Below are 288,358 nucleotides of genomic sequence, written 5' to 3'. Positions count from 1 at the left end.
TCCTCTGCAAATGGTGGTTTTGTGATTCAGAAAATGGTGTACTGAGTATCAAGACAAAACTATCAAAATTTTATTACTTAAATGGTTTAAAAAATGTTAGGGATCAAAGGCAAGAATGAATATTGTCTTCATCTGAATTTTACACCAATAAAGGAGATAAAATATTTCATAAGCATTTATAATTTCCATGATTAGATGACCTTCATTTCTCACATCTGCGAAATGACTAGATCTTACTTTATTTCCTAAGTATTATTATTATTATTATTATTATTGCTTTTTGGGTCACAACTAGCGATGCTCAGGGGTTACTCCTGGCTCTGCACTCAGGAATCACTCCTGGAGGTGCTTGGGGGGCCATATGGGATATTGGGGATGGAACCCGGGTCGGCTGCGTGCAAGGCAAACCCCTACCCTCTGTACTGTTGCTCTGGCCTCTCTTCTAAGTATTTTCAACTGCAACTTTTTTTCTCTATATATACAGGTTACTTCCTAGACATGTTTTCTATTTATACTTCATTTCTTTTTTTAAGTTTCTCTCCTCTACCTTCCTTTGGTTGATGATGTTGCTTCTGTGGTTGTGATGACTGGTGTTGAACACATGACTGACGCTTGTGTTCACACAGTTTTAGCTGTGGTGCTTGTTGAGGTTACATATCAAGTCATGATTCTTACCAGGGTCCTAGGGGTAGTGCTTGCGGGGTTATGCTCTTCACTGAGACACACAAGCTATCATGGTGGTGCTTGTCCCATATTTCCATAATTCCTAATTTCTCCCCTGTCGGGCTGCAGTTATCACTACAATCCCAGATCTCTGGCCCCATATTCAGTTCTGTGGAAACAAGAGTGAGCTACTGTTTTCATGTCTTCAATCTACTCCTGTGAAATTACTAAAAAGTTTACTTACATTTTTCACAATGTAATTCTGTGGGAAAAAAATGCAAGTCCTCCAACAGTTTGCTCTGACAGGAAGAAACAAACAAAAAGGATGAATTTCCACCAACTTAAGTATTTAGGAAATATTACCTTACTTGTTTTATGTCTGTCATTTTATGAACTCAATTTCTATAAACCCCCCAGTAGGAAGGCTAGAATGAGATGTAGTTAGTGACTTAATCTCAGTCAATTTGGACTCCTATTTCCTTCCTTAATATCTCAGAGTTGATGTTAATCCTGGTTGTCAGAGGCAAGGAGGGCAGGGATGTTTGGTCATTAATTTCTTTACCTAATAGCTATGTCTCTAGCTTTGTTTTTTAAATTTTGGTTGGGGGGTGGTCACACTTGACATTACTCCTGCCTCTATGCTCTGGGATCACTCCTGGCTGTGTTCAGAGGACCACATAAAAGGCATGGAATCAAACCTGGGTCATCTGCATGCTTCTGTACTATCTCTCCAGCCCACTCAAATATTCTTGTAATACCAAGAAGGACAAATAACATGGTACAATTAAAGGCCACAGCTGGTTAGTAATGCTCTGACACTGGCAATCTTTAACATCTGAGATTCTGAAACCAAAGACTTTATCAGAAATAAGTGATAATTTCATTATCTAAAACATCATAGGTCAAGGAAGCACATACAAAATCCCTGGGTTTGATCCTCAGCACCCTGAGCATGAAGCCAGGAGTGACCCTTGAGCACTGCTGGGTGTGGCCTCAAAACAAAACAAGTAAAACAATAAAAAGCATCAAAAGTATTTCATATGCCTTCTGAGAAGCTCACACCAATTATAAGTCAAAATATTAGACAAAGCTATTATATCTAAAGAGTTCTAAATAAATTGACAGATTACATAAAGGTCAATGTATTAGCGATAGATGATTTTTATTTATAGATAATGATCACTAAATCTCATATTTAAACACAAAGAAAAAATAGTGACTTTGAAGAGCACAAAAATAAAACCCACTCAGACTTACACATGTTTTAGCGTAGTCGCGTGCATGCAACAATGGAAAAAAGCAGAAAACCGTATCTGAGGTTTTAAGTATGATTGGGGACAGCAAGGTCACTGGTGATTTAATGAAGTTTCCTTTTCGCGTCCTTCTCTTCCTCCTTTCCCCCTACTCTCTCCTAGTTCTTCCTCCTTCTCCTTTCTTCTATTTTTCCTCTTCCTTCTCCTCCTTCTTCCCTTTCGGGTGCTGTTAGGGGCTACTCACACACAGCCTGATGATGGGATTTCCTCTGAAACCTGTGCTTGGGGGAGAATGTGGTACTAGGGACTATGCATGAGCTTTCTATATGCAAAGCATATGATCCAGTTCATTGACCTCTCTCTAACCTTCATTTCTTCACCTTCCAAAATTTCCTCTAATACAAGTGCATTATTTAGGATAAAAAATGAACAGCATTTCTATATCCTGTTTGTTTGTTCGTTTCTTTGTTTGGGGGCCATATGTAGTGGTGTTCAGGGTGCTTTCTCCTGGCTCTACCCATGCTCAGGAATCATTCCTGACAGTGTACTGGGGATTATATGGGGTGCTGGGGCTCGAACCTAGATCAGCTGAATAGCTGTGTGTATATGGATATATTCACAATAGAGTATGATATCAGAAAACAAATGCTAGTTTAAATCTATGGAGGGTGCATGGAGATTGCTAAGGGATAAAAAGGCCAAAAGATATATGTACTGGTCAGAGTCAGCTTCTTTCTTCTTAAAAACAAATCCTTGAGGCCTGGAACAATAGTACAGGGAGGAAGGGACTTGCTTTGCGTGCCGTCAACCCAGATCAATTCCTGGCACCTATGATCGCCAAGCCCCACCAGGAGTGACCACTGAATGTAGAGCCAGGAGTAAGCCCTGAATACCACCAGGTATGACCCCAAAGCCAAAAGCAAAAGCAAAACAAAACAAATCTGTGGGCCCAGGAGATGACTCAAAAGACTGAGCACATACTTTGCATGCAGGAGGTTCAGGTTCCATCTACTGCCCCACATGGTCACTGAGCATCACCAGGGACAGTCCCACAGAGTTAGGAGTGGACCTCACCAGGTGTTTCCCAAACCCCTATTACTTATCCCCCCTCAAAAAAAAACCCAACTACAGCAAAATGGTTCTGCTTGAGGACACCCATGCTGTGTGATTATTTCTCTTTTCTTACCTCCTCTGATCTAATTCCCTATCCTTCACTTCCCACATTTTGAAAGAAAAGGCTATCCCTCTCATACTCCCCTAGGGGTATGTGTGACGGGGAGAACTTCTGAAGCACTGATAATTCAATGTGGTGAATTATTTAGATAATTATGTGCTAATAATTCAGATTATTGATGTGGAGGATGATAATGATAGTTCTTGTGAAACACAAGAGGTTTTCAGTTCTTTACTTTCAACAAAGTCAAGGGAAGAGTTACTTCAGTGGTCAGTTGATGACTATTAAAAATACTTTTTTCATGATATATTACCATGTAATTTTACTTATATAAGTCAGAAGGGGTTCAAACAATTGCATCCATTGCTTTAATAAGATTCCTGTTATTCCCACTTGCTAATTTTTGTGAACTAAGATTTTCTAGACCTTACATTAAAATAGAGAATAAATGACTTATTTCTAGCAATATTAACCCACAGATAAATAAATGATTGGGAAAAGACTCACTTATCTCAGTAAGAAATATTATAACAACATTTTAATTCTCTCTAAGGAACTTTTTTTTTTTGGGTCACACCCAATGATACACAGGGGTTACTCCTAGCTCATGCATTCAGGAATTACTACTCCTGGAGGTACTTGGGGGACCATATGGGATGCTGGGAATTGAACCCAGGTCAGCTGCATGCAAAGCAAATGCCCTACCTGCTATGCTATCGCTCCAACCAGTCTAAGGAACATTTTTGTGTGTTTTTTTTTCCCTTTTTGCTTTTTGGGTCACACCCAGCAATGCTCAGGGGTTACTCCTGGCTCTGCACTCAGGAATTACTCCTGGCAGTGCTTGGGGGACCATCTGGGATGCCGAGGATTGAAGGCAAGGCAACCGCCCTACTCACTATACTATCACTCCTGCCCTCTAAGAAACATTTTAAATGATGTGTCATTTATGTAATTTGATTAGTTTGAGGTAATTTTTACATCAGTTTGACATATTTGTTATTTTTTTCTTCTGTAATTGTTACCATTGACTATAATGGTAATAGTAGCTATAATGGTAACTAACTATAAAGGATTAAGTAACAACATTTATGTTACAAAGAACCATTTGTAGCATATTTTTGGCCACACCCAACTTTGTTCTGGGTTTTCTGCTGATATTGTGCTCAGGGGACCTTATCTGGTGCCAGGGATCAAACCTGTTTTAGCTGCTTGCATGGTAAATGCCTTAACTCCTGTACTATCTATCAATGCTCACTATGTTGTCAACTATGGACTTAATGGTTCTAGATCTTACATTAGGTCTTAGTTCATTCTGAATTCATTTTTAGATATGGGGCCTTTGGCGGGGGGCTTAGTGAGTAGCGCATATTCATTTTTCGGGTTTCTCTCCCCCCCCCCCCCAGTTTTCTCAGCATCATTTACTGAAGAAGATGAAACTTGTGATGCTTGTACAGATTAGTCACGATGCTCATTGACTGTCACACACTTGGTTGTGATGCAAAGACTGAACACTTCATTGTGGTACCAGCAGGCATCCCAAGTGGTGAATGGTATGATGGTAGGGATGGAACAATGTCACTTCTGCAAGGTAGGCATGCGACCACTGAGTTATTGCTAACCCTCCGAAATAGATTCTTTAATTGTTTGTAAAATGGAACGTTTTTTGTGTCCATTGCCAGCGAGATTTACTCTTTTGTGAATCATCTCTTAATATTTATTGCCCCACATCCCACATACTTTGGTGTGCTTTTTTTAAGCTTTAGAATTTTTTTTTTTTTTTTTGCTTTTTGAGTCACACCCAGCAATGTTCAGGGGTTATTCCTGACTCTGCACTCAGGAATTATTCCTGGTAGTTCTTGGGGGACCATATGGGATGCCAGGGATCGAACCCAGGTCCGCCACGTGCAAGGCAAACACCCTACCTGCTGTGCTATCACTCCGGCCCCTAAGCTTTAGAATTTTTTTGGTGTTTTTTCATATTACTGAGTCACCATGACTTTCAAATTACGAAGTCATTTGTGATTGAGTTTCAGTCATACAATATTTCTATACTAATCCCTTCACCAGTGTCCATATCCCTCCACCAATGTCCCAAGTTTCCCTCCTGTCCTCTAGCCTGCCTCTAAAGTTTAGACCTACTTTCAGCTTTTCATCTCATCCAGAGCGACCATTTCCCTCCACCAATGTTGTATTGTTTCCTTCCCTGACCTATTCCCCCACACCCCCAGTGGCCAGCTTCCTACTACAGACCAGTTCTCTTGCTCATTGTTTCTATTGCCTTTGGGCATTTATTGTTTTCCCTGCTATGTTTCTTTATATCCTCCATAAGAGAGATCATTCTGTCTGTCCTTCTCCCTCTGACTAACTTTACTCAGCATGATATTCTCCAGGTCTATCCACGAAGCAGCAAATTGCATGACTGTATGTTTTCTTAGGGCTGAGTAGCATAACATTTATTTTTATTACTTAGAAAAAAATAGTAGTGCATACAAAAAGTGTAATGAAATTCCATTCTTCAGTTGCGAAGTAATTTTTACTGTACTTTGGGGCAGACGTATTTGCACCACACCTGGTGACGCCCAGGGGTTACACTGGCTCTGTGCTAAGGAATCACTCCTGGCTGTGCTCAGGGGATCATATGGATTGAACCAGGTAGGTATGGAAGGCAAATTCCCTATTTGCTATGCTATTGCTCCAGCCCATTTACTACATGCTTTAAATTCTAGATTTACATAGCAGAATGGTGGCCAAGTTTTCATCAATAATGAGAAATCAGGTCAAAGAAATTGTTCAAAAGGATGAGTTGTACGTTTCGCATGTAGATAGACCAGGTTCCGGTCCTGTCTTGCTACCTGATTCCTGTCCTGACTGATTCCTATTCCTGCCTGGTACTTCAAGCACCATCAGGAGTGACCCCTGAGCACAGAGTTAGGAGTAGCCTCTTGAGCACCACTGGTGATGACCCCAAAACCAAATAAATAAATAAACAAAATTTGAAACCTAGAATGATATCAGAAGTTTTAAGATATAACCCTAGAAACAAGAGTTGATGGTACAGAGGGGAAGAGGCTTGCTTTGCACAGAGCTGACCTAGGTTTAATCCTCAGCACTCAACATGGTCCCTTGAGTTTGCCAGGAGTGATCCCTGAGCCCAGAGCCAGAAATAAGCCTCAAGCACAGAACCAGGAATAAGCCTTGAGGATTGCAGGTGTGGCATTCACACACACACACACACACACACACACACACACACACACACACTTAACTTTTATTCTTCCAGGTCTTGATGAGGTTTCCAGTGCTCTTCTTTCTGCCCTGACTATTCCCCTGCTGGAGGTGTCAAGAGGAGGCAAGTTCCAAAGGGATACAATGAAAAGAGTGAAGTAGCCTCCATGGCATCTGAGGCTGAGAAATTGTATAACTAATGCTTTGACTAGAACTGCTGCTCTTTGGTTTTTCTAATGTTAGAAAAATGTATCTCCCTCCTGCCCCCCCACCCCCACCCCGTAATAGCACTGTCCTCCTGTTGTTCATTGATTTGCATGAGCGGGCCCAGTAACACTGTGAGACTTGTTACTGTGTTTGGTATATCCAATACGTCACGGGTAGCTTGCCAGGCTCTGCAGTGCAGGCAAGATACTTGGTAGCTTGCTAGGCTCTCTGAGAGGGGTGAAGGAGTCAAACTTGGGTCTCCTCAGAATCGAATTCGGGTTGTCTGGGACAGCTGCGTGCAAGGCAAATGCCCTACCCGCTGTGCTATTGCTCCAGCCCCAAAATAAAGAACTATTATTACCAAGTTGGCACCTTTCTGTAGGAACTGCTTCTCATCTTTGATCTTGGCCTGGATAATTCCCGCACATCATTTCCCCCACTGTTCTTTCTAGGGAGAATAAGAAAGATTGGTATAGTATAAAGAGCACAGAACCAAAAAAAAAAAAATTAAAAAAAAAAAAGAGCAAGGAACCTGAAAGAGTTTTGTTCCCAGTTCTGTGCTAGTCGGTTGAATGTCTTAACCTCTGGGTCCGATACTTCATCTGTAAATTAAGAACAGTAATATTAATGGCTCTATTGTGAGGCTTAAGTGAAATAATAGTAGTGGAAGTATTTTGTAAACAATAAACCACCCTACAGATCTAGGGGCTGGAGGGATAGCACAGCGGGTAGGGCATTCGCCTTACAAGCGGCCAACATGGCCGACCCGAGTTCGATTCCTCCGCCCCTCTCGGAGAGCCCGGCAAGCTACCGAGAGTATTCGATATGCCAGACACAGTAACAACAAAGTCTCCAATGGAGACGTTACTGGGCCCGCTCGAGCAAATCGACGATCAACGGGAGGGCCTTTACCTTTACCTTTACAGATCTAGGGTAATATTCATGATGTTGATAATTCTTTTCTTTCCTTCAATGTTAAACTCGATTTAGTTGACTTTATATTTTAAATAAAAGAGAATCAGTTATCCTTTTAATCTTAAGCAAATAAATGAAAGCTTTGGTCACAGATCCACAGAATAAAAAATTACATGTCCTGGTGTGACCCGGGTTGTTATGTGTATGTTCTAGATCTCACTTTCATTTTTATTTTAATTATAGCATTGAAAGAGTGCAAGGTTTAAAATTACACCTTTCAGAACTCGTCATTATTTAGTGACTCTACATTTCAAAACTATTGCTCATGTCTATAATAAATTGCCAGGTACTCTCGTTGTTACCTTGTCTCAATATAAATTTATTGACATGATAGTGATACTACCTTTTAGTTTCTCTTTAGAAAACATTTCCTTGAAGCTATAATAATTTAGAATATTTCACTACAGTCAAAACTCAAATTTAGTTTACATATTTAAATTGCTTATACCTTTTGTTTTGTGATTAAAGTTGAGCACAAAAATTCATAAAATATTCTAAGTCACAGAGTGAGAGTTCTGACTCCTTTCCCTTCTACCTCCTTGATTTCTCCCAAACTCCTTTAATAGATTAGAAGAAAAACAAAAAAAGGTAATTCTGAAAGTAGATAACACTGTAAAGGTACCTGGCCCCTCACCATTATTAATTGTACAAGAGCTGCTTATCTGATTTTCCTATTTCCATTTGTTCTTAAAATAGCAGCCAGAGATTTTGTTAAAACTCAACTTGTTAAAGTCATTTACATGTCAGAAACCCCCCACCCCCACGACCTTTATTCCCCAGTCCCCTTTCCTGCTCCTTCACTCCAGCTGCACTAGCCTCCGAAACCACGTATGGGTCCACTTCAACCTTGCCGTGGAATGTGCTTCCCTTAGAAGTGGCTTCCTCGCCTCCTTCAGATTTAGTCATCTTCTCAGTGAGGTCTGATCTATTACCTCTTGGAAGAAGTGTAGATCTCCCCAACCCTATAACTCTTCTTTCTGTAGCACTTACTAGCATCTAATATGTAATAATTACTATTGTTTTTATCAACTATACCCCCGTACAGAATTATTGGGTCAGTGAAAACAGAGGGTGGGTCTATTAAGAGCAGTATCCTCAACAGCCAGAAGAGTACCTGACTCGTAGCAAGTGCTCAAATATTTGTTGAGTAAATAAATGAACAAAGATAGTCATGGTTTTAAGCGACTTTCTGTACTTTAAACATTATTAAATATTTATCAAAATGTTTTTTTATAAAGCTACAACATCTTTGGAAATATTCTGATGATGAAACCAAGACTAGTACTCTAATATAGAGGGCATTGAGTCCTCTTCTGCTCCTTCTAAATATTTTGTTCTTTCTATAACTCAACAATTAAGATCTCCTTAGTCCATCTTTCTTATTTAGTGTAAGTGGAGTTCTGGAAGCCACCCCAGAACCCCAGAAGAATTGGAAAGCAATGAAAATCTTTTCATTGCTTTTTATTTTTCTTAACGTCCATAATCTTTTGGTTATCTTAGTTTTGCTACCCATTTTCTGAATTCTCTGTTTCTTCTGGCTCCATAATTTAGGTAATTTAATGCCAAAGGATCTTGCTCAAATTTCTTATCTTGTATGTTCTTATCTACTTTTGGTTTTTATTATGTCCTTTACTTAGACTGCTTTCAAATTTGTAAGTTCAGTCTTGTTATTTCTCATAGGCTCCTAGTTCTACATTTCCTAGACTGGATATATCCCTCTAATCATCTTTGGCACTCACGAGTCTTTTGTCTAAAACAGGATTTATCTCGTTCCTTGAAAATTGGTACCTGGAGGGGCCAGGGAGATAGTACAGACAGAAAGATACTTACTTTGCACACAGCTGAGTTCAATCTTTGGTACCACATACAGTTTCCTGAACATGATCAGGAGCAACCGCTGAGCACAGAGAGAGGAGTAAGCCCTTAGCACTGCCAAGTGTGGTACAACAACCATGAGTTGCCAGGAATTGAATCTGGGTTGACCACATGCATGGTAAGACCTTAATTTGTGCACTGTCTCTGCAGCCCTACAACAATAATAAAGGGAAAAGATGGGAGGCGAAAATGGACTAAGAAGAGGAAAGGTGTTATCTGTGTCATAGAAGATTTGAAAAGTTAAGGAGAGAGAAGATGAAAGAAACTAAATCAGCTATATTAAGCAATTCACAATCATTAAGACTTTGATACACTCCTTCCTTCCTTCCTTCCTTTCTTTCTTTCTTTCTTTCTTTCTTTCTTTCTTTCTTTCTTTCTTTCTTCCCTTCCCTTCCCTTCCCTCCCTTTCTCTCCCCTTCCCTTCTCTTCCCTCCCTTTCCCTCCCCTCCCCTCCTCTTTCTTTCCCTCCCCCTTCCTTTTCTTTTTTCTCCTTCCTTCCTTCCTTCCTTCCTTCCTTCCTTCCTTCCTTCCTTCCTTCCTTCCTTCCCAGTACTAAGGACCACACCAAGGGCTTCATACATGCAAAACACACACTCTACCACTGAACTATATCCTTGATCCTCATTTCTTTGTTTTTCTGCTGTAAGTATGTTTTTTGGTCATATCTATATTTTTGAAAGTGTAATATTTGTATCTTTATTTGTTGCTTAGTGTTATCAATTTGCTTTCTAAGGGTGCTGATGCTCCTGCCTTAAAGAAGTAGAATCTGCCCTCTCTCTGTGTTGAAAAGCTAATGCTCCTTTACTCAACTGCCTATACATCTGGGAAGTAGGGCCTTGGTGCAGCCAAACAGATGCATCCGCTCTCGTCTTTGATTCAGGGACTGGTGACTCAACGCAGCAGGGATGACGCAGAAGCTGTTCTGGCCCCCTGGCATGGCAGTGATGGCAGCTGTATCCGGTTTCCAGGGGCAGCAAAGACAGCTGTTCTGTGGCACTGTGCAGTGTCCAGCACCCAGGGACTTGGCAACGCCAACCATGGGGTCAGTGCTTGGCAGCTGCTGTGGTGACTTCAGAGGCCCAGCCCTGCAAAGTGCTTTTGGGGGTGGTTTCTGGCCCATGGCTCTCCTTCCAAGCTTTATTTTTTAAAATAAAATGGACTTAAATTTACCTACCAGTACTAACAGTTACTCACTCTCAAATATTCTTATGATAGACTGGTCCAGTTTTAAATTGCTTTATGCTCAGTCATTTAATTTTCACAACAACCTTATGGAATATCTATCAATATTCTCCTCATTTTACAAGTGATGAAGCCTAGTTTCAGAGAGGTTAGGTTCCTTGGATTAGTGTCACACAAATAATAAGTGGTGGCTTTGAAACTCAGATCTTGTCACTCCAACTTTTTTCATAAGAGTAACTATAAGTAACCGAGACACATACTATTTTGTAACCAAATTTTTCTTGTTTTTATTTTTGGGTCACACCCAGTGATGCTCAGGGCTAATTCTGGTTCTCCACTCAGGAATTACTCGCAGCAGTACTCAGGGGATCATTTGGGATGCCGGAGATCAAACCCAGGTTGATCATATTCAAGGCAAATGCTCTATCTGCTGGACTATTACTCCAGTCCTGTACTAAATTTTTGAGAGAGAAAAATTTCACAAGTATTTTCATTTTGCCAAATATTTAGCTAAGGTTGTACAGTGCTTAAGGTTGTATAGTGTTCAGTTACAAGGATGGTTTGTGATTTATTGAGTCAATGCTGTTGTCAGATATTAAGAATAGCCTGGTGGTTAAATATTTTTGCTTATGATATCCATGACTGTTTCCTTGGGATAAAATTCTGGAAATGGTTTACTCAGTCAAAGGGTATTTGAAATACTTTCCAGAAAGATCATTCCTCTGCATGCCCACCCATGGAAGGGAGCTTCCTGATTCCCTGAATCCTTCTTAATAAAGTAAAGTAAAGGCCCTCCCGTTGATCATCGATTTGCTCGAGCGGGCCCAGTAACGTCTCCATTGGAGACTTTGTTGTTACTGTGTCTGGCATATCGAATACTCTCGGTAGCTTGCCGGGCTCTCCGAGAGGGGTGGAGGAATCGAACTCGGGTTGGCCATGTTGGCTGCGTGCAAGGCAGACGCCCTACCCGCTGTGCTATCGCTCCTACATCCTTCTTAATATCGAACACTATTATTAAAATGCTTTTATTTGTGGTACTGAAAATTATATATATATAATTTTTTATTACTGTTCATTAATTTTTAATTGATTGAGGTAGGGTTAAAACAGATTGTTCTCACTTTGTTGCCCCGGTTAGAGAGCAGTAGCTATTTCCAGGAACGATCCCACTACTGATGAACACAGGAGTTTTAACTTACTTTGTTTCTCACCTGGGCCAGTTTATCTCTCCTTAGGCAACCTGTTGGTCCCATGCTCAGGGGGTTTCACCATAGTGATGCCGAACTTGTGGGCATCCAATCAGCATAGCTCATTACAACTCAGAATTCCCAGTCTCAGCCTCTGGAGGAGCTGAGACCTGTACAGGCACCAGACCCCCGCGCCCAGCTAGTTTTCTTTTCTTGTTTTTTTTCTGGAAGGGCCTCCCTAGAGATTCTCAAAGTCTCAGGGTTATGCCCAACAGAGCTTGGGAGACCATATGGTGCCAAGGATCCAACTTGGGGCCCTGCGTAGGCCAGGCCTACATCCCCTGACTCTTGAGAGTCATTTTTTAAGCAAATTCTTTCTCCTCTTCCAAGGTGGAGGGCATACCTATTGGAGCTCAGGGGCTGTTTATGGCTCTGTGCTTAGGTGTGACCTCTGACCCTCAGTGCTCAGGGTACCATACCTAGTGCTGGGGATTGAACAGGGGTCAGCTGCATGCAAGGTAAGCACTTTAACCCCTGTGCTCTCTGGTCTTAAAACAAATTCCTTACAGGTTGGAATACAGTTCAGCAGCCATGCTTTGCATGTGCTCCACCTGAGCTCAAATTCATCACCACATGGTCTCATGAGTATCAATAGGTATAGCCCTAGTGGTCTCTGAACAATGCCTGGAAACTCTATCCCCCCTCAAAAATACTCCCAAAATTCTTTAGATATTAAAAATATTATTGATCATTTATCAAAAATTGTTTCAATTGATTCCTCCATCACTTATGGGATAAAGCTGAAACAAAAAGCAACTAAAGGCCCTTCCTAGTCAACTACTTTTCTAATGAATTTGCTTAAGTCCTCAACGTTTACCCTGGACAGACAAAGATCATTTTGTATTAGAGTGCACAAGTTCAAGTTGCAAGTCTCCAGACCAGACTTTTGTATTTATGGTCAGAGGAGACTGGGTGTCTGCAACCCCTCCCCACAAAAAACATATCCCAGCAGCCCTGATCTTTTCTTTTCTGCTTACACATTAGGCTTACCTGTACTTAGCGTATTAGCTTTTGTAAATGGATTATCTTATCATTTGAATGTAACCAATTGATTTAGTGACGGATCCAAAGATCTAGAAGCTCTGAGATCTTTAAATGTGGAGTGGCAGGTATTAATAATAATAATATTAACTTATATAATAATAATAATTACTGACAAGAAGATGGAGAAAATGGTAACACTATGCATTGCTGTGGGAGTGGGAAATAGTGCAACACTTTGGGCAACTCTTTGGTGGTTCTTTAGAAAAATAAACATAGTCACTATATGATTCAACAGTATGCCCAAGAGAAAAGAAATACTTACACAAAAACTTGTACATGAATGTCTATTGAAGCATTATTCACAACAGTCTGTAAGAGAACTGCTTCATTATACATTAACTGATTGATATTTAATTACGGTTTAGCCAAAAGTAGAATATTACTCAGTAATGAAAATAAACAAAATACTGATACATGCTCTAGCATGGATGAACCTTGAAAACATGTTAAATGAAAGAAATAAGTCCTCAAATATCACATATTATTTGCTACATTTATATAAAATGTCCAGAAAGGCAAATGTATATCGAGAGATGGTAGATTTGTGGTTGCCTAGTTCGATGACTGAGAAATAGCATTTAATTTTGAGGAATTGACTGTGGTGATAGGTGTATAATCTGTAGCTATACTAAAAGTCATTGAAGTGTAGACTTTCAATGTGTGAATTGTACAGTGTGAGACTCATGTGCCAATAAACTGTGAATAAGACAAAAGGCTAGGTGGACATCCTATGTGTAATTTCAATCTTGTTTTGCCTTTTGGTTCTGCTTGAAGTCCAGCCAATAGCTAATGTATCAGGACAGAAACTTAGCTCACCCTGCAATTCAGTCATGAAATGAAAATATGAGTTATTTATTTAGTCTATAATCAATCTGCCTTTCCTTCTGAAGCCCCAAGTGGTAAAGTGAGTAAAAGGAGCAACAGCTCTAGTTTCTGGTGGCTGAGAAGTCACTAAGGCTGAAGGAATGTCTGGGACTGTTTCACGTGCAGCTAATGTATTCTATTTTATTATTATTTTTTGCTTTTTTTGGGGGGGTGGTGGTCACACCCGGCGATGCACAGGGGTTACTCCTGTCTCTGCGCTCAGGAATTACTCCTGGAGGTACTCAGTGGACCATATGGGATGCTGGGAACCTGGGTCAGCTGCGTGCAAGGCAAACGCCCTATCCGCTGTGCTATTGCTCCAGCCCCAAATGCAGAGTATTCTAGGTGCTACTAAATTCAGCCAAGTGACCAAAGGGCCGAATAATGTGGCATTTTGTATGTATGTTTCTGAACCTTTGCCTCTGTTGTCTGTGTGATTCAAGACCTGCTTTGAACTCCTGGATGTGTATGCTCTGTAATTCATAATGGTTCTCTTTAACTTCTGACTACTAAGTCTGTCTTATCCCCTGGTTCCCAGGCATTCTCCCTGGGTGTGCTGTATTCCTGCAGCTGGTTACAAAGATTCATTGTTTCAGTCTCCTAGTCATGGATTTTTAACCCATTTCTATGATCATTAGCTGGTGAGGGTGATAAAATGACTGTTTTGTGGTTTCCCGAAGCAGTAGAATACATACAATTATTCCTTTCTTCTGAAACTATACTTAAAAGCACTCTAAAAGGTTTCATTAAAAATCTGCCAAGTTTCAAAATTTTATACTGATGATGCCATGAATGCTTATTTTACTTTAGAGGCCATATTTTTGCTGGTTTGGAAAGAGGACCACCAGACTACAGGTGTTTTGAGTAGAGGGGAGGTACAAAATAGTATTGTCTGAGTGATCCCAAAGAGAGATTAGCAGTGGTGCCTCTATTTGTTTTGCAGATCCTTTTGACTTGGCCAAACTAGGTCAATGATGTGATAGTTTGAAGGAATTTGCAATACGTATAATTGCTTCCAGTGATTTGTATGTGGAAGGATTTTGACTTTTACAAAAAATCAAAACCATTTCAAGATTCAGCTCAAAATTGGACCTTACTGTCAGTGAGTCAGAATGTCAGAACCAGTGGACAGTGGGAGTCATTTTTACCACAAGTAATGTATTATTATTATTAGTTTTGGCTTCTTGAGTCACACCCAGTGATGCTCAGCAGTTACTCCTGGCTCTGCACTCAGGAATTTCTTCTGGCGGTTGTCAGGGGACCATATGGGATGCTGGGGATTGAACCCAGGTTGGCTGCATGCAAGGCAAACATCCTCTCCACTGTGCTATCGCTCTGGCACCAAATAATGCATTATTTTGAAAAAAAAAGATTTAATAATATTTAATATAAATGCATACTGAGTCTACAAAAAGATCACGGTCACGGTCCTACTGTTGTTCATCGATTTGCTCGAGCGGGCCCAGTAACATCTTCATCATGAGACTTGTTGTTACTGTGTTTGGCATATCAAATACGTCATGGGTTGCTTGCCAGGCTCTGCCATGCGGGCAAGATACTCTTGGTAGCTTGCCGGGCTCTCCGAGAGGGGTGGAGGAATCGAACTCGGGTTGGTCATGTTGGCTGCTTGTAAGGCAAACGCCCTACCACTTGCTGTTGCTCCAGTCCAAAAAGAGATACTTGCTTAAAATACTTGTTGCTAAATGATAAGGATTTTGTGAATGTATTTTATTGGATTTTTTAAAAAATTCAAAAGAAAAATTTATGTCTATTATATACATATAGAAATTAAAGTTTTGTGGGATATATAAATATATGTGTATACATATAAATAAATAATGACTGAGCCTTTTATAACAAATTTAAAGTTTTGCTGAATAAATGCTGATAAAATAAGTTGAGATTACATGCTCACAAGATCTGAATGCATGCAATGATGATGGGCAAAGACAGTTGAAAAAGAAGAGGACTGGAAATGAGACAAGAAAAAACATTAAAAGATGGATCTAGCTGAATCTTGGGTTGGATTACTGACTCACCATGGAAGAATGTAACATTAGAGAACCATGTTTGCAAAGTGTAAGCATGGCAATGCATAAATTTATGTGTGATTTTTGTACTATACGTAGCTGTCGTTCCACCTGTACCTGTTTGGATGCAGATTAGCTGGACTGTTGATTCAGATGAGCCTAACATACAATTACTTAAATATCAGATTCAGGGTCTTGCTTTACTATCTGAACTGAGACTTATTCTGGTGGTTTTGCCAGTCTTGAAGATGTTGCTTTTCTCATTCCCATTGCTCATGATGACTCACCACCACACCAATAGGCTCCTTCTTCCAGCCAGAGAGAAAGAGGAAGCAAAAGGATTGATAAAGACTGACATGGTTATTAGAAAGGGAAATGAGGGAGAAAGAAATCAGACCATGTGTCCGAGAGAAGTTAGATTTGAAAAAATTAAAGGGTCCCTAAGGCAATGCTATGTCTTCCTAGGAAAAAGCAGTCAGCCTCTGCTCCTCTCCTCAGATTCACTGCCTGGTGGAACTGGGGAGTAGGTTATGGTTCACCACTGATGCACGATGAGCTGGGGAAAGGTTTGGCCACTCCCCAGAATTGAACAGGGATAAGTCAGAGAGATCATCTGAGGGCACTTCGTGAAAATCAAGGACAAATTCCTCTGGCCTTTATGTTACTTTTATTTTTTCTTCTCAGTGGATCTCATAGTATGGACCCTACACCTCAGAAGGGGGAGGGTGAGACCCCTCCCTGCCCCCAGGGACCCAGCCTTGGCAGCTGAGAACCTCCAGAACTCAACTGCCACCATGCTCACAGTCACTTTTTACACATTTGGGCCAGCCTCAACCACAAGTGAACCCCCAGAAAACCCAGGTATGCGGGACTTTGTGACTGAGAACTCTGGGTTCTATGGGACTTGGAACGAAGATCCTCTGCCCATATCCCCCCACTGTCTCTGGAAACTCAGCAATCATGCCCATAAGTCACCCCTGGCTGGCACCATATAATCTCATCATTTGCCACCATCCAGATCCCATGTCCTTCTCTCCTGGAAGGGAGCAACATGACAATCGCCATAACCATGCCACAGACTCCTGCTCCAGACTGTTTCACTCTGGATGCTCCAGAGCAGGGTGGGTGAGACCACTCCCCACCCCAAGGGGCCCAGCTCCGGCAGCCGAAAATCTCCAGAACTCAACTGCTACCATGGCTGCTCTCCAAACACTCGGACTGAACTACACCCATGAGTGGACCGTTTTCTGAACCACGTGGCTGCATTCGTGGCCATGCAACACTTCTTAGGAAACCCCCTACTCATACTCTAAGAGTACAGCACCACATTTGATTCAAAGTAGGAGGCAACCAACCTTAGAGGAAAATAATATATTTTATTTTGGTTCTGCTTTGGGGTGGGGATTGGTGTTTGGGATGGAAACACCTGAAATATGGTCGTGGGAAGGTGTAATGGTGGCGAGATTGGTGCTTTAATATTAAATGTAATCAAATATTGTGAACTACTTTATAAAATAAAAATATTGAGAAAAAAAAGAGTGTGGACTCTGGGTCAGTAGCACTGGTAGCATCTAGAAACATGTGAGGGACTCAACTTCTCAGGTCTTACTCCTGAACTGGAAACCCTGGCGGGGAGAGGCCCAGCAACTGTGTTTTAACACACCCTGTTGAAAAATCACATATTAAATGCAATGAAAGAGAAAACCAGTACACGTTTGAACAGACTGATTCTCTTTTTATTCTGATCTCTTTCTCCTCTTTTCTTCCTGCATCTCTGAGATTAAAAGTAATAAACATTTTTCATTTACTTCCCCTAAAGTAATACACAAATTCCATAAACTAGCAACTTTTTATGTCAAATCGCTTAAATAAGGCAGGCAAATAAGCAAACCTGTGAGAATGGATCCTCTGTGCTTAGTTGGGGAGAGGGCAGGGAATCTAACCTGAATAGCTCTGTGGCCCTATTTTGAAAACCAGAGGCTAAGTGTTTCTCTTGTATTTATATTCTTTCCTTAGATATGCTGAGTTTCAGGGGCCAAGAAGAGAGTACACTGATTAGGTTGCATCTGCTTCTGGTTCAATTCCTGGCACCATGTGTTCCCTAGAGTATCTCCAGACGTAATTCTGAAGCACCTAAGCACCTCTAGGTATGCCCTGGTATCCCTTGAGTACTGTGGGGCCAAGATATGCTGCATTAATGTGCCTTAGCATGGAATTGGGTGGGTTGTCCAGGAAATGACTCCCAGGAGTGACTCCCAGGAGGATCCTTTTAAAAAAATACATTAATTTACAGTCCTGGCCCCCATGAATATCAATGCTGTGGTCTAAGTCTGGCAAGGGTTCTGTTCTCCAAGCAATGAGAGAAGACACATTACTTTTCATTATTTTGTATTAATCAACTATACAGACCCACATTTTCCAAGAATCTATACCTCAATTTGATGAGAATGGTCAAGAAGGTTGCCTCTGCCCATGTTGTAGAGCAAAATACAGTACTGACAACAAAAACAGAGACAAATATTCATAAATGGAGAATGTCTAATTCTGGTTATGTTTCTGTCCCAGCATCCTCAGTAAATTTTAGAGTTTCTTCTCTCATGCTGTTCTGAATGCACCATTACACCAAAAGGCATTTCTTTTTCACTTCTTCCTCTGCATGGAAATGGTAATCTGTCTTCATTCTCAATGTGAGCTAGAATTTAGACAGCCTCAATAGGAAAGATTTCACTTTTCATTCATTTAGCAATCGTATATTTCCTTGGATGACAGTTGCATAGTAAACCAAAAAATAAAAGTGTGGGATGTTAAATGCTTGTTGTTGTTTAAAAACATAATTCTAAATATGCTGCTTTAATATGACTGCAATTTGGATGTTACCATATTTTTGTGAATGGGGCTTAAGAGAGAAATCTTGCTTCTACCTAATTTCTTACCATCGACCCATAATCATAATCTTATTCAACATGCTAACCTTTTGGAAAATCATCTTTAAAATGTAAATTCCATCATGGTCCTCGTTTTGTAAACTTCAATCTCTAATCTCTAAAGTTCTTTAGGATCTGCCCCTGCATACTTCCTTTGTTTTATCTCAGAGAGTTTCCTCCTTGTTTATAACATATTTCTTTCCTTTGGTTTTTTTTTGTGCCACACTAGTGGTGCTCAGTGCTTATTCCAGTTCTAGGTTCAAAGGTCACTACTGGTGTTCCTCAGGAGGACCGCATATGATTCTGGGTATCAAAATGGGCAAGGCATGAGCCTTAATCTGGTATCAGACCAGTCCTTCTTTTCTTTTTTTGAAGGAACTGAGTTCTTTCTTACCCCATCACTTTGGGACATAACTTTGTGGGACCTAAATGGAATGGAGCAAGCATTGCCAGGGATCAGATCTGGCCCCCGGTATAACAAGAATATGCCCCAGCTTTTTGAGCTATCCTCCAGTACCAATTTCCACTTCATAATTTCTCAATGAAATGTCTCTTCCTTAGAAAAGCCTACAATAATTTTAGTAGCCTTTCGATGAGACATTGCCTTTGTGTCAATTGACGTTGTTTGTATAATTGTTGTCTAGCATAGTGCATAGCACACAGTAAGTTCTCAATACATATTTGATGCACTGTTCTCCCATTGTTCATCAATTCGCTCGAACGGGCACCAGTAACGTCTCCATTGTGAGACTTATTGTTTTTGGTATATCGAATACACCATGGGTAGCTTGCCAGGCTCTGTCATGCGGTCTGAATACTCTCGGTATCTTGCCGGGCTTTCTGAGAGGGGCAGAGGAATCTAACCTGGGTCAGCTGCGATGATTGAACCACAAAACATTATGTAGAAAAATGAATAGGCTGGAGAAATGGACCAATTGGCTGAATGCTTACGTTTCATGGGTTTGATCTCTAGCACCACATAGTTTCCTGAGCATTGCCAGGTGCCACCAACTTGAACAAAGAGTTGGGAGTGACCTTCAGTACCATCAGGTGTGGCTCCCAAAATAGTGTAAGTAAGGGAGGCAGGGGGGCAGAGACTGCACTTTTCTCGTCCGGGATCTGGATTTTATAGTCTCTGCCCCCGCGCCTTGGTGTTCCTTCCCGGAGTCCCTTGGAGGGGAGCGGGTTGAGCTTTCCTCCCCGCCCCGACCAGGGCTACGGCAGCCGAAGACCTCCAGGACCAGCCACCACCATGCTGAGACCACTCTCCGCACACCTGAAGGTACTGGCAGAGGGACAAAGCCACGCGGGTTCCGGGGCCGAGACCTCCAAGCCTACTCGATTTGGAGTCGAGCATCTTCCACCCAGATCCTCCAAATTCCAGTAGGCGGGGGTCACACCCACCACCTGGCCCCCTGGCGCCGTGTAATCCCATCAGCGGCCAAGACTCAGAGACTATAAAATCCAGATCCCGGACGAGAACAGTGCAGTCTCTGCCCCCGCACCTGGGTGTTCCTTCCCGGAGTCCCTTGGAGGGGAGCGGGTTGAGCTTTCCTCCCCACCCCGACCAGGGCTACGGCAGCCGAAGACCTCCAGGACCAGCCACCACCATGCTGAGACCACTCTCCGCACACATGAAGGTACTGGCAGAGGGACAAAGCCACGCGGGCTCCGGGGCCGAGACCTCCAAGCCTACTCGAATTGGAGTCGAGCATCTTCCACCCAGATCCTCCAAATTCCAGTAGGCGGGGGTCACACCCACCACCTGGCCCCCTGGCGCCATGTAATCCCATCAACGGCCAAGACTCAGAGACTATAAAATCCAGCTCCCGGACCGCGCGGCCGCATTCACGGCCGCACGACATCTTATCAGGACATCTTTTTATGACATCTTATTATCTCATTCCTACTTTGGACAAACTTGCAGGCTATCGAATGTAGCCTGCCCACAGGGCAGAGTCTGGCAAACTCCCCGTGGCCTACCAAATATGCCAAATACCAGTAACAATGATGGGTCTCATTCTCCTAAAGAGCCGTGAATATAATCTCAGGGCTAGGATGAAAGAGACGTTACTGGGGCCTGCTCGAGGCAATCGACGATTAACAGGATGATGAAATGAAATGAAAATGAAGGGAGGCAGGGAAGAAAGAAGGAATGAAGAAGGAAGGGAAGGAGGGAGGAAAGAAGATGGGCACTTTGGTTTGAATTATAAAAGACACATTATCTTGAAATGGTAACAACATTACCATGTATTGAAAATAGTTGTTCACAAGAAGATTATGTCGCAACATTTCCAAACTTCTTATTTGATACTCAGATTACATTTCCCCACAAGAAAATTGGCCTAGGCCTGATGAAAATTAAAGTGACAGATTTTCTACAAGGTCACCTCCATCCGTATTTTGGTGTCCTTGACGTTAGTTTCCAAATCAGGGATCTTACTTTTCAACCTCTACATGATCTTCAAAGTCTTTGTTTCTGTGAATTTTAGATGGAATAATCACTTGATCACTTGACATCCCATTACTCATCGATTGGATTGAGCGGGCACCAATAACGTCTCCACTCGTCCCTGTCAAGTGCTAGTGTAGCCCAATGGGCTCGCTCCAGGAACACAAAGAGCCTCAAACCGATCATTCAGGGTCTTGACGAAGAAGTCTGACCATCTCATAGGTGGGCGACCACGCGATCTTTTGACGTCCTGTGGAATCCAGTCAGTAATGGCTCTAGTCCAGCAGTTGTCTCCAAATTGCATTACATGTCCAGCCCATCTGATTTTTGACACCTTGGCAAATGAGACAGCATCCCTGATTCTTGATTATTGACGGAGGTCGGAACTCTGGATTTTTTCTCTCACTTGTGTGAAACATGATACTCTAAGCATAGCTCCAACTTGAAGAACCTGCCATCAGTTCTCATCAATACACTGGCTTGGCTCTTCACACGCTAGCTGTGTGAATGCAAGGTTCCATTCCAATGGAAAACCAGCAGGACTGTACTACTCAACAAGAAGGGAGACATCCACGACATTGACAACTATTGCCCAATCTGCCTGTGTCTGTCGTCTACAAGCTGTTCACTCGAGTCATCCTGAATAGGATTGGCAGAACACTGGATGAATGACAACCGTTGCTAGCAAGCCGGATTCCAAAAAGGATTCAGCACGATCTACCATATCCACACAATAACCAAGCTCATTGAGGTTTCTTGGGAGTTCAAGATGCCACTCTGTCTAACATTCATTGATTTAAAGAAGGCCTTTTATTCTGGTGAGACTGAAGCGGTCATTGAAGCCCTAGCCACATAGGGCATTCAAACTCAATACATCAGGATCCTCCATGAGCTGTATTATGGATTCACTACCAGGATCTTACCATTATACAAGGAAGTGATCATCAATGTCAAGAGAGGGGTTCGGCAGGGTGATACCATTTCACCGAAACTCTTCAGAGCCGCCCTCGAGAACGTCATGTGACGACTAGAATGGGAAGGAATGGGAGTGAAGACAGGCAACTACACCACCTCCTCTTTGCTGATGACATCGTTTTAATAACAACAAACATTAGCCAAGCAGCACAAGTGCTGGCTGACTTTGACCGTGAGTGTGGAAATGTTGGACTACAGCTGAATCTCACAAAGACAATCTTTATGAGAAACGGTCTCGTTCCTGATGTTCCATTCACTCTCAATGGAACAAACATCTCCGAATGCAACAGTTGTGTGTACCTAGGTTGAGAAGTCAACATGACGAATGACCTGGCACCTGAATTGCACAGGAGGAAGAGAGCGGCTTGGAACACCTTTAAGAGTGTCAAGAAATAGTTAAGAGGATGAAGAACCTCCGGCTCTGGGCACATCTCTTCGATTCCACTGTTCTTCCTGCATTAACATACGCCTCAGAGACCTGGGCCCTATGAAAACAGGATGAGAATGCTATTCTGCTCTTCCAAAGAGGAGAATGAGTGTGTTTAAAAGATGACTTCTAGTCTTCTCTCTCAATGTCTTTCAATAAAGGGCTCCAGAAGGAGCTGGCCAGGTGCTTGCCAAGTTGTGCTCAGCACAAGGGCTGGCCTTAAGCAGCAGGGAAAAGGACAGCTCCCAGCAGCATTTAGAAAGGAACTGCGCACGTTGTGTGTGTGTGTGTGTGTGTGTGTGTGTGTGTGTGTGTGTGTGTGTGTGTGACCAGTGGAGGTCAGCAGGAGAGTCCGCTGTGGGATGTCAGGTTGATCCTGCAACCAGTCTCTTCTCTGGACTGTTCCCTGCTGTTTAGTTCCAGCGGCAGCTGCGCAGCCCGCCCCACCCGTGGAATGCTGGCTCTCCCAGCACTCCTCACAGGCACCAAGTGGCCACCCACAAATGCAGATGTCTTTCGTAAAGGGCGGGTGTTTGTCAGGCATCACCAGAGCAAAGGGTTCACGGCTGTTCTCTCCAGTGGGAGGTCAGTTCAGATCAAACTCAGTTTTGCGTCCAAAATGCTCTCAGACCTTGAGAAACATCCAAGACGCGGAAAGGCCCAAGTGGCTGAAAATTTCCGTTCAGAAAAGGAATTTCCGTGACCACGCCCTTGACAGGTGTTTTCCTGGCCTTTGTTAGAGAGCTCACCTCCTCCTCCTACAGCCCTCCTGGTATCAGGGCAGGTCTCATTGTTGTTGGTTGACTTCCTCCCACTGTGGTGAAGCTGCCTCAGCTGGACTTTCACCCCGTTTGCCTGTGTTCTGGAGCTATGTGAAGTCTGTCTCATCTGTTTTCAGCCTGAATAGTTCATCAGACATTTGAAAACAGGTGTCAGATCCTCTCCCTTACATTTTCTCCTTCCCAGGTAACATATTCTTAGATATTTCTGTCGCACCACCCTGCAGTCTCTTAATATAGAAAATGTACAAGCAAAAACTCTAGGCAGACTTGAGCTCTGTTCATTTTTTTTTTCATTCAGTTATTCCTTTCTACTGCTCCTATTAATAAGAATTAAGATAGTGAATCTTATAAAGCAGAGATGGCTGGTTCAGTGAACACATAATGGGAACAGATCAGACTGAGCAGGGGGAGCCAACATAGGCCTACGTAGGCAGTCAGTGCTGAACTGAGTTAGTGGACTCGTGTGTGTGTGTGTATGTGTGTGTGTGTGAGTTTGGGCCATGCTTGCTGTGCTCAGGGCATATTCTTGACTCTGTCTTCCTGATCACTCCTGGAAGTGCTCTGGGGAACTTAGAAGGTGCTGGAGATCAAACCAGGGTTGACGAAGTGCAAGGTAAGCTCCCTAACTGCTGACTATATCTCTAGTCTCCAACCTCTTGATTTTAAATTTTTTTATATGTAAAGAAGGATTACAATACCATCCTCATATTCAAAAGGATTGTTGAGGTTCCTTGAGGTAGGTATGAACATGTTCTGAAGCAGCCAAGTCCCAGGGTATTGCAGTCCTGACTCTTGAAGGCATGTGCCTTCATAGTTCCATGGATGGCAGTTCCTGCTTGAATCCTTTTGCTTTTGATCTTCCATTACTAGAGAGATCTTTCCTTTTCTTTTCCTCTGTTTATTCAAGCCTTGCAAGCTTTACTGCCCTTCTCCATTGCTAATTCCTTTGGGGAACTTCCCTGGGCACTCCAGCCCAGGTCTCCTTTCTGCAGTGTGATGTCTACATGTGGGGCCTTGATAGTCTTGGGTTTCAGTTCACACTCTGGTCCTGACTATCCATTACCCACTGGCCTTAGACAAATGAATCAATTTCTTTCAAACTCACTTTCCTTACCTGTGTTAGGAGTAATGTTAGTAAATGATTTCATAAAGTGGTTGTGAAGACTGATGTGTGTGCATGTGTTGGGGGGGGGAGAGAAAAAGAGAGAGGGAAAGGAAGAGAAAGAGAGAGGGAGAGGGAGTGAAAAAGAGGGAGGGAGGGAGAGAAAGAAATAGAGAGCTTTCTGTTTTCTCATCAGTTTGCTGGCATTATACTTCCTCTGCAGCTGGGGGGGGAGGGGTGGAGGGGTTAGTTAACCTCCCACCTTTTTCCTTTACCTACTTTTCACACCCTTCCACCAAATCATTCTACATATAGTTCTCACTATAGCATTAAGTGCCCAATTACATCCAGACCTAAACTATTAATACTAGAAATAGGTGTTTTCATTTTGACATTGGAAATGTCATCCTCTTTCTTACCCACTGTCCCCAAGGCAAAATGTCCTACTAATTCTTTCTAATGCAGACTCTGAGGATAAAGGCAACTCTTTCCTTTGCTTTTTGGCACTTGAAACCTGAGGCACCTGGTCACCCTCATTGAGTGGAGCTAACATCATGCCCACAGCCACATGCTCACAGAAACTCTGAAACACTCTCCAGTCACATGAATTATCTTCTAGCCCCCCTTCCTGCTAGTTCAGTTCATTCTTACCTTGCCTGACCAAACCACTGAATTAAGCAAGTTGTACTGCATTAAATAGCAAGTAAAACTTTGTTTCAGAATGTGAGCTCCAAGACGTTTCTGGGTTAATATTCTTTTGCAGAATGAAATATATATTTCATAAGCACATCTCACAACTTTTTTTCAGGGTTTTTTTTGTTTTATTTTATTTTATTTAGATTTTTATTAATGAAACACCATGAGGTACAGTTGTAGATTTACAAATTTTTGTGCTTGGGCTTCAGTTATACAACGATCGAATACCCATCCCTCTACCAGTGCCCATTGTCTACCACCACTGATCCCAGTATCGCTCCCACCTTCAGTTCTCCCCCCCATCCCACCTTGCCTCTGTGGCAGGGCATTCCCCCTTGTTCTCTCTCTCCTTTTGGGTGCTGTGGTTTGCAAAAGAGGCATTGAGTGGCAATCATGTTCGGTCTACTCTCAGCACGTATCTCCCATCCTGGGAGGATCCTCCCAACACCCTTTATTTGGTGCTCCCTTCTCTATCTGAGTTGCCTTTTCCCCCAGCGACATCTCACAACTTTTGATAGCAGAAAAACAGGGATAGGGTTGTAGCTCAGGCCTTGCATGTGAGAGGCCTGGGTTTGATCCCCAACCCACACTTTATCCCCCAAAAGGGTCATGGGGGAAAAAAGAATGGATTATTTTATTCAAACTGTTTTTTTAAAAAAGCACATATTTGAGGCCAGAGTGATAGTATAGTGGGGAGGATGTTTTCCTTGCACATGGCCAACCCGTGTTCCATCCCTGGTATCCCATATGGTCCCCCAAGCACCATCAGGAGTAATTTCTGAGTGCAGAGCCAGAAGTAACCTCTGAGGATTGCTGGGTCTGATCAAAAAAAGCCATATATATGCTTTATAACTGTATTTCACAGTGATTCAATAAAAAAAAACACATTCAAATAAAGTTAACTAGGTGAAATTTTGCTATTATCTTCTGAAAGATTCTTAGTAAGCCGAGACTGCAATTATTAAAGCAGCAGTAAGAAAATGTTGAGTTTCTGTCTCTGAAAAGGGATGGAAATGTGCTAAATTGATTAAGTCCATTGATTTCAGATTCATCATGTTTACAGACTGCACACAGCAGTGGTTCAATAGTGCATGTGATTTTCTTCTTTGTAGAATGGAGAATCTGTAAGCTAGTACCGGAGCCAATGTTGCACTTGGCAATTTAAAACCCAACCCCTGACCAGCACCACTCTGCATTGATTTCATTCTTCAGATGCTTCTCATGCTCGGCGAGGCCAGGGACTGTAAAAGACATATTAATGCACGCCTCGTTCCACAATCAATAAAGCTAATTTAAACTATCCTCTAACAGGTGAGGGAAAAGATTAGTCTTTGGTCTGGGATTCACAAGTGAAAATAGGCCATTCTGGGATATCCTCAAGGACACAGCACAGTTCAGCTTCGGAGGCTCAAAGAAAATCTATTTTGAGAAAGGCGCTAGGCAAATACTTCATTATGGATAGGCACGTATCCCACTAGTGGTGATTATCTTTAGCTTCAGTTCCCAAAGCATCACTTCTTGGCTTTGATATAACAGCTTTCCCCACCAACCTCAGTGCTCTCAACTGAAGTTTTCCACCTTTCTCTTTGTTTTCAAAATGCAGCTTCCAGTCACATTTACCTCAATTGCCGTTTTGAATGACACTAAAACCCGACCAATGTGCTGGTTTTATATTGCAATTATTTTGATTTAAACTATGCAAATAGTAGATAAAATCTCTCTAACGTGCCTGAAAATATATTCAGAAACTGGAAGTTCATGTATAAAACATCACTGTCATGACTCTGGTGTTCAAGGTTGATCATTTTGCTTCTTGTAGAATTGGCCAAAATAAAAATGTATGTTTCTTATTACTCTTTTGCTTTTTACCCTCTGCTATATTTAATTTTGTCATTTCTTTCGTTTTTCCACTCTCTCCCCATGCCCTGATTTCCTTTCTGCAAATCACTAACTTGATGGGTACCGAAATAAGTATTTGCATTTTTAACCACTTTATTAAATTTAGTATCTTTTATAAAAATCCAGACACACATTAGGAAATCAAGAGCTTACTCAATGCTAGTTAACACTTTGTGGTCAAATTCACCTTTTTCCTGTTGTTTTAACATTTATCTTATTAACTGCTATTATCTCTAATTAATCTTCACAATAAATATAATTGAAGTCTCATATTTTTCTTTTATAACACAACAATGAGCTTTAATAAACTTTAGACATAGAGGAAGGGTAAAATAATTGCAGTGATATGTCTGTGCCCCTACTAAATTGTTAATAACTGATAAATATATATTCTACCATAAACATTTTAATGTATAATGTATTTGCTTTATTGTCCTACTACTAATCCATTTTTCATCCACTGATCAATCCAGGTATCTTATTTACTTTTTTATGGCCATAGGTCCCTTTGAGGAAAGAAGGGACAATATTTGACATATGAGCCTGCCTGCCTTCCTTCCTTCCTTCCTCCCTCCCTCCCTCCCTCCCTCCCTCCCTTCCTTCCTTCCTTCCTTCCTTCCTTCCTTCCTTCCTTCCTTCCTTCCTTCTTTCTTTGAGCCTCACAATAGGCATGTGAAATGTGTTCATCACTTATAATCAGGAAAATGCAAATCAAAACAACAATGAGGTATTATCTCATGCTAGTGAGAATAGCATTTATTAAAAAGACTGGAAACAACCAGTGTTGGCAGGGGTTGTGTTGAAAAATGAACCCTCATTTACTGTTGATAGAAATGCCATTTGGTTCAACTCCTATGGAAAATAGTATGTAGATTTCTCAAAAATGTAATAATAGAGCATCCATATGACCCATCAATTCCATTTTTGGGACATCAACTCCCCAAATATAAAAAAAATTAATTTGAAAAGCTCTGTGTACATATGAATTTAAGTGCAGCACTAAGTGCAATTTCTGGGTATGAAAAATACCCAAATTTCCTATAAAATATGAATGGATTAATAATTTGTGTTCTATAAAAACACAAAATGGAATATTATGTAAACCATAAGGAAAGATGAAATCATCTTGTTTGCCTCCACTTGGATGGAACTAGAGGGCCTCATGTAAAGTGAAATAAGTCAGAAAGAGAAAGATAGTCTAATCAAATGATCTAACTCAGCTCTACAGATAAAAAAAAAAACAAAGGAATAGATAATATCAAAAGATCCAACGAACTTTGGTTTTTGATTACAAACTGAGATTACCAAGCAGTGAGGGGAGGAGCGAAGAGGAGGTGGACTTGAAGTAACATAAGGTTTCAGAATGAGGTGAGGAATCTTCAGTACTTTGAGGGTGGTGAAGTTGAATTATTCTGTATACCAAAGCCAGATTGTTCACACTGTATAACCATATCACCTAAATTACCATAAACAGCAAACAAACAAAAAGTTCAGGACCTCAGATAAAGAAACTGTAAGATATATACACAATGGAATACTACTCGGTATAAGAAAAGCTGAACTGCATTTTAACAATATTGCATTTTACTCCAACATGGATAAACTGGAGGGTGTCAGAAAGAAAAAGTGAGTCAGAATGAAAAAGACAAATACTGGATGACCTTGCTCGGATGAGAGTATAAGGAAACAAAGTAAGGAAAAATACAATGCTCACTGGAAATAAGCCCTGAGATACTGCCAACCCAGAACATAGTTTCCTAAGTTGAGGGGGGCAGGGATAAGGAAAGAAGGTACCTTGGGACAGTGGGACAGTGATGGAGAGATGTCAATGCATTTGTGATGGGTGTGATGCAGTAAACTTAAAACAAAATTAATATTGTAAACCATGATTCCTCAATACAAAATTGTTTAATTTTGTATGTTGTTTAACAAAAATGTGCTTTACCACTGAGCTACATCCCTGTCTCCATCCTATTTTTTTATGTAGTGAATTGCTAATATTAATTATTTCACCTCAAAAATCAGTTTGCATGTCACACATTAAAACTCTGCATTGTTTATAGTCCCATTTTTTCAAGTAACAGGTGCATATAATGCACCTCAATTTTTTTCGGTGACTCTGCAAACTCAAACAGACATTGACCACTGAAGAAATAATTTTTGGTTTTTAATTCTAAAATCTTATTTAATCCTAATTGAAGTAGCATGGTTAACATAGTGCTAATATTTAGTCTCTAGGTATACCAGAGATACTTGACCTTCAACACCAAAGAGCCTAAGAGCCCCCAGCACTGTCCTTATATCACATTTACCTAGACAACTTATATCTCCCACTGATCCATCCTCCTTCTCAGGACTTGCTGACCTCAGTTCTATAGTCAAAGAACAAGGATGTATTACCACCAGGTACCGTGTGTTACCTTGCTTTGTTTCTTTATATACTACGTAAGTAAGACCATCTAGCATGTGCCCTCCCTCTGACATATTTCACTTACTTTTTAATTAATTTTAATTTCACATAATTTTAAATTAATATTCATTTTAATATTTCAGCTCCATCCACATTGTAGCATAAGGCAAGATTTAATCTTTTCCTATAGAATGAGTATTATTCTACTGTGTAGATAAACCACAATTTTTTTATCCACTCATTTCTTGTTGGATACTTGGTTTGTTTCAGATCTTGGCTATTATAAATAGTTACTGCAATGAAAGTACGTTTGCTCACATCTTTTCAAGTCAGTGCTTTTGTGTCTGGATGCCTAGGAGTGGAATGGTTGTTTGCACCATATGGAAGTTCTATTTTTTTTAAGTTCTATTTTTAATTCTTTGAGATTTCCTTACTGTTTCCATAGGCTTAACCAAATGACATTCCTATCAACAGTGAATGAGGGTTCCCTATTTACCACAACTCCATCAACACTGGTTATTTCCAGTTTATTTTTTTGATACAGGACATTCTCACTGGCACAAGATGATATTTCATTCTCATTCTGATTTGCATTTCCCTGAGGATAAGTAATGATGAAATTTTTTTCATATGCCAAATGACCATCTGTATGCCTTTTTCTGAGTTTCTTCAATGTACAGTTCTTCTCCCTACCTTTTGATGTTTTGTTGTTGGGCTTTGTGAGGGCTTTCTTTTTTTTTTTTAATTTTTTTTATTTTCTTTTTTTTTTTAATTAGTGAAACACCACGAGGTACAATTATAGACTTACAAATTTTTGTGCTTGGGTTTCAGTTATACAATGATCAAGTACCCATCCCTCCACCAGCGCCCATCTTCCACCACCACGGGTTCCAGCATCCCTCCCACCCCCCATCACCCCCATCGCGAGGGCTTTCTATATCTTAAATATTAGTCCTTTGTTAGAGATATGGAACACAACTATTTTAGTCCATTTAGTAGGCATTGTGAATCAGTAGTCACAGTTTTTTTCCTGCTATGCAACAACATTTGAGTTTGATGTCATCACATTTATTTATTTTTGCTTTTGTTTTCTTTGCCAATCAAGTGAAATCATTGATGATATCAATTCTGATGTTGATGTCTTGGAGAATTCTGCTTAAATTTTCTCAATGTATTTTATAGATTATGGTCTAATATCAATGTGTTCTATAGATTATGGTTCAATACTAGGGTCTTTAATCCATTTTGAATTGATTTTTGTATTTTTGTATGTGACAAATGTGTTTTCCCAATACTATTTATTGAAGAGGTTTTTCTTCCTCCACTAATGCATGGACCTTCTTTGCTTATTCACTATTAGTCCTTTTTACTAAATTGCTATTATATTGTGAGTTTTTGGTTTGCAAGCCATACATGGCTGTGCTCAGGGCATTTTACTGGCTCTTTCTTCAGAGATAGAGCTCCTGGTGGTTCTTGGAGGGCCATATGTGGTACTGGTGATAGAACTGGGGTTCCCTCACCTCTTGTGTATTAGACAAGCAACGCACCTGCTGCACTATCTCTCTGGTCCCTTTAACATTAATTAACTGTTCACAGGTTTGAATGTTTACTTCTAGCCTCTCATTTATACTCTGTAGCACTATAGCACTGTCCTCGCATTGTTCATCGATTTGCTCGAGTGGGCACCAGTAACGTCTCCATTGTGAGCCGTGTTGTTACTGTTTTTGACATATCACATACGTCACGGGTAGCTTGCCAGGCTCTGTCAGTCGGGTGGAATACTCTTGGTAGCGTGCCCGGCTCTCAGAGAGGGCCGGAGGAATGGAACCCAGGTCAGCTGCGTGCAAGGCAAACGTCCTACTGGCTATGCTATCACTCCAGCCCATTTATTCTCTATTGGTATGAAAATCTGTTTCTTATTCTAGACCCAAACTATTTTTATTCTATGTCTTTATGCTCAGAATTACTTTCTCTATTTGGGGGAGATTTGTGATTCCATACAAATTTTAGCACATTTATTCTAAGTTATTGAAGAATTCCAGTGGAATTTTTTGTTAGGGATTGCACTGAGTCCATATAATGCTTTAGGCAACATATGACCTATACAGATCTGAAGCAAAGATTTGGTGAGTTCTTTTTTTTTTTTTTTCCATATCCAGTGATGCTTAGGGACTATTCCCAGTTTAGGGTCACTCCTAGTGGTGTTTAGGAGATTATGATGTAGTTTTGGAGATTAAACCCAGGCCTCCTTCATATGAAGCATATGCTTTAGCCTGATGAGTTATCTCTCCCATCTTTTGGCAAGGGTAGTTGGGTCATACCCAGCACTGCTGAGAGGCTATTCCTGCTCTGTGTTCAAAACTGACACAGAGGTTCAGGGGATCATATATGGTGCTGGGGATTCAAACTAGTCAGCCACTTGCAATAAATCAGTATTTTAAATAAATAATAAATGTTTAAAATAAATATTTGTTTGGGTCTAAATATTTTAAATAAATGTTTTAGTTAAATAGAATAAAAGTTTCACTGTTCTATAAATACTTGTTTTATATATATATATATATTTTTTTCTTCTATTGGGTTTTTGGGCCTCATCTGGCTTTGCCCTGAACTTATTCCTGGCTCAGGGATTAATTCAAGTATCTTATCTGATCTAATATTGGGCCCTAATATTTTTCATATTCATTTTTAGTCCTACATTCTATTGCTTTGAATCACTAATTTTCTATTGTGGATATTTAGGGAAAATTCATGCCAATGGTATTTTGCTGTGTGTTTTTTTTTTTTGGCATTCACAACATTCTGGGACTTACATAATTTTGCCATGTTACTAGCATAGCTGTGTTGTTAAAGTAACTTTAACAACACAGCTATGCTAGTAACAGATCATTTAAGTTATTCCATTTTAATTTGTACGAGAATAAAGATATTACTGCTTACAAACAAAGCTTAAATCCTTTAAAATTACAAATGTAAGATTAGCTTTAGCAAATAGGTTTCTTCGATTCATTTCTACTACTCACAGTTGTATGACTTTAAATATTAAATGATTTCAGACCCAAAGCACCTGCTTACTTCTGATTCATTATTGAATTGGGTCAGTGAATAAAAGAAATTTTATTCACAGTAATATTCTGAGCAGACCTATAGAATACAACACAAATAGCATTGAGGTAGTCCAAGCAACTGATTGTGGTTTTAAACTGCTGTGTGACCTAGCAAAGTCTTGTCACCCTTTATACCCAGTTGAACTAGAAAATGTTCTCTTTTTAGTTCTAACATCTTTTTGGATTTATGTTGTTTTGGATTTATATCCAAAAGTCTCACAATATACCAAATTGGAGTTTCCTGCAAATACTGTTTAGTTTCTAATTATTCAGACATCAACAAAATAGGAAATCTAATTATGAGACTGAAAATATGGACTAGATGGCTTTAAACTTGCTCACAAGTATTAAAACAGTGGGATTATATTTTGATGAAATACTTGAGATTACAACCATTTAGTAAACAAAGAACAAACTCTTCATTTTTTTTCTATCCCCTAGTTCTTTTTGACTTGTTTGGTTTTTGGGTCACACATCATGGTGCTCAGAGGTATTTCTGGCTCAGTATTCAGGAGTGAAAAGTCACATAAATGGGGAGGGGGTCATGGCACAAGACTAAGGGGTCAATTGGTTGGATAGGGAAAACACAGGAAGGAAACAAGGCCAAGAAAGGAGTCATAGTTTGTACAAAGTTGATAAATAGTATTCCTCACATGTTTTTATTTATTTGTTTTTATTTTTTAATTTTTTTAATCTTTTTTTTTTATTAGTGAAACACCATGAGGTACAGTTATAGACTTATAAATTTTTGTGCTTGGGTTTCAGTTATACAATGATCAAGTACCCATCCCTCCACCAGTGCCCATCCTCCCCCACCACGGGTCCTAGCATCCCTCCCCCCCCCCCCCCCCCCCCGTCCCATCCTGCCGCTGTGGCAGGGCATTCCCCCTTGTTCTCTCTCTCTTCTTTTGGGTACGGTGTTTTGCAAGAGAGGCATTGAGTGGCAATCATGTTTGGTCTATAGACTACTTTTAGCATGTCTCTCCCACCCTGGGAGGGTCTTCACAACACCCTTTATTTGGTGCTCTCTTCTCTATCTGAGCTTCCTTTTCACCTAGCGCATGTGGCACCTAGTCATGGAGCAAAATTCCTGGTACTAATCTCAGCCATTCCTGGGTGTTAGTCTCCCGTTTTGTTGCTTTATGTTCCCCAGATGAATGCAATCTTTCTGTTTCTATCCCGCTCTTTCTGACTCATTTCGCTTAACATGATACTTTCCATGTAGTACCACTTGTATGTAAATTTCATAACTTCATCTTTTCTAACAGCTACATAGTACTCCATTGTGTAAATGTACCAAAGTTTCTTTAACCAGTCATCTGTTCTCGGGCACTCAGGTTTTTTCCAGATTCTGGCTATTGTAAAGAGTGCTGCAATGAACAAACACTTGCAGATGTCACTTCGACTATACCTTTTTGCCTGTCTGGGATATATTTCCAGGAGTGCTATAGCTGGGTCAAATGGGAGATCAAATTCTAATTTTTTGAGAATCATCCATACTGTTTTCCAAAAGAGCTGGACCATCCTAACATGTTTTTAAAAGACCATTATAATTTTGTAAAATAATTCCTGGTCAGTGATACATTTCTTTAAAGTTATATCAAGCTAATAGTGGAATACATAAAATTTTATTGTCAGGGATTGCTTATTTATCATTTTTCTTCTTTTTGCTCTTCTCTAGCATCTGTAGTTATTTTTAGTATGTCAAAAAGCAGCACTGTCCTCATTTACTTAAAAAGAATGGTTTTATCTAGGGGTAAAGATCCTTAAAGTAATACAAAACAAAGTATATTTAAGGGTCATTGTAAAAAAAGGAAATCAATGTCTGTAACAATTAATTATAATTAATTGTTACTCCAAGCAAAGATCTTTATGAGGATGTTATAGTCTCAAATACAGTACTACATCATCTCATAAGAAGACTAGTCCAAATTCTAATGTTTCTTTATTAATAATTTTCAAGGGATAGTATTATCTGTGATTTGATGATAAATTGAAGGACATTGCATAATTATTGATCTTCTAAGTACTTTCACATTTTTTAAAAAAAAATCAGAAAATCAACTTTAGAGTTATCTTCATCTCTAAGAGAAACGTATATTGCAGTTAATACAACAGTTGTAGTAAATTATTACATTAAGGATCTTAAAGCAAAGATTTATGTGATATTCTTGGAGAGCTACAGTACTTTTGTATCATGTGTTGTTACATTGCTTGTTATATAAAAAACTAGAAATAATTCATGAATCTACCTAGAGGGGACTGATCTAAATAAACTTAATCATACAGTGGATTACTTCTTCTCCAGCTCCTCCTACTGGATATGTCACTTAAGTTGTTTTAGTTTTACCTTCCCCATTGTATAACCAGAGGCTTGTTCATTCAGAGGGAGAGAACTTTGGAGTCCTTACAATTTATTCCCCCATTTTACAAAGGAAGGAAAAAGCTTAGGGAAATTAAATAGTATGACATGAACAATAGAACTTATAATTTGGGGAATTAAGTTGAGACAGATCTGGCTGAACAACTTTTTGTTTTCATATTTTCTCCTCTATCAAGTCCTAAGATGACACTTGTGTTTACCTTCCTTTCCAATGATTTTGCCTATATGATCAAAACTGGAATGTCACTCAAACTAATCTTTCTCCCTCATGTCCACCCCTTATTCTATTCTCTTCTCATTAATTTTCCAAATACGTAGTATTCATTAGGCATCCTTGTACTCCAGACATCTCAGGGTTGCTTTGGACTTGGGTCTTAAATTCCCAAGGATTACTGTACTGAAATTCTTCATTCTCATTTCTCACTCTCACCAGTCTATATCTGCTCATCAAGATAGTTCCACTCTCCCCGAGCACACATCAATTCCTGTTGCAGTTCCTGTCTTGGTTCCTTATTATGAACCCTCTTCCCCTTCTACAATTAGTTACTCCCACATAGTTCCTAGTTCACAGTTCAGGGCTGGGCAGAGAGCTCAAGGGACTGGAGCACATGTCTGGTATGTATAGGGCCCAATCCAAACTACCTCATGGACTCCCGAGCACTGCCTGGGATAGCCCTAGTGGTCCACAATACTGTCTGGGAGGTTCCTCCACTGCTGCTCCTGAAAGAATGTAGTTCAATCTCCCTCTTTTCTATGAAACATTTTATAGCTTTGGTTTACTGCAGTGACTTATCACCCCTGAATATTCACTGCAGCATTTCGTGTAGCTATCGATGCATAAACTAGGCTCCATAATAAATTCAAGCCTAAACCTCAGTTTGGGATCTGGCTCAGTTTGGCATTGCATCATAGAATGCCATTGATGGTGTGTTAATCTTGCTGTATTATAATGGTGTGTGGGTGTTGGGCTTTTGGCAGCAGCTGTTCAGGGACCCAGGTTGATTGAGTCACTGCCATCTTACAGACAAAACTACCAGTGTTTCCCAAACATCAGCACTCAGCTGAAAGTTGGAAAGCAGAGAAGCCACCTCTCTCTCTCTCTCTCTCTCTCTCTCTCTCTCTCTCTCTCTCCTCCCCCCCCCTCAGTCCAGTGAAGACTTGATACAGTGTTCTTGTTGGTGAGAATTAGGTGGAGGGCTCCATCTTGTGCTGGGAAATGTTTTATTACAGGTGCATCTGCATCCTTGGAATGAAGTCTCCTAAGGGAAGCATAAATCTCAGGGCAGGGAGCTCATTCTGTTCAGTGTTTTTCTTCTTTATATATAATGACTTGGTGTCCTTGTAGCTCCATATGGATTTAAGCACTGTAAATAAAATTATACAAATGCACAGCCAAAGGAGAGCCTGATGTTTGGTACAGGCTTAGTGAATATTTGTTAAATAACAATCATTTATCTACATTTAGTTCCTAATTATTAAACATAAAAGGAAAGAAACCTAGAAAGTCTATCTTTGTATTTTATTTTAATTTAAAAATATTTTTGGTTTGTTTGCTTTTGGGCCACTCTTGGAAGTAGAATAAAAAGTGGTAGAAGCCCTGGACTGGTTTTGATTCAAGACTGGATGTTAGTCTAGGCTCTGCCACCTGTTGGTCATACAATGTTAGACAAGCTGGAAGGGTTCAGTAACCTGCTTGGTCCTTGGTTGGTTGCTTTACCTATGAAAGAGGTGCTGGGCCTGCTGTCCGGGGCCTTTGAACTCTAGTGCTCCAAGATTTCATTATACTTTATTCTAGGACATGTTAAAAGTTAATCTTGTAAAACATGCATACTGTTAATTTTCTTCTCAAAAAGAACAAGCATAGACACCCTGAACTAAATTAAATGTCACCTCTTAGTTATTTCAGTAGAAAATGATTCTTAGTTGTCTATAAACAAAGAAAATAAGAACACTTAAATATTTAGTAGTAATATTTAGCTGGAAGTGCCTCTCTTCTTGCCACAATACTTGAGAAAGAGCAAGTGAATAATAAATGATCTTTTCTCTTCTTTCCTAGAGGAACAAATATTTTTTTGAACACACACACTTCAAGATCTTGTTGATGAATTGTTCAATTCTGTCATGGTGGCTCCAAGATAAAAATAATCAGCTTTGATTATTTTTAAGAAATGGAATACATAGTGTTTTGTCTTTTTTTTTTTTTTTGCTTTTGGGTTACACCCAGCAATGCTCAGGACTCAGGGATTACTCCTGGCTCATGCAATCAGGAATTACTTCTGGCAATGCTTCGGGGACCATATGGGATGCAGGGGATCAAACCTGGGTCAGCCGCGTGCAAGGCAAATGCCCTACTCGCTGTGCTATCGCTCCAGCCCAGTGTTTTGTCTTCTTATTTGGCGTCCAAATGGTTTATTTGGTATTGCAGCAGCCACAACAAGTAGAGTGGATTGTGTGATAGAGATTCCTTCCCTGAGTCTTTCACTTTCTCTCCTTTGCCCTCCCCACCTGAGGTTCAAGGTGCTCTCATTCTCTTTTTTTGTGCCATTACTCTGATCTGCTCTTTCTCATACGCAACACGCTGTGTTCAACTCCTACTTTCTAGAAGTTTCTAGAACTCTTAGTAAGGGAGGGGGCCAAATGCCAGCTTAATTTTTACTCTAGGTAGGGATGTTCTTTGAAAAGAAGAAAAATGAAATTTTACAAAATATGTCAAAGAGACCTCCAAGCCTACTCGAATTGGAGTCGAGCATCTTCCACCCAGATCCTCCAAATTCCAGTAGGCGGGGGTCACACCCACCACCTGGCCCCCTGGCGCCGTGTAATCCCATCAGCGGCCAAGACTCAGAGACTATAAAATCCAGATCCCGGACGAGAGCAGTGCAGTCTCTGCCCCCGCGCCTCGGTGTTCCTTCCCGGAGTCCCTTGGAGGGGAGCAGGTTGAGCTTTCCTCCCCGCCCCGGCCAGGGCTACGGCAGCCGGAGACCTCCAGGACCAGCCACCACCATGCTGAGACCACTCTCCGCACACCTGAAGGTACTGGCAGAGGGACAAAGCCACGCGGGTTCCGGGGCCGAGACCTCCAAGCCTACTCGAATTGGAGTCGAGCATCTTCCACCCAGATCCTCCAAATTCCAGTAGGCGGGGGTCACACCCACCACCTGGCCCCCTGGCGCCGTGTAATCCCATCAGCGGCCAAGACTCAGAGACTATAAAATCCAGATCCCGGAACCGCGCGGGACTTTTCTTTATGACATCTTATTATCTCATTCCTACTTTGGACAAACTTGCAGGCTTTCGAATGTAGCCTGCCCACAGGGCAGAGTCTGGCAAACTCCCCGTGGCCTACCAAATATGCCAAATACCAGTAACAATGATGGGTCTCATTCTCCTAAAGAGCCGTGAATATAATCTCTTGGCTAGGATGAAAGAGACGTTACTGGGGCCTGCTCGAGGCAATCGACGATTAACAGGATGATGAAATGAAAAAAATGAAAATGTCAAAGGTAGTTTTTATATCTATCTTTGAAGTTTTTGTTTGTTTGGGGCCACATTGACTTTGCTCAGGAATCACTCCTGGTGGTACTCAGGGGACCATATGCAGTCCTGGGGACTGAACCCGGGCTTGTCTGCATGCAGAGTAAGCACCTTACCTGCTGTACTATCTCTCTGACCCTAGAATGATTATTTTAAAATGCTACCTCACTCAAAAGTATTTGAGGTAAGTATATTTTGATGAGATGTTTATTGTAAGTAAGTTCACTAACGGTTAAAAAAACACATCCATGACCTCTGATTTTGAGTTGGAAAATATGGGCCCCAGAATGAAGTATTTTCTGAATGTTCTCAACAAAAAAAAAATCTGTGCTGCTAGATAAAAGCATAGATTGGCACAGCCCTACAGTTATATTGGTCTATCAAGTGGGCCTGAAGTCCCTTTCTCTCTCTCTCTCTCTCTCTCTGATTCATTTAAATTGCCAACACATATAAAGTACTATGAGTATGATGACATATAAAGAACAGAGATTTAAGTTGTGAGGGGGGGAAGATCAAAAAAAATTTAAATGAAAGGAATTATTTTCACCCTGGTTCTGAGGCTCAAACCCAGGTCTCGTGCATGCAGGTTTATACTTTCTCACTGAGCCACATTCAAACATTGATCTACATTGATCTAACAATTAATTTTTTTCCTAGTATGAATTTGTGTGAGAACTAAAAATAAAAAACAAGATGGCATCATAAAAAAAATATTGCTGGTAGCAAAACACACAGAACTATGGAAATGGAAAAAGGAAAAACTAAAAATGTTGGTCCAGCTGTGTCAAATAGCATTAATTACAATTGTTTTAATGATAGCCTTATTATTGTATCTTACCATCATGTAGCACAATTTAAGTAAAACACCCATTTAAGTAAAGCGTATTTAAGTAAAACACCAGATATGTCAGATTAACTAAGTGATAACTGTTCTATCTGAGTAGAATAGTAATCCACTTTCTTTAAACACCTATTTATTTCTTTATATAATCATAGGTGTTTCTTTGTATAATTCATAGACTGTGATATATAGAACATAGTGACTTTCAAATTTTAGGATGTTGGCAGGAATTCAGAATGTGGCTCAGTAGTAGAGCACTTGCTTTGTAGGAGGCCCTGAGTTCGATATCCAGCAGAAAGAAAGAGAGAGAGAGAGAGAGAGAGAGAGAGACAGAGACAGACAGAGACAGACAGAGACAGAGACAGACAGAGACACAGAAGGGAGATGGAGAGGGAGATTAAACTGTTTGAAGGAACACTGCCTAGATAAAGTCCTTCATTTTTGGCAAGCTCCTTTTAGAACAACCCATCATCCATTTTATCATCTCTATCTCTTTGTGAGGTTTGTGTTCATTTCTGCCCCTCCCTACTAACATAGGGGAAATCTACTAGTAGAGAAGAGTCAATCCTGATCCCCTGCTGTCTTGGGGTCACTGGGTTGGGCGCCCCTGGAGGAGCACTGCTAAGTGAGGGACAGAAAAACGAAGTCAGAAGCTTCAGACAACAAAAAAACTGAGGTGAGGCAGTGTTCTTCTAGGAAGTTTTCCATCTTTGCAATTTCAAAAGAAGTCTATGAGAGGCCAGGCTTGGAGTTTTACTTAAGACTTTAAATGAATACATAAATATGTATGAAGGAGAAAGAAGAAATTGAGCCACTGGAGACATCTGGGTCATTATTCCAAGAGTCATTTCTCAATGAGATGATTCTGTAGCTGCAGATGCTGCAGGTCTCACTAGAACACAGAAGACAGGAGGGCTGTTTACCTGGATTCCACAGAATCAATATGGAAGGAGTTAGGGTGTTTCTAAAACTGGAAGAAGACTTGACCAAGACATTTGAAAGCAAACATTAGCAGTAAGACTTGGATCCTAGATAAAGTACTTCGTTTTAATTACCCTTAAAAGACAATAAGCTGGAGCACATGCTTGCTTGAGGGAGTCGAAGGTTTGAGCCCTGACACCGCTGTCCCCCTCCTCTTACCCTCTCATCCCCTCTCTGGACACCTCTAGGTGCTTGGAATAGACCCAGAGCACTGTCAGGTGTGGCCCAAAAACTAAAAGAGACATTTATCCAGTGTCCTGTGTGTTAATCTACAGTGTGCTTTCGAGGGGAAACGGGAGAGAAAAGTGAAATGTTAAGGACTGGAGCAGTAGTAAAGTGAGTAGGGTGTTTGCCTTCCATGTGGTTGATGCAGATTTGATTCCAGGCACCCCATATGGTCCCCAGAGCACCACCAAGAGTAGTTCTTGAGTGCAAAGCCAGGATTAACCCCTGAGGATTATCAGGTGTGACCCAAAAAGCCAAAAAAAAAGAGATGTTGTTTTTGTTTTATTTTGTTTTTAGGCCCCACCCAGTAATGCTCAGGAGTGACTCCTGGCTCTGCTTGGGAGTTACTCCTGATGGTTCCAGGATTGATCCCAGACTTCCTGTATGCAGAGCACATGCTCCAGCTGTGAACTTATTTTTTTTAAAAAAAACTCTTTAGTATTCCTTAATGTTTAATTCCATTTTACTGATTTACTTGGTCTGGTCTGTTACATAGAATATCTTTCACTGCTAAAAGGTTAATATTTCTGTGACTACCAGAGTTGCAAGTTGTTCTCCTAAGCTTCTCTCCACATATAAATTCTGTGACAGGAATTGGCATATCATTTTATTGCTAGCTTATTTAAGAACCAGAGAAGAATTCTAATAACAAAAAGTAGACTTTGGGGAACAGAGTCTAATTTCTTTTATTGTATAAAGAAACCAAGGCAGAGTGCCTGAATGGCTTGTTCTCAATTCAAGTTACCTGAGTTAGGGCCCTAATTCATCAACAAGTTCTGATTACATCACTCCATTGCTTTGCTGGGTTTAATACCTGAAAAAATTGGTGTGTGTGTGTGTGGGGGGGGGGGTTGTAGTTGTAAGGGGATGTTGTTTGTTTGTTTTTTGGGTCACAGTCAGTGGTGCTCAGGAGTTATTTATGGCTCTGCACTCAATAACTACTCCTGGTGATTTTGGGGGTGGGGGGATGTCATATGAAATGCTGGAGATCCAACCTGGGTTGGGTGTGTGAAAGCAAGCATCCTAAAATGTACTATTGCTCTGGCCCCAATACCTGAAACTCTTAACTCTCTGGAGATTCAGCTGAGCATTCAGCCAACCTGCTGTCACTCTCAGGCTTTTCACATAAGCAGCAAGGTTTTGATCTTATCACAGAACACCCAGTCAAGGAATTGTACTTTCTATTCCCAGGGGTGAATACAGATTAGATGAATGTTTGGAAGCTAAAGGCGCTGAAAGGAAAGGTGAGACATTCATTACAGGCTCCAGGCTGCCATTAATACCAAACATTCTAATGGTACTTTGATTCCTTGCAGGAGAGATTTCCCTCTGCCATTGGCTCAGATTTGTCCTTTCACACACACTCTCTCTCTCTCTTTAGTGGACCAGCCTCAACTAAAATTACGTAGATATAGATTGTCTTTTCAAGGGGAAATCTTTGTGATGTGGGGATGTGGCTCATGCATAGAGCACTTACCTGGCATCTGTGAGGTTGTGGGTTTGATTCTTGGCACCATTTGGTGCCCCAAGCACCTCCAGAAGTGACCCTCAAGCACTGAGCTTTGGGTAATCTCCAGCCAACATCTGAGTGTGTAGCCCCTAAAGGGAAAAATCAAATGATCATAAGAAACATCAAAAGAACCCACAGTGAAATTACTACAAATCACTTACAAATCTCAATATTCAAAAATAATTTTTAGAAAATAGCAGGGATTAGAAGAGATCTTGATAGACAGTCATTTTAATAATTAACTTTTGAATCCTCTTTTTAAAGGCTAATTTCTATTTCTCTGAAATGACCTGTATTATCAGCACGAGAGAAAGATTCACAGGTTTATGTGTTTTTGTGCTCTCTCTCTCTCTCTCTCTCTCTCTCTCTCTCTCTCTCTCTGATCTTTTCAAACAAAGATTTTCTAAGCTGCAGGGTTTTGTTTTTATAGTTTTAATACTTGAGGTCAAATCTTGCTTTCTTTCAATACTGTGGTTTATGGTAAGATAAGTTAAAAACAAACCTCGACTAAAATGTAAAAAGAAGCTACTTAACTAAGAAGATCCTTATGATTTTAATGAATCACTATGTATTCACTCGGCTTTGATCCCTGCTTACAGGGACTATTTTGTGGCAAGAACAAAGACACCAAGGAGATAGGGCCAGAGGGAGAGAAGCAGAGAAAAGGGAAATGCGACTATGGAGCCCAGGAATCAGGAAATTCCCAGACCTAATTCCCAAAGCCAAGTGGTGAGAATAACAGCTGAAGAAGAAGAAAAAAAAAATAAAACAAAACAAAAATTCAGATCTGCATACAAGTGGGCAACGCAGAAAACTCCATGCTCACAGCAAGGAGAAACCTTTTGGACCTTCTATAGCATATGCTCAAGTGTGACTTCTCATCCAAAAGGAGAGCACTACTGAATCAACAGTTAAAGGATGCCTGTCATTCCCCTCCACCCTCCCCATCCAGACACCCCAACCCACACTTGCCCCAGGCAACCAGAATCCCCTGAACTGCAGCACTAATCACATCTCACCATATTTCATTTTAATTCGATTTTTTTAAGCCACATTCAAAAGAGTACGTCAACCCATCCCCTTTGGATATGCTCATTAATTGATGGTGTTTTTTGTTGATCCAAGACATGGTCCCTGCAGAAATTGCATTTCTAGAGGTGGTGACAATAGGTCTTCTGTGGAGGCAATTGCTGGATGTTGGTTCTGCTTCAGTAAAGACAGCTTTCAGGGATGCCTGAGCACAGGGCCCAGTTGCCAAGATTTTAATGAATTACTTTAGGTAGTCTCTGGTTGCTTTCACTATGTTTAGAAATCTGAAGGAAAAATAATTTACATATAGAAAACATGGCATTTGGGCATTAAAAACCTGCACCACATATAAGTATCTGTTCTGTGTTTCCTTTTGGAATGGCTGAGCACTATTCACAAAATTCTCAATTTCGTGGAGTCTTTATGTGCAAATTTTAATTAAAATAGTTTTGTCATAGTTATTCGTTCTCTCCATTTCCCTGCAAGAAATCTGTGATGGCTCTGAAAAACGTTTCAGTTTGGATTTTTTTTCCCCCAGAGGCCAATCAGAGGAAGATTTCTGAGAAGGAAAAAAGGATAGTCATTTAAGAGGTAAAAATACAATTCTCCATTATGCTTCTAGCACAGCAGGTAGGGTGTTTGCCTTGCATGTGACCAACCTGGGCAACCCGAGTTTGATTCCTCTACCCCTCTCAGAGAGCCCAGCAAACGACCAAGAGTATCTCGCCCTCATGGCAAAGCCTGGCAAGCTACCCATGATGTATTCGATATGCCAAACACAGTAACAACCAGTCTCACGATGAAGATGTTACTGGGCCCGCTCAAGAACAACGGGAGGACAATGCTATAGTGCTTTAGTGCTTCTTTTATTTAGCAGTTTTTTTTTTCTTTTTGGGTCACACCTGGCAATGCACAGGTGTTACTCCTGGCTCTGCACTCAGGAATTACTCCTGGCAGTACTCAAGGGACCATATGGGATGCTGGGAATTGAACCCGGGTGGCGGCATATAAGACAAATGCCCTATCCGCTGTGCTATCACTCCAGCCCCAGCAGTTCTTTTTGGAGATTCCACTTCATAGAGTGTAAGATTCCAGTGTCTTTCTTTTCACAAGAGAAAAGAAAAGTGCAAAGTCATTTAAATTCCTCACATCTTCTTATAATTCTTACAATTCAGGGTTTTTGTTTGTTTGTTTGTTTGGTCACACCCAGTGGTGCTCAAGGCCTCCTCCTGGCTCTGAGTTCAAGGTTCAATTCTGGTGGACTTGGGGGGGCAATATGGAGTGCTGGGGTTCAAACCAAGTTGACCACGTGTAAGACAAGTATCCTACCTGCTGTCCTATCTCTCCAGCCTCATATTCAAATTTTGAATTAAACCACAGGTCACAATTTAAAGTTTGCATGTAGTAAGCAAAGAAATGGTCCCTTTTATGGAAAGAAAATATGAAGATTTTTTTTCTCCTTCTGAAGTCTGAAAAGCAAATTATCCTGAAAACATTTATATTTTTTGAAAATAAGGCTGAAAAATAGTTCAACAGACTGGAGCACATGCCTTACATGCAGGCCATGGTCTCCTGAGCACTACCAGGAGTAACCCTGAGCACAAGCTAGGAGTCACCCCTTAGTACCAGTGGATGTGGTCCCCTATATCCCTCTACCCAAGTTTTTGTTTGTTTGTTTTCATCTTGGGATTAGGGAAATAGCTCAGGGCTCATGGGCAAAAGCCTTGCTTGTGCAAGGACTGGAGTTTGTTCTCTGGCACTGCACATTGCTTCCAAGCACCACTAGGGGTGGCCCTGAAAATTCCTGAGCATCATTGCAGTCACCCCAATGGAACCCAGAAATACTGGGTCCATTACTAAGCTCCAATATGGAATCTAGTGGCCTGGTTGGTCAAGCAGCACTAGAAATGGCCTACAAGAATGGGAGGACATTCCCCCATTCTTCTATAAAATAGAGTTGTGAGAGCCATTCAAATAATTTCTTTGTTAGCTGTTGGAGAGTAATAGCTGATCTGATGACCCGTGATCCCCTCAAACTGTAGAATGGATTTTCTAAAGATCAGAACATTCTCCTGCATAATTACCATGCACTAATTAAAATCACTAAATCCATATTACTACTGCCTAATCCTTGGAATTATTTAGGTTCACTCAGTAGGCCCAATAATGAATTTTGTAGCTAAGTCTCCAGGTCACTAATCACATGAAGCCTTCAGCTGTCAGGTATCTTTTTATGTATATGTCTGGGAGTAGGTGTGTGTGTGTGTGTGTGTGTGTGTGTGTGTGTGTGTGTGTGTGCGCGTGTTGTGCTTGTGTGTGTGTGGGGGATCATGCGTTGTGGGGGGGGGGCTCTTGCATGGGAAGACTGTGCTTAGCTCCCCACCCCCACCCTCACCAGCTCTGTTCCCCAGCCCAGTCATCATATTCCTTTAGTCTCCGGTCTGGAACAGTTCTTCAGTCTTTCAGTCATTCGTGTGACCTAGATCTTCTCAGAGAAAACAGTAATTTGGTAAAATATCCGTTAGTCAGAAGGATGTTTCTTCATGATTGGGTTAAGGTTATCATTTTGTAGGTGATTGCAACTGTAATTTCCACTCATCCTCATTATATGTTCTACTTTTTAATATTTTTTTATGTTCTACATTTTCATCCCTTGATTTATGCGATATACACCAGACTTATTTTATGGAATGGTACTTTGAATTTATTTAAATACACTATTCTATATCAAACTTTCCATATGTATACATATTACTATGAATTTCTAAAAGTTTCGCCAGCTTTTGAAGGTAGAGCACATAAAGTCGCTTCTGGTGGCACCACCTGATTCCATTCAATTTTTGCTGAAATAAACTCTTGAAGTCTTTTCACCAGTCACAGTTTCATCTCTCAATGATCCACAGTGCTTCAACATCATTGTGTGTTTTGTTGCTCTAATTGCTCCAGATTTAGACAGCTGAGAGCCTCTGAACCCTGATTTCTGTGTCCTCCTCACTGGTGCCCCTCCTATTTGAAGCCTGGCCTTGCCTTCTGGTCTTGCAAGACGACCCAAGTTCATCTTGTTCTTTCCTTGTGTTGGGTGTTTTCATTCATACAGGGTAACTGCTGCTCCCAATATTTCAGTGGTTTGACATAGTATGAGACTAATAACAAAGGACAGTAGAAACAAGGGCCAAGAGGACTGATTCATGGTTGGAAGCTTGCCACAGCTGTGGCTGGAGGAGGAGGACAGTTAGGATAGGCAAAGGACCACTATGACAATGATATTTGGAAATGGTCACTCTGGAATACAAGTGACTGCTGAAGGTAGGTAAAAGATATACATGATAATCTTTCAATACCTGTATTGCAAACCATAATGCCCAAAAAAGAAAGGGAGGGGTCGGGAGAGAGAGAGAGAGAGAGGAAGGTAGGGAGGAAGGAGAGAGAGAGAAAGAGAAAGAGAGAGAGAAAGAATAAAAGTGTCTGGCATAAAGGTAGGCTGGGGTATGGGAGAGGTGGTGGGAGACATTGATGGTGGGAAGTGTACACTGGTAAGGAATGGGTATTGGAACATTGTATAACTGAAACCCAATCATGAACAACTTTGTAACTATGTATCTCATAGTGATTTAATTTAAAAAAAGGCAAAAAATTCAGTAGTTTGAACTAGGAAATAACTGAATCTGCCTTCCCCATATATTTCCATGTCACCTACCTACCATCACTATTTAACTAATGGAAACTGAATTTACACCTGTATCTCCAATTCCAGTCCAACACTAGAAGATTTATTTTCACTTCTCCTCCATTCCTGCTTATGAGAAACAGGACTCACGTGAATCTTAATACATTTACTTAAATGACCAATTCCCATGCAAGTGGCCAATAGATTGTCTTACCTCTCATTTCCATCTTCCCCAAACCATGGAAACAATGAGCTCCCCTGCCTCCCCCCCAACATACATGGATGTCCTAATCACTATGTGTAGACTCTAATACCTCATGCTTGCTGATATCTAGTTCTAAACCCAAGTTTTGGGAAAAACCTTGCTCTGAACTTCGCCTGTAAAGATATTTCCCTGTCTTTGTCCAATTGATAGCTTTAGAATGTCATTGGGCTGGAGTGATAGCACAGCAGGTAGGGCATTTGCCTTGCACGCAGCCAACATGGCTGACCCGAGTTCGATTCCGCCACCCTTCTCGGAGAGCCCGGCAAGCTACCGAGAGTATCTCGCCCACATGGCAGAGCCTGGCAAGCCACCCGTGATGTATTCGATATGCCAAACACAGTAACAACAAAGTCTCACGATGGAGATGGAGTCGTTACTGGGCCCGTTCGAGAAAATTGATGAACAACGGGAGGACAGTGACAGTGACAGAATGTTGTTACTTTAGGAACAAAAGGGAAAGAGGAATGGGAGAGATAACATAGGGGTTAAGGCATTGTTCCTTGCACCTTTGTATCCTTGGGCCTTCTCATAAATTGTGGATCCATGTGTGTTAGGGTTCCTGGACCTCCTGGACCACTTGGGACCCTCCCAACTAAAATAAGCATAAAAGGGGGAAATAGAAAGGGGAAGAGAATAAAGAGAAATGGAAGTAGTAAGGAGTAAAAAGGAGAAAGAAGAAGGAAAAGGAAAGAACCTATTTCTTTTGTATTTATTTTGGTTTACTAAGTTACAGTAGGGGGTTGGAGTTCTGGCTCAAAGGGGTGGACCACATGCCTGATGTTGAGTTGCATTCCCAGCAGTATGCTCTGTAAGCACTGGAAAGTATAGCCCTGGTGACCCTAGAGTGCCATGTGACACTGTTGGCCCTCAGCACTGACAGGCCAGAGGACCATACCAAGAGGCAGATTGGTGATCCATGAAGCCCAACCAACTGACAGAGTATTGGTGAGAGTTACTCCTGCCCCCACACCACACCTGCAGCACAGCTGGGTGGGACCCTTATTTGAAAAGAGTCACAGTGGGCCTGGAGAGAGAGTATGGGGGGATAAGGCACTTCCTTGCATATGACCAACCCTATTTGATTCCCAGTATCCGTATTTGTCCCCCAAATACCACCAGGAGTGGCCTCTGAGCACAAAGACCAGGAATACCTCCTGAGCATTGCTGGGTGTGACTCCCAAATAAACAATAATCATAAGCAGATTAACAACCTCAAAATGATACAGTGTCAATATGACTTTCAAGGCATTTAAAACAATGGTATTTTGAACAAATCAAATCCAAATATCTGCAAAGCAAGGTATTGAAGGAAAGGACTAAAGAGACTCAGTTTGATGCCTGCATTCAGTGGAATGATAAACATGCTAAAAGAAATATTTTTATTAATAAATTTCCATGTTGAAGCTAAGTATAAATAAATCAATTAAAAACAACGCATCACAATCACTCATATGTTGTATTTAGAATAACTGGAAGAAGGAACTCAATGTGTTTTTTTTTTTCCTTTTTGGGTCACACCCAGCGATGTACAGGGGTTACTCCTGGCTCTGCACTCAGGAGTTACTCCTGATGGTGTTCATGGGACCCTATGAGATACTGGGAATCGAACCCTGGTTGGCCGCATGCAAGGCAAAGGCCCTACCCGCTGTGCTATCACTCCAGTCCCGGGAACTCAATGTTTTAAAGGAGAGACAATATGGCTCTGATTAACCTTGGCCCCAGAGTACAGGCAGGAGACGGAAAGACAGAATGGAGGGGTGGGAAAGAGACAAAGGAGAAGCCACAGGGTCCAGGACAGGGGAGCCAGGTGCAAAGGTGATGTTAGGGAATGATAGAGCCAAATAGCCAAACCACAGAGCCAACAACATGGAAATCAAAAGACCTGAACTTGAACGACCAAACTTTGAAAGGTGCCTGCAAGAAAGAGGACAAGCTGGGGGTAGGGGAAGGAATATGGGAGAGACTCTGGGAACACTGGTGGAGGGAAGTTGACATTGGTGGTGGGACTGCAATCTTGTATGTCTGAAATTCAACAATGAATAACTTTGTAAATCATAGTGCTTTAATAAAAAAACGTGAAAGACGTAATTCTTTTTACTTATTTACTTTTGAGTGGGCCATTCTAATGGTGCAGTTCAATTTGGCCATATGACTAAGTTCTAGAACAGTTAAATATAACGACATGTGTGGAACTTTGAAGAAGTATCCTTAAAAGCAGGCAGCATCCTTTCACCTTTTTTTCTTTTTTTTAATCTCTTTTTCCATTTTGATTTCCGGAACACACACAGACACACACACGAGAGAGAGAGAGAGAGAGAGAGAGAGAGAGAGAGAGAGAGAGAGAGAGAGAGGAGAGGGAGAGAGGAGCTTGCCAGGTTCTGCCGTGGGGCAGGGATACTCTCGGTAGCTTGCTGGGCTCTCCAAGAGGGATGGAGAAATCGAACCTGGGTCGGCTGTGGGCAAGGCAAATGCCCTACCAGCTGTGCTATCGCTCCAACCCTAAGTAATATTAGCAGCTTTAAAATAATGATAGTTAAAGATTTCACTATCATCTTAGGACAGGAATATACTTCTGGAACTGGTGGAATGACAAGCTGGAAGTAGCCTGAGTCCCAGCTGACTTCAAGGACCTACCCTACAGTCACTGGATTGTCACAGGAATGTGTGAGAAAATACAAGCTGCTAGTTGGGGTATTCACTAACCTCTGCTGAACCCAGTCCTGACAATGCATGCCTGCTCGCAAGTCAATCACTGCAGGAGGAATGTTTCCACTTAGGCAAATGGATTCTGAGGAGTCACAATAATAATCACTTCATTAAATACTTTTCTATTAATGTTTATTTATTTTATATTCCATATTTATCTACCCCAAACAAATTACTTACGGGAAACAGTATTCTCAATATCTACATAGGAAGTCATGTCATTATAAATACTTCAGCATCTAAGTTGTAACACTTAAATCTGTGTTTCTCAGCCAATATTCATAAGGTTCCTTGCAGACCCCAGGATGTTTCGAGGGGTGGGGAATGTTACAGGTGACAATTGTGTAAGTGGGGGGAGTCATGGCATGAAACTAAGGGCCAACCAATAGGACAGGAAGGAAATAAGATTGGAAGGTGACCATAGTCAGAAAAAACAGCGGAAAAATATTGATTTATTTTCTGTAAAAGGCAGAAAAAACTTAGTTATTTGATTTCTCCTGGATTTCCTAGCTCATGAAAAATTTCCAGAATTTTTAAAGAAGTTGTCTGTCTCTAGGGCCAAGGAGATGGTTGGAAGGCTTAGAGTTCATGCTTCAAATGGGAGGCCTCAGCACAAGGATCACTCCTGGTGGAGCTGTGCTGCTGGGTCAGCTGTGTAGAAGGCGAGTGCCCTACCTACTGCTAGGGCACTCTGGCCTCATAATACACACTTTTCTTTTTTCTTTTCCATTTTGTCACACCCACCTCTGTGCTCAGGGATCACTCCTGATGGTGCTCAAGGAACTATATGTGGTGCCAGGGATTTGAACAAGTGTTGGTCATGTGCAAGGAAAGCACCTTATCCCCTGTATGATCTCTCTGGCCCTCGAGCATCATGTTAATGGGTTTGATTACACTTCTCTTTTCTCTTTCTTCCTTTTTTTTAAAAATTGAATTACCATAAGATACAGTTACAACCTTTCATGTTTGAGTTTCAGTCATACAATGATCAAACATCCATCCTTCCACCAGTGCACATTCTCTACCACCAATGCCCCCAATGAATCCCCTTTTCCAACCTTTCCCCTGACTCCATGGCAGACAATTTCCCCCATACTCTCTCTCTACTTTTGGGCATTATGGTTTGCAATATGGATACTGAGAGGCTATCATGTTTGGTCCTTTATCTATTTTCAGCACACATCTCTCATACCAAACGATTCTTCCAAGGTAAAGGTAAAGGCCCTCCCGTTGATCGTCGATTTGCTCGAGCGGGCCCAGTAACGTCTCCATTGGAGACTTTGTTGTTACTGTGTCTGGCATATTGAATACTCTCGGTAGCTTGCCGGGCTCTCCGAGAGGGGCGGAGGAATCGAACTCGGGTCGGCCATGTTGGCCGCTTGTAAGGCGAACGCCCTACCCGCTGTGCTATCGCTCCAGCCCAACGATTCTTCCAAACGTCATTTAATTAGTGAGCCCTTTTCTATTCTAGCTCTCTTCTCCCCCAGCTCAGGAGACAGGCTTCCAGCTATGGGGCAATCTTCCTGGCCGTCGTGTCTACTGTCTTTGGGTGTCAGTCTCATATTATGTTATTTTATATTCCACAAATGGGTACGGTCATTCTATGTCTGTCCTCCTCTTTCTTATTCATTTCACTTAGCATGATACACTACATGTCTGTCCACTTACAAGGAAATTTCATGACTTCATCTCTCCTAACAACTGCATAGTATTCCATTGTGTAGATGTACTAAAGTTTCTTTAACCAGTCATCTGTTCTCTGGCACTCAGGTTGTTTCCAGATTTTGGCTATTGTGAACGGTGCTGCAATGAACATATAGCTGCAGATGTTGTTTCTACTGTGTTTTCTTGTACCCTCGGGATATTCCCAGAAGTGGTATTGCAGGATCACATTTCTCAATTTCTAGTTTTTGAAGGAATGTCCATGTTTTCCAGAAAGGTCAGACCAGTCAGTATTCCCATCAACAGAGCATCCCTTTTCCCCCACCTCCACGCCAACACAAACTGCTTTGGTTTTTTTGAATGTGTGCTAGTCCCTGTGATATGAGATGGTATCTCATTGTTGTTTTGATTTGCATCTCCCTGATGATTAGCGATGTGGAGCATTAGTCGAGCATTATTTCATGTACTTTTGACCCTTTGTATTTCTTTTTTGTGGAAGCTTCTGTTCATTTCTTCTCCCCATTTTTTGATGGGGTTGGAGGTTTTTTCGTGTACAATTCTACTAGTGTCTTGTATATCCTGGATATTAACCCCTAATCAGTTGGGTATTGGATAAATATTCTTTTCCATTCTGTGGCCTCTTTCTGTATTTTGGTCACTATTTCTTTTGAGGTGCAGAAGCTTCTTAGTTTAGTGTAGTCCCATTTGTTTATGTTTGTTTCCATTTGCTTGGTCAGTGGTGTTTCATCCTTAAAGATGCTTTTAGCTTCAATGTCATGGAGGGTTCTGCCTCCATTTTCCTCCAGATTATACCTTTCTTTTGCCTTCTTTAATTATTTCTTACCTCTCTTGAGTCTTTTGTAATTAAATATATTTTGAAGAGGATGTTCATATCATTACTGATTAATGAGGATTATACAATCAGTCTTGTTTGGGAAAAATAGAGGTTAACTGTAAAAATTAAAAACAACAGAGCAGGGCTGCAGTGATAGCACAGCAGGTAGGGCATTTGCCTCGCACGCAGCTGACCAGAGTTTGATTCCCAGCATCCCATATGGTCCCTGAGCACCGCCAGGAGTAATCCCTGAGAGCAGAGCCCATAGTAACCCCGAGTATCGCTGGGTGTGACCCAAAAAGCCAAAATAAATAAATAAATACAAAATAAAAACAACAAAGTTGATTTTTAAAAGTATGCATGTGAGTGTCAGAGAGATGGCTCAGCAGGCTTAAATGCATGCATTGGGTTTAATCGCAGCACAGAACTGTCTCCAAAACATCACCAGAGCATCCCCAACAGGGCTAGAAGCATTATCAGGTGTGGCACACAGCACTGCCAGATGTCGCCCAAAAGATACACACACACACACACACACACACACACACACAGCCTCGTGACTGGCATTTTGTATGACAGAGGCAAAAAGTTTCATTTGTTTTGAAACTTTCATTGTAACAGCATACCATAATTTTAGACCTCCCTTTCATGCATAAGTAATATTAGCAGCTTTCAAAGGCATTTCTGTAAATCTTCAGGGAGCTGACAGCTGGGAGGAGTTTCCCTGTGTATTGGAGAGTGAGTCATGAAGTTCTCTGTGAGTTCATCTTCCATCTCAGATGAAGAAACATGTCTCTAGGGCAAAAGCAAGTTTCTTTTACACTTCTTGAGTAGTTTGCAAACCTCCAGAAGCTAAGAAGCCCTGAAGTGCTGGAGACAGTGATGCATCAGAGGCTGGCACAGACAGTGAGGGCAGGAGCCTGCCTAGTCAAACGGCTTCTCAGATGACAGGTTGTTTTCAGATCCTAACTTCAAAATCCCCCAGGAAAGCATTATATAGTCCATATTCTATTTGCCCATCCTTCAGTGGTCATTGAGCAAACCCAGGTAATGTCAGCCTCAGTAGGAGGCAGAGGGACAAGGGGCAGAGAGGCATGCCTTGATTCAAGGTCCATCTTTTCTGGGGTCAAAGTGGTTACAAGATTGGGAGGTGGAGAGATAGTGTAACGGGTAGAGCGCTTTCCTTGCATGCAGCCAACTTGGGTTAGATCCCTGGCATCCCATATGATTCCCTGAGCACCAGCAGGAGTGATTCCTGAGCGCTGAGTCAGGAGTAAGCCCTAAGTATAGCCAGATGTGACCAAAAAACTGGGAAAAAAAAGTGATAACTCATTGTTCACTACTTGGGACCACCATGAAGTGCAATTTTGAAAAGGTTTTGTGGAGCCAGGTTATAAGGATCTGGTTTGTTTTTTCATAGGTAAGAGTGTGGGAGAGAAAAGATTCTGGAAGCCAAATCCCTCTGGAGCTGAAGTTCTAGGTAAGGGGCTGTTAAGTGTGGGCACTTTACCTTGGAATGGGCAGGGATGGGGTGGTCGTGGGCAGGGTGGCAGCGGGTGGAGGTGGAGAAAGTATTTTATTCAAGAACTTCTGTTCAGGAGCATGAACACAATTGCTTTAGGGCTGAATAATAACCTGGTGTTGGATCTGACCCAAAACATTGGACTGATTTATGGGGGCGAGGGCAGCGATGGGAAGGTCCCTAGGAAGGCAGGTGTCCCTGAAAGAATGAGCTCTTCTGGGGACTTTATTGGTTTTTTGGAGGGGGGGTGTGTGTCCTACATCCAGAGACACTAGGAACGGACATGTGCCCGAGAATGAACCCGGGGCTCCTGCATGCTAGAGCACGTAATTTGCGGGAATGGGATCGCCCTGGGGTGCTCAGGATGGGGTGGGGTTGGGGGGACACTCCCAGTAGTCTTGACTAAGTCCACTATTCAGTGCCCAGGAGGATGTAGTGCTGCTTGGACCCTAAGGTTGGGGTTTGGGGGGATGGGTTTGGTGGGGGTAAGGGGGAACATGCAGTGCTGAGGATTAAACCCAAAGCTGACGCCTCAACTTCAAGGCATTAGAAGCAGCTCTGCCTTGGGGCAGGCAGACGGCTTGTTCATGTAAAGTTGATGAACTCTTTCCAGCATCTTGAAGTTACCAGGAATGGGGCACAGTGGCGAGACACTCAGCTGCATGAGAGAAGCCCTGGGTTCATGCCCTCAAGGGGAGAGAAGAGGAAAATGCAGGGGAAAGGTGGGAAGAGGAGGAGAGAGGATAAGAGAAGAGAAAGGAAGGAAGGGAGGAAGGGAGGGAGGAAGAAATGATGTCGGTGGGCCCCACAGGTGACTTATGTGAAGTGGGGAGGAGAAAGACAGTCACTTTCTCCCCGTCTGTCACCCGTGACCCAGGATTACTGGGTTCTTGTCTCGCCTTGAAGAAAGGAATTTCAAGAGTAGATGAACAGTGAAATTATGAAATTACACAGGTTTTTTTTTTTTTTTGAGATTTTAAAGGGAAGGAGGCAGAGAAAATGGGAGAGAGTGGAGAGTAACCTGCTCAAGAGCGAGCCCTGGCTTCTCCAAGGGCGGTGAGAGCCCCTACGCACATCCCTGCATTAGACATGAAAGCATGAAAGTACACATCTCAAGAGGGGAGATGCCGTAGACACATGTGCTCAGGCACCACATGGGCTCAGGCAGCATATGTGGGCTTCCTTTGTTCAAGGTGGCCTTTATAGGGTTTCTCCAACCTGCCCCCATGTGGGATTTCTACCTAGGTAAAAGTCTGTAGGTAAGAAGGTTACCAAGGGGGTTGGGAGTGGTGATGGTCTTCTTTGAAATTCCTTTCCTGGCTTTTGTTTCTGCCCAAGCTTCTGTTCCAGGGGGTTGGTCCAGCCTCCTCAGGGTCTGTTACAGACTGGCACCCTTACTCCACGAGGTCAGGGCTATTACTTCCCAGGAGCTTTACTGCCATTGCATGGGAAGGGGACTTCCCTATCTGCCTGCCTAAATCAGGAAGAGAGGGCGGGTGGAAGAAGGAGAGAATTAAAAAAGAAAAAGAAAAAGAAAAACCAGCGTTACTGCCTTGCACTGGGTCCTGCAGGCCCCAGATTCCGTCCCTTGAGTCCCCTCCACGCTGTCCCTTTCCCCCCAGCTGTGAGGCCCAGCACCCCCCGGGGTCATGGAAACAAGCCCACCTGGGTGGCAATCCACTTGGCTTCTTAATGAGCAAAGTTTCCAAATTGGGGTCGACATGCACCTCCCCAGGGGCCTGAAAACACCCCCTAGCTCTGGCAGCCGCACCTCGGGCCGCCTAGCGGGGTAGTTCGGGGCCCGCGTGTCCCCCAAGGGCGCGGGGGCGGGGGCGGCGCCCGCCGGGCCAGACGCGCGGAACCGAAAGCAGCGGCGCTGGGGGCGGTGCCGGGGCCGGACGCGGCGGCGGCGCACTCGGGGCCCGGCATGTCCGCGGCTTCCGAACGCGGGAGCCGCCCCGTGGCCGCGTCCCGGCCATGGTTCTCCTGCTGGACGCCGACTTCGACCTCCGGCGGGACGCGCTCCCGTGGCTGCGCGCGCGCTCGGCGGCTGCTGGAGGCGGCGGCGGCGGCGCAGGTGCGAGAGGTGCGCGTGGGGGGCTCGGGGGCAGCTGGGCTGGGGGGCTCGGAGGAATCAGTGCTCCTGGGGGGATTGGGGGGGAGGCACCGGGCAACTCCGTGAAGGTGGGTGCTGAAGGACTGAGCTCCCCCGGGTGGAGACTAGCCTTTGCCAAGACTTCCGCGGCCACTGGAGGAAAAGTTGGCGCGGCAGCCCACGCTCTGGCACGGTCGTGGCTGGGCTGCGCCCCCTCCTGCAGGCAGCCCCCCCTGGCTCCCCTGCCTTCTCTGAGCCTTGACCAGAACAGCCGGGCTTCGGAGCGGTTCCCGGGTGCCATAAGGGGTGGAGGGGTGGGGTGCGTGGGTGGGTGGGTGGAGGGTGTGTGTGTGTGGTGGGGGGGACGACGACGGGAAAAGGATCCGTTTCTGGCACTGCACGCACACTCAGCTGGCCCAGAGAGGCTCATCTCCTCCAGCAGGGGCTCCGGAGGTGATTACCCTAATGAGATAGAAAAGGTGAGTCGCGGTCACCAGGAAAAACCAGACGCTAATTTAGTGAACGGCGGCGCCGCCCGGTATATCACGTACTCGTGAGGCTTGTCTACACCGTGTCGGAACAGCGTCGAAAACTCGGGTGCGAGGCCCAGTGTCCCGCGCAGGTGTCACGGGCGGGGGCCTGAGCTGGCGGCTTTCCATAGAGACTCCCGGGACTTTTCTTGTTTGCTGCCCCTAACTCCCACCCCAGCAATCCCAGCTGGCAGCCACCCAGAGCGGGCTCGTGGAGAGTAAATACCCCTGGGGTTTCTTGCTCCTGGGGAGGGTTCGGACAGCTGGAGTTGGGGTTTGTGCAGTACAAACTGCTTTGATTTTGAGGGAGTGCAAGGTGACTTTTGGGCATCCGTTATCTTGGAACTTTGAAGAAAGGGACATCTGTGATTTCCCGGTTTTCTTTCCTTTTCTCCCTCCCTGCCTTCCTTCCTTCCCTCCCTCCCTCCCTCCTTCCCTCCCTCCCTCCCTCCTTCCTTCCTTCTCTTCTTCATTTTTTTTTTCTAAAACGTTTTGCTCTAAATAATGCAGCTCTCCAGACTTTAAGAACTGCATCAGAAAGAACAATGATCACCTGGATCAGACCTGGCAGAATCTAATCAGCGCCTGTGTCTCGGTTTTCTTATTTAGTTTAAACCCGGGAGGGCAGGACCTGAGGGGAAAACCATCAATGTTCCCTCCCTCCAACTCTTTTCCTTCTCATTCTGGTCAAAGCTTGATATCTCCTGCCTTCTGGTTTCACCTTCTCTGGCTTTAGCAGATTTCTGCAGGCTTGCCACTTGGAATGTTGATTGTCAGTGCCCTGGAAGAAGTCCTGTTTGTGCAGCTTGTCCCCAACTTTGCTGTTAGTGTCATTCTTGGTATTGCATCACTATCTCAAGAGTTCTCAAAGATTAACTTGTTTGTCTTGCACCTTGGGGGCTTGCAGTGGCAAAGACCAAACCCATGCATGGCAGGCATGTGCTCTAGTGGCTGTCATCTCCCCCTTCCCAAAGGTTTAACTCTTTGGGGATGAAAAAACAATGGATAGAAGGAAGGACAGAAAAAAAAAAGAGAAATGCTTATTTTTCCCCCCCTCGGGAAGTATTTGGGCAATGCTCAGAGCTTACTGGCCATATGAACCAGGGTCACTCCTGCCAGTGTTGGGGACTCTATTTGGTGCTGGGGTTGGAACTGGGTCTTACATAAGGAAAGTAAGTGCGTTAATCCCCATATTGTCTCTCCAGCCTAGGCTTAATTTAAAAACAAAACAGAATAGGCAGCTTTGAATCTGTTTTCTACCTCAAAGTTGGCCTTTCTCTGACCTCTGCCTTATATAGCTAATGGCAGAGGTCTGTAAATGAGCAGTTCGGTGAAGTGTGACATACCACAGTCTTATGCTTTAGTAACATGTGTTGTAATGGAAAAACGTAGATTCAGTTTTCCTTTCTCTTTCACTCATCTTGAAGAAATAAAAACCTGTGTGTTGATATTCCAGTAAATAAGAGCCTTACGACCTCACAAGGTCATCTTGTGAGACACCAACTTTTCTCATATTAGTAGTATTTTGCTTCTTCAGATCACCCTGGCAGGATGTTAACTCTGAAAGAAATGGTTACTTCTTATACTCAACAGTGGGTGGTGACTCAAAAGTATATGTGTTAATTCCTCTTCCTCTTGAGGCACTGGGAGGGGTGTCTGGATTCTATTTTATTTCTTGTGCAACTATTACCCTACACATTTGTGCAAATTATTTTTCAAAATCTAAGCTTTTCAAATGTAAATTATGAGCAACCGCTTCATTTTCAATGTCCCCATTCCATGCTCACTATCAGAATTTGAAGTGTTAACATTTTTCCATCAACAAACACAATGGAAGATTTCTTACTGAGGCTAGGGTATACTCACAGAGGATCACACATTCCATGAGAAAGTAGCCAGAGAGATAGGCGACTTTTACTTTCTTCATTAAAATGTAGTAGCTATAGGATAAATAGAATATTAGGCAATCAGGAGTTAACGAGAGCAGATTTGGTTATTTCTGCTATTGATTCTGGGTTAAACTGTTCTAATGAGTTACAAAAAATATAACTTGTTCTATAAATGAAATTTATACAAAATAATATTTTAGCATGCCAACTATAAATAAAATTTTCACTCTATCACTTAAGACAATGGATCACATCAAGATTTTTTGTTAAAGACTCTTGGGTCTTCCATATGTTCCTGTATTCTTTTCCCTATCCCGATATCTCAGAGATGACAGCCAATTAAAATTTTATATTTTAATCTTTTCTGAAGGTTTTTATTTCTGTTAACTAATATTTAGTTCCCTAAGCTAAACGTCTCATTTTAGGGCAGGAATTTTTTTTTAATAAATGTCACTTGATCACTTGACATCCCGTTACTCATCGATGTGCTCAAGCAGGCGCCAATAACATCTCCATTCTCCCCAAACAGTAAATACAATGGGTCTCATTAATAAATGATAGAAAAACTAAACTGTAGACAAAATAAATGATAGCATGGAATCTGTATGCCTTTTTACCCTTCTCAATATTGTGGAAAATTTACTCATATTGACTGCTTTAGCTGTAGGCCATTAATTTTCACTGCTGTATAGTATTCATTTGTGTTACAGACAGCAGTTTGGCAGACAAGGTGTATGGCTTAGATCGTCCTTTCCAGAAATGACTTGTTGTAAGTGTGGTGAATATGGTTAGCTGATAGTTTTAGCTGTCGATCCTCATATTGGATTGCTCTCTCAATATGAAGTGTGGCTCATATATCATGAGAAATTGATATGTAGAAGATCTGGCCATATGAACCAGGGTGGGACACCGCTCACAACCAGTTTCTGTTGTAGAGCTTTGCTGAAGTCACCTGAGGCTTTTGGACTTGCTTTAAGGCTTGATGCCCCAAATCAAGAGCTGGAATCAGTCGGATTCTTCTTTCCTCCTCCAGGTGATAATCCCACTTCACCCTGGAAGCAGCTGTCTCAGGCTGCTTCCTGTGCAGCTCATCTTGTTAGCATTCTCCAGTGACATTTGGAAGTTGATAATATTTACTTTTGACGTTGTTTTTTTGTGCATGTCTCCTGATGCGGTGTGAATGGCTGTCTAAGATGGGTGTCTGACAGTTGAGTCTCTGGTTCATAGGCTGGGCACATCTTCACCTTTCCTAAGAGTTATCAATTGTTTTTTAAAAGCAGTCACACTTACTAACATCCCCATTTGTGGTATTGCAGTGTTTTAGTGTTTGATATCCTCACAAGCTCTTAACATTCTAGCTTAAAAATTGTGTGTGTGTGTGTGTGTGTGTAAACATTAGGTCTAGATGTTATTTCATTGTGGTCTATGGTTGAGTATCTCTGCATATTTGGACTTCGGAGTTTCCCCTTCTATAAAATATCTATTGATTCTTTTGAGGGGCTTGAGGGTGTTCTATGTAGCACTTCCAAATGCTCCTAGTGGTTTTTAGGAGACTATACAGTGCTTGGGATCAAACTGAGGCCTTCACATGCCAAACTCCAGTGGAGTTCTTTAAACTATCTCCCTAGTCCTGTCTATCCATTCTTTTGTCCATTTTCTCATTATTTTATATCTATCCATCTATGTACATAAGTTTTTGGGCCACTTCAGCTGTGTTCAGGGCTTACTCCCTGTACTGCACTCAGGATTCACTCCTGGTGGGGCCTGTAGAGGCTTGTAGGTGGTGCTAAGGATTGAACCAGTACTGGCCACATGCAAGGCAAACATACTATCTGCTGTACTTCTCAGTAATACATATTTAAAGGGGTTTTTAAATGTATTTTTACATTAATTTTAAAATGTATTTAAAATTTTTTTTGCTCACTAATATCTCATCCATTTCAAGCTGTTCTTTGAGTATTTTTTCTGATCCTTTGTTTATAGGTTCTAAAATAATTTTCTCATAATCTTTAAAAAAAGACAAAATGTAAGCCCCTCCCCCCCGTTTTTACAGTTTGTAGTAGGGTGCTTAGGGCCCTTTCCCAGCACCATATGGTCTCCCAGGCAACTCCAGGGGTGATCCTGGCAGCCCCAACATGGCCAAGGGTAGCCCGGGCATCCCTGGCACCATTGGACCTGAGAAGCATTGCATCCCCACATCCTTGTATTGTACCACTAAGCTAGTTGACTGACAGTCACTTGGGGTCCCCAAAACTCCTGAGCATTGCTTGGAGGCTATTTCCTTTGAAAAAAACACAGGGCAATGTAATAGGAATATTTCTGTACCTCTCATAAAATTTTGTATTGGCAAAATATGTGAAACATTTATGTTTCGTAAATAAACTATGAAAACCGCTCCACCCCAGCATAATCATTGGAGAGAGAAGAAATCATTTTTAGGTTTATTTTTTGAAAACTACCCAGGCTGTACCTGGTAGTGCTAAAGAGATCATGATGTGTTGGGATCAAACCCAGGGCCTTGTGCATGCCGGGCAGGTGTGCCAGGCCTTTGAATTACCTCTCCAGTCTCAAGGCAAGAGATACTTTTATTTTGTCTCTTAGCAGCTGGAAACAAATTTTACACATTTGGCAAACCTCTTCTTGTTTAATAAAATTGTGTTTGGCAAAGAACAGTTTGAAATGGATGAGATGTTGGTGAGCAAGCTTCAATTTTATATGACTGTGAATTGGGAGCACATTTAATAGCTATTTTCCTTTTCTTGAGTAGGTTTACTTAAGTAAGTGTCCATTTATTTGTTTTTTTTTTTCCTTCATGAGTACTAAGAAGATAAGCCATAAAAATTAAACCACATTTCCTCATTTGAAATTGCTAAACTTCCTTTTCTGGACTTTCCAAAGGGATGTTCTACTAGGAGAAGAGTCAGAATGAATAAGCAAAGTGGTTATTGATTTCTTCTTTTAAAAGGGTGTGCCCAAATTATGAGCAACTAATCTGGGAAGGAAGGTCAAATGGGTTACTAATGTGCAGTGGGACTCTGCACTAGAGATTTCCAGCATTGCCAAATTTGTATAATGTCTAATCTTGGAGATGAGATCCATGTATTAACTGCAGGATTATTCAGATTGCGCTATTACTACCTAACAAACCAGCAAAACTTAAAAAAATTGTGTTACTTTTTTGTTTTGGAGTCACATTCAGTGGTGTTTGGGAACTACTCTAGTCTCAGTGCTCACTGTATCTCTCCCAGTGGTACTTAGTGGACAGTGTGTGCTGGGACCAAGCCCTGAGATATTGATTGCAAAGCAGGTACATTCCCTTTCAACTATCTCCTGCCCCCTACCAAGACTTGTTTATTTGTTAGTTTGGGGGCCACACTTGGTGGTGCTCAGAAGTCTCTCCTGGTGGTGCTTGGAATCATAACCTGAGTTAACTGCATGCAGGGAAACGTCTTATCCCGTGGACTAGCTCTCTGACTCCCAAAGGCTTTATTTTTATTCTTTCACCTTTTTGTTTTTACTGTGATAATATAAACTGGTCGCAGTTATGCTAATCAATATTGTTTATTATATAAATGTGTAAATTGTGGTTATTTAGTCCTGTTATACACTAGAATCACCAAGAAACTTGAAATACATGTAGATATACCAGAGGCTGTGCCTTTTGGCAGCCTAATAAAATAAGAATATTTCGGGTAAGGACTTGGCTTTCATGTTCTTTTAAAAGCTCCTCTGATGAGTATAACTCAACCATAGTTCAGGATCACTAGTTTAATAGAAAGGACACATATCATTTGTTGTAATTTGCACTTGTTGGAGAAATTTCTCTCTTTTTTTTTTCCTAGTGATTTAAAAATAGCTGTGTTTTTGTAAGGAAACTGGTTTCCCTTTCTATGACTTTTTGTCAAGGGCTTTCTTATCTCAGCTGAAATCTTTTTAGTGTATTTAGAGAGGGTCTCTCTCAGCATCCTTATAATCTTCAAAGGAAAAAAAATACTTCTCAAAATATTGACATATAACATTCCAGAAGTTTTGAGTCACATACAAGATGAAAAGAAACTAAAATCTCTTTAGATTTCCAGAAAATCTACCTTGAGGACTTTTCTGCATCATTCATTTTCCTATTGTAAATATGATATAGGAAACTTCGGTCACTCTCTTTATCTCATACTACATTTGATATTAGCCACTTTTTTTGATGTGTGAAATTGACTGACTAGCTTACCCTCATTGAAACTCATCTGTTTGAACAGTAATGTGGACAGTGATAGCTTATACAGTATGTATGACATAGAAACGAGAAGTGCTGTTTAGTAATAGATTAATAACTGGCTTGTTATTTTCCTAAGGTCAAACAATTATTCTTATTTTTTAATCAGTGGGAACTGTATCTGACAGCTCAGAATACAATGAAGAATGTTCCTTTGTATTAAGACAACCCTTTCCTCTCTTGTTCCACGCCCCCAGGAGAAGGAAGTGAGGTCTTAGGATGATTCAGTTAGTGGGACCTGTTCCTTCTCTCTGCTTCCCACCTCAGTTCTATTCCAAGTGTACAGGTCACCAGTTATCCTAATTTTTCCAAATTTCCCTCTTTTTAGTTAAGAATACAAAGTGAAATTTGCTTTGTATGGGAGGATTTCTGCATCATTTTGCGTGACCATTGGAATTTCTTATAACTCATTTCACCATCTAAAAACATTCTTCATATATGGGGAATAGCTCACGTCACTTAATTTTGAGGAAATTGGTGAATTATAAACTTGTCCTCAGTGAATGCTGATGATCATCATTGTTGTATCTACCAGTATGTAAATAATTTAAATAGAATTTAGAGGGATGTTGTAAAAGTTTAGAAGATGATATTTAGATAACTTACAAATTAGTTTGTGTAGATTCTTAATACACTTCCTTAATATAATGCTTTTGTATATAACAATTCCACAAAATGAAATACAACTGTGAAACTAGTGTTCAGAGTGGGAAAGAAAATGACAGTGAGGCCCCGAGAGCCCTCCTCTATGCTTCTTCCTAGATTCACTAGCATTGCACTTCATTTTGTCTTGCCTTGCACGTAGCTGACCTGGGTTTGATCCCCGGCATCCCATACGGTTCTACGAGCACTGCCAGAAGTAATTTCTAAGTGCAGAGCCAGGAGTAACCTCTGAGCATCCCAGGGTGTGGACTCCAAACAGAACAAACAAAACAAAATAGATGTGTGATTTCCCGACCAAGCACATGCATTTCTAAAAGCTTTAGACAGCAGTCTTCATGTGGGAGCGGGGTGGGGAAGGAAAGCTGCCCTCAAACTGTTCTTGGTTGGGAGCCTTGTATTGAGGCCGCTGAAGATGTGGCAGGGCTGAGTCCCAGCTCCTGACTGTATTCTTCCCAGCACATTCAGAGACCTCCTCATCAGGAATCTTAGTGGTGCTAAAACCACTTGGCAGGAAAAGGAGTGGAATCTGAGAGTTTCCCCTCCTAACTCTTCTCCCTTTGCATCCCCTTCATCCCTGGGACCACAATATTGCAGGACCCTTATATTGGGGACTCTCTTGGCAATGAAAGATCAGCACCCCACAGCAGAGCACCCTGACCTACTACCAGTCTGCCCTTCCTCGGGAGAAAAGGGAACTGAGAAGTTGGTGCTCTCCCTACTTTAGCCTCTTGATTATTATGCTATCACAGAATGTCATTAAAGGCATCACTACTTGTTGCTCTCCTTGGACACTTGGCATCTCGGCTGAGTTTCTCACAGATGAGTGTATCTAGAAGCTATAACAGTGCTCAGCTTGTATGTTCCAGATCATATCGTTTCAGAGAACTTCAAAATAAAGGAAACACTGGTAGGTAGTTAACATTTATGGATGTATAACATACACGCTGAAAAGTCTATGGTCAAGAATGGGTACCTTAGTTCTTTGGAAAGTGAACACATGTCATTAGACCAACGCATCTAGCACCTCAGAATGTGTTCCTTTCCCTCTTTCCTAAAGGTCACTGTTATTTTATAAATATTAGGGAATCATTAATATTTATGCTTTATTTTTATTTATGCCTGATATATATTCCCTGATTAGTATGAACTAATATTTATGATTATTTTCAGGTGAAGATGATTATGAGAGTTTACATGTACTAAATGTTGAAAGAAATGGAAATATTATTTATACCTATAAGGTATGTTTATATTTATTTTATTGCAGCATACTTTTAGATAAGACTTGCTCTTTTAATCTTTCATATTCTCTTTTGCACAATTCTATGCTATAACCGATTGATAGGTAATGAATAAAATTTATTGTCATTTATTAACATGATTGTGGATATTTTTTGTTAAATATGTTGATTGAAATTCAGTTTTCATATAGAAAGATTGCATTCATCTGGGGAACATAAAGTAACAAAATAGGAGACTAACACCCAAGAATAGCCGAGATAAGTACCAGGAAGTTCACTCCATGACTTGGAGGCCAGCCGCACATGCTAGGGGAAAAGGCAGCTCAGATAGAGAAGAGAGCACCAAATAAAGGGTGTTGAGAGGATCCTCCCAGGATGGGAGATGCATGCTGAAAGTAGACTATAGACCGAACATGATTTCCACTCACTGCCTCTTTTGCAAACCACAGCACCCAAAAGGAGAGAGAGAACAAAAGGGAATGCCCTGCCACAGAGGCAGGGTGGGATGGGGGGAGAGGGGAGAGGGACGGATACTGGGATCAGTGGTGGTGAAAAATGGGCACTGGTGGAGGGATGGGTACTCAAACATTGTATGACTGAAACCCAAGCACAAAAATTTGTAAGTCTACAACTGTACCTCATGGTGTTTCACTAATAAAAATTTAAAAAGAAAAAAATTAAAAAAAAAGAAATTCAGTCTTCACAATGTTTGGTATTATGAAAATTTTTTGACTAAATGAGAAATTATATTTTTAGAAAGAAAATGCCGGGGCTGGAGTGATAGCACAGCGGGTAGGGCATTTGCCTCGCACGCGGCCGACCTGGGTTCAATTCCCAGCATCCCATATGGTCCCCTGAGCACCGCCAGGAGTGATTCCTGAGTGCAAAGCTAGGAGTAACCCCTGTGCATCACCGGGTGTGACCCAAAAATCCCCCCCCCCAAAAGAAAGAAAATGACAACCAAAAGATGTTTAAACCTAATTAATATATTAAATTTTTATCTTTGAGAAAATATTACCACTGCACGTCATCTGTTTAGACTAAGATGTGCTCGGAATTTCAGGGCATTATTTAAGAATGTATTTTAAGTGCTAAGTTTTTAAGAAAAGAAAATTTAACTTTGGGGCTAGAGAGATAGTCCCAGGTATTAGTGTACATGGGCTGCATGTAACAGGCCCAGGTTCCATACCTGACCTCACATGCTCTCTAGCGCATCCTTGGTGGTGGCCCAAGAACTAACAAAAAGAAAAGTTAGCTTTTCAGATAACTTTACTGTTAATACTATTTACTATTAATAAGGGAATAGGAGTGAAAAATTTCAGTAGCCAGTTTTTCACAGTTGTATCACTATGATTTTAAAATGTTTTGCTCTTCAAAGTTGCTTTAAGTTTTGTCTGTAAGTACGTTGCATTTAAGAAATTGAATCAAAAAAGAGTATCATAGGCTTATTGAACTATTCCTGACACCCATATGTATTATGTAAAGAAAGTACAGAAAAATACACGTCTTTACCATATTCAGTTCCACTTGAGAAGCCCCCCTCCCACCCCTCCACTCCCCCAACTCAGTGAGCTGTGTACTCTTGATCCATTTGGCTCTTGGAGCCCAGGTGATGAGCTCAGGGAAGCTTGTTCCCTTTCTGACTTGCAGAGCAATAAGCACTACCCTTAGAATATGGATTGCGAATAGTGATTACATTGCTACGCATTTTTTAAAAAACTAATATGAGCCTAACCCCCTAAGCAATGCTATCTAATAAATGTTTGGTTAATTTCCTTTCAGGACAATAAGGGAAATATCTTCTTTGGATTATATGATTGCCAAACCAGACAAAATGAGGTAAAAATCACCATAAATCATAAGCTACTCTTGGGTTACTACTTGTACAGTTTTCCCTCTTTCTGCATCCTCCTTTATCTAGATACAATTTTCATTTCATTTTATATCTATATCTATACCCATATATACAGAGAAGTAGCACAGGGTTAAGGTGCTTGCCCAGACAATACATTGCATTTGTTTTTAAAACCTTGTAAGGAAACTATAATACATGTGCACAATTAAAAAAAACACACATCATATGATTGGAAGCTTTCTACAGAGTGTCTGGTAGATGAAGGGCTGTAGGGAGAAGGGACCAGTATGACGATCACTGTCACTGTCCTCCCATTGTTCATCGATTTGCTCCAGTGGGCCCAGTGACATTGTGAGACTTGTTGTTACTGTGTTTGGCATATTGGATATATCATGGGTAGCTTGCCAGACTTTGTTGTGTGGGTGAGATCTCTCGGTAGTTTGCTGGGCTCTCTGAGAGGGGTGGAGGAATGGAAGGGGGAGGAATCGAACTCGGGGAGGCCGGGTCATCCGTGTGCAAGGCAAACACCCTCCCCATTGTGCTATAATAAATGGAAATGATCATTATGAATAGGAACTGAGTGTTGAATGTAGGTAAAGGAATATAGCTTTCAGTATCTGTTTGCAAACCTTAAGTCACAAAAATATGAGAGAGAGAGAGAGAGAGAGAGAGAGAGAGAGAGAGAGAGAAGCTGGTATGTGTAGTGGAAACTGGGGACATTGGTGGTGGGAAATGTACATTAGTGAAGGGACGGGGTTGGAAAATTGTAAGACTGAAACCCATCATGAACAACTTTGTAAATGTCTATCTCACTGTGGTTCATTTTTTAAAAATCCAATAAAAAATAAATTAAAGAAAAACATCGTAAAAATTCAGGAAGGCTATGGGCAGTTACAAACTTGTTTTTCTTCTTTCATTGAGTTGGAATTAGGTGAGTGATTTGGTTAAAGCTTTGGCTTTTTTGGGGTAGTATTTTTATGTTTAAACACCTTTTTAAATACTGTGCTTATGTGTAATTTTAGAATCAAAATAATGAAACACTTAAACTTAAATGCATATATCCATGATTTTTCTTCTTAGGAGGTCAAACCCCTTAGCCACTCTGGCAGTGCTTGGGGACCACAAGTGCTACTCGTAGCAGTGCTCAGGGAGCCATGTGGTATGGGGGATTGAGTTCAGTGCTCCAAGAGTTCCTGCCTTTGAACTATCTCCCCAGCCCCAAATCAGAGCCTCTTTATTAACCCATAAGCATTGTTCGCCTTCTCTAATCATTTCCTGACCTTTTGATATTTTCCCATCAGCTTGGACTCTAGTGTATTCTCAGTGCTTTTTCAGTTTGCAGGAGCAAGTTAACTTTCTTAGTACTTTCACTTTTCCCAAGTGGGTTTTGATTTTTCTCCATTTTCTACAAGATAAAGAGATCTGACTCTTTTTCTTTCCCTTATCCTCTGGGTGCACTTTAAGATAGTAACTGATATAGCTGTGATTGTTCATAGTTAGTTCCTCAGCCTGCACATCACATCCTCTTTCTACACGACCATTTTAATTTTCTTCAGTACTCAGTACTCAAGGAAATAGCCCCGGTGCTGTATGGAGGCTTTGGACTTGGGTACATCGAGCTGAATCTGACGTGGTCTAAGATTGATAGTTCATGGACACAGGCACAAACTACTGACTGATCATCAATAGATACAGGCTACTGACTAGATCAATAGACAAGTTTATTTAGCCTGAACAGTGATTGTATAGAAGCAAAAGGAATGCAGTACGTGCAGGACGAGGGTGTGTGAAAGGTTAAAGGAAAGTGGTTCAGGGTCTCTGTGATCTTTGAGCAGAAACAAAGCTCTTTGTCTTACAGCTACCCTAGGTGTCAACATCCCACGTTGCAAGCCCTGCCACTGGTAATTGTGGATCATCATTATACTAATCTCTGGGAAATGTTAGATCCCCTGGCAAAAGTCCATCACCATTATCTGAGTCAATGTACAGAGAAAAATGCCTCAGGTCCTAGAGCTTTCTCACAGCTTATCCAGTCCAGATGGTTTGGGAGCTGAGCAAGCAGGAACTCCACCAGACCCTTGCAATATTTTGAAAAATTCAATAAGCAGAAAATAGAAATTAAAGCTTAATAGTAGATGATTTTGACAATCCTCCAAGCACAAGTCTTGTAAGAGCTGCTCCTGTGAACGCCTCATAGTCCAAGCTAATGATGTTTTGTGTGACTTGACTGAAACTTCACTTGCCGAGTAATGAAAATGTTCATTTTTGAGTGTCTGTTCTCTGTTGCTTTGTAAGAGCTTTGGATGGATCCTTTTACTTGGTCCTTCTAACAAGGAGATGGCATTGTGTTTATGAGCCAGGGACCTTTTTTTCCTGATGGGGGTGGTGGGTTGAGAGTTTGAAAAGTGGCAATCGGGAATGAATCTGGCTCTTGGTTTTGTGCTAGAGTCTGTATTCTTAGCCCTGTGTTCCATTGTCTTGTGGTTAAGTTTCAGCGTCAAACATGACCTGTAATAGCATACTCATTTCTTGAAAAACAAAAACAAAAACAAAAAAACAAACCGAAATCTGGAACTTTCTGGTATGAAAAAAGGTGAAAATTCTTTAGTAAAATGTACTACAACAAAATATAGTGAAAGCTAGGGGCTGGACCTATAGCACAGTAGGTAGGGCATTTGCCTTGCCCGCGGCTGTCCAGGGTTCAATTCTCAGCATACCATATGGTTCCCCAAGCACCTGATTCCTGAGTGCAGAGCCAGGAGTAACCCCTGAGCATCACTGGGCGTGACACCCCCCCCAAAAAAGGCATTTTTTTTTAAAATAGGGAAAGCTAAATTGGAATTTATATTGATAAAGTTTTGATTTTACTAGGAAATACCACACTAAACAATATTTTTGTTTTCATAGCATCTTTATACTTTTGAGAAAGACTTGCAGGTTATCAGCTGCTCTGTCAACAGGGAGAGAACTTTGCTTGGTAAGTTGAACTCTTATTGCTACATGTAAAAAAAAAGAGAAACTTTTATCGTTTAAGATTTTGAAAGTGTTTTTATATTTTCATATTTATCATTATTAGATAACAGTAGTTTTATGTTAATATAAGCTCTTGAGAGATTTGATTTGAAATCAAGAGTCTCTACAAAATTCTTTGTATTCTCTGGAAATCATCACTATTTACTTCAGAGACACAAAGGCGAAATTGAACAAACCACTGTAACAATCATTTGCTAATAATTCATTGAAATTTTTTTCCATTAGCTGCAAGTTTCACTCAGTCCACCAAAGAAGGGAAAAAGAATGAGCTTGAACCAGGTAACCATTATACATTTTTAGTGTCTTTGATAGGTGAAAATGTATATAGCTAGTAAATTTCAAACTTTTCTGAAATATTCTTGCCTCAGAACCAAAAGTTAATGCTCTAGTCAAATATAAAATATTATATTTTTGAAATTCATAAAAAACCTTTATTTTTAAACAAATCAATAAAAGTGGAAATTACATAAAAAATTACCAATCACTCTGACATGTTCGCAAAATAGATACAGCTGAACTGGAGTTGGGAAGTACTGCGTATCTCGGGGCATCTGAAAGTCAAGAGTCCATCCGGATCCCATCCTAGCCCTTGTCACTATCTGTAAACAGTTTCAAGTAGTATTAAGCACTAGAGTGACTACAAAATTGAAACATAATTATTTTCCTTATCACATTACTATAAAATGTTCTTTCTTATCTTGAGCAGATAAGGGCACTTCATACCATCCTTTCTGACATTTGAAAAGTCTGATTTTTAAAAAAATGTTAGTAGAAACATCTGTTTTATGCAGAGTTTATCACGTAAACAAGAAACTAGTGTTTTGTGGGTCTTATTCTTTTTTTTTTTGTAAAACAGAATGTAAACTGTTTGCTTCTGCGTACCATAGAAAAAATTTTCAGGGGCTGGAATGATAGCACAGTGGGTAGGGTGTTTGTCTTGCATGAGGCCGACCCAGGTTCGATTCCCAGCATTCCATATGGTCCCCTGAGCACCACCAGGAGTAATTCCTGAATGCAGAGCCAGGAGTAACCCCTGAGCATCACTTGAGTGTGACCTAAAGAGCAAAATAAATAAATAAATAAATACATATTTTCACTGATGCTGTTGAAAGGTTTAACACCACAGTGTTAAATTTTATATAGGTGCACAGTATAGTATGATTATGGGATGGGTGTTGGAACATTGTATGACCGAAACCCAATTATGAACAACTTTGTAACTGTGTATCTCACTGTGTGTGATTCAATTTAAAAATAAATACATTTTAAAAAGTTAAAAATCATAAAAATATATTAAGTTTTTTGTTTTTCTTTTTTGGGGCCATCTGGCTATGTTCAGGGCTTACTTTTGATTTCATCCTCAGAGGTGGTTCCTGGCAGTGCTTGGGGGATCTTATGTGGTGCCAGGGATCAAACCTGGATTGTTTGTGTGCCAGGCAAGTACTCTACCACTGTACTATCTCTTTGGCCCTAAACAGAATTATTTTTTAAAAATAATTTTTTCAAATAAGCAGGAAAGTACAGATAATGCTGTGAACCTGGATAGCACAAGGTTTAAAAAGGCAGTTAGCAGTCATAAATAAATAAACATTGAGAGTCTAGTAGGATTTACCACCCGTATGAAAAGCACAGTACTTCCCTCCCGACAGACCGTTGAGCTGTATCTTTGGCCTCAATTATATTTTTTTGTAATAGTAAGGTACTGAGGCCCAGGAAATCTTGGTGAGTTGCTGAAAAGATTTGCTGAAAGTATGTTAGCTTCATGTTGAGCTTAAACTAGAAGAATGTCTCTAACATTCTAATCGAGAATGCTTCCTGTTTACATGGTGAAAGCACATGGTATGTTACTATTTGCAATTCTTGTTTGCAATTCCTGTTTGCAAATGTTTATACTATTATTAGACTAATTATATTACGATGTTTTACTGCCCAAAGAAGGAAAACTGGTGTAGGAAAATAGTTTCTGCCCTTCAACACCTTCCCATTTTAAAGGTTAGTGAATTTAACTGATAGATGGTTTTCTTTTCTTTTTTAAAATTTTTATTAGTGAAACACCATGAGGTACAGTTGTAGACTTACAAATGGTTTTCTATTTTAGTATAAATATATGCTAAAAATGGCTCAATATAAGGTCTGCTTATTTTTTTTTAAACTGGAATTTTTTTTTCCCTGTTGGAATTTATAAGCTTTTAGGGGAAGAGACACAGTAAAATGTCAGCTTGTATTGTTTCATCTTATAATTACATATACTCACAGTACAGTATAATATAAGAGTAACAGAGAAAGTCACCTTTTTCTAATTTTCAAATTTCAGTCCTACTTGTTTGTGCCATCATGCCCACTTACAAAGCCCCTTACCTTTACTTCTGCTTTTGGAATTTCTGTCTTGAGCCACAAATTCTTATTGACAAAACAATAGAATTTTATTCATTCCATAGTTGTATATTTGTGTTTCCACATAGTTGGTCACTTGCTTTACTTTTTTGGGTAATCTTTAAAAGCTTGTTTGTATAAATAATCCAGGTTTTATAACTCAGAGGACATCCAAGAAGTGCCCCTACATTCATTGTCTTTTGTTTTTTTCTAAGTAAAGAATTGATGTCAGATTTTTGTCTTTTAAAAACAGTGCAAATCATATTGATTCAATTTCAGATTGCTATGCCATCCCTAAATTATGCCTTATTTTTAAAATAAAGTCACAGAAGAAGCATCTGATAATATCAGAAGCTTTATAAAAACAGATACAAAGTAGCTCCTTTTGGAGTTTTAATCTTGTGTGTGTTGGGGGGTAGGGTGGTGGCTGGGGGAAACTTTGACCTAAATTTAGTTATCTGGTAACCTCATTCTGGCTCAAGTCTAGGGACTTCCTTCTAATTGCTATCATTTACAACATTTGCTCAAATGTGACACTGAGGAAATAAGTGGGTCTTTATCGTGGAGCTTCACTGCCATTCCAGAAGGAAGCCAAGCCCTTGTCCTACTTACAGATGCTGCCAACCACAACAGCACATTCATTGCATCAGAGACACCTCTCTGTTTCATACACATCTAACATACACCAGTAGAGTTGAACTGACATTGACTTGAGTTGTGGTTGCGCTTGGGAGCCTGGAAGATCTGTGAAGCAAAGCTAACAATGTCTGAGGGATGGACCTTGTTCCTTGCTCCATACACATTGACTTGTCCTTCAGGTTGTTTTCTGTATTTACTTTGGATTTTAGGAAATGGCAAAGTATGCAGGCCAGAAGTTTTTTTTTAAATTAAAAAATTTCTTTTCATTATTTCATTATTTATTTTTATTTTGGAAGTTTCATCTAATCTTTTTTTTTTTCAGGCCAAAAATTTTTTAAGAAAAGAAAGGAGATGTCAAAATTTGAGAGACTTGAGCATGTAATCCAATGTTTTCTAGTTTTAAAAAATGTCAGAATAAAATTAAAGAAAATTATTTGTGAAGCGTTCCAAATTTTTGTGCTATATTTATTAATAAGGCCTATCGGTTTTCACTTTCCTTATGAAAACCTTGCACCCGGCCTACCCTGGTTCGATTCCTCTGTCCCTCTCGGAGAGCCTGGCAAGCTACTGAGAGTTCCTGCCCACACAGCAAAGCCTGGCAAGCTCCCTGTGGCATATTCGATATGCCAAAATAGTAACAAGAAGTCTCACAATGAAGCTGTTACTGGTGCCCGCTTGAGCAAATCGATAACAATGGGAGGACAGTGCTACAGCGCAGTGCTACTTGGTGGAATGCTAATACCACATGGAAACTTTCACATTTTCTAAGTTCAGATCTCTAAGGGGAAGATAATGTGTTATATTTTAGTTTTAATTACCAAAACATTCTTTCTTTTACTTTGTAGGATCAAAATGCTTAACTTTGCTGGTTGAAATCTGTCCCATTAATAATGTCAAGGTTCTTAAAGCAGTGGATAACCGTATTTGGGTACAGGTAAGTGAACATGTCATTTATTACTTACCTGATTAATTAAAAAGTGTGAACCTAGAGGTATTTATATCTAAAAAGTGCTTTCATGCACATTATCACATTTAATTACTTAGATGAGTATGGCTAGAATTATCAGCAATTTCTTTGCAAACATGGAAGTCAAAACTTAATCCAAACTTTAAAAAAATTATATTACAGTTTGATAGTTTCCTAAGTTTCTATATGATTAATTTATTGATTGTTCAAAGGTAAGTTTAAAAATTATTTACTGGATTAATGTATTTGGTAGATTAAATATAAATGATTAAAGGACTTAATCCCAGAATTTTCCAACTTCATGAATTGATGTAGAAATGTTGTGTATATGTAGTGCAAGTGGATTAGACAAAGTTAGTCATCATGATACTTGGAATTTTTTTCAAATTTTGTAAATTTTCCTGCTTTGTAAAATTTATCTGTATCCCTAAAATCAACATCCATGGTACTTGCTTAGTCATTTGTAGACGTATGCAGAACTGTGAAAAATTCGTCACCAATGGGCTTGCTCCCAGCTGAGGTCAAAGGATGTGACAGTTGCTTTCTTATTTCAGCATGTTTACTGTAAACAAGTACTGTTTCAGAGGTTTCTTTAGTTACCATGATTTTGGCAAACTTGGTGATGTCACTGAAACATCCCCCAACCGTATTGCTAAAGTGCTATCCCATGTTCCTAAGTGCAAAAAGGCTGTGATGCATTGCTCTACAGAGAAAGTACGCACCTGCATTAGATAAGCTTCTTTCAGACACACATTTATAGTGGAGTAGGCTGGCAGATCAATGTTACTAATCAACAACATCACTGTCACTGTCCTCCCGTTGTTCATCGATTTGCTCTAGTGGGCCCAGTAACGTCTCCATTGGAGACTTTGTTGTTACTGTGTTTGGCATATCGAATACGTCATGGGTAGCTTGCCAGGCTCTGCTGTGCGGGTGAGATACTCCTGGTAGCTTGCCGGGCTCTCCAAGAGGGGCAGAGGAATCCAACTAGGGTCTGCCATGTTGGCTGCGTGCAAGGCAAAAGCCCTACTGCTGTGCTGTCGCTCCAAAGATTCTTTAAACCTAAGCACACATTAAACAGAGGTATGTTGTGATATATTGGTAAGTGTGTGTTCACAGAGCAGTGAATCCATTTTTTCTAAATGTTAGGGCTTGGGAGCTGGAGCAGTAGCACAGTGGGTAGGGCATTTGTCTTGTACGGGGCTGACCCGGGTTCAATTCTCAGCATCCCATATGGTTCCCTGAGCACCGCCAGGGGTAATTCCTGAGTACAGAGCCAGGAGTAACCCCTGTGCATCGCCAGGTATGACCCCAAAAAAGAAAAAATAATTTAAATGTTAGGACTTAGGGAAGAGGCAGAGGGAAGGGTTTTACTGTGAACAGGGTTTTGGAGGCATTTTTCTCCCTGAAGGCATCATCCTGAGGAGCAGGGAGCAATGCTGGGAACTCAGACTGTTCCAGAAGGGGCATCTGATCATTAATTGGGGGGAAATTTTCACTTTGGCCTATCAGTGTGTCATGTATTTTAATTTTTTAATTGAGATAAGTACAATTTCACAAAATTCATTTTGATAAAGTATTAAGTAGTTTTAGATACGAACTAGTGTTGGCCACAATTGGCTAACCATGTTTTTTATTTTTTCCCTTTTTGAGTCACACCCGGCAATGCTCAGGGGTTACTCCTGGCTCTGCACTCAGTAATTACTCCTGACAGTGCTCAGGGGACCATATGGGATGCTGGGAATTGAACCTGGGTTGGCCACATGCAGGGCAAACGCCCTACCTCCTGTGCTATTTCTCCAGCCCTGACCATGTGCTTTTTTTTTTAATTAGTGAAACACCATGAAGTACAGACCATGTGCTTTTATAAACCTCCTTTCTTCCTGTGCTCTGATTCCCTCAGTGTTCCTCTGCACCCAGCCCCTGTCAACCTCAGTCTTCAGTAACGTCCACAAGCCTGGATAGCCCTGGCTGGAAATGCTGAGGAGGCCACAAGAACAGACCAGTAAAGACCTTTGCTATCCATTTTTATATTTTTTTAAGTCATCTTGTGAAGAATGCTATTTAGTTAAAATTTTGTTTTTTAATCCTCAAAGCAATACTTGACTACAAACTGCTTTGTGATTTGTGATTGTCCACCTGTTGTTCATCGATTTTTGCTCGAGCGGACCCAGTAATGTCTCCATTTTGAGACTTGTTGTTACTGTGGTTGGCCCAGTAACGTCTCCATTTTGAGACTTGTTACTGTGTTTGGCATATTGAATACGTCACGGGTAGCTTGCCAGGCTTTGCCAGGCGGATGAGATATTCTCAGTAGCTTGCCAGGCTCTCTGAATCGAACCAAGCTCAGCCAGGCTGGCTGTGTGCAAGGCAAATGCCCTACCGCTGTGCTATCGCTCCAGGCAAACTGCTTTAAAAAAATAATCAAAGCTAAGACACCAGACACAATTTTGTCCCAAATTTTCCTAGTCTTCAGAGTCTGCTCCCTATAAAAAAGAAATACAAAGGGTTATTTTTCCTTATTTTTTCATATTTAGAGGAGAGAAACAAAATTCACAGGTGAATCTCATTTAATAAGCGATGGTTCACATGATAAAGTCAAAGTGCTGTCTTCTCCTTACAGTTTGAACAATGAAAGAATTAAATCACCAGAAGCCTCCCCCAGACATTTTTTCTCCCTATTCCAGCTGATGGTGTCAGGCTCAGAGTTTCTGGCTGCCTGCTTGGTCCTATGGGCTCGCATCAATGACAGGACACAGGAGAGGAACAATGAGGTGGATTAGGCCTCTCCTTCCCAGTGTGCTCCAAGGCTCGTAAATCCCCATCCACATGCACACTGTGACTTGCTTTCACTTCCTGGAAAGTCCCTGATTATTATTGTGCTTTGTCTCTTGGATATGGAACTTTGTAAATTGTCTCAGGAGTACATTTACTTAACCTCTCAAGTTAAAGAAATACTGGATTCAGTTGAATATTTAATCCATGTATTGATCATTTTGGGGGTGGTGTGCAAATGAAGCACCTTCATTCCAGATACTATTGATAGTTGCTCAATGGCTCTAGAATCACATATTCCAAAGGAGGACACCATACCTAGCAATAACCTGTTCAAATGAGCTGTGTTGTACATGCAAACCATTTTCTAGAACTGAGCTCCCAGAGGTGTTCTTTTCCTCCTGTAATGTGGTTCATACAAACTAACCTGTGCTGCTTCTCTTCTGGGCGATGTAATAGCATAGTGATCAGATACAGCCTTGAATTATTTGTGAAGGCAAGGTGTAGTTGGTTACTGATAGTTTTGATTCACTTCTTTTTGTTGCAGTTCCTTTATCCACATGTGGAAGATCATCTTTCAGAGAACCATCTGCTAGTGATTTCAGAAGAGAAGTGTAAGTATTCCACTAAGTGATATGTGGAGACTTCATGAGTGGCTCATCTCCTACGATGTGTGGGACGTGACAACATCTTGTCCACTCACCAGTGCCTAGAGACTGCTTACCTTTGATGTCTATTTGGGAGCTGAGATTTCCGTGGAAGGACTTTTCCTCCAGCTTCTGCTTGTTCGCACAGGCTCCTCTCTGTTTTTCTTTTGGGAACAATGTGTTCCTGCATATATGGCTTTCCAATTTTGTCACATGGTAGAATGTTCATAGAAGAGCTGTGGAGGTTGATTTCATTGTATTCCATCCTTTTTTATGAGGGTTATCTGTCAAAGAAACATGATAAAAACAGCTTTAAAAGCTTGAGAATTCCATGAGATACATGCCAAGTTGGACAGATTCAGAGGAGGGCAAATGGATTGGAATATCCTTGAAAGATGTTTTCAGGTTGTAGGTGTGGGTATAGAAAGAATAAAAAAATCCAGATGATTTCATCTAGGAAGAAGTCATCTTTCTGTTGTTGTTTTCATTTCAGCTTTTTATTCATTTATTATTTTTTAAACTTAATTTAAATACTGGGGTTTACGAAGTTGTTCATTACTACAGTTGTTATGAACATTCAATGTAACAACACCAGTCCCTTCCCTCCATGAGTATGACCTTTCCTCCACCATTGTTCCTACTTTCCAAAATAATTTTACACATTATTTTAGCAGGCAGAAAAAAATTTATTTTATATTGCTCATTACGACTAAATGAATAATGGAATTATAAAAAAATATTGTTATTTCTTACCATGGGGTCATTGAGTTCTTATCTGAGGTAAGCTTGAGCCCAGAAAGTCCTCGTTCAGATTTTGAGATCAAACTACTGATTTACAGTTGGGGTATACTGAGAGGGTTAGATTGGTAAGTTTCTATGGTACTACCCAGTTGACATTCATATTTTTGTAACTAGAATCAGCAAAAGGAATGTATGGACAGATCTAATGTTCTTACTGAGACAAAGGGGTCACCTAGATATATATCGAGTTAAAAAATTTTGAGTTCTGGGCCGAGAGATAGCAATAGACAGCAAGTGATGCATTTGACTTGCATGTGGCCACCTGGATTTGATCCCTGGCACCACAGACCAGTCCTCAGGCATTACCAGGAATGATTACTGAGAGGTAGGTAGGTAGGTAGGTGTGGTTCCTAAAAAAATTTCAGTTTCTGTTAGTGTGAAATTGGTCCTTATAAAAATACCTTCCCCTTGGGCGGGAGAGAGAGGTGAATCAGCAGCAGTGCACGCTTTGTTTGCTGGAGCCTGTGGGCTGATCCCTAGCACCACATGGTCTCCTAAGTTCCATCAGGAGTGATCCCCATGTCACTGAGTTGAGAGGAGTCTCTGAGTACCACTAGGTGTGCTCCAAAACCAAAACAATACCTCCCCAAGATCTTATGTATGTAGTTAGCTATCTGATACTTTCACACGAAGTGTTGTCTAGTATTTGGAAATGGAAGATAAATACTGCTGAGGAGATTCTTGTTACCCTTTTTAAGACTGATGGGATAAAGGAGCCAAACACTTGACTCAGCTCAGGGGACTTTCAGGTATTATTGATTCTGAAAAGCAGTATACATACTTGGACTTAAAATAGACTATGGAGGGAAGGGGAGAAAGGTGAGTTTGTTTTGAATTTTTATTGTGAGTTTATTGTTTTAATCATATTTGCCAGTTAATCTGCTTTGCATTTATTTACTTTTGGAAATAAAACTTGGGGAGGAACCTCTTAAGCAGTTCTCAAAAGACCTGAGGACCACCCGCCAAGTGGTGGGATACTCAGCCAACTGGTTCCTGGATTGCTTGAAGCTTGGGCTGGGCAGTGCTCAAGGACCTCCAGGGGAGGATCGGACCAGGGTCCTACATATGCAAAGCACCCTTCCTGGCCCCTGAGATGAAATTGGTTTGCAATACTAAAAAATGCTGAGAGTGCAGCTTCATGTTTGTACTTGTAAAAAAAAGTTACCATGCTTACCACCAAAAATCTCAATGCTGTTGCACTAGCAAAATAACCCTCTATGCTCTGCTTTTATTAAAAAATGTTGCAATCTGTCAACCTAAGTTTGATCTGCTCCATATATGCTTCCCTGAGTACTACCAGAAGCGATCCCTGAGCATAGAGCCAGTAATAAGCCCTGAGCTTATAATGAGCCCTGCCCCACCCTTGCAAAAAAATTGCAATATGAAAATGTATTCATGTGTTTTAAATAATCTTTTGATTGTTTTTTCCATTTAAAGATATTGAACAATTTCATATTCAAGTCCAAGAAGATGGAAATAGAGTGGTAAATATTTGAAATATCTTTGTATCAGAGTTTTATTTCTATAGAGAGACACTTTTATCTGTCTTGGCTGTTAAAAATTGAGTAGCACTGTACTGTAGCACTGTCTTCCCATTGTTCATTGATTTGCTCGAGTTTCCCTAGTTTTTACATTATCAATTGATTATATATAGATTGATGTAAATACATATGAAGAACGGGCTCACAGAGGGTTTTATATAGCTTGATTTCCTTTCCTTTTGCTTGTCTTCTATTTTTTCTTTTCTTTTCCCCTCTGACTTTTATTCACCACCTTGTATGAGTGAGTTCTGAATTTTTATTAAAACTGTATTACTACCATCTCCATTACTGATACTCCAAGGGTTTGTTTATTATTCACTTATTCCTCATTCAGCATTCAGCTTTATAGAATCCTGTATAGTCAACCAAAAAAGCTCCAATTTATTCTCTTTAGAGGGACATAATAGTCCCTGCTATGGTTATACACAATTCTTAATTTTTCCTTAAAACCATATATTACTTATATATGTATATATATATAAAACCATTTCTCTATGGATATACATTGACTTGATTGCTTGTTCTTTTTTGTTTTGTTTGAATTAAAATTGTCTCAAGGGATTTTTACATTTGTAGCTTTTCATATTTGGGATACATATTTCTTTGGACTAAGTCCTCAGAAATTGGATATTTGTGTTGATGAATGTATGTTAATTTTTATTTCATCAGATTTTACCAGTTTATTTTCTAAAAAAAGTGTAACATTTCACAGTTTTAGAAACAAAGTGTGAGTACCTTTTCTTCTATCAACGCCCATAATAGGAATATTTGCCTTTTAGAAATATTTTTAACTTGGTAGACATAGCTTGATAATATAATTTTTGTCCGTGCTTCTCTTAATATTGGTGAATTTGAGCATCTACAATGCTCACTAGCTATTTGAATTTTTCTCTTTAAGTTTTATCTTGCCTGTTTTTATACTGTACTGATTTTCCCTTGACAATTTATAAATTTGATACATTATAGACCAAGTGGCCAGATTAATAATATAATGAGTAGGCTGTTTGCCTTGCAGTCACACTTGGCTGACCTGCATTCAATCCCCAATACCCCATATGGTCCCCCAAGCCTGCCAGGAGTGATCCCTGAGAACAGAGCCAGGACTAAGCTCTGAATCTGAGCACCACCAAGTGTAGCCTAAATATTGTTTATATAAATATATATATATATATATATATATATATAATGGACCTTAAAATCTTATCTTTCAGTATCTAAATAGTCTGCATAAAATAATCTTTTAAGATTTAAATTTTATGGTTAACACTGTCCTCCCGTTGTTCAACAGTTTGCTCCAGTGGGCCCAGTAATGTCTCCATTTTGAGACTTGTTTTTACTGTGTTTGGCATATTGAATATGTCACTGGTAGTTTGACAGGCTTTGTTGTGTGGGCGAGATACTCTCGGTAGCTTGCTGGGCTCTCTGAGAGGGGTGGAGGAATCGAACCCAGCTCGGCCGGGTTGGCTGCGTGCAAGGCAAACGCCCTATCGCTGTGCTATCGTTCCAGCCCATAATTTTATGGTTATGTGAATAAAATGAAATAATAATGTTATTTATTAACTGTGTATTCTACTAAAATCCAGAGACTTAGAAAAAAGTGAACCAATAATGTGTGGCTACAGCCCTGGGCCATCAATAACTAAATGGATGGAGGACAAGGATGTGGTGAGATGTCAGAAAAGGGTGAGGTCAGAAGAGAAATAAACTGAGTCCCAAAGTCAGAGATAAGAAGTTAGAGAAGAGAAAGTCAGGGTCAGCACTGGGCATGGATATAGACAACAACTGCCTGACTTGGGGCTCCTGGAAGAGAAAGGATGTGGACAGGGTGCCTTGTCAGAGCACAGGAGGACATTGATTGCCCAAGGTTACTGCCTGGCCTTTCCTCCATCTATGGACCAGCATCAGAGGCACTCTCTCTCTTCTTGCAAGCTTAGATGACAGCTTCTTACCGTGTAGGATTCCACATTTTCTTCACAAAAATCCTTGCTGGTGATATCATATTGTTTTCCACCAGGAACACAGCAAGAATGCTTATGGATTTGAGGTCACTAGAGTTATGTTTTTTTTTTTCTGAAAGCGTACCCAACTTCCCCCCAACCTAACAAATTGCATAAAAGTGGTGCAAGGTAGACTGCCCAAGAATTATGTAAATACTCTTTTTTAAAAAAATTTTTTTTATTAGTGAAACACCATGAGGTACAGTTGTAGACTTACAGATTTTTGTGCTTGGGTTTCAGTTGTACAGTGATCGAGTACCCATCCCTCCACCAGTGCCCATTCTCCACTCCTACTAATCCCAGTATCCCTCCCATCCCCCATTCCCCCAATCCCACCCTACCTCTGTGGCAGGGCATTCTCTTTTGTTTTCTTCTTTGGGGTGCTGTGGTTTGCAAAAGAGGAATTGAGTGGCAATCATGTTGGGTCTATAGCAAATACTCTTGAATCATTCTCGTTAGCATCACTTGCCTTCAACCTAAATGCAATGCACACAAACATGGTGCTTCTCCCAGCCCTACTCTCCTTGGAAGCCTCAGTTTGCTGTATTGTTGGCAATATCTCAAGGTTTATTCCCATGAGGGATTTTGTAGTCAATTGCTTTGTTTCTTTATACTCAACCCAGATGAGCAATATCATCTGGTATTTATCTTTTCTTTCTCACTTACTTTACTTAGTAGGAACCCCTGCAGTTCCATTCAGGTTGCAGAAAATGGCAAGATTTCATCTTTGCTCATAGCTTAGTAGTATCCCATTGTGTGTGCATATATATATATATATATATATATATATATAGTAATTTCTGTACTATTCATCTGTTGTTGGGCACTTGGACCTTGCGAGTTGTGAGTTGTGCTGCATTGAATAGGTGTGTATATTCTGGACCTTGTGAGTTGTGAGTTGTGAGTTGTGTTGCATTGAATAGGTGTGTATATCTCTTGCAGATTAATGTTTTAGCTAATCTCGGGATAGATATCCAGGAAGGGAATCATTGGGTTATACAGAAATTCCGTTCTTAATTTCCTGAGGCATCTCCACACCATTTCCACAAAGGCTGATCCAGGCAGCAATCTCACTATAGTGAATGAGAGCCCTTTTATCACTGCATCCCCACCAATACTGGTTGTTTCCATTCTTACTGGTATAGGCTGCTTTCACTATGAGATGATATTGGTGCTCAATTTGCATTTCCCTTATAATCATTGATAGTGAACACTTTTTTATATGTCTGTTGGCCATCTTTATGTCTTTGAGGAAGTATCTGTTCAGCTCCTTTTTCGATTTTTTGATGGGTTTGTGTTTTTATTGTTGTAATTGAGATTTTAAGGGGGCTTTATAAATCTTAGATGTGTGCATATTTTCTCCTTTTCTGTAGGATCCTTTTTGGAATCATTGATTTTCTCCATGCAGAAGCATATAAGTTTGATACAGTCCCATTTGTTTATTTCTGGTTTTTTTTCTTTTGCTGGTGGAGTTGCCTCATTGTACATTGATCTGAGGTCAGCATTATGTTTTCTCATATAATGGGTATCATATTTAATGGATACAAGTCTGATATATAGAAAGATCTTTAATAAATTTTGAATTAACTTTGTGTGATTAGAGTCTAGTTTCTTTCTTTCTTCCTTTGTTTTTTTCTTTATTTCTTCCTTTCATTTTTTTTCATGAGGCTAATCACTTTCTTTAGCACCTCTTGTGAAGAGTCATTCTTTACTCCACTTCAGGCACTCAGCCCCCTTGTTGTACAGTTGCCCACGTATCTGAGATCTTAATTTGAGCTCTCAATCCTGTTCCATTGATCTGTGAGTCTGCATTTGTTCCAGCTATGATTTGTAGGATTTGTAGTATAAAGTCAGGAAAAGCAGTGTGTCTGATCTTTGGAAAGTGAATTCTTAATACCTGTTATACTCTTGTGTAGCCTTGGCAGTGTACACTTGTATTCCTTGTCCTACTTTTAAACCATCATGCCTTTGATTACAGACTAGAATTATTTATGTATTACTTAAGACATTGAGAAGCCAGAGTGTCCAATGCCATTGAATGTCTCCTGATGGAGACATTCATTAAAATGTAGCTGTCATAGAAGCCTGCTGGGGCCCCATAGCTATATAGAGATCGGGAGATTGACTTTTTTTGGGGGCAGGTAAGGGAAGATTTTGTACAGGAGGCCATACCTGAAGTGAAGTAGCTAAGTGGTGCTGAGAGAAGGCCAAATCATTATATTCATTAGAGAAGACATAAAGGCAGAAGCATGCCCAAAGCCATGTAAATAGATTATGGCAGATCCGGGATCATTGTCCAGTAAGCTACACACCTACACATGAGCTTTCCGTCAGCGTCAGTGTCTGCTCTTTCTTTGGTAGCAAATACCTCATGACTGAAGACAAAAGGAGATGCAGGAAAGGGGAAGCTCCAAATCTTCCGTTAATGCAGCCACACATTTGTAGTCGGGGTGGTTTTGCCTTCAAACAGCCCTTGTGTGTCGAACTAGGAACATGAATGAAATGATTTATTGTAATGTGTTTGGGAAGAGCAAGTAATAAAATTATGTGTTAGGTTTTTTTGGGGAAAGACTGTCAATGTGAATGTATTAGAGGTAGAGGCTTCTAATAATAAATTATGAAAATGTATGTATTATGGGATATATAAAAGTAATATTCATATATTCTACTTTAAAATGGTTATTTTTTATCTGAAATTGTCTTGCTTGCCTCTGCAGGTTATTAAAAATTCTGCCCATCTCCCAAGAGAGAGAGTAGCTGAGGATTTTGTTTGGGCTCAGTGGGATACGTTGGAGCAGAGATTATTTTACATTGATCTGAAGGTGAAAACTTGTCTTTTATCTGATATAGTTCCTTTAAGCTATTGCAAATGAACAAATGTCGGAAGGATGAACTGCTGAGGGTTAGAAACAGAAGGTATCCTGGGATCTTCCCTAGTTTCACTTTTCTTTGGCCTAAATATAATGGATCTGGACAAGCAAGAAAACTGTCCTTTTTATAGGAATGATTATTTTTCTTTTAAAAAATTATAGTTTAAGTGACATGGTTACAGGAGTGTTAATGCTTTTGGTGTACAAAGTTACTATACTTTCACCACCCAAGCCCTTATACCATTGTCCTGATGTCCAAAAAATAAGTCCACTTCTTCCTCTCCTACCTCCCTTTGACCTTCCTTCTCACCACTTGGTAACCTTGATTCTGTAGCCAGAGATCAAGGGTTTGTTATCACTGGATACAATCCATTTCCTCACTTTGCTTTTTTATATTCCATATGAATGAGAGCAACTGGAGGTTTTTTTTTTTTTTTTTGCTTTTTGGGTCACACCCAGCGATGCACAGGAGTTACTCCTGGCTCTGCACTCAGGAACTACTCCTGGCAGTGCTCGGGGAACCATATGGGATGCTGGGAATCAAATCTGGGTTGACTGTGTGCAAGGCAAATGCCCTACCGCTGTGCTATCTCACTTCAGTCCCCGATCAACTGAAATTTGATAGGGACAATTTACTTTTTACATCATCATTGTAACCTACCAGTGGCTGATCTTCATTGATGGCCAATCAGTGAAGATTTATTAAAATCAATAACAAAGTTTTTATAGCTCCTTCTTGGCTGCTGCTCTCTCACTCATTCTCAGTCTCTATCTCTCTCCTAAATGCGTTTATTTATTTTTGTTTGTAATGTCATCTACTGGTTTCTCTTTTAGAAATCAAGAAGTGTCTTGAAATGCATTCAGTTTTATGCTAATGAGAACTTTAATTTAATGGTAAGTGCAGAGAATGATGAAGCTATGACATTTTATCACATTGGCTCTTTTTAAAAGATGCTTTTGTTGAAGATAAAAATAGAATTCCTAATGTTGTGTTAGTCACTTGTAGAGGCATAAAATAATTCCTGCCCTGTCAAGGTTTCAACTCTATAATAAATGTTATAAATGAAAAGCAGGCAGGAAATGTCTAATTGAATACATCATATTAAAGAAACAAGTAGGATGATGAGGGAGTTGGCTCAGCATGCCTCATAGGAGTGAGCCCCTGAGTTTGATCATTGGCACCAAATGTATCTACAAGCATGGCCAGGAGTAGTTCTGGCGCCTCCCAAACACCTCGGGGCGGGGGGCTCTCCACAAAATGAAACGTGCAATGGAATACTATACAGACACCAGGAAAAATGAAGTCATGAAATTTGCTTGTAAATGGACGGACATGGAAAGTATCATGCTGAATGAAATGAGTCAGGACAGGAACAGACATAGAATAATTGCACTCATTTGTGGGATATAAAAAAGAAAAAAAACACAACATGAGACTTATTACAAGGAGATTAGAAGCAAGGGCCTGGAGGACTGGTCCACTTTTGGACTCTTGCCACAATAGAAGAGGAGAGTTAGGATAGAGAAGAGCCCACTATGACAATGAGAGTTGGAAATGACCACTATGAACAAGAATTGTGTCCTGAGAATAGTAAAGGGATATACATGATAATCTGTCAGTGCTTGCATTGTAAACCAGAGGGAGGGAGGGGGAGGGGAAGGGAGAGACAGGGGTAGAGGGAGAGGGAGAGGGAGGAAAAATGGCAGCTATAGAGGCAGGCAGGGAATGGAAGATGGTATTGGTAGGGAAACTGGGGACATTAGTGGTGGGAAATGTGCACTGGTGAAGGGATGGGTATTTGAACATCCTATGACTGAAACCCAAATCATGAACAATTTTGTAACTGTATCTCACGGTGATTCAATTAAAGTAAATTAATAAATAAAATATAGATAATTAACGAAAAGAAACGTGTGGTAATAGATGTGATCTTTAGGAAATATATATTTAAGTGGTTAATAACTCATGGAACTGAGAAGGATTTGTGAGTCTAGAGAATTTGAAAATCAGGTATATAGCCAATAGAGGTATAATTTAATTAATAATTTGGTCTCCTTGTAATTTGGTCTTGTAGTGAAATAAGGCAAATAATTTTATCTGTGATAGATAGTGTGTACCTATTCTCTTGACTAGGACTAATATTACTAATATAAAATGGTATTATACCATTGCAGAAATTTTATTTACTCTTCTGATCTTTTCTCCCACATTCTGTTTTATTTGTTTTAGAAAGGACTTTTTGTGCTTGTTTTGGGGATAAGCACTGAAGGAAATGTGGTTAAGTGAGCTCTTCTTTACTTAACAAGCACAGTACTGTCAGGCTGCATCAGCGTCTCAGAACTGTCATCAATTAATGTTCTTTGTGGGTTTCTTTTCTCCTGATTAACAGTTTGAAGCACCCTTGGACATATCATTAAGTGACTCAGGATTTAAGTAAGTTATTGATAGATTGTCATTAAATTTTATAGACATTTTCAGGCAGAATGATTATATTTATTCTGTGGTATCAGATAAAAGGATAATTTGATATTCTGTGTGTATATCTTCTTTTCTATTTCTATTCTTCCTAAGAAGTAGAAACAGCATTCATGTGCCCAATCAATTGTATTGATTTCCTTAGCCATTTATTTCTGTATGGCACCTTCATTTATTTGGACTCATGAAGTAATCTATTTCCTATTATTAAATGAATCAATGAGCTACTTTTTGAATTTAAAGAAAAAACCATTTTGTGTTGCCATTTAAAAAGTATGTCACAGGTCAGTTCACAGGTAACTTAGCTGATGCTATTTCTTACCTTTTTTCTATTTTCCTTTTACATGGAAGGCAAGATTTCCCCCCTCCACCCAGTTACTTGTAATAAAAGCATGACTTTTGAAAAATGAAGATATGCGGATGTCAGTCAAAGAAGAAAGTTGTTTCGAATTTGAGTAGTGATAATCCCAAAACGTTATATGTTTCACTAGCTGCAGTTCATCATATAATCAATTTAATTGTGCTTATTTTTAAACAGTATATGTATTACTCTAAACCAGAAAAGGGCTGGAGCAATAGCACAGCGGGTAGGGCGTCTGCCTTGCACGCAGCCAACATGGCCGACCCTAGTTCGATTCCTCCGCCCCTCTTGGAGAGCCCGGCAAGCTACTGAGAGTATTCGATATGCCAGACACAGTAACACCAAAGTCTCCAAATGGAGACGTTACTGGGCCTGCTCGAGCAAACCAGAAAAAAATAAGTTCAATGTAATATATATTTTTCTGTTGGTAGGGGCATGGCATTTATGTGCCATGGAAGATGTATTTTTTGCAGTTATAATTTCCATTTTTGTCAATAGTTTTTGCCTAAAATTCTAGGAATCTTTCTCTATTTCTCTGGGTATATTGTAATGATCACTATTGTCCTTTATGAGAGAACTTATTTTTATTGTATTAATTTATTATTCTTTGCTTTAGACTAGTCAACTTTGGGTGTAATAATCTTCAAGACCAAGAAAAGTTATCTGAACACTGGAGCCTTTATGTTTTTACCAACCATACAGGTATAATCAGGGTAGTATTGATCAACATAATTTTACTTGAGTTTTATGTGACATTTATCATTGTTTATTTATGTGGATCCTGGAAAATAAGTATAATAGAACCACATTCTTACATAAGTGATCATAAGAATTTTTATTTACCAAATGATCATTTCTGTAATAATTTCATACATCTGCTATCTGATTAAAAGAAGCTATAGTCAATAGGGCTATTGTCTTACTATTATTTGTGTTATTGTAATAGAAGGAGTGGAATTGTATTTGATATTTTTACATTATCTCACCTCTTCATTTTTTCATAAATGGCATGCAGTGATGACAATGTTGTGAGGTTTTTTTTTTTTGCATTTGGTGCTTTCTAAATAAGGTTTTTTTTTGTTTTTTTTTGAGAGGCTATACCTGGTGATACTCAGGGTTCCCTCTGGTTCTGCACTCAGGAATTACTTATGGTGATGCTAAGGGAACTATATGGGGTACAAGGGCTCATACCTAGGTCAATGATGTGCAAGGCAAACAATATATCTGCTAAACTATCTCTCCAACCCTTGAATCAGACTGTTTTGACACCTGTCCAAAGACTGGTGCTGGTCCACTGGTCTGCTCTCTTGGTTATAACTGCTCTCTTGGTTATTTCCCTGCACCAATGTCCCTAGTTTCCCTCTCACCCCTTCAAGCCACACACCTCCCAGCTGGTCTGTAGACTGTTGTGCAGGACAGGTGTTGGCTGGAAGTAAAGGGTTGAAAGCTACTGTTCTAAACCTATGTACATGGAAACTTTTTTTTTTTAAGAAAAAAGTTTAGTTTTTGGACCACACCTGGCCATGTTCAAGGGTTATTTCTGATTCTGCACTCACGAATTACTCCTGGTGGTGCTCAGGGGACCATATGGGATGTCACAGATCAAGTCTAGGTGGTCGTGTGCAAGGCCAGTGCCCTACCCATTTTACTATCTCTCTGCCCCTACTATTTATTTTTGGGCCACACCCAGCAGTGCTCAGGGCTTACTACTGGCTCTGCACTCAGAAATTACTCCTGCCAGTGTTTGGGGGAACATATGAGATGTGGGGATTGAACTTACAAGGCAAGTTTTCTACCCACTGTACTACCTCTCCAGCTCCTGTACTTGGCTGTTTTAACAACCATGCTGTTATCCTTTGACTAAGTAGTCAAAAGCAATAATCAAACATTTCCATAAAGTTATTAGTGTATGGTTTTCATCCTTTTTTTTTGTTTGCTTTTTGGGTCACACCCAGCGATGAACAGGGGTTATACTTCTGGTTCATGCACTCAGGAATTACTCCTGGCGGTGCTCAGGGGGACCATATGGGGTGCTGGGAATCGAACCCGGGTTGGCCACGGGCAAGGCAAATGCCCTACCTGCTGTGCTATTGCTCTAGCCCCACAGTTTTTATTCTTAATACACATTTGTTGCGTATAATTAAAATAGAGAGGGGAACAAAGAATACCTGAAAATAAGAGGCATATTATATTGAACAAGTCTGGTGAAAACACTTCACTGACTTTAATACTCATCTAAATAATGAATTGTTCAATCTTTTTTTTGTGTGTGTATATGGGCTGGAAATAAAACCCAGGTCCTGAAATATGCAAGGCGAATGCTGAGCCACATATTTAGGTCCTCTAATTAGTAAATCTTCATAGCCATTTTTTTTAGGGTTGGGGGGAGGGCTTTGACCACTTGTAGTGGTATTTGAGCAGTTCTGGACTTGGTTGTTGGGCGACCCTTGCTGTGCCAGAGATTGAACCTAGCTTCCTGTCTGCAAAGCATCTGCTTGACCTTGAGCCTTCCCTCTTGCCCAACATAATGGCTTTTAACCACTAAATTATTCAGCATGTATATCTTTTTTTTTACTGAATCACTGTGAGAGTATTACAAAAGTGTTCATGATTGCATTTCAACCATACAGTGTTCCAATACCCATCCCTCGACCAGTGTAATTTCCCTGCACCAATGTCCCCAGTTTCCCTCCCACCCCTTCAAGCCACATACCTCCCAGCCTGCTTATATGGCAGGCACCTCCCTTCTCTTTCTCTTTCTCTCATTTTAGTCATTATGGTTTGCGATACAGATGCTGAAAGGTTATCATCTATATCCCTTTACTTGCTTTCAACATGCAGTTCTTGTCCAGGGTGATTATTGCCAACTAATACTGTTCAGGATGTATATCTTAAGGCAAAGGACATGTGTACAGGAATTTAATTCTATAATCACTGAGAGAAATTAAAGAGTTAACTCTTTAATAAATTTTCATGGTTATTTTTTAAAGTACTCAATATATAAGTGTATGTGCATATAAACAAATATTACATCACTTTTAAAGTCAGGGTCCATCTAGATTTGTATATTAACTTGTTTGATTCTTGTAATCTCTTAAAAATGAGCAGCTTCCACCTCCTATCCTCTGTGCCTTATTTTCCATATTACAACATTAACGCTGTAAAGAGTTCAGCAGGTATAGGATCGTTCTCCCTTGCAGAATGTAGACTATCACTATCTGGATTTGTCTAATTGTATTTTGGGGACTTGGGGACCACAACTGGCAGTACTAGGGCACTATTCCTCTCTCAGTACCAGGGAACAATGCACTGCTGGGGATCAAACCAGAGGCTCCAGCATGCAAGGTGTGTTCCAGCCCTTGGAGTCATCTCTTCAACCCTTTGTTGTCTTGTGAGAGTGATTCACTTCCTTTATCCTTTTAATTTTATATAAATAGGAAGTCATGTCTAAAGGCAGAGAGGTTAAACATTTTTGTTAAGACTGTTCCATAGTTGTAAACTTCATTGTACACCAAGGCAGGTGGCAGGTAATATCAGGATGTCCTACTATTTGTGATGCTAAATTGGGGTATCTGCTGAGGGTAGCCAGTAGCTCTCCACCTTGTAAACATGCATTTGAACATTGCATTAGTAATTTCTTAAAGCTTTGGCATCGTGTACTGTCCTAAAACTTTTCACATGGAAGTTTTTGATTTAAGGAATCCTTACTGAAATGTTGTGAGCTGGTAGTGACACAGTTAGATGAGAGTTTTTAAAACCCCATATGTCTGCTGTTGAGGAAGTGATTGGAGGAGAAGGTAAAAGAAGAAGTGGGGAGGAGAGCAGGTTGGATAAAGTGTAATTGTGCTTTTAAGGTGAGTTGATTTGGAGTAGATGGGCAGCCTAGTGAAGAAAAGTAGATGGGTTTGGCATTTGTCCTGGAGGGGGAGCTGGGGAGACTAGAAATGAAGTGGCAAGAACTGGGTTCCAATTTGACCTTAGGAATGGTTCACAGCTTAAGCAAGAAGGTCAACGGAGGTGTTCATTTACTGAGAAATAATTGTTCTGGGGCCTAGAAAAGCAGAAAATAAATTTTGTTTTGGAGATGAGTTTTTTAAGGATTGGAATTTAGAAGAGAAGGTAGAACTGGAAATGATAAATGCAGATGACGTTAGACTGTAATTGACATTTGAAAACATTGTAAGAGAAGTAACCTTTTGGTTCTCAACAAGTATGGTGTTAGTTCATGTATTTTCTTGTATTTTATGAATTACTTCCCCCCCCCCATTTATTTTTAGCTCAATGATTCAAATAAACAAAACTCTAGTGATGTATGGATGGAGAAAGGAGCAAATTTTCCAATCCCTCTAGAGCTCCCTTTGTAACAGCTTAATTTCCTGCTGATCTGAAGATCACAAAGTATGATTCAAGGGAACCATAGCAATAGACTCAGTGCCCTCTACAAACGCAACTTATTTTAGCTCTTGTACCAATGATTATGCTGTAATGTATTCATTTGTCACACATTAGTCCTCAGAAACTTCTTTGTCCTTTTCACAAAGCTCCTTACGTCCTAAGAAGCATCTTGGTCCTGCATCTTTCTGGTCCAGGAAACAATATCAACTGCCTACCAAGGAACTAGAGAAAAAGATATGGATGGCAGCTTGTGAGAGTGCATAGGGGGTGGTTGACTGCGTCCACTGTCAGATGCTTACGTATTATGCTTATACGTTCACATGGATTTTTCTAATTACTTCAACTAGAAGGTAAATCAGATACTTGCTAATGCAGTGGGAAAAAGAAAATATGTTGTTCACTTCTCTGTTGGCCTGTCTGTCCTGAACCTGTCCTCTGAGCAGTGGTGCGTGGCCTGCATGTGGCTGTAATTCTTGGGCTCCACCTACTGGAAGGCAGTGAAGGGTGAAAAGTCTGGATTCTTCCTATTCAGATAATTAGAGTTGTTTTCACAAGTTGCAACTGCACTGCACTGTAGCACTGTCCTCCTGTTGTTCATCATTTGCCCCAGTGGGCCCAGTAATGTCTCCGTTGTGAGACTTGTTGTTACTGTGTTTGGCATATTGGATACGTCAAGGGTAGCTTGCCAGGCTTTGCCGTGGGGGCGAGATACTCTCGGTAACTTGCCGGGCTCTCCGGGAGGGGTGGAGGAATCGAACCCGGCTCTGCTCCGCTGGCTGCACGGAAGGCAAATGCTTTACCACTACAAGTTGCGACAGTTAGGCTTTTTTAGCATTTGATAGAACCTTTTACAATGAGAAAATTGCCCTGCAAAAACCTCATCCATAACGTTTTTCTTGTCCAAATGATTTACTGTAGGCTAGCCAACTCTGAGATGTTATCTCCATCATTTAGTAAGCATCTCTGACTATACCATTAAGAGCTTAGGATTTTTGTTCATTTGTTTTCGTTTTAAACTGTGACTTCACCCAACTTGGAAATATCAATAATTTTTTTTTGAGTTATAATAAGAGCAACCTGCCCTTCATAGGCAGTTAGAACTTCTTTGGGCTGGAGTGATAATACAGTAGGTAAGGCCGACCTTGGTTTGATCCTTGGCATTCCATATGGACCTCAAGTACCACCAGGAGTAGTTCCTGAGTTCAGAGCCAGGAGTAAGCCCTGAGACTTGCTGGGTGTGGCTCAAAAACAACAACAACAACAACAACAACAACAACAACAAAATCCAAACTTCTCTTACTTCATGTTTCATTTCATTGTCATCTAAGAAATTGTCACCGAAGAACTTTATTGAGTATCTTTTATATTTTCTTTTTCAAGCTAGTAAACTGAGGTTTAGAGAGGAGCTTGCCTGAAACCCTACATTGTAGTAAGCCCAAAATCATGATTCTAGTTCAGATAGGATTTTCAGAAAGGGGTTCTCTATCTTGCTTGCCCATTAGAATCCTTGGGAAACTACCAAAACTCTGGGGGCTCTGATTGTGTTGCTGTTTTGGGACCCAGGTTTCTGTGAGTCCGCATAAGTATTGTGTCCTCTTAGAATTGAGAGCTCAGTCTCCGGAACCACGTTGTCTCATACCCTTGCCACTAGCATTGCAGTTAAAATTAAGGAAATTGAAAAAGCAATTCCACGGACATACCAGTGCATTTTAACCTTTCAGTTGCCACAAATAAGCACACAGGACAGCCCAGCAGTAGAAAAGTTCTGTTATCGAAGAAAAATTTGCAGGACAAATTTGCTGAGCCTGTACACCCCCATTCTACCTTGATATGTCTTTTTTCCCTTTGGAAAAAAGGGAGGGAACTAAACTTGGGGAGGGAACTACAGTCTACATTTTGTAAATGTTTGCTTAGGAGACCTGCCTATATTTCCCAAAGTGTGTAATTAGGTATATTTATTCTGTATCTTCTTTAACTTCTTCAAAATGAGGGAAAACAGAAACTTCCCTTCTTTTAGAGACGGGGTATAGAGGATTTTGCTAAATGTCAAGATGATAAACTTTACATGGTCAATATTTCATGTTAGTTTTTCAGAATACATTACTAAAAGACTTAACTGGAATTCTTGTAGTAATTAAAAGGAATGTAACTAATTCTCTATTGAGCACCCCCCAGGAATTCTGGGACCCACTTAAAGCTATTCCTGATAGTGCTCACGAGACCATGAGGTACCAAGATCAAATCTGAGACCCCACACATGTTGGGTCATTGCTCCAGCCCTTTGAACAGTGTCTTGGGACCTAATTAGTTGAGAGATGAATTAGTTTGCACTTTCTTTATGTACTATTTTAAAATGTTCTTTCTTCTGCCTCTTTGACAAGACTTTATTACCATTTTGAAACTTTGGCTACTTTGAAAGGAAAAAGTAGAGTATTTTGTTTTCATTTCTGTTTCTGCTGGAGTGTCCAAAGTTTTAACTGTGTTTGCTGAAAGTTTCTTTCTCCTTGTGATCACAGAACATAATAAATAGCTCAAGGTAAACCAGCAGTTTTTGGTTGGATGTGTGTTTACTTTATAAAAATCATTGACGTAGTACTCTTATAATTAAAAAATTATAAGACTTTTGTAACTCTTATAATTATTATTTTAATTTATGCTCTAGTATAACATTACCTTTATTCTTAGTTTTTATTATAGAGTCTGCTATAATTTTAAAGGAAAATTCTTATCATTATGTACTCAGTAACCAAAATAGTAATTTTATAGCTAATAGAGTTGATGCTATTTTTATCTCATAATCTTTGTTATTTCTGTTAAAAAAATTCAATAAGATGTACAGATGCAGTTCTAATAACATAGTATTTTTTTGGAGTGCACAACTGGTATTGATTGGGGGATGGGGCCATTGCTGACAGAATCTCTGGTGCTAGGGTTCCACCCAGGACTTCACACATGCAAGTCAGTGCTTTACCACTTGAGTCACATTCTCCAGATTTTAGATAAGGCACTATAGCACTGTCCTCCTGTTGTTCATCGATTTGCTCGAGCGGGCGCCAGTAACATCTCACAACAAATTGTGAGACTTGTTACTGTTTTTGGCATATCGAATACATCATGGGGAGCTTGCCAGGCTTTGCCATGTGGGCAAGATACTCTTGGTAGTTTTCCGGGCTCTTGGAGAGGAGCTGAGAAATCAAACCCAGGTCGGCCGCATGCAAAGTAAACACCTTACTCGCTGTGCTATTGCTCCAGTAAATGAAATAAATTAGTTATTGTTTTTGGTTTTGGAGATACACCCAGCTATGCTCAAAGCTTCAAAGCTTATTTCTGTCTTTGTGCTCAGGGATCATTCTTGGAAAGCTCAGAGGACTAAAGGGGGTACCAGGGATTGAACCCAGTTCAGTCAATGTAAGACAAGTTTTTTTTTTTTTACCCACTGTACTATCTCTCTGGCCCCTATGTATTGAAATTTTTAATGCCATGTGAAATAGTCACACATAATAAGTATCATAACATAGTGCTCATAGATGTACTTAAATACACTTCTTAGGGAAAGTGAGATTTTCCCTTCCCTAATATGATTCTTTAATGAAGGAATAAGTGTAATAGAGGTAGTTGCAGATCACCCGTAGTGATTGAATTCATGCATGTAGTTAATGCTAGCTAGAACCCAAGTTTCCAATCCCCTTATCAAGTTCCTTTCCATTTTGGAAATCTCAATTAGTAGCATAAACATTAGCATTGGAATAGAAGTGGGATCAGTTTAAGCATAATGTCCTCATTTGTAGTCGTTGTATAAAGTCAATCTATCTAGAAAGTAACAGCTGCTATATTTGATGTGTAGCTTACATATTGATGGAGGTAGGAAGGCGGAGAGTCTTTGGAGGTGATGGCACAGTAAAGACTACTCTATGTCCCCATGTGCTCTCAGTAACCCCAGAATGGGTGGGTATGGGCTTGCACACGACATTTGCTCCCATTAGTCTAGCCCAGTTTGCCTGTCATTATAGATAAACAATATTGGAAAATTTCTGTAAGAGAAGACTTTTCTCCTCCTCACAAACTAGAGTTTATAAGTATTAGTAATTACCAAGCTAGGTAAGAGGGTATACTATAGCACGATCTCCTGTAGCTGCATATATTATATAGCAGGAGACATGCTTGGATTTTTAGGGTCTTGTCTAGACTCGCACAATTTCATACAGAGGAGTGTGGTTCTGTTCATAGTCCTGTCCTTCAGTGATATATCACAATAGGTAGCTAATTGTGTGTTCTGAGTAGTTGTGGAACTAAAATTTCTTAGCAGTTAGTCAATAGATCATTTCCAAATAGAAATGAGCTATAAAGTAAGATGAGCCAGGATATCAAAAACAGTGTTTCTCCATATTTAATCAATCATGGCCCCCTTCTGACCTATTTTTCCTGTGGTCCCTCTACCCCATCCATTGGCTTTCTACTAGTCTCATACTGTGGTCCCCACTTATGCTATTTTGTATCTCTGGACCCTGGAATAAAATGACCCAGGTGGGTCATTAGAGGAATAGATGGAAGATTAAATGACTTAGAAAATATATTTGTCTATGATTCTTTTAAACTGCATTAATTAATTGCCTTTTTCTTCTAGGAAGTTTATGTGTATGTTACAGCCCAAAGTTTGACTCTTGGGAACAAATCACGTATTCATTATTTTACTTTCATAAAGGTACTTTTCATTTATTCTTATGTATTTTCACTTGTGCATTAATTTTACTAAACAATGGCAAAATATTATCTTCCAATAACTTTATTTGGCCAAAGCACACCAATGGATAAGGACCAAACACCAAAACAGAAAAGGCTAGACACCTACCATGTTTTAATGTCTAGGTTTGGGATTTTGTGGAAAGTCTTCACCTGGTTTTCTAATGATTAAAATGAGTAAATAAAACTTTTCTGAAGATTAAGAGTTAGAAAAGTGGAGAGGGAAGCCTAGGAGAGAGTTTAATTGATGGTCTAATCCTCTTTCTAACTCTAAAGGTAGACTTTGGAAGACTCAGAGTGTTAATGATGACAAGAGTGTAGCAGTGAGCCTTAAAGTTTAAAGATCAGTGACTCAGCTGACTCCATTGCTTCAGTCCTCAAGTAGTTTCCCTCAAATTCTTCCCTCCCAGCACAACCTAAAAAAATGTTAAAATCTCTGATTGTATAAAAATATCTGATCCATTCAAAGCAATCCACTTTTGATGCTGGCTTTTGGAAACTTTTGGAGAACCATGAAATCAGCAAGTCCCATTGCTTTGTTGCTTGCTTTGTTGGTTCATAACTAGTAAAACTGACAGTATTATATAGTCATTGCTTTGGGTGAAATTCCAGCTTGGTTTCTTAACCTCCTTTTCCTGACGTAATGTTCTTGTTCCACAGGGCATAGTAGGACCTTCACAGTGGCTCTTGGGAATGCTGACTCACAGGTGACAAAGGGCATTACTTTTCTCAATCTTGGTGAGTGAGAGAAAGGCATTTCTTGCTTCTGATTCATAGCACACTGCAGCCTTTTATAGCTCACTTTTTTCTCTGACCACCCCATTTTCTCATGCCTCTTGGGACTCAAATTGTGGGGAAATTCAAGTCTGACAAGGAAAGATTTTCTCTAGAAGCACCACCTCCCACTCTATCAGCCTTTGATGAGTGTGGGGAGATTTATCTCTCTGTGTAGAGAACCAACACAGGGAGTTTTCATATGGTTTATTAGTAATCCTAAACAAGCATTTACTGGTGAAAAAATGATGACAGTGAATGAGATACTTCATAACATAGCAGAAATAATGTACCGTGTTACTCTTTGTTTGCAGAGAGCACAAAGGCCATTGGGAAATTGTCCATTCTCCATTGCTAATTGCTAAAAGCTTCCAACTCCCATAAATGATTTATTGGATTAGCTTGAGTGAGTTTTTTCATTGAGTAAATATGATTTAAGGGCACTTGAGTATTAAGTTTGAGCATATCAAGGGCCTCTGAGAAAGAAAATAAAGAAGGGGTTTATTGTAACTCCTGAAAGCTGCTTTGCAGGGCTAATTGGCATGTAAAGCACAGACAGGTTAGCACAAGAATCAACAATAAAATAGTTGCTTACCTACATATGGGGCAGGCAAAATATCTTTAAAAAGAAAAGTTGGAGAGGATATTCAGGTAAAGTGCATGCCTTGCGTATGGCTGATGTGGGTTCAGTTCCTGGCACCGCATATGGTTCCCTGAGCCCTGCCAGCAGTGGTCCCTGAGCTCAGAGCCAGGAGTAAGCTCTGAATTCCATAAGGTATGGACCCAAACAATTCCCTCCTCATGAAAAAAAGAGGAAAGAAAGAAAAGTTGCTATGAATAAAGTGATCTGAGGAAGCTAAGCAAACTGAGATCCCAAATGATAGTTTATTAAATAACTATTTTTGAATGATGTTCTTTATGAGGTGAGATATCTTATACCAAGAAAACCAGCACTTGGCAATTTTTTTTCATTAGTGAGACACCATGAGGTACAGTTGTAGACTTACAAATTTTGTGCTTGGGTTTCAATTATACAGTAATCAAATACTCATCACTCCCCCAGTGCCCATTTCCCATCACCACGGATCCCAGTATCCCTCCTACCCCCCATCCCCCCCAATCCCACCCTGCCTCTGTCGCAGGGCATTATCCTCTCTTCTCTCTCTCCTTTTGTATGTTGTGGTTTGCAAAAGAGGCATTGAGTGGCAATCATGTTTGGTCTATAGTCTACTTTCAGCATGCTTCTCCCGTCCTGGGAGGATCCTCCCAAAACCCTTTATTTGGTGCTCCCTTCTCTATCTGAGCTCCCTTTTCCCCTAGCATGTGTGGCTGGCCTACAAGCCATGGAGCAAAATTCCTGGTACTAATCTCGGCCATTCTTGGGTGTTAGTCTCCTATTTTGTTACTTTATGTTCCCCAGATGAATGCAATCTTTCTATGTCTATCCCTCTCTTTCTGGCTCATTTCGCTTAACATGATACTTTCCATGTAGTACCACTTGTATGTAAATTTCATGACTTCATCTTTTCTAACCACTCCATAGTACTCCATTGTGTAAATGTACCAAAGTTTCTTTAACCAGTCGTCTGTTCTCGGGCACTCAGGTTTTTTCCAGATTCTAGCTATTGTAAAGGGTGCTGCAATGAACAAACAAGTGCAGATGTCACTTTGACTATACTTTTTTGCTTCTCTGGGATATATTCCCAGGAGTGGTATTGCTGGGTCAAATGGGAGCTCAATTTCTAATTTTTTGAGAATCGTCCATACTGTTTTCCAAAAGGGCTGAACCGCGCCAGCACTGGTTGCTTTTGTTCTTGTGGATGTGGGCCAGTCTTTGTGGTGTGAAATGATATCTCATTGTGGTTTTGATCTGCATCTCCCTGATGATTAATGATGTGGAGCATTTTCTTTTGTGCCTTTTAGCCATTTGGATTTCTTCTTTGAGAAAGTTTCTGTTCATTTCATTGCCCCATTTTTTGATGGGGTTTGGTTGTTTTCTTCTTGTGGAGTTCAATCAGCACTTTGTATATCCTTGATATCAACCCCTTGTCGGATGTGTATTTGGCAAATATTCTTTCCCATTCTGTAGACTGTCTTTGTATTTTGGTCACTGTTTCTTTTGAGGTACAGAAGCTTCTTAGTTTAAGATAGTCCCATTTGTCTATCTCTGTTTTCACTTGCTTGGCCAGTGGCGTGACATCTTTGAAGATACCATTAGCTTCAATGTCATAGAGGATTTTGAGCACATGGCAAATTTTAATGTGAGTCCTGAACCTATGAGAAATTACTCCTAGTATAAGAGTAATAGTATAATAGGTTTCCTGGGTCTGGAACTCGATTCTTATCATCAGTCCTCTATCAATATCTCATCTCAAGAATGATGTGGGAAACTTTCCACTAAAGAAAACATTTATGAAGTCAAAGATAGACCTTACTTTTTAAAAAATGCCTGGGAATGTATCTTGGAAAGGGTAGGCCTGATCTAATCTACGGTCTTCAAAGTATGGAAAGGCCATAATCCTAGTTTGGGCTTTGTTAAAACAGATCATCTTATATAATTCATCTTTCCTTCTTAAACATATTTTTATTTCCAGGCACAAAACTATATCTAAGGTTAAAACTATTTTAGGTCATTTTTGATAATGACATTGCATTTTTGAGTATTGTTTTGGTGTGTTGTTTTTGCTAGGAGTTGCACGCAATTTCCCTTTTAAAAAGGACATAATAGTGGCTGAAATACCAAAGAAGAGAGTTTTGAGGAAATTTTCCATAAAACCAAATTTCTTTAGATAAGAAAGATTTGCTTTAAAAAAGCTACCCTTTTTGGGCATGGTGCCATGGAGTAAACCCAGGGCCCCACACTTGCAAGTTAATTATTGTACAGCTGAGCTACAAACCCATATCCAGAAACTAACATATTCAATGAATGCTATGTTCTAATAAAAGTACTTCACTTCTCTTGATCTTTCCAACTCTTCTTGCTGATAGCCCCATTTAAGAGATAATTAAACTGAGAATCAGAAATAATGAGGTGGGTGCCCACTTTTCTTTTAGTATATCCTGTCAGGAGTATTCAATTTTTCTCCTATTGCCACCTTAATAATCACCACAAATTTGCATCTCAGACAAAACTCAGGATAGGGGTAGGATTGTGGTGTTTCCAGGGCAGAATTCATTCTTTGCCTTCTCTAGCTCCTGGAGACTAGTATTTCTTGGCTTGTGATCACATCAGTCTCATCTCTTTTGTTCCCTTGTTTCCCTTTTCATCTTCAGGCTCAAATCTCCATCTGCCTCTTCAAAGACACTTGTGATTAAATCAAGTCCACCTGGACAATCCAAAATTCTCTCCCATTTTAAGATTCTTTTATTTTTTAATTTTTATTAGTGAAACACCATGAGGTACAGTTGTATACTTACAAATTCTTGTGCTTGGGTTTCTTTTTGGGTCACACCCAGCGATGCATAGCTGGCTTTGCACACAGGAATTACTCCTGGCAGTGCTCAGGGGACCATATGGGATGCTGGGAATAGAATCCGGGTCAGCCGAGTGCAAGGCAAATGCTCTACCCGTTGTACTACTGCTCCAGCCCCAAAGCTTTCATGTTTGAGTTTCAGTCATACAATGATCAAACACCTATCCCTCCATCAGTGCACATTTACGCCACCAATGTCCTCAGTATCCCCATGCCCCGCCCCTCCCCTGCCTCTATGGCAGACAATTTGCCCCATACTCTCTACTTTTGGGCATTATGGTTTGCAGTACAGATAATGAGAGGCTATCATATTTGGTCCTTGATCTACTTTCAGCACACATCTCCCATCCTAAACGATCCCTCCGACCATCATTGCCTTAATGATCACATCTCTATCCCAGCTGCTTTCTCTCCCAGCTCATGAGGCAGGCATTCAACCATGGAGCAATATCACTGGCCCCTGTCTCTACTGCACTTGGGTGTTAGTCTCCTATTATGTTGTTTTATATTCCGCAAATGAGTGTAGTAATTTTATGTCTGTCCCTCTCTTTATGACTCATTTCATTTAGCATGATACTCTCCATAAATATCCACTTACAAGCAAATTTAATGACTTCCATCTTTCCTAATAGCTGAATGGTATTCCATTGTGTAGATGTACCAAAGTTTCTTTAACCAGTCGTCTGTTCTCCCACGCTCGGGTTGTTTCCAGATTCTGGCTACTGTGAACAGTGCTGCAATGAACTTATAGGTGCAGATGTCATTTCTACTGTGCTTTTTTGCTCCCTTGGGATATAGTCCCAGAAGTGGTATTGCAGGGTCATATAGAAGCTAAATTTCAAGTTTTTGAAGGAATGCCCATATTGTTTTCAAACTAGTCGGCATCCCCACCAACAACGAAAGAGAGTCCCTTTATTCCCACATTCACGCCAGCACTGGTTGTTCTTTTTGATGTGTGCTAGTCTCTGTGGTGTAAGATGACATCTCATTGTTGTTTTGATTGTGATGTAGAGCATTTTTTCATGTGCCTTTTGTCCATTTGTATTTCTTTTTTGAGGAAGCTTCTGTTGATTTCTTCTCCCCATTTTTTTGACGGGGTTGAAGGTTTTTTTTCTTGTACAATTCTACTAGTGTCTTGTATTTCCTGGATATTAACTCCTTATCAGATAGGTATTGGGTAAATATTTTTTCCCATTCTGTGTGCTCTCTCTGTATTTTGCTCACTGTTTCTTTTGAGGTGCGGAAGCTTCAGAGTTTAGTGTAGTCCCATTTGTTTATGTTTGTTTCCATTTGCTTGGTCATTGGTGTTTCATCCTTAAAGATGATTTTAGCTTCAATGTCATGGAGGCTTCTGCCTACATTTTCCTCTGTGTAAGCACAGGAATGTTTTAGCCGTCACTCTGCCTCTGTGATGGATAACTTTAGTAAGAGGTGAGAGTACTTCATGTGAGGTATCTGGTACATGAGCGATTTAACATGCCCAGACTCACCAGAAGACAGGAGCCCCCTCCTTCCTTACTGCTTCAGTGATTGTGGTAATCTGAAACACCCTTAGATGCTCTAAATGCATCTCTCAAGTCTATGGTTCTACCTTCCGCAGCTGTTTAAAGGATGGGAGTAGGAGTGAATCTAGGTTATTTGATGGCTAAAATGATACTATTTTGCTCAATTAGGAGGTTGTTCATACTTCTCCACTTAAATGTTGTAATAACATTGCAAACAGTTGAACTCTGCTCTTTTGCATGATTTAAAACTCGGTACAACTGAAAGTACAACTTTTACCTCATTGCTTTCCCCTCTTACTCCCCTCTCGTCAGAATACCTATTATTAGTATGTATTTCTTCTTGGGGGAAAATAAAAAGACTGCCTGACTCGCAGTCTAAATGTCTCATCCTTATGATACTCACTGCTATCAGGTGGAAGTCTGTTTTTCGAAGATTGTGGAAATATTAATGATAAGAGCTACTCTATGCTCATTCTCCAGAAAACTGCTTTTCACACTTTTGCTCAATATGTGTACAAACGTTCTTGCTACAAAACTAGTGCAGAGACTGTGAAGGTGTGAAGTTTGGCAGCTTGGTTTGTGAGGGAATAAATCAGTGCTCCACAGAGCGCTGGGATGCCTCTAGGGATAGTCCTGATGAATATCAGTTGGAAATTTCCATAAACAAAATGAGGATGATGATGGCAACAGTGATGATGATGATGGACTATGATGTTAACAATGGTGAACAAATTGGGGAAATGAAGGGAGTTCCCCAAATTAGCAGGAAGGAGGAAGAAAAGCCCCAATAGGAGCTTTTCCCAGCCTGTCAGATTAAGGAATGATATGTTTCTTGATTTTTTTTTTGTCATTGGCTCTTAGAGATCATTTAGATTTATATAAAGTCACCATCCATTAGAAAGAAACCATAGCCATAAATTTTAATTATGGCCAAATATATGGTAAAAACTAACATGGTCAGAAATATATGAGATCTGGCTAAGAAGATGAAAAAGGCATCTTAATGCTGATTATTGTAAAAAACTTTTGTATTTTAAAAGGGTCAGAGAAGCAGGGCTTCTGTGATGTTCCAGGCTTTACCTGCACTTGGATAGCACTTCCATTTCCCCTTGGAAATGACTTCAGTCTTTTTCTTCCACAGACTATTATGTGGCGGTTTACTTACCTGGTCATTTCTTTCATCTACTTAACATTCAGCATCCAGACCTGGTCTGCCACAGTCTGTTTCTGACAGGTATGGCTGTGGTTTCCCCCCAGGAATGCGATCTGCTTGGATTTGTTTTGACTTTAGTTTCTATGGGTGGGTGGGCGGGGAGGGGTGTGTTCTTTCTATTTGCTGATTTTTTGTCTTATCTTTGTTTTTGGCCAGGAAATAATGCTGTGATTGATAAGTTACCTCATAGTTTTTTACAGTCCCTGTCAACGTCCCTGATCTTGGATTGCTCTGCTGGAAAGCTCTGTAGGGTGCTGCTCGATCAGTCATATTTATTACAATTCCTATGGAATGCTCAGCTCGACTGTGAGAAGATGGCCACGTTGCACTGTGTGCTCTCCTGTGGCCGAGATGCACAGCTCCTCGAAACCAAGGTGGGGCTATGGCTGATGTTGGAAAATTATGCAGGAGCTGAGGAGGGAGTTCAGAATGTAGAGCATATGCTTTTGCATACTTGAGGTCTCAAGTTTGATCCTTGGCACCATAGCATGTCCCCTCTCCACACCCCTGCCCACAGGAATGCAGAATGTGGGTCTTTGCAGATCCCTTGGGTTGCCGTGGGGGCCCACAGCACCACAGAGCTGGAGCAACATTTCAGCCCTGGCCCTAGGGGTTGAGTCTCCTTGGAAGGACCCCTGAGCACTGGTGAGGAAGCCCCAAAATAAAACATCATAAAGAAACACTTGGCAAATAGACAGTGACATCTGTATTTAATTAGTTATTGAAAATGAACAGAAGCTACTTTTATTTGGTAGGATTTGATTGAGGTTTATGATGTCTGTTCTGACTTGAACATGTTCTTCTCTGGCCTGTTTTTTTTTTTTTAATGGATACCAACTGGACCTCAGACAGTGACTGTTCTTTTCCTTTGAGAACTTTCATCTCCATATTGTAAATGAATATTTAGCTCTATCAGTAACATTTCAAGAAAGTGCTTAGTAGATATCTGCTTAAATCATCAATATTTCCCCTTGATCTGAACTTGTTATTTTTCACCCAGAAAAACAAACAAACTAACAAACAAACAAACAAACAAACCACCACACACAAACCCCCAAACTGGTAGCATATATTTATGACATTTTCAATAAAGAAAACTATACATTTATATCACACACTATAGCTTACAAATTTTTTTCACACATTTCTCCATTTCATTTAGGGATTTAAAAAAATTGTTATAGGACCACAGCCAGTGATGCTTGAGGTCACCAGGGCACAGCTAGTGTTGCTTGTGGGGCCATGAGGAGGATTGAGCCCAGAGCCTCACTTGCAAGGAGTGTGCTGTACTGCCAGAGCCATGTACCTGATCCATCATTTGAATTATGTTGAGATATATATATATATATTTTTTTTTGGGGGGGGGCAGGGTTTGGGCCAAAGCTGGTGGTGCTAAGGGCTTACTCCTGGTTCTGTGCTCAGGACTTCTGAAAGGGCTTTATGCAGCCAGAAATTGAAACAGGGATAGTTGTATGCAAAGCAAGTTCCTTAACCCCTGTACTATCTCTTTGGCTTTTAATTTTAAACCTCTTCCAACACTACACACACACACACACACCAGTTAGACCTGGGGCAAATGAGTGTTTATTTTAAATAAGATAACTGATACACAATTTTAAGCTAAAACACACATACATGTTTTGTCAGATACCATTTGATATAACTCAAGAATGCTTTTCATATCAGCTAATTGAAGTTAAAAATAGTTTTCCTTCCATAAAACCATGAGAATTTTGCTATCTCTGAGTTCCTGTTATGTTCTTTGTATTTCGTTTTTCATGAGATCAGTAATTTCAAAGCAATATATGTATGTTAGTCAATGTTTTTCAGTCATTTGTAATTATTTCATCTGTTCACCTACACTTAGTTCCTTAGTGTTTTAGCTTTGTAGGGGAGGGCACTACCCAGAGGTCCTCTGGAGTGGAGCTTGTGGTGCCAGGATCAAACGTGGGACTCATTGAGCAGTCTCAACAACCCAGTAATTGTTTGAGAGAGATCTTTCCATTTCTTGAAGCATCAACTTTGGTTGTCCCAACAACACTTTTCACACCCATGTTTTGTTGGTCTTTAGTAATACTTTATTGAGTGACCTAATTGTGAAAATAAATACAGCTAGCAGGAAAAGGTTTGGAAAGAAAAACAAGTTGTTACCAGAACAAATCTGAACATTCACAGGCTGGTTAAGCCTGAAAGTGTGTGGATTCTATGACAGGAATGGGGTGCTGCATGCCTCTAGTGGCGAGGCTGGGGAGGGAAGCTATTGAGGTAGCTGCAGAGATAGATAGGAAGCAGGTTTTGTTTTGTATCCCTGTAACTCTTCACTCTGGTACTTTGCTGTAATAAGACCCACTCCAATGTGAACAAACAAGTTGGAGAAGGCTTATTTGCATTCCAGCCAATGGCACTCAGATGTAAAGAATAAAAAGGACCTCAATTAAAGTAGTGTTTGCATGCACTCCGTCTTATATTATGTAACTTGAAGATAATTTCACAGTGTAGTCTTAGGCATTTCAAAACAGATCTAGAATGAGAAAGATTCAAGGTTTTCTTTGGTAAAGGGGGCTGGGTATAGATTTAAATGTGCACAGTATTGTCTTCTTACCTTTTAAAGATCGTCCGGTGGATTTCTGAGAACGTCTCTGTCTGCCATTCCTTCGACCTCCTTCAGGAATTCATAATTGGTAGGTGTTGCTGATGTAGCATGTTAAGTTGAATCTTTGACTCTTGCTTGAGGGAAAGCCGTAAATTGATAATGCCTCAATCTGTCAACATGCTGCATAGGAGGTTTTTGTTTTGTTTTTCTCTCTTTCTTTCACAGTCAGCAGCTAATTAAATTTCATTCTCTTGTGGTTTTGTGAGAAGCTGTGACTGTTCAGAGACTGATGAGATTAGATATAATCATGATTCTATAACCTTATTAGTGATTTTTTCCTTCCTTTAAGGTGTAACTTTCTTACCTCCTTTTTGTGCCAATTGGTTCTGTGTGAAGTAGTACACTATCACTTGAATAGATGTAACTTCCAAATAAAATATTTAAAATAATTTCCCATGTAAAAAGGTAGAACCCAGGCATTTTAATCAGCAGATAGAGTCATAATAATCAGTCTTTGAGGATGAAAGTGAAGGTAGTGAAAACTTTGGTTGTTTATTTTGGTCTATTGAAAAAGCCTACCTTATTCTTTTAAAGAATGTTTCAATTTTATGTAATTTTTTTTCTCTTTCAAAAAATCTACTAGCATCTTCCTACTGGAGCATTTATCTAGAGACCAGTAACCTGGACCAGCTGTTGCCGTATTCCTCCATGCTCATGTGGAATACAGTAAGTCAACTTTGTATTCCTCAGGAGATAGAGAGTGATTCCCAGCTGTGGGGCAGTTTTGAGAGATCCCTGTCACAGTTATCAGGTTTTTATATCATGTCTGCCTTGGATGATAAGAAACTGAGTTGAAGTTTCTGGTTGAAAAGAAAATAGAAAAATAAAAACTTTTACTGAGATGATGCTGATACTGGAGCAATAGCACAGCGGGTAGGGCGTTTGCCTTGCATGCAGCTGACCCAGGTTCGATTCCTCCGTCCCTCTTGGAGAGCCTAGCAAGCTACTGAAAGTATCCCGCCCGCACGGCAGAGCCCGGCAAGCTAGCCATGGCATATTCAATATGCCAAAAATAGTAACAACAAGTCTCACAACGGAGACGTGACTGGTGCCCACTCGAGCAAATCAATGAACAATGGGAGGACAGTGCTACAGAGCTACAGATGCTGAAAGCCAAGAAATAGAAGCCGCTGCCCTTTCCAAAGTTGAAGCCAAAGCTTTGAAGGCCGAGAAAGCAGCGCTGAAAAGTGTCTAAAACCACAGAAAGAAGATCTGCACTTCATCCATCTTCCAAAGACCCAAAATGCTGCACTGAAAAGGCAGCCTAGATAGACTAAGAAGAGTGCCCTCAGGAGAAACAGGTTTGCCATCATCAAGTTCCCTCTGACCACTGAGTTAGCCAGGAAGAAGACAGAAGATAACAAGACACTTGTGTTTGCTGTGGAGGTTGAGGCCAACAAGCATCAGATTTAACAGACCGTGAAGCAGCTCCCTGACACTGATGTGGCCACAATCAGCACCCTGGTTAGGCCTGATGGAGAAAAGGAGGCACATGTTCCCTCACTCCTGACTATGATGCCTGGGAAGTTGCCAGCAACATTGGGATCATCTAAACTGTCCAGCTGTCTAATCTTAAGTATAAGTTCTTCACCATAAAAAATAGTCGTGTGTGCTTGCTGTTGGCCAAGGTTTTTATGTAACAGGGAAGAGTTAAAGTAGAGAATGTCTTCCACTTGTCCTTGCTATCAAGCATAACTAAGCCTCTAAGGAATTTGTTTTTGTTTAGAGTATAGGGTGGGTGATTTCGAAGTGTTTATAGATGAGGACTGACAGGCTCACCGCTGTTATGGCTTTCTGCCTGTTTAGTAGTTTAGCACCTTCATCACTCATTTCCCAGCCTTAAAGGAAATGTATAGTCAGAGATTTTAGCTCAGTAAAAGTCTCTTATCCTCAGCAGACCTATTCCACTCAAAGATTTCTTTCCATGGTCAGGAGGCCTTTCTTTCTTTCCTTTCTTTATTTTTCCTTTTTTCCTGTTTGTTTTTTATTTTTGTTTATATCCATCATCCTTTTGGGTAACTTCTAGCTCAGTGCTCAAGATCACACTAGGCAATGCTCAGGGAGAAACATTCATCAGCTCATCAGCCAAAGCATGAATTCCTGCTCATTGGGCTATCTCTTTGGCCCTAGAGTTTCTTCTTTCATATTGGGAAGTGCCAAGCTAAATCTTTATTCATTTACCTTTCTTTGGGGGGGTTGACCCTCCAGATGGTACTCAGGATGCTTGGGAGCCTCTCCTGACAAAACTCTGCCAACTAGCTGAGCAAGCCCATGTGAAGGCCTGAAAGTTTAATACTGCTTAGGCCTTGTGGTACCTAGATCACTAGGGCTTCCCTTTAGGTGCTTGCAGTCCCCAGGGCTGCCTCCAGTGACGCTCAGGACACCAAGTGGTGGCGGGGATCAAACCTTTGCTGGGAGCTCGCAAGACTCATGCCCTAACCACTGTTCTATCTTCCTGGCCCCACATTGGTTATTTTTCTTGAATGTGGCATAATAAACTGAACCTTATTGGATCAGAAAATGGGAACTATGTACAATTTATTCTCAGAAATGGTTCTGTCTCTTAACTTCTCATTTTTGTGTGATAGAGCTATATACTTGGCCTAGTGGATTTGTTATCCAGAAGGCCTTGAGAAAAAAAAATTAAATCACAAATGCAGATGTTGAAAAATTGGAACTAGGATATTCTGATGCTTCCCAATTCTGTACTTAAGTTATGCAGAGTCCTAAAAAAGGGCACATTCGATGTGTCTAATTTCTGATTTTTTTTTTTTGTAGCCAGGAGGCCATACCTGGTTGTGCTCAAGGCTTACTCATGCCTCTGTGCTCAGGGATCACTCTTGGTATGGCTGGAGGGTCTGGATATGGTGTCAGGGATCCAACCAGGTTCAGCTCTTTTCAAAGCAAGTGCCTTAACCCAGGTACCATCACTCTGACTTCTCTAAATTTTTTGTGTACACAGTGAGAACATTTCCTCCAAGGTTTTTTAGTTTGTTTGTTTTCACTGTTATCAAACACTGTAGAGTTACAAGGCAAAGATCTGAGCTTGTCCCCTCTCAGACCTGCTTTTTTTCCTTTGAGGCCCGCTATGAATGTCAAGTACAGACTGTGGTGGTAATGTGGCCGGAAGTTTGCAGGTTCAGCAGTCTGGACTCAGGAAATGCTTGGCTTCCTCCCCTAACCACCCCCCCTGCTGTGAGTGTTGTCTTCTCCGCCGCCCCCCCCACCCCCCGGGAAGGTGCACCCCGTAGTTCCCAGGGTTGTGTTGGGATGGAACACAATTTTAGACAGAACATGAGTTTATGGATGTCCAGGAATATCCTCTTGATGGCAGTTCTTCACTATTGCATTTCTCATGACTTGGGGGTACAGTAGCTGAGGTGGTGGTGGTGGTAGTGGGGTGGTCTGTAGAGTGACACCATTGACACCAGGAAGTCCTAGAGACAGTATGAAAACCTCCTACCGCTGCTGAACTGCCCAAGGGTTAACCACCTTACTTTAAACTTTTTGTGGCTAGAGTTATCTTCATAGTCTTTTCTAATCCTACAATCCTATGAGTCTTAGCTTATCTTTAGCAATGATATAAATTATTTACTTTTCCTCTCTTCTAATCTGTGAGTGCCCTTAATGCTATCTACTCTTAATGCTATCTACTTAGTCAGCACGTACCACAGTTGGAAATAGGAGTTTCACACTTCTGCACAGAGATTATTTCTGTAAGTGACTAGATTTTTAAAAAATATTTTAGGGAACATAGGACTTGTGCATGTAAGTAATATTGTACTGTACTTTGTAATAGCCTTCTTCTTCTTTTTTATTTTTTTTTTTGCTTTTTGGGTCACACCCAGTGATGCTCAGGGTTTACAGGGTTTACTCCTGGCTCTGCACTCAGGAATTACTCCTGGTGGTGGTGCTGGGGGACCATATGGGATGCTGGGAATCGAACCTGGGTCAGCCGCGTGCAAGGCAATCACCATACCTGCTGTGCTATCGCTCCAGCCCCTGCAGTAGCCTTCTTATACTTATTTTAAGATGGTGTTCTTCAAAGCGTAAAGCTAAAGTGATATTTTAATGCCTTTCCTTTTCTTTTTGACATGAGCTCTGTTATGAATAAAGCAAATACTAGGTTCTTATCACAGACTTTCTGCTGTCACAATGGAGAACTCAAATGCTTGAATGTTCTGAAAATTCATTTCCCCAAAATTGTGATGCTCCTTTTTACAGGAATATTGTATATGATCCAGCCTAGGACATTTAACTTCTAAACAAATACCAGATCTTATTTCTTCATAGCACTTTCTAATTTTTTTTTGTTTTGAGGAAATGTAAAATGAATTGACTAATTGAGAGACAACATAATTAATGTAGAAATACACTTTTAAAAACAATAATGAATAAAAGGTATTTGGGGCCATTTTACTAAATTTGTTTTTAAACTTATTTCTATTATTTAAAATTATGTTTTAATATTTACTCTTAGCAGGAGTGTATCTTTAAGTCAAAAAAATTTTTTTTTATTTATGGGCCATAACCAGCAGTGCTCAGGACTTACTCTTGGCTCTGTGCTCAGGCTTGCTCAGGCTTAGGGGACCATATGAGATGCCAGGGATCAAATCTAGGTCTGCAGCTTGCAAGACAAGTGACCTACCCACATACTATCTCTCTGGTCTCTAAGTCAAAGTTTTATTTGTATTCACACCCTCATTCTATCTCCAGACCCCTCTTTTTCTTCCCCTTAGGTTTAGTGTCAGTGTCCTTTAAAAACTCAACTTTGAAAAAAAAATTATTTAAACACTCTGGTTTACAAAGTTGTCCATAATACAATTATGGGCTTTCAATGTTCCAATACCAATCTCACCACCCAAGTCACCTTCCTGCCATAATTGTTCCCATTTTTCCATTTTTTTATAACTATTTAGAACTTTAGACCTCCTGATATAAATGGCATGTCTTTCCCCTTTACCTTGTGGCAAAGTACTGCTTACATTCTTTTGTTGGCGCAGTGAGGGAGTTGGAGTTGTTGGGAGTTGGTCCACATCTTTAGGTTCTCAAGGGTCACACAGGGTGATCATATGCAGTACACGGGATTGGCCAGGGTTGGCCATGTGCAAGTTAAGTGCCTTAACCCCTTAATGTCACTCTGGTCGTGCTTTAATTCCTAAAAAGACTCATCTCTGGAAACTTGGTGGAGGAAAATATTTTCACTGAAGTCATACAAGAATCCCATAAATGTTGATTACTTCTAGTGAGACCAGGGCCAACTATAATACCTCTAAATGCAAGAGAAGAAGAGGAGGAAGAGGGAATATAGAAAGGGACTATATATATATATATATATATATATATATATATATATATATCTGTCATATGTAATAATGCAAATGTAATTTGCCTCTTTTGGACTGAAATATATTCATAGTATGCTCTTTGCTCTGTACCTTTTCAGATATTTTAATCCTTTTTAGAAGAGACTCTAAAAGATATTTATCTTCTTGAGGGAATAATTTGTGTTTACTGTCATTTTTTAAAAAAAATTTTTGATTGGTTTTTGTTTTGGAACCACACCCAGCTGCAGTGGTTACTTCCAGCTCTGTGGTTGGATTTGCTTGTGGTGGTACTCAGGCTCAGGGGACCTTCAGTGTCAGGAATCAGACCCAGGCCTCCCTCATGCAACGTGTGTATGCAGCTGTTTGACCAATATCTCTGGAACACTACTTGTTTTATCTCCCTCCCTCCCTCCCTCCCTCTTTTTTTGGGGGGGGGTGTGGGGGCACACCTGGCTGTACTTAGAGCTTACTCCTAACTCTTTGCTTAGGGATTTTTCCTGGCAGTGCTTTGGGAACCATATGAGGTGCCGGTGGTCAAACAAGTGCTGTACCCACTGTATTGTCTTCGGCCCCAGCCCCCTGTTTAAAACTGACTGACACAGAACGATCTTACTTATATGTAGGATATAAAGAGACATAGTAGGGGAATAACTAATGCCCATGGGCAATAGTGCTGAAGAGCAGGGGAACTTGCCTTTAGTAGGAGTCCTGCCACTAGGTGGGGAGCGGGGAGAGGTCAGGGAAGGGACCACTACGGCAACGATAGAGGGAAGTGGTTACTCTAGGAGGTAAAGTGACATGCATGATACCCTAGCCATAACAGTACTATAAACCACAGTGCCTAAAAGGATAAAAGAAGAAAGTGCCTGCTGTAGAAGCAGGCTGTGGGGCAAGAGGAAACTGGGAATATTGGCATGGGGATGTGGACTCTGGTGAAGTGATTGGTGTTGGAACATTGTACACCTGAAACTCAATCATGATTAACTCTGTAACATTGTAATTCACTATAATATTTTAAGTAAAGTAGATGCTGGTACACATTAAGCTGTCCTCTGCTTCTGTATAAAGAAACTCTTCCTGAAGCTTGGAGCCTGTTGCAATTGATACATTCAACAGCTGAGTGTATGTTTTCTCAACAATTGTGTGTATGTTTTTCCAACAGTTGTGTGTATGTTTTCCCCGATAGGAAATTCCTGGAATAACTCTTGTGACAGAAGAGATTGCATTGCCTCTTATGAAGGTAAGTTCCTTCCAGTGAGAGACAAATGCCCGGGCTGGTCGCCACATTGAGCTGAGGGAACCCCAAGTGTTGTGGTGATTCCAGAAGAGACTGTCGGGGAGGTGGAGGTTAGGGCTAGAGTTAACTCTCTAGAAGATTCTTCCTAAGTATCTGAATAGTCACTGAGGATGATATTAAGCCAAGTCTTAGACATGCACTTTGAAAAAGGATGTTTTCTGAGAACAGAGAATTACAGGCTCACTCAGTGTGAAACCACAGAGAACTAGCTCTGGTGAAACTTGTTGCTGTGCCTCAGGCCATTCCAGACTGGAGACCTGTAAGCTATTTTCCAAGGCCTCACAACTATTTTTGTTGTTGTTGTTGTTGTTTTATTTCATGTGTGCTGTCACCTCCTCAAAACACGCATCGACACAGGGAACATTTCAAAACCAGTAGGTGAGCAAGTCCAGGATTGTGTCATTTTCTTCTGGTTCTGAGAAGAGCTTTTCCATCCCTCGAGTGAGCTGTGTGGGAGCTTGGTCCGGTCTCTACAACTCTACTCTGGCCCTGAGCTGCAGCCATGAGTGTTTCCCTTCACTCTGCTGGTGTCATGAGAGTTTCTTCAGGACCTTGGGCCAAATGGGGTGGGCTGAGGGGGAATAGCAAAGACTGCCTGTAGTTAAAAACGGGAGATATTTTTAAGGCACCATTTTCATTGGGCTCTTTTGTTGTTCTTGGCAATGGCCCCCACTTAATTATAGCTTGGTGTGTGCTGGGAAAACTGAGATTTTGGCAATAGGCTGATCAGTGTACTGCTGCCTTTTATTTCCATTTGGTTCTTTTGCCTCCTCAGCGGGCAGGGCAGGCTTGGGCAGCTCAGGAGAGCAGTGGGTGTTGGGCAGGGATGCTCTGGGAATGAGGGGGCCATGGGGGCTGGTCTAGTGGTTCTGACTTTTGTACCTAAGAGGGGTCTTGTATGGAGGGACTGATAAGCAGTGTTCTAGGCAAAATGTGAGACAAACATGAAGCGCCCCCCCCCCCCCCCCCACCAAGGCAGCAGGACTGGGGAAAAGGAATGGGTCATTATTAGTTCCAAAGGCTTTTGTGAAGAGAACCTTTGATTTTTCTTTTTATTGTTTCTGCTCCTATTCTAGTCCTACCAAACCCATTATATGATTATTGTACAGATGAAAAGCTAATGAAGAAAATTTGGGTTGGGGGGTCAGGTGCTTGGGCCACACCCAGTGGTGCTCAGGGATCCCTCCTCATGGTTCTGGGGAATGGGCAGATGCTTTTTCCTGTTAGTAATTTGCACATGAACCAGTACCATAGTTGTCTTTCTCTCTCTCTCTCTCTCTCTCTCTCTCTCTCTCTCTCTCTCCTTCTTTCCCTCTCTTTTTCTTTCTTTTTTCTTTTTTTTTTTGGGGTCACACCCAGCGATGCACAGGGGTTACTCCTGGCTCTGCGCTCAGGAATTACCCTTGGCGATGCTCAGGGGACGATATGGGATGCTCGGAATTGAACCTGGGTAGGCCGCGTGCAAGGCAAACGCCCTACCCACTGTGCTATTGCTCCAGCCCTCCCTCTCTCTCTCTTTCTTTCTTTCTTTCTTTCTTTCTTTCTTTCTTTCTTTCTTCCTCCCTCCCTCCTTTCTTTCTTTCTTTCTTTCTTTCCCTCCCATTTTCCCTTTTCTCCCTCCCTTCCTTTCTTACCCTAAATAAGAAAAAACCCTTAATACAACCGTTGGGTATTTTTGTTCATTTTATAGTTGTGATAGGCTGCATTTATAAATTATTTCATGTTATCCTAAGAAACAACATGAGATTCCATTTTTAGGACAACATTTGGAATAATTTGTTTTTTTTTCCACAAAAAAATATCTGAAATTCCTTTTTTTCTTTTAATTGAAGAAAAAGATCCAGGTCATATTTTCATCTAATAACTTATAACACCAGGGTTGTCATTTTTTTAAAAAAAATTGAGATAAAGGTTTACAAGCATGTATATGTTTGTTTTAGGGGTTAAGTATTACGTTGCCATACCTAATACCCAAGGGTTAATTTTCCAAAGCCACTAGTTTGTTGGACCCTTTTCTCACACACTCTCTCTTTTTTCAATTCTTAGAAACATCAGTTCTGTGGTCAGAGTCTGAGGTTTGTTTTCTCTGGTCACTGTTCATTCCCTTGATTGCTTTCCCCATAGAATGATTAGGAGTGGAACTCTTGGTATTTGTTTTTCTTCTTCTGACTTACTACCATAATGCCCACTAGTTGCAGATGGGTATTGTATCATAAAGTGTGTGTGTATATGTGTGTGTTTGAGTGTGTGTATGTGTGTGTATGCCATTTTAAGGGTTCTGAACTCTTTCCAAGTAGCCTGGTGATTTACTTCTTGGGCTGATAAGCCGTTCACTGTGTATTGCTGGTGTCACCCCCAATGAGCACAGTACTTGGTTCTCATCTTGTGCCCTAAGTACTTAAGTTCCATTAGTTGACTGAGAAGAGTGGTTTTCTCAGTATCTAGGTTGACTCTTAGGTTAACTCTTTTTTTTGTGATTTTTATACATTTTATTTTTATAAAATAGTTCACAATAGTTCATTACAGATAATATTCAAACACCCACCCTACCAGCGAGCATCTTCCCACCACAGTAAGAGGGAAATGTGTGAAGGTTGTTGTATTTCATTCTGGAGCCATTTAAGCCCATATGTAGGGCTGGAGCGATAGCACAGCAGGTAGGGCGTTTGCCTTACAAGCGGCCAACATGGCCGACCCGAGTTCGATTCCTTCGCCCCTCTCGGAGAGCCCGGCAAGCTACCGAGAGTATCTCGCCCGCACGGCACAGCCTGGCAAGCTACCTATGATGTATTCGGTATGCCAAACACAGTAACAACAAGTCTCATGATGGAGACATTACTGGGCCCACTTGAGCAAATCGATGAACAACGGGAGGACCGTGACCGTGACCGTGATAAGAGAATGCAAGCAAGTATGTTAAACTCTTAGGTTGACTCTTAGTATGTGATCATGTAGCTTCTACTCCCCCATGCTGTGATACAACCTTAAACTTTATATGTGCCTTTCTTATACACTCTGGGGTTAGGAACAGAACAGTGTTAAGTTGGCATTGAAAGTCTTCTGCAGCTCTGGCTTTTACCTCCCTTTAACCCTGCGGTTCAACAGCATAATCATGGACCTTTGGACAGTGGGTTCCTCAGTTGCCTGTAAACTGGAAGTGAAGACTGAGGAATGGTCTGGGGGATCAGGGAAGAGACTGGCATGACCTGGTCATGTTCAAGCAAAAGCCCTGCTTGTCTGTGAGAATCACTGGACAGCTGCCGGGACTCGCCTGGCTCAGGTCATACCCACACTAGTGATATCTCCAGGATTCAGAATGCAGGAGGTTGTGGAGAGTTAGGAATAAGGTTCCAGATGCAGATTCCCTCAACCTGGTTGGTTCTCTCTGATTTCATGCTGTGACTCCAAACTGCATCCACAGCCTCTGATCTGTGCTTTGCTCACTTCCCAAGGAAATCACCTGGAACATCCTTCCTTTCCATTGGTTCCATTTACTCAATCCATCATTCTCTAGGCCCCATCTGATTCTCAGACTTCCAAATAGACTTTCCACTTTTCAATGATCTCTGTGAGATCTCGTCACCTAAAACAAAACAAAAAAACCACATCTTTTACATAGCAAACACCTAAGTAGCACCACAGGTCATTGATAGTATACAACATGCTAGTGGCCTTCTCAAAAGGCCTCAAAGTTCATATGAAAATACTTCTGGGATGTTTGGCTAGCCACTATCTCTTATTTACATTTAAATTGCATAGTTATTTGCTATTTGTGCCACATGTAGCAATGCGCAGGGATCATTCCTGACTCTGCACTCAAGTATCACTCCTGGGATAGTACAGCGGACCATATTGTATGCTGGGGATCAAACCCAGTAGGCCACAGGTAAGGCAAGTGCCTTACCCACTGTACTCTCTCTCCAGTCCTGGAAGTTATCTTATTATTTAAAAGAAAATCCAGATACTTTTACTACCTCATCAGTTTTGAACTATTTTATGTTCTAGATTTCTTTGAAAATTGGGTACAAGTTTCAGCCTCCTTAGAAAAGCACTGATATGAACACACATGCCCATTTATACATACTCAGGAGCCCCTTAGAAGCCTGTCCTTGGGCCTGTTTTATCTCTTTATTCTCAGCTGGCAAAAGAGAATGAAATTATTTTTTGGATAATGGTGTGAAAGGAAGGTAATTTGGGGAAAATCCTTTCTTCGGAGCTAGTGTTGGTGTGTGAGGGGAGACCTCTGACAGGAGGGTGGCATTTGGTCTCAAAGGAAGAGACTAGAAAGTTGTAGGCCTGCCCTTCCTCCTCCTCAGTATCATGTCAGTCAGGGTCTGTGGGACTGAGGATTCTGTGACAATACTGGCTGAACGCATCAACATTAACGACCACTAGATGTCGCCACAACACAATTTGTTTACTGGCAGTCGGCTCTAGTGCATCTGAACCCAGCGTTAAATGGCAGGAAAGTGGAGTTCATGCCCATTCAGTCAGCTAATCAGTGGCTGAATAAATAGCCAGTACTCCTACATAAAAATAAATAAATAAATAAATAAATAAATGGCAGGAAAGCTTGGGGACTTAATCTCAGGGGTCATTATTGACAAATAGCTGTTTGTTTCTGTTATTATTACTACTACTACTATTGTTGTTGTTGTTGTTATTATTATTATTAATTTCCAATAATAGGAAGACCATCAGGTCAATACAAGCTCATTCATTGTGCATTGTGTTCAAAAGGGAAAGAAATGATAAACTAGTCACTTTATTGAAGAGTGGAATCTGATGCTATTGTTCTGATTTCCGCCAGAAATGACAGTTTCTCAGAAACAGATTTTCCTGTTTTTGGTAGAAGGGATGTTGGATGGACTATGTTCTTCCAGGCTTCTAAAAGAGCAAATTAATATTATGTAATTTATTCATACTCCAAATTCATGTTAAACAAATTGTGACTATGATTTCAGTAAGAATTTCAATCGTGTACTATTTATTTAATGTGAAACTTTTTGGGGCTGATGAGGGACCACACCTGACTCAGGGTTGACTCTTGGCTCTGTGCTCAAGGATAACTCCTGGAAATACTCAGGAGACCCTATGTGGTGCTGAGGCTCAAACCTGGGCTGGCTGCATCCAATGCAAGCATCTTATCCTCTCTTATCCTCTGCACTATTTCTTGGACCTCGAGACTGAAACAAATCAGTGAAGACAAATTTATGACACACTTTTCTGTCAAAATAGATGCATTTATAAATATCTGATAAAGATCATAAAACAAAGTGTGCTCAAACTCACTATGGTAATAGACTGTATTATAAGAAAAAAAGATAATAATACTTCACTTTATTTTAAAATTTACCAATGAGTATGTCGTTCTTGCTTTAGGAGCATAATTATATCACAAGTTCAAAGATGGGACTAGGGTATGGATATTTTTCAAAAACAAAAGACTAGAGTTCCCATATAGCCAGAAATTCCATTTATCAGCATCCATTCCTCAAAAAACAAATTAAATGAGATATGCATACGTGTGTTCATTGCAGCACTTAGTATAGTAGCCAAGGTAAGAAAATAATGCAAATAACCAACAACAGTTGAATGGATCGAGAAGTTGTTGTTTATGTACACAAAGGAATGCATGTAGTATAAAAAAGAAATGATGTGTTTGGCAGTAACATGGATGAAGCTGGAGGGCATCATGGTAAATAAAATAAGTCAGGACAAATACAGGATGATCTCTTGCATCTTGAAATTTGAGAGTCAAAACAAGAACATAGACAGTCCTAAACATTGGCAAACATTTGATAGTGGGACAGGAGGAGGAGGAAGCCTATGAGAGATGTAAAGACAGTGGTGGAGAAAGACAGTGGTGGGCACTTTGCTGCTGGTGGTGGGGAAAGCAGTAAACTTGTATATAGATACCATACATTTTAAATCTGTTGTAAACTCATGAACTATAATAAATAAAAAATACATTTTTTTAATCAAAAAGAAGGATTTAGGATGCCACTACTTCTGTTTCAGAATGTTTTGACAACGGAATGTGAAACTTCATCTTTCCTGATTCTTAGATTTTGTGAGAAAAGATAATCTTTGGAAGTAAAAGCTTGGTGGGAAAATAAGCCTCCTCACCTCTCCCAAATCTGGTGCACATTCTCTCAGCCTGGCATTCTAGATGCAGTCTTAGCAACAGGGCTCTCTGGGGAGGAAATGGTATGATCAGTAGTGGTTTCCCGCTTAGCCTTAACCCCAGCAGGCCCCACGGGCTTTGTGAACTGAACCCTGGCATTCTCCCTCGCAAAGGGAGTGGGGAACATAAGGCTCTGAGCGTTTCTATTTTAGAATTCCTGTGCATTCTTGGAAATTTTTGCTTCACCAAAAATGTCACACAAAAACCAGGGGGAAAAGGCCAGCCCAGCCCAGCTTGGCAGTATGGATTCCGTGGGTCTTGCTGGACAGTTTGGCCACAGGGGATGCTTCTCCAGCACATCATTTTTTGGGGTTTGGGGGGTCTCTTTCAGGTGCACAGCTTTAAGGGCTACTGGGAAAAACTGAACTCCAATATGGAATATGTCAAGTACTCGGAGCCACACCTCCACTATCACAACGACGTGGTCCGGAAAGAGTGGCTCAACCTGATCTCAGAAGAGGTATGCATGGATTCTTTTTCTTTTTTTAAATGTTTGTAATCACCATGAATTAGAGTTGCTGAGTTATTCATTAGTAAGTATCAGGCTGGAGCGATAGCACAGCGAGTAGGGAGTTTGCCTTGCACGTGGTTGACCCGGGTTCGATTCCTCCGTCCCTCTTGGAGAGCCCAGCAAGCTACTGAGAGTATCCTGCCCACACAACAGAGCCTGGCAAGCTACCCGTGATGTACTCGATATGCCAAACACAGTAACAAGTCTCACAGTGGAGACATTGCTTATGCCCACTCGAGCAAATTGAGGAACAACGGGAGGACAGTGCTACAGTGCGAAGTTTCAGGCATACAGTTTTCAGTACCAGTGCCTTCCCAGTGTCTCCTCCTCTGCACCAGTGTCTCAAGTTTCCCTCCTGTCCTGCACCCCCAGCCTGCCCCTAAGGCACTTGCCCCTTCCATCCTTGTCCTAATGTTCTCTTCCCTAACTTCCCACCCTCAACTCCACTCCAGTGCCAAGTTCCTACTGAAGAACAGTTCTCCTGCTCCTCATTTCTACTGCCTTTGGGGCTTTGTTCGTCCCTTACAGATTTTCTTTATATCTCACATCTGAGAGAGGTCATTCTGTGCCTCTCTCCCTCCTCGACTAACATCACTCAGCACGACACTTTCCAGATCCATCCACGTAGCAGCAAGTTGCATGACTTTATCTTTTCTTTCTCTCTTTTTAAAAAATTTTTATTAGTGAAACACCATGAGGTACAGTTGTAGACTTACAAACTTTTGTGCTTGGGTTTCAGTTATACAATGATCGAGTACCCATCCCTCCACCAGTGCCCATTCTCCACCACCAATGGTCCCAGCATCCCTCCCACCCCCCATCCCTTTATCTTTTCTTACGGCCGAGTAGAATTCCATTGTGTAAATGTATCATAGTTTCTTTATCCAGTTATCTGTTGTTATCCTACTTCTTGGAATATACCTCAAGATTCCAGAAGTACGATTTAGAAAGATATCTGCGCTCCTACGTTCATTGTAGCACAGTAGCCAAAATCTGGAAACATGAGAGTTTTTGAGAAGAAATTAGGCAGCAGAGGTGGAGTGCTTGAGAAACTAGTGGAACTCTTCGGTCACAGGCTGGCTGCCATTAGCAACCCTGCCCTGTGTGAATTGGCAGATGCATTCACACCCATAGGCCAAGGATGGGGATCCTTATTATTATTATTATTATCATTATTATTATTTATTATTTTGCCAAGGGCCTTTTGGCACATATAGCGTCATTCGCAGGCATACAATATTGGCAGATTGGTGGCAGACAGCTGATGAAAAACATAGGTGTCTTTCCTGTCATGTTCTAGGGCCAGACCACATGATTTCATAGGCCTTATATGGACTGGATATTTCTCACCCCTTTATGGAGGTATAGATGCTTCTTGGATCTCTGTTTTCTTGTGGGATAAACTCAAGGACCCAAAGGTTAAGGGACATACAAAGTAACAGTGTGTAGTAGGGTAGGAGCAGTCAGTACTCAGTTCTAGGATGTGTTCTTGCATTATTTACATGGTTAAAAGCTGTTTTTTTTAAAAAAAAATCTGATATTGGTTCCAAAGAAATAATACAGTAGGTAAGGTACCTGCCTTGGCTTGCAGGTGACTCGGTCCCCTCCGCAGCACTGGATATGGTACCTTGAGTCTCTCTAGGAGTGAACCCTGAGCACAGAGGTATAAGCCTCTCGTACCGCCTGATCTCACCCCCAATCTAGGTGTTCCTAATTTAGTGGTTGTTAAAAGTCAGAGATGGTTGAAAGGAGAAGGGTGAAGGTGACAAAGGGATAATATGAGAGTGGTCTTTGGGGTAATAGATGAGCTGTTGTGTCTTGACTGTGGTAGGATATGATTATGGACTCTGAGTCTACACATATGATAAAATAAACCACGTAGTCACTAGTGTTGGGTTTCTGATATTATACTGTAGTTATTTATGTAAGCTGTAAGTAACATTGGGGAGACTGGGTGAAGAGTACATTAGATCTCTGTAGCATTGTTCTATATAGTATACAGCTGACGTGCAACTTCCTATAAGTCTCTTAACGGTTATAGAACAAAACACATTTAAAAAATATTTTTCCAGTTTTTATTTTTGTATTTTTGTTTTTTTGTGCTGTACTTCGCAGTGCTCGGGGGGCCATGTGTGGTAGTGTGGATCAAAACTGGGTTGACTGCTTGCAAGGCTAACACCCCACCCACTGTACCCCAGGTTTTTTTAAACTTGAATTACAGTTATTTATATTTTACTTATTTGTTGTAATTCCTTCCTTCCTTCCTTCCTTCCTTCCTTCCTTCCTTTCTTTCTTTCTTTCTTTCTTTCTTTTTCTTTCTTTCCTATGCCACACCCAGTGATGCTCAGGGCTTACTCCTGACTCTGCACTCAGGAATTACTCCTGACAGTGCTTAGGGGACCATATTGTATGCCAGGGATCAGACCTACGTTGGCCATCCTGCCCACTGTACAACCCTACCTTTCTAAAACTCTTAGCTCAGTTTCATGATGTCCTTGTGTAAAATACCATCCAGTAAATCTTCATCTTCCACAACTCTGTCATGTTTTTACTCCTAGAAAACAGGAAAAAGAAGATCTCTGGCCTATGTACGGAATATTGTTGATAATGCAATGAAGTAAGTACAATTAGAGATTATTGTATTTGTAAGATGGTGATCTTTCACAATGACTTTACTACCTTTCACACAGGTTGTTTACTTGTATGTCATAGTTTAATAGTTACAGCTACCTGGACAGCATTCTAGGGTTTGGTGCTGAGATTTCTAGTGGCAAAAGTTTCTTAATGAAAGAGAAGATGTGTAGTTTAAATAAAAGGGAAAAGCTCTTATTAGTTGATTGTGTTATGGGTATAGGGGGTTACACACAGGGATTACAGGGGTTGATTTGGGACCACACCAAGTAGTGTTCAGGGTACTCCTGGCTCCACACTCAGGAGTCACTCCAGATAGTGCTCGGTGAACCATATCGGATGCCGGGGATTGAACCCAAGTCGGCCACGTGCAAGGCAAACGCCTTCCTCATTGTTCTATTGCTCTGGCTAGGGGTTGCAGAGGATGAGTCTTCAGACATGTTAATGGGCTGGTGAACTTGCTCTTATTTTGAAAGCACAATTTTTTGGAGAGATTAGTCACTTAGACTTCTACAAATACAGGCCTCATTCCAATCCCAGTGTTATTTTCTTTTACCGTTACTTCTAATAACAGAGCCACAATTATTCTAAAATGATTGCCATCATTTGCTCTAAAGGGTTCTTGAAGTTTTGTAATGGTCTCAAAGGGATTTTGCCAAGGTGATTGAAATTTGAGGTTTTCAGCAGTCTGAGAACAGTTTCTGCACTGGTTTTATGATTGTTTTGTTTCATGTTTTTAAATGGAAGGTATCATTTTATGATGGTATAAGTTTCTAGTGCCTTTAAAAAAATGCTTCCTGTGTGAATAACACTGGTTAATTTTTTTTTTGGTAGGGTGATTTCTAACCTAGAAGCAAGAAATTTGGGTAAGAAAAGACTGGGGGGGGGGGGGGAAGGCTTCCGTATTTTAGCCAGCATTGTGTTTGCAACACGAATTTTCTGCTTCTGGGTTTGCAAGAAAATGACTTGCCATAGTGTAAAGGAGACTGTCTCTCCCAGAACGCCCCCAGCCTCTTCTGAGTCAGGCTGACAGGACTGTGGCTGTGGGCCAGTGCTGGATGTGCTTTGCAGGAGGAGTTCCCAGTGTCCACCCTTCAGCCCTTTGGTTTTTGTTATTTTTCCCTCTAGAGTTGATTTATGTTCCTTCCCCCTGCCTCTGCTCACAGACGCACTTCTGCTAATCCTGATTCTAGGGCTACTTTCTCTCCAACCTCCTCATCACCCCAGGACTTTGTACATACCTCTCATTTTGGTTAGGACAGAAGAGAACGAAGATGAGAAAATGCTAGGCAGACAAAAATGAAAAAAATCTAGGTATGGCAGGGGTGGTGGAGCTTGGAGGGGGGCGGCGGGGCACCTCTGCTTGGGACAGGCAGAGTTTGGCTCAATCTCTGCTTGGCCTCATGCTAGTCCTGTGCTGGTAGGTGTGTATTCATCTCATGCATTGCCCTCCTCAGGACCAGGGTTAGGAGAAAATGGGAGTAAATGGGATCTTGCATCTAGTACCTGGTATGGCATTTGGCTTCATAACTGATGTGAGGAAGAAATGGTGACACGTGATTGCTCACCTAGGTGGCAGGGTGGAGGGGGGAGGTCAGGGGTGGGGATGATTGGGAGAAAGAGGGAGATTGGAAGAGACTGCCTAGAAGGGTGACAGCCAATGAAGTCTTGGAAAGGAGGGGACTTAGCTGGGTAAAACGAGGGGGAAGGGGGAAGGAGGGAGAATGCTCATCAGCATATTCAGGTCACAAGTTTTTTCATGGTTTTGTCTGTGGAAAGATCAGCTTCCAGTTTTGGAAGCATTTTTTTATATCCCATGTATGTTTTCTGGGCATGGATGTCTGTTATTGTTGGGTGACCCCAGCAGAAAGTGTTTCATGTGTACATCCTGCCTCCATGCACATAGCTATGCAGACAGCCCCCCCCCCACCCCGTGAACCCTGATGGGGAACATGTCCAGCCTGACCTGGACTCATTGCACAACCCTAGCCTGACTCTAGACGTTTCCAGCCATCCACACTGAAACCACCATTCTGCCACTGGCCCCAGGCAGGAGTCTGGCCCAGGAGATGGGCACACAGCTGTGAGGCCTTCAGGCTGTTTCCTGCTCACCTTGGTAGGGGTATTGCAAGAGGGGGAACTAGAGAGGTTTCTGCTGCTTGTTCACCTTCCGCTTCCACCAGATCTCTGTATGCTCCTGCTTCTGAGGCCACGCTGCCTGTGTCCGGTTGCAGTGACTCTCTGAATGCTCTCCAGGGAAACAGCCCCTTCCTCTCACCTGCTTTCTCTGTCTCATTTCCTTGTGAAAACGCAGTCGCTGTCAAAACAGAATCCTCTGTGAAGTTCAGGATTGCATGATCAGGTTTTGAATTGTTTTGTCTCAGTCATGAAGGTTGCAGAGGATCTGGGATTCTGGGGATGCCCCAGGAAGAGTCATTTGTCCACTGACTAAAGCTGTCTGCCTTTTTGATCAGCCCTATGCCCTGGCTGCAGAAAGTTCAGGGCATAGAGATCTCACGTCTAGTGCCCGGTGTGGCAGTTGGCACCTGAGGTGATTGTTTGGGGTGAGAGCAGATTTTTCCTGTGAGACAGTGTTTGTCTATCTGTTGTGTTGGTTCAGTGCCAGTTATGGAGGAAGTGATGAGAACTGCCACTGGGTTAATCTGACATAGCACATTTTCCTCTTGACCTGGCTACCTCTTCCGTCCCCAAAAGTGTGCCAGTTAGTATGATTTACCACAGTAATGCCCCAGTTCCTTCAGTTCAGTAGCTTCCAAAGTCACTGAACTATGGGGTTCAGGATCAAGGGCTTCAGGAGATCCACTAGGCCCCTGTGCTCTTCTCAGGAAGCAGCCTCCTCTCAGAGGACGGTGCACTTTCATGCTGAGGAGAAATCCTAACTGGAACCCATAAGTATTGGGGAGCCCTTGTTCTCTTTCTGCCTTCGTCTCTACCTCTTTGTTTTGCTCACTCTCAGCAGATCCCCTAAGCGATAAATTCATCCTGGAGGACCAGGTTATGTTCTCAAATGAAAAGCTTTTATTCTGTCAGGAAGACATTTTCTCTTTGCCTAGTGACTCAGAGAAGGGGAAATCCATGCTGATTCCCTCCCTTTCTAGCCCATTTCCTGAAAACCACCCTGCATGTCTATTTGCTATTTAATTTTAGAGCCAAGATTAATACCCCTCTTCCAGGAGGAGGACAAACACCAGCGGCTGCTCATAGGACTGGTAAGTTTGGTAAAGGCTGTGTAGGTGGGTTCAAGAAGGGGGAAAGATGTGATTGCCTTTCACACACTGATCTCGTTTTCCATCAATTCTTTCCATGGAACACATGTTCCCAGCCACCCCTGGCAGGCCCTGTGTGTTCAGTGTTGAGGATTTATACCATCTGGTAATTGGTAGCATAGCAGAGGACATGTGTATCAATCGGGCACTCTAGTAAATACACAGTTATACAATATTGTAAGCAAGAGTGTAGTATTGAGAGTGTTACTTAAAATGGCATCTGCGTTTGGGGTGAAATTGAAGAGAACCAAGCACTCTTTTCTCAAGAAGTTCTACTATTAGAAAGACCAAAGAAATATAAGCAAGTATAACGAATTCCGTTTTTGAAACTAGTCTGGTAGAAATTATGAGGATATGGCAAGCAGGCTCTATATTCTCTTACAAATGTGAAAACAGCATCACATATGAAAAAGATTAAAATAAGAAAGTCGGTGATAGTCATGGAATAAAGTTAAATAATATGCAACCATCATGGCTAGTGTGGTAAAAAATAATGATAAAGTAGGCAATTTCTCAAATCATTAGAAAATAGAGTGATAGTGAAGATTATAGTGATAGGAAAAGGAATATAAAAATATATTACTATAGTGGTGAAGGGCTGGAGCGATAGCACAGCGGTAGGGCGTAGGGCGTTTGCCTTGCACGCAGCCAGCCCAGCTGAGCCGGATTCGATTCCTTCGCCCTCTGGAGAGAGTATCTCGCCAACACGACAAAGCCTGGCAAGCTCCCCGTGGCGTATTTGTTATGCCAAACACAGTAACAACAAAGTCTTACGATGAAGACATTACTGGGCCCATTGGAGAAAGTTGATGAGCAACAGGAGGACAGTGACAGTGACAGTTGGTGAAATTGTGAGCAATTTTAATTTTAATTTCTGTGAATTTTACAGAGAGATTGGAAAATGTAAAAAGAAGGCATATATAAAACTACATAATATGAGACTGAAAACCAAGGACAGTAGAGACAAGGGCCAGGGATATTGCTTCATAGTTGGAAGCCTATCTCATGAGCTGGGGGAGAAGGCAGCTGGAATGGAGAAAGGATCATGAAGTCAGTGATGGTTGGAGGAATCATTTGGCATGAGAGATGTGTGCTGAAAGTAGATAAAGGACCAAATGTGATAGCCTCTCAGTATCTGTATTGCAAACCATAATTCCCAAAAGTAGAGAAAGAAAGTATGGGGAAAATTGTCAACAACAGAGGCAGGGAGAGGGTTGGGAAGTGGGGAGGGGGCGGATACTGGGGATGTTGGTGGTAGAAAATGTGCACTGGTGGAGGGATGGGTGTTTGATCATTGTATGGCTGAAAATCAAACATGAAAGTTTTGTAAATATGTCATGGTGATTCAATAAAAAATTGTTTTTTAAAAAAGAAGGCATAATATCTTCAAACAGAAGTAAAAAATAAATTAAGTCAAATCAATTAGCACATTCAGGAGACTAAACTGAAATAATAGACCTTGATTCAGAAGGCCACGGGCCATTTAACCCAGGTTACTGTGTAGTCAGATCTGCTAAAATAGATGCCAGGAACACGTGTGATGGCAGATGTAGTTCCTGCAGGCTGTTGGTGGCAAGATCTTGTAGCCAGGAGGCTCTAACTGAGCAGGTGTCTAGGAAGACGGGTTGGGGGAAAGGAGGGAGAAGAGAAGAAAGCAGTCAGGTAGTGAGGGAATACCACAGAGAAGAGAAGCAGAGAAGCCCAAGATTAGAACAGAGCAGGTCTCAACCTTCCCTGACAGGCACACTGTACTCTTGTTCCACCTGGGGCCAGAGCCATAGATTAGTCCTTCTACAGTTCCCAAACCTCTGACACTCAGCTCCTCACAGGAATTTGGAGGAAACTGCAATAATTCCTTTTCTGAGGTAGTGGGGTGGTGCACACCTGGCGGTGATCAGGGTTTACTTCTAGCTCTGCAGTCAGAGATTACTCACTCCTGGCAATGCTCGGGAGACCTTATGAGGTGCTAGGGATTAAGCTTGGGATGGCTATGTGCAGGACAAACACCCTACCCACTGTACTATCACTCTGGTCTCTGCAATAGTTTGTTCTGAGGAAAATGTTAACACCTTTGATTTATGCCCCATCAGAGTTAACATGGTGGGTTTTGTGTCATGCAGGTAGAATCTCTGAATTCATTCCCTCTGATCCTGGGCCTCGCACATGTAAGACATGTGCTCGATCACTGAGATACTTACCTGGACCGCCAATATTTTTGTGTTAATAAAGAATGTTGTAGGTATGGAGTGACTAGGATGTGACTTATTTAATCCCTATCATTTTTACAGATGGTGTCTGAGCTAAAAGACCATCTTTTACGACACCTACTGGGTGTAGAAAAGAAGAAAATAGAACAGATGGTTCTTGACTACATTGCAAAACTGGTAAGTTTTGCTTTTTGCTGTCTACCCTGTTGGTCCCATGGTGTCTGAGATGTGATTTGGTATGTATTTTGCATTAGGATTTTGGAAGTCTGTTACTCTCAAACTGGCACATTTTGAGAGTAATATACACTCTGCTGGTGTATATATTCAAGGAAAGGAATGAAAGAACCAACAAAAAGACTTGGGTTTGGACTACGGTTTACTGTGCTCCCTGCAAATAGTGATTATATGCACATGAAACATGGAGAGATGAAGGCTTTTAGCACATTTTCCAAATGTTCACATTTCATCTTGGCATGGTCCAGCTCTTTATTAAATAGTAGGTAGTGCTTTCAGTACATGGTGGTTTATGCAGACATGAGCTAACTTGAACCTCAATTCTTAGTTCCAACTGCCCAATTAGGCTAGATTCCAGCTTACTTGTATAAATACAACTATCTTTGTTACCACAGAGTCTGCTGATGAGATTGGAAGTTCATCTACCTAGAAACGTAATTAAATGTGTAAATAGAAGTGATTTGTGGCTAGATTGAATTTTGAGTTTGTCTCAAGTCTTAAGAAGCATGTGGAGTTAGGGCTGGGTCCTGCTTAAAACCCAGGAATAATATGCTGAGAAAAAAATTTAAAGTATTAAAATATATTGTGGCTGGAGTGATAGTACAGTGGGTTGGGCGTTTACTTTGCATGGGCCGACCAGAGTTTAACTCCTGGCCCCTATATGATATCCAGAGCCCTTCCAGGAGTCACAGCATGAATGCAGAGCCAGGAATAAGCCCTGAGCACCTCAGGGTATAGACCAAAAAACCAGTAAATAATATAAAATGTACAGATGGATAAAGAACTCTATTATTTCTCCACATTTGTACAAGGCAAATGATCCAGTATGCAGCTGTGTCTATTATTATAGTTTGGGCAACATAGTTGCAGTGGTGTTAAAGTTTACAATGTTATGTACAAGTTACTGCAGCCAACCCCCATCAAAGTGCAGGAGACCCTTCCCCCTTGTCCCTGTACCACTTGTAGTTTGCCTTTTCCTACACCCCACCAGGCCCCTGACTGCTCAGTCGTCTCTGTTTTGTGATTCAAAGCTAAAGTTTGTCATTTTTGTATATTCTCTATTGCCTTGGCAAACATGTATTTTTGCATCAAAAGCTGAAAGATGAACTTGATTAGATATGACTTTGAATTTTCATGTTTAACTTAAAAGTTTTCTTTTTTCATTGCATTCATTATTATCTGTTTTAAATATCTTCAAATTTCTATAATAGTATTTAAGATTCCTTCTTTTAATTTTTCATGGGGCCAGGGATTGAATCCAGGTCTCGTGCACACGAGGCATGCAGTTTACTATTTAACCAAGTTCTGATTAAGTCAGTCTTCAGAAGAGACTGGTATTCTCATATACTGTTATTTATGATTGTGTGCTTTAAACTTTTTTAAAAAACTCTGCTTTGCAGTAAAGTTTTCTGACTTGATGGTTGTGCTACTGGCCTTCCCTCTGTTGATATTCACTTGTTTTCTTAAGCCTTGAGTAACAATCAATTACCACATCTACCTGTTATCTTTCTGTTGACTTTAGGCTTCATCAGATGGAGAGATAGTGCAGGGCCAGAGGTGCATGGCTTGAAGATACAGGCCCTGAGTCCCATCCCTGGCACCTCAGGGCTCCCTGATCCCCACCAGGGTGTTGCTGATGGCCCCAAGCACCACTGGGCCAGAGCTCAGTCACAGTGCCTTGCCCTAGTATTGAACCACTCAGCCTGGTCGGCTAAGTATTGCTAAGAGTAGCCCTCCTGAGCTCTGCTTGGAAGGCCCTCAAGAGAAATAAGAATAAGTTCCTCCATCCAAAGATTTTAGGGTTTTTGTTCAAGCATTATTCTTCTCTGTAGTTAACCATTTAGAAAATGGTTTTTCTGTGTGTTTTTTTTTGTTTGTTTCATTTTGGTTTTGGGCCACACCCAGCAATGCTCAGGGGTTACTCCTGGCTCTGCAGACAGGGATTACTCTTGATTGTGCTTGAGGGGACCATATGGTCCTTCGCTAATGGATGAAGGCCCGTGATTGTGAGCCTGGGGCCAGGCGAGGGCAGCTGCCCTCATAGACAGAGGGACTCTGTTACACCCTAATGTACACTTTCACTTTTTCCTTTTTGGATTCCAGGACCTTGAAATTGACCTCAGAAAAGCGGGTTCTGTGTCAGGGTACTGCCTGCATGCCAGCTGCCCTGAAATGTGCATGGCAGGCCCCATAGGGGAATAGTTGTAGGGGCAAAAGAGGAAGGCGTGTTAGTGAAAGTTCATGAACCATTTTTATCTTCTAGTAGGATCCTAAATTGTGAATCACATAAAGCAAATGCCCTACCCCTCTGTTACTATTGCTTTGGCCGCCCACCTAGAAGTTTTAACACTAGTTTGTTTTATCAACCCTGGAGAATCTAGGACCAGAAATTACATTGATGTATCATCCCAGAAAACTCAGCGCTCCTAATTTTCTCTGAGCGGGTCACTTCGGCCACCTTTGCCAGCTTTGCCCAAGACCAACCCACCACAGCACACAGCCCCTCTCAGGAGGAGATTCACTAAAACAAACCCATGGATGTTGCTGTATAACCTGATTCTGTTGTTCATATGTTACCTTACCCAACTTCAGCCAACGGGAAGCCAGCATTCTATGTCATGGAGAATAAGTAGCAGTGATCTGTCCTAATGTGGAGACCCTTCTGATTCACCAACTCTCCTGAGCCTACACGGACAGTGTGTAGGATCACAGCTGCTAACAGCACTGGGAACACTGCCCTGCAGCCAACAGATGAATCTAAAATGTAGACCCTGCACTGAAACTCATCTTAACTCTGTTGCTCAGGCTCGGAACCTTCATTTGACCATGCTCTCCTTCTGTCAGCTGCCGACCTTTGCCAGATAGAGCCAGCTTAGAGCAAACCCTTGCACTTGACCTTCAATAATGGATGAGGGCCCATGATTGTGCCTGGGGCCAGGCGAGGGCAGCTGCCTCTATAGACAGAGGGATTCTGTTACACTCTGATGTACACTTTCACTCTTTCCATTTTGGATTCCAGGGCCTTGAACAACCCTTAGAAAAGTGGATTCTGTGTCAGGGCAACGTCTGAATGCCAGCTGCCCTGAAATGTGCATGGCAGGCCCCATAGGGGGATAGTTGTAGGGGCAAAAGAGTAAAGAATGCTAGTGAAAGTTCATGGACCATCTTTATCTTCTAGCTGGATCTCGTCTGCCAGATACTGGAAAGCAGTTGGAGAAAACACAATCTTCATCCCTGGATTTTCCACCCGTACGCAAGTATTTCTCTCTCATCTTGGTGTGCCAGGAGGGAGCCAACTCAGCTCTGGTTGATGTCTGTTTGGAAAAAGCCTCATCAAAACTTCCCCGATGAAAGCAACTCTCACCAGCCCCCAAACTGCCTCTCGGGGTCCTGTAGTGAGAACTTTTAAGTTGTGTCCGTGAGACTCCACAGACCTTGTTCTTGGCATAGGGTTGATGAGGAGGGAGGTGCAAGTGAACACCCTTCTGCCAAGAGCTGAAGTTCAGGCACCTTGTCCTATACGTGCCCACTGTTTAGACACCCGGCCAATGGGCACCATCCTACTCAGGAAGCACTCTCTAGATGAGTGCCCGCCCGGCTGGATGGGACACTCAGAGCCCTTGATCAGAACAGACAGGTGGGAGACCAGCTCCCGAGGTGACGTACTTTTTTGTTATCTTGCCCAGCAACAGGAAGGCTTGTGCTGCTGAGTTTGCAGTCTTCCGCCTCATGACCAGGATTTTGGAAGCTACTCACAGCTTGTTTCTACCTCTGCCTCCTGGTAAGTGTTGGCTCTTTCGTCCTCTGTCCTAACACATATATTTCCTTTGCCACATGATCCCTAGGCTTTGGCACATTGTGAATTTAAGGGGGAGAACTCCTAACTGTGTGAAATTGTGCTTCTGGAATCTCTGCTCTCTGTCAGGGTCAGTCTGTCCTGGGCACATCTTCCCTGATCATGAAACTCTTGTGAGCTTTTTTTTTTTTTCTTTTCACTTTGGGTGTGAAGAGTGCTGCCCTTGCAATTTTCTCAAATAATTCAGGCCGGGGTGTGGATCCAGGAAGATGGTGCTCTGATGTCTCCAGACTTCATTTATCTGATGATGGTGTCTGGAAGTTAACACTCAGAAGGAAGTGGGTTTGGCTGGATGCCAAGAAGTGAGCAGAGTCTTAAGTTCTTAGAAGCGAAAAATTTCCCTGAGGCTTTGAAATAGGACCAAGTCAAGCCTCAAAATGCCTTGGCACATGCATACGCAGTTATTCATTTAGTTGGTCATTTGTTCATTCAGTCACAAACGTGGGTGGATCCAATGTTGCACGCCAGACACTGCACTGTAAATTAGGGCAGTAACAAAGATCTCATCATTCTAGGAAACAACCTCGCTCCCATTTGCTGTAAACTAACTGCCTTGTATTTGTTATGTGTAAATTCTGAGCATGTTAAACTTGTGTGATAGCAAGCTGGGGAGATAATACAAAGGGCTGGGGTACAGGCAGGCAGGCATAGGGCCCCAGGTTTTAGCCCCATCCTGCATGACCTCCCAGGCACAGCCAGGCATAGCCCGGTTAGCCTTCAGCACCTCTAGGGAGGTTCTCCCAAGTCAAAACTTGATAACTATCATAGCATAACTTGTTTCAGCCAGTTTTATTTCTTCATTCACAACCACTCACCCACCAATCTGTCTACCATTATTTTATTTCTTTTATACTAACATGTATGTGTCTATTGTTTTGGTTTCTGGGCCACAGCCTACTCTGCTCAGGACTTACTCCTGCTTTTGTGCTCAGGGTTTACTCCTGGTGCTGCTCAGGGGGCTCCTATGCGGTACTAGGGATCAAACTGGGGATGCAAAGCAAGTGCCTTAAACCCAGCACTCGCTCACTTTTTCTCACTGACCCCACATTAACATGCATGGTTCCAATTTTGCAACTTCACAAAAATTAGCACATTTGATTTTCATAAGAGTCTTAAGTGGTAGGAGCTGAAATTGAACCACATAAACTTATAAATATCCAAATAGGTTTTGAACAGCACAAATAGCAGTTTCAGATGGTTTCACTTTTTATTATTCCCCCCTTATGGATGGCAAAACTCAGACTCAGCAAGGTTAATTAGCTTACCTAAAGTCACAGAGTTAGTAAGCAACAGAGTTAGTATTACAAACCCACATAATGACTCCAAAAGTCTCTGCCACTACCTCTCTGTGCTATCACTTGAATCTTCTTCAATTAAGTTGGTTGATGTTATGTGTAACATTGGGTATCTGTGGATCCACTGCTTCTCTGCAGAAGCTTCCCTGCATCTGTAATAGTCTATAGCTCTATGCTTTCTGTAGTCAGACATTCTTATGTTCTAAGGTCTGCTTGTAGAGAACATTCAAAAGGAGTTTGACTTTGTAGGGATTTGGAAGTGTTGATTTGTGAGGCAAATGAATGGCTCTAAATTGTTCCAATGGAATAAAAATTATGTTCCAAGAAGGGAGATGTTTTATTTTTTCCCAACTGTTGGTTTCCTTCACATGACCTGGAAGTAGAAATGAAGCAAAGTTGACCCAGGTGTGCACACACGTGTGTGTGCAGTACATTTGTAGGTGTGCTTGTGTTACATGTCCTTGCTTTTCAGACCTACTGGAGTAGTGAGAACTGGTTTTAGGTTCCAAACATCAAATCCTTGTCCCAAGCCTCAGAAACACTCCCCCCTTTCAGCCAAAAGGTCCCAACTCATGAGGCTTTTAGTCTTAGCAGGAGGAGCAGTTCTGTACTCTTTTCCTCCTTTGCCATTTCAGTGTAGAACTGCAAAGCCTTTACCACAACACTGCTTTGCTGAGTGGATGTGGCTGAGGAAAGGTGAAGGGAGAACCCATTCTGGGGACTCACCGGTCCCCAAGCACCTTCCCCACAGGCAGGGAAGCCGGGGCGTGGCCTGATAGCGGCTTTTCTGTGTGCAGGAGCTCAGCTCCGCCTGGGTGCATCTTTGCTTTAGGTTTCTGGGGACATCCTTGTTCAGTCAGAATGAGTCAAATATCCACCCTGCTGCTGTGCTGCCAGTCCTGGTGACCCTCGGCTCCCTCCTGCAGGTTTTCACACTCTGCACACGATCCTGGGTGTCCACTGCCTCCCTCTGCATAACCTGCTGCATTACGTTGATCATGGTGTGCTGCGTCTCACAGAGACCGCTGTCACCAGGCTCATGAAGGGTAAGAACCCCCGCTTGTCCCCGCCCTGTTTTCCAGAGGTGCTACCAGGGGTTTGCCATCTGCAAGGGCATGCTTACTCCCCTCCCCCCCTGCCCATCTGATTGATGTGATGCTCTCTATTTAATATCGAGGTCAGTGTATGAACCAAGAGCCCCTCAATTTCATTTTGTACCAGGTGCCACAGAGTATGCCTCTGGTCCTGCAGAGTCCAGTTCACACATGAATGATCCTTTGGGTCAGTTTGAAGGGCTCAAGAGGCATCTCAGTCCAAAGACAGCTGTTCAGTCCCTTTCCTGTTCATGAGGACACTTGAGGATAGGAAGCCCTCAAAGCCCTTGTCTTGAGAAAAATACCACCAATGGGCTTATTTCCTGATAATTCACATTCTCCTCTCAAAGTTAGATGGAGAACAGTGATGCGGTGCTTTTGTGAATTGGAACTTTATAGTCTGTTGCATAGCCACTCTCATGCAGACTCTTTCATTGTGGTATTTCATAATGGGTTTGGGTCGGTTCTTTTTTGCTAAAGTAGTGGCCTCTCCTCAGGTACCTGCTGCTTTAAGTTACTTGGTACAATTGCTTTGTGACTTGCAGCCCGTGAGGGCCATGTTCCACAACAAAGAAACAGCTTGGGGGTTGGGGGGAGGGGAATGTTTTCAAGACAGACCGAAGCTAAAGGTTTCAAAGCGTTGATAGGCCGAGCTGGAAATGAAAGACTGGGACATGTGCTCAATGGGATGACCCTCTCAACTGTATTATTCACTTACTCATGTGTTGTCCACTTTCTTGCAGATTTGGACAATACAGAAAAAAACGAAAAATTGAAATTCAGTATCATTGTGCGGCTTCCTCCGGTAATCCTGAATTAAGTCTTACCATCTTCCCATGCCTTGTCACACACCGTCTTCAGTTTGCTCTTGCAAGAAAAGTGTCTACTTGCTTTGGGCTAAGGTCAATCAAATTCTTTCACTTTCCACCCTTTCCAAGAAATTCCATTTATCACTGCATCTCTGTTGCATGCTTCTGGCTGGGCCCGCTCCTTTGACCTTACAGCCTCAGCCAAAACCATTTTGTCCTTTCCTCCTCTTCGGAGACCACACTAATATTAGTATCTGTGGACATGAGGGGAGGCAGAGGGGAAGCAGGTGCTCTGGGAATGTCAACTGATAAGAAGTTGAAATGCAGGTGAAGTCAGAAGGTTCTGGAACTGTGTTTCCACTCACTGTCATTTCCCCCACAGCAGGAAAGCATTCCTGGGTCAAAGGAAGAATGAGAAACAGGGGAAAGGGTTATACAGACACTCCTTGTTTTTGTTGGGGAGATTGGCTCTTTGAGTCAGAAATACTATAAAAAAAAAAAAATTCCACAGCAAGGGCTTCTGGGCTTTAAGTCCATGAATTTCCAACTATGGATACCCCCCACCCTCAACCCCCAGCCTCCTCAAAACTCACAACTCCTTCACAGATCATGAGCATCTGTTTCTCTGGCACTGTCCTCCCTGAGGGAATGTCTTTTTTTTTTTTTTGCCTTTTCTGGAGAGAATCTTCTTGCTTAATGACACCAATTCCCCTTCAGACACTGCTTCACTGAAGCAAATGCAAGGACCGGAGGAGTGGGATAAAGCCTGTTTTCTATGACTCCATCTCTCTGGGGAAGGTTCTTGAGCATTTAATGAGCTTTCCAAATTTGATTTCTTTGCCTCGTGACCTTAGGAATTTACATTAATTTTGATTAAGACACTGGTAGAGAAGTGGACATAAACATGTCTGCAGTCTTGTTTCCTATCAGAATTCCACTCAAGATTGGTATGCAACAACCCACGCATGTTTGCAGAGTAGCAGATGAACTCCATTTCAGAAAAAGAATTTGGCAGCATCAGTGTATAAATTACTATTTTTCAGGGGTGCATTGAAGGGAGTATTCAAAATGCAGAAGCCTGGCTCCTGGAAATGGCCTTTCTCCAAGGGTCATTGGCCATAAAGGCAGGTCTAAGTAATGGCCTGGCAACATTGGAATAATACTTTAACTTTATTGATTTTTCTGGTTTTGGGGGCACACCTGGTGGTGCTTGAGAGCTGCACCTGGTGGTGCTCAGGGATCCTGTGGTATGCGGAAGGAGGGTGCAACCTGTTCTGTCTGATTTGCTTGCACTCAACCCACTGAGCTATCTCTCAGGCCCTACAATAATATTTTTGAAACTATGAATACACTTGAGGTACGGTTACTTCATGCTGTATGAGCTTATTCTCTTCTTAATACTTATCCATTTTTTTAAATGATGATTTTTTTAGAGTAGTTTAAATTCATAGAAAAATTAAGTGGAAGGTACAGAAATTCCCATGCTTGCTTCCTTTCTACACACATGCACAAGCTTTCTAATTATCATTCTGACCCCACTAGAATACTCAGTAAGCTGCTCTTGACAAATGAATGCTGACATGGTATCATTGCCCAAAGTCCACAGTTAACATTATGACTCATTCTGAGTGGTGCTTATTCTGAGTTTGGACAAATGTATAATGGAAAAGGTGTTCATAAGTACAATATCTCATAGAATATTTTTATGAAATAAATATATTTTTTTAATATTAAAACTTTAGGCTATATTTTTCATGGCTCTAAAAGTCGTTCTCTAAATATTTTTCACTTTACATAACAGCTTATTGGTCAGAAGATCTGTCGACTTTGGGATCATCCTTTGAGTTCTAACATCATTTCACAGAACCATGTGAAGCGACTGCTTCAGCATTACAAGAAGCAGGTGAGTCTGTAGGAAACCATAGCCCCACTCAACTGTGTTTTGCTTTGTTTTGTTTTGTTTGGAGCGATAGCACAGCGGTAGGGCGTTTGCCTTGCACGCAGCCAACATGGCCGACCCAAGTTCGATTCCTCCGCCCCTCTCGGAGAGCCCGGCAAGCTACCGAGAGTATCTCGCCCCCACGGCAGAGCTTGGCAAGCTACCCGTGATGTATTCGATATGCCAGACACAGTAACAACAAAGTCTCCAATGGAGACGTTACTGGACCCGCTCGAGCAAATCGATGAACAACGGGAGGACCGTGACCGTGAACTTATCCATATAGACACCAAGTCTTATTCTCACCACTCACATTTGTGCTGGTTTTTGAGAATCAACCAGTAATATACCATATGTGATTTACCTTTTAGCCATGGAATTCTCTGATTGACAAGTCATCCCACAGTATAGAATTTCTGCCACTGAATTACTTCATTGACATACTGACAGATATCGAAACTTCCAATCAAGGTAATTCACATCTTGCTCTCTGGATTGTCCTGCTCTACCCTTGACATATCAGCTAATTCCTACTTACTTCTACAAACCCTTTCCTTTCCAAAATACACAACTTTAAGGATGCCCTTTTTGTACCTGTTTTATTAACAACCCGTAACAACCCCTAGAATAAATTGCCAAAGGAACAAATCATCTTGAAGGCTTGTAGAGTTTTAAAGAGTTTCCAACTATTTGGTTGATATGATCGGTGTTGAGGTTAAGTTTTAACACCACATCCTCAAAATAATGTATTTTGATAAATTATAAAATGGTTTTTATTTCAATGATTAAAAGAAATGTTTCTTGGCTTTATAATGATATCTTTTCTCATTTTTATTTTTCAGTTCCATATACTTTTGAAGTCCATGACAATGTGGATGCAAAGTTTGTAGAGGAAGCGGCTCTGAAACATACCACAATGCTCTTAGGCTTGTGAAAGAGAAAATGCAATTAGATAGGCTGCCAGTGTTTTAATCTTCTCTGACTGTCTGTATCTCAGTTTGGCCTACAGAATTCTTATAGATTGTCCTAATTTTGAACAGCAGACGAGCAGTTAAATGTAAAGAAATGACCAACAATCTCAGGAAGCATGCTAGGGACTAACTGATGTTTATTGTAGCAGCTTCTCAGTCCCAAAGCTAGTTTCTCTTGCACTCTGAAACAACACATGCTTTAAAAATGTAGGGGTGGCCATGGAGCATTTGCCTCTCAGATGTGATGTCCTGGGTTTCATTTCTAGTATCACCAAAAAAAAAGAGGAAAAAAAACAGTATGGGGAATCGTATTCAGAAAAGCAAAAACTAGACATGTCATTGGAAACAACATTTAGTTGTTGTTCTCCTTCCACCCTTTACTGCTCATTGAATTCTGCACTAGTATTGCTACCATGGCAGACTCTTCCAGCAAAACTATTATATATGAGAACTTGCACTTAAAGGTAGAGGATAGAGCAGTTTGGGGGCTGAACTTTACCAATTGCACCAAACCCCTCTGAACTTTTAACAGGTGGTGTAATAAAGCAACCATACTTTGCAATATTATAAAATTATTTTTCTATTCTTATGTTGTGAACAAGTAGAAAAAATATTGCATAAAAATTGCTTGGAAAGAGAATGTATTTGAACAAACTGCATTTGGATTGAGCCAAACCTGCTGTTTCCAGTGCAGAATAACTGGTGACATCCAGCAGCTTACATGTGAAGTGTTTAAAGTAGGGGATTTGTCTTTGTGATGGGTCAGATGGAACTGTATTTAATTTTTTTAAGTTTAAAAATATTTATGAAAACTTGAAGTAGTAATATCTTGTAATTAAAAAAAACCTGTAAACTTTGACCTCTGTTGTTTTGTGAGCATGACCATTTTCTTTCTGTAAGGGTTCTTGAGTCTGAACATGTTCCTTGAAAGGCCAGAAGACACTACGAGGGCAGCTCCCCAACTTGTTTCTCCTCTCCCCCACAGTATCTTAAAGGTGGTCCTGATAATATGCCTTGGAAATAAATTTGGGTACCAATAGATACCCATGAATTTAAGATGCTCTTAGGACACTACACATGAGTCCTGACTAGCTGCCTTTTTGGGAAGAAGCACAGGGGACTATCATTTTGGAGAAAAGTGCCCTCCCTGTGACAGAGCAGCTGTGAAGACAACAGGTCCTCCATTGCTGTCAGACAGCAAGCCTGTCTCCTGAACTTCTCCACCCTACATGGTGGGTATCCCCTCCTTCTACCCTCTACTGATCATTGAATTCTTTGCTAATATTGCTGCTACAGCAGATTCCTCCAGCAAAACTATTATATGCAGTCGACAAGAGTCTTAAAGTGAGAACTTCCACTAAAAGATAGAGGGTAGAGAAGTCTTGGGGCTGAACCTTAACAATTGTACCACCCCCCTCTGAACTTTCACAGGTGGTGTAGTAAAGCAACCACACTTCGCAATATTCTAAAATTATTTTTCTATTCTTAAGTTGTGACACAAAATAGTTGTGGGGCTGGAGCGATAGCACAGCGGGTAAGGCGTTCGCCTTACAAGCGGCCAACATGGCTGACCCGAGTTCGATTCCTCCACCCCTCTCGGAGAGCCCGGCAAGCTACCGAGAGTATTCGATATGCCAGACACAGTAACAACAAAGGAGACGTTACTGGGCCCGCTCGAGCAAATCGACGATCAACGGGAGGGCCTTTACCTTTACCTCGAGCAAATTCTTAAGTTGTAAAACTTACCATGTGTCTAGTTTTGGAATCCTTCATGCAATGTTTCTTTGCATTAGTGTTTCTTTGCATTCTAGTTTATATAGAGTTACCTTTGGATGCTGTCAAGCATGGTCTCAGAATGACCTCATAAAGCCATCAAATTAGATTTAGTACTCTTAAAGACAGGGTAAGATTAAATTTCCCTATAGTCTAGCAAGATGAGGACTCGAAACAGATTTTGTTTGATTTAGCAAAAATCAAGAATGTGGTATTTCTCACATTCAGCTTTGTGAGGTATCTTGAGCATACTATTGTGAAATTACATGTCCAACCTTCTTGTGTCGTCTCACAAATGAGAAATATAAACACGAAATCTGGAAAGCATACTTGGGTGAAATGTCATAACATTAGAGTAATGAATAGATGAAAATTGCCTTATTTTCAACTCTTTCTCATGCAAAGTTATAAATATTTTTATTGGAATTTTGAAAAATGTTGGTATCTGAACTTAATTATCAATTCATTTGCATATAACATTGTGGAAAAGATCAAGATTTATAAGAAAGATAAATTAGAGCATAGTGCTTTTGCTGTAAAAGCATTCTTAAAAAATTACCCTAGCATTACCACAACACCCAAAAGGAGAGAGAGAACACAAGGGATCGCCCTGCCACAGAGGCAGGGTGGGATGGGAGGGATGGGGGTGGGAGGGATATTATCCATGGTGGTGGAAAATGGGCACTGGTGGAGGGATGGGTATTTGATCATTGTATAATCTAAACCCAAGCACAAAAAATTGTAAATCTACAACTGTACCTCATGGTGTTTAAAAAAAATTTCGGAATTAAAAAAAAATTCTTTCCATTTTGAGTATTCCCATATCTATTAATGCACGAATGTTCACAGTGTTCTTTTCCATAATGCTGACAACTGTATATATTCCATGTGGCTCGCTGATTCCCATCTCAAACCTATTGAATATTTCCTTTTCTAACCCCCCCCAAAAAATTACCCTAGCATTAATTTAAAAATGACGCGTTGGTCTGAGAGATAGCTAAGGTGGTGTGATGCCCTGGGTTTGATCCCTGATACTATAGCACACCTTCCCACAGCACCACCTGGAGTGGCCCCAATAGAATATTTCAAGTAGTAATGTGTTTAAACAAAGTACACACTGTCAGTTACTGTACTTTATTGTAAGCTGATTTATTTTAATGCATTTTTATAACATCTTGTATGTCACATGCTTCTTAAGTTCAATGTAGTGAAAAAAGAAAGAAATGAATAATGCAAATATATACCTTGATATAATTGTAGGACAATTCCATTTCATAGTTAACACCATGTAAAATATAGTAGTTGGTAAATGAAAGGAAGTAAGGCTATACTCTATTGATTAATTGTGGTTATGAGATTTGTAATTTGGAGCTATTATGATGATATTTTCCAGCTGGGGTGTAAAGAAGCCAGTTGAAGTGTTTTCCTTAAGAAACATGGATTGGTTCACATATTCATATTTCAATTGGCTTTATAACAGGCTTCCTAATATGCCTCATATTGGACCCAGGTTCACTAGGCTTAAAAGGGGCTAAAGCACCGTATGGTTTAGGCAAAGGAAGAGTGGCTTCTCCCTCTGGGATGTATGCGTTTGGACGCAGCTCTGCAGTTGTGTAAACCCCATTGGGCATCTGGCGATTTTCTATTTCCATTAACTCCTGCAAAGAAAAAAAATTGTTTTTTAGTTGTCTGAAAACAGTGTGAAGTCATTTCATCCTTCAGACCCAGCAGACACACACAGCTGGTCTGAGCAGCCTTAGTCTGTGCTGGCTGATATTCCATAAGGGACAAAAGGGCCAGTGGGTGGAGTTAAGTCACCACACACACACACACACACACACACACACACACACACGACACAAGTTGGGCCTCATTACTCATGCTTCACTTTTTCATAAATGAGTGGGTCTCTGCAAGTCACTAAATTCCAACTTCAGGATCTTTAATTCAGCACCAATAATTTCCATGTTTTGACAATGGTAAGACAATTATTTCCTCTTTTTCCTTTGGTAAGTTATTGGTGAGCAAATGTGACATAAAAGAAGAGATAGGGAACAAAGTGGAACTAGAGGAAAGAAGTGGTCACCTGTTTACTTTGAGCCTCAAGGTCCACAAAAATCACAAGATTCTGCCTGTGCTTCTGATAAACAGAATCTCTTTCTCCTCTCCTTTCTTCTCCTTTCTTCTCCTTTCTTCTCCTCCCTCTCTCCCTCTCTCCCTCTCTCCCTCTCTCCCTCCCTCCCCAGAGGGTAAGTTCAGGGCTTATTCCTGGCTCTGCACTCCTGGATCACTCCTGGCAGGGCTCTTACAGCTCTTTCCCCACTGTACTACTTGCTCTGGGCAAAAACAACATCTCTCATTGTGTTGACAGGAACTCTAAATAAGGGAGATCAGTGAATGACAGTCAGGATTCCATGGTTAAAACCTGAATGCCCTAAGGAACACAGTCTCAGGCAATATGATTATTACAAATCCAATCCTTTCAGGTATTCCTTGTGTGTTTGAAATGCAGCTTTACGTTGGATGAGGGAGTGAACATTGGTCTTTTGCAGCATGCTGACTTGACAGAGTGAGTTTTATTTTCTCAGGATATAGTCTCCTTCGAAGGAGGTGCTCAATTCCAGTCTAATAATATTGAAGTGGGCTGGAGTGATAGCACAGAGGGTAGGGCATTTGTCTTGCACACGGTCGACTCGGGCGACCCGGCTGACCCAGGTTCGATTCCTCTGTCCCTCTCAGAGAGCCCGACAAGCTACTGAGAGTATCTTGCCCGCACAGCAAAGCCTGTCAAGCTACCCGTGACATATTTGACATAACACAGTAACAAGTCTCACAATGGAGATGTTACTGGATCCACTTGAGCAAATCAATGAACAACGGGAGGACAGTGACAGTGACAATATTGACAGTGACAATCATAGGGAGCAGTAAAAGAACCAGTACCCAACTTGCAGGTGGATTCATCAGAGAGCAAGACTAAGACCCAGTGATGGAGGAGAGTGTTGGCATTGAGGCCTAATATATGCCCAGCAACCTCAGAGTGTGCAGAAGCAGAGACCATGACAGCTATGCTGGAGGCCCCACACTGTGTTATGGCCCAGGCAGATGCACATGGAAGCATCAGGTGAGGTCCAATCAGGGTTCAAGGTCAGATATTGGAGACTTTGTGAGGTCATAGTTTTCAGGACTAGATGTAAGACTAGAGTAGGATTTAGGATTTCCCTCTGGGAAATGTGGTACACTGTACTATTGCCTTCTACTGTGCTCTATTTACATAAAATTTTGAAGTAATGAAACTAATGACTTTCAGGATTATGTGGTGCAGTGGGAAGTTTTTCATATAGTTTGGAAACAAAAAATAGCTCTTGTTGGCACACCTTACAAATACAATGTAGAAGCCAAAGCTTACCTGAGACCTTTCAGCAACAGCCAAGGCATACATATCTTCATCCCGAAGTACCTTTAACCATTCTTTCTCAATATCTTTATTGAGTGGCAGACCCTTTTCCATCCTGGAACTGCAGGAGAAGAGAAAATCTTCTTTGTCTCTGACTTCCTTTTGGAGTTCAATGACCAGAGCTTGTTTCATGGACAGCTCAGCAACAAGGGCCATCAACTTTTCAGTGGCATCTTTGATCTTTCTCTGGTAACTATTCATCTAGAATTAAAGAGTTCGAGGTTGAGCATATGTGCACATTTTATGAAGATTTGAAGAAAATGCACAGCTACAGGGTATATGTAATGGTGTCGAGTTTCAGTGGGAATACACGTAGGAAATAATAATTGGAGGAAACTTCAGAGATTGTTCAGAGATTGTGCCCAGCACCCTGGTTGTATTAATAAAAACTGGGAGGGAAAAGAAAGTTCAATTAGTTATTAGATTTCCCAACAAATACCACTGAGAATAGATAATGTCATTTTACAGAGGTGATCAAGAAGGGGGAAAGGTGTGCTTAATTTCTAAGTTATGGCTAATTTTTGCCATATTATAATTTACAGTTTAGAAGGGGGAAATCTGGTAGAATAAACTGTATTTAAATATAACTCTGGTTATATAATAACCCAGGTCCTGCATCTAAACTGAATTTTAATGGAGAAATCACAGTATCATTGTTTTTAATCTCTGAGATTTAGCCCATGAGACCATAAAATAAGCATAAGCTGAAATAAGGGGCTCTGACTGATAATTAATGAAACAGTCCTGACTGAAACACTCCTATGTAGCTGCCTTTTCTTATGAAGGAAATAAAAGATAGGATCAGGTAGAACAACTGATTTTGAAAAAAAAAAGAAGTAAAATTGGAATTCATGGTTCCTGAAGGTATTTTGGCCCAGAGTGCACTGCCCAGGGTGACCACATCTCACACTCCTATATTCATGGCCATTATTCACCCACTATTACTCTCTGTCATCTTGCATTATTTTCCCTTCACTCTGTTTTACCGGGTGGGGTGATAGCACAGCAGGTAGGGCGTTTGCCTTGCATGCGGCCGACCCAGGTTCAATTCCTCTGCCCCTCTCGGAGATCCTGGCAAGCTACCAAAAGTATCCCGCCCGCACGGCAGAGTCTGGCAAGCTACCCATAACATATTCGACATGCCAAAAACAGTAACAAGTCTCACAATGGAGACATTACTGGTGCTCGCTCAAGCAAATCGATGAACAACGAGAGGATAGTGTGACAGTGCATTCTGTTTCACTATTGCTTTATACTCTTTGAACAAGAAGACATGTGAGATATTAGCTTCCGTTACCTGACCTCAGATACCTCCCTCTCTAGTAGAGCATACATAGGTCTATCAACACCTGCACTAGAGGAAGGTGACTGTGGTGAGTGAGTTCCCTGCTTGGAAATGGAAAATCTGGGGCCAGAGAAGCAGAGGGTAGGGTGCTTGTTTTGCATTCAGTTAACCCAGGTTCAATTCCTGGCATCCCATATGGTACCCCAAGACTCTCAGGAATGATGCCTGAATGCAGAGCCAGGAGTAAGCCCTGAGCACCTCTGTGTGTGACCCACAAACAAACCCCCCAAAGAGTAACAACAAAAAAAGGAAAATGGAAATACTGCTTATTATCTAAATACTTTCCATACAGAAACAGAATATGTTTTTGAAACTCTTCAGAACTGCATTCATTTTTAGGTAGTATACTTTGAATAAAAGTGGCCACCACTTACGGGCTAGAGAGATAGCACAGCAGATAAGGCATTTGCCTTGCATACAGATGACCTGGGTTTGATCCCTGGCACTGTAATTGGTCTCCCGAGCTCCACTAGGAATGACCACTGAGTTCAGAGCCAGGAGTAAGTCCTGAGCACTGCCAGGTGTGGCCCCCCAAAAAAACCATAAAACGAACAAAAGTGACCAACACTTAAAGTTTCAATGATGAGTTGTTGTTTCTTCCCTAAACATTATGAATCAGCCACCATCTGTTTCAGTGTCACATGTAGATATGCGGAACTAGCCATCCTCCCATTTCTTCTACAAATCAAAAAGAGAGTGGTGTTATTCAGGATTACTCTAAATCTTTGCCGAGATTTACCATTTTCTGTTCAGTTTAGAAAACTTGTAAGAGAAGCTAAAAGATAGATTAAAAAAAAGATGAGAGCCTTGGAGAATGCATTCCTCCTGAGTACCTGTACGGCACTTGGTGATCACCAAGGTCACTTGGTGATCAACTGTTAGGAGAAAATTTCAGCTGCTGTTATATTTCACAGATCGGGAAAGGGTTTTAACATAATGTATTTATCCTTCTCTAGGTCATTTGCTAGAACTAGTATATCAGAGATTAAGTATCTGACAGTCTTCTACCTTCCAAGATTTACCTATTTTTTGGGCGGGAGAGGGATCACACACAGCATGCTCAGGGGTTACTTCTGGCTCTGCACTCAGGAATTACTCCTGGAGGTGCTTGGGGGACCATCTGGGATGCCGGGGATCGAACCCAGGTCGGCCATGTGCAAGGCAAATGCCCTACCCACTGTACTATCTCTCCAGCCAGCTTTACCTACTTTGAGATTATAATCTCAAAGGTTGTTTTGCTTTTTGTTTTGAGGCCACAGCAGTATTTAGGGTTGACTCCTGGGTCTGAGCTCAGGGATCATTCCTGATGGTGTTTGGGAATCATATACAGTGCTGAAGACTGAACTGGGGCAAGCCACATGCAAGGCAAGCACTTTTCTCACTATACTACCTAACCCGAGATTACAATTTTCAAACGAAGAAAAATGCAAGTAGAGAACACATAAGGTGAAGAAAGGACAGGTGAGGTAAAACCAGTCCGAGGTTGAATGAGTCCTAGGCTAGGACTAGGTCAGCTATATTGGAACTTTCACCTACTGTTTACAGTAGCTCACAATGGCTTATTTCTACCACCAAGTCTGATTTCTGTAGGGGCATGGCAGCAACTAGGACCAGCCAGCCTTAAGCAGAAACTGACTTCCCTCAGAGAAGCACTGTAGCACTGTCCTCCTGTTGTTCATTGATTTACTCGAGCGGGCACCAATAACGTCTCCATTGTGAGACTTGTTACTGTTTTTGGCATATTGAATATGCTATGGGGAGCTTGCCAGGCTCTGCCATACCCCTCAAAGAAAGAAAAATTAATTTTGCAAGAAGAATGAAGGCATTCTTTAATTAAATGTTGGACCCATATGTTGAGGCAAAGTCTATGAGCCTAAGGAGATCTTAACATTCCTTATTTTATGAGGTAAACTGTAAGTCTTTTTACTTGTTCAGAATTTTGGCTAGAGTTCAGGCAAGGCAAGCCTCAGAGAAACGAAGAATGAGAAAGTAAGTGCTCTCAGGAGCCCACATTTGTGTTGTGGATGTTTTTCTTTTTTTATCTATTTCCCTGAATTAGCCGGGTTGAACAGTATGTCATGCTTAGCACGAAGCGGGTGCGGGGCAGATTGAGTTCTCAGGGCAGCAGTTTTCTGTGGGAGGCCAGGTGAGTAGATCCCTGCTTGCCTGGGAATGGCTTCTCCCACATCTGAATCACCAACCCTTCTATTTGGGTACATCTTTGCAATTTCCTGTGGTTCTAAGCAGACCTTGCCTCCAGAATTTGAATTGGAAGCTTGTGAGGGTGCTGCAGGGTACCCTAGAAGGCCCAGAAGTAGCTGTACCATATGGTATAAGTTTGGGTGCTATGTAATTGCTGTTTGCTTTAATGATCCCCCTTCCATTTCTGAGTTCTGGCTTGGGATGATTTTCCCTTGGGAGGGAAACTGTGGAGCTACTGGAGAACTTCCTTTTACAAGGTCCTCCTTTCACAAGGAACTAGAAAGGAGTTAATATTGCACATGAAATATAAAAATAATAAATATATGTCTGAGTCGGTGTCTCCCCAGCTACAAAGTAAATTCATTCCTGGAACAGTTAACACTTACTTAGGACACTTGTTGGAGTCATCTCTATGTGTTAATGTCTCTCCAGTTGTAAAGTCTAATCTCTCTAGTGCTGCTCTCAGTAAGTAAAGCAGCCTGGGAGAATGAAAGAAGAGAAAGGAGAAAGGGCAGATAAAAGGGAAGGTCGCTAGCATACCTTTTTGGCTAGGAGCAGCGTGTCTTGCTTGCCCGCCTCGGTTTTGCTGCTGAGTCTATCCGTGAGCCGGGTGACTTGTTCAAAGATGAAATCCTGCTCCAGTAACTTCTCCTCCTTCTTGGCCAGAAGTAGTTCCAGCTATAGTTGAATAGGGGAGAAAATGTCAAGCAAGTCAAAATTTTCTTTTCTCCTTAGAGTGCCAGCTGATCCCCACTCCCCTTGATGAAGGCACATTGCTATTGAGTTCCCTATTCCATGATAGCACTGTAGCACTGTCCTCCCATTGTTCATCAATTTTCTCGAGTGGGCACCAGTAACGTCTCCATTGTAAGACTTGTTATGTTCTTGGCATATCGAATACGTCACGGGTAGCTTGCCAGGCTTTGCCGTGCGGGCGGGATACTCTCTGTAGCTTGCCGGGCTCTCCAAGAGGGGTGGTGGAATCGAACCCGGGTCCACCGTGTGCAAAGCAAATGCCCTACCCACTATGCTATCACTCTGGCCCATTCCATGATAGGGAAATGCAAATCAAAACAATGAGATATTACCCTTTCTCCAGAGACTGGCGCATGTCAAAAAGAACTACAGCAGCCAGTGTTGGTGTGGATGCAGGGAAAAGAAGACCTTCCTCACTGCTGGTAGGAATGTTAATGGTACAGCCTTTTGGGAAGACAGCATGGATATTTCTCAGTAAAACTAGGAACTGAGCTTCCTTTTGACCCAACAAAATTCTGCTTCTGGGAATATATCCCAAGGGCCCAAAAACACAATGCAGAAAAGACATCTGCACTCTAATGTTTATTGTAGCACTATTCACAATAGCCAAAATCTGGAAACAATTGGAGAACTCAAGAACAAGTAACTAGTTAAAGAAGCTGTGGTACATAAGCACAATGAAATACTACTTGGTCATAAGAAAAGATGAAATCTTGCACTTTGCTGCTGTGTGAATGATCTGGAGAGTATTTTGCTGAGTGAAGGTAGTGAGAGGGAGAGGGACAGACACAGAATAACCTCTCATATGTTGCATATAAAGGAGCATAACAGGAAAACAATAAATGCCCAAAGGCAGTAGAAACAAAAAGCATGAGAACTGGTTTCCAGTAGGAAGCTTGCTACTGGTGGGGGGGGGCGGGGAGGAGTAGGGTGGGAAGGGAATTGACCAGGAAAGGGTATAATATGACATTGGTGGAGGGAAATGGTCACACTGGAGGAGAAAGAAATGCTATATAAGTAAATATAAAGTGTCTGCCATATAGGCAGGCTGAGGTGGGGGAGGGAAACTGTGGACATTGGTGCAGAGAAATGGACCCTGATGAAGTGATTGTTATCGAAAGATTATGACTGAACCTCAATCACAAATAACTTTGTAACTTTGTGATTCACAATGATTAAATTAAAAAAATAAAAAAAACCTTCCCCTGACCATTTTCTCCTGAGTTCTTCCCTCCACAGCAAAGAACTGCCTTTTCAGTTCTCTAGAACTTCCACACTGCCAGTCCTTTGATAGGCTCCCATCAGGAAGACAATGCATACAACTCAGGATGCCAACACCTCTCAACCCCCCAACCCTTGTCCTAGAGAGAGAAAGAAGGCCATCTTGAAAAGAGTCCTACTTCTTTTGGCCAGTGTCTAAAGTCAAGCTTAGATTTTGTTTTTAGATTACAATGAAAGGAGTATCTCTGTGGCCAGAATAATGATAAGGCTTAACTCTGTGTACATAACATATAACAACACCATGGTTATTTGTGACACATGAACTGTAAGGGACAAAGAAAGATTATTTTAAGAATGTTTACCTTAAGGGGGTATGGTGCCACCAGCAGGTCAATCTGTGCCTGTGAGGCGGGTACATCAGCAACCTCATGGTACCTTCAGACTTCCAAATACCCCAAAATTGCTGCTGTGCTTTTGGCTAGACCCCAAAAACTTGGGGCATAGTTTACCAAGAAAGTAAACAGCCAAAAGTTAGGTATGTGGGAAACACACCCACAAACCACCTCCATCTCAGCTATATAATTGGAGGCATGGCCTCTCTGGTTCTTGATTGAACTGCTTAAGGGCCATGATCCCAGAGACTCAGAAACAAATCTTGAAACCCAAAGGTTTTTGGCAGAGATGCGTCTGGTCCCCATAATGGGTTACTATCACCTAGGACCACCCCAGGGGGAAAGGGTGTTGGCCCTCTGCCTGCTCCCCCTAGACGGCCCAGTGGCCGCCATCCTTCAGAGGCCACTAGACAGTCATGTTTGGGCCCACAGTGACGAGACACATGGGGCCTCATGGGGTGGGGGTGGAGCTTGCCCTTTCCTCCCCACCCCAATGAGACCCTGAGTTGCCGCCCATGAACGGCCTCTCTGGCTCCTGATAAAGCTGCTTAACAGCCATGATCCAGGAGACTCAGGAACAAATCTTGGAACCCAGCAGGTGTTGTCAGAAATCCCTCCAGATTTAATTATTAAAATTTCGGAATTTCAAAATCGCGCGGCCACTACTGCAGCCACACGACATCATATGTTATTCATAACCAGCAATAGAAAACAAATTGTCTTCTGTTGCCTTTTCTGGCATGTCTGAATGTCGGGGTAAAATCCCAAATAATAATGGTATGTCTGGTGTCAAAATATTGAGTGTACTCAAAGTAGAGAGAAAGTAATGTGGAAATCATCTGCCTCACAGGTAGGGGGAGTGTGTGGGATGGGGGTATACTGGGGTTTTTGGTGGTGGAGAATGGGCACTGGTGAAGGGACGGGTGTTTCACTGTATGACCGAAACTTAAACCTGAAAGCTTTGTAACTGCTCTCATGGTGATTCAATAAATAACATTATAAAAAATGAGAACAAAATGTAAGGTGGAGTTCATGCCCAATTCAATCAGCCTAATCAGTGGCTGAATAAATAGCAGTACTCCTACATAAAAAAATGTTTACCTTATTTATTTTTTTGATCATTTCTTCTTCAGTCGGATCTTTCCCTGGAAGGAAGTGACTTCTGTTCTCACCATCAGGATTTATGAATACTTTCTCCAGATCTCTTATTTTGTCTGTACACTGTGTAAACTATTAAAACAAGGGGAAAATATTAACTTTAAAACCCTCTTGTCTTCATAAATCTCAAAATTATATAACCCAGGGGCTAGGGAGGAGCTCAAGGGCTGGAGTGAATGTATAGGTAGGTACCTTACATAAGTGAGGTATTAAGTTTGATCCTCAAGTTACATGACCTTCTAAGTACCTCTCTGCTGGAGAGTCCCTCCCCCTCAAAATTGTTTGTATAGAAGAACCCCAGATGAAGGTGAAGAGGTTTATAGCAGGTCAATCTCACTTTGATACAAAAAGTAGACAAAAACTGTAATTAAATAATAAGTATTAAGTATATTAAGTATATATAATACTTATATATATAAGTATTCCTGATGAACACAGATTCAGAAATCTGCAACAAAGTCATAATGGATTAAATGTGACAAAAATTCAAAAGGATCAGACACCTTGACCAGGTAAGATTTATCCCAGGAATGCAAGGATGGTTTAACATAAAAAATATAAATATATGATATTGACTATTATATTGATTTTATATTATACTGACAATTTAATATTAGAAGTATGATTATTATATTCATGTTATATTGATATTAGATATCAATATATTGTTTCAACGGGAAAGATTAAAAATAGTATGGTGTTATCAATAGATGAGGAGAAACTTTTGATGAGATTCAGCACCCATTTATAATAAAACTTCTCAAAAAAACAGAGACAAAAAGGACTTAATATAGAAAAGATACTGTCACTATCACTGTCCTCCCGTTGTCATCGATTTGCTCGAGCAGGCCCAGTAACATCTCCATTGTGAAACTTGTTACTGTGATTGGCATATCAAATGCGTCACGGGTAACTTGCTAGGCTTTGCTGTGCGGGCGAGGTACTCTCAGTAGCTTGCCGAGCTCTCTGAGAGGGGCGGAGGAATTGAACCTGGGTCGGTCGGGTTGGATAATTAACAGATATTACTGTACTCAGTGACAAATAAAGCTGAAAGCTTTTCTTTCAAGATCAGTCAAAGATAAATATATTCATTCTTACCACTATTATTCAACATAATATTATAAGTCCCAGTCACAACAGTTAGATTAAAAAAATAAATTAAAGGGACTCAACTCAGAAAGGAAAGCATATTCAAGAAAATAATGTTGGGAAAACTGGTTAGCCACATGCAAAAAATTAAAATTGGCCCATTGTCTTAATCACACAAAAAAGTTCATTTAAGATGGATGAAAAACCTGATGTTAGACCTGAAACCATAAAATACATCAAGGAAGACAAAGGCAAAATTCTTCAAGTCACTTCAGAGGTATCTCAATTAGTCCATTCTATTAGCAAAGAAAGCAAATACAAATATAGGACTATATCAAATAAATAGCTTCTGTACTTGGAAGGAAACAAAAAGATGACATCTCGGGTAAGAGAAAATATGCACACCACACAATTGACAAAGAACTATATCCAAGCTATATAAAGCACTCACAAAACTCAACAACAAAAAAGAGACAACTCCATTAAAAAATGAGGAGAGAAAATGAATAGACACTTCTCTAAAGAACACATGCAGAAGTCCAAGAGGCATTTGAAAAAGTGTCCATCATGTCTGATTAATGAGGAAATGCAAATCAGAATGACAATATGCTGTCACATCACCCCAGTGAGAACGCTGTGGAAGTTCCTACCAAAAGCCAGTGAAAAACCAAGCAGCCTGCCTGGAGAAATGGGAAAGAACTAATATATTATGCTAGTGGACCCAATGAGCTCAAGCTCCAGTACTGGGTCCAGAACAAAGAATAGAATATCTGATGAGGGTTGGGACATTTGCAGGCAGCTGGCAAGAGAGTACAGAAACAGAAATTCCAAAGCTTGTTATTTTGCAAAGCAGGGTCTGAACCAGCTCAAGGACATGAACACATTTTTCATACATTCCTGGGTAACTAAGGTTACAAAGCAAGACTCTGACTGTCTCAAGGATATCCTGAATATACTCCAAGGTTATGTTGTGTCTCTCAGACTCAGATACCCCATTGGCAGGTTGTGCTCTCTGGCATTAGCTTGCTTGAAGTTAGCCTGTTTGAAATAGGGCAGCAGGCTCTTCTCCTCACCAATTCTACCAAAATGGCTAGCAAGGGATGGGAGGAAGGAAACTTTTTTCACCATTGTTGGATTATAAATGGGCCCAGCTTCAATGGAAAACAGTATGGAAATTTTAAAAAATCTTTTAAAAAAAATAGCGTTACCCTGTGATCCCATGAATCCACTCTTGTTATTTATTCCAAGAACACAAACATATAAAATCGAAAAGGTATACCTTTTTACACCTGTGTTAACTGTGTGTTATTTATGACACCTAAGATATGGAAACCCAAATGTCCAACTACAGATGAGTGAGAAAAGATATTATGGTGAAAATACGCAGTAGTATGCTACTCAACTATAAGAAAAAATAAAATCTTCCTTTTGGTTACAACATAGAACACAGGGTATCATGTTGGCCTAAACTGTCAGAAAGAGAAAGACAAGTACAGGGTTATCTCCACTCACATTGAGTATAAAGCAACAAGCAAGAATAGACAGTAGTCAATGAAAACTAATACTTCAATTATGATAATAGACTGACCTTGCCAAGCAGGAGATAGGGGAAGATAGGAAGAGAATGAGAAAAAAAAACCCTAGGGACAAATGGTGGTGGAGAGATACTGGCACTGTGGTGTTTGTGATAGTGTAATAACATTATATGCCTAATGAATAAATATCAACACTATTTTAAACCATGTGAACTCAATAAAAATGATTTAAAACTTAAAATTTTTTAAAAATTGTATTAACACACCCTCAGCTGTGACTTGTGGTTAAGGAATGTTTTTGTTTATTTATGATTATTATGAGAATGATGCCTGTAAGTGACTATATCAGACAAGTCAGTCTAATAAGTCATACAAGAAAAAGCTGATTTCGGTAATCAGAGATTACTTTGAGAAGCTTTATGCTATGAAACAAGACAAACTCAAAGAAATGGATAAATTCCTGGACTCCAGTAATTTCCCAAAGCTGACCCAAGAAGACTTGGGATACCTGAACAGACCTATCACTATTAAGGAAATTGAAATATTAATCAAAAGTCTCCTGAAAAACAAAAGCTCTGGTCCAGATGGGTTTACTAGTGAATTCTTCCAAACCGTCAAAGAGGACCTACTCCAATCCTGTTCAAGCTGTTCCAAGAAATTGAAGAAATACTTCCAAAGAGTTTCTATGAAGTAAATATCACCCTAATACCAAAAGCAGACAGACACCACAAAAAAAGAGAATTACAGGCCAATATCCCTTATAAATACAGATGCAAAGATCTTCAACAAAATACTACCAAATAGAATCCAAGGACTCATAAAAAAGATCATACACCACAGCCAAGTAGGATTCATCCCAAGGATGCAAGGATGGTTTAATATTTGCAAATCAATCAACATAATACACCATATCAATAAAAGAGCGCGTAGGACCTTTGCCTTGCACGTGGCCGACCTGGGTTCTATCCCCAGCATCCCATATGGTCCCCCAAGCACCGCCAGGAGTAATTCCTGAGGGCAGATCCAGGAATAACCCCTGAGCATCACTGGGTGTGATCCAAAAAAAAGTAAAAAAAAAACCAACAATATATGATCATATCAACAGATGCAGAGAAAGCATTTGACAAGATTCAGCATCCATTTATGATAAAAAAAAACTCAGCAAAATGGTAGTAGAAGGAATTTTCCTCAATATAGCCAAAGCCATCTACCACAAGCCCAACAACAAGCACTATTCTCAATGGGGAAAAAATAAAAGCCTACCCTTTAAGATTGGGAACAAGACAAAGTTGCCCACTCTCACCATTTCTATTCAAGATAGTATTGGAAGTACTTGCCATAGTAGTTAGGCAAGAAAAATATATCAAGGGCATCCAGATAGAAAAGGAAGAAATCATGTTCTCACTGTTTCCAGTTGACGTGATATTGTATTTAGAGAACCCTAAAGCCTCTACCAAGAAGCTCCTAGAAACAATAGGTTTGTATAGTAAAGTGGCAGGTTGCAAAATCAATACCCAAAAGTCCCTGGCTTTCCTATATACAAATAATGAAAAACAAGAAATAGATATTTAAAACCAATACAATTCACAACAGTGCCTCAGGAAATCAAGTACCTTGGAATCAGCTTAACTAAAGAGGTAAAAGACCTATACAAAGAAAACCACAAAACTCTACTTCAAGAAATAAAAGAGGACACTAGGAAATGGAGACATATCTCCTGCTCATGGTTTGGGAAGATTAACATTGTCAAAATGGCAATACTCCTCAAAGCATTATACAGATTCAATGCAGTCCCTATAAGATACAGTTTTAAAGAAATAGACAAAACACTCCTGAAATTCACATAGAACAATAAACCTCTGCAAACAGCTTAAGGCAATCCTTGGGAAAAAAGAAGATGAGTAGCATCACCTTCCCCACTTCAAACTGTACTTCAAAGCAGTAGTAATTAGAACAGCATCATATTGTACTAGAAGCAGACCCTCAGGCCAATGAAAGAGAGTTGAATATTCTGACACTGCCTCTCAAGTATATGATCACTTAATCTTTGATCAAGGAGCAAGAAATGTGAATTGAAGCAAGGAAAGCTTCTTCAACAAGTGGTGCTGGGAAAACTGGACAACTACATGCAAAAGGATGAACTCAGACCTCTCTCTAATGCCAAGCACAAAAGCCAGATGAAAATGTTAATTAAAAACCTCTATATCAGACCTGAATCCATAAGGTACATGGAGGGAAATGTAGGCAGAAACCTCCATGATATTGAAACTAAAACCATATTCAAGAATAAAATGCCACTGACCAAGCAAATGGAAACAATTATAAACAAATGAAATTACATTAAACTAAGAAACTTCTGCATCTCAAAAGAAACAGTGACCAAAGTACAGAAAGAGCCCAGGGAATGGGAAAAATTATTTACCCAATATCCACCAGATAGGGGCTTAATATTCAGGGTAAACAAGACATTGGTAGAATTTTGCAAGGAAAAAAAAAACCTTCCAACCCAATCATAAAATGGGGAGAAGAACTGAGCAGAAACTTCCTCAAAAAAGAAATACAAATGGCCTAAAGGCACATGAAAAAATGCTCTACATGGCTAAGCATAAGGGAGATGCAAATCAAAAACAAAAATAAGATATCATGTTAGACTACAGAAACTGACACACATCAAAAAGAACAAGAACAACCAATGCTGGTGTAGATGCAGGGAGAAAGGGATTCTAATTCATTGTTGGTGGAAAACAATATGGAAATTCTTCCAAAAACTAGAAGTTGAGCTTCCATATGACCCAGCAATACCACTTCTGGGAATATATCCTGGAGATGCAAAAAAAAAAAAAGTAATGACACCTGCACTTGTATTTTTATTGTAGCATTGTTTACAATAGCCAGAATCTGGGGAAAAAAACCAAGTGTACGAGAACAGACAACTGGTTAAAGAAACTTTGGTACACCTACACAATGGTACACTATGCAGCTGTTAGAAAAGATGAAATCATGTAATTTGCATATAAGTGGATGGACATGGAGAGTATTACGTAAGTGAAATGAGCCAGAAGGAAAGGAACAGATATAGAATGACCATACTTATTTGTGGAATATAAAATAACATAATATGGGGCTAACATTCAAAGACAGTAGAAACAAGGAAGGGCCAGGAATATTTCTCCATTGTTGGAAGCCTGCCTCATGAACTGGGGGAAAAGGAGCTGGAATAGAGTAGAGATCGCTAAGTCAGTGATGATTGGGGGGTTGGGGATTGCTTGGGATGGGAGATATGTGTTGAAAGTTGAATATGGACCAAAGATGATGGTCTCTTATTACCTGTTTTGTAAACCATAACACCCAAAAGGAGAGGGAGAGAGTAAGAAGGAATGTGCCTGTCGCAGGGGCAGCGGGTGGGAAGGGGTGGGGATGGCAGGAGGAATACTGGGAACACTGGTATTGGAGAATGTGTTTTTTATGCTGGAACCAAAGCATCTGGATGAGTGATGCTCTGCACTACAAGGAAAATGAGCTTGAGTTGAGTCTGGTGTGCTAGAAAAGGCAGAATATTCTTGATGGGAATGAAATTCTCTCAGAAGCCTGATGCTCAGAGGCAACAGGAGTCACCTGGTTTGACACAACCTACAATCTAATCATGGAAAGAGGAAAGCAAATATTCCTAACAGTGTCTCAGGAGCACTTGAATCTCTCACCTGAGTCTGGAGCACTGTTAAGTCAGCATCCAAGGACTTCTTGACCGGCACTAATTTCTGGGTGACAAGAATCTGTCTCTGCTTCTCAGAAATCTTCAGTTTTAGGAATCGAACCTTCTCATCCAGGACATGTAATTCAATTTCTGCATTGAGCCTCATCTTCTCTTGGATATTTACTTTTTCATAAAAGATGCACACTTCTTCTTCCCGCTCTATCAGCTGAACGCCACTGGGGTCAGAGATAGAGGCAGAGGCTGAGACTGTGTGGAGGCCATTGTCTCCCTAATCGTCATAGTCCCCTCTGGTTTTGGATACAAAATACATATCAACATTGCAAAGTTCTGGGTTACAATTGATGATTACCATTGGTTTTTCTAGGTAAATGCCACACTCTGGAGGTTTTCTGAGGAATGGGGAGAGGGTTGTTGAGGGTTGTATCTGACTCTAGTGCTGGCCATGTGGTTGACTTTGCAAGCCTCAGAGATTTTCTGCGAGTGGGGAATTATGCCATTTCCCAAGCAAGAGCAGAATAAGTTCAGAATCTAATTTTCTGCAGACCCTTTTCCTGGGCCAAGATTGCCACCCAACTTCAGCCAGAAGTACACAGTCTAGAGGCCAAAGAATGTGTTTCTGTAGTGGTTCTGCTCTATGTGACTTGCCAAGTCCATTAGGTTCTTTTATAGTTGAATGTCTCTGATACAAATGTCTCCATAAACAGATGAAATTCTGTCCATTGTCACCATGCCAGGGGCTAGACTCCTCCTTATGAGAAGAATCATGGGGAAGAAACAAAGCAAGAAATCTCTAACTCCAGCCTTGAGAATCTGACCAGGGCCTGGGAGGACACTGCCTATGTGCTTTTGTTTGTGTCCAGAGTCGAGTTAAAGGACTGTCCTCTGGTTCCCTCTGCAAAAAAACATATGCCAGTCCTTTTAAAAAAGTAGTGCTAAAAAAATTAATTAAAAAGTGGTACTCTCTTCGGGGTTGTCCCTAATGCCATGAATCTCCCAGAGAATGTCTTTCATTGTTTCCATTTGCTTCTTTCTCAAACCCTGTGTGCACCTGGTCACTTGGGGACTAATCACTGCTCTATATTTTGTTTAATTTACTTTCACTGGCTCTTCATAATACAGTTTTTTTGACAACAGAAACTAGGAGCAACTGATGTAGGCAGGTAGACAGGAGAAGGCCCTCCCACGGTAACGAAATTCCTGGGAAGTAATAAAAACTAATAGCCCCAAAGTTACAAAGACCACACCTTGTGGACACAGGAGCTAAGGCCTGGTAAAACCACCTGGCACAAACAGACCCAGAGAAGGCCAGACCCCCCTCCAGAAGAAGCTCTAGCAGAGGAAAGGACAAAGAACCATCAACCACTCCCAACTCTACCCCCTTGGCAACCACCCTAGCAAAGAGCTCTTACCTAGGTAAAAGCCTCAAGTGGAGCAGCTTGGGAAACCTCCTATAAAAGCCACCTTGAACAAAGGAAGCATGTTCATATGCTGCCTGAGCCCATATGCTGCTTGTGTCTATGTGGCCAAACACATGTCACCCAAATCTCCGCTCTTAAGATATGTACTCTCCCTCCCTCTCTTCCTCTCTCTCTCTCCCTCCCTTCCTCCCTCGATCCTTTCCCTGACTCCCTCCTTCTCTCTCCCCCCTCTCTCTCTCTCTCTCTCTCTCTCTCTCTCTCTCTCTCTCTCTCTCCCCCTCTCTCTCCCCCCCACCATCTCTTGTGTCCCTCCTCCACTTCCTCAAAAGCCTACAAATAAAATCAATGCTGTCTACTCCTGAAAGTCTTTTATGAAACCTGAGTGCCCGAGAACAGATGACTGGTTAAAGAAACTTTGGTACATTTACACAATGGAGTACTGTGTAGCTGTTAGAAAAGATGAAGTCATGAAATTTATATACAAGTGGTACAATATGGAAAGTATCATGCTAAGCGAAATGAGTCAGAAAGAGCAGGATAGACATAGAAAGATTGCATTCATCTGGGGAACATAAAGTAACAAAATAGGAGACTAACACCCAAGAGTGGCCGGGATTAGTACCAGAAGGTTAGCTCCATGGCTTGGAGGCCAGCCACACATGCTAGGGGAAAAGGGAGCTCAGATAGAGAAGGGAGCACCAAATAAAGGGTATTGGGAGGATCCTCCCAGGATGGGAGAAGCATGCTGAACGTAGACTATAGACCAAACATGATTGCCACCCATTGCCTATTTTGCAAACCACAACACCCAATAGGAGAGAGAGTAATAGGGAATGCCCTGCCACAGAGGCAGGGTGGGATGAGGGGGATGGGGAATGGGAGGGATACTGGGATCCGTGGTGATGGGAAATGGGCACTGGTGGAGGGAGGGGTATTTGATCATTGTAAAATTGAAACCCAAGCACAAAAATTTCAAGTCTACAACTGTACCTCATGGTGTCTCACTAATAAAAATTAAAATAAAAAAATAAATAAAACATAATAGTTGGGGAAAAAAAAAGAAAATCTTTTCTGTGGGCAGGACAAAGACCTGGAAGCTCTGGGTAAGGTCTACAACTGACTTTATTTTCCTGTAAAGAGCAATTCCTCAATCCAGCCTGAGTCCACAGCTCCCTGAGAAATTGGGTAGTGGGGATTAACTCCCATGCCTGGAAGACCAAGTGAATGTCAAGTGTGGCTTGACGGCCATATAGTGGGGTTGGGGGCTCTGACCTGTGTCATGCAGGGGATTTTATCAGTCCTAGCTTTCCTAGCTGGTTGAGAGGTGGTAAAGGTGGATCGGGAAAAAGTGACAGTCTCTCTCCTCTCCACTTCATATAAGCCACCTATGAGGGCCTTCACAACACCACCACGTTTTAATACCTTTAGGGCCAAGAACTCTACAGAATAACATACAATCAAGGTTTGGCAGGAAGAAAAAACTGCTTTCAGGTTGTAATTACTATAAGGCTCTAACTTTAAGATCTCTCAGATGAATGACATAATTGTAACTGGAAAGACATTATTCCTAAAGATCTTACTTGCTTAGAAAATGAACTGAGAGAATTGCTTAACAAATGTCACAGTAAAACAAAATCTGTCTTAAAAACAGATACGATGATCCAAAGACTGATTAATACTGAAAGAACAGGATGGTACCAGAAGTATCCTAAATGATAATCTGGAAAAGGAGTTTGATTCTGCAGACAGCAATTTCCCAAATGGAAATTTCCTAAGGTGGCAGACAGCCACTTTAGAGGTGGCTCTCTAAGGCAGAGTTTCTTATTTTCAAGCAAAACATGTAATCAGCACCCTGATACTCCCTTGTCAAAGGTTCTGGAACCAGTTATAAATGTCCTTCTCCATACACTGTTACGTCTACAGAGAAAAAGGGGCACAATTTCTAAAGAGGATCACTGGGTACACTGCCTTCATGTTAAGTACCCCCCTTTCTTGTTTACCTTTCATTTCTATGATGAACAGCTTTTTCATACTTTTTGCGCAGCTGTACCATCTCCTCTTCAATCATTGTGATCATACTGGCAAGGCTGTCAATGTTACTCAACTGGGCCTCTTTCCTTTCTTTCATTTCCTGAAGTTTGGCCACAACTTTGCACACGTCATTCTGCATGCTCTGTCTGATGGTCATATTGTTGGCATATTTTAACATGGAATTTTGCAGCTTTCTTTAAAAAATAATGGGAGACTTATGCTTTTGTTTGTTATTTTTAAAAATAGTGAAGACCTGGGAAACATAAGCAGCAACAAAGAAGCTCTGGCTTTAGTATGTCCCTTGCAATGACAGTATTGGTAGTTAGGACAACCTTCATCATGACACCCTACGGAAATTTCTGTGATCTACCTGAAACTGAATCATAAGTTACTGTGTAACTGTGATCCATGGTAATCAGCTAAAAAGAGTATTGTTTTGTTTTGTTTTGTTTTTAAAGAGAAATGTCTGTAATCTTCCCACATCTCATATTCTATTTTCATCCATACAAGAACATCATCCATTGAGACCATAGTCTTTGCTGCCCTACTTTATCAAATCAAGAGACAGTAGCAACTGTTTAATTGCCCTGCTATTCTCAGAGACCAAGTTCTCTTTGTTTTGTTTAATTTGGGGGAAACACCCAGCGATGCTCAGGGGTTACTCCTGGTGGTGCTTGTGGGACCATATGGGATGCCAGGGATTGAATTTGGGTCAGCAGCATGCAAGAAAAGTGCCCTACTCGTGTTTCACTATTGTATGGCTGAATCTCAAACATAAAAGTTTTGTAACTCTATCTCACTGTGATACAATTTTTTTAAAAAAATATTGTGGAATTCATGCTCAATTCAATCAGCTTAATCACTTACTGAACAAATAGCAGTACTCCTACATTATTAAAAAAAAGAAGAAGAAAAGTGCCCTACTCACTCTACTATCACTCTGGCCCCCAAACCAAATTCTTCTAAGGCCAAAGAGAGTCATAGCTTATACTATTGCTTATACTACGTATAGTATCAGAGTAAATCCTGAATGAAAGCCAGGCCTCTATAAAAGATATTCTATTTCCATGTGAGATGAGGACTTGATTAAGAAATCAAGTTTTCCTTTCACATCAATTCCTCCTCCTGCTACCTCTAACCCTCTTTTCTCTCCAAACCTCATCCCCCCGCCCGTAGGATGTCATTTTGCAATATTTTAAAACTTTATTTTAATTTAAATTATTTATGATACCTATATAAAAGGAAACTGGAAAATAATAGCCATCAGAAAAAATCCAGACCCTCTAGCTTTAGTACATGATGGACTACATAGATAAGGAAGATAAGAAAGAGGCCAACAACTCTTGTAAAGAGTGGCTAAAAACAACCACTTGTGGACCACATCTGAAAATTTTTACAGGGGTTAACTTATTCAATTAGAAAGTCCTACCCAGTAAGAACTATTGGTATGGGTAAGGACAGTGAAACTAAAGAAGTAGTTTGTCCAAGGCCACAATCCTGGTAAATAGCAGGGGTGGGATTTGAGTGTAGAAAGTCATCTCCTCTGGTCCCCGTGCTTGACTCCCCAAATCAGAGCATATTTATCTCTTCAAATATATAACCAGGTGTTGCTATTTAATAAACATTTGTCTCTAACTTTCAATAAAAATAATGAACTCAACGATTATATTTATATTTTTATGAATTTTATTTATATTTTTATTGGGTAAGTAAAAAGCAACATAGTAAGCATGGTTGTATATTTTAATCTTTTGTTCACTTAAAATATCAAAGCATAAGGAATCACATCAGCATAAAAAATCAAAGCATAAGGAATCACATCCAGATGTTTAGGTTATATCTGAAAAGTCAGGAGTTTGGCAAAGTACTTCTCTAGTTTGTAAAAGATGATAATTTTTTTTATTTTGTTGTCTCCAAGATATTTAAGAGTTCAGTGAGTCAGAGTCAGAAGATAAACCTTTGAAAGGGTGATAGAAAGGATAACTTACCTTTCCTGTGTAATTGCACTGTTTCTTAAAATTTCCAATTCATTTTGTGACATTTTATACCTTTCTCTAATTTCATTTGCTTTCTGGTGAACTCGTTGAAGCGACTTAACAAACTTATTTCTTTCATTCCGAACAGTGTCATACAGTTTAGCAAACTCTTTGAGTCTGTGAAAACACAGGCATTTTTAAAACCTGTGCAATTAAAACCGTTTCCCTCCTCCCTCCCTCACACCTCACTAGATAAGTCATCACGCAATTTTTTTTTACCTCCGATAAATTTCATGCTTTCTCTTCTTGTATACACTGATTTCAAGATTTTTTGCTTTGATATCCTTAATACTACTCCCATGTTTTTGCTGAAATGTAAAAAATGATGTGTGACATTTTTTAAAAGTCTGCTATTTGTTGGAACATTATATCACTGTAACCCAATCATGCACAATTTCGTAACTGTGTTTATTCAAATAAATAAAAATGTAAAAGCCCATCACCACCAACATAAGTATTGTCTTCCTCATTTTATCTCATTGCTATGCAAGAAGAAAAAATGTACTCTGCTAACTGGCTTGCATAGACCAGTGGGGAGGATAGGGAGGGAGAACAGAAAACGGAAAATGACCTGATCTGCTAAATTGCCTAACCCTGGGGCTAAAGGGATAAACAATGAATAGAGAGAGTTAAGGAGGCAGGTGGGAAAAGCCTGTGCAGCTTTATTTGAGGGAATCTCTGCACATGGATATTTTAAAAATCAAGTCATAGTTATAAAATCCCTGACATATGCTGAGTGTTTTCCAAATGTAAAGTAACTTGATCCTTTCTTTAGGATGTTTTCCAAATGTAAAGTAACTTGATCCTTTCTTTAGGATAAGAAACATATTACTCTGGCAATATATAAGCTCATTAATGGCCATGACCCAGAGACTCACAAATAAATCTCGGAAGAGAATCACAAACTGCAGAGACACCTCCAGACCCCAAAATCACCATCCAATTTAAAATTTAACTCCAGCTCTATCACCCTATTTAAATTTCAGAATTCATGGAGAGAGATCTCATTCTCTAAGCCACGGATGCCACTGATATACCAGGAGTAGCACAACACATTTGATGGGGTATAAAGTAGAAGACAACCGATCTTGATAAATAAATATATTTACTCAAAGGAAAAATTTTTGATAATTTTTTAGCAGATTATTCATAACAAGCAATACAAAATAAATTATTTAGGATCTGTCTTTGGGGTATGCTTGGGTAGTGGTGGTAAAATCCGAAACAATAGTGGTGTAAAGGTGTAATGGTGGTGGGCTTGGTGTTGGAATAGTTAATGTAATAAATTATTGTCAACAATTTTATAAAAATAAAAAATTACAAAAACATTTAAAAATCATATTAAATATTTGACGAGAGAAGCCAGAGGAAATAGTTTTTTTTCCTGTCTTCTCTCAAGGACTGTGAGAGAAAAACTCATTCAGCATAAGTCATTAGAAATAAGTAGGCATCAAGAATATAAAAACAGGGACCAGAGTGATAGGTCAGTTGGTAGGGAGCTTGCCTTACATGCAACTGACCTACCCAGGTAATTGCCAGCACTCCGTAGCACTGTAGCACTGTCCTCCTGTTGTTCATCAATTTTCTCGAGCGGGCACCAGTAACGTCTCCATTGTGAGACTTGTTACTGTTTTTGGCATATCAAATATGCCACGGGAAGCTTGCCAGGCTACAATGAACATAGGTATGACTATATACTTTCCATTAATGTTTTTGTTTTTTGAGGGGAGATGTTAAGGAATGATATAACTGGATTGTTTGGGGGCCTACTCCTCCCTTTTCAGAAAAACAAAAAAGTACTCAGTGATACAGATTCCCTGGAAACCTATCTCCTTTAAGCTAACAAAAAGTGTCCCTAATTGATCTGAGGGGACTACTGCCCCCCTGGATAATTCCATGACCCACTGTGGGAGCTCTTGGGCAAGCTGTTAGATCAAAAACTTTTCCCACGCATGACTCCCTTCCACTGAAGATCTCCAGAGGGGAGATGTGTGCCAAAACATCTTGGATTCATAGTGTGGTTGATAATCATATTGGATGGCTCCTACAGTTTAAGGAGTGAGGTCCTAGACAAATCAGAGTGTGATGAGAGATGGTCAGACGCAGACGACATGTGGCCAGGGCACATTGACAGCCTCATCAATTTAGAATTTAGAATAAGGTGCTTTCATTATTTCTCCCAAATTGCCCCGACTCAGTTTTTGCTCTTGTACTGGATCCTAGTGCTCTTCCCTTGTAAATTGCTGAATCTTGGGATGATGGGTCAGGGAACTGCCATATTTGCCAGAACTTGAAGGAGACTTACAGAGATGGCTCTCCGTGAGCACTGTGTTAGGTGAAGCCACTCAGAGCTCTCGAGTAAGTAACGGAGGCTACAAGCATGCAGTTACCTGAGCTTTCAAGTAGTCCTTGGACTTTTGTTCCTTCTCTTCGAGTTTGATTTGAGTCATACGGATGAGGTTGAAGATCAGATCTCGTATATGTTCTTGCTCCTTTAAAAGCTGGTTTTCCTCTGAAATTTGCTTTTCTACCACCTTAGATTCAGCTTCAGAGAAGACTTTCTTTTGAAAGGCACACAATCATTTATTTATTGAAAAGAATGTATTCAAGTTAGTAACTTAGACTACATTTTAATTTTCTTCTTATAACTTATTTTTGTAAATCATAAAACAAAGTGAGTATCTTGACTCCAAGCATTATTTTTATTATATAAAATAATGCATAATAGCTGTTAGGGAAAATGAAGTCATGAAATTCACTTATAAATGGGTGGACATGTAGACTATCATGCTGGGTGAAAAGAATCAGAAGGAGAGGGACAGACTTAGAAGGGTTGGGTTCATTTGTGGAATATCAAAAACATAGTATGAGGTTAATACTCAAAGATAGTTAGAAACAAGGGCCAGGAAGATTATTCCATGGTTGGAAACCTGCTTCAGGTTCAGGGGAAGAAGAGAGAAGGGACCACTATGACAAAGATAGTTGGAAATGACCACTCTGGATAAGAAATGTGTGCTGAAAGTATGTAAAGGAACAGAAATGATAACCTCTCAGTATCTGTTGCAAACCATAATGCCAAAAGGAGGGGTGGGAGGAAGGAAGGGAGAGAGAGAAAAGGAGAGAGAGAAACAGAGAAAGAGAGAGAGAGAAAGAGAAAGAGAGGTGTTTGCCATAGAGGCAGGCTGGGGGTGGTGGTGGGAGAGAAACTGGGGACATTGGTAGTGGGAAATGTACACTGGTGGAGGGATGGGTGTTGGAACATTATATGACTAACACCTGATCATGAACAGCTTTGTTGCTGTGTATCTCACGGTGATACAATTTTAAAAAAGTAAAAAAAGAACATGTGAAAAACACATAATCTGCTGAATATGATAAAACTTTTTCATATTCAGACCATATTTTCTTTTCAAGAACTGTTAAAGAGTCAAAAAAGCATGTTTAAAAATATTTTGCCAATGGTTGACTAAGTAAAACATGTAGACATTGTAAAATACTTGTTATTTAATATAACTATCAGTGCTATTGTCTATCTTCATATTTATGTTACAGTTTCTTCTTTATTTTGCCTATTCTGTTTAGCATGAAACTGGGGTCAGCTGTGTGCAAGGAGGGACAACTTCCCACTGTACTATCTCTTAGGCCCCTAGGACCTATCAGGGCAAAAATAAAACAAATTCCGTTTAAGTAACTAGTGGCCTCTCAGGTTCCTCTCCTGACATAGTAAAAAACCAGCAGTTTAGTCCCCCTGGGCTGACTCCAGCAAGCCTCCTCAGCTGTAGATCCTGCCTAAGTCACTATTCTGGGAGGAAGGTGCTAAACATTCCCAGCAGATGCACCACCTCTGAAAACTCGGTAGCAACTTCTGAGCTTAAAGGTTTGGATTTCTCTCCAAATTATTTCTGTAACTGCTTGTCTTGAATAAAACTGCCTTTCAAAGTTTAACCTGGTCATAAGCTTCTTTCTTATGCTGGACAGGAACCCACTAACTGGGAGATTGCTAAATTTCTGACCTAACTGATGATCCCATTTATTTTCAAATCTCTTGAGTTTGTATAATTTTTGTTCCTTTACATACTTTCAGCACACATTTCTTATTCAAATACATCCTTTTCTCTTCAAGTTTAATGTGGTGCTGCAGTGGACTTTGAGAAATCAACCCACATTTAGTAGAAAGATATTTTATTCAATGACTGTTTTCTCCATGAAGTTTTATAGAGCACATTTAAAAACAATGATTTTTGGGTTCATCATTCTTAGACAAAAGTTTAAATGAGTTGATATTAAACCTGTTGGATGAAATTCCTCCTTGCTGCTTCGACTTCTTTACGGAGTTCTCTTCTTCTATCAGAGACTATCGAATCATCTTTAGGGATAGCTTCCAACTGGACAAAAAAATCAAAATCAGCCATTTATATAAGAAAGAAATCCTTCATACCATATTGTCACCTCTGCCACATACCTTTTGAAAATAGTGAGCAAATTAAGTCTTAATAAGAACTATCTACTTAGGCTGAATATCTTCATAAAGCCATGGAAAACTGGAATAGGAGGAAATACCAAAAATTTATAAATTACCAGCTTTAAACCATCCAAATCTTTTTCATCTGGGAATAAAACAAATATTAATCATCAGCTGCTAATATTAGAAGGCATTGGCTATATGTCATGTAAGGTCCTAATTCCTGATATGCATGATCTTATTTAATCCTCATAATAACTCCACACAATGATGATTGATATTACCTCCAATTGTAATAAAGAGGAGAAGGAGGAGTAAAGACTTTAAACAGCTTGTCTCAAGGGTGCAGACTCTGATGCAGGTAGAATCAAAACTCATGATCTTAATTTTACTTTCTCTCTAACTCATAACTCAACAACAGGTATAGTCAAATGATATTTATTACATTTTTAATTTGAAATAATTTATTTTATAAATTAATATGAATTTGAATTAACTTAAAATTGGAACTAATTTGTAGTGTCTAGAAAGCAAATAATAGGGTTTATTTATTAACAATAGAATTATTATTCTTATATAATAGTTGGATGGTAAGGTGGAAAGTTATTACAAAGAGAAAATTCCCCTAACTTTTTGTGGGGAAGGGGTTGGGTTTTGGGCCACATGTCTGTGCTCAGGGCTTGCTCCTGGCACTGTACTCAGGGATCTCTCCTGGTGTCTCAGGGGACCATGTGGATGCCAAGGATAGAACCCAGATTGACTGAATGCAAGGCAAATTCTTTACCTCCTGTATTATTGCTGTGGTCTTCCTTAACTATTTTTTGCTGATACCTAAAATGTCCGGCTGGAGTGATAGCACAGCGGGTAGGGCATTTGCCTTGCATGTGGCTGACCCAGGTTCGATTTCTCTATCCCTTTCCGAGAGCCCAGCAAGCTACTGAGAGTATTCTGTTTGCATGGCAGAGCCTGGCAAGCTCCCCTTAGCGTATTTGATATGTCAAAAATAGTAACAACAAGTCTCACGATGGAGATGTTACTGGTGCCTGCTCGAGCAAATTGATGAACAACGGGAGGATAGTGTTACAGTGCTACCTAAAATGTCACCAATATTTATATAGCATTGGCTTGCACTCTGACCTCTGGTAAGGTATTTCAGGGAGGCTGCAACATCTCAATATTTAAGCCTCTTCATCTTTGTCTTTGTGGCCCTGTTAGGAATGAGCTTGTCATACCCTTCATGATGAAGAAAAGAGCAGCAAGCAGGGCAGTCGATGGGTAGAAGTCCTACACAAGAATACGGAAGGGTTTCCTAGGGATTTAACAGTGTAACTGATCTCAGTTTCCAGTTAAATGTTTATTCTAGGAACACATGACATAACTCCAATCTGCTGAGGTTCACTTTTGACTAAAAGAGCACATACTTCTAAGGCTTAGTGCCTTCTATGTTGAAGAATAGCTAAAATTTTGCCCTGGGAGGGGAAAATCAGAATGTTTAATGATTCAAAGTTCCCTTCACACAGGATTATTCTGAGGATGGTATTATGCTTTCAAAGTAACAAAATGTGTGTGCATGGACACCTAGCATCCATGAACCAGAGCATCTCAATAGTAGGTCTATACCCCTCAGCCACCTAGTCCTGCTATTTCTCCTGTGGCCTCTCTTATGAACAGAACTACAGCTCCATTGTTCATAGCTGCAATATATCTGGGTATCCTCTGATACCTTTGCAGCTAAGAGTGATCTTTTCATCCAGGAAAGATCTGTGAAATATAAGTGGTTATCTGCTCAATAAGTCTTTTGGGAAAGGTCTTTCCTATTACAAAGACAGTGGCATCAAAGCCAGTTTCTCATTGTGTGATATTTAGTTTAAGAATAGTGGCTGTTGCTGTTCACAGTAGCCAGAATTTGGAAACAACCTGAGTGCCCGAGAACGATTACTAGTTAGAGAAATTTTGGTACATCTATACAATGGAATACTATACAGCTGTTAGGAAAGATGAAGTCATAAAATTTGCTTATATGTGGATGGACATGGAGAGTATCATGCTAAGTGAAATGAATCAGAAAGAGAGGGACAGACAGAATGAATGCACAATTTCTGGAATGTAAGATAACATAATATAAGACTGACACCCAAAGATAGTAGAGACAAGGGCCAGGAAGATTGCTCCATGGTTGGAAGTCTGTCTCATGAGCTGGGGAAGAAGGCAGCTGGAATAGAGAAGGGATCACTAAGTCAATGATGGTTGGAGAGATTGCTCGGGATGGAAGATGTGTGCTGAGAGTAGACTAAGGACCAAACTTGATGGCCTCTCACTATCTGTATTGCAAACTATAATGCCCAAAAGTAGAGACAGCATAAAAAGGAAGTTTTCTGCCATAGAGGCAGGGGGTGGGGGTGGCATGAGGGATACTAGGGATATTGGTGGTGGAAAATGTGCATTGGTAGAGGGATGGGTGCTTGATCATTTTATGACTGAAACTTGATCATGAAAACTTTGTATGTATCTCATGGTGATTCAATAAGAAAAAAAAAGACTAGTGGCTGTCTTGTGACCCTAGAGGGAAAAAAATGGGGAAGGAGGTCAGGGAAAAGAAGTACAGGGCTATGGCTCACACTACCCTGGGTGTGTACCTAGCAGCACCACAAAGGCTACGAGCTCGATGCCCTGCACTGCTCCACATCACTCTCAGTGGCATTGCCCTGTGAAACACAGAGGCAGAGCGAGTGACAGTCTCCAACATACCACTGCTAAGTTTGTGTGCACCCCACAAGGGTGCGAGCCCAGACACTGTAACCAAATGAGGGAAAAAACTAAGAAGGTCATGGAGTTCTCACTATGTGAAACTGCCCAGGGAGCCAAACCCTGGACTTTGTATCATGTGAATAAAACAGCTTCCTAGTGAATGAATAAAGACACTGTAATTGGGTGACCGTTACTTCCTAGAGCCAAATTGTAAGCCGATAAGACTTTCTTTTTCTTCCTTGGAACTATGTGTGTAATGGTTTTGTGTCACACCCAACAGTGTTCAGGAGTGACCTCTGAAGTTACTCATCTGTGCTGTGGGGTTTTCGAAGGGTGGGGGGTGAAATTAAGGCAAGTGCCTTAGTGCTCTGTACTTTATCTTCAGCCTTATGATATAACTCTCAGAAGGAAACCTTACTGAGGTGATCTGAAAAATGGATTAGAATTAGCACAAAGTTTTCACTAAGTCTATGTGCGGGGGAAGTTTATTAACTATATCAAAGTTCTAATTACGTTCTAATACTGAGCTCATGTAATTTATATTTATGAGCCTCAGGGTGTATTAGAGTGTATGTATCAGCAGATTAGGCAAGTTAATTTACTTAAGAGCTTTATTTTTTTGTAGAGTGACATTATATTCTTAAAAAAACATACTGGGTCAAGGGAGAGAGATCAAATGATGTGCAAAGCCCTGGCACCACCAAGCTCCCCAAACACTACCTGGGTTAAAGACCAGATCGCTCTCAAGCACCAGACAAGAGCACTGAGCTGCCAGACCCGATCTACTGGGCCGAGCATTGGCAGAACTGGCCTTAGGTCCCATGACACTGCTAAATGTAGCACTTGTTAAACTTGTTTTTAATATAGCCCACTATAAAACAAGTGTGTAAAGTAAGAAATTAAACATCTTTTGCTCTGTCATTATGCCAAATTCTATTCTAGGAACCACTGCTGATAGATTGGTGTTTCCAAACTTCCAAGACATTTTGTCGTTGTGATTTTGTTTTGTTTTGTTCCTTTGGGGCCCCTCATGTGGTGCAAAGATCAGAGGTGGGAGTGATGAGAGCGCCGATGATTCTTGGCCAATCTGGCAACAGTTGAATACAAGGGGCTAAAGATGCTTTGTCTCAGGCCCTGTGCTGTTGTGGATTTACAAGGCACCTGAGTGGTGCTGGGGGGCCTCCAGGGCTCTATTTAGGGTGATGGTGATTGATCTTTAGAGGCACTCCTGGATATGATTGGGGACCAAGTGGTGCCAGTTCCGGACATTAAAGTTGGTCAGACACGAAGAGGCATGCGCCTTAACCACTGTATCATCTCCAAGTCCCTGTTTGTTTTGATTTTGGTTTGGGGTCCATACCCAGAGGTTCCCAGATGCTACTCTCAACAGTGTGGGGGGGCATGAAGTACCAGGGATTGAACCAAGGGATCCTTCCTGCAAAGTTCCCTCCTACTGCAGACCTTTGAGCCATTTCCCAAGCCCCTTTCAGACATCTTAAACTCATAAACATTAGTAACATTTGTGCTGACATTAGTAACTTGAACACAAGTAATTAAACATTAATTCTGTTGTTGTAAATATCCCGATTATTTGATACCATTGAACTACACTCTTCCAGGTTTTGATGTTTTTCCTTCCTTTCAAATCCAAAATATTTCAAACTCTCATGAAGTTTGGCTTGATGCTCTGGGGGAGTCTCTGTCCAGTCAAAGGCCAGAGGAGAACCAGACATCTGTCTCCAGGGAGAAATAAATGCTGGAGAAGAGGCAGAGCCCTCCATGCTCGCCTTTTTCTTGTTGCTTTTTGGATCATGTAAAAGTTCTAGATGTTTGCTCAGCCTGACCCACTTTACTTCCAGCACTGCCCAGCCACTGCAGGACTAAAGCTGGGCTCACTAGAAGTCATGAACTCAAAGCGGGAATTAGTCTCTCATTGAAATTACTTGGACAAAAAATAGACTTTTCTTGAAATAAAATAAGTGAGGAGGATTTTAATGTCTTTCTTATGCCAGTTTTACATTCTCCAGTACTATTTTGTGAACTTGATAGCCCAAAGTGTCCTAATATGGGTGGATGGCTGTGGGCACTTTGTGGTGTTGAGATGTGGTAATAACTTAAACTAATACATCTTATTTATTTATTTTGTCTTGGGGTCACTCCCAGCAGTGCTCAGGGTTTACCTCTGCTTCTGTACTCAGGAATCACTCTTGGAGCAAGTGGGATGCTGGGGATTGAACCTGGGTAGGCTGTGTGCAAAGAAAGTGTTCCACTCACTGTACTATTGCTCCAGCTTCACCAGTGCACTTCTAAAGCCTTTGCTTATCAAACATTAATGACTTCTGAGCATTCAACTACAATGTCCTCTTTGATCAAAGGCCATTGCTAATATATTTTGCAGCCAGAGAATCTCGTCATCAGACACCATCCAGATCACATGTCCTTCTCTCCCAGAATGGAGCAACATGACGCTTGCCGTAACCATGCTTCCGGGCCCCACACCAGGCTGTTTTACTCAGAGCACACAAGAGGAGAGCAGTTGAGACCCCTCCCCAGAACAAGAGACTCAACCCCAGCAGCCAAAAAACTCCAGAACCCAACTGCCACCCCGCTCATGGCCGTTCTCCACACGCATGGGCCGAGCCTCACCCACAAGTGAACTTTTCCCTGGACTGCGCTGCCACAAATTCGGTTGTGCAACACTTCATAAGACACACTCTACCCATAGTCCAAGAGTACTTCACAACATTTTATGGGATTCAATGAAGGAGACAACCAACCTGGGAGGAAAATATTAAATTATTTCAGTTCTGCTTTGAGGCAGGGATTGGGGTTCGGGATGGAAACTCCTGAAATATGGTGGTGGGAAGGTGTAATGTTGGTGGGATTGGTGTTTGAATATTAAATGTAATCAAATAATGTGAACTACTTTATAAAGTAAAAAAAAATTTAAAAAGTCTTCCACTCACTGCACCTACGTTTCCAGCAATAAATGGAAGCTAGCTAATGCTCACCATTATACCATCAAATACCTCCAGTAGTTGGAAAAATATTATACCTGCTTTTTACTGTTTCTCTTACTATAATGAAGCAAATAGTCATAGGGTCTATGCTTATCTGAATTTCCAACTTAACATTCTAATGTTTTAGACCTGGCCTAATATGGAGTAACTTGTAGTAGACCAATATTTCCAATGAGAATAAACTTGACATCATTCTAGTTCTGACTCTCAGCTGGCAAGATGGTGGCTGTCCAACCCTCCCCTGAAGCGAACCTCTTTGCTCTCCTGTAGGATAACAATTGATTTGTCCTTTTCTTCCTTGCCACAAGGAGCTTAGGTGTATCAGGTTGCACCCATCACAGTGCTCCTGAGTCACTCCCATTACTTTGTTTGTGTGTAACCACTTCTTTGTGCTCTCTTCCCTAACCAGTTAACCAGCTTTTCCTCTAGTCAGAATCTGTCAATTTGTAAAGTTATATCCTTCTAGGACACTGAACTTGTATTGTAAGCTAACATTGCCTTTCTCCTTTCCTTAAGTCTTTTGAATAGTTTACTTTAATGCAATGTCCTTTTTGTATAGATACATGAAGACAGTTAATATTATGCTTTGTAACTTAGGATTTAATTGGCTTTGAATATTATTCATTCCCCGGCATCTGCTTTCTCAACTTAAGCCCTCACTTCCTAGCACCCCAAAGGCAGGGCCCCGACGAGGGACTAGATGGAACCAGGGCAAGCAGTAAGCTATGTGCTACCCTGGCATCAAGATGGGTCAGGCCAAAGTGCTACGATTCTTTTTTTTTTTTATTAGTGAAACACCATGAGGTACAGTTGTAGATTTACAAATTTTTGTGCTTGGGTTTCATTTATACAATGATCAAATACCCATCCCTCCATCAGTGCCCATTTTCCGCCACCATGGATAATATCCCTCCCCCCCATCCCCCCATCCCCCCATCCCACCCTGCCACTGTGGCAGGGCATTCCCCCCTGTTCTCTCTCTCCTTTTGGGTGTCGTGGTCATGTGCTACGATTCTTAATTATAAGTTAGGAGTTTGATCATAGAAAATGCTGCCATGATCCAAAAGTAACAATGAGACTAGGACCCTGCTAGGGATAGGAAGGACTATCTGGCCTGAGCACTGTAGTCTGAGATTGAGATGGCCCTAGGAGAGCAATTCTATAAGCTTAAAGTATTTCTTACTGTGTCCATACAAAATGATTTATATTATGTATGCTTATATGTTTGTTGGACAAGGAGAGGAGAAACATACCCAGGGGATTTCGTTCCAGGGTGGGTTGATCTGCTAAATGAGAATCTGTCCTAGAAGGGGCTTTCCAGTGTGTTCTGAATAGTTTGAATGAGGCTGAACATTTTCCCTTTCTAACTGCCTTCAGTAAATAATTTCATTATATTATAAGAGGCAGTTTCCCTTTTCTCACAGAAACCTGGCTGGTCTTTGACATGCAGATCTCAGGTGCTAGCCAGGCCTGATCTTTGGGATTTAGATTCTAGGCTCTGGACAGACTAGTCTTTGGGATGCAGATCCAAGTGCTTGTAGCCCAAGAAAGGTTTCAGTCTTGGCTTTGTATCTATCTTTATGGCCAAAATTACTGGCCTGGAGATGCAAAGAAACAATGTGTGTTTTGCTGCCTCAGTATTCTTTCTGTAACTCCTTTTGATGACATCACTGCATTGTGCCCTTTAGAGGTACCATAATCTATATAGGGAGATTTTTGGGGCTCTCTAGGGAAAGACAGGTCTGAGAGAACCAGGGAATCCAGGCTGAGAGAACCTGGGGTCTCCATGACATAAATTTCTAGGACATAATGAGACAGTAAGAGTTGGCTGGGGAGGCAGAGGAGAGATGGGAGTGAATGGAGAGAGGATTGGAATAAAATGCAACTAAGACCAACCAGCCTAGTCCTTGTTTCCTTCCTTCACCTGCCCATCACCATTGACCTCCATGGAGTGGGGAAACAGCCTGAGACTACTGAACGTGGGTGGTGGGAGAGATAGACTGCTGCCATCCTTTTGTGTTTGCACACTCTCTCACAACAGGCTGATCTACCTGTGATCCCTAGACCTGGCTTATGTCTGATGTATAAAAAGTGTTTCTCTAGCAAATTGGGCTAGTAAAGAGAGTGGAAAGAGTTAATAGGGCATAGCCTCTATAGTAAGCTTGGTGCATTTTAAAATTAACTCTCCTCTGTTTTTTTCCCCTGACTTCTCTACTGATAGCAAAAACAAGTTCCTAAAACATGTTCACTTTAGAAAAAGAGCATTGAGCTCAGATATTGGTTTATCGCACCCACCTCTAACTGAAGCCTTTCGTATAATGACTGAGTTTGAGTGAGTGCATCCCAAGACACTTTTAAGAGCAGCTCCATCTTTTTTAAGTTTCGAAGATCTCGTTCTTTCTCTCGTTGCTTACGAGAAAGTTCATCATGGTAGTTCTGTTTATCAATGTGACAGTTTCGTAAGTTGAAATCAACGATTCCTCTGTTTCAGGTAAAGAGAGAAAAGAGAGTCCCTTGGATTTAGCTGTCTCTCCGGTTTTTCAAGAGAGCGTACCAAGCATACAGAATCATTTTCAGGTGAAAATCTAGTTGCAAGTTATGTCTAAAGCAATTTTGTCATCATTTAAAGCAACAGCATCTTAAAAATACTTCATGCAAAAGCAGAGTGGCAGAGAAGGGAAGAGGAGGCGACCAGTTCCCTGACATTTATCTTACAAATAGGATCAATACTCCCCTAAGTGAAACACACCACCAATTTGCTTTTATAAGGAAAAAGTCCTTATTGCCTCGAAATATCATTTATTTGTGGGAAAGATGCCTCAACTGTTGCACCCTCCAGAGCTATGATTTTCCAGAGATACACTTCAGAAATATAGAAAATACAACCGATTGCATACATTTTATACCTATAGTCACAGGAAATCTATGACAGTGATTAAGAGAAGATGGAAACAATTAAAAAATTTTCTTTATATGGAGATATATTTTAATTACCAGCAAAACTAATTTTAAATGCCTATTAAATAAGCAGACTGGAGCAATAGCACAGCGGGGAGGGCGTTTGCCTTGCACGTGGCTGACCGGGGCTGATCCAGGTTCCATTCCTCGATTCCTCTGACCCTCTTGGAGAGCCAGGCAAGCTACTGAGAGTATCACACCCCATGGCAAAGCCTGACAAGCTACCCATGATGTATTCTATATGCCAGAAACAGTAACAACAAGTCTCATAATGGAGATGTTACCGGTGCCTGCTCGAGCAAATCTATGAACAACGGGAGGACAGTGCTAACAGTGCAGTGCTACTGAATAAGCAAATTTGTTTGAGATTCGGTTTTTAATTCTCAAATACTAATCTAAGATAAATTTAGATGACACAGATGACACAATGCCCAGAAATATAACTAACCTTTCAGTTAGTGACGTGGCTTCATTCTCTCTGGTTAATTCTAGTTGCTTGACCAACTGGTTATGTTCTCGTTCTTTGATCTCAAGTAAGGCTCGTTTGCTTTCAACTTCCTTTATTATTTCCTCCTTCTCTTCCACTATAGCATTAATTTTGGTTTCAACTTTCTTTAGAGAGTCATTTAGTTCTTTGACTTCATATTCCAAGATTTCTTTTTTCTTTTCCATTTCTCTGTGGGGTATGTATACATAGATATATTTATGTACAAAGACATAAAAATCTCTATACACATATATGTGCACATATGCATGAATATAGACACACACGCATTTCCCTTATTTTGAGCCTGACCATCTCTACCTATGTTTATTTCCTAATCAGGTAACAAGGACTAGTCAAAAATTCAGTGATCATGAAGGGATCAGAGAGAGCATAGATGAGAGGAGCATGAAAGCATCTGCATTGTGTGCCACTGAGGACAGAGATTTATGCAATCTCCCTGTCCACTCCCCAGTTCTCATTGCTACCATCTCCCCCACCAACTTCTCTAAACAAATCTGTATTTATCAACTTTGCCGCAGGTTTACTTGGCTTTTAAAAGCATTACTAAATCGTATGGCTCCTCCAAAATTTTCACATTTCTACAATCATTATCTTTCTGGATTCCTCTAAATTTTGAGAATTTCCTCAATGATGTCTATCTCCAACTCTACCCTCAAACTTTGAGTATTGGAATGGGGGTTCAGGTGAAGAGTTCCAATTATTTGGGCTTTAGACATCTAGCTGGTGGATATTCTTACAGACTATGCAATTACTTAGAGTTTAAATCATTTATCTTTTGCAATCTCTGTTAAAGTCAAGTAGGGTCCCTCATAAAGATAGAATTTATAATTGGGAAGAAAATAATGTTCCAAATTAAGGTATGAATACGTTTCATGAATGATAGTAATAAGTTGCCCTTTATCTTAATGAACGTAAAATACATAATCTAGAAAGAGATCAATGCAGGTGTTTCTAAAATTAGTAAAGCAAAGGTTATTTTTCTTGCTTTCTATCCCTGACTTAGGGGAGAGCAGGCTAGATGGAATATAGAAAAAAAATTAAATCTCACACTTTTCTGCGTGTCATTTTTTCAATTTCTTTTCCAATTTGTACAGGAATGGACTGGTGGTGGACCACATCATCCTAGTGAAGAAATTGAACCATGTTAAATCATATAGGTAAGAGAAGCAAATAGGAGAAAATGAGCTACAGTATATGTAATTCTATCTGTCCAAAATACTGAACAGATAGAATATGCAATTCCAGTATTAAGAAAAGATAGAATCACATATTACATCCTCCTTGTAAACAGGTTCTATGCAGGATAATTTCATGATTTAATTACTCACATTGGCCTTATTAGACAGTCATGATTGCTACTATTTCAAAGAGGAGGGAGGTAACTGAGTCTTGCCAATACTATTGCTAAATTCCCCAGTTTTCCTTCCTTCTATTCCAAATCCTGCAATATCCGCCCCTCAGATTAAAATTTTGAAATGCTAAAGTTTGTAGAGTTTTTGGGGGGTCTCTATAGAAAATGACTAAAAAAACCCCACAAATGCTCAATTAGAGACAGAACTTCAAAAGAATCTGTGCCAGTGAGGACAGAAATTTTAGCTTAATCGTGTTCTGGTAAACCCATTTCTGCTCAATGTCTCTGTCCCAAGTAGCTGAGACTCTTAGCTAAAAAGAGGTTAACATGTACCATAACTATCCATGAAGCCAAAAAGTTCCACTTTAAAAAATCAACAGCTCTAGGACATTAAGATGGTTTTGAGGACTAACTATAGGTTCTTCAAAATGAATAAATAGGGAAAGTATACAACTATGACCAAGAGGTTACAACATCTGGTTGCTTTTAAGGAAAGCAGTTCTATAGGTGGCACTCATTTCTGAGAGAAATTATCTGCTGAGATCTAGAGGGGCCATTTACTCTGAGCCAGGGCTCTAATCCCAAACCCTCTAAAAAGTCTTTTGTGGATACCCAGGGTTCAAGCTATTACAATGCAGAACATTCTTTTTGTGGCATATGCCCTCCCTTTGTCCAGCCAATGTTGACAATCTTAATACCAAGGATTTTGTATCTACGTACACAGTGTTTAAAACCCAATAAAATAGCACACCTTTAGGATGATCTGGAATTCCAACAATTCTTCTAGCTCCTTTTGCTCCTTTAGGGATTGCTTTTGCTTAGACACTAAGTCTTCCCGTAAACTTTTAATTTCTAACTTCTTCTGCATTGTTTCCTTGCGTAACTCTTCAATGCTGTCTCTCACTATTTTCATCCTCTTTTCCATTTCCTTTAAGTCATGAAAATGATAGAGTTACAAAGAAAAATTTCAGGTTATATAACAATGTTTACCTAAAATTTGTCTACTTAAAATAAATGCCTACCTAAAAAATATTCTGCTGATCTCCTTGTTATATTTGCTGTGAGTTCCATGAATGATTTCTTTTTTAAATTTGGGTCACATCTGTCTGTTCTCAAGACTTATTCCTGGCTCTGTGCTCAAGGATCACTCTGGGCAGGCTAGGGTACCATATGGGGTGATCAAACCCAGGTCTGCCAAATGCAAGACAAATGCCCTATCCACTGTGCTATTGCTCGAGTCCTAGTTAATTCATGACTTCAGACTTTTGGGGGGCTGGGAGAGTGGAAACACCTGGCACAGCACTCAGGAATTTCTCCTGGTGGTGCACTTGGGTTGTTTTGTACAAGGCAAATGCACTACTTGCTACCTGCTATATTATCAGTCTAGCCACATGATTTCACATCTTTAATAAGAACATAATACTTGACTGCTTTTATTAAGCAAATATTTTATATTAGAAGCAAATTTATTTTTAAAATACTATCATTATTTATTAAGTCGTTGTTTCTGGATCAAACCCAGCAGTCCTCAAGGCTTATTCCTGGCTCTACTCAAGGGTCAGTCCTGGCGGTGCAGTGCTCGGGGCCGATATGCAGTGCTGGTGACTTAACTGGGGTCAGCAGCTACATGCAGAGCAATGTCCTTAACTCCTGTATGATCACTCTGGCTTCAATACTCTTTTCTATTCTACTATATCTTAAATGTTTCCTTTATCTGAGTTAAATTTTAATATAAAAGTTTGTAAAAATTTCCACCTGTTTTCTAGTGGTTTTGTAACTTGACAAAAATCAGTTGCAAAAAGTTGCCTGAGTCACACATGAAAATGAAAGATTAGGGAGTTACTGTTTGGAATAGCCAACCCTCTGCATTCCTTAATCCCCCACTGTCTGTTAGAAACTTCTCTAACTCATGCACATTCTCCCCATCTGCCCTTCACTGAAGACGTATAACAGATCTTTGTTCCCCATGAATGATCAGTTAGGGAGTGCTAGGCTTATGGAAAGAATCCTTCTAACACTCAGAAAGTCTACACATTACTCATGATTCAGTAGATGGGTACAATTAGCCTGTTCTGGGTTCTCTGTATATCTACTTCCTTCCATTGCTGCAAAGAGAGGGTAAAACCCAAGCACAAAAATTTGTAAGTCTACAATTGTACCTCATGGTGCCTCACTAATAAAAATTAAAACATAAAAAAATTAAATATTCCATAATCTGGAACTAAAATTGAAAAATAGTTTTCCTTATAAAAATCACTGTTGAGAATGGTGGTAAAGTATATTAGGTACTAGACATAGCCACTTCCCTTCCTTCCACTGTTGGGGTCTTCTCTCTCTTTATGTTTTGGGACCACTCCTAGCAGTTCTTAGGACTGACAACTAATTGTTGTGGGGCGGGGAGGATGGTTTGCCCTTTCTAGAGGTTGGAAATCTTTTACTAACTAGAGACTGATGAGAACCATGGAACCACAGACAACTAGCCTTACTGGCAGATGAAGCCAGCCTAGGCCACTCTGATTCAGCTGAGCCAGCTAGAAGAATTCAGACCTATGAAAACTAAGGAATGGTTATTGTTTTCAGCCTCTACACTTGGGGATGGTTTGTTATGTGAGAATAGGTCAGTGACACATGTTCTTACTTATTTAAAAAAATTACTGTAACAAGCTTGAGATGGTTAGGAAGTCATAAGTTTTAGCAAAAATGTTTGTAAATGCCAACTACCGAATTTTTCTTCGACACAAAGCAGATATTATTCAATTCAGCCTAAATTTGATGCCAAATATCTGCAGCTTGTGAGAGGCACCACATCTGTTTAAACAGGGTTTTGCAGATACGCCTCTCAGCAGTGTCCATAGCCGAGGACTGAATTTTTCCAATGATTCAGGATATGGTTGTAGTCAACTTTAATATTATCCAAAGAGACATCCTGTATTTAACAAACGTTTAATCATCTAAGACTTACTCCTGGCTTGGGTATCTTCTCAAATTCCTTCATGATAAGGCCTTTTTCTTCCATTAAACTGCAAAATCAAGGGAAAAAATAAAACAAGTTTGGCTAAGTAGAAAAGAGTAGGCTATTGTAGCAATTATAACTTTTTATTTCTCTTTTTCATGCTTGTTTGCTATTCCCAGAGTCCATACTTCAGGAAGACTTTCTTGAGCGCTCAGGGCCCAGTTTGATGTGCCCCCTCTAGTCTGCCCACAGCAGTGAGTATACACTCCTATACGCATTTATGCTCGCATGCTATCACCATGTGAGGGTCCAAGCTCTTTCTCCTTTATATTCTTTGTAGTGAAATGTTTCTGCTTGAACCACTGCAACAGTCTCCACTGGTTGCATTGAAGCATGGCCCGGAGTGCAGTAGGTCTGGAAGCAGGGAGCCACGGAGGTAGCAGACTCTCAGGGTTCTCTTGTAATGAAGTCTTATTTAGTAACTGTAATTTAGTAAAAGTAATTGTAATTTAGTAAAATATAGTGGGTAGTGGGAAAATATGACATGGAAGAGACAATTTGTAGGGATGGCACTTGCATTGCATGAATTTGAACCCCAGCACCACATGTGGTCCTCTGAGCACCGCCAGCCAGGAGTAATTCCTAAGTAGTCAAGTGTGGCCCAAATGTGAATGTGTGCACTCCCCCCCCCCCCCCCCCACACACACATACACACATGTTAGGATAAATAAATATGTACCTATGAAATTTACTATGGATTAGTTCTCTGTAAACTGAAGATGAAAATTTTCAGAGTTTTGAATGTTCCTTTCTTTGCTTCTAGGACTTGCATATAAATTCACAACCGTTTACTTCCAAGCTATTGGTCCAGACCCTCGGCCGTGCTGTGTGGCCACCAGGGGGTGGTAGTGCGCTGCTGCCTTTTGGTTGCAAAGGCAACCTAGTCAAGTCCAGCGTTTGAAATGGTGACATACTACCTAACATAAACTTTCCTATAAATAAGTAAAATAATCCGTTTAAGAATAATAATATTAAGGGGAACCCCTGGGTGATAGTGGGTAGGGTGCTTGCCTCGCATGAGACCGACCAGGGTTCAACTCCTGGCACACCAGAGTCTTCCAGGCCTCAGGAGTGATTGCTGAATGCAGAGCCAGGAATAACCTCTAAGCATCGCTGGGTGTGACCAAAAACCTACCAAAACATTAATTAAAAAATAAAATAAAATCTCAATTTAGGACATGTTAAACTAATTTTTACCATGTAGCTTTTTTTTTTAATTGAGCCACTGATGACTTTTTCCCCAAGGCGTACAAATATTTTACTTCTAGAGAAACGTATTCATAATCCCACTCCATCATTCCAAAGTTGATCATTTTAATTTTTTGTTTTTATTTATCTGGGAGTGGAGGGCAGGGAGTAAACACATCTGCTCAGGGTTTACTATGGCCCTGCACTCTTGAGGGCCTTATCCCTTATACTTTATAATACAATTATATTAAATGTGCATGTATGTATGATTTAATCTACATAATTGAAATATTTTTTTGTTAAGTTGCAAAACAGATGTCATTGCAGTCAATTTAAATGCTAGTTTCTGAAACCCAAGCACAAAAATTTGTAAGTCTACAACTGTACCTCATGGTGTTTCACTAATAAAATTTTTTTTAAAAAATGCTAGTTTCAAGGTATTCTTGTAGGTTGATGTACCATAATGAGAAAATCCTAAGTATTACTATGGAACTATTATAAGAACCTTAAGTAGGTATTATTCACCTTACTGTAGAAGAAACTGGTAATTAAGTACTTTCTCCAAAGTCACACAATTAAGCAGCAGCTGTGGTGGTGGTGGTGGTGGTGGTGTGTGTGTGTGTGTGTGTGCGCGCGTGTGGGGTGGTGGTGGTATAGGCTGTACATTACCAAGGTCTCTGTATATCAAAACATATTGTTACCACTTCAGCCACATCCCCAGTCTCTCTCTCTCTCTCTCTCTCTCTCTCTCTCTCTCTCTCTCTCTCTCTCTCCTTCTTTCTCTATCTCTCTTATAGCATTACTGGTATAGAAATTTTTGTGTGTTTTCTTGATTTATGTGAACTCCTAACACACTGAACTTGAATAGTTTGAACATTGAAACATGAAACAATGAATATTTGAACATTTCACTGAACGCTGAAATTTAAATCCTGTCAGTCATTTTCGGCTGTCCTAATGTTATGCCTAACTTTGTCACAGTTCTATGAGAAAGAGAGACACAGAAGAGGTTTAGCACACAAGTTTATTTCATCATGATAGGTCCAGCGATAGCAATGAGTCATGGGGCTCTAACTCAACCACCCTTTTGACAAATGATTAAAAAATTGAGGTTGTTTTTATACTCTAAAACTACATTCCAAAGTGTCAAATTAAGATTATGCAAGATTAACGACAGTTTTTACTTATGTTTAAAACAAGATATGGTTTACAGATATGCATCAATAAGGCTTGACTATAGTTATAACCATACCTCACACACAGGAGAAAACTGTTTCTTTACAGGTCTCTGGGCCCAGGACGTGTTTTTTGCCATCCTTATTAGCACTGTAGTACCGCAACATTGTCCTCCCATTCATCCAATTGCTCAAGCGGGCCCAGTAACGTCTCCATTGTGAGACTTGTTACTGTTTTTGGCATATCTAAAACGCCACGGGGAGCTTGCACGGTCCTGGCTGCCAAGGTGCTCCTTGAGGTCCTGTCACTGGTGTGTTTACTGGTAGGCAGGGTGGACTGTGGACTCAGCCTACTCTAATACACAGCACTGAGAACGTCTTTTATGTCCAGTAAGTAACAAACTCTGACATGATTCAAAATTCCAGGAGAAGCTTGTAAAAATCTAGAATTTTTGCCTCAGATTGTAAGCTTGGACATTCATTTTAGGTCTGGACTTTTAAATTGTTCTGATGCTTCATTTTCAGTAATGAGAACTATTCTCTGCAAAATCTAAACTAAAAAAGCAGGAACAATTAAAATATATATGCTATTTGAAGGCAAAATATGCCCCTTTTTCTGAGTTTCCCCTTAACTACCCATTCTAATGTTCTTGGTCATAGTCTACATACAGATGCATGGAGGAAACAATCCTTCTGTTCCTCTCTTAATCAAATCTGTCAGTTTCTTGTTTTGCAGACGAAGAATAGAAAAGAAATATCCCCAAGGGAGCTCCCAGGAGGATGGCAGGAAGTAGCTAAAGGAGGGTAGAGAAACTCTAGGGCCAGGACCACACTGGGACAGCCTTTGTGATATGCCACATAAGTGTCCCATTCTTCACCTCATTTGCTCATGGAACAGGTGACAGCCTTGTTTCCTTGTACTTGTCGGAATGCACCAGTCTTAGCAGAAGACACAATGCACTTGCCACCCGAATCTTAGGAAATGCATAAAAATGCATAAAAGCAGAGAAGTTCCCAGAAGGCAAAAGTGTGAGCCCAGGAAAAGTTAGAATATTTTCAGAGAAAGTTTTAGAAAGATAATTAGAAATAAAGACTTCTACTTTATTTCAAAAATAAGTTCTTAATTATATTTAATTTTGGTCCCTTTTTGGTGTTGGGGATCAAACTTAGGGTTTTCTACATGTGAGGTGTTCAATTCCCACCCTCAATCCCCCCAGAATTCAAAGATACTTTCCTAATTGCTTTATTATTTATTGACAATGCATTTATTTTACTTATTTAAATAAACTTTTAAAAGTAGACTTTTTGAAGAACTTAAGAAGTTCTTTTCTGAAACACTTATTTATCAAAAGGCTTTCATTGAATATTAGTTCCCAAACTGCCACTGCTGCTATCAGATTTAATGATAAATTGACTACATAATAATTATATTTACATGAGCATTAACAAAAGAGTGTATATTCTGTGAAAACATAAGAAAATCAATCAAATCACAAAGTGAAAAATCTCTCTTTAAAAAATTTGCGCAGTATGCTGTTCTTAGTAGTCACCAGACTACCAGTTCCTAGAGAATCGGGGGGCGGGGGGGAGCACCAGTTATCTGGACTTCTATTGTTTGGGCCCTGAATAAAATGAGTTTTATTGAGTTGATCTGAAAAATATCATTGGTATATTTGAATGAATATATAAATGGGCTCGGGCTGGAGCGATAGCACAGCGGGTAGGGCGTCTGCCTTGCATGCAGCCAACATGGCCGACCCGAGTTCGATTCCTCCGCCCATCTCAGAGAGCCCGGCAAGCTACCGAGAGTATCTCGCCCGCACGGCAGAGCCTGGCAAGCTCCCCGTGACGTATTCGATATGCCAGACACAGTAACAACAAAGTCTCCAATGGAGACGTTACTGGGCCCGCTCGAGCAAATCGATATAAATGGGCTTAGTCACTCTCTTCCTCTCTCTATCTCTCTGTTTTGGGGATCAAACCCAGGGCCTCTCACAAGCAAGGCTGGTACTCTATTGTTTAAGCTATGCTGTCCCCAGCTCCCTTAAATTATTCGTTTTTATGTGAGGATGAAAATATCTGCTCTTGGTATTCCTTTTGGTTTCATTACACCTTTATGAAAATAACTTTACTTGATAGATCTATTAAATTTCTTCATGAAAGCTAATTCTTGAGTTACTGACATTTGAAATGCATGGGAGTCTGTTAAAATATTATGTCACAAATCCCCAAATGCGCATTTGAATGTGTTTGTTCATTCTAGGTCTTGGTCCCGTCTCTTGACCAAGCAGTTATATGAACAATTTGCCTGTCATTACCTAAATGACAAGAGTGCTGGACTTTTTTCTCTCCCCCCACCGCCACCCTGCCACCCTTTGGCAGCAACACTTGGAAATTTTAAGCAGTTTAAATAGTAACTGCCTTATGCTCTTCTTACCCTTTCATGGAAATGTCAAGCATTCATATTTTCAACACTAATGAACAACCACCAATTGTTTTATTCGATTATTTTTTCAACTGAAAGAGTGCTTACAGAGCACAGAAATAGACAAGGCTTTTCTTTTTATAGAACTCATTGGTTAACCTTAAAGAAAGTTTAAATGGAAGACAAAAAGAAAAAAAAAACTCAGATTTCCCCCCACCCCCCGCCCAGAACATAATTCTCCTGGTAAAAGTGGGTCTTCTTCATTACCCAATTTTAAACATAAAATTCAAAGTGAGGATTCAAAATCCAGGTTTTGAGAGATTCATAAAAAATATCACTCAGGTCACTTGCTTACCGCAGGGCAAAACTGAGTTATAGTATTAGCTTTGCTTGAAATCTACCTACACTTCAAAATAGCCGGGGAAAGTTCTGCCACCTTAAATGGTAACAAACTCTAGGTGATGTGGTTTGCTCTTTTCTTCTGCACCGACACCTACTCACAAGACAAACCACAGCCCCAAAACTTAGATGGCAATTTTTTTGCAATTCAGTCTACCTTGTGTGATTTGCTGACCAAACTTCTACTGACTTGCCACTTCACGGAAGAAAAGACAGAAGGAATTTTGGAAATAATATTTCCAAACCTTTCTCCTCTGGAAGTTCAGAGTATGACCCCATGTGGCTTTGACTCAATGAATGCCTTTCTAAAGGGTGTTATTTTCTTTGTTGATCCTGAGGAACAGTTTTGTGACAGGAAAACCAGGTCGACTATCGAAGTCCCTGTGCTGAGAAGAGAGTGAGCCAGATGGGACTCTACCCTCACACTGGCCCTGGGACATTCTATGAGGGCCACTCCATGCAGAGACTGGCCTGGGCTGCAGAGAGGATAAGAGGGCACTGTTAGGAGGGAGAGAGAGGTTGTATCAAATCTGTGCCCTTTGATCAAGTCCTGTGACCACAGCTCCTAACAAGGAGGGCTCTTTTCGTGCCAAATACACAGCAGGTAGCTTGATTTCCTGAGTGTCTGTCCCCTGTGCTTTTCAACCAAAGCTATGCGACCCTCTTGTCCAGGGCCTGCCAGAACCCAGCAATAAACTATCCTATTAACTTCTTTAGCATTGCCATCTCACTTGCCTTGTACCAAAATGTACTTCTCAGTTGAGACATATTTTGTTTTGTTTTGTTTTGTTTTGGGGTCACACTCAGAGATGCTCAGAGGTTATTGCTAGCTCTGCACTCAGGAATTACTCTTGGCGTTGCCTCTGGGGAACACAAGGGATTCCAGTGATCGAACCCAAGTTGGCTGCATGCAAGATAAGCACCTTAGCCATTGTACTTTCGCTCCAGCCCCTGAGACTGATATATCAAACTTAGTTTTTGTGGAAACAGCTTTGATCCAATCTGTCTTCCATGTGCTGGAGGAAATCCTGGGCTTACCTATTCAGTCGGTACTGATTGTGGTAATCTCTCTCTTTCGCAGCATTGAACTCATTCTGGTACTTGAGAAGTTGTTCTCGCATTTTGGAGACCTCTGTGGTGAAGGCGTCTGGAAAATTTTCGGCTTGCTCCAAGTGGAACTGCTGCTGTCGTATTTGCTCTGTATAAAATCTGACATTCTGAAGCAGAGAGATCTCGGACTCTTGGGTGCTGGGCCAGTGAAAACAGAGCAGCGGAGTGAGTAATCTATACCTCCTACACCCTGATCAGCTCTTGGGGAGCTGGCGGTGGAGGTCTGGTCAGCTCTTGGGGAGCTAGCGGTGGAGGTCTGGTCAGGAGGGCCGTGTCTACACTGCATCTTCTTTCTATTCTTGGGCTTAGCATGTGTGTGTGTGTGTGTGTAGTAGTAGTAGTAGTAGTAGTAGTAGTAGTAGTAGTAGTAGTCGGCTAGTCTAGAAGTGTTATTCAGAAATACCCAGCAGATAAGTAAAATGAGTCAGAAAGAGAGGGACAGACATAGACTGCACTCATTTGTGGATTATAAAACAACATAACATGAAGCTGACACCTAAGGATAGTAGATACACAGGACAGGAAGATTGCTCCATAGCTGGAAGCCTGCCTCATGAGCAAAGGGGAGAAAGCAGCTGGAATAGAGAAGGGATCACTAAGAAAATGATGGCTTGAGGAACCGGTCAGGATGGGAAATATGTGCAGAAAGTAAATAAAGGACCAAACATGATAACCTCTCAGTGTCTGGATTGCAAACCATAGTGCCCAAAAATAGAGAGTGAGTATGGGGAATATTGTCTGCCATGGAGGCAGGAGAAAGGAGGGAAAGGGGGGTATACCGGGGATATTCGTGGTGGGAAATATGCATTTGTGTAGGGATGGGTGTTTGATCATTGCATGATTGTCAACCAAACATGAAAACTTGTAACCATCTGTAGGTGATTCAATAAAATAAAAAAATAAAAGAAAATAAAAGAAATACCCAGCAGAGAGGAACAAATATAGCTCCATAGCTAGAACACAAGATGACAAATTATCACTGAGGTCAGTATCAAGATGATGGAGGGTGGCAGAGAGGGGTTAAGTTGGATGAGAATTTGACTCAAAAGAATAGCTGTGGCTTCTAGGGATGGGAAAGAATGACACTGGGTCCCATTTCAACTACACCAGAAACTCTGACTCTCTTGGATTCTTCAATTCTCCTGAACCTGATTGTAGGCAAACATTTGCCTCTGTAGCAAAATAAGAAAGGAAATTTTAGAATGATGTTGCACTAGGAAATTGGCAGAAAAAAGTTCCCCTGTAAAATGAGAGACATAAAAAAAATTGACAGATTTCTGGTCCTGATAGTAATATCTGGCAAAAGCTGTATTTGAATGTTATAATTGAAGGGACTTATAAAACTCCAGTTGTGTCTGGTAAATTTGGCCCTGACTGGGAATTAAAGATCTTATTGAAGGCATAGAAACTGGATTTTATGGAATTTTCAACATTGCCTTCTAGAAGTTGCTCACCTATCTTGCCATCTGGTATCAACTCCAGCTTTACCAGCAGACTTGACTCATCTTAGAAATGCCACAATGTTATATTAACTATATCTCCTATTCAGAAGCAAGCTTCTTGCCATTCCTGTTTTAAAACCACAATCTTGTTTGATGTGAGCTCCCCCTACCCCCACCCCAGAGTACCCTCACCAAAAGAAAATTTTCAGTTTCCAAGATACTTGGTGTCACTTGATCAACAGCAAATAGTGAGATATTTATTATTAGAATATAATATATTCTAACAGGATATTAGGTACCCAAGAGCAACAAAAATAGCTATAGTGATGACGATCATCCTGTTGTTCATCAATTGCCTCGAGTAGGCCCCAGTAACGTCTCCTTCATCCTAGCCCTGAGATTTTAAAAAGTGCCATATTCAAGGCTCTCACAGGGTTAGGACAATGAGACCCATCATTGTTACTGGTATTTGGCATATTGGGTACGCCATGGGGAGTTTGCAGACTCTGCCATGTGGGCAGGTTACATTCAGTAGCCTGCCAGGTTGTCCAAAGTAAGAATGAGATAATAAGACGTTGTGCGGCCGCAAATGCGGCTGCATGCTTTCAGGAGCTGGGTTTTATAGTCTCTGGGTCTTGGCCATTAATGGGATTACATGGAGCCAGGGGACCAGTTGGTGGGTGTGACCCCTGCCTACTGGAAGATGGAGGATCTGGATGGAGGATGTTCAGCCCCGATCCGAACAGGCTTGGAGATCTCAGCCCCGGGTCCCACATGCTTTTGTTCCTCTGTTGGTACCATCATGCGTGTGAAAAGTGGTCTCAGCATGGTTGTGGCTGGTTCTGGAGGTCTTCAGCTGCCAGAGCTCTGCTCGGGGTGTGGAAAAAACTCAACCCGCCCCACTCCAAGGGGCCCGGCAAGGACAGCCAGGCGCAGGGGCAGGAAAAAACCCCAGCTGTAGTGATAACATTAGTGAATTCTGGGTTTACTTCTTAAATTCAATTTTCTTCCATGCTAATTTATGTTGTAAATCTGGAGATATTTATTTTCTTCATAGGAATCTTCAACTATGGAATTCCAGCAAATTGGCTTCCACCTACTCAAACAATATCTGTTTCTCACAGAAAGGATGCAGACAAGGTAGCTAAGGTTCCAGATAGAACATAGGGGTAATGCTTACAACATGATTTCTATCAAAAAACTTGTACAGTTCAGCATTTCCAGGCTATATCTCTCTGCCCTGCTACATCTCCTGGAGCCACAATGGAGCAGTCACTCCTCTGTGCCTTTCCCATTCACCTAACAGTGGGAGAGGAGAGAGTAGATGAGATATTGACAAGAAAGGAAATGAAAGGATCAAGAAGACATCAGCTGTGGGTTGGAGAAAGCCTATACAACATAATCTGGAAGTAGAAAGAAATGGTATCATAATGCAGATTCTGCATTGCTATTTGTCATCATGCTCAAGGAGCTGAGTTGTGAGGGTCAGTCAAGGGGGAAGTCAGGTCAGCTCTGCTGGTCTCTGGATTAGATTATCTGGAAGGTGGGAAATGCTGTGATATTACTGATATTTGCAAAAAGGCTCAGAGGGATGCTCTCAGAACTACATTGTGTTTCTGTTAAGGAGTGTGAAGTATGTTGAAAGAGATGATCTGAGATTTCCCATCTAAAACTCATTCAAGTTGCCGAGTGTTAAAAGGTATGTGAGCCCACACCTTTTAACAGGTATGTTAAAAGGCATGTGCTTTTAACACAAGGTCAAATATGCTAAATGGAGTTTCCATTAGAGGTGCGTGTAAGGATTTAGTTAAGGCCAAAGCTGAGGGTTCTGGAGGAATCTGGTCTTGTTAGGACCCTGGATGGAGCTTGGGTAAGTAAGAGGTAAAATGCATTGGGATTTGGCTCTGCTTTTCTCCTACATGTACACTCCTCTATTCTGCTATCATCCTCAAATGACTCTGTGTCAGGTAATAAGTAGGAACAATGGTTGGAAATTTGGGATAGGATGGGGAATAACAGGATGGCATTTTGAGTCAATTTCTCCCTTGGCTTTTGATAATGACTTCATGTCAAGTATGAGGCAGGAGGTGTGGAAGAGGGGAAAAAGGAGGACCGAGAGTAGTAAGGAGCAAGGGTAGGACAAGAATTTCCCTTCTTTTATCACTCGAGTTCTTGCTTGACTCCAAGTGGCTAACAGCCAGTGTGTAAGAAATAAATCTGTTGAATCACTTTGTGATAGATAATTATTCTAACTTAATGCTGATATGTACCTGGCTAAAGTGATAAGCTGGGGGTCAGAGGCAAAGAAGTGAAGATAAGAGTTTCAGAAGACAGACTGGGATTGTAATAGAACCTATACCTCTGAATGTAAGAGAGCTGGAAAGGACAGTTTCTGAAAGGTGTGCCTCTAGCAGATAATATCACTTCCAAAATGCTCCTTGTCCACTTTGGGAGGTAACCTGTAGTTTCTGTGAACAGTTATTGTACATAGCCACAGTGTCCATGTGCCTCTGATAGCTTACCTGGCTATAGAAACTTATGTGGCATCTCAGAGGGCACACTGGGGAACTAATCTCCCTAGGAGCAATTCTTAATCAATACAAGATGAAAATGAGTGTATTCCAGATTCTTCTCCCTCCATTGAGAGAGTGCTGGAGTGTGGTTCACCGTCACTGGGAGGACACTTGGTGGGATTGGGCCTCACCTGCCTACAATGTGAACATGTAAATTAATACACCCCTAGCTGCATCCTCCCCTCCCAGTTCCACTTCCCCCACTCTCTCATGGTGTTCTGTGACATCACATGTCAAACTACCTGAACTCAAATCCCTGGTTTAGGGTCTGCTTTTGGGAGAACAAAAAAAAATAAGATATATTTCATCACAAGTAAGGTAAATATGACAAGAGATGTTGGCACATTGATGAATAGAAGTACCTTGCCACAGTATCATGCATCAAGGTGTACTTGGCTTTCAACTCGGCCATTCTGGTTCCAGGAAGTTTTCCCAAAGCATATAACTAACAAAGAGAACATAAAATTGTATCAGTCCTGGTTCATTTTATAAAGGATATAAATGAGTATATGGACCTTTTATAAAATCATTTAGATAAGCATAACAGATGAAATACATAAGACATTATTGCATATTAGAGTGGGGGTTAGGAAAAAATGATTTCAGTTATAATCTGTTGTCTCCAAAAACTTGATGTTTTGGGACAAGTGTTTTCCAATCTATACTGTATTTTCTTTCACTGTAAATTAAGGAAATTAAATTAAATTATTTCTTGTTTCATGATGCACGTACCTTTATCATCAAAGATGCATGGAAGTGTATCTGGTACATAAACTGATATTGTTTATTCTTCTTCCATTTCTGCTATATTTTTTTATTTTTCAATTTTTTATCAAATCACCATGAGATAGAGCAGTACAAAGCTATTCATGATTGCATTTCAGTCATGCAATGTTCCAACACCCATCCTTCCACCAGTGTAATTTTCCAGCACCAGTGTCCCCAGTTCCCCTCCCACCCCTTCATCAAGCCACCCCCCACCTCAGCCTGCCTCTACAGCAGGCACCTCTCCTCTCTCTCCTCTCTCTCTTTGTCTTTATCTCTTATTTTAGACATTATGGTTTGAAATACAGATGCTGAAAGGTTATCATGTATATGCTTTTACCTACTTTCAACACTCAGTTCTTGTCCAGAGGGATTTTTTTTTGTCATAATGGACCCTCCTCTATCTTAACTATCTTCCATCCCCCACACCTTTGAGGTAATTCCCAACCACTGATCAGTCATCCTGGCCTTAGATATTAGTTTCATACTGTTCATACAAATAAATATAGTCATTCCATATCTGTCTACCTCCATCTGACTCATTTTACCCAGTATGATACACTCCAAGTCCATCCATTTATAGGCAAATTCTGCTAAAAGACTTTTAAATTTACTTTCTGAGTAAGGTGATAAGTAGTTCATAGATAACATACACCAAATACTAACATTTTAACATCTTACAATAAACATTTGTTTCAGCTTTGACTTTAACTGAATTGCTAGAGGTATAGTATATAAAATAGAGCTGAAAGAAAGGTTTTTACTTTTAATGTCTCCTGGTTCTCACCTTCAAAATATTTCTTGAGTTATGCATGGGGTTTAAGTATAGAACACAGCCTTGCATATGGATTATTTCTTTAATCTGATTTTGTCTTCCTCTCTTGATACTGATGGGTTGGAGCAATAGCACATTGAGTGGGGTGTTTGCCTTGCATGTGGCTGACACCAGCCAACCCAGATTCAATTCCTCCGCTCCGCTCAGAGAGCCTGGCAAGCTACCGAGAGTATCTTGCCTGCACGGCAAAGTCTGGTAAGCTACCCGTGACATATTTGATATGCCAAACACAGTAACAAGTGTCACAACGGAAACCTTACTGGACCCGCTCAAGCAAATTGATGAACAATGGGAGGACAGTGACAGTGACAGTGCCTCTTGATACTGATAGTTCAAATCATGAGATCTCTCAGTTGGACTACTACAAAATCTCCAACTATCTCCCTCTCCATTAAAAAGTTACTTTTCTGTGAAATCATAAACTGCTTTAATACATATTTATGGTTAGAAACTTCAAGATCAATTCTAGCTTTTCTCGTAGATATAAATATGGAAAAATTAGTTATATTTTATACTTCCTGATACAAATGGATTTAGAAATGAAAGGCTGTCATGTTTTAAAAATGTGCAGTCTAAGAAATAAAGCACAATCTTATATTGTCAAAGGGTATATACAGTAAAAGGTTAAATCTAATGTCATAAGTTCACTAATATGATTTCACAATAGATACTTGTATTACTGAATTATCTTGATTAGTGACTGAGACTGGAAGGAAACATTTACTCTAGAGCTAAAAGTTTAACAAGAGTTCATGATTCAAAGATGACCATGTAATAATATGGAAAACATTTCAAAAATTGAAATTCTAGGACATTCCAAGGAAAGCAAGAGCTCAGTAAGAGCTTTTATCAAGTGAACTTGTCTGAAGAAGGATCAGCATGAGGAACCAATTAAGTATTTGTGTGGGTGTCTACAGGGCAACCAAGGTGGCCCTGAGTACTAACCTATCATATTTTTGTTCTCTCTTTGATAGTACCTACTTCTTTGGTCTTGTCCTAAAAACAGCTGGCATGCTCTGGAAGGGAGAGTGAACCTGAAAATATAAATCTTTACGGTTTCAGCTCCCTGTCCTCTCTCTCACTGCTGGAAATAACCAAGAGAGCAATTTGAAGTAGCTTCCAACTGCAGATGAGTTCTCAAGACTGATTTACCATTTCCTTTCCCCTTAGTAGATCTTAGTATATGTTTAGCTTTCCCATCCTCCTAACCAAAATCAGGTCACCTACACTCATCTCCTGCAACAGAGAATCTTGCAGTCACAATGGCCCATAACTGTTTTCCTCAAATCTCAAAAACAAAGTCCTCCTCTCCTCCTGATGTAGACCAACTCATGATCCCATGCACTCAAATATACATGTTACTAACTCTTTCTGGTAATTAAGACTTCAGGCACATAATCTCTATTTTTCCCTTTCGTCTGGCTCATAATGTCCTAGCTACGTGTCTTAAGTACATCACAAGTGGGTATTGATTTAAAATCCAGCTGTTACTGTCTGCTATATTTTAAAGCTATATAATGAAGTAATAACTAATCTGTGCCCCTTATTCAGTTGGAAAAAAAACCAAAATACTCCTTATTTTATAAGTTTGTATAATTTTCATTTTCATTTCATCATCCTGTTATTCGTCGATTGCCTCGAGCAGGCCCCAGTAACGTCTCTTTCATCCTAGCCCTGAGATTATATTCACGGCTCTTTAGGAGAATGAGACCCATCATTGTTACTGGTATTTGGCATATTTGGTACGCCACGGGGAGTTTGCCAGACTCTGCCCTGTGGGCAGGCTACATTCGATAGCCTGCAAGTGTGTCCAAAGTAGGAATGAGACAATAAGATGTCATAAAAAAGATGTCCTGATAAGATGTCGCGGTTCCTGGATCTGGATTTTATAGTCTCTGAGTCTTGGCCGCTGATGGGATTACACGGCGCCAGGGGGCCAGGTGGTGGGTGTGACCCCCGCCTACTGGAATTTGGAGGATCTGGGTGGAAGATGCTCGACTCCAATCCGAGTAGGCTTGGAGGTCTCGGCCCCGGAACCCACGTGGCTTTGTCCCTCTGCCAGTACCTTCATGTGTGCGGAGAGTGGTCTCAGCATGGTGGTGGCTGGTCCTGGAGGTCTTCGGCTGCCGGAGCCCTGGTCGGGGCGGGGAGGAAAGCTCAACCCGCTCCCCTCCAAGGGGCCCCGGGAAGGAACACCCAGGCGCGGGGGCAGAAGACTGCACTGTTCTCGTCCGTTTGTATAATAGTTTGTATAATAGTATATTTAATTATTATTTAAAATATTATAATAATTATAATATTCAGACGAGCCTCACACATGAAGGAACTGGCAGAGGAACCCAGGTGTGCGGGACCCAGGGTGTAGATCTCCAAGCATACTCGGATTGGGACTGGACCTCCTCCACCCAGATCCTCCACCTTCCAGTATGTAGGTGTTACACCCACCAAGTTCCCCTGGCGCCGTGTAATCCCATCAACGGCCAAGACCCAGAGACTATAAGACCCAGCTCCCAGAAGCATGCGGCTACATTCACAGCCGTGCAACATCTTTTTATATAGTTCTTACTCTGGATAACCTGGCAGGCTACCAAAAGTATCCTGCCCACACGGCAGAGTCTGGCAAACTCCCTGTGGCGTATTCAATATACCAAAAATATGTAACAATGATGGGTCTCATTCTCCTGACCCTAAGAGGGCCTCGAATGTGGCACTTTCTAAAATCTCAGGATTAGGACAAAGGAGACGTTACTAGTGCCTGCTCTAGGAAATCAATGAACAACAGGATGGCAGTGATACAGTGATACAGTATAATATTAAGACTAAATGAATCAGTAGACATAAGGTATTTAGTGTCATTTATTACTTTTGCTAGCATTGCTCTTAGTCTATACATTTAAAAACTAAACAAAACAAAATGCATTTCTCATACTATTCTCCCAGAAAATTACCCCCATTTAGTCCTTCACTTTTCATTTTAGTTTCTGCCAATATATTAGCATCTACTCTTTATCTCCACTCTCTAACTTTCTAATCACCAGATCACAGTGGCCACTTTGCAAACACATTACCCATCAAACTGGTAAACTGATCAACAACACCTTAATTGCTTTGGCTGATTTTATATTTTTCTTCTTATCACTAATTTTCAGTAAAAGCTAAGGGAAGGGACTCAAATAGAGCTAGATTATCTGTTTGCTTTTGGTGACACAGACTTTAGGGCTAAGAGAAACCAAATTGCCAATTACAGGCGAGAAAAGGAAAGAGTTTCAGAGAGTGAGCACCAGTGATCCAGAGAGGAGCACTGATCTGTCCATACATGAGAAGAAAATAGTGCTTGTTCCCATCAACCAGAATAGAAAGATCTCCTAAAATATGGCCCTCAAGGTGGAGGGTATTGTTGTAATGGTGGAGTTAGATTGGCCTAGACAAAAAAATTTTAAGGACTTAACAAAAGCCTCAAGGGAGTCAAGAATCAGTATGATTTGTTTAGCCTTGCACATGGCTGGCTCAAGTTCAATGTCCAGCACCCCATATAGTCCCCAAGAAGCCAGAAGTAAGTGCTGAGCACACTGGGTGTCTCCCAACAAAAGAAAACCCCCTGCCCCCAAGAATCAGTATGATTCAAGAGATAGAGCACATATCTAGCACATGAGAAGCTCTAAGTTCCATAACATGACCACTGAGCACTGCTGTGTGTGGCCATAGTGACCCTCAAGCACTTTAGATTTGACTCCTATTTTTAAAAGTTACCCCCTAAAATATCAAACTGTGGGGCCGGAGCAATAGCACAGTGGGTAGGGTATTTGCCTTGCACATGGCCGACCCAGGTTTGATCCTCGGCATCCCATATGGTTCCCTGAGCACTGCCAGGAATAATTCCTGAGTGCAAAGCCAGGAGTAACCCCTGAGCACTGCTGGATGTGACCTAAAAAGGAAAAAAAAATAAAGTATCAAACTGTTACCAAGTAATCTTGCTATGTCTCATATAAACATCCACAGGAATACCCACTCAACCACACCCCCAACAAATACATCTCTCCTAATGTTAAAATCATAATGACTGACACCCAATAAAAAACTGTTTGGTTTAAGGGTAGAAGAACATGACATAGAAAACACGAAGAGACAGATTAATGGAATAAACATGGAAATTTAATTAGTATACAAGGATATTAGAATAACTACTATAAATATTTTTCATGTTGTAGAAATGGTGAAGAAAAGCATGAACATAAATGGGTGAAGTAAAAATTAGAAAATATTCAATTCAAATTTCTGAAAATGAAAATATCATATCTCTGTCAAAATATTTACTAAAGGAAATTAACAGATGGTCCAATACTGAAGAAAAAGAGGTTAATGAGAGTAGACTAACAGGTCAACTCTCATTAACCTCTTTTTCTTCAGTATTAGAAACTGTCCAAAATGAAGCAGAAAAAAATGGAAGATCAAAGTAAAACAGAACATCAGTGATCCATGGGCATCAATTGGCCAAACAACTGTGTAATTAGAGTGTCAGAAGGAGAGGAGGGAGATAAAAAAAACTATTTGAAGATATAAATCCTGTTTCCAAATTTGCTGAAAATTATAAAACCCACAGATTAAAAACTTTAAAGAAATCTCAAGCTAAATAGCACCACCACAATACATTCCATAAATTAATTGAAAACATAATGCTCGGAAACACTGTAAAAAGTAAGCCATTTGACCCAGCAATACCACTTCTGGGAATATGTCCAAAAGAAGCAAAAAAATATAGTCAAAGTGACATCTGCACTTGTATGTTCATTGCTGTGCTGTTCACAATGGCCAGAATTTGGAAAAAACCCGAGAGCCCGAGAACAGATGACTGGTTAAAGAAACTTTGGTACATCTGCACAATGGAGTACTATGGAGTGGTTAGAAAAGATGAAGTCATGAAATTTACATATAAGTGGTACTATATGGAAAGTATCATGCTAAGCGAAATGAGTCAGGAAGAGAGGGATAGACATAGAAAGACTGCATTCATCTGGGGAACATAAAGTAACAAAATAGGAGACTAACACCCAAGAATAGCCGAGATTAGTACCAGGAATTTTGCTCCATGGCTTGGAAGCCAGTCACACATGCTAGGGGAAAGGCAGCTCAGATAGAGAAGGGAGCACCAAATAAAGGGTGTTGGGAGGATCCTCCCAGGATGGGAGAAGCATACTGAAAGTAGACTAAAGACCAACCATGATTGCCACTCAATGCCTCTTTTGCAAGCCACAACACCCAATAGAAGAGAGAGAACAAAAGGGAATGCCCAGAGGCAGGGTAGGATGGGGGGGATGGGAGGTGGGAGGGATACTGGGATCCGTGGTGGTGGGAAATGGGCACTGGTGGAGGGATGGGTATTTGATCATTGTATAATTGAAACCCAAGAACAAAATTTGTAAGTCTACAACTGTACCTCATGGTGTCTCACTAATAAAAATTTTTAAAAAAGTAAGCCATTATAGTAAGCTATAGAATTTGCCTTATTTGTTTCCCTACTTTCAGGTATAACCCTCTTAAGCACAAAATTTATCCACTCTTATCAAAGTTTGAAAACCATTGTTTTACACAATCTGTGATTTAGCTATTCTTTTATTTCTTTTTGGTTTGGTTTATGGCTGCGGGGTTGTTCCTAGCAGGGATCACTCTTGGCACTACTCTGGGGGACCATATGTGGTGCTAGGGATGAAACCGATATTGGCCATATGCAAAGAAAGTGTCTTAATCTCTTTATTATCTCTCTTTTCCCATTTATTTAAGAGGAAAAACCTGGTTTGTTCCTTGCTGCTCTCTAGAAGCTAGAACTAGGATCCCTAGTGACATTTTTATCACAAAATTCAAATGATATATCTCTATTATTATCTTACTTAATTATTTTGTGACAATTGTTACTATTTATTACAATTCACCATGTATGGAATCTTTGGTTCCTGTGATATATGGTCTCATTTCCCTGACTCTTTTTTTTTTCTTTTCTGGTTCTTTTTTTGAGAGTCATTGTTGCCATGGATTTGCTCGGTTTTCAGACTTTTTAAAAAATTTTTATTAGTGAGACACCATGAGGTACAGTTGTAGACTTACAAATTTTTGTGCTTGGTTTTCAGTTATACAATGATCGAGTACCTATCCCTCCACCAGTGCCCATTCTCCACCACCACTAACCCCAGTATCCCTCCCACCCCCCATCCCCTCCATCACACTCTGCCTCTGTGGCAGGGCATTCCCTTTTGTTCTCTCTCTCTTTTTGGGTGCTGTGGTTTCCAAAAGAGGAATTGAGTGCCAATCATGTTCGGTCTATAGTCTACTTTCAGCATGCATCTCCCATCCTGGGTGGATCTTCCCAACACCCTTTATTTGGTGCTCCCTTCTCTATCTGAGCTGCCTTTACCCCTAGCATGTGCAGCTGGCCTCCAAGCCATGGAGTAAACCTCCTGGTACTTATCTCGGCTATTCTTGGGTGTTAGTCTCCTATTTTGTTACTTTATGTTCCCCAGATGAATGCAATCTATGTCTGTCCCTCTCTTTCTGACTCATTTTGCTTAGCATGACACTTTCCATGTAGTATCACTTGTATGTAAATTTCATGACTGCATCCTTTCTAACAGCTACATAGTACTCCATTGTGCAGATGTACCAAAGTTTCTTTAACCAGTCATCTGTTCTCAGGCACTCAGGTTTTTTTCCAGATTCTAACTATTGTAAACAGTGCTGCAAGGAACAAATGCAGATGTCACTTTGACTATACTTTTTTGCCTCTCTGGGATATATTCCCAAAGAGATGTGCCCAGAGCCGGAGGTTCTTCGTCCTCTTAGCTATTGCTTCAACGTTCTTGAAGGCGTTCCAAGCCGCTCTCTTCCTCCTGCGCAGCTCGGGTGCCAGGTCATTTGTCATGTTGACCTCTCGACCTAGGTACACAGAGCTGTTGCATTCGGAGATGGTCGTTCCGTTGAGAGCGAATGGGGCGTCAGGAACGAGGCTGTTTCTCATAAACATTGTCTTCGTAAGATTCAGCTGTAGTCCTACCTTTCCACACTCACGGTCAAAGTCGGCCAGCATTTGTGCCGCTTGGCTGATGTTTGGTGTTATTAAAACAATGTCATCAGCAAAGCGGAGGTGGTGTAGTTGCCGACCATCTATCTTCACTCCCATTCCTTCCCTTTTCAGTCGTCGCATGATGTTCTCGAGGGTGGCACTGAAGAGTTTCGGTGAAATGGTATCACCCTGCCGCACCCCTCTCTTGACATCAACGATCACTTCTTTGTAGAATGGTGAGATCCTGGTAGTGAATCCGCAGTACAGCTCACGGAGGATCCTGATGTATTGGGCTTGAATGCCCTGATTGGCTAGGGCTTCAATGACCGCTTCTGTCTCAACAGAATCAAAGGCCTTCTATAAATCAATGAACGTTAAACAGAGCGGCATCTTGAACTCCCGAGAAACCTCAATGAGCTTGGTTATCGTGTGGATATGGTCGATGGTGCTGAATCCTTTGCGGAACCCGGCTTGCTCGCATGGTTGTCCTTCATCTAGTGTTCTGCTAATCCTATTTAGGATGACTCGAGTGAACAACTTGTAGATGACAGACAATAGGCAGATCGGGCGATAGTTGCCAATGTCATGGATGTCTCCCTTCTTGAACAGTAGTATGGTCCTGCTGGTTTTCCATTGGGACGGAACCTTGCATTCAGACAGGTAGCGAGAGAAGAGTCGAGCCAGTGTATTGATGAGTACTGACGGCAGGTTCTTCAGGTGTTCGGGTCTGACCTTGTCTGGGCCAGGTGTTGTTTGTTTCTTTACTGACGAAATGGCGTGTCGGATTTCGGAAGGGAGAATGTTGGGAACGACATACCCATCCTGTGGAATTTGGTATGTCGGCAAGTGGACATGGCTATCGAAGAGATTTGAGTAGAAGTCATGGATAATCTTCTCCATTGCCGTTCTGGAGGATGTGATGGATCCATCAGGACGTCGGAGGGCAGTCATCTTGGTCTTATAGTTGGCGAAGGAAAGGCGGGTGTTACGAATACTTTTCCTGGCTTCTGCCGCATCTACCAGTACTTCTGCTCTTCTCTCTTTGAGGTCTTCCTTGATCGCATCTCTGCACTGCTTTGCGAGCTCGGACGTTAACATATGCCTCAGAGACCTGGGCCCTACGTAAACAAAATAAGAACACTATTCAGGTCTCCCAAAGAAGAATAGAAAGAGCTATGCTTGGAATATCCCGTTTCACTCAAATGAGAGAAAGAATCCGGAGTTCTGACATCCGTCGACGATCAAGAATCAGGGACGCTGTCTCATTTGCCAAGGTGTCGAAAATCAGATGGGCTGGTCACGTAATGAGATTTAAAGACGACCGCTGGACTAGAGCTGTTACCGACTGGATTCCACGGGATGTCAAAAGACCGCGTGGCCGCCCACCTACCAGATGGTCAGACTTCTTCGTCAAGATCATGAACGATTGGTTTGAGGCTCTTCATGTTCCCGGAGCGAACAGATGCCATTGGGCTACACTAGCACGCGACAGGGACAAATGGAGACGTTACTGGTGCCCGCTCGAGCAAATTGACGACTAATAGGAAGTTAAGTGATTAAGTGTGATTAAGTGGGATATATTCCCAGGAGGGTTTTCACACTTTTTTGTTTGTAAATTATACACTTTCACCGGGGTCTCTTACTCACTGTATGCTGATAAGCCCCAGCAGACAGTTTAGTAGAATACCTATTGCTCTACAAGCTATTATTTGGGCAAGGACCATATAAGATGTGGAAATTATGGCTAGAGAATAATAAACATCTTTGGGAGGGGAGGGTATACTGGGGTTCTTGGTGGTGGAAAATGTGCACTGGTGAAGGGACGGGTGTCTGATCATCCTATGACCGACCGAGACTTGAACTGAAAGGCTTTGTGACTGTTCTCACAGTGATTCAACAAATAAATAAATAAATAAGAAATAAAGGAATCACACAGTACACAGCAAAAAAAAAATAATAAAGTCATGCCATATATTCCTCTAGAGAGGGTAGGATGGAATTTGAGATCAATTCAAAGATGCAGTTATTGAAACGTAAGCACAAAAGTTTGTAAGTCTGTAACTGTATCCCACAGTGATTTATCAAAAATAAATAAATTTTTTAATAAGAAATAATAATAATAAACATCTTTGCTAAAACCTGGAACACATGAATTTTTTTTTGCTTTGTGGGTCATGCCCGGCGATGCTCAGGGGTTACTCCTGGCTTTGCACCCAGAAATTACTTCTGGTGGTGCTCAGGGGACCATATGAGATGCCGGGAATTGAACCCGGGTTGGCAAGGCAAATGCCCTACCTGCTGTGCTATCGCTCCAGCCCCCACATGAAATTTTTGCTTAAAAATATTGATGTTCAGGTATTGTGATTATTTTTAGAGACAATTCTGATGTTATATTTCACCCCCAAATTCTGTTGATAAGTATTCTCCAATTATTTCACTGAAAAAAGTATAATCTATGTATCTAACACATATTTTCATCACTTATTAAAACTGTGTAACAACAAGTCTCACGATGGAGATGTTACTGGGCCCACTCGAGAAAATCGATGAACAACGGGAGGACAGTGACAGTGATTGAGACTGTGGCAAAATTCCCTCAAACTTTAAATCTCCCCCTTACCACACACTCACTTGAATCTTCCTCCAAAACATAATTTTCTCATTACTTTAAAGCCATAAAAGGTTCACATTACCTTCGGGATTGTTGGTTCCTTAGAATAGTATGTAAGAGTCTACAATGTCTGGCAGCTGTCACACTCCCGAAAGTTTCCCTTATTTTTAAATTTTTTTTAGACATCCATCAGTTTTATTCTTTTTCCATGCATTATACTTTTAAAAAATTTTTTATAAAGTTGTTCAAAATATTTGATTACATTTAATATTCAAACACCAATCCCACCAACATTACACCACCATATTTCCACCTCGAACCCATACCCTGCCCCCCAAGCTGAACCAAAATTATTTAATTTGTATTGCTTGTTGTATATAATCCACTAAAAAATGAGACAAAAAAAAGTTAGAGAAAAGTGTGTGAAATTTGTTGTATTTCACCCAGGAGCCATTAGCCCTTCTATAAGGGATTAGTAACGTGTTGTTAGAAAAGATTAGTCACGGTCATGGTCCTCCCATTATTCATCGATTTGCTCTAGCGGGCCCAGTAACGTCTCCATTGTGAGACTTGCTGTTACTGTGTTTGGCATATTGAATACGTCATGGGTAGCTTGCCATGCTTTGCCGTGCAGGCAAGATGCTCTCGGTAGCTCGCCGGGCTCTCCGAGAGGGGTGGAGGAATCGAACCCGGCTCAGCCGGGCTGGCTGCGTGCAAGGCAAATGCCCTATCACTGTGCTATCACTACAGCCAGTTAGAAAAGATGAAGTCATGAAATTTACATACAAGTGGTACTACATGGAAAGTATCATGTTAAGCGAAATGAGTCCTTTATTTTTTTTTTATTAGTGAGACACCATGAGGTACAGCTGTAGACTTACAAACTTTGGTGTTTGGGTTTCAATTATATAATGATCAAGTACCCATCCCTCCACCAGTGCCCATTCTCCACCACCAATGACCCAGTTGCCCTCCCACTCCCCCAATCCACCCCCACACTGTCCCACCTCTATGGCAGGGCATTCCCTTTTGCTCTCTTTCCTTTAGGGTGTTGTGGTTTGCAATAGAGGTATTGAGTGCCCATTGTGTTCAGTCTAAAGTCTACTTTCAGCGCACGTCTCGCATCCTGAACGAGTCCTCCAAACACCCTTTTCTTGGTGTTCCATTCTCTATCGGAGCTGCATTTTCCTTCAGCATGTGCTGCTGGCTTCCAAGCCATGGAGCAGACTGCGTGGTACTTATCTCAACTATTCTTGGGTGTTCATCTCCCATTCTGTTACTTTATATTTCCCAGATGAGTGCAAACTTTCTATGTCTGTCCCTCTCTTTCTGACTCATTTCACTTAGCAAGATATTTTCCATGTAGAACCACTTCTTTGCAAATTTCATTACTTCATCCTTTCTAACTGCTGCATAGTATTCCATTGTGTAGATGTACCAAAGTTTCTTTAACCAGTCATCTGTTCTCGGGCACTCGGGTTTTTTCCAGATTCTGGCTATTGTGAACAGTGCAGCAATGAACATACAAGTGCAGATGTCACTTTGACTATACTTTTTTTGCCTCTCTGGGATATATTCCCAGGAGTGGTATTGCTGGGTCAAATGGGAGCTCAATTTCTAATTTTTGAGAATCGTCCATACTGTTTTCCAAAAGAGCTGAACCATTCAGCATTCCCATCAGCAATGAAGGAGGGTCCCTTTCTTGCCACATCCACGCCAACACTGGTTGCTTTTGTTCTTTTGGATGTGGGCCAGTCTCTGTGTTATGAGATGATATCTCATTGTGGTTTTGATCTGCATCTCCCTGATGATTAGTGATGTAGAGCATTTTCTCATGTGCCCTTTAGTCATTTGGACTTCTTCTTTGAGAAAGTTTCTGTTCAATTCATCACCCCATTTTTTTGATGGGGTTGGATATCCCAAAGCTTTCTTTTCCCTTTTTAAAAATTTCCCATGACAATTTCAGTTCCACAATATCTCCTGTGATAGGCAGAACGATGTTTCTCTCCCAAAATGTGTACATCCTAATCCCCAAAGAAACTATGTAGAAATTGTTAAGAATATGGAGGGGTCTTAGTCACCATGTGGATATGCTTCACTCAAGTGAGAGAAGGAATCCAGAGTTCCTTCCTCAGTTGATGATAGAGGATCAGGGACGCTGCTTCATTTACCAAGGCTTCAAAAATCAGGTGGGCTGGACACGTAATGCGATTTGGAGACAACCGCTGGACTAGAGCTGTTACAGACTAGATTCAACCGGATGTCAAAAGAATGCCTGGCCGCCCACCTACAAGATGGTCGAACTTTTTTGTCAAGACCCTGAACTAACGGGTTGAGGCTCTTCATTTTCCTAGAGCGAGCAGACACCAGACGTTCTTCCTTATCCAGTTCCATTAAGTTACACTAGCATGAGACAGGGACGAATGGAGATGTTACTGGTGTGCGTTCAGGCAAATCGATGAGCAATGGGATGACAAGTGATACAAGTGATGGAGGGGGCTGGAGAGATAGTATAGTGGACAGGGCACTTTCCTTGCTTGCAACCAATCTCCAGCATCCCATATGCTGAGAACCACCGAGAACCACCAGGAGTGGTGCAGAGACAGAAGTAAGTCCTAATCATCATTGGGTGTGCCCCCCCCACAACCCTATCCCCACCAAAAAAAGAAAAAAACAACAACAACAGCAACAAAAGAGTATGGATTTTGAGATGGAGATTATTGTGGATTATCTGGATGGACCCAATCTAATCATATGGACCTTTCAAAGCAGAGACTCTTTCCTGGATAAGTTGGAAGAATGAAATGAAAGGAGGAAAGACTGGAAGTCTAAGAAGGACTTAACCTATGGGAGGAATGGGATCATAAGATAGAAAATATGGGTGGTCCCTTGAAGCTAGGATAGGAAGATGATTCCATAAAATGTCCAGAAAAGAGCACAGTCCTGCCTATCTTGATTTTTACCCATGTAGATCCATATTACCCCATGCCTGGCTGTCCTTACCAGGGCCCCTTGGAGAGGGGTAGGTTGAGTTTCCCTCTCCACCCTGAGCAGAACTCTGGCAGCTGAAGACCTCCAGGATCCAGCCACAGCCATGATGAGACTACTCTCCACATGCTAGGACGAGCTTCACTCATGAAGAAACCGGCAGAGGAACTCATATGTGTGGGACCCGGGGCTGAGATCTCCAAGCCTGCTTGGATCGGCACTGGGCCTCCTCCACCCAGATCTCCCATCATCCAGTAGCTAGACAGTTACACCCACCAACTTCCGTGTAACCCCACCAATAGCCAAGATTTAGAGACTATAAAACCAAGCTCTCACTCTCAGAGAACCCGGCAGGGTACCTAGAGTATCTTGCCCGAATATATGCCTAACTGGGCACACCTGTAAAGGTGATTAGAGGTTGCCCCAAAAGCCTCCATCCTTCTCGGAGAGTCTGGCAAGCTACCGAAAGTACCCCGCCCAGACAGCAGAGCCTGGCAAGCTACCTGTGGCATACTCGATATGCCGAAAACAGTAACAAGGTCCTCATTCCCCTGACCCTGAAAGAGCCCCAAATATGCCGTCGGGCTACACTAGCATGTGACAGGGACAAATGGAGATGTTACTGGTGCCTGCTCGAGCAAATCGATGAACAATGAGGTGATAGTTATAGTGATCGCAGTAGATCCATATTGAATTCCTGACCTGCAGAATTATGATAATAAATTTGTGCTGTTTAAGACATTAAGTTTATGAGAATTTGTTATGAGCACAATAGAAAACAAACATAATTCCCAAACCGTACCATGCCTTTGAATGTTATTGCTCTACCTGAAATCTTTTTCTCTTGTTCATTTTGAGAGCTTTTGTTCTTCCTTTAAAATATCTCAGTTGTCACTATCTGTGGGTCTTCCGAGAGGCAGAACTTCAGACAGAACTTCTTTCTTTTTACTATTTCTATATTTTAGACACATCTATCATGGAACACTATAAACATTATATATTTTTAACATAGGTTGAACTATGTCTCTATGTCTCTGCCATAAATTGTGTATTTCTGATTATAGGAACCCTGCTGTATTCAGTTATCAGTATCAGAAAAGAACTTGGTATCTCTACCAAGTTGAGAAACATTCATTAGATTGTTGATGTTATGTTCATCTTAAAACTATTGATGTAGGTGGAAGAACTGTTGTTCATTCGCTCCTATTCCAACTTTCCTGTCAGAGACTATAAATAAAGCAAGGGAACATGGTCTAAACATAGACATGAAAGAGAATGCACCATTCAAAACTGGCTGCCTCACCCACAGCTTTTCTTTTCCTTTCTGTGTGGTTGGCAAGTCTCACAGGATGAGCAGAGAGATCTGGGACTGTTCTCTCACAGCTGTCTTGCTTCTCCTTTGGTGGCCCACCACAGGAATGCAAGGGGAAGGCAACAAGTGACAAACAGGGCCCCCCAAGAGTTAAGGTACCAAATACAGTAGACATCCAATTAGTAATACAGATGTTTAGCTATATGTCAGACCTAAAAGTGAAGTTACCATGACTTTGAGAGTGTGTACAGTCAAGTTAATAATGGGCATGGCTAAGTGGTAGTGGGTGTATACACACACACACACACATCACACACAGGGTATTCCTTTAAAATAATCAAATTTATCCTATCCAACGAAATGGCAAGTTGTTCGGACTTTAACAGTCACTTAACCCCTGTTTAAAACAATTTCCCATCTGCTTCTGAAAACCCCAGGTGGAGGATAAGAAGAAATAGAAACAGGTTGGAGTGGTGGGCAGTGAGTCTGGTCATCCTGTCCTGAACTGGATAAAAAAATCAGATGCGGCTTTAAGAACTTCAAAGGCTGAACAAACGGTTAAAAGCAAAGAATGTATATGGGCCAAATCCAAGTTAAGTCCATGAGGGGCATTCACATAAGGGCTGGGACATAACCAGTCAGGAAATACAAAAATAGAGCCAAGATAAAACCAGTGACCAACTACAAGTCTCAAAACAGGAACCCGAAGAGTGGGGGTGGCAAGGCCCCAGAAAAGAACTCTGTTGATTCTGACCAATCCGCCTTCAGTCCTTCCTGCCCGCAGATCCCACCCGAAGAGCATCACTAGGGAAAGTAGCTTCCAGCCCAGCCCTCCCTGCCAGACCTAAGCGGATGTCATTGTAAATGTCGGGGACACGGAAAGCAGAGGACCCTGGGTCTGACAGCTTTCTATATTGGGCTTGTGTCTCCTTTCAGGCCACCTCTTGACTGTAGAGACTTCCTTTCCGGTCAGCTCGCCCGCATCCTCAGCTCGAGGCTGGCTGTATTTAGGGCAAAGAACAGCCACTTCTCTACAAAAAAAAAAAAAAAAATCTTAGGAGCTCTGGGACCCACCCTCGGGCTTTGAAGATGCTTCTGCTCAGGGTGTTCTTCTAGATTTTATAAATAACTGTTTCGTGTGGCACCGTCTGGGAAGTCCCCAGGACCAAGCCGTGCGTGCGCGCTGGCCCTGCTGCGACTTCTTCTTCTGTGACTGTGATGCACAATGAAGCCTTTTATGGAGAATCCCAGAAGAGTTCTTCAAAAGAACAAAACCCCAGAGCTGCTTGAACTTCCTCATTGATATTACAACATGGAAACCAGGGAGCAGAACATGGGGACGTCTGAATTCCGTTCTTCCTTATTCACTAGTGAAAGGGCTTTTAATCCTGGCTGCACATTCAGACATGCTTCTTAATTTTTGTTAAATTAAGTAAAGGTTAGAGGTGTGGCTCAGTGGTAAGCAGTAGCCCAACTCCCCATTCCCCTTCCCCTCCCCAAATGAGTAAATGAAGTGAGTAAATTAACTCAAAGAGTTGTTTCTTTCAATTCTATCATTAAATGGAATTGTTTGGCAATTTCATTTTTAATTTATTACTGCCAATATGCAGAAACTATTTCATTTTATTTATTAAATTTATTAACATGAAATTAGAGATCAGTCCTGGCAAGCTCCCTGTGACCTATTCGATATGCCAAACACAGTAACAACAATGTCTCCAATGGAGACGTTACTGGGCCCGCTCGAGCAAATCGATGATCAACGGGAGGGCCTTTACTTTACTTTACTTTTAGAGATCAATCCTAATAGCCCCATTTCAAGGCTTTCTGAGTGTTCAACTAATGTTTCAGTGCAGACTACCTTTAGTTCCTTTGTTTACTGGACATTTCTGAGCATTTTTATTGCTGTCTGACCTAAAGTACTCAAATATTTAACAACTGAGGCTGTGACACTGAAATGACTCTTAAAGGTCAGTCTTCAAGATGGGAAGCCCTCTGAATTCACCAATCACTCTAGTTCCACCTCGACCGACACCTTGCACTGTATGTGGGCACATAGCAGGTGCTCCATGCAAACCCGAGGAATCTACCAGCATCTAGCAGTGTGGGGTATGGCATACACGAAGGAGCACATCACAGAAGAAAATCTCAATATGTGCTTTGCTTCTTCACATAAACGCGTAAAGTGAATAAAAAATGATCATTAAGGACATCATCGAAACAGCACAAAGCAACCAGTCTAGAAGAAACTGCATCAAACTGTTGTGTCTGTGTATGCACAGGCGTGCTAGGGCATAAAGACAAGAGTACAGAAACTTGGTGCTGATTGTGGGAACTTCATGGATTGGTTGATTGTACACTAAATGGATACACTCCCTCCCAACCCCCACCCCCAAAATAGGTTATAATGTATATTAAGAGTCTTTGGGTAGAAAATGTATCAAACATTTATCCTGACAGCACATTAGCACCCACTAAAAGACTTCAGCTCAACATGCTCTAATATCCAGGATGCAGATCTCGGCCCATAGCAACTCGGTCTGAAGCATTGCAGTGTTAGCAAGAGAGATTTGAAACCATGAATAAAACAGAAAATTCTGAATATTTGATTCTTAACAGAAACTCCTTATGGGGGTAAGTAACAGAATTTTAAATAATTAGATGGGTATTAGAAAATAGTACATTTAAACCTAAAGTAAAGGACCCTGACTAATCACTTATTCACATAATAGTGTAAACCTATTTAATTTTCTTGAAATACTGTAATTGAAAGTAAAGGACCCTGACTAGTCACTTATTCACATAGTAGTGTGAACCTATTTAATTTTCTTGAAATACTGTAATTGAAAGCTAACAAATGGATAGCTTTATCCCCTTGGCAATTGTTATCCTAGTATTTTCTCAGAAAAGAATATTAAAAACCTAACACTTTTACAAAAAGGGCTGGTTTTTATACTTAAAAAAAACTTTTGTTGATGTTGGAAAAAAAGACAGGAAAATCATGTGCTATCAATATATTTTATTTAACTTTTTTTTTAAAGCTAGAAATCAGCTTTGATACCCAAGCAAAATAAAAATAAAATGAGAAAAAAGTTTTAAAAATTGATTTTAGCAAACATAAAACACAGCTGTTTCTTATTCACTGAGAAGCTTATTACAAAATATTTTAATGTGTTTTCTGGAAAACAGAAGTATCCTAGTTCCATGGAAATGCTACAGCTCCAATTATCCTGAATAGGTTATAACAGCTGGAGGATATAAAACCATTTCTACAGAACTTTTTTTTATCAAGCAAAGGTGAGATACTATCCAAAAATTTTAAAATATATAAGATAGACTCTCTTCTTGTCATAACTGCATTTCATGACAGAGATCTCAAGCCAGTCCCTAATGATATCAACACAAACTGAGAATGTTTTTTGTATGTAGATTTTTAAAAATTGAATCACCGTGAGATACGCAGCTACAAAGTTGTTCATTATTGGACTTCAGTGATCCAATGTTCCAACACCCGTCCCTTCACCAGTGTACATTTCCTACCACCAACGTCTGGTTTCCCTCCTGCCATCTCCGACCCTTCAACTCCCCACTCTGCCTCTGTCGCAGGCACTTTTCTCTCTTTCCTTTTGGGAATTATGGTTTGCAATACAGGTATTGAAAGGCTATCATGTATATCCCTTCAACTTCTTTCGTTTTTCAGAGTTAGAAGATTAGTTAGATTTTGAGAGATTTTGACATAAACGGAATTTTCAGTTTCTCTGGGCATTTTATAAGATGTTACCAGAATATTCTAATATTACTATAATCCACCGTCACTTTGATATTTCTGATAAAGGCTATTTTAAAAGGTGTTTCCCCAGGGCCTGGTGGATAGTACAGGTTAGAGTGCAAAGTGTGTGCCAGAATCTGCCTAGATTCCCCAGAAACACAGGGTCCTCTGGCACTGAGCAATACTCCCAGTGTAACCATGGAGGCCCCAGGCACCACAGTACTGAGGCATCCTAGGGCCTCGTACCTAAGAATTCCGATGGGGTGGAGAATCACTGGGGTGACCCCCTAGCTCCCTGAACACAGCTTGGAGGAGCTCTACATTCCACCCCACAGTTCCCTTCCCCCTCACCTTTCTCCCATCCTGCCAGAAAAGAAAGGAAGGAGGGGGCAAGAAGACAAGGAGGGGAGAGGAGGAGGGGGATGGAAAGAAGGAAATAAGAGGGAAGAAGGAGAGGAAAAGAGGCATGAAAAGAAAGAAAAGGAGCAGTCTGCCCTGTCCATTCATTATATGACTACGGTGTGAATGTCTAGCTTTCTATATTTGTTTCCCATTTTTATTTATGGATTTTGAAGATATTTGAGATATGTAATTGAGATTGGGATCCTGCTTTGTTACATTATAAAGATAAACATTACTAAAGGGATTGAGAGTGGCTCCATTTTTATAAAGCTCTTGCACATAGGGTATAGGATTCTGTAGTCTGTTCATCTTTATTTTTTGAAAGAACCAGCTCTTGGTTTCATTGATCTTTCAGATTGTATTTTGGGAATCCAGCTCGTGAATTTCTGCTCTAAGTTTTTTATTTCTTTCATCCTGCCTGGCTTGGGCTTCTTTTGTTGGATCTTAAGCTGTGAAGTCAAATTATTTAAGTGGGCCGTTTCTTCCTTTCTGATAAACACTTGGAGAGCTATAAACTTTCCCCTTAACACTGATTTAGTTGTGTCCCACAAGATTTGGCTGCTTGTGTCCTCATTCTCATTTGTTTCCAGGAATATTTTGATTTCTTCCTTAATTTTCGTTCTAACCCACTGGTTGCTCAGCTTTGAGCTGTTTAATTTCCAGGTGTTTGATTTGGTTTTCCATTTCTGTGTGTGATTAGCTTCTATCTTCAGCGCATTGTGGTTTGAAAAGATAGTTGATACAATTTCTATCTTTTTTATTCTATTGTGGGAAGTTTTGTGTCCCAGCATGTAGTCTGTCTTGGAAAATGTTCCATGTGCTTTAGAGAAGAATGTGTATTCAGTTTTGGGGGGATGAAAAGTCATATATATGTATAAGCCCTCTCTCTTTCATTTCTTCCTTCAGAGTCAGTACTTCCTTACTGACTTTTCGTCTCATTGATCTATCAAGAGGTTACAAGGTGGTGAAGTCTCTGATTACTATTGTGTTGTTACCAATGTCCTTCTTGAAGTCTATTAGCAATTGTTTTAAGTATTTTGCTGGCCCTTCATTGGGTGCATATATATTTAGGAGTATAATTTTTTCCTGATGTGTATATCCCTTGATTATTATAAACTGGCCTTTGCTGTCCCTTCTGATTTTTTTCAACCTGAAATCTATGTTTTCAGATACTACAATGCCATCTGTGGAGTTATTCAGCTGTAGTTATTAGAGCACAAAGCTATATAAGAACATCATCTGAGGTTTTGAATTGAGCATTAAAATTTGAGATTTTGAAAATTGTTTTAAAGCATTGATTCTGAAAAGATAATATAAACATCATTTGGAAACGTTTTTGATGAACTGAAACATTGAAACACTGTTTAGATTTTAAATATTTAGGAATGCTTAAATACTGTTTAGCTATTTCAATAATTTAAATAAATTATTTAAATATTTATGTATGCTTCCAATAAAACATACATCATAGTATGTATGTTTTGTTGGAAAATATGCTAAAAAAATAATGAAGACATTGAAAAATGTGTCAGTCAGCTAATTTTGTGGGGACTGAAAAACAGGAAACATTTTGTCAACTTTAATAAAGGACTTTTCCTTTCCTACAAATATTATATTGTAGCTAATGATCCTTTTGACTATACTTTATGAGCTTTGGCAAAGCAGGGAAATTGTCATTTGTAGGGGAAGTACAGATAGATTCTGAAAAATTTACTCCAGCACTTACTATTTTACTAGAAATTTGAGCCAAATGGGAAATGACTAATTGGTAGAGTCAAATGAGAAACTTATTTCCAGGCAAGTCAAGCACCAGCACTCTTGGGACTCTGCGGGAACTATTGACAAAAATAACTTATTCGAAAACTGCCTCATTTATGACTTCTGGTAAAAGGGAACTTTAGGAAGTTCTGTTAAATCAGGTATCATTCCATCTTTTCCATCACTATATTACCAAATTCTAACTCACATGGAACTCACAAATACTTAGTGAATGAAAGAGCACATGCAAGTGCTTCACAAATAGTCATTCAATAAATAGTTGATTTATTTATACACAATAAAAATTTATTCAATAAATACGTACCAAGTAACAAATACATTGATAGCAAAGATTAATACTTCATTATATACTACTGAAAATAATGCTTAACATTTATTGATTGAGATTTTGCGTTATTTTATTTTATTTTGGCGTTTTTGGGTCACACCCACCGATGCTCAGGGGTTACTCCTGGCTCTGCACTCATTCAGGAATTACTTCTGGCGGTGCTTGGGGGACCATATGGGATGGCGGAGATCGAACCAGGGTAGGTTGTATGCAAGGCAAATGCCCTACCCGTTGTACTCTCACTCTAGCCCCATTATTAGTTTTTTTATATGTAATTTCATTTAATCCTCCCAATAGCCCTATGAGATGGGTTTTACAATTGGAAGTTTTGCAGGGGTGGGCGGTATTTTAGTGGGGTGGGGCCATACCTGGCTGTGAGTAGAGCTTACTTCTGATTCTGTGCTCAGGGCTCACTGTGTGGTACTTGTAATCAACCCAGATGGGTCACAGGCCAGGCAAGAGCCTTACTTGCTGGATTATCTCTCCAGTCCCACACAGCATATGGTCATTAATACTGACCACAATTAATTAACAACAATTAAAAAATAACATATTTGTAACAATTAGGTAAAGGTAAGGTAAAGGCCCTCCCGTTGATCGTCGATTTGCTCAAGCGGGCCCAGTAACGTCTCCTTTGGAGACTTTGTTGTTACTGTGTTTGGCATATCAAATACTCTTGGTAGCTTGCCGGGCTCTCCGAGAGGGGTGGAGGAATCGAACTCGGGTCAGTCATGTTGGCCGCGTGTAAGGCAAACGCTCTACCGCTGTGCTATCACTCCAGCCCTGGAGCTTGTAATAATTAGTTTTTAATAATTAGTTTTTAATTAATAAAAATTATTTGAGCATTGAAATTCAACCATAAAAGAGACAACAATAACATAATAAAATATAAACGTAGATTTCTCTGGTTATAGTATTATGATGGAATCATTGGGAAAAGACAAATAGATATCAAAATGGAATATAAAAATAATTTTATCTATGGTAAAAGAAAATCAAATGTCAAATGTGAAAAACATAAAATCACTTGATATCAAAGGGTTAATAATACAAATTTACAAAAAACAAAATAGCACTGTAGCACTGTCCTCCCGTTGTTCATCAATTTGCTCAAGCAGGCCCAACAACGTCTCCATTGTGAGACTTGTTACTGTGTTTGGCATATCCAATACGTCACTGGTAGCTTGCCAGACTTTGCCGTGTGGGCGAGATACTTTTGGTAGCTTGCTGGGCTCTCTGAGAGGAACAGAGGAATCGAACCTGGGCCGACCAGGTTGGCCATGTGCAAGGCAAACGCCCTACCTGTTGTGCTTTCGATCCAGCAAAGAACAAAATCAATTTAGATAAAATAAACACAATAAAGGAACAAATAAAGGTCATAAAAATGTAAGTCACCAAAACAAACTAAAATAACCAACAAGCGTTTGAAAAGCTGCTTTTCATATATATTGTACACACTCTATGTCAAAATATTTACCTTGCAAATGCTCACAGGGGTTTTGTGTGAGTATATAAAGAGACATATACAAATGTTTACATAGCATTGTTAGCAATAGATAAATATTGGAAACAAACACATTATTCAATGAAAAGAATAATAAATTTCAGTACAACCAAATATTAGAAAATAAATGCAGAGCTATAAGTAGCTCTCACAAATATATAGTGAAAGAAACCAAACACAAAATATGCAGATAGTACAGTTTTATTTATACCAGATTTAAAAAAGGGGAAAATGAAACTATAGTGTTTAGTGATTCATGCTTAGGGATAAAACTATGAAGATCAAGAAAAGGGTTATCATGAGATAGGCCTGAAACTACTACATGAGTTAGGACAAAAAAGAATTCCTGAGAGCTGGCAATGTTTTATTTTTCAACCTTGGTGGTGGTTAAGTACTTAATTTTATATTGTTCTTTTTTTTTTTAATTTTGGAAACCTTAATGCTATATTTCAAAAATTAAAAAGTAGAGTATTCTGATTATTGTAGAGTCACAAATATACACAGAAAAATTATTTTAGATGTTCTAAATATTAACAAAAGGGAACAATAATAGTGATTAGGGCACTTGCCTTGTACAGTCAATCCAGGTTCCATGCCTGGCACCCCATGTGGTACTCCAAGTTCACAAGAAGTGATCTCTTAGTACAGAGCCAGGGGTAATCCCTGAGCACCTCTACTTGTGGCTCCAAAACAAAAGCAAATCAAAGAATATTAAAGTAATACTTTATTTTAAAAAACTTAATTTAAAAATGGACAAAGGGCTCTCTCTGTTCTTGGAGAAGTCCACGTTCTCTCTTGAGTGCATTACTCTCTTTCTCTCTCTCTCTCTCTCTCTCTCTCTCGCTCTCGCTCTCTGACTCTCACTCTCACTCTCTTCCCTTCCACAACTTCAAACCTGCAAAATAAAATCTGTTTTACTTTAAAAAATGGAAAAAGGATCTGAAAACATTTCTTCGAAGAATACAAGAAAGGTCAATAAACATATCCCCACTAGGATGTATTTATATCCTGCTTATACCCATTAAGATGGTTACTATGAAAACAAAACAAATGAAAACCAACTACTGACATGGATAAAGAGAAATTGGAATAGGATGTAAACCAATAGTAAAAATGTTAAAACAAGGCAACCACTGTGGAAGACAATGATTCCTCAAAAAAAAATTAAATATACAATATAAACCGTCAATTTTACCTCTGAATATCAACACGAAGATTTATAAGGATATAATTTAACATGTTTGGATGCCTATGTTCACAGCAGCATCATTCCTGTTAGTGAAAGATGCAAAGATGTATTTCTATATTTTAAATCATTTTTCAAAGAGAACAAGTTATTTCATTTGCAATTACAAATTTTTTTTCTTCATGTTGTCCCAGGGAGCTAGCTCAAAATTCGGGAAGGTATGCCTTGATCCCCAGTCCCAGGAACATCCCTTTTCCTCAGCACCAGCACCTCTGAGTGTGGCCCAAAATGGTGGTGGTGGGGTGGGGGCTGGGGGTGGAGAGCTTTTTGAAAATGTGTTTTAAAAAATTGTTATGTTCCTTCTAGAATGGCGCATCTGGGTAGAGTGGGCACAAGATTAATAAAACATTTTCTAAGAATATGTATACATATATATCCACTCTAGTCAAACCGACCCGAGTTCGATTCCTCCGCCCCTCTCGGAGAGCCTGGCAAGCTACCGAGAGTATTTGATATGCCAAACACAGTAACAACAAAGTCTCCAATGGAGACGTTACTGGGCCCGCTCGAGCAAATCGACGATCAACGGGAGGGCCTTTACCCTTTACCTTAGGGCCTTTACCTAGTCAAACCACACATATAAGAATAAATGTAGAAAGCTGAAGGGAAAGTCTTACAGAGATAGATGGGAAGATAGAAAAACTGAATAATTGTCACGTATAGAAAGACATGTTTTGCACATTAAGAAGGTCTCAATTATTTTGAAAGGTCTGAAGAAACTCGATTGCCTTCTAAAATTCCAGGATCATTGTATTGGGAAAGTTCAGACATGGACAAACTGTGTATTTGGTGGAATTCCCCACCCATCCCATCCCCTACCATAAGCTAGCTACAAAATAGGCTTAGTGTAGAAATCACTATAGAACAGTATTCTGGGAACTGGGAGACCCAAACAAACTTGAATTGGCTTGGACAGGTCACTTAGGTTTTCCTACACCTACTCTTTCCTATCTGTAAAATGAAGGGGCTAGTCTTGGGAACATGTACTATCATTTTCTGGGGCTCTATGATACCATGAAAGATAAAGTAGAAATAACTGTTTAATTTTTAAATTGTCTCAATAAACTCTAAAAGCTATTTTTCCTAAACATTAATATTACATACTGGTATAAATGCATTCCACTTTTCTATGACAAAGTAATTTTTCTATTTGCTGTAAGTAGTGGTTTTTAAAATATGAAAAATCTTAAGAAATCACATTGAATTAAATTATTCCTGACAGAGGTTAAGTTCCACTAGCAAAAGTCCATTAAACGTTTAGAAATTTAGGGTGTTGGCTAAAACAAGTTTGTTTAATTGAGCTGTTGGGAATGCATGTATTCTATAAGTTTATTTGACTTTCTGGATGGACATTTTATAATAACATAACCTTAAGCCATTATTAACATGATTGGCCACAGTCAAATGGTAAAGAAAACATTTATCTTTGCTCCCCTAGTGCTCTGTTATGCCCATGCCCTCTAGACATTTTCTTCCATTCTGGCACATAAAAATCCTAAAAAATTAGCACGCCCTCTAGACATTTTCTTCCATTCTGGCACATAAAAATCCTAAAAAATTAGCTTTACATATGGACTTTATGTCTTGATTTAACAGAAGATTGTGGCTTTGGAGCCACCATGACTCAATCCCACTCCCTTCTTTTTCATCTTCTCTCTCTCTTTCTTTGTCATCCTTGCCCTCCTCTTCCTTTCTCTGGACCCCACACTTCATTCTACTGCACAACATTTTTGTCTGCTATGTCTGGATGGGAATTAGAGGGGAGACATTAAAGTAGATAGACCACATAATAAGCATCAGATGTTGGCTATTTGTGGACCAGAGAGGAAGATCTACTTAAATGTGGATTCTCCAAGTTAGACAAAATTCCTCCTTTGGTGCTTGCCTTAGAAAAGAGAAAAACACCCTGTGTGCAAGCACGCGCGCGCGCGCACACACACACACACACACACACACACACACACCAATCTATATGCCTTTTTTGGCTGGGGGAAATCTTCCCTAGGGTGCTAGTAGGGCTGGGGATATTCCTGAGGCTCCACATATAAAAACATGTGCTCTAAGCCTTTGAGAACTCTTCCCCGCTCAGTCTATGTATTTAATTCCTAAAATGCACTTTCTCATTCTTCACCATTTACAAAGAAGAAACAAATGTTTAGAACAAAACACATTTCCCAAACAAAGTATAAAAAGGAAAACAAAATTAGAAAAAACATTAACTCTAAAGCAAAATGTTTTCATGTATTTACTTCCACTGTGATCGTACTTAGGGTGTTACAACCATATTTTTTATTTTGTGCATGCTGCACAATCTATAAGGTATTTAATTTAGAGATTTATAAATTCACCCACAAAATAAATGTTACACCTAAGAAAGTTACATATGCCATTTATGTAGGATAAATTTTCTTTTGGAACTTCTTAAAAATATTTTATTTAGTCACTATGAATTACTAGTTGTTCATTAGGGGTTTCATGTGTACAATGTTGTGTATAATGTTCCAACACTGATCCCTTCACCAGAGTCCACTTCCCTTCACCAGTGTCCAGTTTCCCTCCCACTCACCATCCTGTCTCTACAACAGGCACTTTTTGCTTTTTTTGGGGAGGGAGGGTCACAACGGCATTGCACAGGGGTTCCTCCTGGCTCTGCACTCAGCAATTACCCCTGGCAGTGCTCAGGGGACTATATGGGATGCTGGGAATGAACCTGGGTTGGCCGCATGCAAGGCAAATGCCCTATCTGCTGTGCTATCGCTCCAGCCCCTACAACAGGCACTTTTTAATAAACTTTTTGACAGTGTGGTTAACAGTACTGTTACTAATAGGGTTTCATGCATAGCACTTTATCATCTTCTGAAGCCCTTTCTCCCCCTGGTTGGTCATTAAAATTTCCTTTCATTCACTTCCTTTACCTTCCTTATAAATTGGAGGTTTTGGTGTGGCAGTAGTTAGGAATGTGATCTGAGAGGCAAAGAAAGGAACTTATTAGAGAAGAGAAAGAGTATGCTCTCTTTTCTCTGCTAAGCGAGTATGTATACAAAACTGAAGTTTTTTTTTTTTTTTTACAGACAGCACACAATCTTTGCTGTCTCATTAGGGGAAAATGTCTCTAAAAATGGCCATTTTAGGGTTAACAAAAGGAGAGTCCAATGCAATGAAATAGTAGGACAAAACTGGGAGGTTTAGTGTGTTGACTGAACTCCACTAAAAAGCCAAAAATAACCCTGTCTCTGCCCAGCGCTAGCTCTATTGTTCTGCAACTTTCCACTCCGTAATGTGAGGAGAAATCAGAAAAATTAAAATATGTCTGGCTTTTCACTCTTTTCACTCCCAGAGCATGATTCAATAAATACAAAATAAAGTTTTCATTGAATAGATGAATTACAAACATTTTGTATTGATACGTAAAGAAGAGGAAAATGTCATAAATAATGGTGGATACTTCAAAATAAGTAAAATAAGGGTGAGCAATCTTATGACTTCTGATAATGATCATAGTGGTTTCTTCTAACCTAGAAAGTTTTCACTGCAAGTAACAGGAAACGATTAAAATCAAGGATAATATCAAATAAGAAGCAGCAAGCAAATTAAACAAATTATTGCAATGCTTATAAATCAAGTTTTAAAAAATGGTGGAGGGAAGTTGACACTGGTGGTAGATCAGTGATGGAACATTGTACACCAAAAATTCAATTATGAATAACTTTGTAACTCATGTTGTTTTAATAAAATTAAATTGGGGCAAATAACTTCCTTAGAACAACTTGGGTGGTGCTAACAATATGTTTCAACTATTAAAATTACACCTTTAAAGACATTTAATAGAATTCCTGTAAATTTCCTTGCTTACAAGCAAGTTCATACGGAGGGTTTTCAAAATGGGTTATAAAGAAAACAAAGAAGGACATTTATTTGTTTTTGTTTTGGGCCACATCTAACCATGCTCAAGGCTAACTCCTGGCTTGTGCTCAGTGATCACTCCTGCAGTGCTTAGATGACCATATGCAGTTCCTGGTGTCAAATCTAGGTAGCCATGAGCAAGGCAAACACCCTATACAATGTGCTACACTAAAGAAGAGCATTTTAAGATAGGCAATCAAGCCCACTCTGTTCTGGAGTGACCGACATCCCAGCTTGGGGTGTATAATTTCTGTTCTCCAACTTTCTGCTCTCTCATCTACATAAAACTACTTTATTTCACACAAAAATTAACTCAAACTGATGCGTTAAGCATGAAATAAAATTAGTCTAATAGTTTACTTTTCCATAATAATCTAATTGCTTAAGATACACACAATACTTATGAATAAACAGAAATGTTAAAATTAATTCCTGGGGCCAGGAAATGGCTCAAAGTGTTGGAGCACAGGTTTTACATGTGGGATATGCAGGAACTTCCTCCTTGTTCCCTGAGCACCACTGGGTAACTGCTCCTGAACACAGTGCTAGCACTGCAAAAAGATTTGTCCCCCAATTCTTTTAGTGGGTGGGCATGCCTAGTGATGTTTAGGAGCTGCTCCTGGTTCTCTGCTCAGGAGTCACTACTGGTGGTACTCAGGAGGTCATATGTGGCTCTGGGGAGCAAGCTGGGGTTGGATGCATGAAGGCAAGTGCCTTGACCCCTGCACTATCTCTCTCATCATGCCCCCTAATTTAAAAAATTAAATCCTAAGCTAAATTTTATTATTCTATTTCATATATAAAATGTAATACTTAATATTATATTAATATAATATTATGTATATACACATAATATATAAATTAATGCTTATATAGGATATACACTGTCTGTCCACTGTCCTCCCATTGTTCATCGATTTGCTCGAGCGGGCCCAGTAACATCTCCATTGTGAGACTTCTTGTGTTTGGCATATTGAATACTCTCCGTAGCTTGCCAGGCTCTCCGAGAGGGGCGGAGGAATCAAACCCGGCTCGGCTGGGCTGGCTGCGCGCAAGGCAAACGCCCTACCACTGCGCTATCACTCCAGCCCGTAGGATATAAAAATGCCAAATAAACAAACACAAACCAAATAATGCCTCTAAGGACTACAAGTGATGGAAAGGGTAAAACTAAATTAACCATCTCAGCTTAGAATGTGTGGACATTTCCATGATTGTAAAACAATGTATTTTGTAACACTACATAGACCTCTTTGCTCATGAATGAGAAGCTCCCAAGTGTACCTTTTAACATTTATTCATAACAGTAGGATAAATAGTTATGAACTTTTGGGGTCATTTGCAAACAGGATGGCAGAAGTTGGAGTTGCTTGTCATGCACTTTCCCAGCTGAGCTTAAAGAAGGCAAAACTGCTATCTTAATTTCAGCTCTTACATGGCAAAGCAAAGAAGTTTTTATTGTTACACTGTTAGTGCCATGTTTTTCACTTTATAGTGTTTTAATTGATGATTTTCCTGTTTAAATTAGACCCTGAGGTTAGTGAGGAAATGCTGCCTAGTGTTCTAAAGTACAAGGAGATTAAGGTTTATTTTACAAAGTAATTACACATTTGTGAAGTGTCCTTACAGGCATGAGTTATAGTTCAGTTGATTATGAATTCCAACTTAGTGAATCAACAATACACTAAATCACATGTTTTTATTGTTTGTTTGATTTTGGGCCACACCCGGCTGTGCTCAGGGTTTATTCCTCGATATGTCCTCAGGGATCACTCCTGACAGGCACAGGGGAATGTCAGGGATTGAACCCAGGTTAGTCATGTGCAAGGCAAGGGCCCTACTGACTGTACTCTCCCTCCAGCCCCCTAAATCAGACATTTTAAAACAAAACACCTTAAAAACAAGTTGATAAAAATTTAACAATGAAAGTTTTTAGAAGCCCACAATACTGTCAAAATTAATAAATAAAAACAAGTTGATAAACTTACTAGTTGACAAAAATATGACCATACACTCCCAGAAACCTAACCCTATTTTCTTCCTAAGATGAAATGTTTAATGTTTGATAATTTAGTGCTTTTAATGACTTCATTGAACATAATCACTATAAATTTAAAAAAAAGAAAGTGATATTGCAGAAAGCCATGATTTGATTTTGTGATCTCTTTATTATGATTTTATTGCTTTTCTTATCTCCAGAAACATAAAAGAAAACCTAAGATCAATCTCCAAAACAAGACTAAGAAGAATTATATTTAGTTTCCTTGACATTTTTTGTAACATTTTCTATCTTTTTAATTAGAGAGATAGTAGAAAAAATAGCAGTTATGCCTGTGAATCTATTGGATCCTCCTTGATCCCTAGCTTGTTATGGGTATAGAGTAAAAGGAAATTTAGTGATAGACACTGTCTGATAAATATTCATATATGGAAAAGAGATTCCAGTTTCATGAAATGCTAACCTGAGCAGCCCTGGATAGCCCACTGAAGACCTGGGCTAGTAGCACCTCAGATGACTATATATTTTGTATTCATATACAATGAAACTTCAAATGTTGCTGTTGATCCAGAAACCAAAATGACTCACATGACAGATTTTCCAGGGAAGGTCTCTACTGGAGGGATTTCTAGCTTGGATTTATTTATCTGTGGTAGGTGAAGGTACTTGCAAGAGAATTCAAATAACCTATGAATTCTAGCTTTTACCAAATCAAGCAGTTCTAAACAATCATAGGGTTGATGAAATAATGGTCTTATTTTTAAAAAGATCATGAAATCTGTAGTGAACAGAGACCGAGACCTCTAAAGAACAGTAAAATAAATATTATTTACTTTTGGGACTTGAAAAAAGTCGTTTGAAAAATGATTTAAAACTTTTTATTTTGCAATGCCAGGGATTGAACCCAGGGCCTTATATGTGAGGTATGCACTCTACAACTGAGCCACATCACCAGCTAATATTTTTTTAATTAGGAAAGCACACACTCCTTAAAGAATCAACAAAGGTCTCTTCATTTACTAAAGCAAAAATTATAAGCACCTTAAATTAATGAATGTGTATTGTGGCTATGTTAAAGAATACGTGCCAGCGGCTGGAGCAATAGCACAGTGGGTAGGGTGTTTGCCTTGCCCTTGGCCAACCTGGGTTCAATTCCCAGCATCTCCCCTGAGCACCGCCCAGGGTAATTCCTGGGTGCAGAGCCAAGAGTAACTTTGTACATCTTCAGGTGTGACCCAAAAGAGCAAATAAATAAAAATAAAGTTAAAAAAAATACGTGCCTGCCTGCCTTGCATGTGAAAGGCCTGGAGGTTCAAAATCCTGACTTGAAAAAAAATGTGTGCCCCAGTGAAAGAACCTACATTGTATAAGATAATCACTGTCATTAAACTTACATCCTTTGGTTCTAATAGAAGTATAAACATTCTCTTATAAAACTATATAAAAGGATTGATCCAGAATGATAGTATATTGGGCAGGGCCCTTGACTTGCACACATTCAACCCTGGTTCGATCCCTGGTACCCCATATGGTCCCCCTTGTCTGCCAGGAGTGATCCCTGAGCACAGAGCCAGGAATGAGTTCTGAGCATTGCCAAGTGTTACCCAAAACCAACCAACTGAACAAAAAATCCCACCAAACACAGAGAAAAACTGTATTAGGGGAAATGCAATTTTACTCCTGGACTCTGATCTATATATAGTAAATGCAGATTCTTTCTTGGATATACTTTGTATAAGAAAAAGAATAAAAAAGATGAATGTCTATTGTGAATATAGATAGGTGAAAGTAATTTTCATATGTGATTTATAGAAGTAAATTCTGCTTTAAAATCCCATTATGTACTGGTGATGAAATTTTTTGTTATTTGAAAAACAAAATTGCAAGTGGCATATCTCAGTTCTGGGTTGGGGGTAGAAGGAAAGATTCTGATACTACCATGAGGATTCAGTAGACTATACTAGTCATCCAAGCAAGCTGGATCTGAGGAAATCCAGAAGAGCTTTTCAGCAGGAGAGAAAAACAGAAGACTGAGATCAGAGAGTGGGAATTCCGGAGGTGTTGAGGAAGAGGTCAGCTTTCCAAGTCTTTGGTAATCTAATGGCCACCTACTTAAAATCCTCTTACCTGTTTCCATATAGTACACTCTTCCTGCTCTTAACTTTCTTCTTTAACTTCTCTTTTGGCTCTAGGCATTTTATATTGATCTCCATATCCATCTTCTCCTCCCACTTCTTGCACCTAATCTTTCCTGATCCAGTATATTTATCATTTAATTGGTACAATGATTTCTCTAAAGTGCTTAACTATTTTATTTCCTTCCAGAAAAAAATGTGAGTGGTTCCCTACTGATCTACCAGACTTTCTACAATATGATGCCAATATATTCTGTCAGTATTACCTCTCTCTCCTCGTGGCAATATAGCATGGGAGAAAAGTCATGAACTTAGGAGTCAAATCAGATTCAAATTCCAACTCTGGCTTTTAAAAAAATCTAATACCACATACAAATTATTTATTGCTTTGAAACTTTTTTTGCTTATCTGAAAATACTATTAGGAATTAAAGAGAAGGTAAGATGTAATGACATAGTATACTTTTGGCATAAAATTCTTTACCCCATAGATTATTATCTCTTTAGATGCACTGAAGTTTCTTCATGGGGTAACCACTTATTGGTCTGTCTTATAGGTTAAGTGACCAATGATTTTTTAAAAATTAAGAACCTAGAAGATCACTTCTAATTTGCACTGGGGACATTAATAAGGTTATTTGCCTTTATTTGGAATTTGTATAAGACTTAAGAGCACAGCAACTAGTTCTCAGAACATATCCCAGTTTTTTAGTTACAACTAGGCTATTGAACCTTGGCTAAGTGGGTGTGCAGGACCCAAGAATCGGCAGCAGTGCTTGGAGAGCCAATCTCTGATTCAAACAGAGGAAACAAAGACCCATTGTAACACTCAGAGGGCTAAACTTTTATTAGATTTAGAAACATTTAAAATGCTTATTTCACTTGAATGTTGAAATGCAGAAAATACAGGATCCTCAGTATCCCTTCCTAAGAAGGAATCAAACTAAACAAACTGGTTGACTAAGCAAATTTAGGTGCTTAGAATAGTGTCTTACATATTGTAGACACTCAGTTAATATAAAATAGACAAAGAAGAGAGTGAGTGAATGAATGAGGACACCATGGCATGTATATTCAAATGCTCAGGGATAGTGTTGAATATAGAGGAGATCCTTATTAATTCTTGATTGACAAAATTTCTGAATGCATACCATAGCCAGTCAAGAGTAATATTATGTCTTTATTTGTGGGTGGACACACCTGACAATGTTCAGGGATTACCCCTGGCTCTGCACTCAGAAACCACTCCTGGAGGTGCTCAAGGAACCATTTGAGATACTGGGGATCAAACCCGGATTGGCTGTGTGCAAAGCAAATGCTTTATTATCCCTTCGGTACCTAAAATTATGTCTTAAATGAAAATCCATTTCTATAACATTTCTAATTCTAAAATATTTTATCAATCACCTACATTACTATCATTTTCTTTTTAAAAGAGATAGTGCAGCAGATAAGGGTTGCACTTGTCTGACCTGGGTTTGGTCCCCAACACTCCCAAGCCAACCAGAAATAATCCCTGAGAATAGAGCATGGAACAAGCCTTGAACACAACCAGGTGTGGTCCAAGCACCAAGAAAAAATATTTTTGGTGTAGTCATTCTTTGATTCCCCCCCTCACAATAGGAATGCATCACTGCTTGAAAGTGGATGAGGAGATTGCTCATCATCCAGGTAAGCTCATCTACCTGCCTCTTCCCAGAGACTCATAAATAAATCTTGAAAGAGATCAACTACTGCAAAAATTTCTCAGACACCTGTTCCCAGCTGAGGACTCAGGGGGCAATCTCTGAGTGAGGTGGGCCAGCTCCCACCCTGACTAAGTCCCTGCAGCCACTCTCACATCCCAGAGAAATTGCCATGCTTCGGGCTGGGCTGACTGGCTGGCCCAATTAAATATTCTGGATTTTTTGGAACAGCATCTCCAATTTCTACAACACTGACATCCCAGTAGTAGCACATCAGATTGGATTGGATATAAGGTAGAAGTCAAACGTTCTCCACTAACAAAAACATTAATGCAGAAAATTTAACTTGCAGCAATAGTTTAGTAAGCCAACAGACAAGCACTAAACAACATCCCCACAGTGATATACAATTTTCAAAAATTTTTCTCCATGGAAATATTTTTTGATCATTCCGTTGGTCATTTAGTAGTGACAAGAAATAGAAAATAAATGATTCTGGGCCTGCTACAGGGGCAGACTTGTGGGGTGATTGGGAAAATGGAGACAGTGGTAGAGGGAAGGTGAGAGTGGAAGTGAGAATGGTGTTGGAATACTGAATGCCTGTAGCAAATCACCATAAACAATTTTGTAAATCATATTGTTTAAATAAAGTTTGGGGAGAGAAAGTGGACAAGGAGAATTAAAATTAGGAAAGAGATGTTTTTAGAGTTAAAATAATGTCTTAAACTTAGCTTGAAAACACTTAATGAAATAAATATAAAACAACTTAATTTCTTTTAAAATTAGAAGTACAGGGAGAAACCTAAGCATGTGGTGTACAGAATATGTTTGACAAATTTATTTGGAAAGAACGTTACTTTTAAATATGAGGGGTTTTTCCCCTTTAGCACTCCACTTAAACTTTTATTAGTGTCATGCCAGTAAAAGAAAGGAACAGCCAAATTTCTCCTTCACAGTTATGGGACCAAAGAATCCATAAAGACAATAATTTAACAAGTCATAGATCAGGATGTCTGAGTATTCAGAAAGAAATATAGCTGGGGGATTGGTGATGTGAGCCAGACACAGCGAATATGGAATGAAGTGGGTGTAAAAGATATCATCTTAAAGAAATAAGTGAAATTGACTACAGAGTATCACAAATAATATGATAAATAATTTTAACAATTCATACTGGTCGTTTTGAAGTTTATCTAGTCCTAGAGTCTTTTTCTTCTTTTCAGTAAGAAACCTTACATGAGAAACCAATATGTGCACCAAATTCAGAAGAGGTGATTTCTCCCAGCTGTCCTATCCTACCCTCTTATCTCTCTTATGAAAAATGTTTGAAAAGTTCTGAGCACTGAAGTGGCTTGGGAAAGGTAGTAATATTTCCAAACAGCATAGAGAGCAGGTGGAGGAACACTCACTGCCCTTCTCGCGTGGACACAGGAAACACAGGAGAAGGGCTGCCAGTGCAAAGCAAAAATCCAGATGCCGAACACAGGAGGAGACTCAGAACCAGGCAGGATCAGATCAACCATTCCCACTTGAGCAGCTATGAAAGACGGTAAGAAAATTGCAAAAGTGGGGGAGGCTGCAGAAGGTGGCTTTTTGAAAGAGAATGCTTTTGTTTTTTTAAACCATGTTTGAGGGACCCGAGCAATAGTACAGCAGGTTCATCCTTATGCATCCCATATGGTCCCCCTGAGTCTGCCAGGTGTGATCTTAGAGTGCAGAGCCAGGGATATCCCCTGAGCACAACCAGGTATGGCCCCCAAACCAAAACCAAACCAAACAAAAAAAAACACTGTGTTTCAATCATTTAGAGGTGTCTGATACACTCTGGTATGGCCAAAGAAATAGAAAGTGATCCTATTTTCAAGAAAACAAAATTAGAAATCTGGGCTTTACTATATTAAAACTACAGTTTTGAAATACTTAAATTTTCACCTAAAGAAAATATGAAGGAAGTATGGGCTTCTCAGTGCCCACTCCCATGAAGGAAAAAGGACCTGTTTTGCAGGGAGTCTGGATAAACAACACATTAACTCTCAATCCTTTAAAACTCTTTTCCCCCCCCGGGGGGAATAAGTATAATTAAATAATCTCCTTTTAGCATAATGATTTGGAAATCCCGGATATTTCCTGTGCTTTCATAAAATAGCAATCCAAGTGAAACAGCCCACCAATGACAAGAAATTCCAGCGGGCGCATATTCATTTGATCCAGAATAAATAGCACTTTGGCAGACCGTGTTTGATGAGGACAAGCTCCTCTTCCTCTGTGTTTCTGAAACTTGTGATGCAAGTGTTCCCGCCCTCTTCTGAAAACACAGAAAGCCTGACTCAGGCAGACAGCTGCCAGCCTTAACAGCGCTCCAGCGCTCTGCACTTCCCCGCCGGGGCGAGAGCCACCCACCGCAAAGATGAAGCTGGCAATCTGGTGCTGGCTGAGCTCCGCTGTCTTTGCCGCCTATGGTTACTTAGTTGTGGCAAACAAGGAAACGAAGAACATGCAAGATGAACCGGCCAAGGACGCCTGCCCGGTGAGAGTAGAGAGCAGGGGGAAATGCGGGGAGGGAGGTGAGTGCAGCTATCAGGTGAACCTGCCTCCGCTGACTCTTCAGCTCCCAGGGCCGCTGGGCAGGATGGAAGAGGTGTTGAAAGAAGTTGAGAACCTCAAGGAAATGGTCAACAGCCTGAAGAAATGCTGCCAAGACTGCAAGCTGCAGGCGGATGACAACCAAGAGCCCAGCAAACAGGGATTGCTGTTACCCAAGGCCCCGGTCACAGCTGGTGACAACAGGGTTGGGGAATTAGAGAACCAGGTCAACAAGCTGTCCTCTGACCTCAGGAACGCAAAGGAAGAGATCCACTCGCTTCAAGGTCGCCTGGAGAAGCTGAATCTCGTGAATATGAACAACGTAGAAAATTATGTTGATAGCAAAGTGGCAAATCTGACCTTTGCAGTCAATAGTTTGAATGGCAAATGTTCCTCTAATTGTTCCAATCAAGAACAAATACAATCTCGTCCAGGTATGTTTTCTGGTTATTATTTATGAATGTTGTACAGCTAGAAAGTATTTAGAAGCATTAGCTACAGCAAATAAGTTGCATGCCTGGTGGAATAAATTATGACTTTTCTTCTTCAAAATAATACAGGGGGAAAATTCCCCACTTTAGTTAATGTGAACGCAGAAATGATTTAATTACAAAAAATCCTAATTAGCTCTATGTCCATTAGAAGATTCTTTCAGAGGTCTTATATGCTATTGCTAGAGTTGGACACAAACAGAAGTAGAGACTGAAAAATCTAAATGTTTTAGTACCCTTAACTCTTCTATGTCTTCACTGAGGTTTGAAAACAATAGACAGGCAGTGTTTGACATTGCATGCTGTTCATAGGAAATCCAATTCTTCATATTCACTTTACTGCTCCCTTTCACATGGAAAACATGATCTTTGAGAGATTTTAGTTCATAGTCCCAAATGTCTAGTGAAAAATGGGAGAACTTAGAAATGGAATAAAAGCAGCAATATGGTTTCACATGGTTTTTAGTTTGAGACCTGTCACACTGTCACTGTCCCCCCATTGTTCATTGATTTGCTTGAGTGGGCCCAGTAACGTCTACATTGTGAGACTTGTTGTTACTGTGCTTGGCATATTGAATACGTCACAGGTAGCTTGCCAGGCTCTCGGTAGCTTGCCGGGCTCTCCGAGAGGGGCGGATGAATCGAACTCAGCTTGTCGGGCTGGCTGCATGCAAGGCAAATGCCCTACTGCTGTGCTATCGCTCCAGCCCTGTTTGAGATCTAGTAGTACAAATGTGTTTTAAGGGGAGCACTTTGACATGCACCAAGAGAAGTAAGACATTGTTATATATATACATATATATACATGTATCATAGCACTTATCCTCACAATCCCAACTAATCTGATTAACTAAGAAAAGTATATTAAGACAACAAACTTGAACTTCCTACACTGCTCTTGTGGTCCTGCTTCTCCCGAATCCTGACTTTCCACCTGAAAGTGGATCCTGAGTTCTTCAGGTCACTGATGCTTACCTCAGCTTCCTATGACTCTAAAGCTGGAAGGACAGGTGACTGGACAGGGATCACACTCACTTTAAAAAGCACCTTACGGAGCTGGAGCAATAGCACAACTGGTAGGGTGTTTGCCTTGCATGCGACCGACCTCGGTTTGATTCCCAGCATCCCATATGGTCCCCTGAGCACAGCCAGGAGTAATTCTTGAGTGCAGAGCCCGGAGTAACCCCTGTGCATCGCTGGGTGTGACCCAAAAAGAAAAAAAGCACCTCACGCATGCTCTATAGGCTCTATCTATCACTCTATATTCAGTGAAAATAGGTAGACTTTCAAAGACCACTATTGCTAATATAGGATCTGTATTTGAGTCCTAGAAATCATGTTCATTGATTACTACTTATCCTGGACCTATAGTTCCTATTTAGAAATAAAACATTGAAAATTACTAAAACCATACTTTATTCTTATTTTACTATTGCTTGTTGTGTATGGTGTCAATACTATGACAACCAAAGTGTGTTCAAGAGCCTCATCTGCCTTATAATACTATATGCTTCCTCTGAGAGCTTAATACATGTTCTAAAAACAGATTCCAGTAAAGTTAGCAGAGCAAGATCTCTTGGTAGTACCCATTGATTGAATTATCAACTACTTTTTGAAAAAATTGGGAGGCCACAACCAACAGTGTTAGGGCTTACTCCTGGTTCTGCATTCGGGGGTGGGTAGTGGGGATCTAACTCAGGTTTGCTGTCTGCAAGGCAAGAATCTTATTCACTGTACTTTCTCTTTGGCCTCTCAAATTGCTTTTGTACACATAAAGAATTTTTTTGGATGTGCGGTTTTAACTAACAAAATCCAATGCCTTTCTTTTCCTTTCCCTTCAGTTCAACATCTAATATATAAAGATTGCTCCGAGTACTACACAATAGGCAAAAGAATTAGTGAGACCTACAGAGTTACACCAGATCCCAGATACAGTAGCTTCGACGTTTACTGTGACATGGAGACCATGGGGGGAGGCTGGACAGTGCTGCAGGCACGTCTTGATGGAAGCACCAACTTCACCAGAACATGGCAAGACTATAAAACAGGCTTTGGAAACCTCCAAAGAGAATTTTGGCTGGGGAATGAAAAAATTCATCTTCTGACCAAGAGTAAGGAAATGATCCTAAGAGTGGAACTTGAAGACTTTAATGATGTCAAACTCTATGCCTTGTATGACCACTTTTATGTGGCCAATGAGTTTCTCAAATATCGTTTACACATTGGCAATTACAATGGTACAGCTGGTGATGCCTTACATTTCAGTAAACACTACAACCACGACTTGAAGTTTTTCACAACCCCAGACAGAGATAATGATCGTTATCCCTCTGGGAACTGTGGACTCTACTACAGTTCAGGCTGGTGGTTTGATGCATGTCTTTCTGCAAACTTAAATGGCAAATATTACCACCAAAAATACAGAGGTGTACGTGACGGAATTTTCTGGGGCACCTGGCCTGGTATGAGTGAGACACAGCCTAATGATTATAAGTCCTCCTTCAAAAAGACCAAAATGATGATTAGACCCAAACACTTTAAGCCTTAAGTAACTATGCTCATTTCCCTGGGCATTAAAGATCTAAATAGGGCAATTATTCATTCTTTTAGAACTTTGGAATATGTTTCATACTCCTTTCTCTATGTCTAAAAGTTTACTTTGAACAATGAAATCTTATGCTACACAGGATTAGAAAAAAAAATTCTAAAAAATTCACAATTTCAAGTGATCTTTTGTGTCATATGCTGTTATCCAAACGAATAACTGTAAGCCATTGGGAATATTGAGAATTATATAGTAGATTAATAATTCTCTCCATTTCTATTAATTGAAGTTTTTTTTATTACTTTCAGTGGTATTTGTCTTGAAATACCCTATTCCTCATTCTGAGATAAACTTACTCTGTTAATGGTCGTTACTTTGGATCAGGAAGATCAAACAGTGTTTTAGTTCATAGACAAAGTAAAATGTAGAAATAAAACCTGTCCACCTACTTATGGCAAATAAAAATAATTTGTTCAAATATTTTCAAATGTGTAGCATAATGTCACTCCTAAAAGTATTCAAAACATTCATTTAACCTTAAAGCACATACTTTTATTTCATTATATATTTTCTGATTAAAAACTGTATCACAAAAAAATTAACTTCCTCTGCTCTGTAGGCACAAAATTTTAAATTTAAAATTGCTCACCACTGTGCTGGACTGCCAGGAGGCTTTCTTTAGAAGTGGTAGTTCTGGTTAGAGAACGAAACATTTATTTATGGGCTTTGATACTTTGATAGTCAATTTTATATTTAAAATAATAATGTCATTATGTAATTAACTTCATAAAATGCCAACTTTTATAGGACAAATATAAACAAATAGATATTTATAAAAATACAAATTTTGAAATCTATGGCAGAGTTTAAATGTTATATTTTTTAACATTAATTAGTATATTGCATATCTTACTATTAGAAGATTCAAATATAGGTGTTTATTATTTTTTTACCAAAGTATTTTGAATTTTAATATCAGAAATAAATACTATAGTTCCAATTATATTAAAATAATAAAATAATCTAAATGTACATTAATTTTAATATAATTAAATTTCATCATTGTGAAAAAGTTCATTTCAGAGAGAACATCAGTATTCTGCAGCACATATTTGAAACTACTCAAGAATAAAATTTGAAATAACATTCCATTTGTATACAGAAATACATTCAATTTTTAATTTCAAGCTTCTAATACAATAATCAGGTTTTCAAAATGAATTCACAAAAGATACATCTTTACCTATTAACTGAAAATGATTTAGGAAAATAGTTGCTTTAGGCACTATTAATATTTTTCAAATATTATATTTATAAACATTTCTAATAAAAAAGAAGAAAAATGGTGGCTAGGGAGATGACTCAGATGGCATGCTCTGCATGGGGGAGGTCTAGGTTCAATATCAGACAAAATCTAAAAAAATCTAGCGGGCCAGCTAATCCTACCAGCTGTAGTCCTCAAAACAGAAACAAAAGAAAAATAGTATAGTTTCAGGAGAACTTGATGGGAATTAAGTTATTATGAATGTTTTTACAGTACTAAAGCAAGAAAAATACAGATAGAGTTAGATGAAGAACAAAACAAAATATCACTGCAAATTTTTAGGGTGAGTATTTGAAGAATACCAATTGTTAGTGTAATTGATTAACTCTTTTGTTTGTAAAAGATTTAAGATATTTTCCATCATTAAATATATTTCAGATAAGCATATTTGTATACTTTGTGTAATTAACATATGCACAAGTTTAGGTAAATTTCTGTGGTTACAAATAGACTAATCAAAAAATATTATTGTAAAGCAAAAGAACTCAAAGAGAGTGTTCACTGATTTCATGGGAACTAAGTATTGTTTCAGGAGAACTGGTATATAATTCATGAATCCATGTAGATACTCAAAAACTTGTTCTACTGTCCACTTTTTCAAAGGATCAAATTTCATTTTCACATTATACTTTTATAGTACTTTACCAAAAAAATTGTGTAATATAAAAATTTCCTTTTTGAAATCATCTGTCGCTTATAAAATATGTCTTACACTTTGATAAATGAAATGTAATGATAAAAATAGATTATATGTGAGTTTTTCACCATAACAAAACTGTTCATATCCATGGACTGAATGTTAACAAATATATTACTTTACTTTAATGTCTTATTTTTGTTTCATTTGAATATCTAATGTTTTTTATCTTGTTCATGGCTATTTCTGATTTTAGCATTCTGAAAATAATATTGGGTCTTTAGAATCTCCAAGTGACATTGATTCTCTACTAGAAAAAACAGTCAATTTTTTTGATAAGTAGTAATGTTTCAAGAGAATTAATGACACATTCATTTAATAAAGGAAGAGCTTTAGCCCACACCCACCATCTTGCCAGCAGAGAAACATCCCAGCTCCACAACTAATCTTAAAAAAACATGTTCCTGTATCTTTCCAGAATTGTCTGGGCTGAAAATTATTGTGTCTTCTGGGTATGGGAACAGGCAGAGTTCCCTTTCTGCCTGAAGGGACAGCAGCCTGAAGCCACACCAGACACACAGAAACAAGCCCAGTTCCACAATGGAATCACATCAATCTGTTGAGCAACCAACCTGTTCCAGCTCCATAGCACGTGGACCATGCAGCCGCATATACGGCTGCATAACTGCATAACACCGCCAATTTCATATTACTGTTAGCCCAATAGCAACAAATCCAATGGGAAAATAGAGTAGAATAGCAAAAAAATCACAACAAATCCGATGGGAAAATAGAGTAGAATAGCACCAAGTTCAATGAGTGAAGCCTATAATACAGAAGGCTCAAGTAACACCAAACAGTCCAGTAAGTTCACAGACAATGACCTTAGTAACACCATTGTGAGTTAAAACAACTATCACAAATTAACACTTATTAATCTAAGTTTTGGTAATTACATTTGCCTTTGTGTTGCAAGAAACAATATGAAATAAAATTGTTTGTCCCTTTTAAGGGGCAGTCTGGGGTGGCAGGTGGAAAACTGGGGACATTGATCTAGAAAAGGTGTGACTGGTGCTGAAAAATTTAATGCCTGAAACAACTGTATTATGTTCAAACAATTGGTAAGACATGGTATTAAATAAAATTTTTATTTAAAAAGAAAGATTAAATATATAATACCTAACAATATCCTAGTACCAAAATTTCTGGTTCTTATTTTTGAATGTTCACTCAAGAAACGTTTTTAGGGCCTGGAGTGGTAATACAGCAGGTAGGGCATTTGCCTTGCATTCAGGTGACCTGGGTTTGATCCCCAGAAGCTCATATGTCCCCTGAACCCATCAAGAGTGATCCCTGAGCTCAGAGCCAGAAGTAGACACTGAGCACCTCTAGATGTGCTCAAAGAACATAACAAAAAAAAAATCAAAGTTTTAAAAGGTAAATGTGATGGGTAATATGATCATGATAAGCTCTTATTTAGATTCTTATTTTTTCCTAAATAGTTCATATATTTAAGCCTCAATGACTCTTCAATGTAGAAACAAATATTGTTTGTAATATAATACTTATATACTTACTCTGATGAAAATGTATAATGTTTAATTAATCTCTACAATATTCTTTAGTTTTTGGAAGACCTTAATGAGTGAGTATTTTATTAACAGGAAGACACATTGAATATATAGAAACACTATTATCTTAGTTTCATATAGAATAGCACTGGTATGTTTGAAATTCAAAGATTTCAGTTTCAGTTTGTAGCATTCAGTTTCATCTCTTCTTTCGCCATCATAGTGTTGCTACTCTGGTTCAGTCTTCAACACCTTTGGATGGTGCAAACACTTCCTGTGACTCCAATCTATTCCAATCTAGAATCACTACTCCAATCTCCAATAACTCCAGAGGAACTGCTCAAAAGCACAATCAATTCTAATCTTGTTTGTCAAATAGTCCTGCTTAAAAACTTTCAAGAATTTTAAAAAATCTGGCAAGTAAGGCATGCACTAATTTTTGTCAACCCTTTCAAGAGTCGTTTTTTTGTCACTTCCTTCTCCCCTACCATACTGAATACCGTGGTATTTTTTTTCTATTTCGAAGAAACCATGTTCTCATACTTTGATTACGTTACATGCACTGATCTCTTAGTGTAGGTAGAATGCCATCCACACTCCCTGCTGGGCTTTGTTTCATCACCAATGATTAATAGCAAGGACTCAAGAACCAGATTCAGTAGATTTGAATTTCAGCTCTACTGTTTGTGTGTAATTGTGAAAATGTTACTAATATCACTGTCCTTTGGTTCCTTCTCTTATAAAGTAATGATAACAACAGGATTTACCTGATAGAATTATTGGGAGGGTTAACTAAACACATGCACTTAGAACATACATATAGTTAGGAATCTGAAGTCTTTCCTCTTTGGTTCTTTACTGTCCCTTACATTCTTTATAATACATTAGATTATTCAACAGCTATATAGAATCTCTCCTAAAGTAGGAAATACTGCCTGGGTAGCAGTAGAATTTCTGTGGTTAGGGGACAGTTGTACCCTCTTGGTGAAATTCCAGGGCACTTTTTGTTTGTTCACTTTAAGTAGTGCATCTTTTGAATGGCGTATGCCTGGAGAGGTTGGACTGTTTTCAGGAAACATGCAGTACATACAGAAAAATAAATATGAATGAGGTCAAGGACCAAAAACCTTTCTCTTTTTGTAATGGTGTACTGCCTAGACTGCCTAGCACTTTGTACAACAACCTGCATATGGAAACAACTCACATGTCTAATGATAACTGGATGGATAAAGAATTGATGTCAAACACACATGTTAAATGCTACACCGTGTCAGAACTGGAGAGTATCATTAAGTGAAATAAATCAGAGGGAGGAAAAAAACCATATGATCTCACTCAGCTGTGCTATAGATAGAAAGTAATAGAATAGACCATACTGTATGATTACAAACCTTTGTCTTAGATTACAAAACTGACACTACCAAGTATATGGGGGGAAAGGAGAGGAGAATGACGAGAACTAGAGATTTCATCTATAGGTGTCACCTAGAGGTGCCTATAGAAATAGTGCTGGAAGATCTTGGCAATTCTAATGGTGATGAGGTGCAATAACTTTATACATCATAAACATTAAGACTGCTGTAATCATGTTACCTAACTGTAACAGAAAAAAGCATTATTTAAAAGCTTACTGCCTAAGCTTAAGGAATCATTATAGTCATTCTGATCATTAGGGTCCTAAGTTTTCTATTAATTTTGGAATCATAAGTGATGTTTTTATTTATTTGCTGGAAGATTTATTTATTTTTAAAATTTTACTGAATTACCATGAGATAGTTACAAGCTTTCATGTTTGGGTTACAATCACACAATGATCAAACACCAGTCCCTCCACCAGTGCACATTCCTCACCACCAATATCCCCGGTATACCCCACATACCCCCCTTCTCACTCTCCCCCTACCTCTATGGCAGACAGTATACTCCATATTCTCTCTCTCTCTACTTTTGGGCATTACGATTTGCAATACAGACACTGAGAGGTTATCATTTTTGGTTCTTTATCTACTTTCAGCACACATCTCCCATCCCAACCAGTTCCTCAAGCCATCATTTTCTTAGTGATCCCTTTATCCAAAAATTATGCAAGTTATAGATAAGTTATACTTCTAATAAGTCTCAATTTTTTTTTTTTGCTTTTTGGGTCACAGCTGGAGATGCACAGGAGTTACTCCTGGCTCATGCACTCAGGAATTACTCCTGGCGGTGCCTGGGGGATCATATGGGGTGCTGGGAATCGAACCCGGGTCGACTGCGTGCAAGGCAAACGCCCTACCCGCTGTGCTATCACTCCCCCCCCCTAACTTTCAATGTTTTAACTTTGGAATTGCCATAAATTAACCTGACTAGTAATTTTTATTTAATGTTAGGTCCAACTGCAGGTAGAAATTATGCCTTCTGCTAATGTGTAGGTTTCCCTTGTAGTAAATGCATGTAAACATATATGCAACATGTGTATATATAGGATACCTACATAAGCTTGTATAGGCTGTTTGTAACACATATGCTAAAATACACAAGAAAACCTGCTCATCAATATAAAAGCTATACAACTCTTACACCAAACCAAACTTAATATAACAAGAATCATCATGAGCCACTAGCTATAGCACAGCGGGTAGGGCGTTTGCCTTGCAAGCGTCCAACATGGGCCAACCTGAGTTCGATTCCTCCGCCCCTCTTAGAGAGCCCGGCAAGCTACAGAGAGCATTTTGCCCGCAGGGCAAAGCCTAGCAAGCTACCTGTAACATATTTGATATGCCAAAACACAGTAACAAGTCTCACGATGGAGACGTTGCTGGGCCCGCTGGAGCAAATTGATGAACAACAGGAGGACAGTGACAGTGACAGAATTTATATTTAGTTTCTGGATCCACCAAGCTGTTTTCAGTGCTTGTTCCTGGATCAATCAATGATCAGGGATCACTCCTGGTGTGCTTTGAAAGATCATATGGGGTGCTGTGGATCAAACCGGAGTGAAGTGCATATAAAGTAAGTGCCCATCTAGTTCTTCCATTTCTTCAACCCTAGCTAGCTTATTTTAAGCAGTGCAATATTACCATAAAATTGAATGGTTATTTTTCAAAATCCCTATAACAAATTCCATGATATTCGTGCTGTTGTCTTTCCTGACTAATCCTTCTTTACTGCCTCTTCTCTTCCATCAGACCCACATAGCTTGGATCTTTTTACTTTGCTCTTCTCTTCCTTTTCTGTCAAGTCAACTTTCTACTGTTCATATTTAATTGCTCCATGCCCAAATTTAACTCTGCTTCCAAACCTCTGCTGATCTAAGTACAAAGGTAGATCAAAATCAAAACCACAAGCGAACATGATCAGCATTCTCTTCACCATCACTTAATGTCTTTCTCTCTCAAAAAAACCCCACCCTGTATTATTTTATTAGTCATTTACAGAAGAAAAGCTATGCTATCCCTTTAAAAAATATTAGTTTTATGAAACAAAAAAAAATTGAATCTAAAAATAAAATCTTTTTCACTCTGGTGGATGGTATGCTCTCAGAACATTGTATCCCTGAAACCATACCAGTAATAGCATTGTAAATAACAGTGCTTAAAATAAAATAAAATATTTTTCTTAATTCCTTAAAATAACATTGTATTTATTGTTATTTTAATCCAATAAATATAATTTGCCTTTTTACATTAAAGTATTTTGAAACAAAATTTTCCCAGTAATAACGTTTCCACTCTCAAAATACAAGTTTAATCTCTAGCACTTAGAATGATTTCAGTCACTAAGGACAATATTTAAGATAAATTCCTTCTCTTTTATAAAATATCTCACACAGCAGTTCAACAATCACATGGGAGCTGTGTATTTAATCAATTCAGTTTTTACTTTTTAAAAATTGTCACTATTCTACATGAAGAAAATTGTTTGTGCTTATGAAACCACAAAACTATTTGTTTACATTTATTTTCCATTCAGTAACACATTATTTATTTTTCCATTAAACTTAATATGTTAATTTTTTTCAGAGACTCTTACTTCTAAATACTAACAATGATAAGTAACTGTCTCTGGCTAAGTGCTGACCACTTTCTTAGGCCCATTTCCCCTGTTGTCTCTGCAGCAATTAATGATGTAACAAAGAGGTAGAGGTAATGTTTTACTCTCATTAAAATGGTCTTTTAAAAAAAACCCTCACTCTCAACAACCCATTTAACCATGTATGAAATGTTATACTACTTGGCTTTCCTGTATTTCTTAATGTATTTAAACTGAAATAGGCTAATATTCTATGCTAAATCATCTATAGTAATTCCTCTGTGTCACTCAATCTCTGATTTCATCTAAGAGTGCTTCCAATTAACTCAATTTAAGGCAAAACATCTATTTTTATATTATCAAAAATAATAACATAGTATCCTATTGACAAAATATTTATAGTTAATATATATTAAGTGTGCCAATGCCCCTTCTTAGCCTAATGTATAAAAATTTTTTTTCCTATGGCCAAGTCAGAATTTATAATAACTCTGACAGATAAGGCAAAAAAAATTTATGCTCTCCAAATTTTACTTCTATAGTTACATGGCAGAACTCACTGGTGAAAACATTCTGCTTAAATACAAGACACTTTCAATTTGTTTGGAAGGTAAAAGTTTTCCCATATAAATGAGAAATCTCAAATTTCCTATTTTCATTTGTTAAATACTTCAGAAATGTGAATATCATGTGTAAATGAATGGTCTTAGTGACCATCTTAGAAGTTTCTATCTTACATTAAGTCAGCATTTTGCCTTTCCTCATCAAATTAATGATTAGATATCTAGAGAAGCTCACATATCAGCAGTAACTAGACAGGAAAACTGATGACCAGCTGATGATGAGTACAGATTTGGTATTTAACGTGCTGAATTGTTAGAGAAGATCTCAAACTGGGTTTTAAGTGACCCTAAGGTTCTGTAGACATATTTCAGGAAGTTCAAAGGAAACAAGACAGGAGAAGCAGGATGTCTGATATGCACAATAATGCTCACCTAAAACAGTTCTGCTTTTAATTGATATCTTGGGGCTCTACTTATAGCTTCACCTAAAGATTATTTTAACAATCTTTGAAAATCATTGTCTTCCCTTTGGGTTACCCTTTGTGGGAATGTAAAAAAATTAAAATCTATACGTCTGTCGTCTCCCGATACCAGCTATGGATGCTTAGTTCTGTGCCTTGACCTGCAAGGTGATAACAGGATACTGGATGGCAATGAAAACTGGAAGAAACTCTAAAGATTGTTTTGCAAAAATAATGAAATTGCCAAAGATATCAAGGAGGTAGGTGGAGATACAGAGGTGGGAAAGACTAGTCTGAAGATGGGAAAACAAGTTATTGGAATTTTTAAGGAAGGGACAAGAGGAGGGTGAGAGAGGTAACAGATAAATATCCCAACTTCTGTTGGGATATTATGATGAGGACTTTGATATGCTGTGAAACTCCTTCCTGAAGGAACCTAGTCTATAGTCAGTTAATTTCCAGTGCTTTTTTGGAGGCAGATCTGTTTCCTTTCACCTATGCTGAAGTGGATTTTAAGGTGGGAAGGAGATGGCTACATTAATTCAGTCAACAAATGATGTGAACCATGTCCCCAGTGATGTCTCAGGGGTGTGAGGTATTGGGGCAGCAGTGGCAGATGTGAAGGGCAGAGATGTGAAGGGGAGAGCCCTTTCCCCTGCATGTTTCCTAATCACACCCATCAAATCCAAGCATGCTTTCCAGAACAATCTGAATAAGATTCCCACTGGGGAGAAATGTGATAAAGGAAATTTTAGAAGATTTGAAAAAATATGACTGAAACCTACCCTGAGAGGCGACAGTTAGGTAACACTGAAACATGGTAAGCTAAAATATGGGGCTGGAGTGATAGTACAGTGGGAAGGATGCTTGCCTTACACAAGGTTTGATCCCTGGCACCCCATATGGTCATATGTACTCTGCCATAATGATCCCTGTGCCCAGAGCCAGGAAGAAGTCCTGAGCACTTCTGGGTGAGACACCCCCCCCCCCAAAACCTTACTATTTGTGCAATAGTTGTGTAAAGTGAAGTTCTGAGAAGTTAACCAACTTGCTGAAGACTGCAAAACTAGTACAGGAGACCTAGACCTAAGACCCATTTTTGTTAAACCTCTCTCTACCCTTTGCCAATTAGATTGTCTTTCTAGACTATTCAATGGTTTTAATGATTAAAAGATATTCTAAGCCTGTCTGTTCTTACATCTAGTGTTAACTAACACCAAAAATCCCCATCTTTTTAATCTATGGTTGTTGCTGGTATTCATTTTTCTTATATGAATACACATTTGAATAAGGAAGTGTGGAACAAAGGTCAAACTATAATGACTCAAGCAATGAATGTAGCAGAAGAAAACACATGTAACCGTTTATGATATCAGAGTAACAAAGGTCTTCTGGACACAAAATACTGAGCTGTTAAAAGATTGACAATTTGAGTAAAAAAATAATAAAACTTCTATAGTTGATAATACTATATTGCATACATGGAAATTTAATTAGAAAATAGTACTTAAATATTTTCACAGAAGAGAATAAAGTATGTGTGGTGATGGATGTGCTACTGGATGGGTGGAGTCCTTTCATAGAGTAGACATACACACAGAAGACCATCCCAATGTTTATTTTAAAGTCTTCCAATTATATCTCAACAAAGCTAAAAAAAAAGAATAGAAACTTTTATATAGAGGAAAACCCTAAGCAAACTCAAAATCTAACCAACAGGAAGTTCTTTTGCAATTCATGTTATGCACAGACATTCTGTGATCCTCCAATAAAAATAAATATAAGGAAAAAATTGAAAAGAAAATAAATAGGATTCACAAAGAGTTAAGTCCAAACAGTTCTTTGTATTAACTATGCTTCTGACTTCTGTAAAGTGGATGCTTTACGTCTGCTCTATAAGTCTGTTCCAGAAACGCCTATTTCTAGAAAATCTGATAATATGTCTGAGTCATTTTGCCTTGGCCTTCAGCCTCCTTTTTTTCTTCTCTTATTAAGAGGAGGGGTCTCTTCCTCCTGCACACTTTTCCAGTGCAAATGAACCCATTCACAGTCTACACTATATTTTCTTTTTCCTTTTTCTTCTAAATTTTATCTTAAGCATGTGATTTGTTTATCGATAATGGTAAGATCTCATGCAAAAAAAAAAAATCCAACACCATACCCTCCACTATTTTCTTTATTGAGTCCTCACTTTGCGCCACTGTATACCTGCCTTAAGAATCTCATACCAGGTGTTAATTAATATGACATTTCCTATGCTCCATGACAAAGAAAGGATTCAAACAAGTCATCCTAGGCCTGTTTACACTGCCTCACCCATACCTTTCAAAGGAAATCACAATAAAAGGTATTCCCGTATTTCCTCCCTCTCCCTGATTACTAATCAAACCCGTTGCTTCCCCAGTGGGAACCCCATGGCACGTCCCCACTATGAGAAATAAACTCACATTTTAAAATCAATCATCTTCTTTAAGACTAAGTTAATAATAGTCTTATTAACTTATAATTTCTATAATTTATAATATGCTCTATTGTAAATGTCTTAAAATTTTTAAAAATCCCACTCCACTCCTTGAAATATAAACTTGACTAAAGACATGATGAAATAACATCTTTACTACCTATCAAAATGACACAGATAAAAAGAGTGACTAGTACAGAGCTAATATCCAACCCCCTTCTCTCTCCATTTAAGCTCAGTTCGGTAGGTCAGTTTTAAGATTCTGTTGCTTTGGCCGTTTGTTATTCCCTTACTGTATTTTTTTTTGTATTCTACATAAGAGAGATAACTCTATATTTGTCCCTCCAATATATTATATATGAATATAAATAAATATAAATATATAAATATATTCGTCCTAGCCCTGAGATTTTAAAAAGTGCCATATTCAAGGCTCTTTTAGGGTTAGCAGAATGAGATCCATCACTGTTACTTGTATTTGGCATATTGGGTACGCCATGGAGAGTTTGCCAGACTCTGCCGTGTGGGCAAGTTACATTCGATAGCCTGCCAGGTTGTCCAAAGTAAGAACGAGATAATAAGATGCTGGGAGCTGGGTTTTATAGTCTCTAGGTCTTGGCATTGATGGGATTACTTGGCGCTGGGGGCAGTTGGTGGGTGTGACCCCTGCCTACTGGAAGATGGAGGATCTGGGTGGAGGATGCTCAGCTCCAATCCAAGCAGGCTTGGAGATCTCAGCCCTGGGACCCGCATGCCTGTATTCCTCTGCCAGTTCCTTCATGCGTGTGGAGAGTGGTCTAATAAACACAAAAATTTTAAAAGCACAAACTCATGATCCAGACATTTAGTCTATAAGCACTTTTAGTCTATAAGACTATAACACTTTTAGTCTATAAGATAATAAAAAGCAGGATCTTGAAGAAATATTTGTACTGTTCTGCCGTTCTGTTGGATAGCATTGGTTTATACTTTCTCCCCGCCACAGGGAGCTTAGTTTTATTAAGTAACTCCCACCACAGTGCTCCTGAGACACACCCAATTCCATCAGGCACTCCCAATCCTCTGTATTTATCTTTAACTTCTCCTTTGTGCTCTACTATCCTTATCTGTTAATCTCTATATCCCCAAATCAGACCCTGTGACTTGTAAAGTCAAATTCTTCTGAGGACTCTGGATTTTGTATATGTAAGTGAAATACTGCTTTTCTCTTTCCTTTATGTTCTTTGCATAGTTTACTTTAGAGCAATTTGCTCGACCAGGCCCAGTAACATCTCCATTGTGAGACTTCTTGTTACTGTGTTTAGCATATTGAATTTGTCATGGGTAGCTTGCCAGGCTCTGCCATGTGGGCGAGATACTCTCGGTAGCTTGCCGGGCTCTCTGAGAGGGGCGGAGGAATCAAACTCAGGTCGACCATGTTGGCTGCATGCAAAGCAAATGCCCTACCGCTGTGCTATCGCTCCAGCCCGTGTCATACATATAAATTGGAATAGCATTAACATTAGCAATGTAAGAGGGACCAAGATATAGCACAAGAGGTGAAACACTGATTTTGTATGCAGATGGAGTAACCAGGAGTCTGGTTGAATTCCCTGGCACTATATATGTCCCCTTGAGTTACTCCTATAAAATAAATATTATTAAAAACAAATAAACAAAAAAAAGAAGTTACTCCTAAGCACAGAACAAGGAATAGCATCCAAAGGTGGCTGGGTGTGACCCCAACTCCACCCATCCCAATTATATTTTAAAAGTGAAGGAAATCTTGTCACATATTACAACAGGAATAAGCTCTGATGACATTATGCTAAGTTAAATAAACCAAATTACAAAAAGAAAAATAATATGACTCCATTTGTATAAACTATAGCACAGCGCAGAGGGTATTTGCCTTGAACACAGCCAACATGGCCGACTCAAGTTTAATTCCTCCGCCCCTCTCGGAGAGCCCGGCAAGCTACCGAGAGTATCTCGCCTGCACAGCAGAGCCTGGCAAGCTCCCCGTGACGTATTCAGTATGCCAAACACAGTAACAAGTCTCACAATGTTACTGGGTCCGCTCGAGTAAATCGATGAACAACGGGAGGACCATGACCGTGACCGTGAGCTATCATGAAATTTATAGAAATAAAAAGTAAAATGGTCATTGACAGGGGATGAGAAAAAGGGGAAATGGAGAATTATTTAATGGATGTAGATATTCAGTATTAAAAGTATTTTTTTTCCCTTTTTGGTTCACACCCCCCGATGCATCGGGGTTACTCCTGGCTCTGCATTCAGAAATTAATCCTGGTGGTGCTTGGGGGACCATATGGGATTCTGGGAATCAAACCTGGGTCAGCCACGTGCAAGGCAAATGTCCTACCTGCTGTGCCGTCACTCCATCCCCTATTCAGTCACTGTCACTGTCCTCCCATTGTTCATCGATTTGCTCGAGCAGGCCCAGTAACGTCTCCATTGGAGACTTTGTTGTTACCGTGTTTGGCATATCGAATACATCACGGGTAGCTTGCCAGGCTTTGATGTAAGATAGCACAGCAGGTAGGGTGTTTACCTTGCACTCAGCCTACCCGGCCAACCCAGGTTTGATTCCTCCACCCTTTTCGGAGAGCCGGGCAAGCTACCAAGAGTATCTCTTCCACATGGCAAAGCACCTATTCAGTATTACAAGATAAAAAATATTCTATAGATTGATTGCACAACCTGAAAACATTCAAAACCACTAACTTGGACACTTAAAAATGATTAAGATAAATACTTTATGTTATATTTTTCATTGTTAATATTTTTAACTCAGCAAGCCCATTAATCCAGCAACCACATTATCAGAGATTTCATTTTTTAAATTTTAATTTGGGGCCATATCTAGCTTTGCTCAGTGTGCACTCCTGGTTCTGTGCTCAGGGGCCATTCTTGGTGGTGTTCAGTGGACCATATGTGGTGCCAGAGATCAAATGCAGGTTGGCCACACACAAGGCAAGACCTTTACTTATTGCATTGTCTCCTCACCCCCAAGAACTTAGCTTTTTAAAACTAAAACTACTCTAGTGTGAAATTATGCACATAAAGTTATTGTGTGTAGTAACATAAGATTGAAAATAACAAATTTTTATGGTATAGAATTGGTTAAAATAAGCTTTCTTCATGCATTGGAATACTATGCAAACACACAAAAATAAGAATGAATTTTATTCAAAATGATCATCTTATCTAAACTACTATACAAATTCAATGCAATTCCTATACAAATTGACAATATTCTTCAAGTACTTATATCAGTCAATTATAAAGTGTGGAATCATAAAAAACTCCACAAAGCTAAAATCATACTAAAAAACAGGAAACTTAGAGGCATCTCATTACTTAATTAGAATCTATACTACAAAGCCATGGGCTGGAGTGATAGCACAGCGGTAGGGCGTTTGCCTTGCACGCAGCCTACATGGCCGACCCGAGTTCAATTCCTCTGCCCCTCTTGGAGAGCCCGGCAAGCTACCGAGAGTATCTCGCCCGCACGGCAGAGCCTGGCAAGTTACCCATGATGTGTCCGATATGCCAAACACAGTAACAACAAAGTCTCCAAGGGAGACGTTACTGGGCCCGCTCGAGCAAATCGATGATCAACGGGAGGACAGTGACAGACAGTGACAGTGACTACAAAGCCATAGTAATACAAACTCTAGTATTTGCACTAGAAATAAGAAAGACTCTCTGACAAATGGGTCAGAATAGAACACCCAACAATAAACAAAAAATATAAAGCAAAGTAATTTTAGACAAAGGAGTTGAGAGCATGAAATGAAATAAAGACAGCCCTTTCAAGAAATGGTGTTGTTGAAGTGTTGGATCCATATCCTGTGTACCTTACACAAAAGTCAACTCAAAGTGGATCAAAGACCTTGAGATCAGACCTGAATCTATAAAGTACACTGAAGAAAATACAAGCACAATTCTCTAAGCCCAGACCTCAAAGGAGTCTTAAAAAATATGATACCATTGGGCAAAGGCTACAGAATCAAAACTAAATGAATGGGACTATATGAAACAAAAAATTTTCTTAAAATTTTTGTCAAAAGAAATATGAGCTAAAACTAAACAACAGCTTAATGAATGGGATAAAATATTTGCAGTCAACACATCATATAAAGGGTTGATGTCCAGGCTATACAAAGTACTCACAAAGATCAACAACAACATAAAAATCTAAAAGCCTCATCAAAAACTGGGAAAAAAGAAATAAAAGATACTTTCCTAAGGAAGGCCAATGGATGGTCAATAGGCACATAAAAAAGTTATCATCATCATCACTTATTATTAGTGAAATTCAAATCAAGACAATAATGAGATATCATCCTATACCAGTGAGAATGTCATATATCAAAAATGTGGGGAACAAACTCTGTTGGTGGGGATGTGGTGAAAACAGAACCCTCATTCACTGCTGGTGAGAATGTTGTCTGGTCTCACCACTATAGAAAACAGTATAGAGGGTATTTAGTAAACTCAGAATTGAGCTCCCAAGTGACCCATTAATTCCACTTTTGGGTATCTTTGCGCAGGTCAGAAAAACATTCATTCGAAAGAATGAATGCACACATATTCATTTCATTACAGCACTCAGTACAATAGCTAAGATGTGGAATCAACCTAGATGTTCAATCACAGATACGTGGATCATGAAGATATATACACAAAGGAATACTCCACAGCTGCAAGGATTGATGTAATCAAGCAATTTGTGGTAGCATCAATGGAACTGTAAAATACCATGTTAAATGAAGCCAGAGAAGGTAAATACAGGATGATATCACTTATATATAGCATTTAGAGTAACAGATGAGGGAATGCAATATTTTACAGAAAGGATGTCCAGGGGCTGGAGTGATAGCACAGCGGGTAGAGCATTTACCTTGCACATGGCCGACCCAGGTTCGATTCCCAGCATCCCATATGGTGCCCCGAGCACTGCCAGGCGTAATTCCTGAGTGCATGAGCCAGGAATAACCCCTGTCCATCTCCAGGTGTGACCCAAAAAGCATAAAGAAAGGATGTCCAGATCAACTTTAGTCCCAGAATATAGAGACAATAAAAAAAAAAGTGGAGGTGGGAGGGAAATAGAAAGAAGAGAAGCAATGGGAACTAGGTCAGGGGATTAAGGTACAAAGGTGGTGTTAAGGATGATAGAGTCTTTTATCCAAACCAAACATTTTATTCCCTCAAAATGTTTCCAGAGTGTGAATTCCATTCCTAATGGGGAGGGGCAGGAGACATAAGGGAGCGGGCTGGGGTAGCCTCAAGTGCATTTGAGGTTACATTTTGTTTGTTTAGAAATGATATATTTCCTGGGAGGGGAGCACTGAGTGACTTTTCTGCAAAGGGGTCAGATAAATCTGGTTACCTCTGCCTCAGAGAATCTACTCAAGAGAGAATAAAAACACAGAGTCAACAACACTGAAATTAAGAGACCCAAACTTTAACAACCAAACTTAGAAAGGTGCTTGTCAGGAGGGAAGGCTGGGGTGGGGGTGGGGGGCATTATGGAAAGGAATCTTGGGAACATTGGTGAAGGGAAGCTGACAGTGATGGTGGGATTGGTGCTGCAATATTTATTGTATGTCTAAAACTCAATTATGAATAACATTGTAAGTCACCGTGCTTTAAAAAAATCTAAAAAATTAAATATATATACATGTATACTTAAAAAAAAACAAAGGTATAGTTTCAGAAAGATAATACAAGGCTTAAGGTGCTTGCCTTGCATGCAGCTGACTCCAATTTGATCCCCAGTACTATAGTCCCCCAGTACTCTCAGGAAAGATTCTTAAGCACAGAACCAGAAGTAAGACCTGAGCACTAGTGGGTATTGCCCAAAATACAAAATAAAACAAACATACAAAAAACCCAAACAAACAAAAATGCAAGTGTGTAATCACTTACTCTGGGAAAGGAAATCTAGATTGTGGGATGGGGCAGGAGGCTATATTTTTCTGCTCCTTTGAACTTTGTAGTATGTGCAGATTTTATGTCTTAAAATCAGTTAGAAAAGCGTAACCTCATGGATGAAAACATTTTATTACCTGGCTCTGACATTTAAATTTCCTAGTCTGGTTTAATCTCACTAATTTACCCTGATTTGCTTGCCTTTAATAAAAGCTGAAATGAAATGAAATATTGTCTTGTTTTAATGGAATATTTTGTATTTTCTATTGCTGACTCATTCACTGCTAATTCCAATTATTGGATAATCAAGTCCCAACAGTACTCTCCTCAGCTTTATTCCCTCAAAATGTTTCCAGAGTGTGAATTCCATTCCTAATGGGGAGGGGCAGGAGACATAAGGGAGCGGGCTGGGGTAGCCTCAAGTGCATTTGAGGTTACATTTTGTTTGTTTAGAAATGATATATTTCCTGGGAGGGGAGCACTGAGTGATTTTTCTGCAAAGGGATCAGATAAATCTGGTTACCTCTGCCTCAGAGAATCTACTCAAGAGAGAATAAAAATAGCTTTTCTCCTGTATACAAGATATTTTAACTCAGAAATATTTAATACTTAAATTTTCATCTATCTCACCTAATATATTCAAAGACTTCCTAGATTACTAAATGATTATGTGTTTCACAAGGTATACATTCTTTATGGGCTGGAGCGATAGCACAGTGGGTAGGGCGTTTGCCTTGCATGTGGTCAACCCGGATTCAATTCTACTGCCCCTCTCAGAGAGCCTGGAAAGCTACTGAGAGAATCTTGCCCGCATGGCAAAGCCTGGCAAGCTACCCATGACATATTTAATATGGTAAACACAGTAACAAGAAATCTCATAATGAAGATATTACTGGGCCCACTGGAGCAAATTGATGAACAACGGGAGGGCAGTGACATTGACAGTGACATACTTTATGAGCGCCAACATCTTTCAAAAATTACCTTCCTTTTACTTTGTACAATTTTATTTTTCAAATGAGTCAAAAATACCATTAGATCATTTCCCCTAGTTCTTTTTTTCATGTTGGGTGCCAGTGAACAAACTCAAAGCTTGTGAAACATGAGTTATACCAATGAGCTCTATCCCCATGATCCCTTTTAATCCTTATTTTAAAAATCAACATTTGTTCAGTCACTATTTAAAAAAAAAGTCAGCATCTGAGTTTATATTCTTGACCACTTGATCACTTGACTTCCTGTTAATCATCGATTTGCTCGAGCGGGTGTCAGTAACGTCTCCAATTGTCCCTGACGTGTGCTAGTGTAGCCCAATAGCGTCTGTTTGTTCTAGGAACATGAAGAGCCTCAAACCGATCATTCAGGGTCTTGACGAAAAAGTCTGACCATCTGATAGGTGGGCGGCCATGCAGTCTTTTTTTTTTATTAGTGGAACACCATGAGGTACACTTGTAGATTTATAAATTTTTGTGCTTGGGTTTCGATTATACAATGATCAAGTACCCATCCCTCCACCAGTACTCATTTTCCACCATCATGGATCCCAGTATCCCTCCCACACCCATCACCCCATCCCACCCTGTCTCTGTGGCAGGGCATTCCCTTTTGTTCTCTCTCTCCTTTTGGGTGTTGTGGTCTGCAAGAGGCATTGAGTGGCAATCATATTCAGTCCATAGTCTACTTTCGACATGCATCTCCCCTCCTGGGAGGATCCTCCCAACACCCTTTATTTGGTGCTCCCTTCTCTACCTGAGCTGCCTTTTCCCCTATAGTGCCCAGCTGGCCTCTAAGACATGGAGTAATCCTCCGGGTACTAACCGTGGCTATTCTTGGGTATTAATCTCCTATTTTGTTACTTTATGTCCCCCAGATGAATGCAATCTTTTTATGTCTATCCCTCTCTTTCTGACTCATTTTGCTTAGCATGATACTTTCCATGTGGTACCACTTGTATGTAAAATTCATGACTTCATCTTTTCTAACAGCTACATCTACTTCATTGTGTAGATGTACCAAAGTTTCTTTAACCAGTCATTTGTTCTCGGGCACTCAGGTTTTTTCCAGATTCTGGCTATTGTAAAGATTGCTGCAATGAACAAACAAGTGCAGATGTCACTTCAACCATACATCTTTGCCTCTCTGGGATATATTCCCAGGAGTGGTATTGCTGGGTCAAATGGGAGCTCAATTTCTAATTTCTTGAGAATGGTCCATACTGTTTTCCAAAAGGGCTGAACCAGTTGGCATTCCCACCAACAGTGAAGGAGTGTCGCCTTCTCACCACATCTGCGCCAGCATCGGTTGCTTTTGTTCTTTTGGATGTGGGCCAATCTCTGAGGTGTTAGATGGTATCTCATTGTGGTTTTGATCTGCATCTCCCTGATAATCAATGATGTAGAGCATTTTCTCATGTGCTTTTTTGCCATTCGGATTTCTTCTTTGAGAAAGTTTCTGTTCATTTCATTACACCATTTTTTGATGGGGTTGGATGTTTTCTTCTAGTGGAGTTCAACCAGTACTTTATATATCCTTGATATCAACCCCTTGTCAGATGTGTATTCGGCGAATATCCTTTCCCATTCAGTAGACTGTCTTTGTATTTTGGTCACTGTTTCTTTGGAGGTGCAGAAGCTTCTTAGTTTAAGATAGTCCCATTTATCTATCTCTGTTTTCACTTGCTCAGCCAGTGGTGTGACATCTTTGAAGATACCATTAGCTTCAACGTCATGGAGGGTTTTGCCAACTTTGTCTTCAATGTACCTTATGGTTTCTGGTCTGATGTTGAGGTCTTTAATCCATTTTGATCTTACTTTTGTACATGGTGTTAGGTAGAGTTCTGAGCCCATTTTTTTGCATGTAGCTGTCCAGTTTTGGCAGCACCATTTGTTAAAGAGGCTTTCCTTACTCCACTTCACATTTCTTGCACCTTTATCAAAGATTAGATGATCATATGATTGAGGGGAGATGTCAGTATATTCAACCCTGTTCCATTGGTCTGCAACTCTGCCTTTGTTCCAGCACCATGCTGTTTTAATTATTACTGCTTTGTAGTAGAGTTTGAAGTTCGGGAGGTTGATTCCTACCATTTCCTTTTTCCCAAGAATTGCTTTAGCTATTCGTGGGGGCTTATTGTTCCATATGGATTTCAGGAGTGCTTGCTCCATTTCTTTGAAGAATGTCATGGGTATCCTTATAGGGATTGCATTGAATTTGTACAATGCTTTGGGAAGTATTGCCGTTTTGACAATGTTAAGTCTCCCGACACATGAGCAAGGGATATCTTTCCATTTCCTCATGTCCTCTTTTATTTCCTCAAGTAGCGTTTTGTAGTTTTCTTTGTATAGGTCCTTTACTTCCTTAGTTAAGCTGATTCCTAGGTGCTTGATTTTCTGGGGAACAATTGTGAATGGGATTGTTTTTTCATGTCATTTTCTTCTCTCTCACTGTTTGCATATAGAAAAGCCATGGACTTTTGGGTATTGATTTTATAGCCAGCAACTTTACTATACAAGTCTATTGTTTCTAGGAGTTTCTTGGTGGAGGTTATAGGGTTCTCTAAGTATAGTATCATATCATCTGCGAATAGTGAGAGCTTGATTTCTTCCTTTCCTACCTGAATGCCCTTAATATCTTTTTCTTGCCTAATTGCTATTGCAAGTAATTCCAGTACTATATTGAACAGCAGTGGAGAGAGTGGGCACCCTTGTCTCATCCCTGATCTTAGAGGGAAGGCTCTCAGTTTTTCCCCATTGAGGATGATGCTTGCTATAGGCCTGTGGTAGATGACTTTAACTATGTTGAGGAAATTCCCCTCTATACCCATTTTGGCTAGGGTTTTCATCATAAAGGGGTGCTGGATCTTGTCAAATGCTTTCTCTGCATCTATTGATATGATCATATGCTTTTTATCTTTTCTTTTGTTGATATGATGGATTATGTTGATTGATTTCCGAATGTTAAGCCATCCTTGCATCCCTGGGATGAATCCTACTTGGTCATGGTGTATGATCTTTTTGATGAGTAGTTGGATTCTATTTGCTAGTAGTTTGTTGAGGATCTTTGCATCTGTGTTCATCAGGGATATAGGCCTGTAATTCTCTTTCTTTGTGGTATCTCTGTCTACTTTTGTTATCAGGGTAATATTTGCTTTATAGAAACTCTTTGGAAGTGTTTTTGATATTTCAATTTCGTGGAAAAGCTTAATGAGGATTGGGAGTAAGTCTTCTTTAAAGATTTGTAAGAATTCACTAGTGAATCCATCCGGGCCAGGACTTTTGTGCTTGGGGAGACTTTTTATTACCATTTCAATTTCCTTGATGGTGATAGGTCTGTTCAGGTATTCCAGGTCTTCTTGGTTCAGCCTTGGGAGTCTGTAGGAGTCTAGGAATTTATCCATTTCCTCGAAGTTTTGATGTTTTGTGGCATAAAGCTTCTCAAAGTACTCCCTGAGGATCCTTTGAATTTCTGTACTTTCTGTTGTAATAACCCCCTTTTCATTTCTGATTCGGTTTATTAAGGTTTTCTCTCTCTTTTTCTTTGTGAGTTTTGCTTGAGGCTTATCGATCTTGTTAATTTTCTCGAAGAACAAGTTCCTGGTTTCATTGATCTTTCGGATTGTTTTTTGGGTTTCCACGCAGTCTTTTGACGTCCCGGGAATCCAGTCAGTAATGGCTCTAGTCCAGCGGTCATCTCCAAATCTCAATACGTGTCCAGCCCATCTGATTTTTGATGCTTTGGCAAACGAGTCAGTGTCCCTGATCCTTTTTTTTATATATATAAAAGGACAATATTACATTTATTCTTATAGCAAAAGGCAAAGATCCAGGCTTTTGAAAACAAAACTGCAATATACAGAATATACATATACAGACACCCTTACTAACAAAACAAGCAATTCAATAATACAATAGGCAAATAAATCTAAACTGATTATTTTCAAAAGAGATGTCAGTGAGCAACAAACAAAATTTTTTTCTTTTTTTTTTTGGTTTTATTTATTTTATTTTGATTAAATCGGCTGGAGCAATAGCACAGCGGTAGGGTGTTTGCCTTGCACACAGCCGGCCTGACTGAGCCGGGTTTGATTCCTCCACCCCTCTCGAAGAGCCCGGCAAGCTACCAAGAGTATCTTACACGCACAGCAAAGCCTGGCAAGCTACCGGTGACGTATTCTATATGCCAAACACAGTAACAATAAGTATCACGATGGAGATGTTATTGGGCCCGCTGGAGCAAATCGATGAACAACGGGAGGACCATGACCGTTACTGATTTTGATTAAATGTGATTTCATAGCATGACAAATATCTTCAAGAAGAATACACCATATAAGCAGCACAACATATGATGTCATATACTAACAGTTCAATTTGCTTTTTAAAGAAAAATATATTCACTTTATCATACAATGTTAAGCTTTCTGGTAAGTTAGCATTATCAGACACGAGGGCTGTAGTTTGCAAATTTGCCTGCCAAATAGAATACAACTAAATGCAGATGTTTCGTACTCTATAGAGTAGTTTAGAAAATCACTCAATGGACACATTTTGATTAATGTTAAAATTCAAGCCATTTCATGGCAATTGCATTTACAATGCAATCCTCATTAAAAATAAAAGGCTACTGATGATGAAAGTAGACTATAGACCAAACATAATTGCCACTCAATGCCTCTTTTGCAAACTACAACACCCAAAAGGAGAGAGAGAACAAGAGGGAATGCCCTGCCACAGAGGCAGTGTGGGATGGGGGGGCTGGGGGGTAGGATGGATACTGGGACCTGTGGTGGTGGAAAATGGGCACTGGTGAAGGGATGGGTACTTGATCATTGCATAACTGAAACTCAAGCACAACAATTTGTAAGTCTACAACTGTACCTCATGGTGTTTCACTAATAAAAATTTAAAATAGTAAATAAATAAAATATACATAGATTCCAAAAGAAAGAAAGAAAGAAAGAAAAAAAGGCTACTGAACCTCAAATAACAGATCTTGTAAGTGGTACTCGAGAGTGCCAAGTTTCATTTAATGTGCCCTATGAACTGCAGGAAACCAGGTACTCCCCTGTACTTCAGATCTTTGCAAATAACAAGATTGTGATCATTTGTGTTTGGCTTTTTGTATTTCATGGAAAGTGGAGAACAGAGAAAAGCAGAGTTGCCTAAGCCAAAACAATAACAGACTATTTGGTGAAAAAGAAAAACTGTGAGGCTATTCTTTACTGAGGTATTTTTGCTGATTTTCTCTATTGTCCACATTTGTCAGAAAATCTCTTACAAGTTTTCAAGTGTATGTCATACTTTTCAAACTTATTTTAACTCTTTGGGTTACTCTTCATACCATAAATTATTATGTTCCTATACTAGGGCTGCCAACAAAATCTCACTGGAGGATATGACCAAGGTACCTGCTTAAAATATACCCATCATATGTTTAAGAAACAAAATCTTTATTACAATCATAATATTTTGAATACTATTGCAACAAACAAAATTTATTAAGTTCAAGTGCACCAATAGAACAGAAACTTTCTCAAAGAAGAAATCCAAATGGCTAAAAGGCACATGAGAAAATGCTCCACATCATTAATCATCAGGGAGATTCAGATCAAAACCACAATGAGATATCATTTCACACCACAGAGACTGGCCTACATCCACAAGAACAAAAGCAACTGATGCTGGCGTGGATGTGGCCAGAAAGGAACCCTCCTTCAGTGCTGGTAGGAATGACGACTGGTTCAGCCCCTTTGGAAAACAGTATGGACAATTCTCAAAAAATTAGAAATTAAGCTCCCATTTGACCCAGCAATACCATGCCTGGGAATATATCCCAGAGAGGCAAAAAAGTATAGTCGAAGTGACATCTGCACTTGTTTCTTCATTGCAGCACTCTTTACAATAGCCAGAATCTGGAAAAAACCTGAGTGCCCGAGAACAGATGACTGGTTAAAGAAACTTTGGTACATCTACACAATGGAGTACTATGTAGCTGTTAGAAAAGATGAAGTCATGAAATTTACATACAAGTGGAAAGTATGATGCTAAGTGATATGGAAAGTATCATGCTAAGTGAAATGAGTCAGAAAGAGAGGGATTAGACAGAAAGATTGCATTCATCTGGGGAACATAAAGTAACAAAATAGACTGACACTTTAGAGTGGCCGGGATTAGTACCAGGAGGTTAGCTCCATGGCTTGGAGGCCAACCACACATGCTAGGGGAAAAGGGAGCTCAGATAGAGAAGGGAGCACCAAATGTCCCTGATTCTTGATTGCCAACAGAGGTCGGAACTCTGGATTCTTTCTCTCATTTGAGTGAAACATAATACTCCAAGCATAGCTCTTTCAATTCCTCTTTGGGAGACCCGAATAGCATTCTCATCCTGTTTTCGTAGGGCCCAGGTCTCTGAGGCATATGTAAATGCAGGAAGAACAGTGGAATCGAAGAGATGTGCCCAGAGCCAGAGGTTCTTCGTCCTCTTAGCTATTTCTTCGACGCTCTTGAAGGCATTCCAAGCCGCTCTCTTCCTCCTGCGCAACTCGGGTGCCAGGTCATTTGTCATGTTGACTTCTCGACCTAGGTGCACATAACTGTTGCATTCGGAGATGGTCGTTCCGTTGAGAGCGAATGGAGCGTCAGGAACAAGGAACGGCTGGACTACAGCTGAATCTCACGAAGACAATGTTTATGAGAAACAGCCTCGTTTATATTCTTATTTTTAATATTTACTCCACTGCTATAAAAATAAAGAATTAATGCAATATAGTGGAAAAAGTTATTAAATATACACACTCAGTAGACCCCCATTTCTTAGTAAAGGAACTGGAAGAGCTGAGCTTCTGAGGTAGGGCCTCTGCTGTGTTTCCTTTGGTCTATGTCTGGCCCTCGGACCATGCTCAGAGAAAATTTTCAGAATGAATACGATAAGGTCATCTCACAGGCAGGAGAAAGGATCTCTCAGTTCTGAGATATGACCAATTTTCAACACTCTTAGGACTTCCCTCTTGCCACAGTTCACAGCCTGTTTAAGATAATTTTCTGCAAAGATTGCAGAGTCCTGTCTATAATCAATCTCCACATTTTTTATTTTAAAAGTGCCAAGAGTCAGCATACCCTAACACAAGACCTTTTCTTTACTCCCTACCCTGAGCTCTTCCACATTTCATGATTATACTGATTGAATTTATAACTACTAATCTACTTCACACAACTATTTGTGGTCTCTATTCTTGTATTCCTCAAATTAATCTTTAAATTTTATAAATAGATATGAGTCAAGCCAATACTCCCAAATATTTAAAAACTGAGCAGGTCCCCAAAGTCTTCTTTCATACTGGAAAGCTTTCTAAATTTCCACTTAATGGTGAAAGTCTGTATTATTTAATAGAATAGCAGTATATTTATAGTTTCTTGGCAGCCAAATAAAATGTTGAAAAATTATTCTTGCAAGCCTGCCTGGGTGTATGAAGTGAAAATAAATTTAACAGCTTTAAAATACATATCCTCTAAGCACAGGCATTAATCAGGAGTGATATCTAAGGAAAGAATAGGGAAACAAAAGAGAAATATTTAAATACAACTGTTAAATATTTATCTCTATTTTTTCTTTAATATACAATTTACTTTAAAAATAAATTACTGAAATTCTGAAATATCACTGTTTATATGTGTAAATGTCAAGTGAAGGATGTTAGGTGATTGTATGCCTAGGTAGGAGATAGGAAACCAGCTTCATGCCTGACTTTGTATCTGTCCAGAGGATAACCTAGCTTATCAGTTTTTCAGAATCTTTAAGATGGAAATAACACCCTATAATTTTTATTTCCCAAAGAATAATAATGAAAGCTGAATTACACACTTGGAATTATTTTGACTTTAAGTTCCTTGAAAGTAGCAATCGTCACTTGATTAACTCATAGGAAAGATATAGACAATGTTTACAGTTTTTGAAAAATATTTTAAATTTCACTAGAGATTCTCTCATAAAAATCCCCAGGAGTGCTACAGAATCTCCATCCTAGACAATGAATGGGAGTTTTAGTACTATTAGAAAAACAACAGTATCATTTGAAATTAATTCAAAATTTTGATTAAAGTTCATTTAACCTGTTTGTTTTTGGTTTGGACTGGGAATTAAACCATGAATCCCACACATCAAGACAAGTGCTTTACTACTCTCCCGCATTCCCAGCCCTTTATTTAATCTCTCTTTAAAAAGTGTGCATAACTTGGACAAGAACTGAATGTTAAAAGTAGGTAAAGGGCTATACAACCTATCAGTATCTGTATTGCAAAACACAATGCCCGAAAGGGGGGAGGGAGGAGAAGTGTGTGTGTGTGTGTGTGTGTGTGTGTGTGTGTGTGTGTGTGTGATAGAGAGAGTGTGTGTGTGTGGTGTGAGAGAGAGAAAGAGAAAGAGTGAGAGAAGTGCTTGCCATAGAGGCAGGCTGGAGGTGGGGATGGGGTGAGGGGTGATGTGAGAGAAATTGGGGACACTGGTGCTGGGAAATGTACACTGGTGGAGGGATGGCTGTTGGAACACTGTATGGCTGAAATCATGCACAGCTTTGAAAGGGTCTATCTCACAGTGATTCATTTTTTAAAAGTGTGTATAAGAAATAAGCATCTTCAGCACCAGGAGGATTACTCCATAACTTAGTGGCCAGTCGGGCATTCTAGAGGAAAGGGCAGCTCAGATAGAGAAAGGAGCACCAAATAAAGGGTGTTTGGAGGATCCTCCCAGGAGGGGAGATGCATGTCGAAAGTAGACTATGGACTGAACATGTTTGCCACTCAATGCCTCTTTTGCAGACCACAACACCCAAAAGGAGAGAGAGAACACAGGGGATTGCCCTGCCACAGAGGCAGGGGGGATGGGGGGATGGGGTGGGGGGGATATTATTCATGGTGGTGGAAAATGGGCACTGGTGGAGGGATGGGTATCTGATCATTGTATAATCAAACCCAAGCACAAAAAATTGTAAATCTACAACTGTACCTCATGGTGTTTCACTAATAAAAAAAGAAAAAAAAAAGAAATAAGCATCTTTTGAGTATATGACTGTTCCAATATATTTTTTTCTAACTGGGGAATTATTTTTGGTAAATACACAATGGTAGGCCAGTTAAATATGCACAAAAATGAAAATTCTAATTTTTCAGAGTGCAACTGGAATACTATCAAGAATATGCTATGGTTCCAGAGACTGTACAGGAAGTAAAGCATTTGTTTTGCAGTGCAGCTGACCCTCAATTCAATCCCCAACAGCCCATATGGTTCTCCATGTACTGCCAGGGATCACACCTGAGCAAAGAGCAGAGAACAGTCCCCGAGTACTACTATACATGGTTCAAGACCCCCATCCCCAGGATTTCTCTGGGCAGTTTGAGACTTATAAATTGGACATTCTTAGACTTGTTTCTTTTAAATTCTCAGTTACTTTGAATACCATTATCCAGCCACTTCCCTAAATTAGAAATCTTACATTACAATTTCTTTTCCTTTACCCTTCCCATCCTAATATTCTCTCAGTCACCAAGGATAAGGGTTATTTTCTTAACACTTCTTTCTGTCTTCCACCCTTTTCTCCCCACATCACTCCCTTGGCTCAGAGGTTCTTGTTCACATTTCCAATGATCACTGAGATGGCTATCTAACCATGGTAGACAGGAAATAAAAAAGGACAAATTCAAGTGACTTGTAAGAGAACCAGTTGATATACAAGTAGGTTTTGAAGAAGAATAGGAATTTACTTGAGCATGTCTAGTTTGAGGTACACCTTGGAGCCATCCACATACTTATTCCAAGTATTTACGTGGTCAGGTGCAGGAAAAACTAATTATAAAAAAGTAAATTTATAGAGAAGCCACAAATATAGATAAAATATTCTTTCCACTACCCTACTACCTCCTGAAAGCTTTACTCTAGTTATCTAATTCCACAGCAATTCTGCTCTTTTCTAATACTACTGCTTGCATCTTCCAAATTTACATACATATACTGCCTTTCATTGTAAATTGAATTCCTGGCCTCAAATTACATGATTAATAAAGAGTACCCTTTTAGATGTTTATGCCTATGAATGCTCATAGTTTCTAGAGAACTTAGAAGATGCTCAAAACAAAGGAGTAGTCATAGGAAAGAAATTAATTTTATATCTGTGCGCGTACATGTCTGCATGCGTGTTTGTGTGTGAGTGTGCGTGTGTGTGTGTGTGTGTGTGTGTTGTCAGAGATTGCTCCAGGCATTATACTCAGGACCAGATAGTGCTGTAGATTAAACCTGGGGCTCCAGCATGCAAAAGACATGCTCCAGCCCTTTGAGCAATTTTTCTGGTCCTTAATCTTACTAGTTTTAATAACAATAATAAATGGATTTTTACACAGAATCTCGAACACAGGGATACTGAATATATTGAATGGATTAATAATTAATATCTCCCATTGGTACTCAAAAAAATTCTTGAAAAAATTTTAATCTCAATTCTTTTCAAATCTTTCATGCAACTAAAACCTGGGCACATAATTGTTATGTGTATTTTGTCATAAATTTAACAGTTCATAATTTCAAATATAATCTGCTGTGGTGAAAAGGTAAAGTATCATCAACTTATCCATAATTATTTGCATTCCTCCAAACTGCTAGTGGAATTTCATATTCTGTGCTGACTCCCACATTTACTTCCGTAGTATATCCCTTTACTATTCAATATTTCTATTCATGCCTGTCAAATGCACTTGTGCTTCCTTTTCTTTACCACTTAGATAAGGCAGGTCAAAGACCTTAAAAATTGGCAAAAGAGTTATTTTCAGAAAATGAGGAGAAGGGAGGAGGCAACTAGTTCTTGGTGAAAGGCCAAAGACTTAGGCAAGATAATTTCATGTTTTCATTTTTGACTCTTAGCATCAAGGCAAGAATAGCTTCGTGGCCTACAAGTTTGGAAAGTTCAACATCTGACACACTGACATTTAAGTACTAAGTTCATCACACTTACAAATCAGTGCTACTGTATACATCCACTGACAAGTAGTAGAAACATTATGGAAGCCACCGTGTATATGAAGTCTGGATGTGAAATAGCTTCTAAAATGAAGCAAAGAGTCTACAAAATATTTGTTGAAAGTTATTTTTGTTTATAATTAGACCCGGAAAGCAAAGTTATTTCATACTAAATATGTAATTCTTATGTCTGTGCAATATTCAGTCAGGTGCTTTACAGAATAAACATAAAATAACACATATACCTTGGATGAAGAGTCTTATATAACCACCAGAATACAGATTTGGTATCTGTTGTTTTTTTTAAAAATATTTTGAAGGCACCTGCTAAGTCATAATATACCTATACTATGACACATTAATCCACTAAGTATAAATATATTTAAAAATAAAAAACACACATAACAATGAATGTGGGAGGGCCAGAGAGATGCCAACCCTGGTTTGATTCCTGGCACCAAATATGGTCTCCTGACCACTCACCAGGATTGATTCTTGAGCACAAAGTCAGGAATAAGCCCTGAATACAACTAACCACACCCCCAAAATAATGACTGTTAAATGTCTTCCATAATAAAAAAAATTAGGAAACAATTCAAATTTCTAGAATTAACAAGAAAATTAAGTTATATTTACACTGTAAGGCATTCTACAGAAATAAGAATGCCACATATGATGAATAAACTCACAGGGAAAAAATGGGCCATAGAAGCCAGACAAAGAAAAACAGATTGCATGATTCTATTTATATGATAGTTCAGAAGAGGAAAACTAGTATATGGTATAGATCAGAATGTAATTTTCTCTAAGTGGGAGCAATGATTAGGAAGAATTTGAAGAGAGACTTTTGGCATTCAGGAAATGTATCCATCTGAGTGGGAATATGGTAAGAATGGAGAAGACATGAATTCCAGAGATTTTTGAAAGAGACATTTAGCTCTTGAACAAACCAAAAGAGCATAGGAGAATAATTAAGACTAGGAGCATCATTAATTCAGTCCTGAACATGTCTGTTATTGGCATATTTAAAACTTCTCTGAGCTGTACCCTGGACTTTTGTAAGCTTTACTCTATATGCTATTGTTTAACCCAAACATTTAAAAAATAAAGAGCAACAGACCACAACCTATAAATTCAGTGGTACAAGATAGACTGTAAGGGTGCAAGGGCTCTCAGCCAACCTGTGATGGCAGAGTTGGGAAATAGGCATTCCCTGTTAACTAAAGAGTTGACTGACAGAGACCATGTGTCCTAGTCCCCAAGTGCCACTTGGAACATTCACCTCAAACTGTGAATTAACATAGTATAGCGCTATGGGGTCAGGTTGCTTAATGTCATCATAATATCAGTGGGACATTCTAAATTTTCTATGCAAAATATTTTATGAGAGAATGTAGTCAATAAATATCTGTTAATGACTCAATACCACCTGACAGTACATCCTATAAATGCTTGCAAAAGTTGAGATATTGGAGAAAAGAACCATGAACTTGCTGTTCAGACAAAGTTTCTCAAAGGACTGAGCAAGACTCTAAAGGGTTAAATCTAGGACTTGCTGGTTATGGTCCATAAAGGTATCTTATTTTTATTTACTTGCTTATAATATTATTTGTTTGATTTGGTTTGAGGGCCAAACCAGCCATGCTCAAGGTTTACTCCTGCTCTGTACTCAGCAATCACTCCTGGCAGAGCTCAGGGAACTACATACAGTGCCAAGGATCAAACTTGGCTCAGTAGTATTCAAGGCAAGGGCTTTGCCTGCTGTACTATGTGTTTGGCTCCTACTTGTTTTTATTTAAAGGACACAAACTTTCAAAAGGCAATGTGGATGGATTCGTATACTGCCATGATCTTTCACACTTACGAAAATGTGCTGCTTCCAAAACATTAGGAGTTGTGGAAGTGTTCCTGCTAACTGGAAGTGATGCAGATAAAATATCATGAGTGGAGAGCAGGTGAATTATTTTAGACTACAAAAATGATTTTGACCCACTGCACAGAATGTCATGATCACCATACTAAATATATACTGCCAGGGTTTGATTCGGAGAGAGCATGAATTCTGTATTTTGCAACTCTGTAATAGCTGGGCCAATTGTGTGACTCACATTAATAACAAGAAATGACTTAAGAAGCTTCTGGTTTTTCCAATGTGATGCCAAGCATCTAGACCTTTGAAATAAGTTTTGAATCTCTTTCTTCCAGTTGTCTTCTGAACTCTTGCTACTCTGCAGACATACTCTGCAGCTGAAGAATAACAATGCATATAAAAGTAGCTGAAAAATATTATATGATTGATGAATCTTAGAAAAATTTTCAAGAATAATGACAAAGTTACCACAATCTTGGTGGTATTATGGAGATCAAATCAGTCAGTTAATTATTCAGCAAAACTGCTAATTTGGAGAAGAGTTGCTATGCAATAAAATTTTGATGTAATTTTTATATAATTTTAGCAATTTATACTACTCAAAAGGATAGATAACACAGCTATTTAACATAATAATGTGAGATATCCACATTTTCGAAGCAGGCTATTCCCATGATTATATATAACTACCAAGTGTTCATTATAAGATTTTAGAAATTATTAAAGTATTTAATAAAATTGTTGCCTTGAAGATCAATATACAAAAGTCTAAATTGTCTGTGGTTTAAAAGCTATAATTTATATTGTTATAATATTTTGTAAAAATTAATTCTAGGCTTATTTTCATTTGTTAGAATTGTTAAGGATAGTGTAAAATTAGAAACATTTCAATGTTTGACATTCCTAAAATGGTTGACATTGTAAAAATAGAAATAATATTTTAATGTTTGACATATATATGCACAGATACAGAAATAGACATACTTTTTGGGAATTTAATTTTAGTCTGCATCTCTTTCCAGGTTCAATATGTTGAAAAGACTTAGAAGTGATAACAGACCACTAGCAAAGAGCATACCTAGGACTGAGATCAATCTTTGTCTTCAATATCATTCTATTCTGAAAGGAATCAGAGATCCTCTGAGAAAAGATTCTCAAAGGATTAGAGGATTTAGAGCAAAGAAAATGCAAGGTAAGTCTGCAACATATTCTTAATCAAGGAAGTAAAGAAGTGTACAAGGAAGGAATCAGGAGTATGTCAAAAGAATAAATGATTGTACTTTAAGACACTAGACAAATCTCAGACAATTAAAACATCAAAGTGAATAATGACAATGTTATAGTCAATTGTAGCCTATTAACTATAAGAAGAATTATTATACTTACGTTACTGGTGCCCACTCGAGCAAATCGATGAACAATGGTAGGATGTAGCAAATCGATGAATGCTAGGATGACTCATAAGCCTATACTTAACTATACAGTGTGCATATATTTTACATATGTAATCCGCCTTCGATTCCTCTGCCCCTCTCAGAGAGCCTGGCAAGCTACCGAGAGTATCTTGCCCGCTTGGAAAGCCTAGCAAGCTACCCGTGACATATTTGATATGCCAAACACAGTAACAACAAGTCTCACAATGTTACTGGGCCCGCTTGAGCAAATCAATGAACAATGGGAGGACAATGACAATGACAATAAAAGTTCAGCAGTAATTGTAGAAGTTGTTTAAAATATTTACATGTCTGGGGGGTATGGTTCCACCAGCAGGTCAATCTGTACCTGTGAGGCAAGTGATCAGCAGCGTGATGGCACCGTCAGACTTTCAGATACCCTAAAATTGATGCTATGCCTTTGGCTAGACCTCAAAAACTTGGGGCAAAGTTTACCAAGAAAGTAAAAGGCCAAAAGTTAGGTATGTGGGAGAAACACCCACAAACCACCTCTGGCTCAGCTATATAATTGGAGGCATGGCCTCTCTGGTTCCTGATCGAACTGCTTAATGGCCATGATCCCGGAGACTCAGAAATGAATCTCGGAACCCAAAGGCTTTTGGCAGAAATGCGTTCTATTCCTGCAGTAGGTTACTGGTGCTGGGCCACTCCAGATGAGAATAGGTTTCGTGCCTTGGCCTGTTCCCCATGGCGGCCTGGTGACCACCGTCCTACAGAGGCCACAGGTCAGTCAGGTTTGGGCCTGCAGTGATGAGACATGCGGGGTCTCACCAGATGGGGGTGGAACCATACCCCCCAGACATGTAAATATTTCTCCATCCCAGCGAGACCCCGAGTCACTGCCTACAAATGGCCTCTCTGGCTCCTGATCAAGAAGATTATCGGCCATGATTCCAGAGACTCAGAAACAAATCTCAAAACCCAGCAGCTTTTGGCAAAAGTGCATCTGGACCACATACAAGGTGGCTGCCGTCTCAGAGCTTATTGAAAAGCCAAGTATGAGCCAGTGGTGACGGGGCAACTGTAGTCTCATGAGAAGCGGGGCATTACTGGCTCATCCTTCATGCCCTACCGAGGTCACAAGTTTCCCCCCACAAGCGACTTTCCAGCACGGACATGGCTCCAGAGTCAAAAGGACTTAACCCAGAGCCCGGCAAGTTGTGACAGAAAAGTGAATGGACCATGCGTTAAACTACCCCCCCCCCCCCACACACACACACCCGGCAGCAAGGTGGCACTGCCTTAGAGCTTATAGGAAAGCCAGGTATGAGCTGAGAGTGACGGGACAACTGCAGTCTCATGGGAAGGGGGGCAGTACTGGCTCGTCCTTCACGCCCTACCGAGGTCACGAGTTGCTCCCCACAAGTGACTCTCCGGCACAGCCATAACACCAGATGCACAGAAACCAATCTCGTAATTATCTGGCTCTTTGTAGAAATACAAAATCATTATATAACATTATATGATTCTCATACCAGCTATAGAAAACAAAGTATTTCACAATGCCTTTTCAGAAATTCTGATTGTTGGGGGGGGGGGAATTCTAAACAATAATGGTGCATCTTTTGTTGAAATAATGAATGTAATCAATGTAGACAAGAGTTAAGTAGAAATCATCTGCCTCACAGGCATTGGGAAGGGTGGGGGGGTATATAGGGGTTCTTGGTGGTGAAAAATGAGTACTGGTGAAGGGAAAGGTGTGTGATCATTGTATGACCGAGACTTAAACCTGAAAGCTTTGTAACTTTTCCCACAGTGATTCAATAAATAAATATAAGAAGAAAAGAAATAAATAAATACAATTATGAAAAAAAAGTAAGGTGGAGTTCATGCACAATTCAATCAGCTAATCAGTGGCTGAATAAATAGCAATACTCCTACATAAAACAAAACAAAAAAAATATTGACAGGTCTGGAGTCACACCCACATCCAACAACTACCCTGTAAATTCATCCATTGGCCCAGTTCTACAGAGCCTGAAATTCCTAGAGCGAGTCCTCCAAGTTTCACGATACTCAGATCCCACTAGAAGCACACCAAATTAAATGGGAAAGTAAGATAGAAGCCAACTAAACTCAGTAAACAAAGACAATAATACATGAGACTCAACTAGCAAGAAACTATTTAATAAACCCTCAAACACTTAATGACCCCAGGGTGAGATATAACAATTTCTACAAATTTCCTTTCATTGAAGTATTTTTTGGTAATTCCATTAGCCATTTAGTTGTAATGCACAACATAAAATGAATTATGTTATGCCTGTTAAGGAAGACTAGTTTGGGGGTAGGGGGGGTGTTGGGAAACTGGGAACAATGGTGATGACTCTGATGATTCTGGTGATGGAACTAGTGTTGGAACATCGAATGCTCATAACAACTGTATTATGAGCAACTTTGTAAACATGATGTTTAAATAAAATTTTAAAATTAAAAAATATTTACAGGTTTGGAGAGAGTACAAGAGGCAAGTCTCTTTCCTAGGATGATGGCGGCTTCAGTTTGGTCCCTAACATCACATACGGTCTCCCAAATACCACCAGTGGTCAGGCCTGACCTCGGAATAGCCCCTGCGCACCACTAGAAATAAGCTAATTTCTAATGAAACTATGAGACAGTTCACTATAATCAGGTTATTATGAAAACCTCTTTCATTGTGCAGCATCTCTGAGTATATTCAAATAAATAAATATGTTCCAACACTATTCCCTAGATTCATACCATATACCCTGGTGCAGCACCAAAACACACACAGACACAGACACACACACACACACACACACCACACACACACACACACACCAAATTTATACCAACAAAATGTGCATACATTAGTTATAATAATAAATTATTTTGATGACAGTGTTAAGTTCATCTAAAATTTTTTAATATACAATGATTCTAGCCTTTCTCTAGTAATATGTAGAAACATACCTCATGCAGACAAACAAAGGCTGGTGATGTTGATAAATCAACAAATCTCTCATCACGGATGTTAATAGTGGGTGCTAGGGCATAAACAGGATCTTCATCATCCTTTTCCTCTTTCTCTATCTCCTCTCCTTCTTCTATGTCAGTGGAAATTTCTTTCATATTTCACAATTCTAAAATTAAATAATTCCATATTCAGCTATTTAGGGATGTTACTTATAAAGTAAAATTAATGAAAAACAATTCAGTCAAGCAAAACTCAACTCAACTAGCATTCTTCGAGCAATTGTTCATGGATGGTGCCAGTCCACAGGTATCCAAAGGGAGTAAAGCCACTGGTATAACCCCTTAGATTATATCCCTGCCTATCCAAGGACGAGTATGTAGGACAGATGCTGCAGGTGTGTAGTAGATGAATAATGCTGGAATAGAATAAGCTAATTTCTAATGAAACTATGAGACAAGTTCACTATAATCAGGTAATTATGAAAACCTCTTTCATTGTGCAGCATCTCTAACTATATTCAAATAAATATCTCTAATTTTTAAAAATGTAATGGTTGCATTAAAAACAAAAATGTAAAATTAGAAAGCAAGCTTTCTGAGGATAGAAACAAATTTTATATACCAAGCATTGGCAGAAGCACTCTATTTCTAATTATTGAATTTACCAGTAATAAAATTTCCATTCTAAGATTTGAGCATAGTTCATTTAAATTATTTTTAGAAAAATAAAAAACCAGCACCTATGGTGAGGTTATCACACACCACTCATGCTTACTACTACAGTCAAAGCTTGGGCTTATGTTTATGGGCACTGCAACTTGGCCTGTCTCTTTTGCTCAATTGTCGCTTCATTTATGATATATGTATATATATATATATATATATATAGCTGGAGTGATAGCACAGCGAGTAGGGTGTTTACCTTGCACACAGTCAACATGGCCGACTCAAGTTTGATTCCTCTGTCCCTCTCGGAGAGCCCGGCAAGCTACCGAGAGTATCTTGCCTGCATGGCAAAGCCTGGCAAGCTCCCCGTGACGTATTCGATATGCCAAACACAGTAACAATTGTCACAATGGAGATGTTACTGGGTCTGCTCAAGCAAATCAATGAACAACGGGAGGACAGTGACAGTGACAGTTATATATATATATATATATATATATATATATATATATTTAATATATATATTTAACTTTTGGACCACATCCAGTGATGCTCAGGGATTATTCCAGCCATGTACTCAGGGATCACTCCTAGGGACCTTATAGGATGCTGGGGACCAAACCCAGGTGGCTGTGTGCAAGGCAAATGTGCTACCCGCTATAACTATCGATCCAGTCCCACTCAATTGTCCCTTCAAATTTCACGTACAAAACACAAGCTCAAAAACAAAATTAAGAATTTTAATAAGTTAATATCAGAGAATTCAACCGTGTGCAGATTCCAAGAGTAGTTTTTTGTGTGAGTGCACAATTCATACATCTATGAGGTCGCCCCTGTGTATGGCCTGTTAATTTGTTTATGTAGACTCAGCAAAGTTTTCAATGAACCCACTTTTGTCATGGAAACTGTCTGCTAGCCTACTTTGATGAACTGGTGACCCTAAATCAACACTAGTATCTTACCAGAAAAGGACTCTACATCTGTTTTAATTTTAAGAATATAAATCACTCTTCTGTTGAATGTAGATTTGTGCCTTTCAGAAATCAAAAAAGCAATGAAAAGTTGGCATTCTCTTATGCAATAGAAGTCCCAGGTCAGTTAGTTACTGCTTGAATAATGGGAGTTCACGGTTTTTTAAATACATAAAAACTGTATTGCAAATACATAGTTTCTAATCATAGGGAGTCCAGAACTCATATGGCATAGCAGGTTCTGGGTTTTGAACTTATTAATTAAATGGCCACAGGCATGTCATTTATTCATTAGGTCTCTCCCTCTGTCAAACAGAAATAGCAAATAATTTGGGGCTTCATGAAGAACACGTGGGTCAGTAATGCTTACTTTCATAGTTTTTATGTAAAACAGCTTCTAACCTATTATAATAAGGTAAAAGGTAAAGGTAAAGGCCCTCCCGTTGATCGTCGATTTGCTCGAGCGGGCCCAGTAACGTCTCCATTGGAGACTTTGTTGTTACTGTGTCTGGCATATCGAATACTCTTGGTAGATTGTCGGGCTCTCCGAGAGGGGCAGAGGAATCGAACTCAGGTCGGCCATGTTGGCCGCTTGTAAGGCGAACGCCCTACCCGCTGTGCTATCGCTCCAGCCCTATTATAATATTATTATAATATTATAATATTATAACATAATATTATAATATTTTTTTAAAATAAAAGGATCTGCTAAAGAGGTGAGTGGGGAGAGGGAGGGAAACTTTAGTTCATTTAGTGGAGGAATGCTGACACTGGTGATGGGGTTGGAGTAGGAAGAATGACTGAAAACTGCTATTGGCAACTTTGTAACTCATTAATTAATTTCATTAGAATATATTCCTCGAAACATGCGACAAAAGAGGCGTCAGAGGTGTCGGTGTCCTCGTTAACATGAACTTGACCATGAGCATTAATTCATTCGAATGCCTAACAACCCGAATTGGAAGACTACACTTGAATAGATGTGGCTCACTGCCAGCAGTTTCTATCTTCGTTGTCTATGCACCAACATCCAATTATGATGAAGGAGAAATTGATAAGTTCTACATGGAGCTGGAGAAGTTCTATAAAGAAGACCACACCTTCTACAAGGTCATTGTTGGTGATTTTAATGCCAAGATAGGACCGAGAAGATCAGTCGAAGAACTCCACATCGGGACTCATGTCCTAGAATGGAACGGACAGGGTGAGAGACTGTCTGAGTTCATCTAGTTGACCAAGACCATCCATGGTAACTCACAGTTCCAGAAGGCCGAATCTAAATGTTGGACATGGGAGTCTCCCGGTCGACAGTTCCACAGTGAAATTGACCACAACATATTCAATCTATGGTTTTGTCTGACCAATGTTGCTGTTGTTCCAAAATTCCAAATGGGATCAGACCACTGTCTCCTTCGTGCAAAATTCTACTTCAAGGAGTGGGAAGAAAGGGCTGCAAAGTTTAAGAAGAGAACTTCCAGAACAACCACCAACTGGGAGCTCTTTGGCACTATTGCAGCAACATGGGAAGATGCTGTCATTGACAACATTGATGAGGAATACAATCGACTGGTTCAGCACCTCCATGATTGTGTGAAGAACGCCAAGAAAGAGCCACGAAAAATAAACGACTGTCTTCAAAAACTCTTGAGATTATTTGCCAATGTGGCTTGGCGCAAGCTTCAGGCAACTGCAAGCGAACACCTGAGCTCACAAAGCAGTGCAGGGAAGCGATAAAAGAAGACCTCAAAGAGAGACGAGCAGCAGTGCTAGCAGATGCGGCAGAAGCTGGGAAAAACATTCACAATGCCCGCCTGTCCTTCGCCAACTACAAGACCAAGATGACTGCCCTCTGACGTCCTGATGGATCTATCACTTCTTCCAGAAGGGCAATGGAAAAAATTATCCATGACTTCTACTCGGATCTCTTCGACAGCCACATTCACCTGCCCACATACTAAATTCCGCAGGATGGATACGTCATTCCCAATGTTCTCACTTCCTAAATCTGACACACCATTTCGTTGGCAAAGAAGCAAACAGCACCTGGCCCAGACAAGATCAGACCCGAATACCTGAAGAATCTGCCTTCGGTACTCATCAATACACTGGCTCGGCTCTTCACATGCTACCTGCCTGAATGCAAGATTCTGTCCCAATGGAAAACCAACAGGACTGTACAAGAAGGGAGACATCCACGACATTGGCAACTATCGCCCCATCTGCCTGTTATCTGTCATCTACAAACTGTTCACTCGAGTTATCCTGAATAGAATTGGCAGAACACTAGCTGAAGGACAACCATGCAAGCAAGTGGGGTTATGCAAAGGATTCAGCATGATCGACCATATCCACATGATAACCAAGCTCATTGAGGTTTCTCAGGTGTTCAAGATGCTGCTGTGTCTAACGTTCATTGATTTAAAGAAGGCCTTTGATTCTGTTGAGATGGAAGCGGTCATGGAAGCCCTAGCCAAACAGGGCGTTCAAAGTCAATACAACAGGATCCTCCATGAACTGTATTACGGATTTGCTACCAGGATCTCACCATTCTACAAAGAAGTGATCATCCATGTCAAGAGAGATGTTCGGCAGGGTGATACCATTTCACAAAAACTCTTCAGTGCCACCCTCGAGAACGTCATGTGATGACTGGAATGGGAAGGAATGGGAGTGAAGATAGACAGTCGGCAACTACACCACCTCTGCTTTGCTGATGACATCGTTATAGTAACACAAAACATTAGCCAAGTGGCACAAATGTTGGCCGACTTCGACCATGAGTGTGGAAGGGTTGGACTACAGCTGAATCTCACAAAGACAATGTTTATAAGAAACGATCTCTTTCCTGACGTTCCATTCACTTTCAATGGAACGAACATCTCCAAATGCAAGAGTTATGTGTACCTAGGTCGAGAAGTCAACATGATGAATGACCTGGCACCCGAGTTGCGCAGGAGGAAGAGAAAAGCTTGGAATGCCTTCAAGAGTGTCGAAGAAATAGCTAAGAAGACGATGAACCTCCAGCTCCGGGCACATCTCTTTTGATTCCACTGTTCTTCCTGCATTAACATATGCCTCAGAGACCTGGGCCCTACGAAAATAGGATGAGAATCCTATTCGGGTCTCCCAAAGAGGAATCGAAAGAGCTATGCTTGGAGTATCATGCTTCACTCAAATGAGAAAGAATCCAGAGTTCCGACCTCCATTGAAAATAGGAGATCAGGGACACTGCCTCGTTTGCCAAGGCGTCGAAAATCAGATGGGCTGGACATGTAATAAGATTTGGAGATGACCGCTGAACTAGAGCTGTTACCGACTGGATTCCACGGGACATCAAAAAATTTGTGGCTGCAGACCTATGAGATGGTTAGACTTCTTCATCAAGACCCTGAACTATCAGTTCGAGGTTCTTCATGTTCCTAGAACAGACGCCATTGGGCTACACTAGCAAAGGAAAAGAAAGAGAAGAGAGGCTTCTCTCCAGCTCTGGGCACAAGTTGGTAGAGCTCTTGCCTTGTATGTGTGAGCCCTGGATTTGATTCTTGGAATCATCAACAAAAAGGAAAGAGCAGATTAAATGTGATAATGCCCCTGGACTTCCAGCCCCCACCCTTCCCAATTTTCTGCAATGTACTTATTTTTCCTCCTTCCACTTCAAAAATACATCATAGGTGAAGGATAACAATTGATTTGTCCTTTTCTCCCTTGCCACAAAGAGCTTAGGTTTATCAGGTTGCACTAATCACAGTGCTCCCGAGTCACTCCCATTTCTTTGTTTGTCTGTAACCACTTATTTTTGCTCTCTTCCCAAATCAGTTAATCAGCTTTTCCCCTAATCAGAATCTGTTAATTTGTAAGGTCAGATCCTTCTAGGACACTGAACTTGTATTGTAAGTTAATATTGCCTTTCTCCTCCTCCTTATGTCTTTTGAATAGTTTACTTTAATGCAATGTCCTTTTTGTATAGATATAGGAAGACAATATTATGCTTTGAAATTTAGGATTTAATTGGCTTTGAATATTATTCATTCCCTGACATCTGCTTTCTCCAATTAAGCCTGAGTTGCCCTCTTTTCCTAGCGCCCCCAAAAGCACTGTAGTCTGAGATCGAGATGGCCCTAGGAGAGCAATTCTATAAACTTAAAGTATTTCTTACTGTGTCCATACAAAATTATTTGTATTATGTATGCTTATATGTTTGTTGGACAAGGAGAGGAGAAACACACCCAGGGGATTCCGTTCCAGGGTGAGTCAATCTGCTAAATGAGAATCTGTCCTAGAAGCAGCTTTCCCTTAGAGAAAGAACTCTACCCCTATTGATTGTGACCACATGTATGTGTAACAGTTACTCCAACTTGTTGGAGTTGGACTGAGCTGTCAGGGTGAGCCCATGTAGACTGCACCACACAACGGGCAGGAACATAGGGACCCATGAAAATGGGCAAAATTTCTCGTGTGTCCTGAATAGTTTGGATAAGCCTGAACATTTTTCCCCTTCAAACTGCCTTCAGTAAATAATTTCAGTATATTATAAGGGGCAGTTTTCCTTATCTCACAGAAACCTTGGCTGGTCTTTGACATGCAGATCTCAGGTGCTAGCCAGGCCTGATCTTTGGTATTTAGATTCCAGGCTCTGGCCAGACTAGTCTTTGTGATGCAAATCCAAGTGCTTGCAACCCAAGAAAGGTTTCAGTTTATGTTTTTTGTTTTCGTTTTTGCTTTTGCTTTTTTTTGGGGGGGTCACACCCAGAGATGCTCAGAGGTTACTCCTGGCTCATGCACTCAGGAATTACTCCTGTTGGTGCTCGGGGGACCATATGGGATGCTGGGAATCAAACCTGGGTCGGCCATGTTGGCTGCGTGCAAGACAAACGCCCTACCAGCTGTGCTATCACTCCAGCCCCCTGTTTTGGTTTTATATCTTCTTTCCAGGGTCCAAAATTACTGGCCCGCAGATGCAAAGAAACAATGTATGTTTTGCTGCCTCAATGTTCTTTCTGTAACTCCTTTTGATGACATCACTGCAGTGCGCCCTTTAGAAAACCATGATCTATATAAGGAGATTTTCAGGGCTCTCTAGGGGGAACATAGGTGCCCACTCTGCAAAGCCCGGCAAACTACCCATGACGTATTCAATATGCCAAAACAGTAACAACAAGTCTCACAATGGAGAGAGAACCTGGGGGTGACAGGTCTGAGAGAACCTGGGCCCTCCATGACATAAATTTCTTTTGTGGGATATAATGAGACTGTATGAGTTGGCTGGGAGAGACAGAGGATAGATAGGAGTGAATGAAGAGAGGATTGGAATAAACTGCAACTAAGACCAACCAGCCTGGCCTGGCCCTCGTTTCCTTCCTTCGCCTGCCCATCGCCATCGACCTCCCTGGAGTGGGGGAAATGGCCTGAGACTACCGAACGCAAGCAGCGGAAGCAGCGGAAGCAGCGGAAGCAGCGGAAGAGATAGACCTCTGCTGTCCTTTTGTGTTTATACAACAGGTAAAAGCATGTATTTCTGTCAGGAGCCCAAATATCTGGTTGTTTTTCTTTATGTAATATTAATTGCATAATATCATTTGGGCCGACCTGAGTTCGATTCCTCCTGCCCCTCTTGGAGAGCCCAGCAAGCTACAACGAGTATCTCGCCCACTCTGCAAAGCCTGGCAAGCTACCCATGACGTATTTGATATGCCAAAAACAGTAACAAGTCTCACAACGGAGACATTACTGGGCCCGCTCGAGCAAATTGATGAACAATGGGAGGACAGTGCTACAGTGCACTTCCTTTTATTTTACAAACTTTTTTAAATTTCAGAAGTCAGTTTCCTTTGAAAAACTCATTACTTAGGCATCACAATATTTTACATTTGGATAATATTCCCAATTTATTGTTTAAATATTTAGAGATCTAGGAAAGGTTTGGTGTTGATTTGTGCTAATAAACTCAATTGCCTTTTCTAAACAATTTCATGTCAAATGTTCAGAACCACCCCAGAAAAAATGTTTTCTTTAGAATAAATAAGGTAAAAGGTAAAGGCCCTCCCGTTGATCGTCGATTTGCTCGAGCGGGCCCAGTAACATCTCCATTGGAGACTTTGTTGTTACTGTGTCTGGCATATCGAATACTCTCGGTAGCTTGCCGGGCTCTCTGAGAGGGGCGGAGGAATCGAACTCGGGTCGGCCATGTTGGCCGCTTGTAAGGCGAACGCCCTACCCGCTGTGCTATCGCTCCAGCCCTTTAGAATAAATAATGCTAAAAAATAGCCATACTTTTAGTTTTTAAAAAAATATTTAAAATATAAACCAAAGCAGAAAGATGATAGTATAATAAATTCCCAAGTATCCATCACCTAGCTTCAACAAATACCAATCCACAAGCAATGCTGCTTTATCTAATCCTTCCATTTCTCTTATCAACTTTTGATATTATTTTGAAGCAAGAGCTAGATGCATAGATTTAATAATACATCCTGGAAAATTCCATAGCAGTATACAGAGATAGTTATTCTGTTTCACAGCTGCATAGCATTTCTTTGCATAGGTGTGCTTCAAGTTATTTGAACAATACCCAATTTATGAACCTGTTGAAAGTTTTGAGTGCTCTGCTTTTACAGTTTTACACACTGATTTATTTTATTTAGGAGGGAGAACTCCCGACAAGTGCTAAGGGGGCTTAGGGCCACTCCATGATATTCTCAACCAATTTAGTTAGGTGCTTCGAAGCTAGAATCTGAGGATTTGGCACTGCTTGGTCCCTGCACTGTGCAGGGCCTCCAGTGCTACACCTGGAAATATTTGGGAGGGGCACTGTGGTGAAAGGGATTGATCTGGGGGCCCCTGACTCTTGGGCTTTTTTCATTTTTCTTATTAATACAGTGCTTATTTGTCTTCCTCTGTCAAACCCTGAGTCAACCATTTTCCTCAGGCATCGTGGGGAAGTTCAGGAAGATAAACATACAGGGCAGAAGAGACATAGGTGAAATAACTTTGGGAGGTGGAGATGGCGGCTTCACATGGTGAAAGGGACAAGAAAGGCCACCTCAGGTATAAGAGTCCCATGGTCTCGGAAAGGGCAAATGTGCTTTATTTTTAAAGATTTTTTTTTAAGTTCTTGAAGTCTTATCATTAAGGTGGCATTAATTTTGAAAACTTTACATTTTTACTTTAAATCCAGGTAATCTTCTCAAAGCACTGCACTTGTAACTATAGTACAGTTTACCTAGGCAACAAAAGAAGGTTATTAGGCTAAATTTATATCAAGTCGTTATATCAAGTGAATATTTATATTATTCTGCTGATGTCTTCCAGCCCTAATATTCTTAAAATAGTCTATATATTTTAGAGCAGGTGAAACACTTTATACAGGAAAGCAGCTTGAAGATACTATAATAGAATTCTGATAGATTTTACAAACTCCAACTCTTACAAAAGAGAAAAGTCACAAGAGTAAGTAAACACAATAGAGGTAAGTACAAAAGTCTCATGTGAATTAAAACCAAAATATCAATTAATTTAATTAAATGCAGAAAGAAAAGAACTGAAGTAGATACCAAGGTTTAAAAAATAAATAAATATTTGAGGATTGATTAATATAGGATTACAAAGTCCATTGTTTTGATATTATCATGCTACTTGCAATATAATTAACTCACAGATGTAAATTTTTAAATGGGACAAAATATATTCTCAATGTATAATATAACAAGAAAATATTTTTTAAAAATCCTAAGTTCTTGGTTGTAAGAATTAAAGAACTCCATAGATTTCAAGTATAGTAGTGATTGTAGAAACTTGTATCCTCAAAATATCTAAATTAATTTATCAAGTATTAATTGAGTTATTTAATGAAGACCAAGAATTTACAAAGATGCAAGTTATTTATAATCTAATGAAGAAGCCAGGCAGAAAAATAAGCAATTGCATGTCATACAGAGAAAGATACTGTAAGTCTAAATTAAGATACCATTCTTAGAAAAACCATTTTAAGATTTTAAAAACAGCTTGTGGTCTAGAATTTAGATTTCAATCTAACAGTTCTAGGAACTGTTTTGCAGAGAGAACTTATCTGAGTCTCTAAAGTTTGGAAAAGTGTATGGATTTTGAAAAAAATAAGTGAATGAATTTTTGAGACAAGCAGGCAATTTAGAGACCAGGAGCTAGCTACTGTGTTATGGGTAGGAAATAGATCCACTGGTGAGCAAAAACCATACACGGTACCTCACCTGAAGGGACAAGAGGGGTGGGGATGCTCACAATCTGGTGAGCTGCACAGAAGTGATCAATGCTCACAAACTGGTGAGCCACACAGAAGTGATCAATGCATAAAGAAAAACAATCTAAAATTATGCATAACTGAAATAAGTTGAAAGCATGGACCACAGAAGCAGAATTGCTGTACATTACACACTCTTCTTGGATGCCATTTGCAAAGCAAGTTTTGCAGTGAAGCCGACTTGATTGATGGGGTAAATGATCAGAATTGTGGTATGCTATAGGAATCAGAGGAAGAGTTCTGATGAGGCTTTCTAGAAGGGAGAAGAAATAAACTCAGCTTTGAGACAGATAAAAATGCCCAGGAAATGAAAAGTGGAGGTAAATAATATTGGACTCCTCTATCAATAATGTTTTGTCTAGGGGTTAAAAGATAAGGTCAAATTAGGAAGCTTTATGAAGAAAAATTAAGCAATAAACATTACAAGGCATACATTGTTTTGAAAGAAATATCATACTTCCTCTTGTGTGTATGTGTGTGTGTGTATGTGTGTGACCAGAGATAAAACCCAGCACTTCACACATGCAGGCAGGTGCTCTAAGGCTGAGCTGTGTACCCAGTCCCAACTTCCTCTTCTTCAAGGCTAAAGAAGCAATCATTATTTTGTTTTTATTTTGAAATCTGAAGAAAATATTTTGTCAGTTATAAAGAATATGTACCAGTCCCTCCACTCAAGGAAAGAAAAAAATACCCTATGAACCACAGAGTGGGACCAAGATTCACAAATGCTGTGACTTTTTGAAAGCACTTTCTCTAAGAAAGCTGTGGCAGGAAACCGTGCTCTTACAATCTTTTATCACAGGACAAGCAAAAGTTTTATTCGCTTTAGGATAACAGAGTGTAATGTAAAGCCCAACAAGATATTGCTCTTCCAAACTCACATTGAACTTCAGGATTATTTTTCCCTCCATAATTAAATTCTTCTGACTGCTATGGTTGATCATGTGTTCCTTTCTCTAGAAGATTATTCTTACAATGCTTCAGAGCCAGATCACGTGGAAGGAGAAAGAGCCTGGAATATTGAGTTTGTTTGCTTCTGTTACCTATATTCATTTAAAGACATGGAAATGTCAAAATAAAATCACAGAACTTGTGCACTTAAAATTGTGTGACAAGTATCTCTCACTCCTGTCAGGGGATCTCTGTGACTATATGTATGTTCTCTTTTGGAAATAATATTAAATGTTTACATTGAACTTCCTTTCTGAGAGACTGCTAGTCCACCATATGACAGACTCAGAAAACTGAGGAGGAAATTATGCATGCAGCAACAGTTACCTCTGATCAGCTTAACCCAACAATCCCAAGAGCCGCAATAACATCACTACTAGTCACAACTGTAACAGATAAAATCATGGCACTTATCCATGACTCTTTTATTCTATGAGAATTACATAGTACTCATTTTAGTATAAAGCAATTTATCAGACTTTAAAAAAAACTGTTCAAAAGCTAAAGACACAGATTTCAGGCCATTTCTTTTCAATGGGGAGTAGAGAAGTCTTTCCTCTTAAAATCAAACCACAACTTTTTCTGTTCCTGAAAAATTTTAAAAAGAAAAAAATCTCCCACAAAAGCAGAAACTTAAAACAAAAAAATTCAAGATACAAAAAAATTACGCTTCCCCCACCCCCACCCCGCCACCCCGTTAAATTTGCATGGAAAAGATTTATTTCATAAATGAAATGTCAAAGCAATAGTTTGGTTGTCCTCCCTTTAACTAAATGCAAACAAACACACAAAAGAAAACAAAGCTCTTAAAAAGGAAGCCCCAAATGCTTAACTAGCCTTTAAATATCCACAGAATTAGACAGTTAAACCTTAAATTATGTGCATTTATAACTAATAAGGCATAGAAAACCTAAGACTGTTACAAGACAAATTCCCCTGCCTGATACGAAGCATGTGAGGCCTGCTGCCAATTTCTTCAGCATTCACTCCCACCTCACTCCCATAAAAAGACTCAAGAAAGCAATTTACTCTCTTCAAAGCTTCTCATGTTTGCCCCCTTTCTCTCCAGAGACCTTCATTAAATAAACCTAGCATTATTCATTTCTGAGTAGGTATCACATGATGGTCAGGCTGGAGAGTATCAACAATGTGGAAGAATTCTCAAGAGAAGTATTTGTGAGTTTTGTCTCCACCTGTGCCCCTGGTTCCCCTCAGCAAGAAGGCTCTCCTTCCCAGTCATCTCTCACCGCACACCAAATCATACCATTTTATGGCACTTTACAAATTAAACAGAGCTTTCCCTTTTAGCATTTCAATTCATCCTTATAGTACCCATGTTCCCTCTGGATTATTATCTCCATTTTATAATGAGGAGACTGAAGTTCAGGGAATATAAATGGTGTAGTCAAGATCATATAGCAATAAAAAGCGGTATTTCTTTAAATCCTTATTTACTGGCTCTAAATTCCTTATCCTTTCCCATTATTTAATGCAGTGCTTTTGCCAAGGTCTCAGCAGACCAACTCAGGATAAATCAACTGAAGGGAAATTGATCTGAAGGGAAATTAATTCTGTGGAACAGTAACTATTGGAGAATTCATGAAATGATTGCGTCTGTAAGATGATTGATTCCTTTGTAAAACTGAGCTGAACATAACAATGGGCTATAGAACTTGTTGCCATAGTTATGAACCAAAGCGAAAGACTTCATGTAGGCAAACTATGGCAGAAACATTGGTGTTATATCTGCATCAGGCCATAGTCATTCTGCAAGCCCAGTCAGGCTTCAGAAGTTCAGAGTACCTGAGAGGCTTATCGGATCTCCGATAACTATTTCCAAATAATTTAATAGAGAGGAGAGTCTGAGTTCCAAATCCTGTGGGAGGTTCAGAAAGCTCAAGTTGGTATGAAACCAACAATTTTCCAGACAGTCTATAAAGCAGTCTCTACATGATTACATGCAATTTAGAAAACTCAAGATATGGGCCATTACTCACTCTTGCTATCAAAATGTGAAAGATTTTCAAATTCTCCTGGATTCTTTGCTTGGCTTTTTAAAAAAACATCAGGAAACAAAACCATAATATAATAGCAGTCTACTTGGTCTTTCTTTATAGGTCATTGCCTTGCAAACCTGCTCTTTCATTCATCCTTCTCCTCTTCTCCCGCTTTTAGCAATCAGAAACTTTGGGTCTTGATGGGCCTATTTCTGTGAGTCTATTTCTGTGGGTTTATTATGCAAAGAACTTCATGAGACATGAAATATCACTGCTTCACATCTGAAACAGTACATGTTTTATTCCTCTATTCTTCCTCCTTCTCCTGTGATTTCATCTACAACCTGGACTAGTGTTTTTTATTTAGTCTCCCAGGATGACATGAAAATGGAAATTATTACTTTGAAATTTGTTAATTTAGACTTGAATCTCATTCTTCTCTTTTCAGTGAGATCCTGGGCAAGATGCTCAGTGACTAAATGACTGTCTTCTGAAGTGGGCTATGATTTGAGTTGTGAAGATTAAATGAGACAGTGCAAGTGAAGCCTCAGTCTAGACCTGAGCTCAGTAGGTGTCAGCTCCTTCCTTCCAATGCCTGCTTCGTTTGCTTCTTTTATTAAAACTTATATTAATTTGAGAGGAAACCACAAAAACAGAGGTCAGTCTGAGACTGCACCAAGTCTTTCAGGAACCTATAGGCTGGGAAAGATAACCTGGGTACTCTCAAACACATATTTGTCCCATAGCACTACCTCGGATTTCATGTGAGAGTCCTGGTAAGCCTAGGTTTTAAATAGCAGTGTAGCACTGTCCTCCCATTGTTCATGGATTTGCTCGAGCGGGCACCAGTAATGTCTCCATTGTGAGACTTGTTAATGTTTTCGGCATATCGAATACACCACAGGGAGCTTGCTAGGCTCTGCCCTGTGGGCCAGAAACTCTTGGTATCTTGCCGGGTTCTCTGAGAGGAGTGGAGGAATCGAAATAGGGTTAGCCACGTGCAAGGCAAATGCCCTACCTGCTGTGCTATTGCTCCAACCCAGGTTTTAAATACTATCATGAAACGTTTGACTCTAGGATGAGTGATTGCATAGCACATTGGGAAATGGAAAAAAAGAATGGAAACAACATACATTTTAAAAGTTCTTCAAAGTATGTTTCTGAGTCAGGGCAGAGTAAGCTTGAGACAGAAAGTAAGATAGTTTCCTCTTCCATGTCTAGAAATGCTTCTTTGGTCATTGCATAACTCCTTCCTATCTGCAGGCTTCCCCCTGGCCTTAGCAGATCTCCACTGTAATCTTCCTTCCACCTTCTCGTGCATTGCTTACTCAATGTCTTTCCTTCCTCTAAAGGCAAGGGTTCTTATGTTAAATATGGTTACAAAAATCTTTACCCAGTCAATTTTCCTACATGTATTGGGTTTTTATTTTAATTTGGTGAGATTTTTGGCAGTGCGCAGGGCTTACTCCTGGCTCTGTGCTCTGGTGTCAGTACTGGCGGAGCGGGAGAGACCATGTGGTGTGCTGGGGATTGAACCCGGGCTGACCTCACACAACCCCTTACACAAGCCCTACCCACTGTACTATCTCTCCAACTTCCTACCTCTACACTAGAAAATAAATAAACAAAGCAGGCTCCTTTGAGTTGTGCAACAGGGAGAGTTAGTGAGAAAACAAACCGTTGTGGGACCACGAGGCACTCTGACCTGCCAGGCCAGAGCTCAGTAGTGAACGGTGGAATTTGGACATTTATGAAAGTCTTTTTTCCGCCAGGTGGAACTTGTGGGATAGTGGCAAGGTTCTAGAACAATCACCAATCCTACAACTTCAGAAAATGAGGCAGGAAGAACTAAGGAGAGTGGGTTCCAAAGAGTTGAGAGTCCCAAGAGTTAAGGTGTCAAGGTCAACTAGGAGTGTGCCAACCCAGGAGCCTGCACTGGTTGACCTGACAAAGAGACACTGCTTCAGAAAATTGTATGGACTTTATGACTGAGAATGTGGGGATACCACAGAGGGAATGTGGTATACTCACACTCATGGACATGACATATCTCAGGAGGAGTAAGTCTGGCCAGACACCAACTACTGACCAGTCAACCATCCTGAAACCATAAATGTTACCAAATAAGCCTGGACTGAGTCTCACACCCAAGAGGAAAACAGTACAAGTTTTTCATAACCCTCAAAATTAAACAATATGCTTTTATTTCATAGAATAAAGGAAAAAGTTTCCCAAGAATTAAAAAATATATTAAACAAATGTATTCTTATTACAGGGAAATTAATGTTATTAAAATATTCCCTATTAAAATATCCTTGGTACCAGAGAAACAGTACAGCATGTAAGGTGTCTGCTATGTATGTGATTGACCTGGTTCAGTCCTTTGCACCCTATAACCTACCCTCTCCAGCACAACCAGGAGTGATCCCTGAGTGCAGAGCCAGGAGTAAGCCCTGAGCATTACTAGTTATGACCCCCAAGTCAAATTTAAAAAAACATATACAATATATAATAAATGTATATATCTTTATGCATGTAAAGAATATTAACAAATGAGTAATCTAAGCTTCTATCTCAAAAATTTAGAAAGAGGACAATAAGTCCCATTTAAGCAGAAGCAAAAAAAAAAGGGAAATTTAAGAGCAGGTAACAAGTCTGGAAAGAGAAAAACAATAGAGAAAAATCAATAAAACCAAAAGATTTTTTGAAAGGTTAATAAAATTGAAAAATCTTGATGAAGACTGACAAAGAGAAAAAATAGAACTAAGAAAAGTTAGCAGCATCAGAAATGTACTGGAACAGTCATTATAAACCCCCAATATTCATAAATAATTATTATAAAAATATATTCTAAAACTTGAATGTAGTTAATTCGTTGATGGAAATGTCAAACTACCAGAATGTACCCCAAATTAAACAGGTAGCCTTCAATCCACAACACTGCAGGTGATCCTGGAAGTTCCACCCGGAATGATCCCTGAGCACAAAGTCAGGAGTAAGCCCTGAACACAGTGAGTGTGCCCTCCACACACCTCCCTCCAAACCAAGAAGTAACCTAAAAAAGTTCTAAAATGTTTTCTAAATAGAAAGCGAGTAAAAAGGGAATCCACCTGCCAAGGCGGGGGCGGGGGGACGGGGGTGGGGCATGAAGGATACTGGGAACATTGGTGGTGGAGAATGGGCACTGGTGGAGGAATGGGTACTGGATCATTGTATGACCGATACGTGAGTACAAAAGTTTGTAAGTCTGTAACTATCTCATAATGATACATTAAAAAATTTTAAAAAATTTTAATGTCTGCAAACATAAAATCAGGTTTTATCATTGAAAAGAATTTTTTAATAATATTAACCAGAAAGATGTATGATAAAATTAATTTAATGGCTACTAATCTGAGTAAATAGGTTTTAAATCATAAAAAATAAAATGTTTCCTAAAGATAGAATTAATATCTATTTTTAAAATAACCAAATATAAATTTTACAAAAATTTAAAAATTATAAATTTAACAGAATGGATATAACAATGAAAGAATTTATAAATTTGAAAGTTAAGAGTCCTGTAGCTCTGTAACACTGTCCTCCCGTTGTTCATCAATTTCCTCGAACAGTCCCAGTAACATCTCCATTGTGAGACTTGCTGTTACTGTTTAGCATATCGAATAGGTCACGGGTAGCTTGCCAGGCTTTGCTGAGTGGGCGAGATACTCTCGGTAACTTGCCGGACTCTCTGAGAAGTTATTATTCTTATTATTATTCCATTACTATTCTTCTTTCCCATAGTTTATGTTTCTTAGATATCCTATGAATTCCAAATAGGGTTTCTTTCCTTTTTATAGAAGTTCATAATGTATTTTCTTAGAGGGTCTGTTTAATAATGAATAATTTCTTTAATTATTATTTAAAAACCATTTAATCTTGAATTGGGCTGGAGTGATAGCACAGCGGGTAGAGCATTTGCCTTGCATATAGCCGAACCGAGTTCAATTCAACATGGCGTATTCAACATGCCAAAAACAGTAACAAGAAGTCTCCCAATTTTTTGTGAGACGTTATTGGTCCCACTTGAGCAAATCGATGAACGGTAGGACAATGCTACAGTGCTAATCTTGAATTATTACCTAGCTGGTAAAGTATTCTTGGTTGGAAGTCTTTTCCATTCAGTACATTCTTTTGACTTTTTTTCAGGTCTTTTCAGATGTTTTTCACTGCTTAACTTTGAACCTACTGATTTAATTTTTATTCTTTCCAAGATGCTGTTGAGCCCCTCCATTATAATTTTATGTTCAGCTACTTCATTCTACTGTTCTATTATTTCTTTTTTATTATTATTTTAAATGCACTCATTTTTGTTTTTATTTTTATTTATATTTTTTATTGAATCACTGTGAGATAGATCCTTACAAAGCTGTTCATGATTAGTTCACAGTCAGTGTTCCAACACCCATCCTTCCACCAGTCTATATTTCCCAGCACCAGTGTCCCCAATTTCCCTCTCATCACCCCACCAATCCCCAGCGTACCTCTACAGAAGGTGCTTTTCTTCTCTCTCTCTCTCTCTCTCCTCTCTCCTCTTTCTCTCCACTCTCTTTCCCCCATCTCTCCCCCTCTTCCTCTCTCTCCCCCTCTCCCTTTCTTTCCCTCCCCCTCTCTCTCCCTCTCTTTCTCCCTCTCTCTTCCTTTTGGGCATTGTGGTTTGCAACACAGCTATTGAAAGGTTATCAGAAATATTCCTTTACCTACTTTCAACACTCAGTTCTTGTCCAACATGATCATTTCCAGCTATTTTTGTCATACTGTTCTCTTCTTTTTTGTCTTCACTGAAGCTATTTTCCATTTATCTCTTCATTTCAGTAGCACTGTAGCAATGTCCTCCCATTGTTCATCGATTTGCTTGAGTGGGCATCAGTAATGCCTCACAACAAATTGGGAGACTTGTTGTTACTGTTTTTGGCATATCAAATACACCATGAGTAGCTTGCCAAGCTCTGCTGTGCGGGCAAGATACTCTTGGTAGCTTACTGAGCTCTCCGAGAGGGGCGAAAGAATCGAACCCGGGTTGGCCATGCACAAGGCAAATAAATAAGCACCATTAAGTCTCCTCCTTTGAAGTTTTCTTAAAGTGTCTTAGATAGCTCAATTGTATTAGGAATTTTTCTAGTCTGCTATATTGATCCATCAGTGGTGAGTGAGTCAGTTCATTATGTCTTGTGCTAATTGTGGATCTGTGTTTTAGCGGGCCAAGGTGACAACTGGGGAATTTCCAGTCACAGATGTCTGGCTCCTACTGTGGAACTAAGTTTAGGTGAGCCCGGCCAATGACCATGGGGTTAAACAACACAGGGGCAGAGAACACCTATAATCAAGACTAAGTTGGCTTAAGTAGTGATCAAGGGGTTCAAAATTACCAGGATCTGTAGCCACTGGACTGGTTTGATCACATGACCTGGGCTTTCCTTATGTCCTTTACTCTGAAAGTTTTGTTCATAATATTCGGGATGGTTTCTGTATATATTAAAGCAAGTTTTGGTGTAAATTTGCTGTGATTGCGGAGAATTGTAAACACTGGTTCCCCTGTTCACACCAATTTCTATTTTTTAAAAGAGTGCTAGAATTTTTATTCATGAATCAATGCATCACTGTGCTTTATTAGACTGAATATGTTTTGGGGGTACAATGTCACACCTCTTCAAGATGTATATTAGCACACCACATCTACCAGCAAAGTACCAATATCCCTTTCTTTTAAAAAAAATTATTAGTAGAACACACGGTTGGAGCAATAGGACAGCAGTAGGGCATTTGCCATGTGCGCAGCCAGCCCGACCAAGGTGGGTGCGATTCCTCCACCTCTCTCGGAGAGCCTGGCAAGCTACCAGAGAGTATCTCGCCCACACAGCAAAGCCTGGCAAGATGCTCGTGACATATTAAATATGCCAAACACAGTAACAAAAAGTCTCAAAAAGGAGACGTGACTGGGCCCGCTTGAGCAAAGCGATGAACAACGGGAGGACAGTGAAACACCATGAGTTAAAGTAGTAGACTTACAAGTTTTTGTGCTTGGGTTTCAGTTATACAATGATCGAGTACCCATCCATCCACCAGTGCCATTCTCCACCACCAATGATCCCAGTATCCCTCCTACCGCCCCAGCTACCCCATCGCATCCCACCTTTTGTTCTCTTTCTCCTTTTGGGTGCTGAGGTTTGCAAAAGAGGCATTGAGTGGCAATCATATTCAGTCTATAGTCTACTTTCAGCATGCATCTCCCATCCTGGGAGATCCTCCCAACACCCTTTACTTGGTGTTCCCTTCTCTATCTGAGCTGCCTTTTCCCCTAGCATGTGCGGCTGGCCTCCAAGCCATGGAGTGAACCGCCTGGTACTTAGCTCAGCTATTCTTGGATGTTAGTCTCCTATTTTGGAACTTTATATTCCCCAGATGAATGCAGTCTTTCTATGTCTGTCACTCGCTTTCTGACTCATTTCACTTAGCATGATACTTTCCATGTAGTATCACTTGTATGTAAATTTCATGCCTTATCTTTTCTAAGAGCTGCATAGTACTCCATTGTGTAGATGTACCAAAGTTTCTTTAACCAGTCATCTGTTCTCAGGCACTCGGGTTTTTTCCAGATTCTGGCTATTGTGAACAGTGCAGCAATGAACATAGTAGTGCAGATGTCATTTCGACTGTAGCTTTTCTTGCCTCTCTGGGATATATTCCCAGGAGTGGTATTGCTGGGTCAAATGGGAGCTCAATTTCTAATTTTTTGAGAATCGTCCATACTGTTTTCCTAAATGGCTGAACCAGTCGGCATTCCCACCAGCCGTGAAAGAGGGTCCCTTTCTCGCCACATCCGTGCCAACACTGGTTGCTTTTGTTCTTTCGGATGTGGGCCAGTCTCTGTGGTGTGAGATGATATCTCATTGTGGTTTTGATCTGCATCTCCCTGATGATTAGTGATGTAGAGCATTTTCTCATGTGCCTTTTAGCCATTTGGATTTCTTCTTTGAGAAAGTTTCTTTTCATTTCATCGCCCCGTTTTTTTTTTTTATGGGGTTGGATGTTTTCTTCTTGTGGAGTTCAACCAGTGCTTTGTATATCCTCAATATCAATCCCTTATCGGGTGGGTATTGGGAAAATATCCCTTCCCATTCTGTAGACTGTCTTTGTAGGTTGGTCACTGTTTCTTTTGAGGTGCAGAAGCTTCTTAGTTTAAGATAGTCCCATTTGTCTATCTCTGTTTTTACTTGCTTGGCCAATGGCATAACATCTTTGAAGATACCGTTAGGTTCAATGTTGTGGAGGGTTTTGCCAACCTTATCTTCAATGTACCTAATGGATTCCAGTCTGATGTTGAGGTCTTTAATCCATTTTGATCTTACTTTTGTACATGGTGTTAGGCAGAGATCTGAGCCCACTTTTTTGCTTGTAGCTGTCCGGTTTTGCCAGCACAATTTGTTAAATAGGCTTTCTTTGCTCCACTTCACATTTCTTGCTCCCTTATCAAAGACTAAATGATCATATGTTTGGGGGAGATGTCAGTATATTCAACTCTGTTCCATTGGTCTGCAGCTCTGCCTTTGTTCCAGTACCATGCTGTTTTAATTATTACTGCTTGGTAGTAGAGTTTGAGGTTGGGAAGGGTAATGCATCCCCACATCTTTTTCCCAAGAATTGCTTAAGCTATTCATGGGTGTTTGTTGTTCCATATGAATTTCAGGAGTGCTTGATCTATTTCTTTGAATAATTTCATGGATGTCCTTATAGAGAATGCATTGAATATGTATAAGGATTTGGAGAGTATTGCCATTTTGACAACGTTAATTCTTCCTATCCATGAGCAGGAGTTATGTTTCCATTTCCTCGTGTACTCTTTTATTTCATGGAGTAGCGTTTTGTAGTTTTCATTGTAGTGGTCCTTTACCTTTTTAGTGAGGCTGATTCCGAGGTATTTGACTTTCTGGGGCACAATTGTGTGTGGGTTTTTTCCTGTCACTTTCCTGTGTCTCATTATTTGTGTATAGGAAAGCCATGGGTTTTTGGACATTAATTTTATAGCCTCTGACTTTACTGTACAGGTCTATTGTTTCTAGGAGTTCTTGGTAGAAGATTTAGGATTCTCTAGATATAGTATCATATCATCTGCAAGTAGTGAGAGCTTGATTACTTCCTTTTCTATCTGGATGCCTTTAGTGTCTTTTTCTTGCCTAATCGCTATTGAAAGTACTTCCAGTTACTATATTGAACAGAAGTGGTGATAGTGGGCATCCTTGTCTTGTCCCTGATTTTAGGTGGAAGACCCTTAGTTTTTCCCCATTGAGGATAATGCTTGCCATGGGTTTGTCGTAGATGACTTTGACTATCTTGAGGAAAGTTCCTTCAAACCCCATTTGTGAGAGTTTTTGTCATGAATAGGTGCTTGATCTTGTCAAAAGCTTTCTCTGTGTCTATTGATATGATCATATGGTTTTTAGCTTTACTTTTGTTACTATGAGGGATTACATTGATTGATTTCAAATGTTAAACTATCCTTGCATCCCTGGAATGAATCCCACTTGTTCGTGGTGTATGATGTTTTTGATGAGTTTTGGACTCTATTTGCTAATATTTTGTTGAGGATCTTCACATCCATATTCACCAGAGATATGGCCTATAGTTTTCTTTTTTGGTGGTGTCTTTGTTTGCTTTTGGTATTAGGAAAATATGCGACTCATAGAAAATGTTTGGGAGAGTTCCTGTTTTTTCAATTTCCTAGAAAAGCTTGAGGAGAACTGGCAAAAGATCTTCTTTAAATGTTTGGAAGAGCTCTGGAAAGAAAGATGGCGGCCGCATGGGAGCCTTGTGGACAGCAGGTTTGAGCCGGGCTCAGCGGGAGCGGCGGGGACCTCATGGGAAGGGGGACTTTGTGGGCCATCCCCCACGCCCCACCGAGGTCGCCAGCTGCCCCCCACGAGCGGCTCTCTGGCATGGCCATGGCCCCGGAGGCACAAGGACTTAGCACAGAGAACCAGCAGCTTGGAGCAGAAAAGCAAATGGACTATGTGTTAAACCGCGCCACCAAGCCTGCCCGGAGGGGAAAGGGTGTTGACCGGCCCGCCCGCTCCTCTCTGGAAAGAAAGATGGCGGCCGCACGGGAGCCTTGTGGACAGCAGGTTTGAGCCGGGCTCGGCGGGAGCGGCGGGGACCTCATGGGAAGGGGGGCTTTGTGGGCCGTCCCCCACGCCCCACCGAGGTTGCCAGCTGCCCCCTATGAGCGGCTCTCCGGCACGGCCACGACTCCAGGGCACAGAAGCCAGTCTCTTAACTATCTAACTTTTAATAGAAATTCTTCCGGGGTCAATAAGTAAAATAGCAGAAATTCAAAACCGCGCGGCTGCGATAGCAGCCGCGCGACATCATTTTATTCTTAAACCAAGTTGTAGAAAGCAAATCATTTCACAACGCTGTTTCAGCATATCTGATTGTGGGGGGTGGGTCGTAAACTCTAAACAATAATTGTGCATCTTCTATCGAAACAATCTATCTAGTCAAAGTAGATAGAGTATTAACTAGAACTCATCTGCCTCACAAGAATTGGGAGGGGTGGGAGGTGGGGGTCTATTGGGGTTCGGGGTTAAAAATAAGTATTTGTAAAGGGAAATGTGTTTGATATTTACAGGACTGAGACCTAAACCCGAAAGCTCTGTAACTTTTCCCACAGTGATTCAATAAATAAATAAATTATAAAAAATAAATAAATAAATAAATGTTTGGAAGAATTCACTAGTGAATCTGTCTGGGCCTGGGCTTTTGTTTTCGGGATTACAGTTTCAATTTCCTTGATATGAATGGGTCTATTCAGGTATCGCAGGTCTTCTTGGTTCAATCTTGGGAGATTATAGGAATCCAGGAATTGATCCATTTCTTCTAGCTTCTCTAGTTTCATGGCATACAGACTCTCAAAGTAGTCTCTGATGATCTTTTGAATTTCATTGGTTTCTGTTGTGATGTCCCCTTTCTCATTTCTGATTTGGTTTATTAGGGTTCTCTCTCTCTCTTTCTTAGTGAGTCTTGATAGTGGTATACCAATCTTGTTTATTTTCTCAAAGAACCAACTCTTAGTTTCATTGACATTTCGAATTGTTTTTTGGGTTTCTGTGTTGTTGATTTCTGCTCTAAGTTTTATTATTTCTTTCCTTCGGCCAAATATGGGTTCCTTTTGTTGGTCTTTTTCTAAGATCTTGAGCTGTGAGGTTGGGTTATCTATGTAGGCCCTTTCTTCCTTCCTTAGGAATGCTTGCAACGCTATAAATTTCCCTCTTAACACGGCTTTAGCTGCGTCCCATAGGTACTGGTAGCTCGTGTCTTCATTCTCATTTGTTTCCAGGTATCTTTTGATTTCATCCTTGACTTCCTTCCTGACCCACTCATTGTCCAACATTGAGTTGTTTAATTTCCAGGTGTTTGATTTGTTTCTCGGTGTCTTTGTGTGATTCACTTCTATCTTGATACAGTGCATTGGGGTCTGAAAAGATTGTTGATACTATTTATATCTTCCACATTCTATTGAGGTATGATTTGTGGCCTAGTATGTATATTTTGGAATATGTTCCGTGTGCACTGGAGAAGAATGTGTATTCTTTCTTTTTGGGGTGTAAAGCCCCGTATAGCTCTGCTATCCCTCTCTCTTATATTTATTCCTCCAAAGCCAATGTTTCCTTGCTGAGTTTTGTCCTTGTTGATCTATCCAGAAGTGATAAGGCAAT

The 288,358-nt window shown here is 40.3% G+C and overlaps 3 protein-coding genes across 4 annotated transcripts; 2 read left to right on the top strand and 1 right to left on the bottom strand.

Annotated features, from left to right (window-relative positions):
- The first annotated feature begins 55,582 nt into the window (after positions 1-55,582).
- On the top strand, positions 55,583-138,350 carry GSAP (gamma-secretase activating protein). 2 transcript variants are annotated; one of them, XM_056118192.1, is made up of 31 exons: positions 55,583-55,750; positions 64,288-64,358; positions 66,141-66,197; positions 69,121-69,190; positions 69,472-69,525; positions 73,104-73,192; positions 76,548-76,614; positions 78,886-78,932; positions 83,704-83,808; positions 84,691-84,750; positions 86,247-86,290; positions 87,310-87,395; positions 95,713-95,790; positions 96,489-96,566; positions 102,722-102,814; positions 102,950-103,167; positions 105,405-105,474; positions 106,030-106,112; positions 111,960-112,013; positions 118,589-118,717; positions 121,327-121,385; positions 122,234-122,265; positions 124,568-124,629; positions 126,975-127,070; positions 130,306-130,376; positions 130,814-130,908; positions 133,205-133,324; positions 134,116-134,177; positions 135,983-136,084; positions 136,492-136,591; positions 136,963-138,350. In XM_056118192.1, exons 1-31 carry the CDS (start codon positions 55,651-55,653, stop codon positions 137,052-137,054), a joined length of 2,544 nt encoding a protein of 847 aa, XP_055974167.1. In that variant the 5' UTR covers positions 55,583-55,650; the 3' UTR covers positions 137,055-138,350. The 2 variants fall into 2 exon arrangements, with proteins under 2 accessions (XP_055974167.1, XP_055974166.1); XM_056118191.1 differs by having other exon boundaries at positions 55,583-55,759.
- A 1,968-nt stretch (positions 138,351-140,318) lies between these two features.
- CCDC146 (coiled-coil domain containing 146) lies at positions 140,319-264,906 on the bottom strand. The gene is made up of 18 exons (XM_056118580.1): positions 264,748-264,906; positions 189,954-190,036; positions 185,505-185,714; positions 179,229-179,286; positions 177,018-177,194; positions 175,964-176,037; positions 174,856-175,083; positions 173,745-173,931; positions 165,509-165,604; positions 163,610-163,780; positions 161,439-161,527; positions 161,172-161,336; positions 159,153-159,377; positions 155,721-155,949; positions 149,339-149,467; positions 146,409-146,546; positions 142,274-142,522; positions 140,319-140,522 (listed from the first exon to the last, which is right to left on the bottom strand). The coding sequence occupies exons 1-18, from the start codon at positions 264,904-264,906 to the stop codon at positions 140,319-140,321; spliced, it is 2,871 nt and encodes a 956-aa protein (XP_055974555.1).
- FGL2 (fibrinogen like 2) lies at positions 226,277-232,561 on the top strand. Its single transcript, XM_056118585.1, has 2 exons — positions 226,277-226,919; positions 228,818-232,561. Exons 1-2 carry the CDS (start codon positions 226,310-226,312, stop codon positions 229,522-229,524), a joined length of 1,317 nt encoding a protein of 438 aa, XP_055974560.1. The 5' UTR covers positions 226,277-226,309; the 3' UTR covers positions 229,525-232,561.
- Positions 264,907-288,358: the final 23,452 nt, after the last annotated feature.

This window comes from Sorex fumeus, unplaced genomic scaffold, assembly GCF_029834395.1.
Source record: "Sorex fumeus unplaced genomic scaffold, SorFum_2.1 ptg000037l, whole genome shotgun sequence".
Taxonomy (NCBI): Eukaryota; Metazoa; Chordata; class Mammalia; order Eulipotyphla; family Soricidae; genus Sorex; species Sorex fumeus.
The sequence above is the reverse complement of the archived record's forward strand: the minus strand, read 5'-3'. Positions and strand labels throughout refer to the sequence as shown.

Bases quoted from the DNA above. Each gene is read 5' to 3' on its own strand.
- GSAP (XM_056118191.1), top strand. From the start codon at position 55,651: ATGGTTCTCCTGCTGGACGCCGACTTCGACCTCCGGCGGGACGCGCTC. The intron at 66,198-69,120 runs GTAAAAATCACC...TTGTTTTCATAG, and splicing joins GCCAAACCAGACAAAATGAG to CATCTTTATACTTTTGAGAA. The intron at 87,396-95,712 runs GTATAATCAGGG...TTTTTCTTCTAG, and splicing joins TGTTTTTACCAACCATACAG to GAAGTTTATGTGTATGTTAC.
- FGL2 (XM_056118585.1), top strand. From the start codon at position 226,310: ATGAAGCTGGCAATCTGGTGCTGGCTGAGCTCCGCTGTCTTTGCCGCC. The intron at 226,920-228,817 runs GTATGTTTTCTG...CTTTCCCTTCAG, and splicing joins ACAAATACAATCTCGTCCAG to TTCAACATCTAATATATAAA.
- CCDC146 (XM_056118580.1), bottom strand. From the start codon at position 264,906: ATGAAAGAAATTTCCACTGACATAGAAGAAGGAGAGGAGATAGAGAAA. The intron at 177,195-179,228 runs GTAAGTCTTAGA...CATGACTTAAAG, and splicing joins AGAAGATACCCAAGCCAGGA to GAAATGGAAAAGAGGATGAA. The intron at 159,378-161,171 runs GTAAGTTATCCT...TATTTTTTAAAG, and splicing joins AGTGCAATTACACAGGAAAG to AAAGCTGCAAAATTCCATGT.